The sequence below is a fragment of the Stegostoma tigrinum genome, chromosome 8, assembly GCF_030684315.1.
Source record: "Stegostoma tigrinum isolate sSteTig4 chromosome 8, sSteTig4.hap1, whole genome shotgun sequence".
In the NCBI taxonomy this organism is placed as follows: Eukaryota; Metazoa; Chordata; class Chondrichthyes; order Orectolobiformes; family Stegostomatidae; genus Stegostoma; species Stegostoma tigrinum.
In genome coordinates this window covers 93,278,407-93,566,764 of record NC_081361.1, presented here as the reverse complement: position 1 = coordinate 93,566,764, position 288,358 = coordinate 93,278,407, and the positions used below count along the sequence as shown (strand labels likewise).

The following is a 288,358-nucleotide window of genomic DNA, read 5'->3' as shown; positions in this document are numbered from 1 at the left end:
TACAAACTGTACCTGATACAAACCTGTACCTGATACAAACTGAACCTGATACAAACTGTACCTGAAACAAGCCTGTACCTGAAACAAGCCTGTACCTGATACAATCTGTAACTGATACAAACTGTACCTGATACAAACCTGTACCTGATACAAACTGTACCTGATATTAAACTGTACCTGATACAAACTGTACATGATACAAACCTGTACCTGATACAAACTGTACCTGATACAAACCTGTACCTGATACAAACTGTACCGGATACAAACTGTACCTGAAACAAACCTGTACCTGATAAAAACTGTACCTGATAGAAACCTGTACCTGATACAAACCTGTACCTGATACAAACTGTACCTGATACAACCTGTACTTGATACAAACCTGTACCTGATACAAACTGTGCCTGATACAAACCTGTACCTAATACGAACTGTACCTGACACAATCTGAACCTGAAACAAATTGTGCCTGATACAAACTGTACCTGGTACAAACCTGTACCTGATACAAACTGTACCTGAAACAAACCTGTACCTCATACAAACTGTACCTGATACAAAGTATAACTGATAGAAAATTGTACTTGTTACAAACCTGTACCTGATACAAATTGTGCCTGATACAACCTGTAAATGATAAAACCTGTACCTGATACAAACTGTACCTGATACAAACCTGTACCTGATACAAACCTGTACCTGATACAAACTGTACCTGATAAAACCTGTACCTGATAAAACCTGTACCTGATACAAAACTGTACCTGATACCAACCTGTATCTGTTACAAACTGTACCTGATACAAACCTGTACCTGATACAAAACTGTACCTGATACAAACTGTACCTGATACAAACCTGTGCCTGAAACAAACTGTACCTGATACAAACTGTACCTGATACAAACCTGTACCTGATACAAACTGTACCTGATACAAACTGTACCTGAAACAACCTGTACCTGATACAACCTGTACCTGATACAAAACTGTACCTGATACAAACCTGTACCTGTTACAAACTGTACCTGATACAAACCTGTACCTGATACAAAACTGTACCTGATACAAACCTGTACCTGATACAAACTGTACTTGATACAAACCTGTACCTGATACAAACTGTACCTGATACAAACTGTACCTGACACAACCTGTACCTGATACAAACTGTACAAGATACAAACTGTACCTGATACAAACCTGTACCTGAAACAAACTGTACCTGATACAAACCTGTACCTGATACAAACCTGTACCTGATACAAACTGTACCTGATACAATCTGTACCTGATACAAAACTGTACATGATACAAACCTGTACTGGTTACAAACTGTACCTGATACAAACTGTACCTGAAACAAACCTCTACCTGATACAAACTGTACTGATAGAATCCTGTACCTGATACAAACTGTACCTGAAACAAACCTGTACCTGATACAAACTGTACCAGATAGAAACCTGTACCTGATACAAACCTGTACCTGATACAAACTGTACCTGATACAACCTGTACTTGATACAAACCTGTACCTGATACAAACTGTGCCTGATACAAGCTGTACCTGATACAAACCTGTACCTAATACGAACTGTACCTGACACAATCTGAACCTGAAACAAATTGAGCCTGATACAAACTGTACCTGGTACAAACCTGTACCTAAAACAAACTGTACCTGAAACAAACCTGTACCTCATACAACTGTACGTGATACAACCTGTACCTGATACAAAACTGTACCTGATACCAACCTGTACCTGATAAAAAACTGTACCTGATACAACCTGTACCTGATACAAAACTGTACCTGATACCAACCTGTACCTGTTACAAACTGTACCTGATACAAACCTGTACCTGATACAAAACTGTACCTGATACAAACTGTACCTGATACAAACTTTACCTGATACAAACCTGTACCTGAAACAAACTGTACCTGATACAAACTGTACCTGATACAAGCCTGTACCTGATACAAACTGTACCTGATACAACCTGTACCTGATACAAAATTGTACCTGACACAAACCTGTACCTGTTACATACTGTACCTGATACAAACCTGTACCTGATACAAACTGTACCTGATACAAACTGTACCTGATACAAACCTGTACCTGATACAAACTGAACCTGATACAAACTGTACCTGAAACAAGCCTGTACCTGAAACAAGCCTGTACCTGATACAAACTGTAACTGATACAAACTGTACCTGATACAAACCTGTACCTGATACAAACTGTACCGGATACAAACTGTACCTGAAACAAACCTGTCCCTGATACAAACCGTACCTGATAGAAACCTGTACCTGATACAAACCTGTACCTGATACAAACCTGTACCTGATACAAACTGTACCTGTTACAACCTGTACTTGATACAAACCTGTACCTGATACAAACTGTGCCTGATACAACCTGTACCTGAAACAAACCTGTACCAGATACAAACCTCTACCTGATACAAACTGTACCTGATACAAACCTGTACCTAATACGATCTGTACCTGACACAATCTGAACCTGAAACAAATTGTGCCTGATACAAACTGTACCTGGTACAAACCTATACCTGATACAAACTGTACCTGAAACAAACCTGTACCTCATACAAACTGTACCTGATACAAAGTATAAGTTTTAGAAAATTGTACTTGTTACAAACCTGTACCTGATACAAATTGTGCCTGATACAACCTGTAACTGATAAAACCTGTACCTGATACAAACTGTACCTGATACAAACCTGTACCTGATACAAACCTGTACCTGATACAAACTGTACCTGATACAAACCTGTACCTGATACAAACTGTACCTGATATTAAACTGTACCTGATACAAACTGTACATGATACAAACCTGCACCTGATACAAACTTTACCTGACACAACCTGTACCTGATACAATCTGTACCTGATACAATCTGTACCTGATACAAACCTGTACCTGATACAAACTGTACCTGATACAACCTGTACCTGATACAAACCTGTCCCTGTTACAAACCTGTACCTGATACAAAGTGTACCTGATACAAACCTGTACCTGATACAAACTGTACCTGATACAAACTGTACAAGATACAAACCTGTACCTGATGCAAACTGTACCTGATACAAACTGAACCTGATACAAACCTGAACCTGATACAAACCGGTACCTGATACAAAGTGTACCTGATACAAACCTGTACCTGATACAAACATGTACCTGAGACAAACTGTACCTGATACAAGCTGTACTGATACAAACCAGTATCTGAAACAAACTGTACCTGATACAAACCTGTACCTGATAGAAACTGTATCTGATACAAACCTGTACCTGATACAAACCTGTATCTGATACAAACTGTACCTGATACAAACCTGTGCCTGATACAAACTATACCTGATACAAACCTGTACCTGATACAAACTGTTCCTGATAGAAACTGTACCTGATTCAAACCTGTACCTGATACAAACTGTACCTGATACATACTGTACAAGATACAAACCTGTACCTGATGCAAACTGTACCTGAATCAAACTGAACCTGATACAAACCTGAACCTGATACAAACCGGTACCGGATACAAAGTGTACCTGATACAAACCTGTACCTGATACAAACATGTACCTGAGACAAACTGTACCTGCTACAAACTGTACTGATACAAACCAGTATCTGATACAAACTGTACCTGAAACAAACCTGTACCTGCTAGAAACTGTATCTGATACAAACCTGTACCTGATACAAACCTGTATCTGATACAAACTGTACCTGATACAAGCTGTGCCTGATACAAACTATACCTGATTCAAACCTGTACCTGATACAAACTGTTCCTGATACAAACTGTACCTGATACAAACCTGTACCTGATACAAACTGTACCTGATACAAACTGTACCTGATACAAACCTGTACCTGATACAAACTGTACCTGATACAAACTGTACCTGAAACAAGCCTGTACCTGAAACAAGCCTGTACCTGATACAAACTGTACCTGATACAAACTGTACCTGATACAAACCTGTACCTGATACAAACTGTACCTGATACAAACTGTACCTGATACAAACCTGTACCTGATACAAACTGTGCCTGATACAACCTGTACCTGAAACAAACCTGTACCAGATACAAACCTCTACCTGATACAAACTGTACCTGATACAAACCTGTACCTAATACGAACTGTACCTGACACAATCTGAACCTGAAACAAATTGTGCCTGATACAAACTGTACCTGGTACAAACCTGTACCTGTTACAAACTGTACCTGAAACAAACCTGTACCTCATACAAACTGTAGCTGATACAAAGTATAACTGATAGAAAATTGTACTTGTTACAAACCTGTACCTGATACAAATTGTGCCTGATACAACCTGTAACTGATAAAACCTGTACCTGATACAAACTGTACCTGATACAAACCTGTACCTGATACAAACCTGTGCCTGAAACAAACTGTACCTGATACAAACTGTACCTGATACAAACCTGTACCTGATACAAACTGTACCTGATAAAACCTGTACCTGATAAAACCTGTACCTGATTCAAAACTGTACCTGATACCAACCTGTACCTGATACAAACTGTACCTGATACAACCTGTACCCGATACAAACCTGTACCTGATACAAACTGTACCTGATACAAACTGTACCTGATACAAAACTGTACCTGATACCAACCTGTACCTGTTACAAACTGTACCTGATACAAACCTGTACCTGATACAAAACTGTACCTGATACAAACTGTACCTGATACACACTGTACCTGATACAAACATTTACCTGAAACAAACTGTACCTGATACAAGCTGCACCTGATACAAACCTGTACCTGATACAAACTGTACCTGATACAACCTGTACCTGATACAAAACTGTACCTGAAACAAACCTGTACCTGTTACAAACTGTACCTGATACAAACCCGTACCTGATACAAACTGTACCTGATACAAACTGTACCTGATACAAACCTGTACCTGATACAAACTGAACCTGATACAAACTGTACCTGAAACAAGCCTGTACCTGAAACAAGCCTGTACCTGATACAAACTGTAACTGATACAAACTGTACCTGATACAAACCTGTACCTGATACAAACTGTACCTGATACAAACTGTACCTGATACAAACCTGTACCTGATACAAACTGTACCTGATACAAACCTGTACCTGATACAAACTGTACCGGATACAAACTGTACCTGAAACAAACCTGTACCTGATACAAACTGTACCTGATAGAAACCTGTACCTGATACAAACCTGTACCTGATACAAACTGTACCTGATACAACCTGTACTTGATACAAACCTGTACCTGATACAAACTGTGCCTGATACAACCTGTACCTGAAACAAACCTGTACCAGATACAAACCTCTATCTGATACAAACTGTACCTGATACAAACCTGTACCTAATACGAACTGTACCTGACACAATCTGAACCTGAAACAAATTGTGCCTGATACAAAACTGTACCTGGTACAAACCTGTACCTGATACAAACTGTACCTGAAACAAACCTGTACCTCATACAAACTGTACCTGATACAAAGTATAAGTTTTAGAAAATTGTACTTGTTACAAACCTGTACCTGATACAAATTGTGCCTGATACAACCTGTAACTGATAAAACCTGTACCTGATACAAACTGCACCTGATACAAACCTGTACCTGATACAAACCTGTACCTGATACAAACTGTACCTGATACAAACCTGTACCTGATACAAACTGTACCTGATATTAAACTGTACCTGATACAAACTGTACATGATACAAACCTGTACCTGATACAAACTGTACCTGATACAAACCTGTACCTGATACAAACTGTACTGGATACAAACTGTACCTGAAACAAACCTGTACCTGATACAAACTGTACCTGAAAGAAAACTGTACCTGATACAAACCTGTACCTGATACAAACTGTACCTGATACAACCTGTACTTGATACAAACCTGTACCTGATACAAACTGTGCCTGATACAACCTGTACCGAAAAACAAACCTGTACCAGATACAAACCTCCACCTGATACAAACTGTACCTGATACAAACCTGTACCTAATACGAACTGTACCTGACACAATCTGAACCTGAAACAAATTGTGCCAGATACAAAATGTACCTGGTACAAACCTGTACCTGTTACTAACTGTACCTGAAACAAACCTGTACCTCATACAAACTGAACCTGATACAAAGTATAACTGAGAGAAAATTGTACTTGTTACAAACCTGTACCTGATACAAATTGTGCCTGATACAACCTGTAAATGATAAAACCTGTACCTGATACAAACTGTACCTGATACAAACCTGTACCTGATACAAACCTGTGCCTGAAACAAACTGTACCTGATACAAACTGTACCTGATACAAACCTGTACCTGATACAAACTGTACCTGATAAAACCTGTACCTGATAAAACCTGTACCTGATACAAAACTGTACCTGATACCAACCTGTATCTGTTAAAAACTGTACCTGATACAAACCTGTTCCTGAAACAAACTGTACCTGATACAAACTGTACCTGATACAAACCTGTACCTGATACAAACTGTACCTGATACAAACTGTACCTGATACAACCTGTACCTGATACAACCTGTACCTGATACAAAACTGTACCTGATACAAACCTGTACCTGTTACAAACTGTACCTGATACAAACCTGTACCTGATACAAAACTGTACCTGATACAAACCTGTACCTGATACAAACTGTACTTGATACAAACCTGTACCTGATACAAACTGTACATGATACAAACTGTACCTGACACAACCTGTACCTGATACAAACTGTACAAGATACAAACTGTACCTGATACAAACCTGTACCTGAAACAAACTGTACCTGATACAAACCTGTACCTGATACAAACCTGTACCTGATACAAACTGTACCTGATACAACCTGTACCAGATACAAACCTCTACCTGATACAAACTGAACCTGATACAAACCTGTACCGAATACGAACTGTACCTGACACAATCTGAACCTGAAACAAATTGTGCCTGATACAAACTGTACCTGGTACAAACCTGTACCTGATACAACCTCTACCTGATACAAAACTGTACCTGATACAAACCTGTACTGGTTACAAACTGTACCTGATACAAACTGTACCTGATACAAACCTGTACCTGATACAAACTGAACTGATAGAAAACTGTACCTGATACAAACTGTACCTGAAACAAACCTGGACCTGATACAAACTGTACCTGATACAAACCTGTACCTGGTACAAACCTGTACCTGATACAAACTGTACCTGATACAACCTGTACTTGATACAAACCTGTACCTGATACAAACTGTGCCTGATACAAGCTGTACCTGATACAAACCTGTACCTGATACAAACTGTACCTGATAGAAACCTGTACCTGATACAAACCTGTACCTGATACAAACTGTACCTGATACAACCTGTACTTGATACAAACCTGTACCTGATACAAACTGTGCCTGATACAACCTGTACCTGAAACAAACCTGTACCAGATACAAACCTCTATCTGATACAAACTGTACCTGATACAAACCTGTACCTAATACGAACTGTACCTGACACAATCTGAACCTGAAACAAATTGTGCCTGATACAAAACTGTACCTGGTACAAACCTGTACCTGATACAAACTGTACCTGAAACAAACCTGTACCTCATACAAACTGTACCTGATACAAAGTATAAGTTTTAGAAAATTGTACTTGTTACAAACCTGTACCTGATACAAATTGTGCCTGATACAACCTGTAACTGATAAAACCTGTACCTGATACAAACTGCACCTGATACAAACCTGTACCTGATACAAACCTGTACCTGATACAAACTGTACCTGATACAAACCTGTACCTGATACAAACTGTACCTGATATTAAACTGTACCTGATACAAACTGTACATGATACAAACCTGTACCTGATACAAACTGTACCTGATACAAACCTGTACCTGATACAAACTGTACTGGATACAAACTGTACCTGAAACAAACCTGTACCTGATACAAACTGTACCTGAAAGAAAACTGTACCTGATACAAACCTGTACCTGATACAAACTGTACCTGATACAACCTGTACTTGATACAAACCTGTACCTGATACAAACTGTGCCTGATACAACCTGTACCGAAAAACAAACCTGTACCAGATACAAACCTCCACCTGATACAAACTGTACCTGATACAAACCTGTACCTAATACGAACTGTACCTGACACAATCTGAACCTGAAACAAATTGTGCCAGATACAAAATGTACCTGGTACAAACCTGTACCTGTTACTAACTGTACCTGAAACAAACCTGTACCTCATACAAACTGAACCTGATACAAAGTATAACTGAGAGAAAATTGTACTTGTTACAAACCTGTACCTGATACAAATTGTGCCTGATACAACCTGTAAATGATAAAACCTGTACCTGATACAAACTGTACCTGATACAAACCTGTACCTGATACAAACCTGTGCCTGAAACAAACTGTACCTGATACAAACTGTACCTGATACAAACCTGTACCTGATACAAACTGTACCTGATAAAACCTGTACCTGATAAAACCTGTACCTGATACAAAACTGTACCTGATACCAACCTGTATCTGTTAAAAACTGTACCTGATACAAACCTGTTCCTGAAACAAACTGTACCTGATACAAACTGTACCTGATACAAACCTGTACCTGATACAAACTGTACCTGATACAAACTGTACCTGATACAACCTGTACCTGATACAACCTGTACCTGATACAAAACTGTACCTGATACAAACCTGTACCTGTTACAAACTGTACCTGATACAAACCTGTACCTGATACAAAACTGTACCTGATACAAACCTGTACCTGATACAAACTGTACTTGATACAAACCTGTACCTGATACAAACTGTACATGATACAAACTGTACCTGACACAACCTGTACCTGATACAAACTGTACAAGATACAAACTGTACCTGATACAAACCTGTACCTGAAACAAACTGTACCTGATACAAACCTGTACCTGATACAAACCTGTACCTGATACAAACTGTACCTGATACAACCTGTACCAGATACAAACCTCTACCTGATACAAACTGAACCTGATACAAACCTGTACCGAATACGAACTGTACCTGACACAATCTGAACCTGAAACAAATTGTGCCTGATACAAACTGTACCTGGTACAAACCTGTACCTGATACAACCTCTACCTGATACAAAACTGTACCTGATACAAACCTGTACTGGTTACAAACTGTACCTGATACAAACTGTACCTGATACAAACCTGTACCTGATACAAACTGAACTGATAGAAAACTGTACCTGATACAAACTGTACCTGAAACAAACCTGGACCTGATACAAACTGTACCTGATACAAACCTGTACCTGGTACAAACCTGTACCTGATACAAACTGTACCTGATACAACCTGTACTTGATACAAACCTGTACCTGATACAAACTGTGCCTGATACAAGCTGTACCTGATACAAACCTGTACCTAATACGAACTGTACCTGACACAATCTGAACCTGAAACAAATTGAGCCTGATACAAACTGTACCTGATACAAACCTGTACCTGATACAAACTGTACCTGAAACAAACCTGTACCTCATACAACTGTACGTGATACAAAGTATAACTGATAGAAAATTGTACCTGTTACAAACCTGTACCTGATACAAATTGTGCCTGATAATACCTATAACTGATAAAACCTGTACCTGATACAAACTGTACCTGATACAAACCTGTACCTGATACAAACCTGTACCTGAAACAAACTGTACCTGATACAAACTGTACCTGATACAAACCTGTACCTGATACAAACTGTACCTGATACAACCTGTACCTGATACAAAACTGTACCTGATACCAACCTGTACCTGTTACAAACTGTACCTGATACAAACCTGTACCTGATACAAAACTGTACCTGATACAAACTGTACCTGATACAAACTGTACCTGATACAAACCTGTACATGAAACAAACTGTACCTGATACAAACTGTACCTGATACAAACCTGTACCTGATACAAACTGTACCTGATACAACCTGTACCTGATACAAAACTGTTACTGACACAAACCTGTACCTGTTACAAACTGTACCTGATACAAACCTGTACCTGATACAAACTGTACCTGATACAAACTGTACCTGATACAAACCTGTACCTGATACGAACTGAACCTGATACAAGCTGTACCTGAAACAAGCCTGTACCTGAAACAAGCCTGTACCTGATACAAACTGTAACTGATACAAACTGTACCTGATACAAACCTGTACCTGATACAAACTGTACCTGATACAAACTGTACCTGATACAAACCTGTACCTGATACAAAGTATAACTGATACAAAATTGTACCTGATACAAACCTGTACCTGATACAAATTGTGCCTGATACAACCTGTAACTGGTAAAACCTGTACCTGATACAACCTGTACCTGATACAAACCTGTACCTGATACAAACCTGTATCTGATACAAACTGTACCTGATACAAACTGTACCTGATACAAACCTGTACCTGATACAAACTGTACCTGATACAACCTGTACCTGATACAAAACTGTACCTGATACAAACCTGTACCTGTTACAAACTGTACCTGATACAAACTGTACCTGAAACAAACCTGTACCTGATACAAACTGTACCTGATAGAAACCTGTACCTGATACAAACCTGTACCTGATACAAACTGTACCTGATAGAAACCTGTACCTGACACAAACTGTACCTGAAACAAACCTGTACCTGATACAAACTGTACCTGATAGAAACCTTTACCTGATACAAACCTGTACCTGATACAACCTGTACCTGATACAACCTGTACTTGATACAAACCTGTACCTGACACAAACTGTGCCTGATACAAGCTGTACCTGAAACAAACCTGTACCAGATACAAACCTCTACCTGATACAAACCTGTACCTGATACAAACCTGTACCTGATACAAACTGTACCTGATACAACTTGTACCTGATACAAACCTGTACCTGATACAAACTGTACCTGATCTTAAACTGTACCTGATACAAACTGTACATGATACAAACCTGTACCTGATACAAACTGTACCTGATACAAACCTGTACCTGATACAAACTGTACCTGATACAACCTGTACCTGATACAAACCTGTACCTGATACAAACTGTACCTGATACAAAACTGTACCTGATACAAACCTGTACCTGTTACAAACCTGTACCTGATACAAACTGTGCCTGATACAAACCTGTACCTGATACAAACTGTACCTGATACAAACTGTACCTGATACAAACCTCTACCGGATACAAACTGTACCTGATACAAACCTGTACCTGATACAAACCTGTACCTGATACAAACTGTACCTGATATTAAACTGTACCTGATACAAACTTAACATGATACAAACCTGTACCTGATACAAACTGTACCTGATACAAACTGTACCTGAAACAAACCTGTACCTGATACAAACTGTACCTGATAGAAACCTGTACCTGATACAAACCTGTACCTGACACAAACTGTACCTGATACAACCTGTACTTGATACAAACTTGTACCTGATGCAAACTGTGCCTGATACAAGCTGTACCTGAAACAAACCTGTACCTGATACAAACCTCTACCTAATACAAACTGTACCTGATACAAACCTGTTCCTAATACGAACTGTACCTGACACAATCTGAACCTGAAACAAATTGTGCCTGATACAAACTGTACCTGGTACAAACCTGTACCTGATACAAACTGTACCTGATACAAAACTGTACCTGATACAAACCTGTACCTGTTACAAACTGTACCTGATACAAACTGTACCTGAAACAAACCTGTACCTGATACAAACTGTACCTGATAGAAACCTGTACCTGATACAAACCTGTACCTGATACAAACTGTACCTGATAGAAACCTGTACCTGACACAAACTGTACCTGAAACAAACCTGTACCTGATACAAACTGTACCTGATAGAAACCTTTACCTGATACAAACCTGTGCCTGATACAAGCTGTACCTGAAACAAACCTGTACCAGATACAAACCTCTACCTGATACAAACCTGTACCTGATACAAACCTGTACCTGATACAAACTGTACCTGATACAACTTGTACCTGAAACAAACCTGTACCAGATACAAACCTCTACCTGATACAAACCTGTACCTGATACAAACCTGTACCTGATACAAACTGTACCTGATACAACTTGTACCTGATACAAACCTGTACCTGATACAAACTGTACCTGATCTTAAACTGTACCTGATACAAACTGTACCTGATACAACCTGTACCTGATACAAACCTGTACCTGATACAAACTGTACCTGATACAAAACTGTACCTGATACAAACCTGTACCTGTTACAAACCTGTACCTGATACAAACTGTGCCTGATACAAACCTGTATCTGATACAAACCTGTACCTGATACAAACTGTACCTGATACAAACTGTACCTGATACAAACCTCTACCGGATACAAACTGTACCTGATACAAACCTGTACCTGATACAAACCTGTACCTGATACAAACTGTACCTGATATTAAACTGTACCTGATACAAACTGTACATGATACAAACCTGTACCTGATACAAACTGTACCTGATACAAACTGTACCTGAAACAAACCTGTACCTGATACAAACTGTACCTGATAGAAACCTGTACCTGATACAAACCTGTACCTGACACAAACTGTACCTGATACAACCTGTACTTGATACAAACTTGTACCTGATGCAAACTGTGCCTGATACAAGCTGTACCTGAAACAAACCTGTACCTGATACAAACCTCTACCTGATACAAACTGTACCTGATACAAACCTGTTCCTAATACGAACTGTACCTGACACAATCTGAACCTGAAACAAATTGTGCCTGATACAAACTGTACCTGGTACAAACCTGTACCTGATACAAACTGTACCTGAAACAAACCTGTACCTCATACAAACTGTACCTGATACAAACTGTACCTGATACAAACCTGTACCTGATACAAACTGTACCTGATACAAACCGGTACCTGATCCAAACCTGTACCTGATACAAACTGTACCTGATACAAACCTGTCCATGATACAAACTGTACCTGATACAAACTGCACCTGATACAAACCTGTACCTGTTACAAACGGTACCTGATACAACCTGTACCTGATACAAACCTGTACCTGATACAAACCGGTACCTGATACAAAACTGTACCTGATTCAACCAGTACCTGATACAAACCTGTACCTGATACAAACTGTGCCTGATACAAACTGTACCTGATACAAACCTGTATCTGATACAAACTTTACCTGATACAAACCGGTACCTGATACAAACTGCACCTGATACAAACTTTACCTGACACAACCTGTACCTGATACAAACCGTACCTGATACAAGCTGTACTTCATACAAACCTGTACCTGATACAAACTGTACCTGATACAAAACTGTACCTGATACAAACTGTACCTGATACAAACTGTACCTGACACAAACTGTACTTGATACAAACTGTACCTGACACAACCTGTACCTGATACAAACTGTACCTGATACAAACTGAACCTGATACAAACCTGTACCTGATACAAACCTGTACCTGATACAAACAGTACCTGATACAAGCTGTACTTAAGACAAACCTGTACCTGATATAAACTGTTCCTGATACAAACCTGTACCTGTTACAAACTGACCCTGACACAAACTGTACTTGATACAAACTGTACCTGAAACAAACCAGTACCAGATACAAACCTCTACCTGATACAAACTGTACCTCATACAAACCTGTACCTAATACGAACTGTACCTGACACAATTTGAACCTGAAACAAATTGTGCCTGATACAAACTGTACCTGGTACAAACCTGTACCTGATACAAACTGTACCTGAAACAAACCTGTACCTCATACAAACTGTACCTGATACAAAGTATAACTGATAGAAAATTGTACCTGTTACAAACCTGTACCTGATACAAATTGTGCCTGATACAACCTGTAACTGATAAATTCTGTACCTGATACAAACTGTACCTGATACAAACCTGTACCTGAAACAAACCTGTACCTGAAACAAACTGTACCTGAAACAAACTGTACCTGACACAAACCTGTACCTGAAACAAACTGTACCTGATACAACCTGTACCTGATACAAAACTGTACCTGATACAAACCTGTACCTGTTACAAACTGTACCTGATACAAACCTGTACCTGATACAAAACTGTACCTGATACAAACTGTACCTGATACAATCTGTACCTGATACAAACCTGTACCTGAAACAATCTGTACCTGATACAAACTGTACCTGATACAAACCTGTACCTGATACAAACTGTACCTGATACAACCTGTACCTGATACAAAACTGTACCTGATACAAACCTGTACCTGTTACAAACTGTACCTGATAAAAAAAACCTGTACCTGATACAAAACTGTACCTGATATAAAACTGTACCTGATACAAACTGTACTTGATACAAACCTGTACATGATACAAACTGTACCTGATACAAATTGTACCTGATACAAACCTGTACCTGATACAAACTGTACCTGATACAACCTGTACCTGATACAAACCTGTACCTGGTACAAACTGTACCTGGTACAAACTGTACCTGATACAAACCTGTACATGATACAAACTGTACCTGATACAAACCTGTACCTGATACAAACTGTACCTGATACAAACTGTACCTGAAACAAACCTGTACCTGATACAAACTGTACCTGATAGAAACCTGTACCTGATACAAACCTGTACCTGATACAAACCTGTACCTGATACAAACTGTACCTGATACAACCTGTGATTGATACAAACCTGTACCTGATACAAACCTGTACCTGATACAAACTGTACCTGATACAAACCTGTACATGACACAAACTGTACCTGACACAAACTGTACCTGAAACAAACCTGTACCTGATACAAACTGTACCTGATACAAACTGTACCTGATACAAACCTGTACCTGATACAAACTGTACCTGATAGAAACCTGTACCTGATACAAACCTGTACCTGATACAAACCTGTACCTGATACAAACTGTACCTGATACAACCTGTGATTGATACAAACCTGTACCTGATACAAACCTGTACCTGATACAAACTGTACCTGATACAAACCTGTACATGACACAAACTGTACCTGACACAAACTGTACCTGAAACAAAACTGTACCTGATACAAACATGTACCTGATACAAACCGGTACCTGATACAAACTGTACCTGATACAAACCTGTACCTGATACAAACATGTACCTGATACAAACTGTACCTGATACAAACTGTACCTGATACAAACCTGTATCTGATACAAACTGTACCTGATACAACCTGTGCCTGATACAAACTGTACCTGATACAAACCTGTACCTGATACAAACTGTACCTGATACAAACTGTACCTGATTCAAACCTGTACCTGATACAAACTGTACCTGATACAAACTGTATCTGATACAAACCTGTACCTGATACAAACTGAACCTGATACCAACTGTACCTGAAACAAGCCTGTACCTGAAACAAGCCTGTACCTGAAACAAGCCATTACCTGATACAAACTGTACCTGATACAAACTGTACCTGATACAATCCTGTACCTGATACAAACTGTACCTGATACAAACCTGTACCTGATACAAACCTGTACCTGTTACAAACCTGTACCTGATACAAAACTGTACCTGATACAAAACTGTACAAGATACAAACCTGTACCTGATACAAACTGTACTTGATACAAACCTGTACCTGATACAAACCTGTACCTGATACAAACTGTACCTGATACAAGCTGTACAAGATACAAACTGTACCTGATACAACCTGTTCCTGGTACAAACTGTACCTGATACAAACTGTACCTGATACAAACCTGTACCTGATACAAACTGTACTTGATACAAACCTGTACCTGATACAAACCTGTACCTGATACAAACTGTACCTGATACAAACTGTACCTGACACAACCTGTACCTGATACAAACTGTACAAGATACAAACTGAACCTGATACAAACCTGTACCTGGTACAAACTGTACCTGATACAAACTGTACCTGATACAAACCTGTACCTGATACAAACTGTAGCTGATACAAACCTGTATCTGATACAAACCTGTACCTGAAACAAACTGTACCTGATACAAACTGTACCTGATACAATCCTCTACCTGATACAAACTGTACCTGATACAAACCTGTACCTGATACAAACCTGTACCTGATACAAACTGTACCTGATATTAAACTGTACCTGATACAAACTGTACATGATACAAACCTGTACCTGATACAAACTGTACCTGATACTAACTGTGCCTGAAACAAACCTGTACCTGATACAAACTGTACCTGATAGAAACCTGTACCTGATACAAACCTGTACCTGATACAAACTGTACCTGATACAACCTGTACTTGATACAAACCTGTACCTGATACAAACTGTGCCTGATACAAGCTGTACCTGAAACAAACCTGTACCAGATACAAACCTCTACCTGATACAAACTGTACCTGATACAAACCTGTACCTAATACGAACTGTACCTGACACAATCTGAACCTGAAACAAATTGAGCCTGATACAAACTGTACCTGGTACAAACCTTTACCTGATACAAACTGTACCTGAAACAAACCTGTACCTCATACAACTGTACGTGATACAAAGTATAACTGATAGAAAATTGTACCTGTTACAAACCTGTACCTGATACAAATTGTGCCTGATACAACCTGTAACTGATAAAACCTGTACCTGATACAAACTGTACCTGATACAAACCTGTACCTGATACAAACCTGTACCTGAAACAAACTGTACCTGATACAAACTGTACCTGATACAAACCTGTACCTGATACAAACTGTACCTGATACAACCTGTACCTGATACAAAACTGTACCTGATACCAACCTGTACCTGTTACAAACTGTACCTGATACAAACCTGTACCTGATACAAAACTGTACCTGATACAAACTGTACCTGATACAAACTGTACCTGATACAAACCTGTACCTGAAACAAACTGTACCTGATACAAACTGTACCTGATACAAACCTGTACCTGATACAAACTGTACCTGATACAACCTGTACCTGATACAAAACTGTACCTGACACAAACCTGTACCTGTTACAAACTGTACCTGATACAAACCTCTCCCTGATACAAACTGTACCTGATACAAACTGTACCTGATACAAACCTGTACCTGATACAAACTGAACCTGATACAAACTGTACCTGAAACAAGCCTGTACCTGAAGCAAGCCTGTACCTGATACAAACTGTAACTGATACAAACTGTACCTGATACAAACCTGTACCTGATACAAACTGTACCTGATACAAACTGTACCTGATACAAACCTGTACCTGATACAAAGTATAACTGATACAAAATTGTACCTGATACAAACCTGTACCTGATACAAATTGTGCCTGATACAACCTGTAACTGGTAAAACCTGTACCTGATACAACCTGTACCTGATACAAACCTGTACCTGATACAAACCTGTATCTGATACAAACTGTACCTGATACAAACTGTACCTGATACAAACTGTACCTGATACAAACCTGTACCTGATACAAACTGTACCTGATACAACCTGTACCTGATACAAAACTGTACCTGACACAAACCTGTACCTGTTACAAACTGTACCTGATACAAACCTGTACCTGATACAAACTGTACCTGATACAAACTGTACCTGATACAAACCTGTACCTGATACAAACTGAACCTGATACAAACTGTACCTGAAACAAGCCTGTACCTGAAGCAAACCTGTACCTGATACAAACTGTAACTGATACAAACTGTACCTGATACAAACCTGTACCTGATACAAACTGTACCTGATACAAACTGTACCTGATACAAACCTGTACCTGATACAAAGTATAACTGATACAAAATTGTACCTGATACAAACCTGTACCTGAGACAAATTGTGCCTGATACACCCTGTAACTGGTAAAACCTGTACCTGATACAACCTGTACCTGATACAAACCTGTACCTGATACAAACCTGTACCTGATACAAACCTGTATCTGATACAAACTGTACCTGATACAAACTGTACCTGATAAAAACTGTACCTGATACAAACCTGTACCTGATACAAACTGTACCTGATACAACCTGTACCTGATACAAAACTGTACCTGATACAAACCTGTACCTGTTACAAACTGTACCTGATACAAACTGTACCTGAAACAAACCTGTACCTGATACAAACTGTACCTGATAGAAACCTGTACCTGATACAAAACTGTACCTGATACAAACTGTACCTGATAGAAACCTGTACCTGACACAAACTGTACCTGAAACAAACCTGTACCTGATACAAACTGTACCTGATAGAAACCTTTACCTGATACAAACCTGTACCTGATACAACCTGTACCTGATACAACCTGTACTTGATACAAACCTGTACCTGATACAAACTGTGCCTGATACAAGCTGTACCTGAAACAAACCTGTACCAGATACAAACCTCTACCTGATACAAACCTGTACCTAATACAAACTGTACCTGATACAACCTGTACCTGATACAAACCTGGACCTGATACAAACTGTACCTGATACAAAACTGTACCTGATACAAACCTGTACCTGTTACAAACCTGTACCTGATACAAACTGTGCCTGATACAAACCTGTATCTGATACAAACCTGTACCTGATACAAACTGTACCTGATACAAACTGTACCTGATACAAACCTCTACCGGATACAAACTGTACCTGATACAAACCTGTACCTGATACAAACCTGTACCTGATACAAACTGTAACTGATATTAAAATGTACCTGATACAAACTGTACATGATACAAACCTGTACCTGATACAAACTGTACCTGATACAAACTGTACCTGAAACAAACCTGTACCTGATAAAAACTGTACCTGATAGAAACCTGTACCTGATACAAACCTGTACCTGACACAAACTGTACCTGATACAACCTGTACTTGATACAAACCTGTACCTGATGCAAACTGTGCCTGATACAAGCTGTACCTGAAACAAACCTGTACCAGATACAAACCTCTACCTGATACAAACTGTACCTGATACAAACCTGTTCCTAATACGAACTGTACCTGACACAATCTGAACCTGAAACAAATTGTGCCTGATACAAACTGTACCTGGTACAAACCTGTACCTGATACAAACTGTGCCTGATACAAACCTGTATCTGATACAAACCTGTACCTGATACAAACTGTACCTGATACAAACTGTACCTGATACAAACCTCTACCGGATACAAACTGTACCTGATACAAACCTGTACCTGATACAAACCTGTACCTGATACAAACTGTAACTGATATTAAACTGTACCTGATACAAACTGTACATGATACAAACCTGTACCTGATACAAACTGTACCTGATACAAACTGTACCTGAAACAAACCTGTACCTGATAAAAACTGTACCTGATACAAACTGTACCTGAAACAAACCTGTACCTGATAAAAACTGTACCTGATAGAAACCTGTACCTGATACAAACCTGTTCCTGACACAAACTGTACCTGATACAACCTGTACTTGATACAAACCTGTACCTGCTGCAAACTGTGCCTGATACAAGCTGTACCTGAAACAAACCTGTACCAGATACAAACCTCTACCTGATACAAACTGTACCTGATACAAACCTGTTCCTAATAGTAACTGTACCTGATACAATCTGAACCTGAAACAAATTGTGCCTGATACAAACTGTACCTGGTACAAACCTGTACCTGATACAAACTGTACCTGAAACAAACCTGTACCTCATACAAACTGTACCTGATACAAACTGTACCTGATACAAACCTGTACCTGATACAAACTGTACCTGATACAAACCGGTACCTGATCCAAGCCTGTACCTGATACAAACTGTACCTGATAGAAACCTGTACCTGATACAAACCTGTACCTGATACAAACTGTACCTGATACAACCTGTACTTGATACAAACCTGTACCTGATACAAACTGTGCCTGATACAAGCTGTACCTGAAACAAACCTGTACCAGATACAAACCTCTACCTGATACAAACTGTACCTCATACAAACCTGTACCTAATACGAACTGTACCTGACACAATTTGAACCTGAAACAAATTGTGCCTGATACAAACTGTACCTGGTACAAACCTGTACCTGATACAAACTGTACCTGAAAAAAAGCTGTACCTCATACAAACTGTACGTGATACAAAGTATAACTGATAGAAAATTGTACCTGTTACAAACCTGTACCTGATACAAATTGTGCCTGATACAACCTGTAACTGATAAATTCTGTACCTGATACAAACTGTACCTGATACAAACCTGTACCTGATACAAACCTGTACCTGAAACAAACCTGTACCTGAAACAAACTGTACCTGAAACAAACTGTACCTGACACAAACCTGTACCTGATACAAACTGTACCTGATACAACCTGTACCTGATACAAAACTGTACCTGATACAAACCTGTACCTGTTACAAACTGTACCTGATACAAACCTGTACCTGATACAAAACTGTACCTGATACAAACTGTACCTGATACAATCTGTACCTGATACAAACCTGTACCTGAAACAATCTGTACCTGATACAAACTGTACCTGATACAAACCTGTACCTGATACAAACTGTACCTGATACAACCTGTACCTGATACAAAACTGTACCTGATACAAACCTGTACCTGTTACAAACTGTACCTGATAAAAAACCTGTACCTGATACAAAACTGTACCTGATATAAAACTTTACCTGATACAAACTGTACTTGATACAAACCTGTACCTGATACAAACTGTACCTGATACAAATTGTACCTGATACAAACCTGTACCTGATACAAACTGTACCTGATACAACCTGTACCTGATACAAACCTGTACCTGGTACAAACTGTACCTGGTACAAACTGTACCTGATACAAACCTGTACATGATACAAACTGTACCTGATACAAACCTGTACCTGATACAAACTGTACCTGATACAAACTGTACCTGAAACAAACCTGTACCTGATACAAACTGTACCTGATAGAAACCTGTACCTGATACAAACCTGTACCTGATACAAACCTGTACCTGATACAAACTGTACCTGATACAACCTGTGATTGATACAAACCTGTACCTGATACAAACCTGTACCTGATACAAACTGTACCTGATACAAACCTGTACATGACACAAACTGTACCTGACACAAACTGTACCTGAAACAAACCTGTACCTGATACAAACTGTACCTGATACAAACTGTACCTGATACAAACCTGTACCTGATACAAACATGTACCTGATACAAACCGGTACCTGATACAAACTGTACCTGATACAAACCTGTACCTGATACAAACATGTACCTGATACAAACTGTACCTGATACAAACTGTACCTGATACAAACCTGTATCTGATACAAACTGTACCTGATACAACCTGTGCCTGATACAAACTGTACCTGACACAAACCTGTACCTGATACAAACTGTACCTGATTCAAACCTGTACCTGATACAAACTGTACCTGATACAAACTGTATCTGATACAAACCTGTACCTGATACAAACTGAACCTGATACCAACTGTACCTGAAACAAGCCTGTACCTTTAACAAGCCTGTACCTGAAACAAGCCATTACCTGATACAAACTGTACCTGATACAAACTGTACCTGATACAATCCTGTACCTGATACAAACTGTACCTGAAACAAACCTGTACCTGATACAAACCTGTACCTGTTACAAACCTGTACCTGATACAAAACTGTACCTGATACAAAACTGTACCTGATACAAACCTGTACCTGATACAAACTGTACTTGATACAAACCTGTACCTGATACAAACCTGTACCTGATACAAACTGTACCTGATACAAGCTGTACAAGATACAAACTGTACCTGGTACAACCTGTACCTGGTACAAACTGTACCTGATACAAACTGTACCTGATACAAACCTGTACCTGATACAAACTGTACTTGATACAAACCTGTACCTGATACAAACCTGTACCTGATACAAACTGTACCTGATACAAACTGTACCTGACACAACCTGTACCTGATACAAACTGTACAAGATACAAACTGAACCTGATACAAACCTGTACCTGGTACAAACTGTACCTGATACAAACTGTACCTGATACAAACCTGTACCTGATACAAACTGTACCTGATACAAACCTGTATCTGATACAAACCTGTACCTGAAACAAACTGTACCTGATACAAACTGTACCTGATACAAACCTGTACCTGATACAAACTGTACCTGATACAAACCTGTACCTGATACAAACTGTACCTGATATTAAACTGTACCTGATACAAACTGTACATGATACAAACCTGTACCTGATACAAACTGTACCTGATACAAACTGTACCTGAAACAAACCTGTACCTGATACAAACTGTACCTGATAGAAACCTGTACCTGATAAAAACCTGTACCTGATACAAACCGGTACCTGATCCAAACCTGTACCTGATACAAACTGTACCTGATAGAAACCTGTACCTGATACAAACGTGTACCTGATACAAACTGTACCTGATACAACCTGTACTTGATACAAACCTGTACCTGATACAAACTGTGCCTGATACAAGCTGTACCTGAAACAAACCTGTACCAGATACAAACCTCTACCTGATACAAACTGTACCTCATACAAACCTGTACCTAATACGAACTGTACCTGACACAATTTGAACCTGAAACAAATTGTGCCTGATACAAACTGTACCTGGTACAAACCTGTACCTGATACAAACTGTACCTGAAAAAAAGCTGTACCTCATACAAACTGTACCTGATACAAAGTATAACTGATAGAAAATTGTACCTGTTACAAACCTGTACCTGATACAAATTGTGCCTGATACAACCTGTAACTGTTAAATTCTGTACCTGATACAAACTGTACCTGATACAAACCTGTACCTGATACAAACCTGTACCTGAAACAAACCTGTACCTGAAACAAACTGTACCTGAAACAATCTGTACCTGACACAAACCTGTACCTGATACAAACTGTACCTGATACAACCTGTACCTGATACAAAACTGTACCTGATACAAACCTGTACCTGTTACAAACTGTACCTGATACAAACCTGTACCTGATACAAAACTGTACCTGATACAAACTGTACCTGATACAATCTGTACCTGATACAAACCTGTACCTGAAACAATCTGTACCTGATACAAACTGTACCTGATACAAACCTGTACCTGATACAAACTGTACCTGATACAACCTGTACCTGATACAAAACTGTACCTGATACAAACCTGTACCTGTTACAAACTGTACCTGATAAAAAACCTGTACCTGATACAAAACTGTACCTGATATAAAACTTTACCTGATACAAACTGTACTTGATACAAACCTGTACCTGATACAAACTGTACCTGATACAAATTGTACCTGATACAAACCTGTACCTGATACAAACTGTACCTGATACAACCTGTACCTGATACAAACCTGTACCTGGTACAAACTGTACCTGGTACAAACTGTACCTGATACAAACCTGTACATGATACAAACTGTACCTGATACAAACCTGTACCTGATACAAACTGTATCTGATACAAACTGTACCTGAAACAAACCTGTACCTGATACAAACTGTACCTGATAGAAACCTGTACCTGATACAAACCTGAACCTGATACAAACCTGTACCTGATACAAACTGTACCTGATACAACCTGTGATTGATACAAACCTGTACCTGATACAAACCTGTACCTGATACAAACTGTACCTGATACAAACCTGTAAATGACACAAACTGTACCTGACACAAACTGTACCTGAAACAAACCTGTACCTGATACAAACTGTACCTGATACAAACTGTACCTGATACAAACCTGTACCTGATACAAACATGTACCTGATACAAACCGGTACCTGATACAAACTGTACCTGATACAAACCTGTATCTGATACAAACATGTACCTGATACAAACTGTACCTGATACAAACTGTACCTGATACAAACCTGTATCTGATACAAACTGTACCTGATACAACCTGTGCCTGATACAAACTGTACCTGATACAAACCTGTACCTGATACAAACTGTACCTGATACAAACTGTACCTGATTCAAACCTGTACCTGATACAAACTGTACCTGATACAAACTGTATCTGATACAAACCTGTACCTGATACAAACTGAACCTGATACCAACTGTACCTGAAACAAGCCTGTACCTGAAACAAGCCATTACCTGATACAAACTGTACCTGATACAAACTGTACCTGATACAATCCTGTACCTGATACAATCCTGTACCTGATACAAACTGTACCTGATACAAACCTGTACCTGATACAAACCTGTACCTGTTACAAACCTGTACCTGATACAAAACTGTACCTGATACAAAACTGTACCTGATACAAACCTGTACCTGATACAAACTGTACTTGATACAAACCTGTACCTGATACAAACCTGTACCTGATACAAACTGTACCTGATACAAGCTGTACAAGATACAAACTGTACCTGGTACAACCTGTACCTGGTACAAACTGTACCTGATACAAACTGTACCTGATACAAACTGTACCTGATACAAACCTGTACCTGATACAAACCTGTACCTGATACAAACTGTACCTGATATTAAACTGTACCTGATACAAACTGTACCTGATACAAACCTGTACCTGATACAAACTGTACCTGATACAAACTGTGCCTGAAACAAACCTGTACCTGATACAAACTGTACCTGATAGAAACCTGTACCAGATACAAACCTGTACCTGATTCAAACTGTACCTGATACAACCTGTACTTGATACAAACCTGTACCTGATACAAACTGTGCCTGATACAAGCTGTACCTGAAACAAACCTGTACCAGATACAAACCTCTACCTGATACAAACTGTACCTGATACAAACCTGTACCTAATACGAACTGTACCTGACACAATCTGAACCTGAAACAAATTGAGCCTGATACAAACTGTACCTGGTACAAACCTGTACCTGATACAAACTGTACCTGAAACAAACCTGTACCTCATACAACTGTACGTGATACAAAGTATAACTGATAGAAAATTGTACCTGTTACAAACCTGTACCTGATACAAATTGTGCCTGATACAACCTGTAACTGATAAAACCTGTACCTGATACAAACTGTACCTGATACAAACCTGTACCTGATACAAACCTGTACCTGAAACAAACTGTACCTGATACAAACTGTACCTGATACAAACCTGTACCTGATACAAACTGTACCTGATACAACCTGTACCTGATACAAAACTGTACCTGATACCAACCTGTACCTGTTACAAACTGTACCTGATACAAACCTGTACCTGATACAAAACTGTACCTGATACAAACTGTACCTGATACAAACTGTACCTGATACAAACCTGTACCTGAAACAAACTGTACCTGATACAAACTGTACCTGATACAAACCTGTACCTGATACAACCTGTACCTGATACAAAACTGTACCTGACACAAACCTGTACCTGTTACAAACTGTACCTGATACAAACCTGTACCTGATACAAACTGTACCTGATACAAACTGTACCTGATACAAACCTGTACCTGATACAAACTGAACCTGATACAAACTGTACCTGAAACAAGCCTGTACCTGAAGCAAGCCTGTACCTGATACAAACTGTAACTGATACAAACTGTACCTGATACAAACCTGTACATGATACAAACTGTACCTGATACAAACTGTACCTGATACAAACCTGTACCTGATACAAAGTATAACTGATACAAAATTGTACCTGATACAAACCTGTACCTGATACAAATTGTGCCTGATACAACCTGTAACTGGTAAAACCTGTACCTGATACAACCTGTACCTGATACAAACCTGTACCTGATACAAACCTGTATCTGATACAAACTGTACCTGATACAAACTGTACCTGATACAAACTGTACCTGATACAAACCTGTACCTGATACAAACTGTACCTGATAGAAACCTTTACCTGATACAAACCTGTACCTGATACAAACTGTACCTGATACAAACTGTACCTGATACAAACCTGTATCTGATACAAACTGTACCTGATACAACCTGTGCCTGATACAAACTGTACCTGATACAAACCTGTACCTGATACAAACTGTACCTGATACAAACTGTACCTGATTCAAACCTGTACCTGATACAAACTGTACCTGATACAAACTGTATCTGATACAAACCTGTACCTGATACAAACTGAACCTGATACCAACTGTACCTGAAACAAGCCTGTACCTGAAACAAGCCATTACCTGATACAAACTGTACCTGATACAAACTGTACCTGATACAATCCTGTACCTGATACAATCCTGTACCTGATACAAACTGTACCTGATACAAACCTGTACCTGATACAAACCTGTACCTGTTACAAACCTGTACCTGATACAAAACTGTACCTGATACAAAACTGTACCTGATACAAACCTGTACCTGATACAAACTGTACTTGATACAAACCTGTACCTGATACAAACCTGTACCTGATACAAACTGTACCTGAAACAAACTGTACCTGAAACAATCTGTACCTGACACAAACCTGTACCTGATACAAACTGTACCTGATACAACCTGTACCTGATACAAAACTGTACCTGATACAAACCTGTACCTGTTACAAACTGTACCTGATACAAACCTGTACCTGATACAAAACTGTACCTGATACAAACTGTACCTGATACAATCTGTACCTGATACAAACCTGTACCTGAAACAATCTGTACCTGATACAAACTGTACCTGATACAAACCTGTACCTGATACAAACTGTACCTGATACAACCTGTACCTGATACAAAACTGTACCTGATACAAACCTGTACCTGTTACAAACTGTACCTGATAAAAAACCTGTACCTGATACAAAACTGTACCTGATATAAAACTTTACCTGATACAAACTGTACTAGATACAAACCTGTACCTGATACAAACTGTACCTGATACAAATTGTACCTGATACAAACCTGTACCTGATACAAACTGTACCTGATACAACCTGTACCTGATACAAACCTGTACCTGGTACAAACTGTACCTGGTACAAACTGTACCTGATACAAACCTGTACATGATACAAACTGTACCTGATACAAACCTGTACCTGATACAAACTGTATCTGATACAAACTGTACCTGAAACAAACCTGTACCTGATACAAACTGTACCTGATAGAAACCTGTACCTGATACAAACCTGAACCTGATACAAACCTGTACCTGATACAAACTGTACCTGATACAACCTGTGATTGATACAAACCTGTACCTGATACAAACCTGTACCTGATACAAACTGTACCTGATACAAACCTGTAAATGACACAAACTGTACCTGACACAAACTGTACCTGAAACAAACCTGTACCTGATACAAACTGTACCTGATACAAACTGTACCTGATACAAACCTGTACCTGATACAAACATGTACCTGATACAAACCGGTACCTGATACAAACTGTACCTGATACAAACCTGTATCTGATACAAACATGTACCTGATACAAACTGTACCTGATACAAACTGTACCTGATACAAACCTGTATCTGATACAAACTGTACCTGATACAACCTGTGCCTGATACAAACTGTACCTGATACAAACCTGTACCTGATACAAACTGTACCTGATACAAACTGTACCTGATTCAAACCTGTACCTGATACAAACTGTACCTGATACAAACTGTATCTGATACAAACCTGTACCTGATACAAACTGAACCTGATACCAACTGTACCTGAAACAAGCCTGTACCTGAAACAAGCCATTACCTGATACAAACTGTACCTGATACAAACTGTACCTGATACAATCCTGTACCTGATACAATCCTGTACCTGATACAAACTGTACCTGATACAAACCTGTACCTGATACAAACCTGTACCTGTTACAAACCTGTACCTGATACAAAACTGTACCTGATACAAAACTGTACCTGATACAAACCTGTACCTGATACAAACTGTACTTGATACAAACCTGTACCTGATACAAACCTGTACCTGATACAAACTGTACCTGATACAAGCTGTACAAGATACAAACTGTACCTGGTACAACCTGTACCTGGTACAAACTGTACCTGATACAAACTGTACCTGATACAAACTGTACCTGATACAAACCTGTACCTGATACAAACCTGTACCTGATACAAACTGTACCTGATATTAAACTGTACCTGATACAAACTGTACCTGATACAAACCTGTACCTGATACAAACTGTACCTGATACAAACTGTGCCTGAAACAAACCTGTACCTGATACAAACTGTACCTGATAGAAACCTGTACCAGATACAAACCTGTACCTGATACAAACTGTACCTGATACAACCTGTACTTGATACAAACCTGTACCTGATACAAACTGTGCCTGATACAAGCTGTACCTGAAACAAACCTGTACCAGATACAAACCTCTACCTGATACAAACTGTACCTGATACAAACCTGTACCTAATACGAACTGTACCTGACACAATCTGAACCTGAAACAAATTGAGCCTGATACAAACTGTACCTGGTACAAACCTGTACCTGATACAAACTGTACCTGAAACAAACCTGTACCTCATACAACTGTACGTGATACAAAGTATAACTGATAGAAAATTGTACCTGTTACAATTCTGTACCTGATACAAATTGTGCCTGATACAACCTGTAACTGATAAAACCTGTACCTGATACAAACTGTACCTGATACAAACCTGTACCTGATACAAACCTGTACCTGAAACAAACTGTACCTGATACAAACTGTACCTGATACAAAACTGTACCTGATACAAACCTGTACCTGTTACAAACTGTACCTGATAAAAAACCTGTACCTGATACAAAACTGTACCTGATATAAAACTTTACCTGATACAAACTGTACTTGATACAAACCTGTACCTGATACAAACTGTACCTGATACAAATTGTACCTGATACAAACCTGTACCTGATACAAACTGTACCTGATACAACCTGTACCTGATACAAACCTGTACCTGGTACAAACTGTACCTGGTACAAACTGTACCTGATACAAACCTGTACATGATACAAACTGTACCTGATACAAACCTGTACCTGATACAAACTGTATCTGATACAAACTGTACCTGAAACAAACCTGTACCTGATACAAACTGTACCTGATAGAAACCTGTACCTGATACAAACCTGAACCTGATACAAACCTGTACCTGATACAAACTGTACCTGATACAACCTGTGATTGATACAAACCTGTACCTGATACAAACCTGTACCTGATACAAACTGTACCTGATACAAACCTGTAAATGACACAAACTGTACCTGACACAAACTGTACCTGAAACAAACCTGTACCTGATACAAACTGTACCTGATACAAACTGTACCTGATACAAACCTGTACCTGATACAAACATGTACCTGATACAAACCGGTACCTGATACAAACTGTACCTGATACAAACCTGTATCTGATACAAACATGTACCTGATACAAACTGTACCTGATACAAACTGTACCTGATACAAACCTGTATCTGATACAAACTGTACCTGATACAACCTGTGCCTGATACAAACTGTACCTGATACAAACCTGTACCTGATACAAACTGTACCTGATACAAACTGTACCTGATTCAAACCTGTACCTGATACAAACTGTACCTGATACAAACTGTATCTGATACAAACCTGTACCTGATACAAACTGAACCTGATACCAACTGTACCTGAAACAAGCCTGTACCTGAAACAAGCCATTACCTGATACAAACTGTACCTGATACAAACTGTACCTGATACAATCCTGTACCTGATACAATCCTGTACCTGATACAAACTGTACCTGATACAAACCTGTACCTGATACAAACCTGTACCTGTTACAAACCTGTACCTGATACAAAACTGTACCTGATACAAAACTGTACCTGATACAAACCTGTACCTGATACAAACTGTACTTGATACAAACCTGTACCTGATACAAACCTGTACCTGATACAAACTGTACCTGATACAAGCTGTACAAGATACAAACTGTACCTGGTACAACCTGTACCTGGTACAAACTGTACCTGATACAAACTGTACCTGATACAAACTGTACCTGATACAAACCTGTACCTGATACAAACCTGTACCTGATACAAACTGTACCTGATATTAAACTGTACCTGATACAAACTGTACCTGATACAAACCTGTACCTGATACAAACTGTACCTGATACAAACTGTGCCTGAAACAAACCTGTACCTGATACAAACTGTACCTGATAGAAACCTGTACCAGATACAAACCTGTACCTGATACAAACTGTACCTGATACAACCTGTACTTGATACAAACCTGTACCTGATACAAACTGTGCCTGATACAAGCTGTACCTGAAACAAACCTGTACCAGATACAAACCTCTACCTGATACAAACTGTACCTGATACAAACCTGTACCTAATACGAACTGTACCTGACACAATCTGAACCTGAAACAAATTGAGCCTGATACAAACTGTACCTGGTACAAACCTGTACCTGATACAAACTGTACCTGAAACAAACCTGTACCTCATACAACTGTACGTGATACAAAGTATAACTGATAGAAAATTGTACCTGTTACAAACCTGTACCTGATACAAATTGTGCCTGATACAACCTGTAACTGATAAAACCTGTACCTGATACAAACTGTACCTGATACAAACCTGTACCTGATACAAACCTGTACCTGAAACAAACTGTACCTGATACAAACTGTACCTGATACAAACCTGTACCTGATACAAACTGTACCTGATACAACCTGTACCTGATACAAAACTGTACCTGATACAACCTGTGCCTGATACAAACTGTACCTGATACAATCCTGTACCTGATACAAACTGTACCTGATACAAACTGTACCTGATTCAAACCTGTACCTGATACAAACTGTACCTGATACAAACTGTATCTGATACAAACCTGTACCTGATACAAACTGAACCTGATACCAACTGTACCTGAAACAAGCCTGTACCTGAAACAAGCCATTACCTGATACAAACTGTACCTGATACAAACTGTACCTGATACAATCCTGTACCTGATACAATCCTGTACCTGATACAAACTGTACCTGATACAAACCTGTACCTGATACAAACCTGTACCTGTTACAAACCTGTACCTGATACAAAACTGTACCTGATACAAAACTGTACCTGATACAAACCTGTACCTGATACAAACTGTACTTGATACAAACCTGTACCTGATACAAACCTGTACCTGATACAAACTGTACCTGATACAAGCTGTACAAGATACAAACTGTACCTGGTACAACCTGTACCTGGTACAAACTGTACCTGATACAAACTGTACCTGATACAAACTGTACCTGATACAAACCTGTACCTGATACAAACTGTACCTGATATTAAACTGTACCTGATACAAACTGTACCTGATACAAACCTGTACCTGATACAAACTGTACCTGATACAAACTGTGCCTGAAACAAACCTGTACCTGATACAAACTGTACCTGATAGAAACCTGTACCAGATACAAACCTGTACCTGATACAAACTGTACCTGATACAACCTGTACTTGATACAAACCTGTACCTGATACAAACTGTGCCTGATACAAGCTGTACCTGAAACAAACCTGTACCAGATACAAACCTCTACCTGATACAAACTGTACCTGATACAAACCTGTACCTAATACGAACTGTACCTGACACAATCTGAACCTGAAACAAATTGAGCCTGATACAAACTGTACCTGGTACAAACCTGTACCTGATACAAACTGTACCTGAAACAAACCTGTACCTCATACAACTGTACGTAATACAAAGTATAACTGATAGAAAATTGTACCTGTTACAAACCTGTACCTGATACAAATTGTGCCTGATACAACCTGAAACTGATAAAACCTGTACCTGATACAAACTGTACCTGATACAAACCTGTACCTGATACAAACCTGTACCTGAAACAAACTGTACCTGATACAAACTGTACCTGATACAAACCTGTACCTGATACAAACTGTACCTGATACAACCTGTACCTGATACAAAACTGTACCTGATACCAACCTGTACCTGTTACAAACTGTACCTGATACAAACCTGTACCTGATACAAAACTGTACCTGATACAAACTGTACCTGATACAAACTGTACCTGATACAAACCTGTACCTGAAACAAACTGTACCTGATACAAACTGTACCTGATACAAACCTGTACCTGATACAACCTGTACCTGATACAAAACTGTACCTGACACAAACCTGTACCTGTTACAAACTGTACCTGATACAAACCTGTACCTGATACAAACTGTACCTGATACAAACTGTACCTGATACAAACCTGTACCTGATACAAACCTGTACCTGTTACAAACCTGTACCTGATACAAAACTGTACCTGATACAAAACTGTACCTGATACAAACCTGTACCTGATACAAACTGTACTTGATACAAACCTGTACCTGATACAAACCTGTACCTGATACAAACTGTACCTGAAACAAACTGTACCTGAAACAATCTGTACCTGACACAAACCTGTACCTGATACAAACTGTACCTGATACAACCTGTACCTGATACAAAACTGTACCTGATACAAACCTGTACCTGTTACAAACTGTACCTGATACAAACCTGTACCTGATACAAACTGTACCTGAAACAAACTGTACCTGAAACAATCTGTACCTGATACAAACTGTAACTGATACAAACTGTACCTGATACAAACCTGTACATGATACAAACTGTACCTGATACAAACTGTACCTGATACAAACCTGTACCTGATACAAAGTATAACTGATACAAAATTGTACCTGATACAAACCTGTACCTGATACAAATTGTGCCTGATACAACCTGTAACTGGTAAAACCTGTACCTGATACAACCTGTACCTGATACAAACCTGTACCTGATACAAACCTGTATCTGATACAAACTGTACCTGATACAAACTGTACCTGATACAAACTGTACCTGATACAAACCTGTACCTGATACAAACTGTACCTGATAGAAACCTTTACCTGATACAAACCTGTACCTGATACAAACTGTACCTGATACAAACTGTACCTGATACAAACCTGTATCTGATACAAACTGTACCTGATACAACCTGTGCCTGATACAAACTGTACCTGATACAAACCTGTACCTGATACAAACTGTACCTGATACAAACTGTACCTGATTCAAACCTGTACCTGATACAAACTGTACCTGATACAAACTGTATCTGATACAAACCTGTACCTGATACAAACTGAACCTGATACCAACTGTACCTGAAACAAGCCTGTACCTGAAACAAGCCATTACCTGATACAAACTGTACCTGATACAAACTGTACCTGATACAATCCTGTACCTGATACAATCCTGTACCTGATACAAACTGTACCTGATACAAACCTGTACCTGATACAAACCTGTACCTGTTACAAACCTGTACCTGATACAAAACTGTACCTGATACAAAACTGTACCTGATACAAACCTGTACCTGATACAAACTGTACTTGATACAAACCTGTACCTGATACAAACCTGTACCTGATACAAACTGTACCTGAAACAAACTGTACCTGAAACAATCTGTACCTGACACAAACCTGTACCTGATACAAACTGTACCTGATACAACCTGTACCTGATACAAAACTGTACCTGATACAAACCTGTACCTGTTACAAACTGTACCTGATACAAACCTGTACCTGATACAAAACTGTACCTGATACAAACTGTACCTGATACAATCTGTACCTGATACAAACCTGTACCTGAAACAATCTGTACCTGATACAAACTGTACCTGATACAAACCTGTACCTGATACAAACTGTACCTGATACAACCTGTACCTGATACAAAACTGTACCTGATACAAACCTGTACCTGTTACAAACTGTACCTGATAAAAAACCTGTACCTGATACAAAACTGTACCTGATATAAAACTTTACCTGATACAAACTGTACTTGATACAAACCTGTACCTGATACAAACTGTACCTGATACAAATTGTACCTGATACAAACCTGTACCTGATACAAACTGTACCTGATACAACCTGTACCTGATACAAACCTGTACCTGGTACAAACTGTACCTGGTACAAACTGTACCTGATACAAACCTGTACATGATACAAACTGTACCTGATACAAACCTGTACCTGATACAAACTGTATCTGATACAAACTGTACCTGAAACAAACCTGTACCTGATACAAACTGTACCTGATAGAAACCTGTACCTGATACAAACCTGAACCTGATACAAACCTGTACCTGATACAAACTGTACCTGATACAACCTGTGATTGATACAAACCTGTACCTGATACAAACCTGTACCTGATACAAACTGTACCTGATACAAACCTGTAAATGACACAAACTGTACCTGACACAAACTGTACCTGAAACAAACCTGTACCTGATACAAACTGTACCTGATACAAACTGTACCTGATACAAACCTGTACCTGATACAAACATGTACCTGATACAAACCGGTACCTGATACAAACTGTACCTGATACAAACCTGTATCTGATACAAACATGTACCTGATACAAACTGTACCTGATACAAACTGTACCTGATACAAACCTGTATCTGATACAAACTGTACCTGATACAACCTGTGCCTGATACAAACTGTACCTGATACAAACCTGTACCTGATACAAACTGTACCTGATACAAACTGTACCTGATTCAAACCTGTACCTGATACAAACTGTACCTGATACAAACTGTATCTGATACAAACCTGTACCTGATACAAACTGAACCTGATACCAACTGTACCTGAAACAAGCCTGTACCTGAAACAAGCCATTACCTGATACAAACTGTACCTGATACAAACTGTACCTGATACAATCCTGTACCTGATACAATCCTGTACCTGATACAAACTGTACCTGATACAAACCTGTACCTGATACAAACCTGTACCTGTTACAAACCTGTACCTGATACAAAACTGTACCTGATACAAAACTGTACCTGATACAAACCTGTACCTGATACAAACTGTACTTGATACAAACCTGTACCTGATACAAACCTGTACCTGATACAAACTGTACCTGATACAAGCTGTACAAGATACAAACTGTACCTGGTACAACCTGTACCTGGTACAAACTGTACCTGATACAAACTGTACCTGATACAAACTGTACCTGATACAAACCTGTACCTGATACAAACCTGTACCTGATACAAACTGTACCTGATATTAAACTGTACCTGATACAAACTGTACCTGATACAAACCTGTACCTTTTACAAACTGTACCTGATACAAACTGTGCCTGAAACAAACCTGTACCTGATACAAACTGTACCTGATAGAAACCTGTACCAGATACAAACCTGTACCTGATACAAACTGTACCTGATACAACCTGTACTTGATACAAACCTGTACCTGATACAAACTGTGCCTGATACAAGCTGTACCTGAAACAAACCTGTACCAGATACAAACCTCTACCTGATACAAACTGTACCTGATACAAACCTGTACCTAATACGAACTGTACCTGACACAATCTGAACCTGAAACAAATTGAGCCTGATACAAACTGTACCTGGTACAAACCTGTACCTGATACAAACTGTACCTGAAACAAACCTGTACCTCATACAACTGTACGTGATACAAAGTATAACTGATAGAAAATTGTACCTGTTACAAACCTGTACCTGATACAAATTGTGCCTGATACAACCTGTAACTGATAAAACCTGTACCTGATACAAACTGTACCTGATACAAACCTGTACCTGATACAAACCTGTACCTGAAACAAACTGTACCTGATACAAACTGTACCTGATACAAACCTGTACCTGATACAAACTGTACCTGATACACCCTGTACCTGATACAAAACTGTACCTGATACCAACCTGTACCTGTTACAAACTGTACCTGATACAAACCTGTACCTGATACAAAACTGTACCTGATACAAACTGTACCTGATACAAACTGTACCTGATACAAACCTGTACCTGAAACAAACTGTACCTGATACAAACTGTACCTGATACAAACCTGTACCTGATACAACCTGTACCTGATACAAAACTGTACCTGACACAAACCTGTACCTGTTACAAACTGTACCTGATACAAACCTGTACCTGATACAAACTGTACCTGATACAAACTGTACCTGATACAAACCTGTACCTGATACAAACTGAACCTGATACAAACTGTACCTGAAACAAGCCTGTACCTGAAGCAAGCCTGTACCTGATACAAACTGTAACTGATACAAACTGTACCTGATACAAACCTGTACATGATACAAACTGTACCTGATACAAACTGTACCTGATACAAACCTGTACCTGATACAAAGTATGACTGATACAAAATTGTACCTGATACAAACCTGTGCCTGATACAAATTGTGCCTGATACAACCTGTAACTGGTAAAACCTTTACCTGATACAACCTGTACCTGATACAAACCTGTACCTGATACAAACCTGTATCTGATACAAACTGTACCTGATACAAACTGTACCTGATACAAACTGTACCTGATACAAACCTGTACCTGATACAAACTGTACCTGATAGAAACCTTTACCTGATACAAACCTGTACCTGATACAAACTGTACCTGATACAAACTGTACCTGATACAAACCTGTATCTGATACAAACTGTACCTGATACAACCTGTGCCTGATACAAACTGTACCTGATACAAACCTGTACCTGATACAAACTGTACCTGATACAAACTGTACCTGATTCAAACCTGTACCTGATACAAACTGTACCTGATACAAACTGTATCTGATACAAACCTGTACCTGATACAAACTGAACCTGATACCAACTGTACCTGAAACAAGCCTGTACCTGAAACAAGCCATTACCTGATACAAACTGTACCTGATACAAACTGTACCTGATACAATCCTGTACCTGATACAATCCTGTACCTGATTCAAACTGTACCTGATACAAACCTGTACCTGATACAAACCTGTACCTGTTACAAACCTGTACCTGATACAAAACTGTACCTGATACAAAACTGTACCTGATACAAACCTGTACCTGATACAAACTGTACTTGATACAAACCTGTACCTGATACAAACCTGTACCTGATACAAACTGTACCTGATACAAGCTGTACAAGATACAAACTGTACCTGGTACAACCTGTACCTGGTACAAACTGTACCTGATACAAACTGTACCTGATACAAACTGTACCTGATACAAACCTGTACCTGATACAAACCTGTACCTGATACAAACTGTACCTGATATTAAACTGTACCTGATACAAACTGTACCTGATACAAACCTGTACCTGATACAAACTGTACCTGATACAAACTGTGCCTGAAACAAACCTGTACCTGATACAAACTGTACCTGATAGAAACCTGTACCTGATACAAACCTGTACCTGATACAAACTGTACCTGATACAACCTGTACTTGATACAAACCTGTACCTGATACAAACTGTGCCTGATACAAGCTGTACCTGAAACAAACCTGTACCAGATACAAACCTCTACCTGATACAAACTGTACCTGATACAAACCTGTACCTAATACGAACTGTACCTGACACAATCTGAACCTGAAACAAATTGAGCCTGATACAAACTGTACCTGGTACAAACCTGTACCTGATACAAACTGTACCTGAAACAAACCTGTACCTCATACAACTGTACGTGATACAAAGTATAACTGATAGAAAATTGTACCTGTTACAAACCTGTACCTGATACAAATTGTGCCTGATACAACCTGTAACTGATAAAACCTGTACCTGATACAAACTGTACCTGATACAAACCTGTACCTGATACAAACCTGTACCTGAAACAAACTGTACCTGATACAAACTGTACCTGATACAAACCTGTACCTGATACAAACTGTACCTGATACAACCTGTACCTGATACAAAACTGTACCTGATACCAACCTGTACCTGTTACAAACTGTACCTGATACAAACCTGTACCTGATACAAAACTGTACCTGATACAAACTGTACCTGATACAAACTGTACCTGATACAAACCTGTACCTGAAACAAACTGTACCTGATACAAACTGTACCTGATACAAACCTGTACCTGATACAAACTGTACCTGATACAACCTGTACCTGATACAAAACTGTACCTGACACAAACCTGTACCTGTTACAAACTGTACCTGATACAAACCTGTACCTGATACAAACTGTACCTGATACAAACCTGTACCTGATACAAACCTGTATCTGATACAAACTGTACCTGATACAAACTGTACCTGATACAAACTGTACCTGATACAAACCTGTACCTGATACAAACTGTACCTGATAGAAACCTTTACCTGATACAAACCTGTACCTGATACAAACTGTACCTGATACAAACTGTACCTGATACAAACCTGTATCTGATACAAACTGTACCTGATACAACCTGTGCCTGATACAAACTGTACCTGATACAAACCTGTACCTGATACAAACTGTACCTGATACAAACTGTACCTGATTCAAACCTGTACCTGATACAAACTGTACCTGATACAAACTGTATCTGATACAAACCTGTACCTGATACAAACTGAACCTGATACCAACTGTACCTGAAACAAGCCTGTACCTGAAACAAGCCATTACCTGATACAAACTGTACCTGATACAAACTGTACCTGATACAATCCTGTACCTGATACAATCCTGTACCTGATACAAACTGTACCTGATACAAACCTGTACCTGATACAAACCTGTACCTGTTACAAACCTGTACCTGATACAAAACTGTACCTGATACAAAACTGTACCTGATACAAACCTGTACCTGATACAAACTGTACTTGATACAAACCTGTACCTGATACAAACCTGTACCTGATACAAACTGTACCTGATACAAGCTGTACAAGATACAAACTGTACCTGGTACAACCTGTACCTGGTACAAACTGTACCTGATACAAACTGTACCTGATACAAACTGTACCTGATACAAACCTGTACCTGATACAAACCTGTACCTGATACAAACTGTACCTGATATTAAACTGTACCTGATACAAACTGTACCTGATACAAACCTGTACCTGATACAAACTGTACCTGATACAAACTGTGCCTGAAACAAACCTGTACCTGATACAAACTGTACCTGATAGAAACCTGTACCTGATACAAACCTGTACCTGATACAAACTGTACCTGATACAACCTGTACTTGATACAAACCTGTACCTGATACAAACTGTGCCTGATACAAGCTGTACCTGAAACAAACCTGTACCAGATACAAACCTCTACCTGATACAAACTGTACCTGATACAAACCTGTACCTAATACGAACTGTACCTGACACAATCTGAACCTGAAACAAATTGAGCCTGATACAAACTGTACCTGGTACAAACCTGTACCTGATACAAACTGTACCTGAAACAAACCTGTACCTCATACAACTGTACGTGATACAAAGTATAACTGATAGAAAATTGTACCTGTTACAAACCTGTACCTGATACAAATTGTGCCTGATACAACCTGTAACTGATAAAACCTGTACCTGATACAAACTGTACCTGATACAAACCTGTACCTGATACAAACCTGTACCTGAAACAAACTGTACCTGATACAAACTGTACCTGATACAAACCTGTACCTGATACAAACTGTACCTGATACAACCTGTACCTGATACAAAACTGTACCTGATACCAACCTGTACCTGTTACAAACTGTACCTGATACAAACCTGTACCTGATACAAAACTGTACCTGATACAAACTGTACCTGATACAAACTGTACCTGATACAAACCTGTACCTGAAACAAACTGTACCTGATACAAACTGTACCTGATACAAACCTGTACCTGATACAAACTGTACCTGATACAACCTGTACCTGATACAAAACTGTACCTGACACAAACCTGTACCTGTTACAAACTGTACCTGATACAAACCTGTACCTGATACAAACTGTACCTGATACAAACTGTACCTGATACAAACCTGTACCTGATACAAACTGAACCTGATACAAACTGTACCTGAAACAAGCCTGTGCCTGAAGCAAGCCTGTACCTGATACAAACTGTAACTGATACAAACTGTACCTGATACAAACCTGTACATGATACAAACTGTACCTGATACAAACTGTACCTGATACAAACCTGTACCTGATACAAAGTATAACTGATACAAAATTGTACCTGATACAAACCTGTACCTGATACAAATTGTGCCTGATACAACCTGTAACTGGTAAAACCTGTACCTGATACAACCTGTACCTGATACAAACCTGTACCTGATACAAACCTGTATCTGATACAAACTGTACCTGATACAAACTGTACCTGATACAAACTGTACCTGATACAAACCTGTACCTGATACAAACTGTACCTGATACAACCTGTACCTGATACAAAACTGTACCTGATACAAACCTGTACCTGTTACAAACTGTACCTGATACAAACTGTACCTGAAACAAACCTGTACCTGATACAAACTGTACCTGATAGAAACCTGTACCTGATACAAACCTGTACCTGATACAAACTGTACCTGATAGAAACCTGTACCTGACACAAACTGTACCTGAAACAAACCTGTATCTGATACAAACTGTACCTGATAGAAACCTTTACCTGATACAAACCTGTACCTGATACAACCTGTACCTGATACAACCTGTACTTGATACAAACCTGTACCTGATACAAACTGTGCCTGATACAAGCTGTACCTGAAACAAACCTGTACCAGATACAAACCTCTACCTGATACAAACCTGTACCTGATACAAACCTGTACCTGATACAAACTGTACCTGATACAACCTGTACCTGATACAAACCTGGACCTGATACAAACTGTACCTGATACAAAACTGTACCTGATACAAACCTGTACCTGTTACAAACCTGTACCTGATACAAACTGTGCCTGATACAAACCTGTATCTGATACAAACCTGTACCTGATACAAACTGTACCTGATACAAACTGTACCTGATACAAACCTCTACCGGATACAAACTGTACCTGATACAAACCTGTACCTGATACAAACCTGTACCTGATACAAACTGTAACTGATATTAAAATGTACCTGATACAAACTGTACATGATACAAACCTGTACCTGATACAAACTGTACCTGATACAAACTGTACCTGAAACAAACCTGTACCTGATAAAAACTGTACCTGATAGAAACATGTACCTGATACAAACCTGTACCTGACACAAACTGTACCTGATACAACCTGTACTTGATACAAACCTGTACCTGATGCAAACTGTGCCTGATACAAGCTGTACCTGAAACAAACCTGTACCAGATACAAACCTCTACCTGATACAAACTGTACCTGATACAAACCTGTTCCTAATACGAACTGTACCTGACACAATCTGAACCTGAAACAAATTGTGCCTGATACAAACTGTACCTGGTACAAACCTGTACCTGATACAAACTGTGCCTGATACAAACCTGTATCTGATACAAACCTGTACCTGATACAAACTGTACCTGATACAAACTGTACCTGATACAAACCTCTACCGGATACAAACTGTACCTGATACAAACCTGTACCTGATACAAACCTGTACCTGATACAAACTGTAACTGATATTAAACTGTACCTGATACAAACTGTACATGATACAAACCTGTACCTGATACAAACTGTACCTGATACAAACTGTACCTGAAACAAACCTGTACCTGATAAAAACTGTACCTGATAGAAACCTGTACCTGATACAAACCTGTACCTGACACAAACTGTACCTGATACAACCTGTACTTGATACAAACCTGTACCTGCTGCAAACTGTGCCTGATACAAGCTGTACCTGAAACAAACCTGTACCAGATACAAACCTCTACCTGATACAAACTGTACCTGATACAAACCTGTTCCTAATACGAACTGTACCTGATACAATCTGAACCTGAAACAAATTGTGCCTGATACAAACTGTACCTGGTACAAACCTGTACCTGATACAAACTGTACCTGAAACAAACCTGTACCTCATACAAACTGTACCTGATACAAACTGTACCTGATACAAACCTGTACCTGATACAAACTGTACCTGATACAAACCGGTACCTGATCCAAACCTGTACCTGATACAAACTGTACCTGATAGAAACCTGTACCTGATACAAACGTGTACCTGATACAAACTGTACCTGATACAACCTGTACTTGATACAAACCTGTACCTGATACAAACTGTGCCTGATACAAGCTGTACCTGAAACAAACCTGTACCAGATACAAACCTCTACCTGATACAAACTGTACCTCATACAAACCTGTACCTAATACGAACTGTACCTGACACAATTTGAACCTGAAACAAATTGTGCCTGATACAAACTGTACCTGGTACAAACCTGTACCTGATACAAACTGTACCTGAAAAAAAGCTGTACCTCATACAAACTGCACCTGATACAAAGTATAACTGATAGAAAATTGTACCTGTTACAAACCTGTACCTGATACAAATTGTGCCTGATACAACCTGTAACTGATAAATTCTGTACCTGATACAAACTGTACCTGATACAAACCTGTACCTGATACAAACCTGTACCTGAAACAAACCTGTACCTGAAACAAACTGTACCTGAAACAAACTGTACCTGACACAAACCTGTACCTGATACAAACTGTACCTGATACAACCTGTACCTGATACAAAACTGTACCTGATACAAACCTGTACCTGTTACAAACTGTACCTGATACAAACCTGTACCTGATACAAAACTGTACCTGATACAAACTGTACCTGATACAATCTGTACCTGATACAAACCTGTACCTGAAACAATCTGTACCTGATACAATCTGTACCTGATACAAACCTGTACCTGATACAAACTGTACCTGATACAACCTGTACCTGATACAAAACTGTACCTGATACAAACCTGTACCTGTTACAAACTGTACCTGATAAAAAACCTGTACCTGATACAAAACTGTACCTGATATAAAACTTTACCTGATACAAACTGTACTTGATACCAACCTGTACCTGATACAAACTGTACCTGATACAAATTGTACCTGATACAAACCTGTACCGGATACAAACTGTACCTGATACAACCTGTACCTGATACAAACCTGTACCTGGTACAAACTGTACCTGGTACAAACTGTACCTGATACAAACCTGTACATGATACAAACTGTACCTGATACAAACCTGTACCTGATACAAACTGTACCTGATACAAACTGTACCTGAAACAAACCTGTACCTGATACAAACTGTACCTGATAGAAACCTGTACCTGATACAAACCTGTACCTGATACAAACCTGTACCTGATACAACCTGTGCCTGATACAACCTGTGATTGATACAAACCTGTACCTGATACAAACCTGTACCTGATACAAACTGTACCTGATACAAACCTGTACATGACACAAACTGTACCTGACACAAACTGTACCTGAAACAAACCTGTACCTGATACAAACTGTACCTGAAACAAACTGTACCTGATACAAACCTGTACCTGATACAAACATGTACCTGATACAAACCGGTACCTGATACAAACTGTACCTGATACAAACCTGTACCTGATACAAACATGTACCTGATACAAACTGTACCTGATACAAACTGTACCTGATACAAACCTGTATCTGATACAAACTGTACCTGATACAACCTGTGCCTGATACAAACTGTACCTGATACAAACCTGTACCTGATACAAACTGTACCTGATACAAACTGTACCTGATTCAAACCTGTACCTGATACAAACTGTACCTGATACAAACTGTATCTGATACAAACCTGTACCTGATACAAACTGAACCTGATACCAACTGTACCTGAAACAAGCCTGTACCTGAAACAAGCCTGTACCTGAAACAAGCCATTACCTGATACAAACTGTACCTGATACAAACTGTACCTGATACAATCCTGTACCTGATACAAACTGTACCTGATACAAACCTGTACCTGATACAAACCTGTACCTGTTACAAACCTGTACCTGATACAAAACTGTACCTGATACAAAACTGTACCTGATACAAACCTGTACCTGATACAAACTGTACTTGATACAAACCTGTACCTGATACAAAACTGTACCTGATACAAACTGTACCTGATACAAACTGTACCTGATACAAACCTGTACCTGAAACAAACTGTACCTGATACAAACTGTACCTGATACAAACCTGTACCTGATACAAACTGTACCTGATACAACCTGTACCTGATACAAAACTGTACCTGACACAAACCTGTACCTGTTACAAACTGTACCTGATACAAACCTGTACCTGATACAAACTGTACCTGATACAAACTGTACCTGATACAAACCTGTACCTGATACAAACTGAACCTGATACAAACTGTACCTGAAACAAGCCTGTACCTGAAGCAAGCCTGTACCTGATACAAACTGTAACTGATACAAACTGTACCTGATACAAACCTGTACCTGATACAAACTGTACCTGATACAAACTGTACCTGATACAAACCTGTACCTGATACAAAGTATAACTGATACAAAATTGTACCTGATACAAACCTGTACCTGATACAAATTGTGCCTGATACAACCTGTAACTGGTAAAACCTGTACCTGATACAACCTGTACCTGATACAAACCTGTGCCTGATACAAACCTGTATCTGATACAAACTGTACCTGATACAAACTGTACCTGATACAAACTGTACCTGATACAAACCTGTACCTGATACAAACTGTACCTGATACAACCTGTACCTGATACAAAACTGTACCTGATACAAACCTGTACCTGTTACAAACTGTACCTGATACAAACTGTACCTGAAACAAACCTGTACCTGATACAAACTGTACCTGATAGAAACCTGTACCTGATACAAACCTGTACCTGATACAAACTGTACCTGATAGAAACCTGTACCTGACACAAACTGTACCTGAAACAAACCTGTACCTGATACAAACTGTACCTGATAGAAACCTTTACCTGATACAAACCTGTACCTGATACAACCTGTACCTGATACAACCTGTACTTGATACAAACCTGTACCTGATACAAACTGTGCCTGATACAAGCTGTACCTGAAACAAACCTGTACCAGATACAAACCTCTACCTGATACAAACCTGTACCTGATACAAACCTGTACCTGATACAAACTGTACCTGATACAACCTGTACCTGATACAAACCTGGACCTGATACAAACTGTACCTGATACAAAACTGTACCTGATACAAACCTGTACCTGTTACAAACCTGTACCTGATACAAACTGTGCCTGATACAAACCTGTATCTGATACAAACCTGTACCTGATACAAACTGTACCTGATACAAACTGTACCTGATACAAACCTCTACCGGATACAAACTGTACCTGATACAAACCTGTACCTGATACAAACCTGTACCTGATACAAACTGTAACTGATATTAAAATGTACCTGATACAAACTGTACATGATACAAACCTGTACCTGATACAAACTGTACCTGATACAAACTGTACCTGAAACAAACCTGTACCTGATAAAAACTGTACCTGATAGAAACATGTACCTGATACAAACCTGTACCTGACACAAACTGTACCTGATACAACCTGTACTTGATACAAACCTGTACCTGATGCAAACTGTGCCTGATACAAGCTGTACCTGAAACAAACCTGTACCAGATACAAACCTCTACCTGATACAAACTGTACCTGATACAAACCTGTTCCTAATACGAACTGTACCTGACACAATCTGAACCTGAAACAAATTGTGCCTGATACAAACTGTACTGGTACAAACCTGTACCTGATACAAACTGTGCCTGATACAAACCTGTATCTGATACAAACCTGTACCTGATACAAACTGTACCTGATACAAACTGTACCTGATACAAACCTCTACCGGATACAAACTGTACCTGATACAAACCTGTACCTGATACAAACCTGTACCTGATACAAACTGTAACTGATATTAAACTGTACCTGATACAAACTGTACATGATACAAACCTGTACCTGATACAAACTGTACCTGATACAAACTGTACCTGAAACAAACCTGTACCTGATAAAAACTGTACCTGATAGAAACCTGTACCTGATACAAACCTGTACCTGACACAAACTGTACCTGATACAACCTGTACTTGATACAAACCTGTACCTGCTGCAAACTGTGCCTGATACAAGCTGTACCTGAAACAAACCTGTACCAGATACAAACCTCTACCTGATACAAACTGTACCTGATACAAACCTGTTCCTAATACGAACTGTACCTGATACAATCTGAACCTGAAACAAATTGTGCCTGATACAAACTGTACCTGGTACAAACCTGTACCTGATACAAACTGTACCTGAAACAAACCTGTACCTCATACAAACTGTACCTGATACAAACTGTACCTGATACAAACCTGTACCTGATACAAACTGTACCTGATACAAACCGGTACCTGATCCAAACCTGTACCTGATACAAACTGTACCTGATAGAAACCTGTACCTGATACAAACGTGTACCTGATACAAACTGTACCTGATACAACCTGTACTTGATACAAACCTGTACCTGATACAAACTGTGCCTGATACAAGCTGTACCTGAAACAAACCTGTACCAGATACAAACCTCTACCTGATACAAACTGTACCTCATACAAACCTGTACCTAATACGAACTGTACCTGACACAATTTGAACCTGAAACAAATTGTGCCTGATACAAACTGTACCTGGTACAAACCTGTACCTGATACAAACTGTACCTGAAAAAAAGCTGTACCTCATACAAACTGTACCTGATACAAAGTATAACTGATAGAAAATTGTACCTGTTACAAACCTGTACCTGATACAAATTGTGCCTGATACAACCTGTAACTGATAAATTCTGTACCTGATACAAACTGTAGCTGATACAAACCTGTACCTGATACAAACCTGTACCTGAAACAAACCTGTACCTGAAACAAACTGTACCTGAAACAAACTGTACCTGACACAAACCTGTGCCTGATACAAACTGTACCTGATACAACCTGTACCTGATACAAAACTGTACCTGATACAAACCTGTACCTGTTACAAACTGTACCTGATACAAACCTGTACCTGATACAAAACTGTACCTGATACAAACTGTACCTGATACAATCTGTACCTGATACAAACCTGTACCTGAAACAATCTGTACCTGATACAAACTGTACCTGATACAAACCTGTACCTGATACAAACTGTACCTGATACAACCTGTACCTGATACAAAACTGTACCTGATACAAACCTGTACCTGTTACAAACTGTACCTGATAAAAAACCTGTACCTGATACAAAACTGTACCTGATATAAAACTTTACCTGATACAAACTGTACTTGATACAAACATGTACCTGATACAAAATGTACCTGATACAAATTGTACCTGATACAAACCTGTACCTGATACAAACTGTACCTGATACAACCTGTACCTGATACAAACCTGTACCTGGTACAAACTGTACCTGGTACAAACTGTACCTGATACAAACCTGTACATGATACAAACTGTACCTGATACAAACCTGTACCTGATACAAACTGTACCTGATACAAACTGTACCTGAAACAAACCTGTACCTGATACAAACTGTACCTGATAGAAACCTGTACCTGATACAAACCTGTACCTGATACAAACCTGTACCTGATACAACCTGTGCCTGATACAACCTGTGATTGATACAAACCTGTACCTGATACAAACCTGTACCTGATACAAACTGTACCTGATACAAACCTGTACATGACACAAACTGTACCTGACACAAACTGTACCTGAAACAAACCTGTACCTGATACAAACTGTACCTGATACAAACTGTACCTGATACAAACCTGTACCTGATACAAACATGTACCTGATACAAACCGGTACCTGATACAAACTGTACCTGATACAAACCTGTACCTGATACAAACATGTACCTGATACAAACTGTACCTGATACAAACTGTACCTGATACAAACCTGTATCTGATACAAACTGTACCTGATACAACCTGTGCCTGATACAAACTGTACCTGATACAAACCTGTACCTGATACAAACTGTACCTGATACAAACTGTACCTGATTCAAACCTGTACCTGATACAAACTGTACCTGATACAAACTGTATCTGATACAAACCTGTACCTGATACAAACTGAACCTGATACCAACTGTACCTGAAACAAGCCTGTACCTGAAACAAGCCTGTACCTGAAACAAGCCATTACCTGATACAAACTGTACCTGATACAAACTGTACCTGATACAATCCTGTACCTGATACAAACTGTACCTGATACAAACCTGTACCTGATACAAACCTGTACCTGTTACAAACCTGTACCTGATACAAAACTGTACCTGATACAAAACTGTACCTGATACAAACCTGTACCTGATACAAACTGTACTTGATACAAACCTGTACCTGATACAAACCTGTACCTGATACAAACTGTACCTGATACAAGCTGTACAAGATACAAACTGTACCTGGTACAACCTGTACCTGGTACAAACTGTACCTGATACAAACTGTACCTGATACAAACCTGTACCTGATACAAACTGTACTTGATACAAACCTGTACCTGATACAAACCTATACCTGATACAAACTGTACCTGATACAAACTGTACCTGACACAACCTGTACCTGATACAAACTGTACAAGATACAAACTGATCCTGATACAAACCTGTACCTGGTACAAACTGTACCTGATACAAACTGTACCTGATACAAACCTGTACCTGATACAAACTGTAGCTGATACAAACCTGTATCTGATACAAACCTGTACCTGAAACAAACTGTACCTGATACAAACTGTACCTGATACAAACCTCTACCTGATACAAACTGTACCTGATACAAACCTGTACCTGATACAAACCTGTACCTGATACAAACTGTACCTGATATTAAACTGTACCTGATACAAACTGTACATGATACAAACCTGTACCTGATACAAACTGTACCTGATACAAACTGTACCTGAAACAAACCTGTACCTGATACAAACTGTACCTGATAGAAACCTGTACCTGATACAAACCTGTACCTGATACAAACTGTACCTGATACAACCTGTACTTGATACAAACCTGTACCTGATACAAACTGTGCCTGATACAAGCTGTACCTGAAACAAACCTGTACCAGATACAAACCTCTACCTGATACAAACTGTACCTGATACAAACCTGTACCTAATACGAACTGTACCTGACACAATCTGAACCTGAAACAAATTGAGCCTGATACAAACTGTACCTGGTACACACCTGTACCTGATACAAACTGTACCTGAAACAAACCTGTACCTCATACAACTGTACGTGATACAAAGTATAACTGATAGAAAATTGTACCTGTTACAAACCTGTACCTGATACAATTTGTGCCTGATACAACCTGTAACTGATAAAACCTGTCCCTGATACAAACTGTACCTGATACAAACCTGTACCTGATACAAACCTGTACCTGATACAAACCTGTACCTGAAACAAACTGTACCTGATACAAACTGTACCTGATACAAACCTGTACCTGATACAACCTGTACCTGATACAAAACTGTACCTGATACCAACCTGTACCTGTTACAAACTGTACCTGATACAAACCTGTACCTGATACAAAACTGTACCTGATACAAACTGTACCTGATACAAACTGTACCTGATACAAACCTGTACCTGAAACAAACTGTACCTGATACAAACTGTACCTGATACAAACCTGTACCTGATACAAACTGTACCTGATACAACCTGTACCTGATACAAAACTGTACCTGACACAAACCTGTACCTGTTACAAACTGTACCTGATACAAACCTGTCCCTGATACAAACTGTACCTGATACAAACTGTACCTGATACAAACCTGTACCTGATACAAACTGAACCTGATACAAACTGTACCTGAAACAAGCCTGTACCTGAAACAAGCCTGTACCTGATACAAACTGTACCTGATACAAACTGTACCTGATACAAACCTGTACCTGATACAAACTGTACCTGATACAAACTGTACCTGATACAAACCTGTACCTGATACAAATTATAACTGATACAAAATTGTACCTGATACAAACCTGTACCTGATACAAATTGTGCCTGATACAACCTGTAACTGGTAAAACCTGTACCTGATACAACCTGTACCTGATACAAACCTGTACCTGATACAAACCTGTATCTGATACAAACTGTACCTGATACAAACTGTACCTGATACAAACCTGTACCTGATACAAACTGTACCTGATACAACCTGTACCTGATACAAAACTGTACCTGATACAAACCTGTACCTGTTACAAACTGTACCTGATACAAACTGTACCTGAAACAATCCTGTACCTGATACAAACTGTACCTGATAGAAACCTGTACCTGATACAAACCTGTACCTGATACAAACTGTAACTGATAGAAACCTGTACCTGACACAAACTGTACCTGAAACAAACCTGTACCTGATACAAACTGTACCTGATAGAAACCTTTACCTGATACAAACCTGTACCTGATACAACCTGTACCTGATACAACCTGTACTTGATACAAACCTGTACCTGATACAAACTGTGCCTGATACAAGCTGTACCTGAAACAAACCTGTACCAGATACAAACCTCTACCTGATACAAACCTGTACCTGATACAAACCTGTACCTGATACAAACTGTACCTGATACAAACCTGGACCTGATACAAACTGTACCTGATACAAAACTGTACCTGATACAAACCTGTACCTGTTACAAACCTGTACCTGATACAAACTGTGCCTGATACAAACCTGTATCTGATACAAACCTGAACCTGATACAAACTGTACCTGATACAAACCTCTACCGGATACAAACTGTACCTGATACAAACCTGTACCTGATACAAACCTGTACCTGATACAAACTGTAACTGATATTAAACTGTACCTGATACAAACTGTACATGATACAAACCTGTACCTGATACAAACTGTACCTGATACAAACTGTACCTGAAACAAACCTGTACCTGATAAAAACTGTACCTGATAGAAACCTGTACCTGATACAAACCTGTACCTGACACAAACTGTACCTGATACAACCTGTACTTGATACAAACCTGTACCTGATGCAAACTGTGCCTGATACAAGCTGTACCTGAAACAAACCTGTACCTGATACAAACCTCTACCTGATACAAACTGTACCTGATACAAACCTGTTCCTAATACGAACTCTACCTGACACAATCTGAACCTGAAACAAATTGTGCCTGATACAAACTGTACCTGGTACAAACCTGTACCAGATACAAACTGTACCTGAAACAAACCTGTACCTCATACAAACTGTACCTGATACAAACTGTACCTGATACAAACCTGTACCTGATACAAACTGTACCTGATACAAACCGCTACCTGATCCAAACCTGTACCTGATACAAACTGTACCTGATACAAACCTGTCCCTGATACAAACTGTACCTGATACAAACTGCACCTGATACAAACCTGTACCTGTTACAAACGGTACCTGATACAACCTGTACCTGATACAAACCTGTACCTGATACAAACCGGTACCTGATACAAAACTGTACCTGATTCAACCAGTACCTGATACAAACCTGTACCTGATACAAACTGTGCCTGATACAAACTGTACCTGATACAAACCTGTATCTGATACAAACTGTACCTGATACAAACCGGTACCTGATACAAACTGCACCTGATACAAACTTTACCTGACACAACCTGTACTAGATACAAACCGTACCTGATACAAGCTGTACTTCATACAAACCTGTACCTGATACAAACTGTACCTGATACAAAACTGTACCTGATACAAACTGTACCTGATACAAACTGTACCTGACACAAACTGTACTTGATACAAACTGTACCTGACACAACCTGTACCTGATACAAACTGTACCTGATACAAACTGAACCTGATACAAACCTGTACCTGATACAAACCTGTACCTGATACAAACAGTACCTGATACAAGCTGTACTTAATACAAACCTGTACCTGATATAAACTGTACCTGATACAAACCTGTACCTGTTACAAACTGACCCTGACACAAACTGTACTTGATACAAACTGTACCTGAAACAAACCTATACCAGATACAAACCTCTACCTGAAACAAACCTGTACCTGATACAAACCTGTACCTGATACCAACTGTACCTGATATTAAACTGTACCTGATACAAACTGTACATGATACAAACCTGTACCTGATACAAACTGTACCTGATACAAAACTGTACCTGATTCAAACTGTACTGTATACAAACTGTACCTGAAACAAACCTGTACCTGATACAAACTGTACCTGATAGAAACCTGTACCTGATACAAACCTGTACCTGATACAAACTGTACCTGATACAACCTGTACTTGATACAAACCTGTACCTGATACAATCTGTGCCTGATACAAGCTGTACCTGAAACAAACCTGTACCAGATACAAACCTCTACCTGATACAAACTGTACCTCATACAAACCTGTACCTAATACGAACTGTACCTGACACAATTTGAACCTGAAACAAATTGTGCCTGATACAAACTGTACCTGGTACAAACCTGTACCAGATACAAACTGTACCTGAAACAAACCTGTTCCTCATACAAACTGTACCTGATACAAAGTATAACTGATAGAAAATTGTACCTGTTACAAACCTGTACCTGATACAAATTGTGCCTGATACAACCTGCAACTGATAAATTCTGTACCTGATACAAACTGTACCTGATACAAACCTGTACCTGAAACAAACCTGTACCTGAAACAAACTGTACCTGAAACAAACTGTACCTGACACAAACCTGTACCTGATACAAACTGTACCTGATACAACCTGTACCTGATACAAAACTGTACCTGATACAAACCTGTACCTGTTACAAACTGTACCTGATACAAACCTGTACCTGTTACAAAACTGTACCTGAAACAATCTGTACCTGATACAAACTGTACCTGATACAAACCTGTACCTGATACAAACTGTACCTGATACAACCTGTACCTGATACAAAACTGTACCTGATACAAACCTGTACCTGTTACAAACTGTACATGATAAAAACCTGTACCTGATACAAAACTGTACCTGATATTAAACTGTACCTGATACAAACTGTACTTGATACAAACCTGTACCTGATACAAACTGTACCTGATACAAATTGTACCTGATACAAACCTGTACCTGATACAAACTGTACCTGATACAACCTGTACCTGATACAAACCTGTACCTGGTACAAACTGTACCTGGTACAAACTGTACCTGATACAAACCTGTACATGATACAAACTGTACCTGATACAAACCTGCACCTGATACAAACTGTACCTGATACAAACTGTACCTGAAACAAACCTGTACCTGATACAAACCTGTACCTGAAACAAACCTGTACCTGAAACAAACCTGTACCTGATACAAACCTGTACCTGATACAAACTGTACCTGATACAACCTGTGATTGATACAAACCTGTACCTGATACAAACCTGTACCTGATACAAACTGTACCTGATACAAACCTGTACATGACACAAACTGTACCTGAGACAAACCTGTACCTGATACAAACATGTACCTGATACAAACCGGTACCTGATACAAACTGTACCTGATACAAACCTGTACCTGATACAAACATGTACCTGATACAAACTGTACCTGATACAAACTGTACCTGATACAAACCTGTATCTGATACAAACTGTACCTGATACAACCTGTGCCTGATACAAACTGTACCTGATACAAACTGTACCTGATACAAACTGTACCTGATACAAACTGTACCTGATTCAAACCTGTACCTGATACAAACTGTACCTGATACAAACTGTATCTGATACAAACCTGTACCTGATACAAACTGAACCTGATACCAACTGTACCTGAAACAAGCCTGTACCTGAAACAAGCCTGTACCTGAAACAAGCCATTACCTGATACAAACTGTACCTGATACAAACTGTACCTGATACAATCCTGTACCTGATACAAACTGTACCTGATACAAACCTGTACCTGATACAAACCTGTACCTGTTACAAACCTGTACCTGATACAAAACTGTACCTGATACAAAACTGTTCCTGATACAAACCTGTACCTGATACAAACTGTACTTGATACAAACTGTACCTGATACAACCTGTACTTGTTACAAACCTGTACCTGATACAAACCTGTACCTGATACAAACTGTGCCTGATACAAACCTGTGCCTGATACAAACTGTACCTGAAACAAACTGTACCTGATACAAACCGGTACCTGATACAAACAGTACCTGATACAAACCTGGACCTGATACAAACCGGTATCTGATACAAAACTGTACATGATACAAACTGTACCTGGTACAAACCTGTACCTGATACAAACTGTACCTGAAACAAACCTGTACCTCATACAAACTGTACCTGATACAAAGTATAACTGATAGAAAATTGTACCTGTTACAAACCTGTACCTGATACAAATTGTGCCTGATACAACCTGTAACTGATAAATTCTGTACCTGATACAAACTGTACCTGATACAAACCTGTACCTGATACAAACCTGTACCTGAAACAAACCTGTACCTGAAACAAACTGTCCCTGAAACAAACTGTACCTGACACAAACCTGTACCTGATACAAACTGTACCTGATACTACCTGTACCTGATACAAAACTGTACCTGATACAAACCTGTACCTGTTACAAACTGTACCTGATACAAACCTGTACCTGATACAAAACTGTACCTGATACAAACTGTACCTGATACAATCTGTACCTGATACAAACCTGTACCTGAAACAATCTGTACCTGATACAAACTGTACCTGATACAAACCTGTACCTGATACAAACTGTACCTGATACAACCTGTACCTGATACAAAACTGTACCTGATACAAACCTGTACCTGTTACAAACTGTACCTGATAAAAAACCTGTACCTGATACAAAACTGTACCTGATATAAAACTGTACCTGATACAAACTGTACTTGATACAAACCTGTACCTGATACAAACTGTACCTGATACAAATTGTACCTGATACAAACCTGTACCTGATACAAACTGTACCTGATACAACCTGTACCTGATACAAACCTGTACCTGGTACAAACTGTACCTGGTACAAACTGTACCTGATACAAACCTGTACATGATACAAACTGTACCTGATACAAACCTGTACCTGATACAAACTGTACCTGATACAAACTGTACCTGAAACAAACCTGTACCTGATACAAACTGTACCTGATAGAAACCTGAACCTGATACAAACCTGTACCTGATACAAACCTGTACCTGATACAAACTGTACCTGATACAACCTGTGATTGATACAAACCTGTACCTGATACAAAACTGTACCTGATACAAACTGTACCTGATACAAACCTGTACATGACACAAACTGTACCTGACACAAACTGTACCTGAAACAAACCTGTACCTGATACAAACTGTACCTGATACAAACTGTACCTGATACAAACCTGTACCTGATACAAACATGTACCTGATACAAACCGGTACCTGATACAAACTGTACCTGATACAAACCTGTACCTGATACAAACTGTACCTGATACAAACTGTACCTGATTCAAACCTGTACCTGATACAAACCTGTACCTGTTACAAACCTGTACCTGATACAAAACTGTATCTGATACAAACCTGTACCTGATACAAACTGAACCTGATACCAACTGTACCTGAAACAAGCCTGTACCTGAAACAAGCCTGTACCTGAAACAAGCCATTACCTGATACAAACTGTACCTGATACAAACTGTACCTGATACAATCCTGTACCTGATACAAACTGTACCTGATACAAACCTGTACCTGATACAAACCTGTACCTGTTACAAACCTGTACCTGATACAAAACTGTACCTGATACAAAACTGTACCTGATACAAACCTGTACCTGATACAAACTGTACTTGATACAAACCTGTACCTGATACAAACCTGTACCTGATACAAACTGTACCTGATACAAGCTGTACAAGATACAAACTGTACCTGGTACAACCTGTACCTGGTACAAACTGTACCTGATACAAACTGTACCTGATACAAACCTGTACCTGATACAAACTGTACTTGATACAAACCTGTACCTGATACAAACCTGTACCTGATACAAACTGTACCTGATACAAACTGTACCTGACACAACCTGTACCTGATACAAACTGTACAAGATACAAACTGAACCTGATACAAACCTGTACCTGGTACAAACTGTACCTGATACAAACTGTACCTGATACAAACCTGTACCTGATACAAACTGTAGCTGATACAAACCTGTATCTGATACAAACCTGTACCTGAAACAAACTGTACCTGATACAAACTGTACCTGATACAAACCTCTACCTGATACAAACTGTACCTGATACAAACCTGTACCTGATACAAACCTGTACCTGATACAAACTGTACCTGATATTAAACTGAACCTGATACAAACTGTACATGATACAAACCTGTACCTGATACAAACTGTACCTGATACAAACTGTACCTGATACAAACTGTACCTGATAGAAACCTGTACCTGATACAAACCTGTACCTGATACAAACTGTACCTGATACAACCTGTACTTGATACAAACCTGTACCTGATACAAACTGTGCCTGATACAAGCTGTACCTGAAACAAACCTGTACCAGATACAAACCTCTACCTGATACAAACTGTACCTGATACAAACCTGTACCTAATACGAACTGTACCTGACACAATCTGAACCTGAAACAAATTGAGCCTGATACAAACTGTACCTGGTACAACCCTGTACCTGATACAAACTGTACCTGAAACAAACCTGTACCTCATACAACTGTACGTGATACAAAGTATAACTGATAGAAAATTGTACCTGTTACAAACCTGTACCTGATACAAATTGTGCCTGATACAATCTGTAACTGATAAAACCTGTACCTGATACAAACTGTACCTGATACAAACCTGTACCTGATACAAACCTGTACCTGATACAAAACTGTACCTGAAACAAACTGTACCTGATACAAACTGTACCTGATACAAACCTGTACCTGATACAAACTGTACCTGATACAACCTGTACCTGATACAAAACTGTACCTGATACCAACCTGTACCTGTTACAAACTGTACCTGATACAAACCTGTACCTGATACAAAACTGTACCTGATACAAACTGTACCTGATACAAACTGTACCTGATACAAACTGTACCTGAAACAAACTGTACCTGATACAAACTGTACCTGATACAAACCTGTACCTGATACAAACTGTACCTGATACAACCTGTACCTGATACAAAACTGTACCTGACACAAACCTGTACCTGTTACAAACTGTACCTGATACAAACCTGTACCTGATACAAACTGTACCTGATACAAACTGTACCTGATACAAACCTGTACCTGATACAAACTGAACCTGATACAAACTGTACCTGAAACAAGCCTGTACCTGAAACAAGCCTGTACCTGATACAAACTGTAACTGATACAAACTGTACCTGATACAAACCTGTACCTGATACAAACTGTACCTGATACAAACTGTACCTGATACAAACCTGTACCTGATACAAAGTATAACTGATACAAAATTGTACCTGATACAAACCTGTACCTGATACAAATTGTGCCTGATACAACCTGTAACTGGTAAAACCTGTACCAGATACAACCTGTGCCTGATACAAACCTGTACCTGATACAAACCTGTATCTGATACAAACTGTACCTGATACAAACTGTACCTGATACAAACCTGTACCTGATACAAACTGTACCTGATACAACCTGTACCTGATACAAAACTGTACCTGATACAAACCTGTACCTGTTACAAACTGTACCTGATACAAACTGTACCTGAAACAAACCTGTACCTGATACAAACTGTACCTGATAGAAACCTGTACCTGATACAAACCTGTACCTGATACAAACTGTACCTAATAGAAACCTTTACCTGATACAAACCTGTACCTGATACAACCTGTACCTGATACAACCTGTACTTGATACAAACCTGTACCTGATACAAACTGTGCCTGATACAAGCTGTACCTGAAACAAACCTGTACCAGATACAAACCTCTACCTGATACAAACCTGTACCTGATACAAACCTGTACCTGATACAAACTGTACCTGATACAACCTGTACCTGATACAAACCTGGACCTGATACAAACTGTACCTGATACAAACCTGTACCTGTTACAAACCTGTACCTGATACAAACTGTGCCTGATACAAACCTGTATCTGATACAAACCTGTACCTGATACAAACTGTACCTGATACAAACTGTACCTGATACAAACCTCTACCGGATACAAACTGTACCTGATACAAACCTGTACCTGATACAAACTGTAACTGATATTAAACTGTACCTGATACAAACTGTACATGATACAAACCTGTACCTGATACAAACTGTACCTGATACAAACTGTACCTGAAACAAACCTGTACCTGATAAAAACTGTACCTGATAGAAACCTGTACCTGATACAAACCTGTACCTGACACAAACTGTACCTGATACAACCTGTACTTGATACAAACCTGTACCTGATGCAAACTGTGCCTGATACAAGCTGTACCTGAAACAAACCTGTACCAGATACAAACCTCTACCTGATACAAACTGTACCTGATACAAACCTGTTCCTAATACGAACTGTACCTGACACAATCTGAACCTGAAACAAATTGTGCCTGATACAAACTGTACCTGGTACAAACCTGTACCAGATACAAACTGTACCTGAAACAAACCTGTACCTCATACAAACTGTACCTGATACAAACTGTACCTGATACAAACCTGTACCTGATACAAACTGTACCTGATACAAACCGGTACCTGATACAAACCTGTCCCTGATACAAACTGTACCTGATACAAACTGCACCTGATACAAACCTGTCCCTGTTACAAACGGTACCTGATACAACCTGTACCTGATACAAACCTGTACCTGATACAAACCGGTACCTGATACAAAACTGTACCTGATTCAAAAAGTACCTGATACAAACCTGTACCTGATACAAACTGTGCCTGATACAAACTGTACCTGATACAAACCTGTATCTGATACAAACTGTACCTGATACAAACCGGTACCTGATACAAACTGCACCTGATACAAACTTTACCTGACACAAAATGTACCAGATACAAACCGTACCTGATACAAGCTGTACTTCATACAAACCTGTACCTGATACAAACTGTACCTGATACAAACCTGTACCTGATACAAACTGTACCTGATACAAACTGTACCTGACACAAACTGTACTTGATACAAACTGTACCTGACACAACCTGTACCTGATACAAACTGTACCTGATACAAACTGAACCTGATACATACCTGTACCTGATACAAACCTGTACCTGATACAAACAGTACCTGATACAAGCTGTACTTAATACAAACCTGTACCTGATATAAACTGTACCTGATACAAACCTGTACCTGTTACAAACTGACCCTGACACAAACTGTACTTGATACAAACTGTACCTGAAACAAACCTATACCAGATACAAACCTCTACCTGATACAAACCTGTACCTGATACAAACCTGTACCTGATACCAACTGTACCTGATATTAAACTGTACCTGATACAAACTGTACATGATACAAACCTGTACCTGATACAAACTGTACCTGATACAAAACTGTACCTGATTCAAACTGTACTGGATACAAACTGTACCTGAAACAAACCTGTACCTGATACAAACTGTACCTGATAGAAACCTGTACCTGATACAAACCTGTACCTGATACAAACTGTACCTGATACAACCTGTACTTGATACAAACCTGTACCTGATACAATCTGTGCCTGATACAAGCTGTACCTGAAACAAACCTGTACCAGATACAAACCTCTACCTGATACAAACTGTACCTCATACAAACCTGTACCTAATACGAACTGTACCTGACACAATTTGAACCTGAAACAAATTGTGCCTGATACAAACTGTACCTGGTACAAACCTGTACCAGATACAAACTGTACCTGAAACAAACCTGTTCCTCATACAAACTGTACCTGATACAAAGTATAACTGATAGAAAATTGTACCTGTTACAAACCTGTACCTGATACAAATTGTGCCTGATACAACCTGTAACTGATAAATTCTGTACCTGATACAAACTGTACCTGATACAAACCTGTACCTGAAACAAACCTGTACCTGAAACAAACCTGTACCTGAAACAAACTGTACCTGAAACAAACTGTACCTGACACAAACCTGTACCTGATACAAACTGTACCTGATACAACCTGTACCTGATACAAAACTGTACCTGATACAAACCTGTACCTGTTACAAACTGTACCTGATACAAACCTGTACCTGATACAAAACTGTACCTGATACAAACTGTACCTGATACAAACCTGTACCTGAAACAATCTGTACCTGATACAAACTGTACCTGATACAAACCTGTACCTGATACAAACTGTACCTGATACAACCTGTACCTGATACAAAACTGTACCTGATACAAACCTGTACCTGTTACAAACTGTACCTGATAAAAACCTGTACCTGATACAAAACTGTACCTGATATAAAACTGTACCTGATACAAACTGTACTTGATACAAACCTGTACCTGATACAAACTGTACCTGATACAAATTGTACCTGATACAAACCTGTACCTGATACAAACTGTACCTGATACAACCTGTACCTGATACAAACCTGTACCTGGTACAAACTGTACCTGGTACAAACTGTACCTGATACAAACCTGTACAAGATACAAACTGTACCTGATACAAACCTGTACCTGATACAAACTGTACCTGATACAAACTGTACCTGAAACAAACCTGTACCTGATACAACCTGTGCCTGATAGAAACCTGAACCTGATACAAACCTGTACCTGATACAAACCTGTACCTGATACAAACTGTACCTGATACAACCTGTGATTGATACAAACCTGTACCTGATACAAACCTGTACCTGATACAAACTGTACCTGATACAAACCTGTACATGACACAAACTGTACCTGATACAAACCTGTACCTGATACAAACATGTACCTGATACAAACCGGTACCTGATACAAACTGTACCTGATACAAACCTGTACCTGATACAAACATGTACCTGATACAAACTGTACCTGATACAAACTGTACCTGATACAAACCTGTATCTGATACAAACTGTACCTGATACAACCTGTGCCTGATACAAACTGTACCTGATACAAACCTGTACCTGATACAAACTGTACCTGATACAAACTGTACCTGATTCAAACCTGTACCTGATACAAACTGTACCTGATACAAACTGTATCTGATACAAACCTGTACCTGATACAAACTGAACCTGATACCAACTGTACCTGAAACAAGCCTGTACCTGAAACAAGCCTGTACCTGAAACAAGCCATTACCTGATACAAACTGTACCTGATACAAACTGTACCTGATACAATCCTGTACCTGATACAAACTGTACCTGATACAAACCTGTACCTGATACAAACCTGTACCTGTTACAAACCTGTACCTGATACAAAACTGTACCTGATACAAAACTGTTCCTGATACAAACCTGTACCTGATACAAACTGTACTTGATACAAACCTGTACCTGATACAAACCTGTACCTGATACAAACTGTACCTGATACAAACTGTACAAGATACAAACTGTACCTGATACAAACCTGTACCTGGTACAAACTGTACCTGATGCAAACTGTACCTGATACAAACCTGTACCTGATACAAACTGTACCTTATACAAACTGTACCTGATACGAAACTGTACCTGATACAAACCTGTACCTGATACAAAACTGTACCTGATACAAACCTGTACCTGATACAAACTGTACTTGATACAAACCTGTACCTGATACAAACCTGTACCTGATACAAACTGTACCTGATACAAACTGTACCTGACACAACCTGTACCTGATACAAACTGTACAAGATACAAACTGTACCTGATACAAACCTGTACCTGATACAAACTGTACCTGATACAAACCTGTATCTGATACAAACCTCTACCTGAAACAAACTGTACCTGATACAAACTGTACCTGATACAAACCTCTACCTGATACAAACTGTACCTGATACAAACCTGTACCTGATACAAACCTGAACCTGATACAAACTGTACCTGATATTAAACTGTACCTGATACAAACTGTACATGATACAAACCTGTACCTGATACAAACTGTACCTGATACAAACTGTACCTGAAACAAACCTGTACCTGATACAAACTGTACCTGATAGAAACCTGTACCTGATACAAACCTGTACCTGATACAAACTGTACCTGATACAACCTGTACTTGATACAAACCTGTACCTGATACAAACTGTGCCTGATACAAGCTGTACCTGAAACAAACCTGTACCAGATACAAACCTCTACCTGATACAAACTGTACCTGAAACAAACCTGTACCTCATACAACTGTACGTGATACAAAGTTTAACTGATAGAAAATTGTACCTGTTACAAACCTGTACCTGATACAAATTGTGCCTGATACAACCTGTAACTGATAAAACCTGTACCTGATACAAACTGTACCTGACACAAACCTGTACCTGATACAAACCTGTACCTGAAACAAACTGTACCTGATACAAACTGTACCTGATACAAACCTGTACCTGATACAAATTGTGCCTGATACAACCTGTACCTGATACAAAACTGTACCTGATACCAACCTGTACCTGATACCAAACTGTCCCTGATACAAACCTGTACCTGTTACAAACTGTACCTGATACAAACTGTACCTGAAACAAACCTGTACCTGATACAAGCTGTACCTGAAACAAACCTGTACCAGATACAAACCTCTACCTGATACAAACCTGTACCTGATACAAACCTGTACCTGATACAAACTGTACCTGATACAACCTGTACCTGATACAAACCTGGACCTGATACAAACTGTACCTGATACAAACCTGTACCTGTTACAAACCTGTACCTGATACAAACTGTGCCTGATACAAACCTGTATCTGATACAAACCTGTACCTGATACAAACTGTACCTGATACAAACTGTACCTGATACAAACCTCTACCGGATACAAACTGTACCTGATACAAACCTGTACCTGATACAAACCTGTACCTGATACAAACTGTAACTGATATTAAACTGTACCTGATACAAACTGTACATGATACAAACCTGTACCTGATACAAACTGTACCTGATACAAACTGTACCTGAAACAAACCTGTACCTGATAAAAACTGTACCTGATAGAAACCTGTACCTGATACAAACCTGTACCTGACACAAACTGTACCTGATACAACCTGTACTTGATACAAACCTGTACCTGATGCAAACTGTGCCTGATACAAGCTGTACCTGAAACAAACCTGTACCAGATACAAACCTCTACCTGATACAAACTGTACCTGATACAAACCTGTTCCTAATACGAACTGTACCTGACACAATCTGAACCTGAAACAAATTGTGCCTGATACAAACTGTACCTGGTACAAACCTGTACCAGATACAAACTGTACCTGAAACAAACCTGTACCTCATACAAACCTGTCCCTGATACAAACTGTACCTGATACAAACTGCACCTGATACAAACCTGTACCTGTTACAAACGGTACCTGATACAACCTGTACCTGATACAAACCTGTACCTGATACAAACCGGTACCTGATACAAAACTGTACCTGATTCAACCAGTACCTGATACAAACCTGTACCTGATACAAACTGTGCCTGATACAAACTGTACCTGATACAAACCTGTATCTGATACAAACTGTACCTGATACAAACCGGTACCTGATACAAACTGCACCTGATACAAACTTTACCTGACACAAAATGTACCAGATACAAACCGTACCTGATACAAGCTGTACTTCATACAAACCTGTACCTGATACAAACTGTACCTGATACAAACCTGTACCTGATACAAACTGTACCTGATACAAACTGTGCCTGACACAAACTGTACTTGATACAAACTGTACCTGACACAACCTGTACCTGATACAAACTGTACCTGATACAAACTGAACCTGATACATACCTGTACCTGATACAAACCTGTACCTGATACAAACAGTACCTGATACAAGCTGTACTTAATACAAACCTGTACCTGATATAAACTGTACCTGATACAAACCTGTACCTGTTACAAACTGACCCTGACACAAACTGTACTTGATACAAACTGTACCTGAAACAAACCTATACCAGATACAAACCTCTACCTGATACAAACCTGTACCTGATACAAACCTGTACCTGATACCAACTGTACCTGATATTAAACTGTACCTGATACAAACTGTACATGATACAAACCTGTACCTGATACAAACTGTACCTGATACAAAACTGTACCTGATTCAAACTGTACTGGATACAAACTGTACCTGAAACAAACCTGTACCTGATACAAACTGTACCTGATAGAAACCTGTACCTGATACAAACCTGTACCTGATACAAACTGTACCTGATACAACCTGTACTTGATACAAACCTGTACCTGATACAATCTGTGCCTGATACAAGCTGTACCTGAAACAAACCTGTACCAGATACAAACCTCTACCTGATACAAACTGTACCTCATACAAACCTGTACCTAATACGAACTGTACCTGACACAATTTGAACCTGAAACAAATTGTGCCTGATACAAACTGTACCTGGTACAAACCTGTACCAGATACAAACTGTACCTGAAACAAACCTGTTCCTCATACAAACTGTACCTGATACAAAGTATAACTGATAGAAAATTGTACCTGTTACAAACCTGTACCTGATACAAATTGTGCCTGATACAACCTGTAACTGATAAATTCTGTACCTGATACAAACTGTACCTGATACAAACCTGTACCTGAAACAAACCTGTACCTGAAACAAACCTGTACCTGAAACAAACTGTACCTGAAACAAACTGTACCTGACACAAACCTGTACCTGATACAAACTGTACCTGATACAACCTGTACCTGATACAAAACTGTACCTGATACAAACCTGTACCTGTTACAAACTGTACCTGATACAAACCTGTACCTGATACAAAACTGTACCTGATACAAACTGTACCTGATACAAACCTGTACCTGAAACAATCTGTACCTGATACAAACTGTACCTGATACAAACCTGTACCTGATACAAACTGTACCTGATACAACCTGTACCTGATACAAAACTGTACCTGATACAAACCTGTACCTATTACAAACTGTACCTGATAAAAACCTGTACCTGATACAAAACTGTACCTGATATAAAACTGTACCTGATACAAACTGTACTTGATACAAACCTGTACCTGATACAAACTGTACCTGATACAAATTGTACCTGATACAAACCTGTACCTGATACAAACTGTACCTGATACAACCTGTACCTGATACAAACCTGTACCTGGTACAAACTGTACCTGGTACAAACTGTACCTGATACAAACCTGTACAAGATACAAACTGTACCTGATACAAACCTGTACCTGATACAAACTGTACCTGATACAAACTGTACCTGAAACAAACCTGTACCTGATACAACCTGTACCTGATAGAAACCTGAACCTGATACAAACCTGTACCTGATACAAACCTGTACCTGATACAAACTGTACCTGATACAACCTGTGATTGATACAAACCTGTACCTGATACAAACCTGTACCTGATACAAACTGTACCTGATACAAACCTGTACATGACACAAACTGTACCTGATACAAACCTGTACCTGATACAAACATGTACCTGATACAAACCGGTACCTGATACAAACTGTACCTGATACAAACCTGTACCTGATACAAACATGTACCTGATACAAACTGTACCTGATACAAACTGTACCTGATACAAACCTGTATCTGATACAAACTGTACCTGATACAACCTGTGCCTGATACAAACTGTACCTGATACAAACCTGTACCTGATACAAACTGTACCTGATACAAACTGTACCTGATTCAAACCTGTACCTGATACAAACTGTACCTGATACAAACTGTATCTGATACAAACCTGTACCTGATACAAACTGAACCTGATACCAACTGTACCTGAAACAAGCCTGTACCTGAAACAAGCCTGTACCTGAAACAAGCCATTACCTGATACAAACTGTACCTGATACAAACTGTACCTGATACAATCCTGTACCTGATACAAACTGTACCTGATACAAACCTGTACCTGATACAAACCTGTACCTGTTACAAACCTGTACCTGATACAAAACTGTACCTGATACAAAACTGTTCCTGATACAAACCTGTACCTGATACAAACTGTACTTGATACAAACCTGTACCTGATACAAACCTGTACCTGATACAAACTGTACCTAATACAAACTGTACAAGATACAAACTGTACCTGATACAAACCTGTACCTGGTACAAACTGTACCTGATACAAACTGTACCTGATACAAACCTGTACCTGATACAAACTGTACCTTATACAAACTGTACCTGATACGAAACTGTACCTGATACAAACCTGTACCTGATACAAAACTGTACCTGATACAAACCTGTACCTGATACAAACTGTACTTGATACAAACCTGTACCTGATACAAACCTGTACCTGATACAAACTGTACCTGATACAAACTGTACCTGACACAACCTGTACCTGATACAAACTGTACAAGATACAAACTGAACCTGATACAAACCTGTACCTGGTACAAACTGTACCTGATACAAACTGTACCTGATACAAACCTGTACCTGATACAAACTGTACCTGATACAAACCTGTATCTGATACAAACCTCTACCTGAAACAAACTGTACCTGATACAAACTGTACCTGATACAAACCTCTACCTGATACAAACTGTACCTGATACAAACCTGTACCTGATACAAACCTGAACCTGATACAAACTGTCCCTGATATTAAACTGTACCTGATACAAACTGTACATGATACAAACCTGTACCTGAAACAAACTGTACCTGATACAAACTGTACCTGAAACAAACCTGTACCTGATACAAACTGTACCTGATAGAAACCTGTACCTGATACAAACCTGTACCTGATACAAACTGTACCTGATACAACCTGTACTTGATACAAACCTGTACCTGATACAAACTGTGCCTGATACAAGCTGTACCTGAAACAAACCTGTACCAGATACAAACCTCTACCTGATACAAACTGTACCTGAAACAAACCTGTACCTCATACAACTGTACGTGATACAAAGTTTAACTGATAGAAAATTGTACCTGTTACAAACCTGTACCTGATACAAATTGTGCCTGATACAACCTGTAACTGATACAAAACTGTACCTGATACAAACTGTACCTGACACAAACCTGTACCTGATACAAACCTGTACCTGAAACAAACTGTACCTGATACAAACTGTACCTGATACAAACCTGTACCTGATACAAATTGTGCCTGATACAACCTGTACCTGATACAAAACTGTACCTGATACCAACCTGTACCTGTTACAAACTGTACCTGATACAAACCTGTACCTGATACAAAACTGTACCTGATACAAACTGTACCTGATACAAACTGTACCTGATACAAACCTGTACCTGAAACAAACTGTACCTGATACAAACTGTACCTGATACAAACCTGTACCTGATACAAACTGTACCTGATACAAAACTGTACCTGACACAAACCTGTACCTGTTACAAACTGTACCTGATACAAACCTGTACCTGATACAAACTGTACCTGATACAAACTGTACCTGATACAAACCTGTACCTGATACAAACTGAACCTGATACAAACTGTGCCTGAAACAAGCCTGTACCTGAAACAAGCCTGTACCTGATACAAACTGTAACTGATACAAACTGTACCTGATACAAACCTGTACCTGATACAAACTGTACCTGATACAAACTGTACCTGATACAAACCTGTACCTGATACAAAGTATAACTGATACAAAATTGTACCTGATACAAACCTGTACCTGATACAAATTGTGCCTGATACAACCTGTAACTGGTAAAACCTGTACCTGATACAACCTGTACCTGATACAAACCTGTACCTGATACAAACCTGTACCTGAAACAAACTGTACCTGATACAAACTGTACCTGATACAAACCTGTACCTGATACAAACTGTACCTGATACAAACTGTACCTGATACAACCTGTACTTGATACAAACCTGTACCTGATACAAACTGTGCCTGATACAAGCTGTACCTGAAACAAACCTGTACCAGATACAAACCTCTACCTGATACAAACTGTACCTGATACAAACCTGTACCTAATACGAACTGTACCTGACACAATCTGAACCTGAAACAAATTGAGCCTGATACAAACTGTACCTGGTACAAACCTGTACCTGATACAAACTGTACCTGAAACAAACCTGTACCTCATACAACTGTACGTGATACAAAGTTTAACTGATAGAAAATTGTACCTGTTACAAACCTGTACCTGATACAAATTGTGCCTGATACAACCTGTAACTGATAAAACCTGTACCTGATACAAACTGTACCTGACACAAACCTGTACCTGATACAAACCTGTACCTGAAAAAAACTGTACCTGATACAAACTGTACCTGATACAAACCTGTACCTGATACAAATTGTGCCTGATACAACCTGTACCTGATACAAAACTGTACCTGATACCAACCTGTACCTGTTACAAACTGTACCTGATACAAACCTGTACCTGATACAAAACTGTACCTGATACAAACTGTACCTGATACAAACTGTACCTGATACAAACCTGTACCTGAAACAAACTGTACCTGATACAAACTGTACCTGATACAAACCTGTACCTGATACAAACTGTACCTGATACAAAACTGTACCTGACACAAACCTGTACCTGTTACAAACTGTACCTGATACAAACCTGTACCTGATACAAACTGTACCTGATACAAACTGTACCTGATACAAACCTGTACCTGATACAAACTGAACCTGATACAAACTGTACCTGAAACAAGCCTGTACCTGAAACAAGCCTGTACCTGATACAAACTGTAACTGATACAAACTGTACCTGATACAAACCTGTACCTGATACAAACTGTACCTGATACAAACTGTACCTGATACAAACCTGTACCTGATACAAAGTATAACTGATACAAAATTGTACCTGATACAAACCTGTACCTGATACAAATTGTGCCTGATACAACCTGTAACTGGTAAAACCTGTACCTGATACAACCTGTACCTGATACAAACCTGTACCTGATACAAACCTGTACCTGAAACAAACTGTACCTGATACAAACTGTACCTGATACAAACCTGTACCTGATACAAACTGTACCTGATACAAACTGTACCTGTTACAAACTGTACCTGATACAAACCTATACCTGGTACAAACTGTACCTGATACAAACTGTACCTGATACAAACCTGTACCTGATACAAACTGTACCTGATACAAACTGTACCTGATACAAACCTCTACCGGATACAAACTGTACCTGATACAAACCTGTACCTGATACAAACCTGTACCTGATACAAACTGTAACTGATATTAAACTGTACCTGATACAAACTGTACATGATACAAACCTGTACCTGATACAAACTGTACCTGATACAAACTGTACCTGAAACAAACCTGTACCTGATACAAACTGTACCTGATAGAAACCTGTACCTGATACAAACCTGTACCTGACACAAACTGCACCTGATACAACCTGTACTTGATACAAACCTGTACCTGATACAAACTGTGCCTGATACAAGCTGTACCTGAAACAAACCTGTACCAGATACAAACCTCTACCTGATACAAACGGTACCTGATACAAACCTGTTCCTAATACGAACTGTACCTGACACAATCTGAACCTGAAACAAATTGTGCCTGATACAAACTGTACCTGGTACAAACCTGTACCTGATACAAACTGTACCTGAAACAAACCTGTACCTCATACAAACTGTACCTGATACAAACTGTACCTGATACAAACCTGTACCTGATACAAACTGTACCTGATACAAACCGGTACCTGATCCAAACCTGTACCTGATACAAACTGTACCTGATACAAACCTGTCCCTGATACAAACTGTACCTGATACCAACTGCACCTGATACAAAACTGTACCTGATACAAACGGTACCTGATACAACCTGTACCTGATACAAACCTGTACCTGATACAAACCGGTACCTGATACAAAACTGTACCTGATTCAACCAGTACCTGATACAAACCTGTACCTGATACAAACTGTGCCTGATACAAACTGTACCTGATACAAACCTGTATCTGATACAAACTGTACCTGATACAAACCGGTACCTGATACAAACTGTACCTGAAAAAAACCTGTACCTGATACAAACTGTACTTGATACAAACCTGTACCTGATACAAACCTGTACCTGATACAAACTGTACCTGATACAAACCTGTGCCTGATAAGAACTGTACCTGACAAAAACTGTACCTGAAACAAACTGTGCCTGATACAAACTGTAGCTGATACAAACCGGTACCTGATACAAATCTGTACCTGATGCAAACTGTACCTGATACAAACTGTGCCTGATACAAACCTGTACCTGATACAAACTGTACCTGATCCAAACCTGTCCCTGATACAAACCGGTACCTGATACAAAACTGTACCTGATACAAACCTGTACCTGATACAAAAAGTACCTGATACAAACCTGTACCTGATACAAACCTGTACCTGATACAAACTGTACCTGATACAAACCTGTGCCTGATAAGAACTATACCTGACACAAACTGTACATGAAACAAACTGTGCCTGATACAAACTGTACCTGAAAAAAAACGGTAACTGATACAAATCTGTACCTGATACAAACTGTACCGGGTACAAACTGTACCTGATACAAACCAGTACCTGATACAAACCAGTACCTGATACAAAACTGTACCTGATACAAACCTGTACCTGATACGAACTGTACCAGATACAAACCTGTACCTGATACAAACCTGTAGCTGTTACAAACTGTACCTGACACAAACTGTACCTGATACAAACTTTACCTGACACAACCTGTACCTGATACAAACTGTACCTGATACAAACTGTACCTGATACAAACCTGTACCTGGTACAAACTGTGCATGATACAAACTGTACCTGATACAAAACTGTACCTGATACAAACTGTGCATGATACAAACTGTACCTGATACAAAACTGTACCTGATACAAACTGTACCTGACACAAACTGTACTTGATACAAACTGTACCTGACACAACCTGTACCTGATACAAACTGCACCTGATACAAACTGAACCTGATACAAACCTGTACCTGATACAAACCTGTACCTGATACAAACAGTACCTGATACAAGCTGTACTTAATACAAACCTGTACCTGATACAAACTGTACCTGACACAAACTGTACTTGATACAAATTGTACCTGACACAACCTGTACCTGATACAAACCGTACCTGACACAAACTGTACTTGATACAAACTGTACCTGACACAACCTGTACCTGGTACAAACTGTACCTGATACAAACTGAACCTGATACAAACCTGTACCTGATACAAACCGGTACCTGATATAAACTGTACCTGATACGAACTGTACCTGATACAAACTGTACCTGATACAAACCTGTACCAGATACAAACTGTACCTGATACAACCTGTGCCTGATACAAACTGTACCTGATACAAACTGTACATGATACAAGCTGTACTTAATACAAACCTGTACCTGATACAAACTGTACCTGATACAAACCGGTACCTGATACAAACTGTACCTGACACAAACTGTACTTGATACAAACTGTACCTGACACAACCTGTACCTGATACAAACTGTACCTGATACAAACTGAACCTGATACAAACCTGTACCCGATACAAACAGTACCTGATACAAACTGTACCTGAATCAAACTGTGCCTGATACAAACCTGTACCTGATACAATCTGTACCTGATACAAACTGTACCTGAATCAAACCTGTACCTGATACAAACTGTACCTGATACAAACTGAACCTGATACAAAACTGTACCTGATACAAACTGTACCTGATACAACCTGTGCCTGATACAACCTGTGCCTGATACAACCTGTGCCTGATACAAACTGTACCTGATACAAACCTGTACCTGATACAAACTGTACCTGATACAAACTGTACCTGATTCAAACCTGTACCTGATACAAACTGTACCTGATACAAACCTGTACCTGATACAAACTGTACCTGATACAAACTGTACCAGATACAAACTGTATCTGATACAAACTGTACCTGATACAAACTGTACCTGATACAAACCTGTACCTGATACAAACTGTACCTGATACAAACTGTACCTGATACAAACTGTACCTGATACAAACCTGTACCTGATACAAAGGGTACCTGATACAAAATTCTACCTGATACAAACCTGTACCTGATACAAATTGGACCTGATACAACCTGTAACTGATAAAACCTGTACCTGATACAAACTGTACCTGATACAAACCTGTACCTGATACAAACCGTACCTGATACAAACCGTACTTAATACAAACCTGTAACTGATACAAACTGCACCTGATACAAACCTGTACCTGATTCAAACTGAACCTGACACTAACTGTACTTGATACAAACTGTACCTGATACAACCTGTACCTGAAACAAACTGTACCTGATACAAACTGTACCTGATACAAACCTGTACCTGATACAAAGGGTACCTGATACAAAATTCTACCTGATACAAACCTGTACCTGATACAAATTGTACCTGATACAACCTGTAACTGATAAAACCTGTACCTGATACAAACTGTACCTGATACAAACCTGTACCTGATACAAACCGTACCTGATACAAACTGTACTTAATACAAACCTGTAACTGATACAAACTGCACCTGATACAAACCTGTACCTGATTCAAACTGAACCTGACACTAACTGTACTTGATACAAACTGTACCTGACACAACCTATACCTGATAAAAATTGTACCTGATACAAACTGAACCTGATACAAACCTGTGCCTGATACAAACTGTACCTGATACAAATTGTACCTGATAGAAACCTGTACCTGATACAAACTGTAACTGATACAAACTGTACCTGATACAAACTGTACCTGATACAAACCGGTACCTGGTACAAACCTGTACCTGATACAAACGGTACCTGATACAAGCCTGTACCTGATACAAACCTGTACCTGATACAAACCGTACCTGATACAAACTGTACCTGATACAAACCTGTACCAGATACAAACTGTACCTGATACAAACCTGTACCTGATACAAACCTGTACCTGTTACAAACTGTACCTGATACAAACTGTATCTGATACAAACTGTACCTGAAACAAACCTGTACCTGATACAAACTGTACCTGATACAAACCTGTACCTGATACAAACTGTACCTGATACAAACCTGTACCTGATACAAACATGTACCTGATACAAACCTGTACCTGATACAAAGTGTAACTGATACAAACCTGTACCTGATACAAATTGTACCTGATACAACCTGTACCTGATACAACCTGTACCTGATACAAACTGTACCTGAAACAAACTGTACCTGAAACAAACCTGTACCTGTTACAAACTGTACTTGATACAAACCTGTACCTAATACAAACCTGTACCTGATACAAACTGTACCTGATACAAACTGTACCTGATACGAAATGTACCTGACACAAACTGTACCTGAAACAAACTGTGCCTGATACAAACTGTACCTGATACAAACCGGTACCTGATACAAACCTGTACCTGATACAAACTGTACCTGATACAAAATGTACCTGATACAAACTGTACCTGATACAAACCTGTACCTGATATAAACAGTACTTGAAACAAGCCTGTACCTGATACAAGCCTGTACCTGATACAAACCGTTACCTGATACAAAACTGTACCTGATACACACCTGTACCTGATACAAACTGTACCTGATACAACCTGTACCTGATACAAACCTGTACCTGATACAAACTGTACCTGACACAACCTGTACCTAATACAAACTGTGCCTGATGCAAACTGTACCTGATACAAACCTGTACCTGATACAAAGTGTACCTGATACAAACTGTACCTGATACAAACTGTACCTGATACAAACCTGTACCTGATACAAACTGTACCTGATACAAACCTGTATCTGATACAAACTGTACCTGATACAAACCTGTACCTGATACAAACCTGTACCTGATACAAACATGTACCTGAGACAAACTGTACCTGATACAACCAGTATCTGATACAAACTGTACCTGGTACAACCTGTACCTGATACAAACTGTACCTGGTACAAACCTGTACCTGTTACAAACCTGTACCTGATACAAACTGTACCTGAAACAAACCTGTACCTGATACAAACTGTACCTGATAGAAACCTGTACCTGATACAAACTGTACCTGATACAAACTGTACCTGATACAAACCTGTACCTGATACAAACCTGTACCTGATACAACCTGTACCTGATACAAACCTGTACCTGATACAAACTGTACGTGATATAAACTTGTACCTGATACAAACTGTACCTGAAACAAACCTGTACCTGATACACACTGTACTTGATACAAACCTGTACCTGATACAAACTGTACCTGATACAAACTGTACCTGATACAAACTGTACCTGACGCAAACTGTACCTGAAACAAACTGTGCCTGATACAAACTGTACCTGATACAAGCCGGTACCTGATACAAACCTGTGCCTGATACAAACTGTACCTGAAACAAACTGTACCTGATACAAACCGGTACCTGATACAAACAGTACCTGATACAAACCTGGACCTGATACAAACCGGCATCTGATACAAAACTGTACCTGATACAAACCTGTACCTGATACAAACTGTACCTGATACAACCTGTACCTGATACAAACCTGTACCTGATACAAACTGTACCTGACACAACCTGTACCTGATACAAACTGTGCCTGATACAAACTGTACCTGATACAAACCTGTACCTGATACAAACTGTACCTGATACAAACCTGTATCTGATACAAACTGTACCTGATACAAACCTGTACCTGATACAAACATGTACCTGAGACAAACTGTACCTGATACAAACTGTACTGATACAAACCAGTATCTGATACAAACTGTACCTGATACAACCTGTACCTGATACAACCTGTACCTGGTACAAACCTGTACCTGTTACAAACTGTACCTGATATAAACTGTACCTGATACAAACTGTACCTGAAACAAACCTGTACCTAATACAAACTGTACCTGATAGAAACCTGTACCTGATACAAACTGTACCTGATACAAACCTGTACCTGATACAAAGTGTAACTGATACAAACCTGTACCTGATACAAATTGTACCTGATACAACCTGTACCTGATACAAACCTGTACCTGATACAAACCTGTACCTGATACAAACTGTACGTGATATAAACTTGTACCTGATACAAACTGTACCTGAAACAAACCTGTACCTGAAACAAACTGTACTTGATACAAACCTGTACCTGATACAAACTGTACCTGATACAAACTGTACCTGATACGAACTGTACCTGACGCAAACTGTACCTGAAACAAACTGTGCCTGATACAAACTGTACCTGATACAAGCCGGTACCTGATACAAACCTGTGCCTGATACAAACTGTACCTGAAACAAACTGTACCTGATACAAACCTGTACCTGATACAAACCGGTATCTGATACAAAACTGTACCTGATACAAACCTGTACCTGATACAAACCTGTACCTGATACAAACTGTACCTGATACAACCTGTACCTGATACAAACCTGTACCTGATACAAACTGTACCTGACACAACCTGTACCTGATACAAACTGTACCTGATACAAACTGTACCTGATACAAACCTGTACCTGATACAAACTGTACCTGATACTAACCTGTACCTGATACAAACATGTACCTGAGACAAACTGTACCTGATACAAACTGTACTGATTTAAACCAGTATCTGAATCAAACTGTACCTGATACAACCTGTACCTGATACAAACTGTACCTGATACAAACCGGTACCTGTTACAAACTGTACCTGATACAAACAGACCCGGAAGACTGCAGCTAAGGTAAAGCAGTTTATTTTTAAAATTACTTACCGGTAGCGGGCAGCGGTGTTTTTTTTTCCTCTTTCAGAGAAGGAGCGGGAGCATCAGAGGAAGTGACGAGGACCAGAGGGGCAGCCGGGAAGGAAAGCAGTGAGTATAAATACTCACCCTTCGACGCCAACGGCCTTTTTGAGTGCGAGCAGCAGCGGAGGCAAGACGGACCCGGAAGACTGCAGCTAAGGTAAAGCAGTTTATTTTTAAAATTACTTACCGGTAGCGGGCAGCGGTGTTTTTTTTTCTTCTTTCAGAGAAGGAGCGGGAGCATCAGAGGAAGTGACGAGGACCAGAGGGGCAGCCGGGAAGGAAAGCAGTGACCATATATATCAGCAAGGCGGCTAAACCGAGACTCTACAACTGTAGTGTCTCCCACCCGCCCTCCTCCTCTAACCTAGTTAATAAGGTAAGGTTCATTCTAAACTTTCTCTATTGAACATAAGTTTGTTATTAATTTGTTATTATTACTTGAAGTAAGCTTTCTGCTTTAGTACTGAGTGGGTGTTCAGATAAGTGGGGTATGGATGCTAGGGCAGTTGCTTGCTCCTCCTGCAAAATGTGGCAGTTGGGAGATGTGGCACACGTCTCCGCTGGCTACATCTGTGGGAAGTGCACCCAGCTACAGCTCCTTGAAAACCGTGTTAGGGAAATGGAGCTGGAGCTGGATGAACTACTGATCATTCGGGAGGCAGAGGGGGTAATTGAGAGGAGTTATCGGGAGTTGGTCACTCCTAAGGCTCAGGACGAGGATAGATGGGTTACAGTTAGCGGGAGGAAAGGGGACAGACAGACAGTGCAGAGATCCCCTGTGGGCATTCCCCTCAGCAATAAGTATACCGTTTTGGATACTGCTGGGGGGGGGTGACCTACCAGACGAAAGCCATAGTAGTCAGTTCTCTGGCACTGAGCCTGACACTGTGGCAAAGAAGGGAAGGGGGCAGAATAGTAAAGTACTCGTGGTAGGGGACTCGATAGTTAGGGGAATCGACAGGAGATTTTGTGGGCAAGATCGGGATTCCCGGAAGGTATGTTGCCTCCCTGGTGCCAGGGTCCGGGACGTCTCCGATCGGGTGTATCAAGTTCTGAAAGGGGAGGGCGAACAGCCAGAAATCGTGTTACATATTGGCACAAATGATATAGCCAGAAATAGGTTTGAGGATATAAAAAGTGATTTCAGGGAGTTAGGATGGAAGCTGCAGAGCAGGACGAACAGAGTAGTGTTCTCTGGTTTACTACCGGTGCCACGAGATAGCGAGGTGAGGAACAGGGAGCGGGCGCAGCTGAACACGTGGCTACGCAGCTGGTGTAGGAGGGAGGGCTTCAGATATGTTGATAATTGGGATGCCTTCTGGGGAAGGTGGGACCTGTACAAGAAGGACGGGTTGCATCTGAACTGGAAGGGGACCAATGTCCTGGGTGGAAGGTTTGCTCGAGTAGTTTGAGAGGGTTTAAACTAGTATGGCAGGGGGGTGGGAACCTGAGCTGTATACCAGAGGTGAGCGTTGATGCAGGTGAGGCAGTAGCAAGAGGTAGACCAGCTAGTGGGAAGGATTTTCCTGGGAAGGAACCAAGGGATCGTTTAAAGTGTGTTTGCTTTAATGCAAGGAGTATCAGGAATAAAAGTGATGAACTTAGAGCATGGATCAGTACCTGGTGCTATGATGTTGTGGCCATAACAGAGACATGGGTTTCTCAGGGGCAGGAATGGTTGCTGGATGTTCCAGGGTTTAGAACATTTAAAAAGAATAGGGAGGGGGGAAAAAGAGGAGGGGGTGTAGCACTACTAATCAGAGAGGGTATCACAGCTACAGAAGCTTCCTTTGTCGAGGAAGATCTGCCTACTGAGTCAGTATGGGTGGAAATTAGGAACAGCAAGGGAGTAGTCACCTCGTTAGGGGTTTACTACAGGCCCCCCAATAGCAGCAGGGAGATTGAAGAAAGCACAGGTCGACAGATTTTGGAAAAGTGTGCACGCAGTAGGGTTGTTGTAATGGGTGACTTTAACTTTCCTAATATTGATTGGAACCTCCTTCGAGCAGAAGATTTGAATGGAGCTGTTTTTGTAAGGTGTGTTCAGGAGGGTTTCCTAACGCAGTACGTTGACAGGCCGACGAGGGGAGAGGCCATTCTAGACTTGGTGCTCGGAAACGAGCCGGGGCAGGTATCAGATCTTGTGGTGGGAGAGCATTTTGGTGATAGTGACCATAACTGCCTCACATTCTACATAGCTATGGAGAAGGAGAGGATTAGGCAAAATGGGAGGATATTTAATTGGGGAAGAGGAAACTATGATGCGATTAGACATGAGTTAGGAAGCATGGACTGGGAGCAGTTGTTCCATGGTAAGGGAACTATAGACATGTGGAGATGGTTTAAGGAACAGTTGTTGGGAGTGATGAATAAATATGTCCCTCTGAGACAGGCAAGAAGGGGTAAGATAAAGGAACCTCGGATGACTAGAGCGGTGGAGCTTCTAGTGAAAAGGAAGAAGGTAGCTTACATAAGGTGGAGGAAGCTAGGGTCAAGTTCAGCTAGAGAGGATTACATGCAGGCAAGGAAGGAGCTCAAAAATGGTCTGAGGAGAGCCAGGAGGGGGCACGAGAAAGGCTTGGCAGAAGGAATCCGGGAAAACACAAAGGCATTTTACACTTATGTGAGGAATAAGAGAATGGTCAAAGAAAGAGTAGGGCCGATCAGGGATAGCATAGGGAACTTGTGTGTGGAGCCTGAGGAGGTAGGGGAAGCCCTAAATGAGTTTTTTGCTTCTGTCTTTACGAAAGAAACGAACTTTGTAGTGAATGAAACCTTTGAAGAGCAGGTGTGCATGCTGGAATGGATAGAGATAGAGGAAGCTGATGTGCTGAAAATTTTGTCAGACATTAAGATTGACAAGTCGCCAGGCCCGGATCAGATTTGTCCTCGGCTGCTTTGGGAAGCGAGAAATGCAATTGCTTCGCCACTTGCGAAGATCTTTGCATCCTCGCTCTCCACTGGAGTCGTACCTGAGGACTGGAGAGAGGCAAATGTAATTCCTCTCTTCAAGAAAGGAAATAGGGAAATCCCCGGCAATTATAGACCGGTAAGTCTCACGTCTGTCGTCTGCAAGGTGTTAGAAAGGATTCTGAGGGATAAGATTTATGACCATCTGGAAGAGCATGGCTTGATCAAATACAGTCAACACGGCTTTGTGAGGGGTAGGTCATGCCTTACAAACCTTATCGAGTTTTTTGAGGATGTGACTAGAAAGGTTGATGAGGGTCGAGCTGTGGATGTGGTGTATATGGACTTCAGTAAGGCATTTGATAAGGTTCCCCATGGAAGGCTCATTCAGAAGGTCAGGAGGAATGGGATACAGGGGAACTTAGCTGCTTGGATACAGAATTGGCTGGCCAACAGAAGACAGCGAGTGGTAGTAGAAGGAAAATATTCTGCCTGGAAGTCAGTGGTGAGTGGGGTTCCACAGGGCTCTGTCCTTGGGCCTCTACTGTTTGTAATTTTTATTAATGACTTGGACGAGGGAATTGAAGGATGGGTCAGCAAGTTTGCAGACGACACAAAGGTCGGAGGTGTTGTTGACAGTGTAGAGGGCTGTTGTAGGCTGCAGCGGGACATTGACAGGATGCAGAGATGGGCTGAGAGGTGGCAGATGGAGTTCAACCTGGATAAATGCGAGGTGATGCATTTTGGAAGGTCGAATTTGAAAGCTGAGTACAGGATTAAGGATAGGATTCTTGGCAGTGTGGAGGAACAGAGGGATCTTGGTGTGCAGATACATAGATCCCTTAAAATGGCCACCCAAGTGGACAGGGTTGTTAAGAAAGCATATGGTGTTTTGGCTTTCATTAACAGGGGGATTGAGTTTAAGAGTGGTGAGATCTTGTTGCAGCTCTATAAAACTTTGGTTAGACCGCACTTGGAATACTGCGTCCAGTTCTGGGCGCCCTATTATAGGAAAGATGTGGATGCTTTGGAGAGGGTTCAGAGGAGGTTTACCAGGATGCTGCCTGGACTGGAGGGCTTATCTTATGAAGAGAGGTTGACTGAGCTCGGTCTCTTTTCATTGGAGAAAAGGAGGAGGAGAGGGGACCTAATTGAGGTATACAAGATAATTTGAGGCACAGATAGAGTCGATAGCCAGAGACGATTTCCCAGGGCAGAAATGGCTAGCATGAGGGGTCATAGTTTTAAGCTGGTTGGTGGAAAGTATAGAGGGGATGTCAGAGGCAGGTTCTTTACGCAGAGAGTTGTGAGAGCATGGAATGCGTTGCCAGCAGCAGTTGTGGAAGCAAGGTCATTGGGGTCATTTAAGAGACTGCTGGACATGCATATGGTCACAGAAATTTGAGGGTGCATACATGAGGATCAATGGTCGGCACAACATTGTGGGCTGAAGGGCCTGTTCTGTGCTGTACTGTTCTATGTTCTATGTCTATGTTCTAAACTGTACCTGAAACAAACTGTACCTGATTCAAACCGGTACCTGATACAAACTGTACCTGATACAAACTGTACCTGATACGAACCTGTACCAGATACAAACTGTACCAGATACAAACTGTACCTGATACAAACTGTACCTGATACAAACTGTACCTGATACAAACTGTACCTGAAACAAACCTGTCCCTGATACAAACTGTGCCTGATACAAACTGTGCCTGATACAAACTGTGCCTGTTACAAACCTGTACCTGATACAAACCTGTACCTGATACAACCTGTACCTGATACAACCCTGTACCTGATAGAAACCTGTACCTGATAGAAACCTGTACCTGATAGAAACCTGTACCTGATAGAAACCTGTCCCTGATAGAAACCTGTCCCTGATAGAAACTGAAACCCATAGGCCTCATTTTTCACATTGGCACTTCCACTTTCCTAGCATATCAATCAAATATTCGTACATCGCCCTCCCTTTCCTGACCATCGAGTGGCAAATCTTTGCAATTGGGGCGCACAATTTCCCAGCAAGTGAATCTCCCGAAGAGGGTGGAGCTGTTTAGTCTGGTGACATGTGTGCAGGAGGAGAAGAATGCACAGAAGGAGCTGAGGCATTCTGAGTTGAAAGCCTTCTTTCCACAGCAAGCAGAACCAAAATTATACCTCATTCACCTCACCTCAGAAATAAAGCTGTTGAGGCAGGCGATCAATTGAGAATTTCAAAACGTTAGCCAACATGAATGAAGTGTTTTTTAGGACAAAAGCAGGTTGATGGAGTGATTATTTGGTGTGGAATGATCTAATTGATGACTAGAACTGGTTGAGGTGAGGGACAGGGAGATGACTGGTTACTCCAGATCCTGTATTCCGAGGTGTTGCTGCCCAGAGGTGAATACCTTGTGTCGGGGTTGGGATGAGGATTTGTGGTTAAGATGGGATACTGATTACAGCTTGAACGTCAAGAATCAGTAGGTTTTTTCTTCTTCTCCCTTTGTCTCTCTACACTGCTTAGCTTTTAATACTTTGTTCCAGTTCTCATAGAATCACACAAGAAGCAGACCATTCAGCCCATCAAGTCCATATCAACCCCCTGAAGTGTATCCCACTCAGATCTACCTGTCTACCCTCTCCCCGTATCCCTGCATTTCCCTTGTCTAATCCACTTAGTTTGCGCAGCTTTGGACTGCAGGAGGAAAGTGAAGCACCCAGAGTGGGCTCACAGAGACCGGAAGTAAACATGCAAAGTCCACACAGACAGGCACAAGGGTAGAATCAAACCCAAGACCCTGGTGCTGTGAGGCAGTAGTGCGATCCATTAAGCCACTCCATCATCCTTTCAAGGGGATTATGGCTATGCCTAACATAAATGCCATTAAATGAACATGCATTTTTCCTTTGCAGGAAGCAATGGAAGTCAAATTCGGTTATATAAAGTTATCGCAGCAGAATTTACATCTGTGAAAGCTTTGAGTCCCAGAGCTGATCAATCCTTCAATTGTTAATGTTTTCTTATGACAATTAAGAATGATTGCTGAATTACAAATATCAGAAACTTTGCAGAATTGTTTTGCAAAAATTAATGCAACCTGCAGCAGCAGAAATTTTAATATATACATATGGCAAGAAAACCAAGGTTTAATTACCCTCGGGACTTGGGTCTTTAAAGAAGTTTCAACAGAAATAAGTTCAGGTGTTTCAACCTTTGGCATTCTTCCCCTTAATGCAGTGTATGGTGTATGTTAAATCTCTGAGGAAGCTGTAATACATCAGCGATATAACTGTGCAAACAGTAAGAAAATGGAAGACTTTGCATTTATGTTTTGACAGTGGTGATATACTAAAGTGCTTCAGATAAAAATCAGTTCATTACAAATAGAGCAACTACAATTGTGTCACCGGATGAGTCTCCTGCAGTGCGCACAACATGATGTCCAGAGTGATATAACCTGTTTTTGAGGACATTTCACGGAGATAGTGGTGCAGTGATCATGACATTGGATCAGTAATCCTGCTGTGCAAGCTACTGATATGATGCAAATCCTCCCAAGGCAGCTAGCGCAATTTAAAATTAATCCAGGTCTGGCAGCATCTGTGGAGAGAAATCAGAATTAACATTTTGGGTTGAATGGCCCTTCCTCAGAACATGATTGGTGGTCAAACCGTCAGCTCCATGTAGCACGTAAGTTCTGATGACCTCTACCCATCACTTCACCACCCTTCTTTCAACCAGTCCATAAGGCTAAAAGTAAGACCACAAGTCATAGGAACAGAATTAGACCATTCAGTCCATCGAGTCACTCAGCCATTCAATAAGATCTGATAATCTTCAGCTTGACTTTACTCCTGTTGCCTAAAATTCTAGATTCCCTTACTAATTAAAAATCTGACTATCCTAACCTTGAGAATACTCAATGATGCCCTGAGCGGTAAAGAGTTTTGCAGATTTGTGGCCTTTTAAAGAAGAAATCCCACTAAAGGTCTATTTATGACATGTTAAGACAATAGAGGGATCTAAAAAAAGCCAATGTTAAGAATGTGAAGGCTGAAACATTGTAGAGCCAGGAGACATTATGAGTCAACAAACAGAGGGGACACACATGAACAGAACTTTGACAAGAGGTCTCCATTTTTTAATTCAACTGTTGAGGGAAGAAGTTAGCAGCTTTATGAGCAGGAACACCCATCACTACCAAATAGAAAGTGTGCCAGGGCAATGGATAACCAGGGCAGCTTCCTGGATCAGCGATGCCCAGCCCCACCTGAAGCTGGTAGCCTAGCAGTAGCTAATATTGCTGACGACAGAGCAGTGCTGAGGGCCAGGAGAAGCAGGAAGGTAAGTGGGGTAACCAGGTGAGAGTGCAGGGAGTGCAGGGTGGGGGTGGTGTGAGCAAATTTGGAGGTCAAGCCAAGGGGTTCATTTTCGGTGGTGACCTACTTGCTCCCCATCCTTGCCCCCAGTCATCTCCAGATTGAGACAGGCTGAGAACCCAGGTCCCTGCAAATGGATATTGTCCTTGTATCACCAGCTGGGTAGCGGTAGCACCGACCAGGAGCACAGTGAATTAAATTCGAGATGCAGTAAAGCCCTTGAGTGTCCATTAATTGAGCATTTAAGGGCCTTAATTGTCAACAGGTGAGGAACATTAGTGACGAGCCTTCTGTTGTGCCTTCTAAGTCCTTTTGTGGCACACCAGTAGTGTCCCAACCTTTGATATTGGAGGTCTGAATCAAGAGCTACCTGTTCTAAAGATGTGTAATAATGACTTGTCACAGAGTAATAGGAACATATCCTGTTGTGCTTTTCCACTGATGTTTCTTTGTCCAAAGTGAAATGGTGGTAATCTGGTAAATAGTTTTTTTTCCTGTATTCATTCATTGTATGAGGGTGTCACTGGTTCAAATTCCAACCACCACCCCCCCCCCCCCCCCGCCCCTTTTGGCAGATGGTGGGATTTGAATTCAGTAAAATATCTGGAATTAAGAATCTAATGATGACTGTGAATCCATTGTCAAGTGCCAGGGGAAAAACCCCATCTGGTTCATTAATGCCCTTTAGGGAAGGAAACTGACATCTTTACTTGGTCTGGCCTACATGTGACTCCAGGCCCACAAGAATGTGGTTGACTCTTAACAGCCAGGTGGGCAATTAGGGATGGGCAATAAATGTTGCCTAGCCAGCAATGCCCTTGTCTTATTAATAAATAAAGGAACAAAAAAATGGTTTTTACTAACTAACTCTGGTTAGCCATTACTTAACAATTCTTCAGATAGACAGAAGAAGAACTATGTTATTTTATCATGTGTAGCTGATGCCATCAGTGTCCCATGTTTTTTTAAAATCTTTTCATTCATGTGATGATGGTGTCACTGGCGAGGCAGTGTTTATTAACTATCCCTAATTACTCAGGGAAGGTAAGAGTCAACTACATTACTGTGGGCCTGGAATCACATGTAGGTCAGGTCAGGCCAGGCCAGGTAAGGATGGCAGTTTCCTTCCCTAAAAGACCAGATGGGTTTAGTGAGCTTTTTCAAATCTAGACTCCAAACGCACAGTTTGCTCTTTCTATGTGGATGCTGCCCGACACATTGTGATCTCCTGCACTTTTGTCTTCTGTTTGACACCTTCCTTGCCTCTTTTTTTTGGGAGAGGAATATCCCAGGCTTGTCTTGAAATTGGACACAAATTGAAGAATTTTGGATAAGGTGACGTTTACCAAAGATGTATAAGCAAAACCTTGAGGAAAGTTGAATCTGGAGTGTGCAACTATTGGGCTTGCTTGGAAACTTTTCACATTACAATTAATGCACTTTTGATTGAGCTGCCAAAGCTAATGGGGAAAAAAATCACACAAGTAGAGCAAATGGTAATTGCTTGTTAAATTAACCATTAGCTAATATGCCTTGGGTATCCCTGAAGAACATGGAACTTTTAACATCATAATGACAGTATTGTTTACTATACTGCCTATAATCTGTTTAAAACAAATTACAATTGATTCATAACCTCTGATCTTTTTGTTTTGCCAGGAAACGGGACTTGCATTTTGACAAATATCTTTCTGTTGATATCATGTTTCATGAACTCAAATCTAGTGGAAATTGCTTAATGATCAAGTCTCAGCACTGTTCATTACTTTGTATTGTGTGTAAGTTGAGATGAATCAAAAAATATATAATGGCCATTTGTTCATTTACCACTCTGTGCTCAAGTATAAACCATCAAGCCTTTGTGAAACATGAATAGTTTGAGGAAGTCTTCTGGTAAAATGGAATCTTTCACTGAGTAATTTATAAATTTTGGTACTTGCACATTATAACTGCACAATGAAGGAAAGAGCACTTCAAATTTACAAAGGCAGCCTAAGGCAGTGCTATCCTAAATATGTCTCTCATACATTTCAATGCTTCTCAAGTGTAGCCACCACGATTAGATTGGTAAGCAAGTCAGCCATTTTATGAGCAATAAGAAACTGCAAGGAGCTCTGGGACTGTCAGCTGATCAGTACCTGAGGATGTTAGCCAGGGAAGCCATGTTGTTTGGAGCAGCAGGAAAATGATGGCCTTGTTGGTAAGGAAAATGGTGGTGGAGGGGATTTTGCATAAGTGAGACAGTCTGAGTGCAGTATATCTGGGAATATGGTTCAAAATGGGAATTCAAAGCAGAGGGATTAAAGTGAGATTTACTGCAGGAAGTTACATCTCCAGTTGAGAGCAGTTAAAAGGCACAGAACAAGAACCCTACCTGCAATAAAACCATAACATGAAGCTATTGAGTATTTCTAGGTTGCTTTTTTTTTTCAAAATGAAGTCTTAAATTTTCTGTTTATTTTTATGTCTCAGTCTTTTGTTTTTTAAGTGTAAGATTGACGCTGGTGTTGGGGAGCAAAATCAACTATAATGAAGTGTGAAGAAAGGAGGATTCTTCAAGTGTAATGATGAGGAATACAGGAGTAATAAATAAATAGAATAGAATATGATGATAATGACAGCAAGGTGGGTGATAAGTTGCTGCTGCAGCATGTGTGAAGTGTGGGACATCAAGGTGATCCAATTACATTGCATCTCCTGTAAGTGTCATAAGAGGTCATAACAGATTTGAAATGTTCGCTCTCTCGCTTTCTCGCTCTCTCCACAGACCTGCCCAAACCTGTTGGGTTCCTTCACCATTTGCTGATTCAGAGATAGTAGGAACTGCCGATGCTGGAGCATCTAAGATAATAAGGTGTAGCACTGGATGAGCACAACAGGCCAGGCAGCATCAGAGGAGCAGGAAAGCTAACGTTTCAGTATGAATAAGTGTCCAGGCCCGAAACATCAGCTTTCCTGCTCGTCCACTGCTTGGCCTGCTGTGTTCATCCAGCTCCACACCTTCACCTTTTGCTGAATTTATTTCTGATTTCCAGGATCGACAATATTTCACATTTTTATTTGTAAAATTCTGAAACAATCCACTCAATCACCAAAATTCAATAGGCTTGTTGCATGGATTGCATATTTGTTGCATTTTGGTCGTGTAAAAGATCAGCACTAACATTCCACTAATCTTTAAAAGAGCTGGAACTGGGGAGAAGTTCATGCCTAATGATTAAATTGGAGGAAGGAAAGGTCAACACCTCACTCTAGCTTGAAAAGGAAATCCCTTGGCTTCTCTGCAAAAATCCCTTTGCCAGAGTTTGTTGGATTCAGAATCCATGATTCCAATGGCTGTCTGTGCAGTCTAGCACTGATCAAAGATTTCAAGATACAAAACCATTCAACATGACACATATCTTTTGCTGTATTTCCAGATGAGACATAAATGTAAAAATGAGAAAGCTGTCAGCCCTTTCAACTTGTTGAATAGGAATACAACGTTACTGAGTGTGACTGAATGGAGTTGACAATTAAAGGCAATGATTTATGAACAATTAGTACCAAATATCACCAATTCATTTTGAAAACATAAAGCAGCACCAATTATAATTGCTGAATAGGCATTTGATTAGTACTGAATATCAGGTTATTCCATTGTCCTTTTTCTCATTACCACAGGCTCAACCGCAAAATTCTAAAGAAAAGCAAATTAATGCTGTAAATGAACTTGAGCAAACCACAAATGATAATTGTACCTTTAATTATTATTTTAATATTGCTTTTAAATTGTATATGAAAGAGATATGTTTGAGAGACAGACCTTTGTTTCATTTGAATTATGTGGGAACGTGAATTTATTGTCCATGACACAACTTTGGCCAATGAGAGGCAACTTGCCAATCAATTAGCCCTCTTTGACGATCATGACAATTTATATTGGAGAAAACAGAAATTTAGCATTCCAGCACTTGCCCTGAAGGCTACAAAATAAAAAAAACTTCAGTAATGTGTCCCACTTTGCAGCAATGATCAAAAACAGTAAAATGCTAATGTTTCCTTGGGCCCAGAGGACCCAAGGTCTGCGCTTTCATGGTGGTTAGATTAACCTGAGGATCAGTAAGGTTTAGGTGAGGAGTGAGGCTAAGGAAATCAGGATCTGCACTGTGACTTCAGCTGGAACAGGAAGTTAACCTGTGCTTTGCATCCTCAACAGCACTGTACAGCAATGGCCCTGAAACATAGCATACGGGCATTAAATGTAAGTGCCATTGCTCAGTAGTAAGTTCACTTTCCTTTAAGTGAGAATATTGTGTTTCAAGTCTCACACCAGAGACTTCAGCATGAACCCAGGCTGAACTCCCACTGTCAGCACCAAGGAAAAATGACACTGGTGGAGATGTTACATCTAGAATGAGACATTAAGTTGAGGCACCATTGGACATCTCAGCTGAGCATCAAATAGGGCCCATGTGTTGTCTTCAATGATCTAATTAATCAATGTTTGATTATGTTGATCCGTTCACTGATCCTTGTACACTCTAAGATAAAATCAATCGAGTTTGAGAGCTTATGGATACTGATGTCAAACAGAGAATGTTCAATGAAGATTGAGGACGTGAGCAAATACCATGCCAGCTGAAATCTGTAAGTCCTGAAATAGTTGAAAGTAATGCAAATGAACTGATGTAGATTTAGAAATAAAGTAATCTCTGCATTGTTCCGTGATAAATCATTTATCCCACAAACTGGTGAACGCGGAATCCATAAAACCCCCGGACAAGGGAGGCGCAGTGGTAGTATGGCGCACTGACGTCTACATCGCTGAGGTCTGACACCACCGGATCATGACCCCACCCCCGAGCACCAAACCATCATCTCCCAAACCATCCACAACCTCATCACCTCAGAAGACCTCCCACCTACAGCCTCCAACCTCATTGTTCCCCAACACGCACTGCCTGCTTCTATCTCCCTCCCAAAATCCACGAACCTGACTGCCCTGGGCAACCCAATGTCCCCACCTGCTCCTGCCCCACCAAACTCAACTCCACATATCTGGACTCCGTTTTCTCCCCCTTCATCCAGGAACTCCCTACCTACATTCGTGACACCACCCACGCCCTGCACCTCCTCCAGAACTTCCAATTCCCTGGTCCCCGACACCTCATTTTTACTATGGACGTCCAGTACCTATACACCTGTATTCCGCATGCAGATGGCCTCAACGCCCTCCGCTTCTTCCTGTCCCACAGTCCTGACCAGTCCCCCTCCACAAGCACCCTCATCCGCCAAGCCGAACTCATCCTCACCCTCAAAAGCTTCTCTTTCAATTCCTCCCACTTCCTACAGACAAAGGGGGTGGCCATGGGTACCCGCATGGGCCCAAGCTATACCTGCCTCTTTGTAGGCTACATGGAACAATCCCTCTTCCGTGCTTATGCTGGCCCTAAACCCCACCTCTTCCTCCGTTATCAGCGCTACCTCATGCTTTCACAAGGAGCTCGAATAGTTCGTCCACTTCACTTCACCAACACCTTCCACCCCAACCTCCAGTTCACCTGAACTATCTCTAATACCTCCCTCACCTTCCTGGACCCCTCTGTTCCCTCTGAGGCAACCACCTCGAAACCAATATCTATTTCAAGCCCACTGACTCCCACAGCTACCTAGAATACACCTTGTCCTACCCACCTTCCTGCAAAAATGCCATCACCTATTCCCAATTCCTTCATCACCACTGCATCTGCTCCCAGGATGAGGCATTCCACTCCTGCACATCGCAGGTGTCTTCGTTCTTCAAGGATCGCAACTTTGCCCCCGCAGTGGTCGAGAACGCCCTCGACTGTGTCTTCCGCATTTCCCGCAACTCATCCCTCACACCCCGTCCCCGCAATAACCGCCAAAAGACAATCCCCCTCATTCTCACATACCACCCTACCAGCCTCTGGATACAAAGCATCATCCTCCGAAACTTCCGCCATCTACAATCTGACCCCACCACCAAAGACATTTTTCCATCCCCAACCTTGTCTACTCTCTGGAGGGACCACTCTCTCCGTGACTCCCTCATCTGCTCCACACTCCCCTCCAACCCCACCACACCCGGCACCTTCCCCTGCAACCGCAGGAAGTACTACACCTGCCCCCACTTCCTCCCTCACTCCCATCCCAGGCCCCAAGATGACTTTCCACATCAAGCAGATGTTCACCTGCACATCTGCCAATGTGGTATACTGCATCCACTGTACCCGGTGTGGCTTCCTCTACATTGGGAAACCAAGCGGAGGCTTGGGGACCACTTTGCAGAACACCTACACTCAGTCCGCAATAAATAACTGCACCTCCCAGTCGTGAACCATTTCAACTTCCACCGCCACCCCCACCCCTCCCATTCATTCGACGACATGTCCTTCCTGGGCTTCCTGCAGTGCCACGATGATGCCACCCAAAGGTTGCAGGAACAGCATCTCATATTCCGCTTGGGAACCCTGCAGCCCAATGGGATCAATATGGATTTCACAAGCTTCAGAATCTCCCCCTCCCCCACTGCATCACGAAACCAGCCCAGCTCGTCCCCTCCTCCCTAACCTGTTCTTCCTCTCACTATCCGCTCCTCCCGCCCTCAAGTTGCACCCCCATTTCCTTCCTGCTAACCTCATCCCACACCCCCCAGACTGATCTATCCCCTCCCTAACTCCCCACATACACTCACCTCTACTGGCTCTATCCCCGCCTCTTTAACTTGTCTGTCTTCTCTCCACCTATCTTCTCCTCTATCCATCTCTAATCCGCCTCTCCCTCTCTCCCTATTTATTTCAGAACCGTCTCCCTCTCCCCCTTTTCTGATGAAGGTCTAGGCCTGAAAAGCAGCTTTTCTGCTCCTAAGATGCTGCTTGGCCTGCTGTGTTCATCCAGCTTCACACTTTGTTATCTCGGATTCCACAGCATCTGCAGTTCCCATTATTTCTCTCTCGCGCTCTCTCTCTCTTTCCCCAATTAGCCAGTACCTTACCGATTATCTCCAGGCGGCTGCTGGTCATTTAGCTGAAATCGCTCAAATTCTTGTGAATGCTGCTTTGAGCTCAATGTTCAAAATTAATTTCTGACCTTTTAAAAAACACAGGTTAGAACTTTACAGAACTGAAAAATTAAAATTCATTTTCCTCCATATTAGAACCAAAGTTCTTAAGCAATAATAATGTATTATGAACCTTCATAACACATGCCCCTAGACTTAGACTCCCGAAGTGATGATTTTATCTCCTTTAATATTGAAGGTATGGAGGTGCAAGTGTTGGGCTGGGTTGGACAAGGTCAAAAATCACATGACAGCAAAGTATAGCTCCAATGCTCTGAAAGTTAGCGTTTTCAAATAAATCTGTTGGACTATAACCTGGTGCTGTTTGATTTTTCAGCGTTGTCCTTTTTAATATCATGAAATCTTTGTCCAAATTACTGCTTAACACTCTAAATTCCATGGTCCAGTCCTTTAATTTTTCAATCATAATCATAAATTTAGGCTACTTCTCTACAAGGCCAATGTATTTTTTCTAAACCATTTCAACCTTTGTAAGTTTAAAATTTCTAAATCAGAAACTGATGAGTCATATGCTGTAAGAGGTTCTCAGAATTCACATATAAATATTGGGCCTTTAGTTTTGTGACTTCGACAAGTCCTGGTTGTCCTCTTTCACTTTTCTGAGTTAAATGAGTTGAGGAGATTTGACGTTATATAGCGTTTATATGGGCTCCCTGTAAAAGCTGAAAATATTTGTGCCAGCTTTTGGTGTCTGACCATTGTCTGGGTGGCATGGTGGTTCAGCAATTTGCACTTCTTCTCGATACTAGGGACCTGTGACAAAGTTGCTGGGAAAGCTCATCAGGTTTGGCAGCCGCTGTGAAGAAAAAAAACAGTTAACGTTTTGCATTTGATAACCCTTCCTCACAACAGTTCTGAGTTCTGGCACCAAGCAACAATGGCCAAACAGGAACGTTCCTTCTCAGTGGGCGAATAATTCATTGATCAAGGACATTTGGCCTCCAGTCTTCAAGTAAATGTACTCGAAGGTGGACTTCTGGATACACAACAATGCAGAGTCTCTGACCAGAGGCTGATAACCAACTTTGGCACTTATGAGGACTGCCTCAACTGAGATCTTGGGTTCACATCGCACCCCAGATGACCCCACCACACTGTTCTCTCTCCTACTCCTCTCCACTCTCTCCACTCCACCCTCACACGTGAACCTATGGGATGAATTTGATTTTGCAGATATGTGCTATTGTGCTCAAAAAACATGCAATTTATAGGCAGTCAGTCAATGCAGTGTTTTGTAAATTCCTATTTTAGAAATAAAACCAGTCTGACTCCAAACCAAAACACAAACAGATTCTAAACAAGGCCTCGCACCTAACATGCATTGTCTGACCTAAAATGTCACCTTTTCTTTGCACTGATAAAACCTTTAGTTCTCACAGGACAGTGACCTGAAAGAAATTCACAGATTTATATATGCATATTAATCTATTAAAACCTTCTTAATTATTAAAGATTTAACAGCATCTTAGGTTTGTTTAGTACATCCTCATCAGTGGTGTGAGCCTTTGATCTTTACTTATAAATTCTGTGTCTGATGCTACCTCTCACACTAACACCAGAAGAAGGATTGAGGTTCCGAAAGCATATGTTTCCAAATAAACCTGTTGGACTATAAGCTGGTGTTGTATGATTTCTGAGCTTGTCCAACCCAGTCAAATACCAGCACCTCCACATCATGTCAATCACCTCATTATAGGTAATGATCAAACTATTATCTCCTTCATAGAGTCAGACAGCATGGAAACAGATCCTTTGGTTCACCTCAACCATACCAACCAGATATCCTGAATTAATTTAGTCCCACTGACCAGTATTTGGCCTATATCCCTTTATACCTTTCCTGTTCATGTACCCATCTAAACGCCTTTTAAATGTTGTAATTGTACCAGCCTCCACCACTTCCTCTGGCAGCTCATTCCATACACGCATGAAAATGTTGCCCCTTACGTCCCATTTAAATCTTGCCCCTCTCATCTTAAATCTAGTTTTGGACTCCCCTATCCCTAGGAAAAGACCTTGAATATTCACCCTATCCATGCCACTCGTGATTTTATAAATCTGTAAAGTGTCACCCCTCAGCCTCCAATGCTCCAGGGAAAATAGCCCAGGTCTATTCAGCCTCTCCCTAAGCTCAAACCCTCTGACCCTAAAACAGCCTCGTAAATCTTTGCCCAAGCTATTTTTAGGAACACAGTTGCAATTCTACTCCTCTTTTTTTGATGGTTCAGTCCCTACACGAGAGGTTTTGTGAATGTCTGAGCCAAAGTGGGGTGTAACTTGAGAATTTACAATGTGAATTCAGTCAGGGAAATAGCAACTTCCTACATGTTAGAAGCTTAATATCTTGATTGACTGGCCGTAAAATGTGGAAAATTAGCTATATAATCTCAAAACTGATCATGAGTCTAACTTCAGCCAAAAATGGGGAGGACACGTCTGGGAATTATAGAACAGTAAGCTTTAACTCTGTGGTAGTAAGTTATTTGAGAAGATTCTGAGGAATTACATATACGTGTATTTGGAAAGGCAGGGTTTGATTGGAGTAGAGAGCGCGGCTTTGTATGTGAGAGATCATGCCTCACAAATTTGTTCGAGTTCTTCGATGAAGTGACCAGGAAGGTTGATGAGGGCAGGGCAATAGACATAGTCTATACGGATTTCAGTAAGGCATTTGATAAAGTTCCACATGAAAGGCTGCTCAGGAAGGTGAGAGTGCACGGAATCCAGGGAGACCTGGCAAACTAGATACACAGACAACAAAGTGTGAAGCTGGATGAACACAGCAGGCCAAGCAGCATCTCAGGAGCTCAAAAGCTGACATTTCGGGCCTAGACCCTTCATCAGAGAGATACACAGTTGTCTTGATGGTAGGAAGCTGAGAGTAACAGTGGAAGGATGTTTGTCAGACTGGAAGCATGCGACTAGTCATGTGCCTCAGGGGTCAGCAATGGACCTATTGCTGTTTGTTATCTATATCAATGATTTGGATGGGAATGTACAAGGCATGATTAGTAAGTTTGCAGATGACACCAAACTAGGTAGTATCATGGTCAGCGAGGAAGGTTATCATAAATTGCAGCAGGATCTTGACCAGCTGGGGAAAGGAGCCAAAAAAATGGCAAATGGAGTTTAATATAGATAAATGTGAGGCGTTTCATTCTGGAAAATCAAATCAAGATAGGAGTTTCATAGTGAATGGTAGGGCCTTAAGGAGTGCAGTGGAACAAGGGACCTTGGAGTTCAGGCGCACAGTTCTCTGAAAGTGGAGTCACAGGTAGACAGGGCAGTGGAGAAATCTTTTGACACACTGGCCTTCATTAACCAGGGAATTGAGTATAGAAGCTGGGAAGTTAAGTTGCATTTGTACAGGACTGGAGAGATCGTACATGGAGTATTGTGTTCAGTTTTGGTCACCTTGCTAAGGGAAGGATGTTTTTAAACTGGAAAGAATGCAAAAAAAATTTACAACGACGTTACCAGAACTCAAGGGACTGAGTTATAGGGAAAGGTTGGGCAGGCTAGAATCTTTTTCTTTCCAGCACAGGGGACTGAGGGGGGATCTTATAGAAGTGTATAAGATCATGAGAGACATAGATGGGGTGAAGGCACTCAGTCTTTTTCCCAGGGTTGGGGATCGAGGACTAGAGAGCATCAGTTTAATGTAAGACAGGAAAGAATACGTGGAACCTGAGGGGCTACATTTTTATACAAAGGGCGGTACGCATATAGAATGAGCTGCCAGCAGAAGTGGTTGAGGTGGATACATTAACAATAATTAAAAGGCATTTGGATGTATACATGGGTAGGAAATGTTTAGAAGGATATGGGTCAAGTGCAGGGAAATGGGTTTAGCATGGTTGGATATTTTGGTCAGCATGGACTAGTTTGGGCCAAAGGGCCTGTCTCCATGCTGTAGGACTCTATGATTCAATGCCAAAGTACACCAGAGAGCTGCAGTAACATCCTGGCAGCAGGAGTTCAATTCCCAACATCACAGTCAGTGAAGTTTGAATTCAATAAAAATGTGAGGCTGAATGTTGTAATATTTTGTTTGTGTTAGTTTCTTGGAGGGATTTTCTCCACAAAGGTCAATGCAATTTCTCGTGCTGTCATTCCAAACTTAACTCATTAACTTCCTATCATCCACATGTAGTGTCCCTCTAGTCCAATGATTCTACCACACCCCAGAGGCAGAAAGGCTTGACATGTACTGAGATCTCTGCTATTTGTAATTGATATAAATTGCTTGGATGAAAATGTAGGTGGTCTGATTAGCAGGTTTGCAAAAGACATGAAAATTGGTGTAGTTATAGATAATGAGGAAGGTTATCAAAGCTTACAGCAGGACATAGATCAGTCAGAAAGTTGGGCACAGGAATGACAGATGGAGTTTAATCTGGACTAGTGTGAGATGATGCATTTTGAGAGGTCAGATGCAAGGGGAAAGTACACAGCAAATGTCAGGACCCTTTGGAGCATTGATGTGCAAAGAAATCTTGGGGTGCAAGTCCATAGCTCCCTGAAAGTTGCAACATAAGTAGACAAGGAGGTAAAGAAGATCTATGGTATGCTTGTCTTCATCAGATGGGACATTGAGTGTGAATATTGATCAGCTACATTGCAGCTGCACAAAACTTTAGTTTACGCCACATTTGGCGAATTGTGTGCAGCTCTGGTCATGAAACTACAGGAAGGATGACTTTGGAATGGGTGCAAAAGGGGTTCAGAAGGATACTGCCTGGATTGGAGCATATTAGCTACAAGGTGTGGTTAGATAAACTTGGGTAGTTTTCACTAGAGAGCTGGAGGCTTAGGGGTGACCTGTTATAAGGATATAAAATTATGAAAGGCATGTATAGGGTGGAAAGTCAGAGTCTTTTATGTCAATTACTTGGAGACATAGATTTAAGGTGAGAGGGGGAAAGTTTAAAGCAGATATACAAGGTAAAGTTTTACACAGTGGGGTAGTTGCATGGAACATGCTGCTGGGGGAGGTGGCAGAAGCAGATATGAGAGTTCTGACCATATGCAGGCAGATGGCTTGAGTTTCAAATGGCATAAAGGATAATACAGACACAATGGGCCAAAGAGCCTGTTTCTGTGCTGTACTGTTCTATGTTCCATATCCTGTACTATACCGCCATTCTGGCACTGCTGCTATTTTCTCAGTGGCACGTAGACAGATTGTTGCAATTGTTGGAGGTTGGTCATCAAAGAAAGAAACAACCACAAGGAATGTTTCAGAGATAGTAGGAACTGCAGAAGCTGGAGAATCTGAGATGACAAGTGTAGAGCTGGATGAACACAACAGGCCGAGCAGCATCAGAGGAGCAGGAAAGCTGACGTTTTGGGCCTAGGCTCATTTTCTGAAGAAGGGTCTAGGTCCAAAACATCACCTCTCCTGCTCCTCTGATGCTGCTTGGCCTGCTGTCTTCATCCAGCTCCACACCTTGTTATCTCAATAAGGAATGTTTCCCTGACTCTGGAGGCAATGGGTAAATGTTTGTGAATTGACATTTAATACTTTGAGCAAACAATTCACTTTGCAGGTGAAGTTTGCTCAGAAGGCTATGAATGCCAAGCTGAAAGTGCACCATGACCTGGTCAGACTGAATACAGCTTGAGGGTAGGCACCTCTCACAGATGATGCACCACACAGGGGGGCTTACAAATTTTGTTTCCCAGCATAGGGAGATCAGAGAAGCTGAACATTGGAAAAAAAAAATGCATCTGAACTAGATTTTTCTCAGTACGCACTGAATCTCATTACAGCACGAAGTGAGAAGTCAAAAAAGAAAACAGTATAACTTGGAAATGAATTTTGAATTAAAATTAGCTCTATTGTTATGTATACTCAAGAAGGGCAGTGAAAAGTATATAATGTTGCCACACAGAGCACCATCTTAGGTACAAAGTACCTTGGTATGAATAAAAAGTACTAAAAAAGATTAGGTACCAAAATAGAAAAATAAAGAGAAAAGCAGAATGTTCTACATTATAACAAGGTGTAGAGCTGGATGAACACTGTGGGGCAGGCAGCATGAGAGGAGTAGGAAGGCTGATGTTTTGGGTCAGGACACTTCTTCAGAAACGGGGGAGGGGAAGGGGGTTCTGAAAGAAATACGGAGAGGGGGGAGAAGCGGTAGCAGGTGGATAGAGGAGCAGATAGGAGGGAGAGAAGTCGGACAGGTCAAGGAGGTGGGGATGAACTAGTAAAGGTGAGTGTAGGTAGGCAGTGGTGGGGATTGGCCAGTGAGGTTGGAGGAGCGGATATTCCGCCTTGGAAGCCTACAACTCAATGCTCTCAATGTGGACTTTACTCGCTTCAAAATCTCCGCACCCCCGACCTCATCCCAAGACCAGCACCCACTTCTCATCCCCACCTCTCGACCTGTCTGTCTTCTCTCCCACCTATCTGCTTCTCCCTCCTTGCTGACCAATCCCCACCCCGACTCCCTACCTACACTCATCTTTACTAGTTCATCCCCGCCTCCTTGCCCTGTTCATCTTCTCTCCCACCTATCCATTACACTAACTACCTGCAATCACAGTAGGCCCTCTTGATTTATTTCAGAGCTCCGTTTTTCTCCCCCATTTCTGAAGAAGGTCCTAGGCCTGAAGCGTCAGCTCTCCTGTTCCTCTGATGCTGCTTGGCCTGCTGTGTTCCTCCAGCTCTACACCATCATCGGCAGTTCTTACTATCTCTGTTCTACATTATAGTTCTTCATCATATAAATTCAGAAGATGAAGAGATAAAGTTAAAAGATAAACATTACAGAACTTTTACAGCCTGCAGTCCCTCCAAGCAGGCGGTCTCGGTCTCCTCATGCCTGCTGAGATTGAGATCTGTGACAGGCTGGCCGCACCTGGCCCAGACCACCAGCCAGCCTCTTCACATTCCCAGCCAGCTGCTCTGGCCCAATGATAAACCTGGGCCCTGAGTTTACACAGCACTGCTGCACGCTTCACTGGCCGAGGTAAGTTAACAAAGAAACACTAAAAAATTAAAAAAGGAAAGAAAACAAAGCGAAGCAGACAGGAAGGATGAGTCACTGGCTGAGCCTGGACACTGCCTATAACACTGCTGCCATCCTGGAAAGACTTGATGTTTTCTCCATTTGCGTTTACTGGAGCTCCATTTTGAAGCGCGCAAGGCAAGATGGTGTCATTTGCAAGTTTTACTTCTTTTTTTCAAATATAGGGAGAGGCTGAATAGGCTGGGGCTATTTTCCCTGGAGGATCAGATGTTGAGGGGTGACCTTATAGCAGTCTATGAAATCATGAGGGGTATCGACAGGGTGAAGAGTCAAGGTCATTTTCCCAGGGTAGGGAAGTCCGAAAGGAAAGGGTATAGATTTAAGGTGAAAGGGGAAAAAATTTAAAAGGGACGTAAGGGACAACATTTTTACACAGAGGGTGGAACATGTGTGGAATGGACTGCCAGAGGAAGGCATCTGGATGGGTATATGAATAGGAAGAGTTTAGAGGGATACGGGCCAAATGCTGGTAAATGGCACTGAATTTAGGACCGAAGGGCCTGTTTCTGTGCGGTTCCTCTCTTTGGCTGGAACCAAAACGTTAACTCTGATTTCACCCCACAGCTGCTGCCAAACCTGCTGAGACTTTCTGGCAACTTCTGTTTTTATATCTTCTATTTGGTTTCAGCCAATACAAGTATCATTTTTCTCATATTTGGCAAGCACAAAGCAATGTTTGTTAGAAGAGGAAACAAGCCGACAATGAATGTGTCCATTAGCAACCTTGGAAAAAGGGAAAGGACTGAGTGGGAATGACTGAAAGTATATGAAAAATTATTTCCAACAGGTGGGACCAATATTGAAATGCAACTCAAGAGGCTTTCCTTTACTCTGCATCATTCAATTTGCCTTGTAACTGGGACTTACTTCAATTTTAATTGCAAGTATGTACACTCCAGGTGGTGTTTATGAGATGGTAACACACAAGAAAAATTGCAGAGTTGCAAAACACAAAGTTCCGGAGCATTTCAATGTTGTACACAAAATCAGTTATCAATCAGCAAATATTTCCAGGTCATGCAACTTCTTATATTTAACAGCAGACCTAAAGTTACAATGAAATTGAACAGTTTATACTGCTAAATGAGAATTCTTTATCTCAGAAGCAGACTCATAAGCCCTGATTTTAGATTGTGAGTCTATGACCATAGTATTGGAAGCTTTGAGAGCTGACACTAATAAGCCAGTCTCCCAGGGTTAGGATTAAGTTAGCACCAACACAATTTGATTTGGCCCACTGTGGGTCCAACACATATCGAAATCCCCTACTGTTTATAAAGCTAAACACGATCCAAGCTACCAACTGAAGGGCACACAAGTAAGAGCTTCCTGTTTCTCATACCGAATGCACACTCGCTCTCTCTCTTGGATCAAACTTCCCCTCATTCATTTTCAAGTTATAAGATGAGGGGTCAGCAAAGAACAGGAAAGTAGCTCTGAATGTATGCCATAAGAAATAGCACACAGAACATAGAGCATAGAACGGAACAGCAGAGGAACAGGCCCTTTAGCCCACGATGTTATGCCAAACACTTGAGTTTCTTAGTTAAATCCAGACTTTTAGCAATGCAGATTACAGTCCACTTTCAGCTGCTTAATCAGCGACTCCATGTTTTCAGATGTTGGCTTTCATGTGTATTACAAGCCAGATAAGGCTCTCATAGTGAAAAGAAAAAGTGCTGGAGATCACAGCGGGTCAGGCAGCATCCATGGAGAGAGGGCAAGCTAATGTTTCAAATCTAGATAACTCTTCATCAGAGCTGAAGTGAAGTGTGGAGGATCAGCATTTATGCTATAGTGGGGTGGGGTGTGGTTTGGAGTGTTGGGGGAGACGGGATGTTGATAGTTCAGGTTAAGTGATTGGAATGTGAGAATGGCAAATATCCGGTCTGGATCCTTCTTCAGAAATGGCGGAGGGATAGAGGGCTCTGAAATAAATAGAGAGCGGGGGAGACGATGATGGAAGGTGGATTGTGGAGCAGATAGGTGGAGAGAAGGCGGATAGCTCAAGGAGGTGAGGATGAAGCCAGTGCAAGTGCGTGTAGGTAGGAATTGGGGGTGGGGTTGGTCAGTGAGGTGGGAAGAGCGGATAGGTGGGAGACAAGACAGACAGGTCAAGGAGGCGGGGACTGGGGGGGGGGGCGGTCGCGGGATGCTGGTCTTGGGATGAGGCCGGGATGAGGAGATTTTGAAGCGAATAAAGTCCGCATTGAGACCACTGGGCTGTAGGCTTCCAAGGTGGAATATGAGGTGCTGCTCTTCCAGTTTTCAGATGGCATCGTTGTGGCACTGGACATATCGTGCAACGAGTGGGGGGGGGTTGAAGTGGTTCGCGACTAGGAGATGTTGTCGTTTGTCACAGACCGAGCGTAGGTGCTCTACAAATCAATCTCTGAGGGTCCGCTTGGTCTCACCAATGTGGAGGAGGTCACATCAGGGGCAGCAGACACAACAGACCAGATTAGCAGATGTGCAGGTGAACATCTGTTTAATGTGGAAGGTTTTCTTGGGGCGTGGGATGGGATTGAGGGTGGAGGTGTAGGGGCAGATGTAGCACATCCTGCGGTTGCAGGGAAACGTGCCCGGGGGTGTTGGAGCTAATGGGGAATGTGGAGCGGACGAGGGAGTCATAGAGAGAGCAGTCCCTCTGGAAGGCAGATCAGGTGGGGAGGGAAATATATCCTTTGTAGTGGGGTCAGTTTGCATGTGGCAGAAGTGGTGGAAAATGATGCATTGACTCTAAAGTTTGTTGGGGTGATAGGTGAGTCTTTGAGTAAACTTGCTCAGAATATAAAAACAGGCAGCAAAATTTCTATTAATATGTAAATCGTAAAAGAATTGCAAAGGTAAACATTGGTTCTTTGAGAGGATGAGAATGCCAATTTAATATTTTAGTTCACAAGTCAGCGCGACATTGAGGGCCTGTTCTGCACTATATTGTTCTATGTTCTACTTTCTAATAAGGGGGAATGAGGAAATAGCCGAGACATTAAACAGTTATTTTGTGTCGGTCTTCACAGTGGAAGACACAAATAACATGCCGAAAACAAATAGCAAGAAGGTTACAGCAGGTGAGGACCTAGAAACTATCATCACCACTAAGGAGGCAGTGCTGGGCAAGCTAATGGGCTAAGGGTAGATAAGTCTCCTGGCCCTGATGAAATGCATCCCAGGGTACTAAAAGAGGTGATGGGGGAAATAGCAAATGTACTAGTAATTATTTACCAAAATTCACTGGACTCTGGGGTGGTTCCAGATTGGAAAACAGCCAATGTGACGCCACTGTTGAAAAGATGAAGTAGGCAAAAAGCTATAGGCCAGGAAGCTTAACTTTAGTAGTGGGGAAAATGCTTGAATCTATCATTAAGGAAGAAATAGCAAAACATCTGGATATACATTGTCCCATTGGGAACACCTAGCATGGGTTCATGAAGGGTAGGTCATGTTTTACGAATTTGGTGGAATTCTTTGAGGACATTACTCGCATGGTGGACAATGGGGAACCTGTGGATGTAGTATATCTGGATTTACAGAAGGCATTTGACAAGGTGCCACACCAAAGGCTGCTACATAAGATTGAGTTATGTGGTATCACAGGTAATGTATTGGCATGGATAGAGGATTGGTTGACCAGTAGAAAGCAAAGAATAGGGGTAAATGTGTCTTTTTCTGGTTGGTGGTCAGTGGCTAGTGGTCTTTCTCAGGGATCAGTGTTGGGGCCCCAATTGTTTACAATTTACATAGATGATCTGGAGTTGGGGGCTAAGGGTGGTGTGTCAAAATTTATAGATGACACTAAGGTGAGTGGTAGAGCAAAGTGTGCAGAAGACACTAAAAGTCTGCAGAGGGATATAGATAGTCTAAGTGTGTGGGCTAAGGTCTGGTAGAGGGGGTGCAATGTGGATACATGTGAGGTCATCCATTTTGGTAGGAATAACAGCAAAATGGACTGTGTTTTAAATGGTAAAAAATTGCACCATGCTGCTGTGCAGAGGGACTTGGGTGTCCTTGTGTATGAATCGCTAAAAGTAGGATTGCAGGTGCAGCAGGTAATTTAAAAGGCAAATGGAATTTTGTCTGCCATTGCTCGAGGGGTGGAGTTTAAAAATAGGGAGGCTATGCTGCAGCTGTATAGGGTCCTGGTGAGGCCACACCTGGAGTACCGTGTGCAGCTTTGGTTCCCTTACTTGAGAAGAGATACAGTAGCACTCGAGGGGGTGCAGAGGAGATTCACTTGGTTGATTCCAGAGTTGAGAGGGTTGGATTATGAGGAGAGACTGAGTATATTGGGTTTATGCTCATTGGAATTCAGAAGAATGAGGGGAGATTTTATAGAAACATATAAGATTATGAAGGGAATAGATAAGGTGGAGGCAGTGAGGTTGTTTCCGCGAGCAGATGAAACTAGGACTGGAGGGCATAGCCTCAAACTAAAGGGAAGCAGATGTAGGACTGAGGTCAGGAGGAACTTCTTCACCCAAAGAATTGTGAATCTGTGGAATTCCTTGCCCAGTGAAACGGTTGAAGCTACCTCGCTGAATGTTTTTAAGGCCAGGCTAGATAAATTTTTGAACAGTAAAGGAATTAAGGGTTATGGTGAGCAGGCAGGTAAGTGGAGCTGAGTCTCAAAGATCAGCCATGATCCTATTAAATGGCGAGGCAGGTTTGAGGGACCAGATGGCCTACTCCTGCTCCTCGTTCTTATGTAGCCTGCGCATCTTTGGACTGTGGGAGAAAAGCAGATCACCCGGAGGAAACCTGCACAGACGTGGGGAAATTGAGTAAACTCCACACAGAGAGTTGCCTGAGGGTGGAATCAAACCCAGGTTCTTGGTGCTGTGAGACTGCAGTGCTGACCACTGAGCCACCATGCCACCCCAATTCACTTGGCATGATATCAAGAAAGAGTTGGAGGCATTGGATACTGCAAAGTCTATAAGCCCTGACAATATTCCAGGAATAGTTCTGGAGACTTACGCTATGGAACTTGCCACACTCCAAGCCAGGCTCTTCCAGTACAACGTGGGCATCAACCCAACAAGGTGGAAAGTTACAATAACGGAAGCTGCTGGGAAAGCTCAACAGGTATTGCATCATCTGTGACGAGAAATCAGTTAGCATTTCGGGTCTGGTGACCCTTCATCAGATGCTCTGACCTGAAACGTTAACTCTGATTTCTCTTCACAAAAGCTGCCAGACCTGCTGAGATTTTAGAACAACTTCTGTTTGTGTTTCTCATTTACAGGTTCCACAGTTCTTTTGGGTTTTAACCTGGAAAATTGCCCAAGTATATCATGTGCTTATCATTTTTCCTTTCAGACTAGGGTATTTATCAGTCTTTAACTCCATTAGTTCCTGAAGCATTCTTTCCCTTGAGATAGTTGCTGCATTTATTTCCTTACCATCCTTTCTCACTTGCTAACTTAATATTGTTGCAATGTGACCTATATCCTCCACTGTGAAGACTGATGCAAAATATTTCTTCAATTAATCTGCCATTTCTCGGTTCCCAGATATGATTTCCTCAGCCTCATTATTTAAGTGTCCTCTCTCTTCCTTTTGGAAGAAACACGTGCTGCCTGTTTTCATAGAGTTTATACCTAAAGTGTACTTTCTTCTTATAGAATCCCTACAATGTGGAAGCAGGCCATTTGACCCATCAAGTCCATGCCAACCGTCCAAAGAGCATCCCAACTGGACTCATTCCCCTACACTATCCTTGCAATTTTTGTGGGTAATCCACCTAGCCCGCACGTCTTAGAGCCATGGGAGGAACACCACACAGGCTCAGGGAAAATGAGCAACCTCCACACAGACAAGTCGCCCGAGTGTGGAATCAAGCCGAAGTTTCCTGGATGACATTCTGGAACTGAGATGAGGAGGAATTTCTTCAGCCAGAGGATGGTGAATCTATGGAACCCGTTGTTGCAGGAGGTTGTAGAGGCCAAGTCATTGAGTTTCTTTAAGACAGAGACAGCTAGGTTCTTGCTTAATATGGGGATCAAGGATTACAGGGAGAAGGTAGGAAAATGGAGTTGAGAAGCCTATCAGCCATGATTGAATGATGGACCAGACCTGATAAGCTGAATGGCCTAATTCTGCTTCTGTATCCTATAGTCTGATGATCTATTGGAAGTGGAATACTGGTCTCAACACTTTTAGGAAGCAGATGGAGAAACAGGTCAGAAAAAATGGAAGGTTGTAAACTTCATTAAGGAAAGTAAAGAAGCACTGACCGAAGCTGAGCTGCTTAGCAGCTCGTCTTATTGCTTTGGCTCAGCTTGGCTGCAGTGGTCTTGTTGCTGAGTGAGAAGGTTATGAGTTCATGGCTCTCTCCAAGGTTTGAATACAAAATCAATGATAGCCCTTTCGTATTGCACTGAAGGACTTTTGGATGTGATAAAGAATATCTGAGATAAAGAATTTAACTGACACTGTCCTGACTGGGGATGTAAAAAATCCTGCTGCATTATTGAAAGTGGGAGAGTTGTCTAAGGCAGCCTAAGCAACACCATGCCCTTAACCAGCACCAGAAAATGAGTTAAACTGGTCACGTATCGCATTGTTGTTTGTGAATGCATGGACTCTGGTGTGACTTCCTGCATAGCCACACTTTAGGAGTAATTTATAAAGCTCTGCGGCAGAGGTAGGAGGATCGAAAAGGCACCAAATAATTTCATTCCTAAACAAGAGGGAAATGGATTTAGAGCAGAGATGTAAATATGATCAATACATAGTAATTTAGAGAAATGATCAATTTCCCTGAGATTCGCACTATCTTTGAAATGCTCCCAATTTCTATTCTTTTAATCTCATTGCAACCAACACATCACTTGTTCAGGAAGGGCAGGAAAGGAAATGCAGCCAGTCATCAGGTTAAACCTACAGGGATAGATGTTAACTTTACATCACACTTTCTCATTTTATTTAAATAAAATCATAATCTACAATGAAGTCAATTCTATGCCAATGTGTTTGAAGGAAAACTCATTTATATTTATCTGAAATAAAGACCTCCAACTGTAGCTGGCTAGAAAGTAGGTGTGCTGTCTGGTTTAAATTATGTTTCATTAAAACAAAGCATCCATCAACAGCGCACCAAATAAAATACATCATCTGTTCTGTATTATATAATCGGCAGACAATTCAAATGCAGAATGCTTAAACTTGCTTTTGGCAAAACGGGTTAATTAACTTATTAAACTTTAGAAAGCATGGGGGAATTTCAAAATGAATTACCCAGGTACATTTTCCACCTTCACAAGTGACTATTCAAGTGAAAATAAATAAAATTACACTTAGTCCCATTTCCAGCTTCTTTTAAGTTGGGTCACTTCAAAGTTTTCTAAAAATGCCACAAAGGGGTGAATCTTACCAGAAATCAATTCATTGTTATTTTTGACGGATTTTTCTCTACAAGGCTTGGTGAGTTTACTTTACCTCATGTGGTTCTAGGAACCATCTTTCTACGATGTCCCACTCATCATATTCTCCATCTTATCAAAGGCCACAGTCATGGCTTCCCAGGATTCCTGTGCAGGCGCCATCTTTAAAACCCAGCTGTGCACTTGCTCAAGCACCTACAGTCTGCAGCTACCCTTCATGGTTCCCATAGGTTGACCCAGACATGTCAAAGAGAGGAAAATGGGAACTCCACTTTAAAAAGGTTCTAGCAAGGGTGAGGGGACACATGGTCACCCTGCAATATTGGCGAATGGTGTCCAAGATAGAGGGCGGAAGAAGCAAGCTGCAAGCTGGAATCGCTGGGTAACCTCATCCCAACTTTCAAGTCAGCAATAGTTTCCATCCACGGTGAGTGGGAGAGTAGGAAACTGCTTATCTGTGGCTGGATTATGTAATAATGAGGATTTTAATGCGTATTGCTGGAAAAGCTCAGCAGGCCTGGCAGCATCTGTGATGAAGAAATCAGAGTTAACGTTTCGGGTCTGGTGACCCTTCCTCAGAACTCACTGATGTTTTCTTCGCAGATGCTGCCCAGACCTGCTGAGCTTTTCCAGCAACTTCTATTTTTGTTCCTGACTTACAGCACCCACAGTTCTTTCAGTTGTTAATGGGTAGGCCTTTTACAGCTCACTGGTGAGAATCTCATCTCTCTGTTCAGTATTGGATTCAAAATGGGGCTTATTGCTCCTAAAGGCAGGAATCCCCTCACTGCCAACCCCGTGCAGTTCTCCCACTTTCGCACCATTGCCCACACAGGTTACTGACTGTTTCACTCTCCATGGATGCCACTGAGTAATTTTCAGCACTTTTCACTTTCATATCACTTAAAGAAAAAGGCATCTGGGCAGGTTCTTCTGTGGTTTTACTATGCGCAAGTATCCCGCTACCTTTCAACAGCAATTCACAATTGAAAATATCACACAAACTTAAATCACAATTGGGACTTCCTGAAGTTTTGGGCAGGGCTGGTGCTAACAAAAGCAAATCAAATAAAAATGTATGATTTTTAATTTACTCCCAATAGATTAATTCTGCCCATCATCCTGATGGTGTGGAGAACAGCAAGTACACTTTTCATGGTCGCGCACAAACAGAAATAGTTACTCTTATCCAACCTTCATTTACTCACCACTTATTTGGCAGAAAACATTGAGGTAGTGAATCCACCCATCTCGTGTTCCCACATGGAGAATAGGCCAGAGTTTGTGCATTGGAACTCACAGGCAGTCAAACCTAACGTAATTACAAAAGGTAGTGTTATTTCATGCCTTATCTTGAAAAGCATATGTTTTGAGAGTGTTTTCAAAGCTTTTATCACAGAACACAAACTGGAAAAACACTGAAACACATTTCCAACCACACTATAGAAACATTGCTGAATGTTGATGATATCAAACTATTTCCAGCTGCAGATTATAGTCTGTGGGCTCTCCTGTGCAGTAGGGGGTTAACAAGTGTGGTTTTCCCCTCTTTGTGATAATGTGTAATTTACTCAAAGCACAAGGAGCTGTTGGTTTCAACAAAGCATTCAAATGTTATTGAATGGGAAACTTTCTGAACTAAAATACATTTTTCCACTGTATGAAAAACATGACCTTTCAGAATGCAAATGCTGTTTTGATATGCAATGCTGTTTATATACATGATGTGCTGTTGTCCCAGTTAGTTAATCGCACAGCACAGATAGCTTGGCTACCCATATGGCATCTTAAGAAAATTCTGAATTCATCCAAAATTCTCCTGCCTGACACTGGTTCCTGGTCCACTAACACCTTCATTCTTATCATTCTCACCCTTATCTTCAAATTTATCTATGACCACATCCTCCCCTGTCTCTGTGGTTTCTTCCAGTCTTTCAATGCTTCGGTATCTCTGCAGTCCTCCCTTTCTGGCAGCTCAAATTTTAATCACTTTGCTTTCAGTTTCCAAAATCATGGATTCCCAACTAATCATAGGTGCATCCTAGTGACTGAGTTAGGGGAACAGAGAGATAGTGGTGAAGGGTATGTGAGGTACCTCTGAGCAATAACTGATTGCTTATAGCTTATTACAACTTATCAAAAAGATAGGGAGGAGGGCAGAGGGGAAGGGGGTTGCCCTGTCGGTTAAGAATGAAATTAAATCTGTGGCACTGAATGACATAGGGTCAGATGATGTGGAGTCCGTTTAGGTGGAGTTGAGGAATCACAAAGGCAAAAAAAACTATAATGGGAGTTATGTACAGACCTCCTAACAGTGATCAGGACCAGGGGCGCAAGATGCACCGGGAAATAGATGGGGCATGTCAGAAAGGCAAGGTCATGGTGATCATGGCGGACTTCAATATGCAGGTGGACTGGGTGAATAATGTTGCTGGTGGATCCAAAGAAAGAAAATTCATGGAATGTTTGCAGGATGGCTTTTTGGAACAGCTTGTGATGGAGCCCACAAGGGAGCAGGCTATTCTGGACTTAGTGCTATGTAATGAGCCAGACTTCATAAAAGACCTTAAAGTAAGGGAACACTTAGGAGGCAGCGATCATAATATGGTAGAGTTCAGTCTGCAGTTTGAAAGAGAGAAATTGGATGTAATGGTGTTACAGTTAAATAAAGGTAATTACAGGGGCATGAGAGAGGAATTGATGAAAATCGACTGGAAGCAGAGCCTAGCGGGGAAGACAGTAGACCTACAATGGCAGGAGTTTCTGGGTGTAATTGAGGACACAGTACAGAGGTTCATCCCAAAGAAAAGAAAGATTATCCGGGGTGGGATTAGACAGCCATGGCTGACAAAGGACGTCAGGAAATGTATCAAAGAAAAAGAGACAGCCTATAAAGTGGCCAAGAGCACTGGGAAATCAGAAGATTGGGAAGGCTACAAAAACAAACAGAGAATAACAAAGAGAAAAATAAGGAAGGAGAGGGTCAAATATGAAGGTCGGCTAGCTAGTAATATTAGAAATGATAGTAAAAGCTTCTTTCAATTCATAAGAAAAAAATGAAAGATACAAGTAGCCATTGGGCCGCTCCAAATTGATGCTGGAAGGTTAGTGATCAGAGATAAGGAAATAGCTGAAGAAATTAATAAGTACTTTGTGTCAGTCTTCACAGTGGAAGACATGAGTAGTGTCCCAACAATTAAGGAGAGTCAGGGGGCAGAGTTGAGTGTGGTAGGCATTACAAAAGAGAAAGTGTGAGAAAAGCTAAAAGGTCTAAAAATTGATAAATCTCCTGGCCCCGATGGGCTACATCCTAGAGTTCTGAGGGAGGTGGCTGAGGAAATAGCGGAGGCTTTGGTCGTGATCTTTCAAAAGTCACTGGAGTCAGGGAAAGTCCCAGATGATTGGAAAATTGCTGTTGTAACCCCCTTGTTTAAGAAAGGATCAAGACAAAAGATGGAAAATCATAGGCCGATTAGCCGAACCTTGGTTGTTGGTAAAATTCTAGAACCCATTGTTAAGGATGAGATTTCTAAATTCTTGGAAGTGCAGGGTCAGATTAGAACAAGTCAACATGGATTTAGTAAGGGGAGGTTGTGCCTGACAAACCTGTTAGAATTCTTTGAAGTGGTAACACGTATGTTAGACCAGGGAAACCCAGTAAATGTCATCTATCTAGACTTCCAAAAGGCCTTTGATAAAGTGCCTCATGGGAGGCTGCTGAGTAAAGTGAGGGCCCATGGTGTTCAAGGTGAGCTACTGGCTTGGATAGAGGGCTGGCTGTCTGACAGAAGGCAGAGAGTTGGGGCAAAAGGCCCTTTTTCAGAAAGGCAACCAGTGACAAGTGGTGTCCCGCAGATTTCAGCGTTGGGGCAGCAGCTGTTCACTTTATATATTATAGACAATAGACAATAGGTGCTGGAGTTGGCCATTCGGCCCTTCGAGCCAGCACCACCATTCATTATGATCATGGCTGATCATCCACAATCAGTATCCTGTTCCTGCCTTATCCCCATAAACCTTGATTCCACTATCTTTAAGAGGTCTATCCATCTCTTTCTTGAAAGTATCCAGAGAGTTGGCCTCCACTGCCTTCTGGGGCAGAGCATTCCATATATCCACCACTCTCTGGGTGAAGAAGTTTTTCCTCAACTCTGTTCTAAATGGCCTACCTCTTATTTTTATACTGTGTCCTCTGGTTCTGGACTCACCCATCAGCGGAAACATGCTTCCTGCCTCTGGATTGTCCAATCCCTTAATAATCTTATATGTCTCAATCAGATTCCCTCTCACCCTTCTAAACTCAAGAGCATACAAGCCCAGTTGCTCCAATCTTTCAACATATGATAGTCCCACCATTCCGGGAATTGACTTCGTGAACCTACGCTGCACTCCCTCAACAGCCAGAATGTCCTTCCTCAAATTTGGAGACCAAAACTGCACACAATATTCCAGGTGCGGTCTCACCAGGGCCCTGTACAGCTGTAGAAGGACCTCTTTGCTCCTATACTCAATTCCTCCTGTTATGAAGGTCAGCATGCTATTAGCTTTCTTCACTGCCTGCTGTACCTGCATGCTTGCTTTCATTGACTGATGTACAAGAACACCCAGATCTCGTTGAACTTCCCCTTTACCTAACTGACGCCATTTAGATAGTAATCTTCCTTCCTGTTCTTGCCACCAAAGTGGATAACCACACATTTATCCACATTAAACTGCATCTGCCATGTATCCGTCCACTCACCTCGCCTATCCAAATCACCCTGTATTCTCATAACATCCTCCTCACATTTCACACTGCCACCCAGCTTTGTGTCATCAGCAAATTTACTAATATTACTTTTAATGCCTTCATTTATATCATTACTGTATATCGTAAACAGCTGCGGTCCCAGCACCGAACCTTGTGGAACGCCACTGGCCACTGCCTGGCATTCCGAAAGGGACCCGTTTATCACTAGCCTTTGCTTCTTGTCAGCCAGCCAATTTTCAGTCCAACTCAGTATTTTGCCCCCAATACCATGTGCCCTAATTTTGTTCACCAATCTCCTATGTGGGGCTTTATCAAAGGCTTTCTGAAAGTCCAGGTACACTACATCCACTGGCTCTCCCTTATCCATCTTCATAGATACATCCTCAAAAAATTCCAGAAGATTAGTCAAGCACGATTTCCCCTTCGTAAATCCATGCTGGCTCTGATACACACCATAACCTGTCTGCTCAAATTGATTAGAAATGTCTACATCCTGACCCACCGAAAATTCATGGTCAGTGCTGCAGTAAGCTACTTTAATATGTGTATTTCCCAGAGAGTAGTGGAAGTTGAATTGTTGAATTCATCCAATGCTGAATTAGATAGATTTCTGATAGCCAAGGGAGTAGACAATTAAGGGGAATGAAGGCAGGAAAGAACAAAGAAAATTACAGCACTGCAACAGGCCCTTTAGCTCTCCAAGCCTGCACCAACATGCTGCCTGTCACAACTAAAACCCCTTACCCTTCCGGGGACCGTATCCCTCTATTCCCATCCTATTCATGTATTTATCAAGATGCCCTTTAAAAGTCAGTATAGTATCTGTTTCCACTACCTCGACCGGCAGCAAGTTCCAGGCACCCACCACCCTCTGTGTAAAAAACTTGCCTCATACATCACCTTTAAACCTTACCCCTCTCACCTGGCCCCTGGTAACCGACCCCTCCACCCTCGGATCCGTCTGCCTATGAGTACTCTTAAGGGTTCTGCCATTTACTGTATATTTTCCATCTGGATTAGACCTTTCAAAATGAATTATCTCACATTTTTCTGGATTAACCTCCATCTACCATCTTTCTGCTCAAGTCACCAACCAATCTATACCTTGCTGTATCCTTTCTCAGTCCTCATCGCTATCTGCAATTCCACCAACCTTTGTGTATTTGGCAAACTTACGAATCAGACTAGTAACATTCTCCTCCAAATCACTTATATAGATTACAAATAGCAAAGGTCTCAACACTGATCCCTGAGGATCACCACTAGACACTGCCCACCATTCAAAAACACACCTTTCTACTCCTACCCTCTGTCTTCTATGGCTGAGCCAGATTTTTATCCATCTTGCAAGCTCACCTCTGACCCCGTGCAACTTTACCATCTGTATCAGCCTGCCATGAGGGATCTTGTCAAAGGTTTTACTGAAGCCCATGTAGGTAACATCCACTGCCCTACCCTCATCACCACTTCCTCAAATAACTCAACCAAGTTAGTGAGACATGACCAACGCCCCAAACCCCACCCCTGCACAAAACCATGTTACCTCTCACTAATACACCCACTGATTTCCAGGTGGGAGTAAATCCTGTCTCGAACAATTCTCTCTAATAATTTCCTTACCTCTGACATAAGGCTCACAGGCCTGTAATTAGCTGGATTATCCTTGCCACCCTTCTTAAACAAAGGAACAACATTGGCTATTCTCCAATCCTCTGGGACCTCCCCTGTAGCCAGTGAGGATAAAAATATTTCCCTTAAGGCCCCAACAATTTCCTCCCTTGCCTCTCTCAGCATTCTGGAGTGTATCCCATCAGGCCCTGGGGACTTGTCTACCTGAGTGTTTTTCAAGACCCCCAATACCTCTTCCCTTTTGATCTCAACATGACCCTAATCCAAGAAAAGTGGAGTTGATGGATCAGGCTTGAAGAGCTACATGATCCACTCCTGCTCCTATGTCCTATGTTGTGTTTTTGTCATTTGCACATCACCTACAATGCTTGAGCATGAAGTGGATTGAAATATAAACCTGTATGCTGCTACTGAGCAATCCGTTGGTAGAGTGGGTAGGGAAATGCAGTAAGTCAGGTCAAGGCATCTCTGATCTTATCCTTAGGCTCTGGAATTGCCTTGTTATTTCTCCTCCATTAAGATGCCCCTGAAAAGCATACCTCTCTGAGCAAGAATTTGATTACCTACCACGATATCTCAGTACATGCCTTAGCATTAAAATTCCTCAGGTAATACAGAAGTGCCTGGTAATGTGTATTTGCAGGGAGATGTTGGCCTAGCGGCAATGTTATTGGACTGATAATGACACTGAATGGGGAGTAGAGGAAATTCACCAAGATGTTCCCTGGAATACAGCTCTTCAGCGATGAAGAGAGGCTGGATAAGCTTGGATTGTTTGTTTTGGAGCATAGCAGGTTGAGGGGGAACCAGACATCAGTTATGAGGAACAAGGACAGCATGGGTAGAAAACAACTTTTCCCAGAGATAACACGAGGACATAACTCTGATATGTAAGGCAGAAAAGTTAGAGGGGATTTGAGGAAACATTTATTCATTCAGAGGGTGGTAGAAATCTGGAATTCATTGCCTGAGAGGTTGTTGAAGAGGGAAACCTCACGACCTTAAATATGAGATAGTGGTCAAAGAGGTAGGGTTGCAGTTGGAGAATGGGCACTTGAAAATGTTATAATATTGAAGGCTTTGGGACAAGTGCTAGAAAATGGGATCGGTGTAGATTTAACATAGTCTTATCAGCACAGACTCAATGGGCCAAAAGGCCTCATCTGTGCTGTGTGTTTAGGACATAGAACAGTACAGCACAGAACAGGCCCTTCAGCCCACGATGTTGTGCCGACCATTGATCCTCATGTATGCAACCTCAAATTTCTGTGACCATATGCATGTCCAGCAGTCTCTTAAATGTCCCCAATGACCTTGCTTCCACAACTGCTGCTGGCAACGCATTCCATGCTCTCACAACTCTCTGTGTAAAGAACCCGCCTCTGACATCCCCTCTATACTTTCCACCAACCAGCTTAAAACTATGACCCCTCGTGCTAGCCATTTCTGCCCTGGGAAATAGTCTCTGGCTATCAACTCTATCTATGCCTCTCATTATCTTGTATACCTCAATTAGGTCCCCTCTCCTCCTCCTTTTCTCCAATGAAAAAAGTCCGAGCTCAGTCAACCTCTCTCCATAAGATAAGCCCTCCAGTCCAGGCAGCATCCTGGTAAACCTCCTCTGAACCCTCTCCAAAGCATCCACATCTTTCCTATAATAGGGCGACCAGAACTGGACGCAGTATTCCAAGTGCGGTCTAACCAAAGTTTTATAGAGCTGCAACAAGATCTCACCACTCTTAAACTCAATCCCCCTGTTAGTGAAAGCCAAAACACCATATGCTTTCTTAACAACCCTGTCCACTTGGGTGGCCATTTTAAGGGATCTATGTATCTGCACACCAAGATCCCTCTGTTCCTCCACGCTGCCAAGAATCCTATCCTTAATCCTGTACTCAGCTTTCAAATTCGACTTTCCAAAATGCATCACCTCGCATTTATCCAGGTTGAACTCCATCTGCCACCTCTCAGCCCATCTCTGCATCCTGTCAATGTCCCGCTGCAGCCTACAACAGCCCTCTATACAGTCAACGACTCCTCCAACCTTCGTGTCGTCTGCAAACTTGCTGTCCCATCCTTCAATCCCCTCATCCAAGTCATTAATAAAAATTACAAACAGTAGAGGCCCAAGGACAGAGCCCTGTGGAACACCACTCACCACTGACTTCCAGGCAGAATTATTTCCTTCTACTACCACTCACTGTCTTCTGTTGGCCAGCCAATTTTGTATCCAGACAGCTAAGTTCCCCTGTATCCCATTTCTCCTGACCTTCTGAATGAGCCGACCATGGGGAATCTTTTCAAATGCCTTACTGAAGTCCATATACACCACATCCACAGCTCGACCCTCATCAACTTTTCTAGTCACATCCTCAATGAACTCGATAAGGTTTGTGAGGCATGACCTGCCCCTCACAAAGCCGTGTTGACTGCATTTGATCAAGCCATGCTCTTCCAGATAGTCATAAATCCTATCCCTCAGAATCCTTTCTAACACCTTGCAGACGACAGACGTGAGACTTACTGGTCTGTAATTGCCTGGGGTTTCCCTATTTCCTTTCTTGAAGAAAGGAATTACATTTGCCTCTCTCCAGTCCTCAGGTACGACTCCAGTGGAGAGCGAGGATGCAAAGATCCTCGCAAGTGGCGAAGCAATTGCATTTCTCGCTTCCCAAAGCAGCCGAGGACAAATCTGGTCCGGGCCTGGCGACTTGTCAATCTTAATGTTTCTAGGCCCAGGCTCAGAAGGAGGAGGGAACAGTAGGATTCAAATCCTGGCATGTCAGTTAAAAGAATCCAAAACAAAACCTGGTATTGAAAGTCAGTCTCTGTAATGATGACCATAAAATGATATTGCGGAGGTGCCGGTGTTAGACTGGGGTGGACAAAGTCAGAAGTCACACGACACTACATTATAGTCCAACAGGTTTATTGACAATCACAGGCTTTCGAAGCACTGCTCCCTCGTCACACTTCACCTGGCAAAGGAGCAGTGCTCTGAAAGCATATGATTTTAAATAATTCTGTTGGACTATAACATGGTGTAATGTGACTTTAACAACTGAAAGTTTTAAAAATCTAAGGAGTTGTTGGACTGGAGGTCACTCCAAATCACTGAGAACAGGGGTGAAAGGACTTGGAGCGATTTAGAATAATTGGCTTCCACATTCTGGTGGACCTGGCGATTACAAAGGGAGCAATCTGGAGAACTGGCCAGCTCAGCATTGGGATAGATGGATGAGGAGGTAACAGAGGCGTCGACAGTGTGAAATGTGATCACCAGGATTGAAAATCTGATTCCTAATGCCTCTCTTTATCTGACGGCAAAGCCAACCCACTTAACTAGAAAAAAAAGTGCTAAGCTTATCTCACAATTGCATGACCAAGGAACCAGCATAACTTAACGTCAAGGCTCATTTAGTGAATCATTCGTCAGCTCCCTAAATCATTTTCAGCTATTTACATAGAATTCGTTGAGATTATTCACAACAGCTTCAGCGATATTAGTTCATTCCATAAAAGGAAGCCGAAACAATTGGGATGGGGGAGGAAATGGAAGGAGAGCACCTCTCAATCCTGCAATCCCCACAGCCCAGCTTTCCGAATGGCTGTGAGGTTAAATATGGGACACAGGTCAAAGAGATAGTGCTGCAACCGGAGAAAAGCAGAGAATAGCTCTTTGCAGCAATTTTCGCATTTACATCTCGAGCATTGGCCATACTTATTGAAATGGAGGTGGAAGCACGTAGGATTTGTAGAACATGAATCTGAATCATTCAATGAGGGTATTGGAATCCATCTTCCCATTATTGCGTTTCTTCGGAGCAATGATTAAATATAAGGAAGAATGATTAATGATGCTGGACCCAGTTGCGAGCATCACAGACTCGCATCTTCTATTATTTTTGTAAACATGTCAGACTCCGTTTACTAAATACACAAAAGGAAATATCACAAGGATGGTCTCCATATTACAAAGTATGGAGACACAAGAATGTGCAGTGAAAATACACAAGAATTACACAAAAACTGTGAGGTTCTATCTTCTCAGAAATAACCAAACAGACTTGAAAACAGAAGGCTGAAAGACATCTTTATCATTCTAAATAGTGTAATGGGGAAAATATTTGGAGGGACTGTCTTCTGAGGAGGGGTTGAGTAGTTTGGGCCTGTGCTCTTTGGAATTTAGAAGAATGAGAGACAACCTTATTAGATCATACAAGATTCTCAAAGGATTTGGCAAGGTAGATGATGAGGTAAGGTACTTTTCCCCTTGTGGGAGAGTCTAGGACCAAAGGGAAAATCTCAGAATAAGGGGTCACTTGTTTAAGACAGAAAAGAGGCAGAGTTTCTTCTCTGAGAAGGTAGTGAATCTGCGGAATTGTTTACTGTAGAGGGTTGTCGACGTTGAGTCATTAAGTATATTCAAGGCAGATAGACAGATTTTTAATCAGTAAGGGAGTCAATAGATATGGGGAAAAAGCAGGGAAGTGGAGTGAGGATTATCAGATCAGTTACAATTTCAGAGAAGGTCAGAGTAAACTCAATGGGCTGAATGGCCTACTTCTGCTCTTTTGCCTTCTTGCCCTATATGGCGAATTTCAAAACTAAGGAGAATTAATCATCAACAACTCAATTAGGACATCAGTAAAGCTTTGGAAGGAATATTAACCCCTATATATATTTATGTATTTGGGATGGACTGGAGGATTAAATATTGACACCCTGAATCCCAATCCCACTTTTGGTTTTATGAAGAGAAGTAAGTGGTCAAGGCAGGGAAAAGATCTGAAAAATTCCCCAGGATTGGATGCACACCACCAAGCAAACCTCCCCTGTCTTGCTCTGAAATAGTAAGAACTGCAGATGCTGGAGTCAGTGATAATACAGCATGGAGCTGGAGGAACACAGCAGGCCCGGCATCTGATGCTGCCTGGCCTGCTATGTTCTTCCAGCTCCACACTGTGTTATCTCTCCTGTCTTGCTCAGTTTTCCCCTCTCTGAAAACCGTCAGTTTGCCATGCTTATCACTTGCCTTCAACCCCAGCCCCAATCCACAAACCCTTAAAACCTCCTCCAAGACTCCGACCTCCTCCTCGTTGGCTACCAGTCTCTCAAGGCTTCCATGTTCACTTAGGTGGCCCAGTCTCCAGTTTTCTGTCACCCTGGCTGAATTGAAGGCTTCATTTTTAGAAAAAGAAGAGCACCAAAGAGAGAAAGCTATCAGAAATCTTTCTCTGGCCCCCCAATGAAATAAAACTCCAGATACAAGTTAACACCTCACATCTGTAACTCGTACCTCTCAACAGTCATTGCGCAACCACAACACAATAGAAAAGTCCACTTACCACAGACAAGCTGGATCATACTTATCACATCACTCTCCAACAAAAGAATTAAAACCTCTGTATCCAACCTTACCCCGACCAAACAATTAGACATGGCATCTGATAATTCCTTGGAGCAGTGAAGAAGAGCCTAATGATGAAATCATTACATCCAAAGCAAACTCACAAGGGAATCAGAAATGTGCAACCATGGATTTTTGCTCTTGAGAAAATGTAGGCAGTTTTAAAAATCAGCACAATTTCTGCTGATGATTCAAATTAGAGGAAAGAAGACAAAAATGATGAAAAATATAGTTCCCACAGTTTTAGATATTGTGCAACTTGAAAGCCACATCAAAACTGAAACATATTTAAGAAAGAAACCTATCCCGCTGTTGATTTGGCTCTGCATTGATTTTATTTCTTGCCGCGCTGTTTATTATGGATCGAATCAAACTAGATTGTTACAGCATGAAATTATATTTACCACCTCTGCCTGCTCCACTGTGATATGTTCTAAATGAACAACTCCTGACCTAGGTATCTCAGTTACGTGCCAATATCAACCATGTTACTGCTGTCAGTAGCAGAGAGCTCAGAGGCTGAGGAGCTTAAACTAAGCGAAGAATTTAACAGTGACAACACAACAGGGAATTTTACACTAATAATTAGAAGGAAAGTTGTGATTTCAGAAATTGGCCTATGATTGATTGAAGAAAATAATGAGCTTCCTTTTCATGATATGATAAAACCCTAGAATAGTTACAGGGCGGAAGGAGGCTATTTGGCCTGTCCTGAATGGGAAGTCATAGTTTTAAGATACAGGGTAACAGATTAAAGTGGAGATGAGGTAAAATTACTTCTCTCAACGGGCCATGAATCTGTGGAATTCACCCCTCCAAAGTACTGTGGATGGTGGGACATTGGATAAAGTTAATAAGGAGATAAATAGAGTTCTAATTAGTAACGGGGTGGAGGGTTATGGAGAGCAGGCAGGAAAGTGGAGTTGAGGTATGGTTATATCAAATAGCAGTGAAGGCTCGAGGGGTTAAGTAGCCTAGTCCTGCTCCTAGTTTATGCATGACTCAGCTGGCTGTCTGTGACACCAGCTCAGTTTGTTCTACTCCCAAATTATTTAGTGCTAGAAATTCTTTTCTCTTCAGGTAATCATGCAACTTTCAGTTGAAAGCCACAATAGAATCTGCCTCAACCACACTCTCACACACTGCAATTCAGATCCCATTTATTTAGAATCACACAGAACAGTAAAGGTTCCTCACCTCATCTAATCTGTACCTCGAGCTTACCTCGAGCGTCGGAGTCTTCCATTTCTTTGTGCAGCAGGAGCATGAGCGGGAGCTCAGACCAGGGGCCTGTCAGGAAGCCGGTGTGTCAGAGATTTTAAATCTTTAAAAAGCTTACCTTGAGCGTCGGACCCTTCCATCTCTCCACCTTGGAGCAGAGGTTTCTGGGAAGGGAGGGACCTTTTATTTTCATCCCTCAGCTATATAAGTGGATGGCAGTGCAGGTCACAAAACATTCCTCCTGCATGATATATGAGGTGAGGGATGCCATTAATGTCCCATCCAAATACATCTGCAGGAAGTGCACCCAACTCTTGCTCCTCCAAGACCGCGTTAGGGAACTGGAGCGGGAGCTGGATGAACTTCGGATCATTCGGGAGGCAGAGTCAGTGATAGACAAGAGTTACAGGGAAGTAGTTACTCCTAAGCGTGAAGAAAGCTGGGTAACTGTTAGAAGGGGGAAAAACAGTCAGTGCAGGGATCCCCTGTGGTCGTACCCCTGAAAAACAAGTATACCGTTTTGGATACTGTTGGGGGGAATGATTTACCAGGAGCATGCAGTAGGGTGCAGGTCTCTGGCACAGCGTCTGTCCCTCTTGCACAGAAGGGAAGGGGGGATAGGAAGAGAGTGATAGTCATTGGGGACTCAATAGTTAGAGGGACTGATAAAAGGTTTGCCGGGAACGAAAGAGAGTCACGGTTGGTGTGTTGCCTCCCAGGTGCCAGGGTCAGTGATGTCTTGGATCATGTCTTTGGGGTCCTGAAGGGAGAAGGTGACCAGCCCCACGCCGTGGTCCACATAGGCACCAATGACATAGGTAGAAAGAGGGATGGGGATGTCAGGCAGGATTTCAAGGAGCTCAGTTGGAAGCTGAGAGCTAGAACAAACAGAGTGGTTATCTCTGGTTTGTTACCCGTGCCACGAGATAGCGAGACAAAGAACAGGGAGGGACTTCAGCTGAACACATGGCTGCAGGGATAGTGCAGGAGGGAGAGCTTCAAGTACATGGACAATTGGGGCTCATTCTGGGGCAGGTGGGACCTCTACAAACAGGACGGCCTCCACTTGAACCAGAGGAACACTAATATCCTGGGTGGGAAATTCGCTAGCGCTATTCAGGTGGATTTCAGCTAGCTCAGAAGGGGGATAGGAAACTGAGGTGTAGTTCTAGTACACAGGAGGATGAGCGTAGGGAGGACATGGACAGGTCCTCACTGTCACAGGAGTGTGCTGGCAGAGAGCAAGCTGGGTTGAAGTGTGTCTACTTTAACACCAGGCATATCGGGAATAAGGTAGGTGAGCTTGCTACTTGGATAGGTACCTGGGACTTCGATGTTGTGGCTGGGAAGCAGGGTCAAAAATGGATGTTGCAGGTTCCAGGGTTTAGATCTTTCATTAATGTCAGGGAAGGTGTTAAAAGAGGGGGAGGTGTGGCTTTGTTAGTCAAGGACAGTATAACGGTGGCTGAAAGAGAGGACTCATCTAGTGCGGTGGTATGGGCTGAGGTCAGAAACAGGAGAGGAGAGGCAACACTGCTGGTAGCTTTTTATAGGCCCCCGCAAAGTTCCAGGGATGTGGAGGAGAGGATCAGCAAAACTATTCTGGGCAGGAGAGAAAAGACAGGGTGGTCATTATGGGAGACTTTAACTTCCCTAACACTGACTGGAAATGCTATAACTCTAGTACGTCGGATGGATCAGTTTTTGTCAAATGTGTGCAGGAGGGTTTCCTGACTCAGTATGTCGAAGGGCCGACAAGAGGGGAGGAGGCCACACTGGATCTGGTACTTGGTAATGAACCAGGCCAGGTGATTTAGTGGTAGGTGAGCACTTTGGAGAGAGTGACCATAATTGGGTTATGTTTACTTTAGCAATGGAAAGGGACAGGAACATGCCACAGGGCAAGAGATATAGATGGGGGAAGGGCAATTATAATGCAATTAGGCAAGACTTAGGAGGCATAGAATGGGTTAGCAAAATGCAGCGGATGGGGACAATCGAAATGTGGAGCTGGTTTTCGGAATAAATATTGCGTGTCCTTGATAGGTATGTCAGGCAGGGAGGAAGCGATAAGGCAAGGGAATCGTGGTTTACTAAAGAAATTGTATCTCTTGTTAAGTGGAAGAGGGAGGCTTATGTGACGAGATGGTTCAGATGAGGCGATGGAGAGTTACAGATTAGTGAGGAAGGATTTAAAGAGAGAGTTAAGAAGAGCAAGGAGGGGGCATGAGCAGATATTAGCAGGTAGAATAAAGGAGAATCCTAAAGCTTTCTATAGGTATGTGAGGAATACGAGGATGACTAGGGTAGGAATAGGCCCAGTTGAAGACAGAAGTGGGAAGTTGTGTGTGGACCCTGTAGACATCGGAGAGGTGCTAAATGATTATTTCTCATCTGTTTTCACTGAGGAACAGGAGAATATTGTAGAGGAGATGGCTGAGTTATGGGCTACTAGAATTGAAAGGATTAAGGTTAGTAAAGAGGAGGTGTTATCAATTCTAGAAGGTGTGAAGGTAGATAAATCCCCTGGGCCAGATGGGATTTTTCCGAGGATTGTCTGGGAAGCTAGGGAGGAGGTGGCGGAGTCTTTGGCCTTGATCTTTGAGTCCTTATTGTCTACAGGTTTAGTACCAGAGGACTGGAGGATTGCAAATGTTGTGCTCTTGGTGAAGAAGGGCAGTAGGGGTGACACAGGTAATTATAGACCTGTGAGCCTTACGTCTGTTGTAGGAAAAATTTTGGAAAGGATTATAAGAGATAGGATTTATAATCATCTAGCAAGTAACAATTTGATTGGAGATAGTCAGCAAGGATTTGTCAAGGGCAGGTCATGTCTCACAAACCTCATTGAGTTTTTTGAGAAGGTGACCAAGCATGTGGATGAGGGTAGGGCAGTTGATGGTGTACATGGACTTCAGTAAAGCCTTTGATAAGGTTCCACATGGTAGGCTATTGGATAAAATACGGAGGCATGGGATTGAGGGAGATTTAGCAGTTTGGATTAGAAACTGGCTTTCTGTAAGAAGGCAACGAGTGGTGGTTGATGGAAAATATTCAGCCTGGAGTCCGGTCACTAGTGGTGTGCCTCAAGGATCTGTTTTGGGACCACTGCTGTTTGTCATTTTTATAAATGACTTGGATGCAGATATATGTGGATGGGTTAGTAAGTTTGCAGATGACACTAAAGTCGGTGGAGTGGTAGGCACTGTGGAAGAATGTTTCAGGTTGTAGGGAGACTTGGAGAAACTGCAGAATTGGGCCGAAAGGTGGCAAATGGAGTTTAATACGGATAAATGTGAGGTGATTCACTTTAGGAGGAATAATAGGAAGGCAGAATACCAGGTAAATGGAAAGATTCTTGGTAGTGTAGATGTGCAGAAGGATCTTGGTGTCCATGTACATAGATCCCTGAAAGTTGCCACCCAGGTTGATAGTGCTGTTAAGAAGGCTTACGGTGTGTTAGGTTTTATTGGTAGAGGGATTGAGTTCTGGAGCCGTGATGTCATGCTGCAACTGTACAAAACGCTAGTGCGGCCTCACTTGGAATATTGCGTGCAGTTCTGTTTGCCACATTACAGGAAGGATGTGGAAGCATCGGAAAAGATGCAGAGGAAGTTTACCAAGATGTTGCCTGGTCTGGAGTGCAGGCCCTATGAAGAAAGGCTGAGGGACTTGGGTCTGTTCTCATTGGAGAGAAGGAGGCTACGAGGGTGTTTAATAGAAACATACAAGATGATCAGAAGATTAGACAGGGTGGACGGTGAGTCTTTTTCCGAGGGTGATGACTTCAGCTTGTAAAAGGGAGCATAGCTACAAATTGAGGGGTGATAGATTTAAGACAGATGTCAGAGGCAAGTTCTTTACTCAGAGTGGTAAGGGCGTGGTACGCCCTGCCTGCCAATGTAATTAACTCAGCCACATTAGGGGCATTTAAACAGTCCTTGGATAAGCATATAGAAAATGATGGGATAGTGTAGGGGGAGGGGCTTAGATTAGTTCACAGGTCGGCACAACGTCGAGGGCCGAAGGGCCTGTTCTCCGTTGTATTTTCTATGTTCTACGCACCCAAATTATTGCACTAAATCTGTCCTGGCCCCACTTTCCTGTATTGGCCCTTCGCCTGAATGATTGCCTGGGCCAGCCTGTTGCCTTAAACATAATATTCTCATGGTATCATTGTGTCTTTAACCAATGACCTTATATTAGTGTCCACAACAGAAGGCGTTTCTTCATATCACAGAATCCCTACAGCTTGGAAACAGGCCATTCAACCTATCAAGTCCACACCAAAACTCTGAAGAGCATCCCACCCTGACCAGTATCCCTATAACACTGCTAGCCTGCCCATCCTTAGACACGATGGGCAATTTAGCATGGCCAATCCACCTAAGCTGCAGATCTTTGGGCTGTGGGAGAAAACCTGAGCACCCGGAGTAAACCTGCACAGACTCGGGAAGAATGTGCAAACTCCACACAGACAGTGGCCCAAGGCTGGAATTGAACCTGGCTCTCTGGCACTATGAGGCAGCAGTGATAACTACTGAGCCACCATGCCTCCCCATCTACTCTGTCCAGACCCCTCATGACTTTGAATACCAATATCAAAACTCTTCTGCACTTTCTCTTCTCAGGAATAATAGGGTAATAGATCCATAGCACTGCACTGTACTGTATGGAAACAGACCTTTTGGTCCAACTCATCCAAGCCAACCAGATTTCTTAAATTAATCTAGCCCCATTTACCAGCATTTGGCCATATCCCTCTAAACCCTTTCTACTCACATACTATCCAGACGCCTTTTAAATGTTGTGATTGTACCAGCCTCCACCAACTCCCCTGGCAGTGCATTCCCTACACACACCACCATAAAAATGTTGCCTCTTCGGTCCCTTTTATATCTTTTCACTCTCACCTTAAACCTCTTCAGTTTTGGGCTCCCCTATCCTGGTGCAAAGACTTTGTATATTCACCCTACCCAGGCCCCTCACATGATTTTATAAGCACTTATAAGGTCACACCTCAGCCTCCAGAGCTCCAGGGAAAATAATAAAGCTCATAATTGAAGTCACTCATCCATCAATCCATTCTTACAAATCTTCTCTGTATCTTCTACAATGCTTTCCCATCCTTCTCACTGTGTGGTGGCCAGAATCAGACACAGTACTTTAGTTGATGGTGAACCATTGTTTGGTGACAGTTCTCCACAGTGTCATTGCTTTATCTCCACCAGCATGCTCCATCCTACCTCCGATCAAATACAAATGTTTCCAACAGGCTGGAAAAATGAGCGCAATGCATGGCCGGCTGCTAATTACGCATTGAGCAAATCTATTCTTTAGCTCAAAGTTCAATTTACTCTAAATAAAATGTCCTAAATCAGCAAGGGTGTCTCTAAGCTTAAGACTGTGATACAGTAAGAGTGTGAACCGGGGCCTGGAGGTTTACTGGTATGAAGACTATGAGGGCATAAAACTTGAGAGCAATGTTCCCTGTAAGCTGTGCAAGCCAAGCGCTAGAAAATTAAAAATCATAGGTGCCCCATGATCATCACACAGATGTACAACGAAAAAATCCTTGCCAGACCTCCACCAGCATCTTCCCAACGGCCATGTGTGGTTCATGAATCCTAGGATCCTCCATGCACCAGAACAAAGCCCAGGCCCTCTGAACTCATGACTCATCCACACAACCTTCTGCTCCACACAAGCTTCTGGCTCCAGAAAAATGCGAACAACTTCACAACATTGATTCAAGTTGTAGGGAGTGGAGAATCCAGGTCACGCCACCTCTGGTCACAGACTCAGGTCGAAGACGGTCCAAACGGGGTTGGGGGGAGCCCTGGGGAATTTACAGTCTTCTCAGTGGTTACAACCAGGGGTGAGGTCCAGAAAGCAGGCAGCTATTCCAGAAGGAAGTAACACATGCCACAAGAAGCAAGTTACCATAAAACCATAAGACCATAAGACATAGGAGTGGAAGTAAGGCCATTCAGCCCATCAAGTCCACTCTGCCATTTAAATCATGGCTGATGGGCATTTCAACTCCACTTCCCTGCACTCTCCCCGTAGCCCTTGATTCCTTCTGAGATCAAGAATTTGTTGATCTCTGCCTTGAAGGCATCCAACGTCCCAGCCTCCACTGCACTCTGCGGCAATGAATTCCTTGAAGTTACTCCTCTCTTTCATATTTTAAAGCTTTGTTTTCTGGATAAGTTTAATCTATGACCAAGAGGAAAGCAAATGGATCTTCAGGCTCTGAAGATAAGGTAGTGAGATGAGGGTAGAGAGTATAGAGCGCTAAAAAGATCAATCTCAGCATGTTGAAAGGTCTCATTGATAATATTACACGCACAGTAAAAGTGAATGGATCCATGTTTGCTGTGTAAAACATTGGTGATCATGTGTTAAAATACACCACAATTATTGAGAGCTAGTGCAGACAAGATGACAGTTCTGAATTTGTGAAGTGCATCAGAATACTTTTGAATCTGTGGAATTCTTTCCCACAGAGGGCTGTCAAGGCTGGGTTATTCAGTATATTTAAGGCTGAGATCCACAAATTTTTAATCAGGAAAGGAATCAAGGGCTACAGCAAAAAGGCGGGAGAGTGCCGTTGAGAATGATCAGAACAGCCATAATCCCATGGAATGGTGGATTAAACTCAATAGACTTAATGATCTACTTCTGCTTCTATTTCTTAGTGGTGAGCTAGAGTCACCAGGTTACAATTCCAACTTTCATGTTGGGAATTGTTGTCTAGCATCTATCAACGGATGGGAAAATGTCTACTAATGTGAGATGGCACAATAACGAAGATGTGAATGCATGCGAGCAAGGGTCTCACTATCCCAACTCGTGAGAATCCCATCTCATCACTCAACAGTTGGTTGTAAAGTGGAACTGTTTGCACTTGAAAACAGGAAGTTCGTCGCTGCTGATCGCACACCAATTTTCCAACTTTTTCATTACTACCCACAATGTGCAGGGCCTAGGAATATTCTGGCCAACTTACTTTATCTGTCTGTATTGGATTCTGAAGACGATTCATACCAGACTCAAAACATTCATCCCGTTTCTCTTCCTACAGATTCTGCCAGACCTGTCAAGTTTCTACAGTGTTGTTCGTGTTTGTCTTAGCTTGTACGCTTCATCAGATTAACTGTGTTTTTATTTCACTGAGTAACAATCTTCCAGAAGTCAGTAAATTTGAGGGACTCCAATTAATTACCCTTGTGATCCCAGCATGTGTGACCGGGGCAGAGGTTTATGGAAAGTGAACAAAAACATGCCGAAGTGTAATTAAATGCAAATGGTTTGAAAAAAGGGATGAAATGACCCATTTGAAAATTGTAACATAAGGTAGGTTTTTTTGGGAAAATCAGATGGTACATCTTGCTCCACATAGAAAGAGAGACGCAAAGACCCTGTAAAGATTGATATAGTGCGGGAGATGGGCCACTTAATTAGTTGCTGAAGAGTCTGATCTGAACAGGAGCTGTCTGCTCACAGGGTGCTAAGCGTGTAACTTCTTGCAACATGTTTGTAATGAATGTATGTATTGTATTGTTAACTGGGGTTCCTACCAAAACATGTTAGTGTTTATTTCAGGCTCATATTTCTCTTGGTCCTTGTACCTAAACCATACAGTAGCTTGCCAAGGTTAGAAATTTACAACTTGCACATCTAATTATACCTTACTACACATTTTATATACACCTTAATAAATCAATCTCTCTTCAGAGTTGTACAATTATTTACAACAACTGAAAATTGCTTTGACTCTCACTGCCCACTATGTTTGATTCACCATTCAGTTTTGTGATATTTTCTAAAGATACGTTCAACAGCCTTTCATATCAATTCCAATCTTCAATTGTTGTTTCTTCATTTATTTCTTCTTTATTTCCTTCTCACTTTCTCATCACACCTCATTCCTACGCAGGACACACTTCCTTTACTTGCCTTAAAATAGCCTTGAGCCAATTCAATTTTCTTTCGTGTTCTATTCATATCTACTGCTTCCGAATTAATGTCCCCGAAGGCTTCATGCAAGGCTCCTAAATTTCCTCTCCTGAAGGCTTGCACTAATATATTTTTGTTTTTGGCCTTGCTCTCACAACATGTTCACATTGAATTGAACAAGGTTGACTAGGTTCTGGATGCTCAGCAACCTCTTGTACACTAATTAGCTCTGGCAAACCATGATGTAAACTGTGTTCGAGTGCCTATGTGCTATCTCTTGTGTGAAGCAACATTTTTGACTGTCTTTGTGAAACTATTAATATTTTTCCTCTTTCCCACTATCTTTTCTGAATCTTATAATTCTGCTTCTGATGAACTGATTCGCCACAATCTCAATTAACATTTCTGCTCCAGTCATTTACAAACTTTTATTTCATTGTACTTATCCCAGTCCCATTCTGTTGACGTTTGCGTACTTCTTTGACAGTAGCTTCCAAATTTGCGAGTTCCCCTGTCTGGGAGAACAAAGACAGCAGGTACACAGCAGAGATAGTAAGAACTGCCAATGCTGGAGTCAGAGACAACACAGTGTGGAACTGAATGAACACAACATCAGGGGAGCAGGAAAGCTAAAGTTTCAGGTCAGGAGCAGTGTCATTATCTGTGAACTCCCCTCCAAGCAACATTTGGAACATTATGATCTTCCATTTACTGCTGCTCAATCAAAATCCTGGATGTCACTTCCAAACAGTGATGCACATGGATGGTTACCACACAATCTGCAGTGACTCACAGATGTAGATCACCAGTATTTCCTCAAGGACCATTCGGGAGGGGTAATAAATGCTGACCCATCCAGCACTGCCTTCATCTGGAAAAGAAACTGAACCATAGGGGGCTCAGTGGTTAGCACTCCTGTCTTAGAACTAAGGCAGAGGGACCCCGGTTCGATTCCAGCCTTGGGTGACTGTGTGTGTGAAGTTTGCACATTCTCCCTGTGACTGTGTGGATTTCCCCTGAGTGTTCCAGTTTCATGCCATAGTCCAGAGATGCACAGCTTGGGGTAGATTGACCATGCCAAATTGCCCCATAGTGTCCAGGGATGTGCAGGATAGGAAATGCAGAGTTACAGGGATGGCAGGAACTAGATGTGGGTGGGATGCTCTTTGGAGGGTCAGTGTGGACTTGATGGGCCAAATGGCCTGCTGTCACATTGTAGGATTCTATGACTCACTTTATTCCCTCTTTCAATAGTTATTGTGCCAGCACCTTGGCAGGAATGTCACCTTGCCTGGTCCATCCTGCTGATCTTAGCTGGTGAGAGGGAGAACCAGGTCTTTTGCAGTGATAGATAGCCCAGCAATCATGACTGTACGGAAGGCTCACCTCGCACCTCAAATTCATTTCTTCAAAATATTTCTTGGCCCTCACTTCTGAAGAGCAACGTGTTACTTCCCAAGTGGACCATGTAACCCTGTGGTCCCAAGTATTACAAACAGATGGAACAGGGAAAATTGCTGGGATTGAAGGCCAATAAATTCCCAGGGCCCGATAATCTATGTCCCAGCGTGCTTAAGGAAGTAGCTCCAGAAATAGTGGATGCATTGATGGTCATTTTCCAGGAGTCTTTGGACTCTGGAACAGCCCCTGCAGATTGGACGGTGGCTCATGTCACTCCAATATTCAAAAAGGGAGTTAGCGAGAAAACAGGGAAATGTAGACCAGTGAGCCTAACATCGATAGTGGGGATAATTCTCGAATCTATTGTCAAGAATTATATATTAGAGCATTTAGAAAGTAGTGGCAGGATCAGGCAGAGTCAGCATGGATTTATGAAGGGGAAATCATGCTTGATAAATCTTTTGGAATTGTATGAAGACGTAACCACTAGAGTTGACAACGGGGAGCCAATCGATGTAATATATTTAAACTTTCAGAAAGCATTTGACAAAGTCCCATATAAAAGATTAATGTGTAAAATTAAAGCACATGGGATTGTACAAAGTGTATTGAGATGGATAGAAAACTGGTTGGCAGACAGGAAACAAAGACTAGGAGTTGATGGGTCCTTTTCAAATTGGCAGGCAGTAACTAGTGAGGTGCCATGGAGATTGGTGCTTGAGACCCCAGCTATTCACAATATATATTAGTGATTTGGATGAGGGAACAAAATGTAACATCTCCAAGTTTGCAGATGATACCAAGTTGGGTGGGAGGGTGAACATTGACGAGGATGCAGAGGTCCTTCAGCATGATGTCGACAAGTTGGGTGAGTGGGCAAATCAATGGCAGATGCAGTATAATTGGGATAAATGTGAGGTTATTCACTTCGGATGCAAACACAAGAAGGCACATTTCTACCTGAGTGGCTGTAAATTGGGAGAGGGGAGTGTGCTGTGGGACCTAGTGCCCTTGTGCACCTGTCGCTGAGGGTAAGCATGCAGGTGCAGCAGGCAGTAAAGTACGCAAATGGCATGTTGGCCTTCATTGCAAGAGATTTCTAGTACAGTTTAGATAGATGATCTGGATTGGCGCAGGCTTGGAAGGCTGAAGGGCCTTTTTCTGAGGAAGGATCCTCTAACTCTTGAGGGAGTGCGGCAAAGACTTACCAGGCTGATTCCCAGGCATGGTGAGACTGATGTATGAGGAGAGATTGACTGGGTTAGGATGGTTTTCACTTGAGTTCAGACGTATGAGGGGAGATCTCATAGAGGCTTGAAAAATTCCAGCAGGACTGGACAGGTTAGATGCAGGGAGGATGTTCTTGACGGTAGGTGTGCCCAGAACCAGGGGTCACAGTATGAAGATTCAGGGTAGACCATTTAGAACAGAGATGAGGAGACATTTCTTCAACCAAGAAGTGGTGAGCCTGTGGGACTCATTGCCACATGAAGTAGTTGTTGCCAAAACATTGAATGTACTCAAGGGGCAACTAGATATAGCACCCAGGGTGAATGGCATCAAAGGTTATGGGGAGGAAGCAGGATTAGGCTATTGAGTTGGATGATCAGCCATGATCGTAAAGAATGGCGGTGCAGGCTGGAAGGGTCAAATGGTGTCTTCCTGCTCCTATCTTCTATGTTTGTATGTTGCTATAACATCGTGGTTGCATAGCAGACATGGCAATGGACCAGTAATCCAATAGTCCAGGTTGGTATTCTGTGGGCAAGGGTAAAAAATCCCATGATGGTTCATGGTGGAATTTAAGTTCAATTCATCCGTGCAGACTATGAAGTTAGTTTTTGCATTGATGACCACGATAACAATTAACAATTGTCAATGCCCATCTGATTCATTAACGTCCCTTAGGAAAGGAAATCTGCTGTAGGTTTGAGCTTTAGTGAGAGGCTGAATAGGCTGGGGCTATGTTCCTTGAATCGTCAGAGGCTGAGGGATGACTTCAAAGAGGTTTATAAAATCATGAGGAGCAAGGACAGGGTAAATAGACAAGCATTCTTCCAAGGATAAGAGAATCTAAAACTAGAGGGTGTAGGTTTAAAATGAGAGGGTAAAGATTGAAAAGGAACCTCAGGGGCAACCTTTTCACAAGAGAGGGTGGTCTGTGTATGGAGTGAACTGCCAGAGGAAGTGGTGGAGGCTGGTACAATTACAACATTTAAAAGGCAGCTGGATGGGTATTTGAATAGGAAGGGTTTAGAGAAATATGGGACAAACGCTGACAAGTGTGATAACAAGGTGTAGAGCTGGATGAACACAGCAGGCCGAGCAGCATCAGAGGAGCAGGAAGGCTGACGTTTCGGGCCCAGACTCTAAAACATCAGCTTTCCTGCTCCTCTGATACCGCTTGGCCTGCTGTGTTCATCCAGCTCTACACCTTGTTATCTCAGATTCTCCAGCATCTGCAGTTCTTACTATCTCTGCTGGCAAATGGGACTAGATTTATTTCAGAAATCTGTCGGCATGGACAAATTGGACTGAAGGGTCTGCTTCCATGTTGTACACCTGTATGACTCTATGACTCTACTCTCAACTGGTCTAGCCTATATGTGACTCCAGACCTGTAGCAATGTGGTTCACTCTGAAATGGCCCAGTTCATCAATCAGCCTTCGAGCAAATAGGAATGGGCAATATATACCGGCCTTGTCAACAATGCCTACAATCATAAACAGAACGACAGTACAGTTCTCTAACTGTTCTCCAGTTCTCTTGCTTATTCATATCAAAAAGCATCAGATCAAAGACTCACAACACCTGAAGATACAAGCATAAATGTGCATCTAGTCCTATGTTAGACTAGTAAAAGGCTTGAAACAGAGGTATTTTACAATATGTTTCTGTGTTACAGTAAACACTATGTTGCTGGGATGTCCAAATCACATGCACTCTGTGCCAGGATCTAAGTTATCGCAATTAGGGTGTTTCTTACCAAAACAATCGAAATACCTCTGGTAAAATACTGATTACAAGGAGCAGAGGAAATGCAGTATGATTTGTGGCACGTTTTCTCATCATTTAATTTCAACAGCAGCTAAAAATATCCCTGTCATTCGTTTTGTCACATTACAAATTGGAATCAAATGAAACTAAACCAGGGGTTTAATGAATGCTCAGTGTTGAGATGAAGTAGATAACAAGAACTTTGTGGCCAATGTCTCTATTATATAAGTAAAAAGCAACTTACTCTCAGCTGTCATCGGACAAATCCACTGAGAGTAACACTTTTCTAAATACCTCTAATCCATTCTCTTGCAGCAATTTAATAGTTGGAAGAAAACACAAGTCAATCAGGAAAAAAGACAAAATTATGGAAAATTTCTCTCCAAGTCCCTCAGGTAATCAGAATTTAACCACCAACTATACCATTATAAGGAAAATCTTTTTTAAAGAGTGTGTTTATTACACAAAATAAAATAGAAAGGGATACATTCAAACATTGAGCCACAACATTTTGTTCATTCTCATTGTTTGCATTATTACTTTGTTAAAGTATTATGTAATGGAGGGCAGATAAATGAAACATGCAATTCCTTTCAGTCATTGCCTCCAATCGATGTGATTTTCTTTTGCAAAGGAAAACATGCAGTTTTTGCATCAGTTAAATTGAAAGAAAGCAGCAAACTTTTTTGTGTTTAAATAAAGAATATTATTGATTTGCGCATTCACTCTGAATACATTAATCCTATTTTTCTATCCATAGATAACACAGTGTTGAGCTGGATGAACACAGCAGGCCAAGCAGCATCATAGGAGCAGGAAAGCTGATGCGTCGGGTCAAGACCTTTCTTCAGAAATGGGGGAGGGGAAGGGGGTTCTAAATCCTCTTCTCCTCCCCCATTTCTGTGGAAAGGTCTCGACCTGAAACGTCAGCTTTCCTCCTCCTATGATGCTGCTTGGCCTGCTGTGTTAATCCAGCTCAACACTGTGCTGTCTCAGATTCTCCAGTATCGGCAGTTCCTACTATCTCTGCAACTATTTTTCTATTCAACTTGTTCAGAGATATTAGTGCACACTACTAGAGCAGGTGGGATCTACTCTGGAAGTCTAAATGCTACACACATTCACTCACACACACACACTCACACACATACAGACAGACATGCATGCGTGCGCACACACACACACACACACACACACACACACGCACACACGCAACACACACATTCTCCCTCTCCCTCCACACACACATACACATACTGTCTCGTACACACAACACACATGCGTGCACACGTGTGCACAGACACACACACACACACACACACACACACACATATTCTCTATCCCCTCACACACATTCTCTCTCTTCCCCCACACACACACATGCTCTCTTGTACGCACAACACACACACAAACACACATGCGTGCACGCATGTGCGCAGACACACACACACACATGAAAATTTCATTGCTCACATGTTTAACTCGTTGTAGGATTTCAGACATTGCTAGTTCCCCTCCCCCATTTCTGAAGAAAGGTCTTGACCCGACTCATCAGCTTTCCTGCTCCTATGATGCTGCTTGGCCTGCTGTGTTCATCCAGCTCAACACTGTGTTGACCCAGTCAACGCATACATGGCCCTTTTCATATTTAATTTAATTCATAACATTGGAATCCAAGAGGTGTGTCAATATTATTTTAATAATATTTCTACAGAGCCCAAGAAGATGTAAATACTTTGAGGTAGTAGGGAGAATCCCCAAGGAAGTGTCCGTGTTTAATACTTGGGAAACCTAAGACCTGGAAGCAGCTCTTCAGACTTTCCAGCCTTTTCAACTATTTAATTTGATCATGGGCTGGTCAGTCAGTATATTAACTACATTTCACTTGTTTTTTTTTTCAATATTTCAGTGTTGGAATGTGACAACAACACAGGGAAGGACTTTGGAGAGGAAAAGGAGGTCAGAAGGGAAATGGTTACTGATCTCCTTGGTCTGTAATACTGAAGAGTTTCAGACAATATTTACGAGCAGTCCACAGAAATGCTTGTTGTCCCAGCTCTAACATTGATACTTCAGCATCGTCAATCAATCGGACCAATGACAAAGAGGACTCCCTCCCTCCCCATTTTACAACATCAGACCCAGCGCTCACACAATTTGTTTAAGATCTTAAGAGATCCAGTTATGTGCGTGAAATCTCCATAGTCCCACTTTCCCATGAGAGAGAGATGGTGGTTTAACCTGAGGGTCACCACACCTCAGTTGAGGGGAAAGGTTGAGAAGGAAATTCCTTCAAAAGATTGAGACCACACTGTTGGCGTCACTCTGCATTACAAACCAACCGTCCAGCCAACTGAGCTAAGCAACCCCAGAGTAGTAAATGAGCATGAGTGAGAAAGGATGGCTAAATAAGTGGCTGGGGAGTAGATGGCTGAGTAGCATCACAGAATCATATAACCCCAAAGTGAAGAAAAAAGTCCATCTCGCCCATCGAGACTACACTGACTGTCCAAAGAGTATCCCTCCCAGACTCACGTGTGTGTGTGCATGTGTGTGTGTGAGAGAGAGAGAGACATGCTCTGCGTTTGTGTATGTTCATCTGTGAGAGACACTCTATGTGTTTGTGTGTGTGCACATATGTGTGTGCACGCACACATGTGTATGTTTGAGAGAGAGAGGTACGCTGTGTTTGTGTGTGTGCGTGTGTGAGCGTGTGTGTATATGCGCATGTGTACTTGTGTGCGTGCTTGAGCACAAGTATGATGTATGTCAGGACAAGAGAGAGAGACTGTGTGAGTGTTTGCTTATGTGTGTGTGTGTCTGTGAGAGATAGAGAGAGAGAGACTGTGTCTGTCTGTGTGTGTGTTTGTGCGTATGAGAGAGAGACTGTATGAGAGAGACTCTGTATGTGTGAATGGGGAGCAGTGATGGGTCAGCTTTTGTGAGCAACTGGTGAAGAGGAGAGTGGGAGTGAAAATGTTTGGGAAATAGTGGGGTGGTAGTTGGGTCAGAGATAATGGGAACTGCAGATGCTGGAGAATCCAAGATAACAAAGTGTGCGGCTGGATGAACACAGCAGGCCAAGCAGCATCTCAGGAGCACAAAAGCTGACGTTTCAGGCCTAGACCCTTCATCAGAGTTCACCCCTCCCCTCTCTAATGAAGAGTCTAGGCCCAAAACGTCAGCTTTTGTGCTCTTGAGATGCTGCTTGGTCTGCTGTGTTCATCCAGCTTCACACTTTGTTATCACGGTAGTTGGGTCAGCAGCTGGGGATCAAGTGGGGCACAAGTGAGCAACTGGGTCTGGATGGAGGTGGGCAGTCAGATCAGAGTGGGGGGCGGGCAGTCAGGTCAAGAGAGGGACAGACAGTTTGGTCAGAGTCGGTGTTGAACAGTCTGGTGGAGGTGTGGACAGAGAGTTTTGTTGGGGTGGGGTGATAAGTTGTTGAGTCAGGGTGCTGACAGTTCATCAGTGTGGGGTTTGAGCAGTCAGGTTGAGGTGAGGGTCCAGTTGAATTGATGGGTGGGTAAATGGTTTGTTGGGCCAGTTGGTTTGAGGGAGAGAGTAGTTGGCTCAGAGAGTGCTATTTGGGATGGGACATGTGTGAGGGAAGGTATTATGGATTTTGGGTCCCTCTGTGCCACAACACTCCTCAGGACCCTACCATGTACTGTATGAGTCATACTTCGGTTTGACTTTCCAAAGTGCAACACCTCAGACTTTTCTATGTTGGATTACATTTGCCAATCCTCAGCCCACTTCCCCATCAGATCAAGATCCCTCTGTAATTTTTGATAACCTTCTTCGTTATCAATGATGTCCCCCAATTTTGTATCATCTGCAAACTTGTCCTGTAATGCCATTAGCTCAGAACATAGCACAGCAAAACCATGATACCAGCCCTCACACTTGCCCCATCCCAAATAGCATCCTCTGTACCCACTAGCCTCTCCTTCAAACCAATTGCCACAACAAACCAATTACCCACCTCTCAATTCAACTGCCCACCCTTATCTCAATTAATGTATGTTTTGCTGTTTGTTTAGTGCTGGTCAGTCACTGCAACATAGCCACACAAGGCTGCAAGTGTTCTTGGAGAAATCTGTTGCATAAAAGGAAAGAAACAAAGCTCCCCAGGTAAGAGAGAGAGAGATTTTAACATACACAGCAAAGCGAGGTTTTCAACTTTTTTCCCAACATTACCTTTTCACTAATACTCAGTTCCAGCAAAATCCCTCTAAATCTTTCTTATCCGTGAACTTGTCCAAATGCCTTTTAAATGTTGTAAATGTAACTGCACCTATTCTATATTCTTTATTATTCTATATACGCACTACCTTCTATGTGAGAAAGTTACCCCTCAGGACCCTTTTAAAAGCTTGCTCCTCTCACCTTTAAAAAACTGTCCTCTAGTTTTGAACACTGCTACCTTAGGGAAAAGATCTTTGCTGTTCACCTTAACTGTGCACGTCATGATTTCATAAACCTCTATAAGGTCACCCCTCAACCTCCTGCGCTCCAGTGAAAAAAGCCCCAGCCTATCTATCTTCTCCTTATAACTCAAACCCCCCAGTCCCAGTAACATCCTTGTAAATCCCTTCTGAACCCTCTCCAATTGAATAATACCCTTCCTATAACAGCTCGAACAGAATAGTGCAAGTATTCCAAAAGTGGCCTCACTAACACCCTGTACAACCATAACATTATATCCCAACTCCTGTACTCAACGATCTGAGAAATGAAGGCAGGCATTACAAATGCCTTCTTTACCACACTGTCTACATGCGATGCCATTTTCGAGGAACTATGTGCCTGAATCCTGAGGTTTCTATAACCCTAGCTCCACAACACTTCAGATGCTGCAAGCCAGGAATTACCCTTCGCATAAAAAAAACCTCCACGGCAAATTGAGCATGCCTGATAGCATCTAGGTAGAGAAAACCCTTTAAGATTTCCAGCATCTGTAGTTCTTTGTTTTACTACCCTTCATACTCTGGGGCTATACACTGTTATCCTGAAGGAAATGGCCTGGAAAAGCAATTTATTTGCTTGGTTTGCTGACAGGGACCTGGACGTGATGGTGGACAAGGTAATGGATGGGAGACCAGGGCTTTTTCTAGGCTATTGAAATCAGACTCAGCCAGCCTGGGCTGAGCTAGTAAGCCAGGGTCAGTGACAAGTCTCCACAATGCATAGCAGTGCAGGAAGAAGGACAGTGACCCTCCCTGGAGCTGATAGATTAGCACTACTATTTTCTCTAACACTCACAGAGCCAGCACTCACTCTAATTCTGCTGCTGTGTATCAAGGCTGATGGACTACGGCTCTCGCTAAGATATATGCCTCAAGTCCATCCAACAACTCTCACCCTCCTCATCCTCACAAGCTACAGATTATTTCTGCCCTCTGTACTTCTACCTCACCAACTGGGAACACCTTAAAGCCAAGATAGCAAAGTGTAGAGCTGGATGAACACAGCAGACCAAGCAGCATTAGAGGAGCAGGAAGGCTGACATCTAGACCCTCCTGCAATCCAGGGCTGGTTCTACCTGCCCTGCAGGACAGATAGTGGTCATGCCCCTTGGCTGACGATGGTGGTACCCCCGACTGAGTGTGCCTACCCCTATCCCTCTGAAGACTGGCCTCCTTTGTCTTTCACAAGTGGCTGTTTATTTGAAGTGCATGTACTGTGTTACACAATTAAGCTGCAGGTGCATGCTGTAGTTGTAATGTGGATGTAGCAAGGCTCCATACAACAACACATCCATCGTCTGGACAGCTAAACCGTGGCCGGTGGCCTGCCTCACCCGGGCGCTATAAGGCAATGCCAGCCACAAATGTTAGCAGCGTCCAATAAAGTGTAATGTGACTGAGTGCTAAGCAAGTACACTAAGAGTCATAGCATTTGTCCTGTGAAGCTGAAAGTTATGCATGTGTACCCCTACACAAAGAAACAACCTGCAGAAATGTGCAAGACCCTGCTCACAAAACTGAATTCCTAACATGCTGAATTAGGGTGTGAGTTGATCCAAAAACAGTCATGATGAATTGCTGAGAGAGGTGCAGATCCTGGAGAACATGAGATAACAAAATGTTGAGATGGATGAACACAGCAGGCCAAGCAGCATCTCAGGAGCACAAAAGCTGACGTTTCAGGTCTAGACCCTTCATCAGAAAAGGGGGAGAGGGAGAGGGTTCTGAAATAAATAGGGAGAGTGGGGGAGGCGGATCGAAGATGGATAGAGGAGAAGATAGGTGGAGAGGAGACCGACAACTTAAAGGGGCAGGGATGGAGCCAGTAGGGGTGAGTGTAGGTGGGGAGGTAGGGAGGGGGTAGGTCAGTCCGGGGACGATGGACATGTCAAGGGTGCGGGATGAGGCTAGTAGGCAGGGAATGGAGGTGCGGCTTGAGGTGGAAGGAGGGGATAGGTGAGAAGAAGAGCAGGTTAGGGAGGCGGGGACGAGCTGGGCTGATTTTGGGATGCAGTGGGGGGAGGGGGGATTTTGAAGCCCGAAATGTCAGCTTTTGTGCTCCTGAGATGCTACTTGGCCTGCTGTGTTCATCCAGCTCCACACTTTGTTACCTATGATGAATTGTTGAGGCTGGTGGTTTTTGATAATGCCAGATTGCGTGAACAAGGGATGCTGGAGGATGGTGCGGACAGAGCAGGTACATGTTATGATGAGGGGGTCATCATCATTATTGTGACCATCATCGTGGAGAAGCAAGCAACAGGCCGTTATCCTCAGGTAACTGCTCTGAATTGCATGTCAGGAATTTGGGATGTCTCGGGAAGGACGGGAGATTTGGGAGCTATGAAGAAATGATGTGAGATGGGCCAGTAACGGGATGCAAATGCCGGAAATACGTAAATTGCTGCTCAGCAAGATTCTGAGCTCATCATTTAAGGAGCAAATGGAAATGTTTTCTCTTGATGTCAAAAATCTGTTCACGTTTTCAGTTTTGCTGTATTTTCTCAACTTTCTCACCACTGACAACACCACTAATAGGAGAGGAAAATTCCACCCACGGTGCCCCTGACTGCACAGATCACACCAGCAAATTGCATATTGCCACTTCTCAGATGATTGCCTTGCTCGTCTGAGGGTCAAAACTCCTGATAGGACTCAATGTATGACAGTGGTAAATGTCTCAACATTTACCATTACTGACATCTGTAGGTTCACCAATCTTTACAGGCATCCTGAAATTTGTACTCATTTATAAATTATTGGTGTTTGTATTTGGTAAAGAAAAATGTAATTTGTATTTGTAAACTAAACAAGGAATGTGTCACTTTTTGTAGAGAGAGACCCCAGAGATTTTTCACTATTTATAGGGAGACCCCTGGGGCAGGGAAATATTTACAGATAGTGCGCAGGAGAATCTCAACACTTCTAATAGGCATCAACCTTACGTTAGCTATTTGACTGCTACAAGCATCGACATCAATTTCTAACCTTTTATAGATTTTTTTCAATTTGTACCATTTTGCAGATCTTTTCATAAACGCAAATGTTTCTTTACTCCTTTTCAGTTTCTTTTACTTATTTTGTTTTCCTGTTGTTTAGTGTGAAAAAGAAGTACATTTTTTGTCCATTCTGGACGTCGGGAAAAGCAAAATCTGGGCAGGACGTGATCTCAGATCCTTTGCTCAGAAACAGGAAAGAGGTTTGCCAGGAAATTTCCTGCCTTAGAGTGAGAGAACCGTGGCTGCACATCCCAACGTTGCTCACCGAGCAGAGAACAGACAAGAGGCTCAATGAAATTCATCTTACTGTGTGGTAGGTTCACAAGAAAAAGGCCATATTTCTTTACAATAAGGTCTGTCAGCTACCTTTATATGCTCATTTGTTTTTAAGCAGGCAAATTGTGAGAGAAGGGAACGGCAAGAGGAGAATTCTGCTCTTTTGTTTGACACAGGGACCCATGCTGAATAGAGTTTCCATATATTTTAATTGTACCACATTAACAACCAGGCTTTCAGCTCTCCCAATTCTAAACTCCATAATTCATCTCTAAACTTCTCAGCCTCTCTACTTCTACCTATCCTTAAAGGCATTCCTCCGTGTAACCAAGCTTTTGCTCCTAATACCCCAACTAACGTCAAATTTAGTTTGTTAAAACTTCTGGGAGCCGCCTAAGTTAAAGGTGCTAAAATTTAATCTTTATGTCGCTGCCAGTGTGTCTTGAAACTCTGTCAAGGTCCATTAAGAGTTAGCATTCTGTCCTTTCAATGCAACTAACTGGGGTGAAATAAAAGCCAGTGAAACTGTGTGAAGGGTGATAATTTCTCTGAGCAGGAGATTTTGCTGTGAATTCGATATGTCACTTAATACTATGAGGCAAGGAGAAGCTGGTTTAATATTCAGCTGATGTGCTAAGCTCAAGAGATAGCACGGGGAAGGGACATTTCCACTGGGTGTAATGTTTGTGGCATTGTAAACAGTAGGAGGATTTTCCACATTTTCAGTTGTAAATTGCTCGGATTGTTCTCTTCAGAGCGGAGAAGGTCAAAGGTAGATCTAATAGAGGCTTAATAGATTTAAAACGATGAGGGGTGTTAATAAAGTAAATAATGAGAAATTGTTTTCCACTGACAGACATGCCAGCAACCAGAGAACACAGATTTATTGTAATTGATATAAAAAACCATACGAGACTTGAGGACAATTTTTATGGTCAGAAAAGCACAGACAGAAAACAAAAACGGCAGCAGATTCAAACATCAGTTTTGAAATGGAATTGGATACATGAGTGAGATAGCTAAAATAGTTACTGTGCTCTAGGAACAGGCAGAAACTGATTGGTTAGGTCTTTCAAAGAGACAGCATGGGTACAATGGGCCAAATGGCCATCTTCTGTACTGTTGGATTCCACGATACTCAGCAAGGTCACAAAGCAAATTGAAAGCCACGGTTTGACGGTTTTGTTGGAAAACAGGATTGCAGGAAATCCTCCCATCATGTCAACAGAACATAGTGATTAAAGCAAATCTTCCCTCCCTGGTGACTCCAACTTTCATGAGAACAACAATATAGATTGCTACAGCCAAACATCCAATGTTACCGGCAATAAAACCACAAAATTTATCGTATCCAGAGTGACATTGCTTTACAGGCATATCGGCAGTCATAGACAGTCAAGATGTTTCAAGAGTAATTCATCTGGTGAAGCACTTTGCATATTTTGGGTGTTATTTAAAAAACATGTGTTTTGTTAATATGTGGGTCATCGCTTTATTTACTGCATTAGAGCAATCAGTACTGAACTACAGGAGGGCTGCACTGTCAGAGGTGTAACCATTCAGATGGGCGAGCGAATGTTCATTCCTCAGACAGAGCACATTGTTTGAACACCACATCATTGCTGCTTGCAAAATCTTTTGCTGTTCTATTGTACATTTACAAAAACTAAAAATATTCACTGGATGTGGAACTCTTTGGGATAAAATGATGTGCTCTGATATGTTCCTTCTACATTTGGGAATTAAATCTTTGTTTCTTTCCATTCTCATATGGATGAAAGCAAAGCCTGAGTTTGTTGCCTGTCTCTAATTGCCCATGAACTCAGTGACTCGCTAACCAATTTCAGTGACTGGTTAAAAGTGAGCCAAATTACTGTGGATCTGGAGTCACCTACAGGCTGGACCACTTAAGGGTGTCAGGTTTCCTTCTGACAAGGACATTTTTATTTAGATTTGATTTTTTTTAAAAATTGATTGATTATGGTCACATATACTGAGGTACAGTGAAAAGTTTTGTTTTGTGAGCAGAATAGGCAGATCATACCATACAAAGTGCATTAGGTTAACAGAAACGAGTAAGGAATACAATGTTATGGATGCAGAGAAGGTGCACAAAGAGGGAGATCAGCATTAAATTTTAAATTTGAGAGGTCAATTCAGAAATCTAATAACAGCTGGGAAGGAATTGTTCTTGAATCTGTTGGTCTGTGCTTCTAGGATATCATATCTTCCATACTGTGGAAGAGTTTAGAAGATATTATAACGAGGATGGGAAGGGTCTTTGATGATGTTGGCTGCCTTCCCCAAGTAGCAAGAAATATAAATGGAGCCAAAGGATAGAGCTTGGCTTGTGTGAAGAACTGGGTTACTTCACAATTCTCTGCAGTTTCTTATAGTCCTGGGCAGAGCAGTTGCCATACCAAGCAGTGATGCATCTGGATAGAATGTTTTCTATGATGTATATATAAAACTTGGTAAGCATCTTTATGGACATGCTGAATTTCTGTAACCTCCTGAGGAAGCAGAGGCATTGTTGTGCGTTTTTGACTGTGCTATGAAGGTGCTAGTGTTGGACTGGGGTGGACAAAGTCAGAAATCACATGACACCAGGTTTTAGTCCAACAGGCTTATTTAAAATCACAAGCTTTTGGAGCGCTGCTACTTCGTCAGGCGAAGAACCTAATTAGCTAATTAGAGGTTAGTTCAGTAAGAGTTTAGAAGGGTGAGAGGGGATCTGATTGAAACATGTAAAACTCTAGCAGGTGTGGAGAGGCTAGATGCAGGGAGGATGTTTCCACTGAACAGAGAGTCCAGAACCAGAAGTCACAGACTTTGTATTTTAATTTATTCATTTTTGTGGGATGTGGGCATCACTGGCTGGCCAGCATTTATTGCCCATCCCTAGCTGCCCTTGAGAAGAGGGGGTGGGCTGTCTTCTTGAACCTCTGCAAAGCCATTAGAGAGGTAATTCCAGGATCTTGACCCAGTGATGGCAAAGGAAAGTCAAAATATTTCCAGTTCAGGATGGTGAGTGGCTTCGAGGAGATTTTGAAGACACTGGTGTTCTCATATATCTGCTACCCTTGTCCTTCTAGATGGAAGTGTTTGTGGTCTTAGGTTGTTGGGTAGGCCATTTAGAGCTAAGCTGAGGAACCATTTCTTCACTCAGAGGGTGCTCAGTCTGTGGAATTCACTACAACAGAAGGATGTGAGTATATTCAAAAAGGAGTTGGATTTTTTTTGATATGACAACTATCAAAGGGTTTGGATGAAAAGTGAGAATATGGCATTGAGATAGAAAGTCAGCCATGGTCACATTGCAGGACTCTGGAGAACCAAAGGGCCTAATGACCTCTTCCTTCTCCGAGCTTCTACATTTCAATGATAATAGGTTGTAAAGTGCTTTGTGATGTGCCAAAGGGAATGAATGGCAAGTAAACAATGCACTTTCTTTCTAACTTACATATTCTGTTACATGCACATAATAACAAGGGAGATTATTTGGAATAAAAAGGAGAATTAGCTATTGAAATTGATATTTTTAAGCTTAGGAAATAAATTCATGAAAATGATCCATCGAGAAAAGGTAGCATCCCAGAGGGTTTAAAACTCAATGGAGATGAGCTAAAATGAGGAATCTCACAAAAGTTGAAGACAGGCACAATATTTCTTTGGAAAGACTGTCAGAGTTTCAGAATCAGTTAACAGGGAAGGGTATTGAAGCAAATAATGTGACCATTTTCCACAAACAATTGAAAACATTTCTGAAAAGAAGGGATTAAGAGATGCCAGGATCAAGAGGGTTGATCTATTGGGAAGGTGTTGGCTTGTTTGGACGTTCTTCTTGTTTTGATAAAATATTTCTGTTCCTGTACACTGGGTGTTCTCCGTGATCACAAAGTACATCTGTCTTCCTCATTGTTGGACATTAATTTCTCTCAGTGGCTTTAATCCACTCTCCTAAATCCGCACCACAGCATCTGGGCTTGGCAAGGGTTCCTGGACTCACTCCAACTTACAGCTCAGAAGAGCTACCCTTTGATGAATGAGGGGAAAAAAATGTTGAATGGAAACAAGATTGAGCAGTGGAGGCTGGTCTAGTTCTGGAGAACTGAAGTGGAAAAGAGGACTGGTATTGACTAACGGGGAGGTGATAGCCTAGGAGTATTATCACCGGACTATTAATCCAGAGACCCAGATAATGCTCTGGGGACCCAGGTTCAAATTCTGTCAAGGCAGACGGTGGAATTTGAATTCAACAGAACTCTGGAATTAAGCCTCCAAAATCCATTGCCAATTGTCAGGGAAACCCCATCTGTTTCACTCATGCCCTTTACAGGAGAAAACTGCCTTCCTTATATGCTCAGGCCTACATGAGGACTCCAGACCCACAGCAATGTGGTTGACATCGAACTGCTTTCTGAGCAATTAGGGATGGGCAATAAATCCTGCATAGTTGGTAATGCCCTCATCCCATGAATAAAAGAAGTCCCAAGTTGGACCGTTCAGTCACTGCTAAAAGAATTCTTGGAATACAACAACTGGCTTCAGTGTTCCTGGGTTAGGAGAAAAAAATAGAATAACACATCGAACGGAGGATGCTGGTGAGTTTCACCAGTAATTTCTATTTCTGCTTTAGAAAAGAATTAACTTGTGTTTATTTTATGCTATCCAAGGCAACTGGGAATCTCAAAGCATTTTGCAACCGATTAATTACTTTTTAAGTGTTGTTAATCAGCAAAGAGAAAGATGCCCCCAATCAGCAACATGAAAATGATCAGATTATGTAGTGTTTAAAGTTTAGAATCAGGATTATGAAAGAACTCCCTCCTCTTCTTCAAGATAATGCCACACAACCTTTCACATCCACCCATGACAGCAGGTGAAGGTTTAGTCTAGTCCTTCAGACAGGCCAACATCCCATCAAATATTCCATTGCAATTTCAACTCAGGGTTTGTTTGCTGGAGCAAGACTTGAACCCAGAAACTTGTAACTCAGAAAAGAGAGAGCCAACCAACAGAAGGCAGATGGAGCAATGGCAATGAACGCTGAAGAATCTCAGCAGATCTGACAACATCTGTTTGAAAAGAGAACCAGAGTCAATGTTTTGAGATCGGTTTCACTCTTCTTGAAAATTAATAAACAGGGTTGAGAATCCCTCCTTGGAGAGGAGAACCTGAGGGACAGTCTGACAGAGGTCATCAAAATCATGAGGTGTCTGGACAGAGGAGATAGAGAGAAACTGTTCCTGTTCCTCCTTCTTATGAAGGCAGATAAATCTATTCCTCAACTGTCCCACCTTCTGTGCGAGAAACTTAATGTATATCCTAACCTACCCATTGGGAAAACTGAAGGGATTGGTTTATCTGCTTATTTTATGCCTCATTCATTTTACAATTCTTTGACTTCTTTCAAATTCTGTGGGTTCTAATCTTGAATAAATTGAGAATTGTTCCCCCAATGGAGAAATAAGATATTGCCTGATAACACCTCATTGTGTTCCATTAATTAGTGATACATGCTTCTCAGGGGGAGTCCTAAACTAGAGCGCATAGTGTTTAGGGTGAGACAAGAAAGATGTAAAGAGGACCTGAGGGAGAACTTTATGATGCAGAGGGCAATGCATATGTGGAAGAAGCCAGCAGAGGATATGGTGGAGGTTTGTACAATTACAACACTTAAAAGGCATCTGGACAGGTAAATGAACTGGAAGGGTTTAGAGGGATTTGGGCCAAATGCTGGCAAATGGGACTAGGTCAGATTGGGGTATCTGGTCAGTATGCACAAGTTGGGCCAAAGGGTCTGTTTCCATGTTGTATGACTTTATGATTCCATATGAATTGCTTTTGGACTGCAATGTATGTTGTTACGTAGTCAAGCAGAGAAATTTGGTATCAGCAATATATCCAACCCACTGAGAGGAGGCATGGTGACCTAGAAGTATTACCACTAGTCTCTTAATTCTGAGAGACAGGTAATACTGGGGACTGGGGTTGGAATGCTGCTGCGGCAGACGGTGGAATTTGGATCTGATTTGGAAAAGAAATCTGGAATTAAGAGCCTACTGATGATTGTGAAACTGATGTTGATTGTTGGAAAAACACATTTGCTTCACTGATGTTCTTTAGGGAAGGAATCTGCCATCTTTGCCTGGTCTGGCCTACATGTACAGCAATGTCATTGACTTTAGCTTCCCTCTGGGCAATTAAGAACAAGCAATAATTGCTAGCACCCATCTCCAATGAAGGAGTTGTTCTGGAATTTGGCCACACAGTTGTCAGTGCACAAGAAGGAGAGTAGGGGCTTGGGTAACATCAGAGTACAATTGTTGAGGATTATGGTGGAAGAGGTTTTGTTGCCTATTCTCAATGATTGCGGTCTACGTGTCAGGAAGCCGAAGATCCAGTTAAAGAGTGGACAGCCAAGTTCAAGATCTCAGAGTTTAGAGATGAGTTTATTTGGGATTATGGCGTTGAAGGCAGAACTGTAGTCAATGTTCCAGGGATAAGTGTGGGGTCAGGGAGATGGCATCTGCCGTGGACCTATTATGACGTTAGGCAAATTGCAAAAGATCATGGCAATCCAGTAGGCTGGATTTGATGTGAGCCATGACTAACCTCCTGAAGCACTTCAAACTTATGGAGTTCAGACCCACTGAGCAGTGGTCATTGAAGTATGCTGTATGGTTTTTCTTTGGCACCAGGAGCTTAGTGATTTATGTGAAGCAGGTGGAGACTTCAAATTGTAGTAAGGAGAGGTTAAAGATGTCAGCAAATATTCCCACCAGCTGGCCCATACAGGCACTCCATCCGGGCCAATCGCTTTCAATGGTTTCCCTGTCAACCCCCTGTGGGGCAGCATGGCGACTCAGTGGTTAGCACAGTTGCGTCACAGCACTAGGGACTCGCGTTTGATTCCAACCTCGGGCGACCATCTGTGTGGAGTTTGCACATTCTCCCCGTGTCTGCGTGGGTTTCCCTCGGGAGCTCCGGTTTCCTCCCACAGTCCAAAGATGCCCAGGCTGGGTGGATTGGCCATGCTTAAATTTCACATTGTGTTCTGGGATGTGTAGATTAGGAGGTCTGGGTGGGATACTCCAAGTGTCGGTGTGGACTTATTGGGATTCTATGAAAGATGATGTAATGTCTGCATAGTGACCATGGGTACAGGTGAATCCAAGGCTGTTGGGACAGGTGACAATGTTTTATTGACCGTTTGTTCAAAGTGAGTGCATTGAGCTAATTGGCTAGGGATGTACTGCTGCCCATGATTCTTTTTGACTTTGCCTTGTAGCCCCTTATTTCATCTAAGCCTTGCCACAAACAACAGGTGTTCATGTAGTTGGTCTGAGTCTCCAGTTTGGTGTTGTCTCTTGGCCTTTCAAAGGTCATATATGGATTTCCTGTGTACGTCAGGATCACCGGACTTGTACGCCTCAGACCTCCACTTTAGGAAGGTCTCGATCTCTCGCATGGTTTCCAGTTGGGGAACATTCGGATTAACTTTTTCAGCACACAGTCTTCTATACACTTAGCAATGAAATCTATAAAAGTAGTGGCACAATCATTCAGGGTGACTGCAAAGTTTTTGAATACGGACCAGTCCACTGACTCTAAGCTGAACTCCTGCAGAAGTCCATCTTTCACCTCAGACTCACACTGCACTACATTCTGTATTCAGTCCTCGTGCTTGAGTTTCTGTTTTCTAAGCCAGGTGGAGGAACACAGTGTTGTGAACTGATTTTCCAAAATGTGGATGGTGGGACAGAGCGGTAGGGCTCTTTGATGGTTGTATAGCAATGGTCAAGCATGTTGAGACAGGATACATATTCATGGTATTTTGGGAGTTCCCTCTTGAGGTTGGCCCGGTTGAAGTTAACGGTTACAATGAGCAGAGTATTCTGTCTAAAGACTGTTCGTAGCGTTGTATACTTTGTCAAGTGTACTCTTCGATTCCGCACTGGGTGGGATGTAAACTGTTAGCAGGACAGCGGAGATGAACTCACACAGCATGTAGTAGGGATTTTGTTTTGCTGTTAGATTCTAGGTCTGGACAGCAGTACCTCACCAGGATCACCACATCTGAGCACCAGGAGGTGTCGACTATGAAGCAGAGGGGTACTGCTCCTTGCTTTGCCCAAGGATGCCAAGTGATCCTTTTGGAGACAGGTGTTGCAAGAGTGAGCCATGTCTCTGTAAAACAGAGCACACTGCAGTCACTCAATTCCCTTTGGAAAGTCAGTCTAGCTTTAAGGTCATCCATTTTGTTCTGAGTAGCTTGGGCATTTGCCAGGAGTATACAGGCGAGGGAAACTAGTCTCACCTGAGCTCCAGCGCATCTCCCACGTTTCCTGGGTAGGTTGTTGCTCATAGTCAATCCCAGGCATCGGTGAGGGAAGTCTGCTCCTGATGAGGCCCTGAACACCAGTCACAACCTTGAGCATTCCAGATGGGTCTAGTGGTCGGGCCTCATGGGCGTCAGGTCTCCGTGGGGTCAGGTCTTGTTCCTGCATTTGTCAAGCTTTGGCTCTTGGTTTTGCACAAGGAGATCAGATGTGTGAAAAGCCCACAGGCCCCTAACTTCCCTCGGCATGTGGCTCCAGAGTTGGCAGCCAAGCCTCAAAGGTCAGAGACTCGATAAACCTGAAAGTAGATTTAAGACCTACTCCTTGGCTTTTCAGTGTTTCTCACCAATGACAAGTGCCTGCCTCTCCCTCTAGGAGACACAGTGACTGGCAGCACGTAACTGAACATTGAAAACCCTGTGTGCTTTCAAAGCAATGCAAGCCACATGGATATTTGGGACAGACAATGAATGCTGGCCCAGCCAGAGACACCCACATCTCATGAGTGAATTTATTGTTAAAATTCCGAAATTGGCGAAAACACCAAGAGCATGAAGAACATAGGGTTAAGAGCAGGAGTAGGCCATTCAAATCCTGGATCTCATTCCACCCTCCAATCAGATGTGGTTGATCTCATCTTGGCTTCAACTCCACTTCCCTGCCCACTCTCCATAGCCCTTCAACCCGTTATTAATTAATAATCTGTCTCTCTCCACAAACTCACTCAATGTTCCAGCATGCACCACACTCTGGGAGAGCATATTCCACAGATTTATGGCCCTTGGGGAGAGGGCAAATTCCTTCTCACCTCCATGTTTTATCTGCCACCCCTTATCAATATTGCCCCACATGAGAAAATACCTTCACTGTATCTATTTTGCCAATCCCCTTTATCATATGCTTCAATGAGATGCATTCCATTTGGCTGCATGAAAGCGTGGCACAGTGGCTCAGTGGTTAGCACTGCAGCCTCACAGCGCCAGGGACCCGGGTTCAATTCCAGCCTCAGGTTACTGTGTGTTCAGTGTTTGCATATTCTCCCTGTGTCTGCGTGGGTCTCCTCTGGTTTCCTATCAAATATGTATTGGTTACGTGGTTTGGCCATGAGGAAAATTAGGGATTACAGGGAGAGTGTAGCGGTCTGGTTCTGGGTGGGAAGGTCTTGGCATGGTCAGTGTGGATTCAGTAGGCCAAATAGCCTGCTTCCACACAGTAGGGATTCAATGAAATATATTTATGCCCTTGTGTGCAAAATGACCTAGCAGAAGGATGCAATTCCTGGGTATCACTGGGCTTTGGAGGAGGTGTTGAAGGGTTTAAAATGGTCTCTGAACTAGCCTGAGAGCAAGTACGATAATGTGGTAGGTTTGCTGACTCACCAATACCCTCTTACATGGACAAAGTGTTGAGGAGGATCTATCTAGGTCAAGGAGGCGGGATGAGGTTAGTATGTAGGAAATGGAGGTGCGGCTTGAGGTGGGAGGAAGGAATGGGTGAGAGGAAGAACAGGTTAGGGAGGCACAGACAGGCTGGGCTGGTTTTGGGATGCAGTGGGGGATGGGGATGAGCTGGGCTGGTTGTGTGATGCAGTCGGGGGAGGAGACAAACTGGGCTGGTTTTGGGATGCAGTGGGGGAAGGGAAAATTTTGAAGCTGGTGAAGTCCACATTGATAACATTGGGCTGCAGGGTTCCCAAGCGGAATATGAGTTGCTGTTCCTGCAACCTTCGGGTGGCATCCTTGTGGCACTGCAGGAGGCCCATGACGGACATGTCGTCGAAAGAACGGGAGAGAGAGTTAAAATGGTTCGCGACTGGGAGGTGCAGTTGTTTATTGAGAACCGAGCAGAGGTGTTCTGCAAAGCAGTCCCCAAGCCTCCACTTGGTTTCCCCAATATAGAGGAAGCCACACCGGGTACAATGGATACAGTATACCACATTGGCAGATGTGCAGGTGAACCTCTGCTCAATGTGGAAAGTCATCTTGGGGCCTGGGATGGGGGTGAGGGAGGAGGTGTGGGGGCAAGTGTAGCACTTCCTGCGGTTGCAGGGGAAGGTACCGGGAGCGGTGGGGTTGGAGGGGAGCGTGGAGCGATCAAGGGAGTCACGGAGAGAGTGGTCTCTCCGGAAGGCAGACAAGGGTGGGGATGGAAAAATGTTTTGGGTGGTAGGTTTGAATTGTAGATGGCGGAAGTGTCGGAGGATGATGCGTTGTATCCAGACGTTGGTGAAGTGGTGTGTGAGAACGAGGGGGATCCTCTTGGGGCGGTTGTGGTGGGGGCGGGGTGTGAGGGATGTTTTGCGGGAAATGCGGGAGATGCGGTCAAGGGCGTTCTCGACCTCTGCGTGGGGAAAGTTGCTGTCCTTGAAGAACTTGGACATCTGGGATGTGCGGGAGTGGAATGCCTCATCCTGGGAGCAGATGCGGTGGAGGCAGAGGAATTGGGAATAGGGGATGGAACTTTTGCAGGAGGGTGGGTCCCCACGGCAGGCTCATTCATAAAGTCAGGAGGTATAGGATACAGGGTTATTTGGCTGTCTGGATTCAGAATTGGTTGGCTGACAGAAGGCAGAGAGTGGTTGTAGATGGTAAGTATTCTGCCTGGAGGTCAGTGCTGAGTGGTGTCCCACAGGGGTCTGTTCTTGGGCCTCTGCTCTTTGTAGTTTTTATAAATGACTTGGATGAGGAGGTTGAGGGGTGGGTTAGTATGTTTGCTGATGACACAAAGGCTGGAGGTGCCGTTGACAGTATCGAGGGCTATTGCAGGCATCAGCGAGACATTGACAGTATGCAGAGCTGGGCTGAGAAATGGCAGATGGAGTTCAACCTGGATAAATGCAAAGTGATGCATTTTGGGAGGTCGAACTTAAATGCTGAATATCGGATTAAAGGCAGGATTCTCGGCAGTGTGGAGGAACAGCAGGATCTTGGTGTTCAAGTGCATAGCTCCCTCAAAGTTGCCACCCAGGTGGCTAAGATTGTTAAGAAAGCATATGGTGTTTTGGCTTTCATTAATAGGGGGATCGAGTTTAAGAGCCGTGAGGTTATGCTGCAGCTCTACAAAACCCTGGTGAGACAACACTTGAATATTGCATCCAGTTCTGGTCACCCTATTATAGGAAAGATGTGGAGGTTTTGGAGAGGGTGCAAAGGAGGTTTACCAGGATGCTGCCTGGACTGGAGGGCTTGTCTTACGAGGAGGGGTTGACTGAGCTCGGACTTTTCTCTCTGGAGAGAAGGAGGAAGAGAGGTGACCTGATCGAGACGTACAAGGTAATGAGAGGCATGGATAGAGTCGATATCCAGAGACTTTTCCCCAGGGCAGGATTGACAGCCACAAGAGGTCATAGTTTTAAGGTGTTAGGAGGAAGCTATAGAGGAGACGTCAGAGGGAGGTTCTTCACCAAGAGAGTTGTGAGGACATGGAATACTTTGCCAGTGGTAGTCATGGAAACAGTCATTAGTGAAATTTAAGCGACTGCTGGACATGCACATGGACAGCAGTGAATTGAAGGGAATATAGGTTAGGTTATTTTATGAACACAGCAGGCCAAACAGCATCTCAGGAGCACAAAAGCTGACGTTTCGGGCCTAGACCCTTCATCAGAGAGGGGGATGGGGGGAGGGAACTGGAATAAATAGGGAGAGAGGGGGAGGCGGACCGAAGATGGAGAGTAAAGAAGATAGGTGGAGAGGGTGTAGGTGGGGAGGTAGGGAGGGGATAGGTCAGTCCAGGGAAGACGGACAGGTCAAGGAGGTGGGATGAGGTTAGTAGGTAGCTGGGGGTGCGGCTTGGGGTGGGAGGAAGGGATGGGTGAGAGGAAGAACCGGTTAGGGAGGCAGAGACAGGTTGGACTGGTTTTGGGATGCAGTGGGTGGGGGGGAAGAGCTTGGCTGGTTGTGTGGTGCAGTGGGGGGAGGGGATGAACTGGGCTGGTTTAGGGATGCAGTGGGGGAAGGGGAGATTTTGAAACTGGTGAAGTCCAAGCGGAGGCTTGGGGACCGCTTTGCAGAACACCTCCGCTCAGTTCGCAACAAACAACTGCACCTCCCAGTCGCAAACCATTTCCACTCCCCCTCCCATTCTCTTGATGACATGTCCATCATGGGCCTCCTGCACTGCCACAATGATGCCACCCGAAGGTTGCAGGAACAGCAACTCATATTCCGCCTGGGAACCCTGCAGCCATATGGTATCAATGTGGACTTCACCAGTTTCAAAATCTCCCCTTCCCCCACTGCATCCCTAAACCAGCCCAGTTCATCCCCTCCCCCCACTGCACCACACAACCAGCCAAGCTCTTCCCCCCCACCCACTGCATCCCAAAACCAGTCCAACCTGTCTCTGCCTCCCTAACCGGTTCTTCCTCTCACCCATCCCTTCCTCCCACCCCAAGCCGCATCCCCAGCTACCTACTAACCTCATCCCACCTCCTTGACCTGTCCGTCTTCCCTGGACTGACCTATCCCCTCCCTACCTCCCCACCTACACCCTCTCCACCTATCTTCTTTACTCTCCATCTTCGGTCCGCCTCCCCCTCTCTCCCTATTTATTCCAGTTCCCTCCCCCATCCCCCTCTCTGATGAAGGGTCTAGGCCCGAAACGTCAGCTTTTGTGCTCCTGAGATGCTGTTTGGCCTGCTGTGTTCATCCAGCCTCACATTTTATTATCTTGGAATCTCCAGCATCTGCAGTTCCCATTATCTCTAGGTTATTTTATTTTTGGATTAGGATTATTCCACGGCACAACATCGTGGGCCGAAGGGCCTGTACTGTGCTGTACTTTTCTATGTTCTGTGTTCTATAAAAGCTGACGTTTCAGGCCTCGACCTTTCTTTAGGCCCGAAACGTCAGCTTTTGTGCTGCTGAGATGTTGCTTGGCCTGCTGTGTTCTGTGGCCTGCAGCTTCACACTTTATTATCTTGGATTCTCCAGCATCTGCAGTTCCCATTATCTCTGATACAACAGCTATTAGGTACCTGCTCAGAATTACCTCTCAGGAATTTGTGTCCCTCTTCTGCCAGAGGGTCGTGAATCCATGAAACTCTCTACTGCAGAGGGCTGTCAAGGCTGGATCATGAAGTATGAGATAGACTTTTAATCAGTAAGGGAATCAAGGGTTCTGCAGAAGAAGCAGGAAAGTGGAGTTAAGCATTATCAAATCAGGCATGATCTCACTGAATGGCATAGCCAACTCAATAGGTTGAATGGCCTACTCCTACTCATATATCTGATGGTCTTCTGGTCCATTTTCTCAATGAAGGAGAGGAGAGTGGTAAGTTACATGTAATAAGGTGACTTGAGGCTTTAGTAAGTTGCAAATGAAATAACTCTACAGAGTCCCATGTCCTGCCACAAAGACACCCTTTATTTACACATGGACAGTCCTTGATACTAATCCAGCTCCTGCAGAGCCAGTTCTCAGAGTGAACAGAAGCTCTGACACGCCTATTTATATCTGTCAGCCAGGGGTCCCTGATTGGACCAGGTTAACAGCCCCAATCAGGGAAATCATATTCTATGACACCCATTTTGTTGACCTCATTACAATCATTTCGGCAAATACATAGAAATAAGCTACTGGAAATAACAAAATAACAGGGGAGGTAATGATCTAGTGGTATTATCGCAGGACTCTCAATCCTGATAATGTTCTGACAACCTAGGTTCAAATCCCCCCATGGGATATGAATTCTATAAATATCTGAATTTAAGAACCTACTGATGACCATGAATCAATTGTCAGGAAAAACCCATCCAGCTCACCAATGCCCTTTAGGGAAGGAAACTGCCATCCTTACCTGGTCTGGCCTACATGTGACTCCAGACTCGTAGCACTGAGATTGACTGTTAACTGCCTGCTGAGCAGTTAGGGATGGGGCAATAAATGCCGTCATCCTGTGAATGAATAAGGGAAAACAAAATGCTGGAGATCACAGCAGGGCAGGCAGCATCCATGGAGAGAGAGCAAGCTAATGTTTCAAGTCTTCATCAAAGCTAACATAAAACGTGAAGGGGGCAGTATTTATGCTACAGTTGCGGGGTGGTTTGGAGTTGTGGGGGAGGAAAGGATGTTGATAGTTCAGATTAAGCGATCAGAATGTGAGAATGGCAGAACAATAGTGTGTCTAACTGCCAGGATGGAAAGGAGCAGATAGTCCGCATGGCTTGGGGGTGGGGGTTGGTGGTGAGGGGAGAGAGGACATGGTGACAGAGAATGTAACCAGCAAAGCTTAAAGAAAGGAAAGGAATGGGAGTGGGTTTACAATCTGAAGGTGTTGAACTCAGTATTAAGACCAGAAGGTTGTAAAGTTCCTAGACTGGAGATGAGATGTTGTTCCTCCAGTTTGCACTGGGATTCACATGGAGCACTACAGCATGCCAGGGACACACAGGTGAGTGTGTGAGCAGGACACTGCGTTAAAATAATTTGCTACGAGAAGGTTAGGGTCATGCTTGCGCACAGACAGGAAATATTCTATAAAACGGTCACCCAGTCTGCATTTTGTAAAGGAGAGTACCTGCTCGGATTTACTTGTCAGGAATTTGAGCACCTCTGCTGTCAGAGGGTAGAGTAGGCCGCATTGGTGCAGCGAATACAATACACAAGGCTGGAAGACGTACAGGTGAAAAGCAGCTTCACTTCCTCAAAATTTTCTTCAAAATAAGGCAGTCACTACTCAGCAGTGAGTTTATACAGTCACCCTTTAAGGCTTGAGTGGGAACCATCAGAAAAATATTTCTCAACAGTGAGAATTGGAGAATTCATTCTTTTCTGATTTTCCTGCTATCGCACAATTACTCATACTGCAGCAGAGATAGTAACATTCCACCCATTGAGTAGACTGAATGGCCTCCTAACGAGCTACGTTATTCTGACTGGCGCACAGAATTACAGTGGATCTTTGATGGAGAGGCAAAAACAGTTTACATTTGTGTCCCACGCTTCAAGACACGATGAAGAAATTCAGTCATCACTTGAATTGGACCCTTTGATGTTGGGTTTAGTGTCCTTCATCTATCATGTTGTTTTTGTCCACAGTGTGGCTGTCCAGTCTGCTGGATCTGTGCTCTCTGTCACCAAGCTCCCACCATGACAGTGACAAGAACTGCAACAGCAATGTGTGCAACAAGAATGCCACCTGCAAAATGATGGGTGGGAAACTCGGATGCTACTGTAATGCAGGCTTCACAGGAGATGGAGTGCGTCACTGTGAAGGTAGGAAACTGGGCGTTAAAGAAATGCAATTTTACACAGGTGCAATGCCTATGAAGAATAGGGCTGGTGAGTTGCTTTTAGAACTCTGTCCAGTGCCATCTGGGTACTCTTGTGATTATTCTAGACTGTATTAGACTCCATTGTTTCCAATTCATAACAATACGAAGATTGTCAGCCGAGACAGTGTTTAATGAAATAAGGTTACTCATTGAATTCTCACTGGAGCTATAAAAGTTGAGGGGCTGGAGGAATATTGAAATGTCTGATTCAGTTTTCCATCTCTTCATTGCTTCACTCCTCACCTTCCTTATTCCTTCCATCCTCCAAAACCTCTGAATTCCTGCAATTCCAACCTATCATTTCCCAACAGCTTCTTTATTGGCACACAGCAAAATCAAAAGCATTTGAACGGTCACATTTAAATTCTAAAACAAAATATATTACTCTGCAACAAGTCTCAAAGTTTCTAAGCAAATAGATTATTTATGTATGACTTCAGCTATGAAGTATGACGACAATATGGGAATTGGGAAGTCACATTTCGGGTGTAGGGGTCATTAGTGAGGCTTGTTCTGGTCACTCTGTATAAAAAGGATATTATCAAGCTGCGGAGGGCTCAGAAAAAATTTACCAGTATGTTTGCCAGGAATGAGATGTAAAAATAGACTGGAAAGACTTGGACTTTTTTCACTGGAGTGTAGGAGGTTGAAGGTGACCTTATTAAGGTTTATAAAATCATGAAAGGCATAGATAAGGTGAATAACAAGGATCTTTTCCCAAGGGTGAGGGAGTTCAAAACTCGGGGGCATATTTTTATGGTGAGAGGAAAATGTTTTAAAAAGGACATGAGGGGCAAGTTTTTTTACACAAAGTTCATCTGTGGAATGAACTTCCAAATGAAGTAGTAGATACATCTATTGTTACAATGTTTAAAAGACACTGAAATAATATATGAATAAGAAAGGTTTGGGGGGATATGGGCCAAGCATAGACAGGTGGGGCTAGTTTAGTTTGGGATTATGGTCTGCATGGACTGGTTGGACTGAAGGGTCTGTTGTATGACTCTATCACAGCCTAAAAGCCAATGAGAAAGATACAATATCATACTTAGATCTTTAGCTTATACCAACTTATAACAGATCAGACACAAGAAGTCTTCACCTCATTGGATGAATGCTTCACCTTTTTAGTAATAATTCTGACAAGATGCGGGAGGCCCTCTTTATTCACTTGACTCCCTTGTAGGTCAGATTGACAGCAACAGCACAAATTCCAACTTTCATTCTGACTGAAGTAGGCTTGGGGCCTGTCCCCTTGCTCTATACATTGCAAAACATCTTAGCATGTTGCTGAACTTCTGCAAAAGGATCCTGCCTCCAGGCAGAGCACTAGGGGCTACAATCTCAACAATGCTCAGTAAGCATGTTTGACCATGATAGGAAAGAATATATATTACATCCATTGAATGTCCTCATGTCAGGACTATGTTCTAGTTGAACGTCAGATTGTTAAAAAAAGGAAAGAACCTGTATTCATATAGAGTCTTTCATCACCCAGGGTGTCCCAAAACATTCTCAGGAAGAAAGTAAGGGCATAAAAATAAAGACTTGCAATTCAGAGCAATAGAAAGAAGCCAAGATCTCATTGAATTTTGTCATCCAAAGATGGCATTTCCAATAGTGCAGCAGCCTCTAGTCATAACACTGTCAGCCTTGAACTTTGCATTCAGGTTGCTTACTGTGACAATTGAACTCACAGCCTTCTTGATGGTATAATTAACCTTATAATTACAGGTGGCATATAGTGTAATGGTTAGGTCACTGAAAACCAGAAGGACCCCTATAGCAACCAACAAGGAGATACAATTTCTGTACAAACTCAATTAGTTCCTACGTGCTTCAGAGACAAAGTAGGTGTCGCAAATTCACAATGCAAGTAGCAAGGCACAACAATTATGTTGCAGTCGATATTGTCACTGGAATGTAAACATGGGGACTGAATAGTCGATGCCAAAATTTTGCAAGGTATTTCACTGCAGAAGGAGGAGGGCAGGGCATGAGCAGGTCTCTTACCTACTTGTGTGTCCAAGGCATAACGTCTGAGGATTTTGCAAATCTATTCATCCATCAATGGCCTTTAGCACAGCTAGCTGAGAACTGATATCTGTCTTGAATCCTGAAGCTTGAGGCCTTTCTGGTCCCACCTTTAACCCAGGTTAAGGTAACCAGTCCCAAAGGAGATTTATTGCCTTCAAATCGGCAATAACCGAAAAATAGCATGGGTCATGCAGCAGGAAGAGAGAATAGGATTCCCAGGCTGGAATTGTCCAGCCTTGTAAAGAAGGAGTTGGTTAATGTAAGAAAGTGAGTTATCCCTCAAAAGGTAAGTGTGTTAGGAAACTAAAACTCCAACACTACAGATACAGAAATACCAAACAAAACAGGCCGAATAAAGAGTCAAGCAGTAAACTAGTGTTCTTTTATGCAGTAATCTTATTGAATCATTCAGCACAGAAGAGGCCCTTTCAGCCCATTGAGCCTGTACCTCCCAAGGTACAGTTAATCTATACTAATTCCACTTGCCAGCAGTGGGCCTATAGCCTTGAATCGTCAATTTATCGAGAACCTTGGCCACACAGTAACAATCTTCCTTGGGTGCAAGGTGAATTGGGAGATATTGTACCACTGACCAGTTGTGCTTGCCCTTCAGTATGCAGTTCCAATGTATTGAATAACAAGCAGGCATGCAGCCCACTGACTTTGCAATATTACACAAGACTGATGTCAAGTACTTGATCCATGGATATCAGACCCCTGGAACAAGTCCAGAAAGGAGTGATTGAGGGGTGATTCCTGAATAATTGAACCCCTACACTGTGGAAGCAGGTCAGTCTGCCCATCAACTCTACATTAATCCTCAAAAAGCATTCCACCCAGACTCATCTCCCTACATGTTGTATTTCCCATAGCTAATGGTGGCACGGTGGCTCAGTGGTTAGGCAGCACGGTGGCTCAATGGTTAGCACTGCAGCCTCAGAGCACCAGGGACCCGGGTTCGATTCCCGCCTCGGGCAACTGTCCGTGTGGAGTTTGCACATTCTCCCCGTGTCTGCGTGGGTTTCCTCCGGGTGCTCCAGTTTCCTCCCACAGCCCAAAGATGCGCAGGCTGGGTGGATCGGCCATGCTAAATTACCCATAGTGTGCAGGGATGTGTGGGTTATAGGGGGATGGGTCTGGGTGGGATGCTTCAAGGGGCAATGTGGACTTGTTGGGCCGAAGGGCCTGTTTCCACACTGTAGGAATCTAATCCTAGCCTGCACATCCATGAACACTATAGGGCAATTTAGTGAGGCCAATCCCCCAAACCTGCAATCTTTGAACTGTGGGAAGAAACCAGAGCACCTGGAGAAAGACACGGGGATAATGCATAATCTCCATACAGACAGTCGTCCAAAGTTGGGCTCGAGCCCAGGTCCCTGACACTGCGAGGCAGTAGTTCTAACCACTGAGCCACCATGCCACCCCATATTGGGAGAATTCAGTGCTCAGGAAAGTAGGCCAATATTCCAGCAAAAAAGGTCTGCTTATAGTTTATTTCAAAGCAATGTAGTTTACATTGAAGCAAATGGAGCAGGTTTTGTGTCAATTGCTTCTGTTTGTCCATTTGTCCTTGGGATATGGGCATCATTGGTAAGATTAGTGTTTGTTCCCAATCCTAGTTCCCTTGAGAAGATTGTGGAAAGTCACTTCTTAGGCCACTGTAGTCTGTGGACTGCAGGGACACGTGCAGCACAATTAGAAAGGAAGTTCCAGGGATTTCAACACAATTTTGACAAAGTTTCAAGTCAGGATGGCAAATACCTTGGAGAGGGCATTCAGGTGGTAGTGTCCCCATGCATCTGCTGCCCTTTTACATCCGAGATGGTAGAGTTCATGGGCTTGGAAGGTACTGTTAAAGAAGATTACTTTTCCATCTTGTAGATGGTACACACTGTGCCACTGTGCACTGATAGTGAACGGAGTGAACGTTGAAGATGGTGGATGTGGTGCCAGTCAAGCGAGCTGCTTCGTCCTGGATGATCTCAAGCTTCATGAGTGTGACTGAAGCTGCATCCAGGGAAGCGAGGCATACTCCATCACACTCCTTCCTTGTGCTGTGTTGACAGGTACTGAAGACTTAGGAGACAATTATTTACCTCAGAACTGCCCTTGTAGCCAAAGTATTTTGTCACATGAGAATCTTGATAGGGGAAATCCAGTAATGGTAATGTCATTGAGTCAAGGGGTGTGGGGAGAAAGTGGGAATATGACATTGATATGGAGAATAGAACATAGAACATAGAACAGTACAGCACAGAACAGGCCCTTCAGCCCACAATGTTGTGCCGACCATTGATCCTCATGGATGCACCCTCAAATTTCTGTGACCATATGCATGTCCAGCAGTCTCTTAAATGACCCCAATGACCTTGCTTCCACAACTGCTGCTGGCAACGCATTCCATGCTCTCACAACTCTCTGCGTAAAGAACCTGCCTCTGACATCCCCTCGATACTTTCCACCAACCAGCTTAAAACTATGACCCCTCGTGCTAGCCATTTCTGCCCTGGGAAATAGTCTCTGGCTATCAACTCTATCTATGCCTCTCATTATCTTGTATACCTCAATTAGGTCCCCTCTCCTCCTCCTTTTCTCCAATGAAAAGAGACCGAGCTCAGTCAACCTCTCTTCATAAGATAAGCCCTCCAGTCCAGGCAGCATCCTGGTAAACCTCCTCTGAACCCTCTCCAAAGCATCCACATCTTTCCTATAATAGGGCGACCAGAACTGGACGCAGTATTCCAAGTGCGGTCTAACCAAAGTTTTATAGAGCTGCAACAAGATCTCACGACTCTTAAACTCAATCCCCCTGTTAATGAAAGCCAAAACACCATATGCTTTCTTAACAACCCTGTCCACTTGGGTGGCCATTTTAAGGGATCTATGTATCTGCACACCAAGATCCCTCTGTTCCTCCACGCTGCCAAGAATCCTATCCTTAATCCTGTACTCAGCTTTCAAATTCGACCTTCCAAAATGCATCACCTCGCATTTATCCAGGTTGAACTCCATCTGCCACCGCTCAGCCCATCTCTGCATCCTGTCAATGTCCCGCTGCAGCCTACAACAGCCCTCTACACTGTCAACAACACCTCCGACCTTTGTGTCGTCTGCAAACTTGCTGACCCATCCTTCAATTCCCTCGTCCAAGTCATTAATAAAAATTACAAACAGTAGAGGCCCAAGGACAGAGCCCTGTGGAACCCCACTCACCACTGACTTCCAGGCAGAATATTTTCCTTCTACTACCACTCGCTGTCTTCTGTTGGCCAGCCAATTCTGTATCCAAGCAGCTAAGTTCCCCTGTATCCCATTCCTCCTGACCTTCTGAATGAGCCTTCCATGGGGAACCTTATCAAATGCCTTACTGAAGTCCATATACACCACATCCACAGCTTGACCCTCATCAACCTTACTAGTCACATCCTCAAAAAACTCGATAAGGTTTGTAAGGCATGACCTACCCCTCACAAAGCCGTGTTGACTGTATTTGATCAAGCCATGCTCTTCCAGATGGTCATAAATCTTATCCCTCAGAATCCTTTCTAACACCTTGCAGACGACAGACGTGAGACTTACCGGTCTATAATTGCCGGGGATTTCCCTATTTCCTTTCTTGAAGAGAGGAATTACATTTGCCTCTCTCCAGTCCTCAGGTACGACTCCAGTGGAGAGCGAGGATGCAAAGATCTTCGCAAGTGGCGAAGCAATTGCATTTCTCGCTTCCCAAAGCAGCCGAGCAGCATGGTTGCATTGAATGGCGAAGCTAGCTCAAAGATCTGAATGGTCTCTCTCTCCTACTAGCCCCCATGAATGTCAAGAAGCAGCTCTCTTGCATTTGTGAGGCATGAATGTCAATTGATCCTGGGCTTTCAATGGCAGGCCACTCAAACCCACTGTGGAAGTTCAGATGCATGTCTTCCTCTCCATGAAAGTGCCAGGTTTCTCTGATCAGCACTGATGAAGTATTCTGAGCCAAAAAAACCCCAAAGAACTGCGGATGCTAGAAAAAGCCAGCAGGTCTGACAGCATTCTGCCTGTTGTAACACTTGTCACAGCACAGGTGTGCTTTTCTGAAGAAGGCTCTAGGCCCAAAACATCATCTTTCCTGCTTCTCTGATGCTGTTTGGCCTGCTGTGTTCATCCAGCTCTACACTTTGTTATAACAGCACAAGTGGGTGTTTGGCACAGAGCTCTGCGTGTCCACAGCCGGATCTAAAAGGATCACGGACCAAGGCTCCTGTTTACAACTTGTTGATTGTCTGGTGTTTATTCCACCCTCTGGCAAGTAATTCCCCTCCAGGTTCGTACTCCAGGCGATGTTTGTGCTTTGACGAGTTAATTACATTGCTGCACGTTCAGAAACCTTGTGCTTTTCTTGCCTTGAACCTCTCACCCCATCTCCCACTGCTAATCAAAAACCACAATCACTTAGGAGGAAGGAAGCTGTCAATTTGTTTTGGAATTCAGAATCTGAATAATCTCTTTGTATTGTGTCTCATTTGTGTGACTGATGGTCTTGGCGCTCCTGTTTACAAAGTCACCATGAAACCGTTTTGTGAAAACAAAAGTGAGTCGCTGTTAGCCGATGCCATTGTCTAAGAGGAGTCTTGCTACTTGGCGAAATAAGATTGCCATCAAGCAAGGCAGCATTCAGCAGACATTGACTTCGAAAGCAACTCTGCCCAGCCCTTCTGTTCACCCCACATACCCCATACAACCCGCTCAGCTTTGTTACAACCCTGTGCCTGTAGCCTGCCGCTATTTAGGAATGTTAGAGCACTTTTGTTGTCTCTGAACAGGTTCCCCAATTGGTCAGCGCTTTGCGTAGTTAGCTTCTGTGTGCGTAGCCACTTTTGTTTTTAACATGACGGGACATTGTATGGAGTTCTGGCAGGGGCCCAGGGCAAACAATAGAGCCTCAACTGAATAAAATCTCATGCGGCTCATCAGTCACTCCCTGGTAACCTCGTATCACCCAGCTTCATAAAGAAAACGAGGAGAAGCTGCAGAAAGCAATGAAAGAAAGACCTGCATTCTGGCTGTTTTCATGCCTCCAGGATGTACAAAGCCCCATGTAGTCAATGAATGGCATTTGAAGTCTCATCGCTATGTAATGTAGGAAATACTTACCCACTTTAAGCACAGTAAAACAGTAAGGTCACCTTTGTCCCAGGGGACCATAGGGGCTACTCTCTCATTTGAGAGAGACAACAGATGGTAAGTTTAACCTGAGGGTCACCACACTTCAGGTGATGTTGAGAAGTTGTTAGCTCAACAACTGAGTTGGAATGGTAAGTAATACCAACAGGGTGTGTGCTTGGCTCCCACACTGTCCGACATCACCAGCACAGTGAGGTCCCAAAAACAGCCAGAAGTAAGGTCACCATAGTCCCAATGTCTTATCAGAGGGGGCAATTGATGGTGTGCTTGACCCTAATGGCCCCAACACTTCAGGCAAGGTTGAGAAGGCAGGAGCTTCACAAATGCCTCAGTCAGTAGAAGAAGAAAGCCTGCACTGTTGGCATTATTCTGCATTACAAACTCTCTATCCAGCCAACTAATCCAATTAAATATTGCATGAGGGGTTAGGTGTTGGCCAGGACAATGGAGATATCTTTGAGATTTTTCTTCAGTGTGGTGTCTGCAATCCACCTCTAAGGGCAAACAGAGTTTCAGTACAACATCTCACCTGAAGCACATCAGCCTCTGAAGTGGGGCTTGAACTGACAACTTTCAATTCAGAGGTCAGCATACCACGAGATCCAAAGCCGCCAGTGTCCCCACGGCCCACCCTTCCCATGAGGTAGGTCTCTCATATATTGTCTCCCTCAGTCAGCCTCTTGTAACACTAACTCTTGCAGCAACAACCAAAACAATCACAGAGGGGGTGGTCATGAAACCTGCTGCAGATTTCAGGAAATCCTGAGGAAGTTCTTCCTAAATCCCATTGCTAATCAAGCCTGTTCCAGACAATCATGGTTGTCAATGGCAATGCCAGAAAATGTACTGGACCAACTCACATGCCCTTTTTGCCTGCCTCAACAATTGACATTTCCCAATATCATCAAGAGGCTCGGATTGTGTAGGATGTGAAGTGGCCACTTAAATCATGAGGGTATTTCCAAAGGTCACTGATTCCTAATCTACTTCTTCTTCCATACTTCCTCTGTCACAAATACAGTATTCATAACATTGTCAGTTTTCTGACGGCCCTTGCTCCTCTGTGACCTATTCCAGATATTCCATACCTTCTGTACAAAGGAATCATTCCACTCTGTTGGCAATCTTTACTTATCCCGTCCTCCCAATGAACATCAAAACAGGAGAAGGCCATGTGGCCCCTCAAATGCAATTCTACTGTTAACTTAAATCATGGCAGACCTACATCTTAATGCTGCTTCACTTGTGTACACTGATACATAGAAAGAGAGGAAAGAGAAGCAATATGACCCTTCGGCCCTTCAAGCCAGCTCCACCAATCAATATGATCAAGGTTGATCATCCAACTCAGTCTCCTGTTCCTGCCTTTCTCTTCATATCCTTTGATGCCCTTAAGCCTAAGAGCTACAAGTAATTACTTCTTGAAAACATTCAATGTTTAGGCTTCAACTGCTTGCTGTGGCAATGAATTCCACAGGCTCAGGACATTTCTACTCTTCTCAGTGCAAAATGGCATGTCATTTAGTGTGAGGCAATGGCCTAGTGCTATTATTGCTGGGCTGTTAATCCAGAGGCCCAGATAATGTTGTTGGGATCCTGGTTTGAATCTTGTTATGGCAGATGGTGGAATTTGAATTCAACAAAAACCTGGAAATAAGAGTTGAATGATGATCAATGAAGCCATTGTCAACTATTAGGAAAAATCCACCTGGTTCACTCTTGTCCTATAGGAAAGGAAACTGCCCTCCTTACCTGGTCTGGCCGACAGGTGACTATGGGTTGATTCTTGACAGCCCATGGGGCAATGAGGTATATGTGATAAATGTTGGCCTAGCCAGCAACACCCTCATCCTGCGAATGATTGTTCAACATTGACCCCTGGTTCTGTATTTACCCTGTTTAGTTATGAAAGATTTTGATGGGTTTCTATAAGATCACCCCTCAATTTTCTAAACTCTGGTGCATGTTATCCTGTTCTGTTCATGTGGTATATTGTATCCATTGCACCCAGTGTGGCTTCCTCCTCATTGGGGAAACCAAGCGGAGGCTTGGGGGCCACTTCGCAGAACACCTCCGTTCGGTTCACAACAAACAACTGCACCTCCCAGTCGCGAACCATTTCAACTCCCCCTCCCATTCCTTAGACGACATGTCCATCATGGGCCTCCTGCAGTGCCACAATGATGCCACCCGAAGGTTGCCGGAACAGCAACTCATATTCCGCTTGGGAACCCTGCAGCCATATGGTATCAATGTGGACTTCACAAGCTTCAAAATCTCCCCTTCCCCCACTGCATCCCAAAACCAGCCCAGCCTGTCTCTGCCTCCCTAACCTGTTCTTCCTCTCACCCATCCCTTCCTCCCACCCCAAGCTGCACATCCATCTCCTACCTACTAACCTCATCCCACCTCCTTGACCTGTCCATCTTCCCTGGACTGACCTATCCCTTCCCTACCTCCCCACCTCTACTCTCCTCTCCACCTATCTTCTTTTCTCTCCATCTTCGGTCTGCCTCCCCCTCTCTCCCTATTTATTCCAGTTCCCTCTCCCCATCCCCCTCTCTGATGAAGGGTCTAGGCCCGAAACGTCAGCTTTTGTGCTCCTGAGATGCTGTTTGGCCTGCTGTGTTCATCCAGCTCCATACTTTGTTATCTTGGATTCTCCAGCATCTGCAGTTCCCATTATCACTGATACTTAGTTTCAGCGACTGGTGTACAAGAACACCACAGTCTTTTTTCACTCCGACATTACAAAGTCAACCAATTGTAATTTCCAATTGATTTCCTGTCTCCCAGTTTCTGGGGGCACAGGTATCAGATTTTCTTTGTAGAAATACTTCTAGGCATCACCCCTTAAAGGGCCAACTTTAAAGATTCAGCTATATTTTCTTTACCTACAATCTCTAAAAGCTTCTATATCCATTCTATCAACCCTTTAACCACTTTAAATGTGACTCAGTGGCCCAATAGTTAGCACTGCTGCCTTATGGGGTAAGGAGAAGAGGCAGTTAGCACAGATTAAGTGATGTCCTTCTGTGTTACATGATTCTACAAAAGATTAATTTGCCACCTCTTGCCATAGATAGTGGGTCACTAAAACTATCTGCCCCAGGATTATTTTCATTTTAATGTTTTTATTCCATGGGTGTTTCTCCAAACTTCTTTTTTAAATAACATGCCTGAATCATCTGCAATAGCAGTTACCCTCTTGGAACATATCCTATATATCCCTGGAGTGTTACTTCTTTAAGATCTTTCTTGCCTTTTACAGCATTGTTGCACAATCTGCTGACGATTTAAATGTGTTTTCTGCTAAAATGCTCAGATCTATCTTTTGTGTCACTTTCAGTTGCTTGTTCCCATTAATGTTGCTCTCCCACCTGTTCTGTTCTCTTTCCTCAGCTATGCATTAAGCAGCTTCCTCTCATAACTAAGCTCTAAGTCTGTCAATCCTTCGGCTGCTGATTCTCTATTTATGCCCACTCCCGCTGTGGTAGTATTTAGTAAAGCCATTCTTCTTTGTTGTCATCAACTCCCCAGATCATTAACTGCCATGGTCAACCACAGTGATCCCCATTCCCCGCTCCTGGACAAACTCCATGACACAAGAGTCACTTCTTTTAATGGAGACATTGCTCATTCAACAATTACCCTTCATCTTCCATGATTCAGCCAGTTAGCTGCTGACTTCCACAGCTCTCAATCCAATCTGCATTCTTTCTACTGCCTTCCACCTCAGTTGATGGTACATTCACCTTGACATCAAGGCCTTTGAGAGTTCAAGTCTCATTCTAAAGCCTGCCTTTTCTAACCTGACATTCCAACGCAGCACTGAGGAAGTATTACACTATTGAAGGTTCCACCTTTCAGGTAAGATGTCAGACTGAAGTCCTGTCTATCCTCTTCAATGGACTTAACAGATCCTACAAACCAATTTCACACGGTAGAGCAGTTATCCATTTTTTCCTGGTTAACAGTTATCCCTCACCAACATCACCAAAATGAGAAGACCTGAATATTGTTTCATTGCCATTCATGTGAAGTTTTACTGTGTACAAATGGTGGTAATATCACTGGACTAATAATCCAGAAATCGAGCTAATGATCTGGGGTTGAATCCCACCATGGCAGATGGAGACATGTGAATTCAATAAAAATAATCTGCGCTAGTCTAGTGGCAACCACCAATGATTGTAATAAAAACCCATCTGGTTCACTAATGCCCTTCAGGGAAGGAAATCTCTCATCCTTACCTGGTCTGGCCTACATCCCACTTCAGGGTTCTTAACCGCCCTCTGGGAAATTAGGAATGGATGGTAGACAGTGACACCCACATCTCGTCAACACTTTGTTTTTAAAATCACACCTCAACAGTCCAGGTTCAGGTGAGTGATGGCTACTCAGGTGGCAGTTGAGGCCCTGCAGAATAGCCAAACACACCTGGTTAAAGAAGGAACTCACTTCTGACTTTATTCACCCTGCATTTACAAGTGAACGGCTGTTCAGTAACCAACAACTCTAATCAATGGGTGTGAAGGGTAGTTATTGAATGAGATGCATCTACGTTGAGCCATGATCATAGAACATAGGACAGTACAGCACAGTACAGGCCCTTCGGTCCACCATATTGTGCCAACCTATTATCCCACTGAGATCAATCTATCCTGCATACCCAACATTTTACTATCCTAGATAACAAAACCTCCGGATACAACGCATTATCCTCCGACACTTCCGCCATTTACAATCCGACCCCACCACCCAAGACATTTTTCCATCCCCTCCCCTGTCAGCTTTCCGGAGAGACCACTCTCTCCGTGACTCCCTTGTTCGCTCCACACTGCCCTCCAACCCCACCACACCCGGCACCTTCCCCTGCAACCGCAGGAAGTGCTACACTTGCCCCCACACCTCCTCCCTCACCCCCATCCCAGGCCCCAAGATGACATTCCACATTAAGCAGAGGTTCACCTGCACATCTGCCAATGTGGTATACTGCATCCACTGTACCCGGTGCGGCTTCCTCTACATTGGGGAAACCAAGCGGAGGCTTGGGGACCGCTTTGCAGAACACCTCCGCTCAGTTCGCAACAAACAACTGCACCTCCCAGTCGCAAACCATTTCCACTCCCCCTCCCATTCTCTAGATGACATGTCCATCATGGGCCTCCTGCAGTGCCACAATGATGCCACCCGAAGGTTGCAGGAACAGCAACTCATATTCCGCCTGGGAACCCTGCAGCCATATGGTATCAATGTGGACTTCACCAGTTTCAAAATCTCCCCTTCCCCTCTGCATCCCTAAACCAGCCCAGTTCGTCCCCTCCCCCCACTGCACCACACAACCAGCCCAGCTCTTCCCCCCAACCCACTGCATCCCAAAACCAGTCCAACCTGTCTCTGCCTCCCTAACCGGTTCTTCCTCTCACCCATCCCTTCCTCCCACCCCAAGCCGCACCCCCCGCTACCTACTAACCTCATCCCACCTCCTTGACCTGTCCGTCTTCCCTGGACTGACCTATCCCCTCCCTACCTCCCCACTTACACTCTCTCCACCTATCTTCTTTACTCTCCATCTTCGGTCCACCTCCCCCTCTCTCCCTATTTATTCCAGACCCCTCACCTCATCCCCCTCTCTGATGAAGGGTCTAGGCCCGAAACGTCAGCTTTTGTGCTCCTGAGATGCTGCTTGGCCTGCTGTGTTCATCCAGCCTCACATTTTATTATCTTGGAATTCTCCAGCATCTGCAGTTCCCATTATCTCTGATACCATTTTACTATCCTAGCGAGTTTTGAGAAGATTTGTAGCTGAGGTTGAGGTTCTGGATGTGAGTTTGCTCGCTGAGCTGGAAGGTTAGTTTTCAGACGTTTCATCACCATTCTAGGTAACATCATCAGTGAGCCTCCGACAAAGCGCTGGTGTTATGTCCCGCTTTCTATTTATCTGTTTAGGTTTCCTTGGATTGGTGATGTCATTTCCTGTTCTTTCCCTCTCAGAGGATGGTAGATTGGCTCCAAATCAATCCAAATCGATCATTTGGAAAACCATGTACACAACACCCCTGGCTTTGCCCTCATCCGTTCTCTGTTATCTCTCCAGAAAACTCCAGTCATTCAGACATGATTTTCTCTGATCAAATCTGCGCTGCGTCTTCAAATTGACCCATATTTTTCCAAGTGGATATAGTCCAAGATGGTTCAGGTGGATGTGGCCACGACAGGTGCCCTGTTGGCAGAAGGTGCATGTGAAATATTAGCATGCTGACAGCGGGTACGATCCTGCCTCATACAATACCAACAAGCCTCGGTGCTAATGTATGAAGAACGCATAACCAGCTATTACTTCCGGCAAGCAATAGGAGGAAATGGGTTTCAAGCTATCAATGAAAACTGAGTTTCATGGTTCATTATTTAGGTTAGAATTGACTCACAAGCCTGTTGAGAAACCGTTCAAGTGCTTATTTCATGCTCTGCAAAATTACAATTCCCATTATTTTAAAAGCAAGCACTTTCATCCAACACTTCAAACTTCATGCAATCAGCATTTTAAAACTTCTAATAAAATACCCCCTTTTGGAAAGGGCCCATTATATGAGTTCTTCATCGGTTAAGTGTCACCATTACACTCTTATACAGCCTAAACAGACTAAGACCCCCATTACCCGAATGGTGAGAGGAATGCAATGCACAAGCAGAAAGCCTCCCCTGAGAACACTATTGAGGGCAGCATTTTTTTGTTATTCCTTTCATCCTTTTTCTTTATTCCAGATTTTTTTGGAACTTTTAGACTTCACAAAATACTTTCCAACAGCTCATGCAAAATGATTGCAGCACTCCTGTCATATAATAAGTGGCAAGTCTCCCAAATAAATCACTTTATCAATAGCAATAACATGCAATATAAATTATGGATGAGCTCAGTAAATATTCTATATCCTTTTGTTTAAAGTGAATGGCAGAGAATATTCCTTGGGAATTAATTGGATCAATTTGGAATAAACTTTAAAGAATCTAATTATCTTCTGATGCTACCGTTGTGTGTCCAAAAGGTGAAGTTAATGGTGTTATCTATTCAGAGTGAGATAATGCGATACACAAATAATATATGAAAATGTCTTGTTAAACTAATTTGAATTTTCATCTTTCTGGGGCTTCATTTATCACACGAGATGAAACACGGAGAAACCCTATTTGAAAATGGTAATAAGCTGATTCCTTTTGTGTATAGAACATTTCCCCACAGTACCTGTGTTTGCTGTTGAAGAATCAACTCTGAAATGCATGTAACAATTCCCTGCCTCAAATAAAACTACACAGAGCACAGCACTCACTGCAATCAAAGTGACAAGAGGAACAACACTCATTCAGGCTTTTCAGCCAAAATCTTCAATTACGCAGCGCGGCGTGCTGAATGTGGATGATTCACTGTAATATAGGTGCTGGTTGTAAGGTAACCAGGTCAGGGTACATCCAAGAGGGAAGAGCTCGGCACTAGGAGAGGGATGAATCTGGAGGCTATCACAGTGCATCTGTTTCAGGGATCTAATGGTTGAATCTATTTGTGGAGCACAAGTGGAGACCAAAACATTTTGGAAAAACTTCTTTATCCAACCATCATGTCTAACACTATTCATGACCTCATCACCTCACGGGACCTCCCACCCACAGCCTCCAACCTCATTGTTCCCCAACCCCGCACGGCCCGTTTCTATCTCCTTCCCAAAATCCACAAACCTGCCTGCCCCGGTTGACCCATTGTCTCAGCCTGTTCCTGCCCCACCGAACTCAATTCCACCTATCTGGACTCCATTTTCTCCCCTTCGGCCCAGGAACTCTCCACGTACGTCCGTGACACCACCCACACCCTCCACCTCCTCCAGAACTTCCAATTCCCTGGCCCCCAACACCTCATTTTCACCATGGACGTCCAGGCCCTATACACCTGTATTCCGCATGCAGATGGCCTCAAGGGCCTCCACTTCTTCCTGTCCCGCAGGCCCGACCAGTCCCCCTCCACAGACACCCTCATCCGCTTAGCCGAACTCGACCTCACCCTCAACAACTTCTCTTTCGATTCCTCCCACTTCCTACAGACAACGGGGTGGCCATGGTCACCCGCATGGGCCCCAGCTATGCCTGCCTCTTTGTAGGTTACGTGGAACAGTCCCTCTTCCGCACCTACACAGGCCCCAAACCCCACCTATTCGTCCATTACATTGATAACTGTATTGGCACCACCTCTCGCTCCCCAGAGGAGCTCGAACAGTTCATCCACTTCACCAACACCTCCCACCCCAACCTTCAGTTCACCTGGGCCATCTCCAACACATCCCTCACCTTCCTGGACCTCTCAGTCTCCATCTCAGGCAACCAGCTTGTAACTGATGTCCACTTCAAGCCCACCGAATCCACTGCTACCTAAAATACACCTCCTCCCACCCACCCTCCTGCAAAAATTCCATCCCTTATTCCCAATTCCTCCGCCTCTGCCGCATCTGCTCCCACGATGAAGCATTCCACTCCTGCACATCCCAGATGCCCAAGTTCTTCAAGGACCGAAACTTTCCCCCCACAGTGGTCGAGAACACCCTTGACCTCGTCTCCCGCGTTTCCTGCAACACATCCCTCACACCCCGCCCCCGCCACAACCGCCCAAAGAGGACCCCCTCGTTCTCACACACCACCCCACCAACCTCTGGATACAACGTATCATCGTCTGACACTTCTGCCATCTACAATCCGACCCCACAACCCAAGACATTTTTCCATCCCCACCCTTGTCTGCCTTCCGGAGATACACTCTCTCCATGACTACCTTGTTCGCTCCACACTGCCCTCCACACCCGGCACCTTCCCCTGCAACCGCAGGAAATGCTACACTTGCCCCCACACCTCCTCCCTCACCCCTATCCCGGGCCCCAAGGTGACTTTCCATATTAAGCAGAGGTTCACCTGCACATCTGCCAATGTGGTATACTGCATCCATTGTACCCGGTGTGGATTCACTACATTGGGGAAACCAAGAGGAGGCTTGGGGACCGCTTTGCAGAACATCTCCGCTTGGTTCGCAACAAACAACTGCACCTCCCAGTCACGAACCATTTCAACTCCCCCTCCCATTCTTCAGATGACATGTCTGTCATGGGCCTCCTATAGTGTCACAATGATGCCACCCGAAGGTTGCAGGAACAGCAACTCATATTCCGCTTGGGAACCCTGCAGCCCAATGTTATCAACGTGGACTTCACCAGCTTCAAAACCTCCCCTTCCCCCACCGCATCCCAAAACCAGCCCAGTTCGTCCCCTCCCCCCACTGCATCCCAAAACCAGCCCAGCCTGTCTCTGCCTCCCTAACCTGTTCTTCCTCTCACGCTTCCCTTCCTCCTACCCCAAGCCGCACCTCCATCTCCTACCTACTAACCTCATCCCACCTCCTTGACCTGTCTGTCTTCCCTGGACTGACCTATCCCCTCCCTACCTCCCCAACTACACTCTCTCCACCTATCTTCTTTTCTCTCCATCTTCGGTCCGCCTCCCCCTCTCTCCCTATTTATTCCAGAACCCTCACCCCATCCCCCTCTCTGATGAAGGATCTAGGCCCAAAACATCAGCTTTTGTGCTCCTGAGATGCTGCTTGGCCTGCTGTGTTCATCCAGTTTCACACTTTATTGTCTTGGATTCTCCAGCATCTGCAGTTCCCATTATCACTTCTTTATACAGTACTTACTTCTCAATGCAAGCACACACTCCCAGTCAACGATAACAAAGTGTAAAGCTAGATGAACACAGCAAGCCAAGCATCATTGTAGGAGCACAAAAACTGACGTTTTGAGCCTAGACCCTTCATCAGATGAAGGGTCTAGGCCCGAAAAGTCACCTTTGTGCTCCTGAGATGCTGCTTGGCCTGCTGTGTTCATCCAGCTCCACACTTTGTTATCTTGGATTCTCCAGCATCTGCAATTCCCATTATCTCTGAACACACTCCCAGTCTTCCTGCCTGTCGCTCCTATAAACATATTTTAAGTTTTTTTTTTATTAATTAACCTGTTAAGCCATATTATGACACACCTCTTGAGCAAGTGGGACTTGACCCCGAGCCTTCCAGCCCAGAGGTAGAGACACTACCACTGTATAACAAAGCTTCTAGAGGGCATCATCTCAACTTTAGGTACATTGAAGTCGTCATTGGATAAGCATATGGACGTACATGGAATAGTGTAGGATAGATGGGCTTCAGATCGGTATGACAGGTCGGCACAAGATCGAGGGCCGAAGGGCCTGTACTGTGCTGTGATGTTATATATTCTATGTTCTATGTTCTAAAATAACGGGAAGCAGATATAGGACTGAGGCCAGGAGGAAATTTTTCACACAAAGGGTTCAGAATCTGTGGAATTCCCTGCTCAGTGAAGTGGTTGAAGTTACCTCGCTGAATGTTTTTAAGGCCAGGCTAGATAAATTTTTGAACAGTAAAGGAATTAAGGGTTATGGTGAGTGGGCAGGTATGTGGAGCTGAGTCTCAAAGATCAGCCATGATCTTATTAAATGGCGAGGCAGGCCCAAGGGGCCGGATGGCCTACTCCTGCTCCTCGTTCTTAAGTTTTTATGTTCTAAAGAGATTGCAGCCTTAATTCAACCCTTTAGACCACTTGGCACATTTACCAGTGACAAAGGGTCTCTAGACTTGAAATATTAACTCTGTTTCTCTCTCCACAGAAGCTGCCAGACCTGTTGAGTTTCTCTAGCAATTTCTGTGTTTGTTTCAGATCTCCGACATTCACACTTCTTTGTTTCAAATGATATTTTGGTGCTGGCTTACAAAAACCAAACTGAATTGCATTGAATTTAAAAAATTAATCAGCGCATTCGGGCACTGTGATTGATAAGAAATTTAGAGGATGAAATTAAATGCTTTAAGTTTTTATAATAATCCATTCAGGCAGGGTATAGCACTGGGCTGCAAGAGGTAGGACTTGAACTCAGACCTTCTGGCCAGAGGTAGGAATACTACCCCTGCAACACAAAAACACCAAAGTGACTTAAAATTTAATTCAGCACCTTAGGCGTCTCAGCCAGGTTACCAAAGATAGATTCTAATCCTCTTTCGCAAAAAAGAAAAAAATGAATGGGGCTGAATTAAGTAAAACACAATCAGTCCACGAGGGCACTGGAACAGAAAATAAAACAAAGGGATTAAACTAAAACAAACTTTATAAGACAATTATCTAATTAGCTCCTAACATTTCTGAAAAAGGGTCGCAACCTGAAGCGTCAGCTTTCCTGCTCCTCTGATGCTGTCTGACCTGCTGTGTTCCTCCAACTCCACATATTGTCATCTCAAACTCCAGCTTTGGCAGGTCTTCCTATTCCTAATACTTATTTGCCCTGTTATCTTTAACCATAAGGTATTTAGCATCCATTAACACAATTAGGCATTAATCAGTGTGACACAGAATAACTGTGAGATCATGGAGCTCCAGCTGTTTATGAGCTTCATCACTACATCCTTGTACAGGTTCATTCGAAAAATCAGTTAAAAAGAAAAAGTTTCATCATCAGAGAGCACTAACGACAGAGGAACAGGAGGAAGCCATTTAGTGCATCAAATATATTCTGCTGCTTAATTAGAAATTGGTTGGTTTGTATTTTGACTCCATTTACCTGATTCAGATCTGTAATGTTTAAAGCCAAGGTTAGCAAAAGACCTCGGTTTAGAAGTTTTCATCTGAAGACACCCACCGTCCATCTTCGCTCCAGCCTTTGTAGCATTTTTATGTGCTCAGATTTGACGTTATGTCCAACTTGATAACTTCAGTAAAGAGCCTTTTCTTTCATGAGCAGACATAGAACTATCACAAGTGGCCCATTTTGCTAAGGTCTGTCAAGATAAAGTTGTGATTGTGATTGTGTAAAGGCCATGAACGGCAGAGGAATGTTATGCTTGGATCAAAAGGGGTTTTTTTGGCACGGTTGTTGGCAAATCGTCATAATTATATCTGAGAATATTTACCTGCTTTCAGGAACATTAAGTAATTTTTTAGGAAGTCTTCAGCTCCAAAACAGGATGTTGCACGATCAAACAAAAGAAAGGCTTGCACTTGTGTAGAGCCTGTGGTGACCCTGGACATCCCAAAGCATTCTACAGGCAGTAAGAGCTCTTTGACATAAAACTGCTGCTATCACAGAAAAAACTCAACAGCTGCTTAACAAGTTCCCACGAGCCAGAATATAACAGTGGCCGGCTTATCTTTGGGGCGGCTCGGTGGCTCAGTGTTTAGCACTGCAGCCTCACAGCGCCGGGGACCCAAGTTCGATTCCAGCCTTGGGTGAGTGTCTGTGTGGAGTTTGCACATTCTCCCCGTGTCTGCGTGAGTTTCCTCTGGGTGCTCCAGTTTCCTCCCACAGTCCAAAGATGTGCAGACTAGGTGGATTGGCCATGCTAAATTGCCTGTAGGGTTCAGGGGTGTGTGGGTTATAGGGGGATGGGGATGGGTCTGGGTGGGATGCTTCAAGGGGCAGTGTGGACTTGTTGGGCCGATGGGCCTGCTTCCACACTGTAGGGAATCTAATCTAATCTAATCTAAATCTAAAAATCTTCTGGGAGCAGTGCGCTGAGATCTTTCGTGTCCAGTGCAGAGGGAGACATTCTTCAGTCTCCATGTGAAAGTTGTGGATTCGGGTCCCACTCTGGGGCGCACCATTTGTAAATCTGAAACAAAAGCAGAAACTGAGCAGGTCTGGCAGCATCTGTGGAGAAGAAGTGGAGTTGACAGTGGCTCAGTGGTAAGCCCTGCTGCCTCACAGTGCCATGGACTTGGGTTCAATCCCACCCTTGGGCAACTACCCATATGGAGTTTGCACATTCTCCCTGTGTTTGCATGGGTTTTCTCCCTACCCAAAGGTGGGCAGGTTAGATGGATTGGCCATGCTAAGCATTACCCTGTAGTATGTGGGTCAGCCATGATTAAGGACCCTTTGTGGGGTGAGTCTAAGTGGGATGCTCTTTGGAGGATCTGTGCTGACTCAATGGGCTGAATGTCCTCTTTTTGCCCTATAATTGACATTTTGGGTCCAGTGATTCTCTTTCAGAACCCAACGAAGTGTCGCTGGAATCGAAATGCTAACTCTGTTTCTCACCTCACAGATGCTGCCAGACCTGCTGAGTTTCTCTAATAATTTCTGTTTTTGATTCAGATTTCCAGTTCTTTTTTATATTTGTGAATCTGTGCTTGTCAATCAGAGTGAACCAAACTAAGTACGATACTATCAAAGTTGCTTTTTTTAAATGAGACTTTAAATCCAAGCCCTGTCTGCCTTCTCAGATGAACACAAGAATTCCACCACCACTATTTTGCTGTAAGGCAGAAACGGTAACTCTGTTGCCCTGAATAGCAGTTATTCCTCAAAAAACATCATGCAAAGCAGATTATCAGATCACAAAGTGTGGAGCTGGATGAACACAGCAGGCCAAGCAGCATCTTAGGAGCACAAAAGCTGATGTTTCGGGCCTAGACCCTTGATGGTGGGCCTCCAGCATTTGCAGTTCCCATCATCTCAGATTATCAGATCATTAAGGTACAGGGCTTTGGTGTGTGTGAATTGCCTCAGGGTAGGCAATGGCCTACCAATATTATCGCTAGACAATTATTAGACTTTTCATCCAGAGAACAAGGTAATTTTCTGGGGTAACAAAGTGTGGGGCTGGATGAACACAGCAACACAAGCAGCATCTTAAGAGCACAATTTTCTGGGGACCTGGATACAAATCCTGCCATGTCAGACCTTGAAATTTGAAATCAATGATAACCTGAAAATAGAACTCTAATGATGATCATGAAGCCATTGTCAATTGTCAGGAAAAACCAACCTACTTTGCAAATGTCCTTTAAGGAAGGAAATCTGCTGTCCTTATCTGCTCTGGTCTACATATAACTCCAGACCCACAGCCATGTGGTTGACTCTTAAATCCCCTCTGGGCCATTACAGATGAGCAATAAATGCTGGCCTAGTTAGTGATATCTACTTTCCAAGAATGAATTAAAAATGCCTTCGACACTATACAACATATAAACTATATCATTAAAAGGTTTGTTAGTTAGCTTCAGTTGCCTATTGACATAGGCAAAGCTCTTTGAGATAGAATTAAGAATCCCTACAGTGTGGAAACAGGCCCTTCTGCCCAACTAGTCCACATCGACCCTCGGAGCATCCCACCCAGACCCAGTCACCTACAACCCACCTAAGCTACACATCCCTGAATACTAACGGCAATTGACATAAAAAATAAAAAAAATTGACAGTTCCTGACATCATGAAAGAAGCTACAAAAATGTACATTTACTATTCTTCCAGTTTGTTATGGATCAATGGTCGGCACAACATCGTGGGCTGAAGGGCCTGTTCTGTGCTGTACTGTTCTATGTTCTATGTTCTAAGTCTGGACAGGTTATGACTCCAACAGTATCCACTGGAGATGTTATCTAGATTTTATCCCTAATTTTGATGAAGTCTGGGTTTTTGATAAAGTCCTTCACAGGAGACCTGTTAGAAAAATATAAAGCAAATGAGATTGAAGTTAATGTCCTGCCATGGATGAATAACCATCTAACAGACAGAAAGCAGAGAGTAGGAATAGATAACTCACTCTTGCTCTGGCAAGGTCAGAAGTCACACAACGACAAATTACACTCCAATTTCTTTGACATCACAAGCTTTCGGAGCACCATTCCTTCATCAAGTGAAGTATGACAATAACTCATGGAGGCCCCAGGTGTTCACATTATATATCAAAGATTTGAACACGGGGGCAAAAAATAATGTTTCCAAATTTACAGACAAAACCAAGTGGGATTGTATAATCTGAGGAAGGTGTAAGGCGGCTTCAGGAGGATTTGGATGGACTTTGTGGATGGGCAGAAACACGGCAGGCGGAATGAAGTATGGAAAGGTGTAAGATTTTTCACTTTTGTAGGAAGAACAGGCATACAGTGTATTTATTAAATAGTAGAGATGTTCAAAAGAACTTAGGTACGCGTGCAAAGAGCTATTAGGAAGGCTAATGGAATGATAGCCAATTGTGATTTGGGGAGAAGGGTAATGAAGTCGTGGTTGAGTTGTGCAGGAGATTGGTTAGACCATAGCTGGAACACTATGTGGAGTTTTCACAGAAACCTTACAGTGCGGAAGCAGGCCATTTGGCCCTCCAAACAGCATCCCACCCAGAACCATTTCCTTTTCTTATCTTTGTAATCCACCTAGCTGGCATATGCCTGAACACAATGGGAAATTTAGCATGTCTAATCCACCAAAGCTGTGAATCTTTGGGCTGTAGGAGGAAACCAGAGCACCTGGAGGAAAGCCACACCGACGTGGCTAGAATGCGCAAACTCCATACAGACAGTTACCGAAGGGTGCAACCAAAATTGGGTCCCCGGTGCTGTGAGGTGGCAATGCTAACCACTGAGCCACCGTGTTACTTTATCATGCTTTCCTTATCTCAGGAAAGATAGTATTTCCATGGAAGTGTGCAATGAAGATTCTCCAGACTTCTTTCTGGGGTTGTGGAACTTCCTATGAAGAGACACTGGGACACATGGGCTGTATTCTTTAGAGTTTTGAAGAATGAGAGATGATCTCATTACCACTTACAAGATACTGGAGGGGATGAACAGGATAAATATAGTTAAGATGTCTCCCTAGTTGGAGTGTTTAGAACCATAGATTTATAGAAGTTAGAAGTAGACTATTTGGCCCATCAAACCTGCTCCGCTATTCACTATGATCATGGTTAATTCTCTAGTTTAATAACATATTCTTACTTTCTCCCCATACACTTTGATGCTTTTAAAATCTAAAAATATATGTTTCTTGAATATGTGACAATGGGAACTGCAGATGCTAGAGAATCCAAGACAACGAAATGTGAGGCTGGATGAACACAGTAGGCCCAGCAGCATCTCAGGAGCACAAAAGCTGATGTTTCGGGCCTAGACCCTTCATCAGAGGCTCTGATGATGGGTCTAGGCCCGAAACGTCAGCTTTTGTGCTCCTGAGATGCTGCTGGGCCTGCTGTGTTCATCCAGCCTCACGTTTCGTTGTCTTGTTTCTTGAATATGTTCTGTGACTTGATCTCTATAGCCTTCTGTGATAGAGAATTCATGGGTTCACTGTTCTTTGAGTAGAAACATTTTCCTCATCTCGTTACTTAATGCTTTACCCCATATCCTGAGAATGCGTCCCCTGGTTCTAGACTCCCTAGCCAGGGTAAAAACATCCTCTCTGCATCTTGTCTGCCCAGCCATGTTATAATTTTATACATTTCAATGAGATCCCCTCTCATCCATTGCATTCTAGTAAATACGGGCCTAGTCATAAACAATCTGTCCTCATAGGACAGTCCTGCCACCTCCAATATCATAAACAGAATTTTGAACCAATGAATTCTCTACCCCAAAAGGCAATGGAGGTCAGGTTAGTGAATATATTGGAAGGGAGTTCCAGAATTGTAATACATAATTTAAAAACAAGGAGAATGTTCCTTAAGTCTGGGATGAGGAGAAGTTTGTTTTATTCAAAGGGTTGTGAAACTTTGGAATTCTTGATCACCGAGGGCCGTGGAGATTCAGTCGTTGAGTAAGGTAGAGGCTGATAGATTTCTGATACAGGGTCAAGATCTGCTACTTGGAATTACACAGCATTTATATACAGAAACAGAACATTCAGCTCAACCAGTCTTGCCAGTGCTTATATCCTGCATGAGCCTTACTTGTTTTACTTCACCTCAAGGATTCATTGAATACCATGGTATTCCTGCTCTCATTATGCCACTAAGGAATATTTACAAAGTCTGCAGAGTTGAGGAAAATATTCACCTTATTGATTAAGTGTGGCTTCAATTTGTCATGCATCTCTAAAACTAAGTAAAATCATGTGGCACTTCATTAATTCCTGGAATGATGTACACTGTGTCTCATTTGCAACCACATGTTCAGACTAAAACATGAATGCTGCATTTTCAAAACCCTTCCATAAGACCCTCAGTCTACCAATTATAGTATATCTACATAACAGTGTAACAGCTTCACTCTGATGACACGCACACCTAGGCATTCACTTTACCCTGTATTGTAATTTGGTTATCCTACCATTATCCTGTTTTCTCCTCAAGTCATGCAGCACGAAAACAGGCCCATTGACCTAATTCGTCCATGCCAACCAGGTTATCAAGTAATCGAATCATTCACACAGAAACTGATTCCCTTTGGTACAGCACATCCATGCCAACCCAATTTACCCAACTGGACTAATCCAATTTTCCTGCATTTGGCCCATATCCCTCTAAACCTTTCCTATTCATGTACCTGTCCAGATATCTTTTAAATTTTACAACTGTACTTTATTTACCACTGTCACTTCAGTTCATTCCAAGTACAAATCACCCTCTGTGTGAAAACATTGCCTCTCACATCCCTTTTAAATCTTTGTCCTCTCAGCTTAAAACTATGCCCTCTAGTTTTGAAATCCCCAGTCCACAGATTATACCTTTGTTATTCATCCTTTCTATGACCCTCATAATTTTATAAAACTGTTTAAGGTCAACCCTCAGCCTCCTACGCTCCAGGGAAAGAACGGGTACCCAATGAACACAGTCCGCCGATTTCTCAGCAACGAACCCAAACAAACAGACAAAACGTGCCCAGAAACCATAATCACTCTCCCCTACATCAAAGACATTTCCGAAATGACTGCCAGACTACTCGGACCTCTTGGCATCAGGGTAGCCCACAAACCCATCAACACACTAAAACAGCAACTAATGAACTTAAAAGACCATATACAGACAACAAGCAAAACGAACGTCATGTACAAAATACCTTGCAAGAACTGTGACAAACACTACATTGGACAAACTGGCAGAAAGCTAGCCACCAGGATACATGAACATCAACTAGCCACAAAACGACATGACCCACTGTCACTCGTATCCTTACATACAGATGAGCAAGAACACCACTTTGATTGGGACAACACGTCCATCTTAGGACAAGCCAAACAGAGACATGCACGAGAATTCCTAGAAGCATGGCATTCCAACCAGAACTCCATCAACAAACACATCGATTTGCAGCCCATCTACCACCCTCTGAGAAAAAAAAGGAAATGACATCACCAATGCAGGAAATGACATCACCAACCCAAGGAAACCTAAACAGATAAATAGAAAGCTGGACATATACCAGTGCTTCATCGGAGGCTCACTGATGATGTTACCAAGAATGGTGATGAAACGTCTGAAAACTAACCTTCCAGCTCAGCGAGCAAACTCACATCCAGAAAAATGTCCCAGCCTATCCAACCTCTCCTCATAACTCCAGTGTCAGTAATATCCTCTAAATATACCTTAAACAAATCAAAGCCTTCTGTCTTTCCCCCATGAACAAATGCCTGAAGCAAGTAGTACTATCTGAAAGGCTGCCCTGGAATATACAATTTGGGCAAGTGAAATTCTCAACAGTATCTTCGGCGAACATGGCTTCTGCTGGTGAAGCAGATGAGGACTTGGAGCATGCTGCAAAGTCTGTTAAGCTTAAATCCTGACTATAACCATCAGACTTTAACAGGAATGTCTGCCATTGTCTTCTCATGGCCAATTAGGAATGCATGATAACTTTCAGCTTGGCTGGTAATGCTCATCTCCTGAGAATGGATGCAAGTTAATCACAACATCAATGGATGATGTGTGAAAACCAAGAAGACCAATTCTCTATGAGTGATAATGGGAACTGCAGATGCTGGAGAATCCAAGATAACAAAGTGTGGAGCTGGATGAACACAGCAGGCCAAGCAGCATCTCGGGAGCACAAAAGCTGACGTTTCAGGCCGAGACACTTCATCAGAGAGCTCTCTGACGAAGGGTCTAGGCCCGAAACGTCAGCTTTTGTGCTCCTGAGATGCTGCTTGGCCTGCTGTGGTCATCCAGCTCCACACTTTGTTATCTTAGACCAATTCTCTATGTTTGCATGGATAAGAGTCCAATTTAATTTGATTTACAATTGTAATCTGTACTGAGATACAGTGTAAAGTATTGTTTTGCGTGCTAACAAAACAAATCACACCTTAAGTCAGTACATCAGGGTTATAGAACAGAATGCAGAATATAGCATTACAGCTACAGAGTAGGTGCAAAGAAAGATCAAATTTAATATATAGAGGTCCATTCACTAGACTAATAACAGCGGGGAAGAAGCTGTTCTTGAATCTATTGGTACATGTTTTCAAACTTTTGTATCTTCTAGCCCAATAGAAGAGGCTGGAAGAGAGTATAACTAAAGTGGGTTTGGTTATGTTGATTGCTTTCCCAAGGCAGCAGAAAGTGTAGATGGAGTCAACAGATGGAAGGCTGGTTTGTGTAGGAGAATTGTATAAAATGATCAGTCACTGTAGAAAGTGCCAGTAGCATGAAACTCTAAAATTGTGATTGTATGTTGTTGTAAATTTTCCTCTGCTATTAGATTTTTTCACAGATGTACCTGGCCTCCCATCATCACCTTCTATATCACTAATGTAGCAGGTCAGGTTCCTGGTGTCATAGTTTCTAGGAAGCGGTATCAAAATGTTACCTTTCCTGCCCCTCTAATGCTGCCTGGCTCACTGTGTTCATCCAGCTCCACACTGTGTTATCTCTGACTCCAGCATCGGCAGCTCTTACTGTTGTTTATTGTTGTTTTTGCTGCTGGATATCCTTTAGTGAGAGTAATGTCACCATGCTAAGCTGCCTCTTTTCATGAATAGACATAAATAAGGATAAGGATGAAGGATTTCTTGTATCACAGAGATTCCAGTGAGTAGATATGCAGCCTGGATGCTAGGTTCTATATTTGGTCTGCTCTAACTCATTTGAGTGGGGAGGTCATTGGGACTATAACAAAACAAAGAGCTGTGGATGCTGGAGGTCTGAAACAAACACAGAGAATACAGGAGAAACTCAGCAGGTCTGGCAGTATCTGAGGACAGAAAGCAGAATTAACATTTTGAGACCAGTGACCCTTCAACACCTGTGCTGCAGAAGTTCATTGAGACGATTTCATTCTCACAGACTTACTTGGAATTTTAAGGAATGTTCCCACTTCTTACTGTCAGCTACCAATGTCTAATTGAAATGTGCATTGTTGACTGAGGAAGGGTGGAGGTTTGACTATAATGTCTCCATGATTGAGTAGCCTGTTCACACTCCCTGACAAGGCTTACACATGAATTATAGCCAGCTCTATAAAATGCCAGAGGGCAAACACTGTCGATGGAGCAATACCCCAATGTTCAGTTCACAGTTGCAAAGGAACCTGAGAGAGAGAAAAGTAATTTGGTTCTTGCAGTGAAAAGTGTCATGCCATGCCAATGTTGCACACTGATCTTCCTTTCACTGCTGCATTTCATGTGTACTTTGATGGTGAACACCCTGCTGTTTTTTTGATAGATGAATTATTCCCCTTGTCAGTTCATGCAGAAATCCACCTGATTAATTCTCCTGAATGAACCAGTTACTGTTTCTCATAAACTGTGTCCCTGCATTAGGTGAATGCAGATGCATTGGGTCAGCACAGGTGGGAAGGTTTAAAATTCATTCATAAATCAGGCATTGGTGTTGTATGTTGCATCACCAGCCACTGGCAGCTTGTGTTTAGGGTAGAGTGCCGCCAACCAATCTACATTTGTTTTTTTAAAAAATTGTATTTATATTAACCTAGTATCAGAGATAATGGGAACTGCAGATGCTGGAGAATTCCAAGATAATAAAATGTGAGGCTGGATGAACACAGCAGGCCAAGCAGCATCTCAGGAGCGTGCTCCTGAGATGCTGCTTGGCCTGCTGTGTTCATCCAGCCTCACATTTTATTATTTATATTAACCTGTTAGGCCAGAGCTTCATATCATTGAAACATAAGAACAGCAGTGGTCTATTCAGCCCCTCGAGTCTATTCAATGATCACATTCAATGATCAGTGGCCGAACTCCAAATTTCTGCTTTTTGGTCCATATCTCATAATCCTTTTGCTTAACCAAAAGATATCCATCTCAGGTTTAAAAGTAACAACTCATCCTGATTCCACTGTCATTTTAGGAAGAGAGCTTCAAGCATCTCCCACTCTTTGTATATAGAAGTGCTCCCTCACATCTCTTGACATTATAGAGGTTTAAAAAGGCACAGATGAGGTGAATAACCAATAGCACTTAGCATTTATGAGCCTAACCCTGGCTATTGGACAGGAATTGCCACCTCTGATTATGAGCTACTTCTGTGGCAAGGCATTCTCAAATGGTGCTGAACATTATGTAATCATCAGAGAAGAACCTGGGAGTAAAGGTTTCAGTGTCTCGGAGAGGCAATGGCCTCGTGGTATTATCAATTAGACTTTTAATCTAGAAACTTCGAAAATGTTCTGGGGATCCTAGTTCAAATGTCACCATGGCAGATGGTGGAATTTCAATTCAACTTTTTTTTAAAATGTGGAATTAAGAATCCACTGATGACAATGAGTCCACTGCTGATTGTTGGAAAAACCCTTGTGGCTTACGAGTGTCCTTCAGGGGATGAAATCTGCCATCTTTACCTTGTCTGGCATACATGTGATTCCAAACCCACTGCAATGTGGCTGACTTTCAACTGCCCTCTGAAATTTCCCAGCAAGCCACTCAGTTCAAGGGCAATAATGTTGATCAGCCAGCGATGCTCATGATCCACAAACGATTTTAAAAAAAAGTCTCCCAAATATTACTGAAGATCAAGTTTCAGCTCCTTTACTAAACGTCAGTGGAAACTTTACAGTGAGAAGCAATTAAGTTCCAACACTTCTTCCCTGTTTGGGAGGGTGGAACATTGCTAGCTACAGGAATTCGACTTGCATTTTGTGATCTTGCATATTTCAGCAGATCTCATCCATTGTATCAAGCATTGTGCTGTCTGACTTGGCTCATCCTCTTCTCCACATTGTATATTTTTCTCTACTGAGTGCATTTATCATTAACAATCTGTTGGGAGAACCATATAACAAATCCCGAGGGTTAATGTTCTGAATGTGAGCTGCCACATCTAGCATTGCCACTACAGATTGCAAGATTACAGCAGGAATTAAGGAGGGCAAGTAGAATTTTGGCATTTATTGCTAAAGGATGTGTAAAAGTAGGGATGCACTTCTGCAACTGTCCAAGGCATTAGTGAAACCACACCTGGAGCCCTGAATACTATCTAGCTACCTTGGAGGCAATTCAGAGAAGGTGCATGAGCTTAATTCTAGAGGCTTGTGTTTGTGTTATCAAGAAAGATTGCACACTTTGGGCTCATACTGACGAGAGTGTAGAAGAATGAGACAGGATCTAATTAAGGCACATAAAATGCTAAACTGGATTGACAAAGTAGAAATGGAGCAGATGTTTCCCTCTAAGGGCCTATCTAGAATGAGCGGTCGTAGTTTTAGATTTGGGGATGGCAAATTTAAAACTGCAATGAATTACTCCTCTCAAAGGGTCATGAATCCAGAATTCACTACCCCGGAGTGCAGGGGATTTTGAGGTACTGTGTAAATTTACAGAGCAGATAAACAGATTTTTTAATTAGTAACGGGTTGAAGGGTTAAGGAGAGTGGGCAGGAAAATGGAGTTGAGGCTGAGATGAGATCAGCCATGACTATATAAAACGGCACAGCAGTATTAGGGGGCTGAATGGCCTTCTCCTCGTCCCTACGTTCTCCTATGCATTAGCTATAATTTTTAGCACATGTAGAAATGTGTTAAAGGCATGAGATTGTCTCCACTTCAGCTTTTTTCTAAGCGATCAGCCCATATAGGCAATTCCATGCTAAGGTGTAAAAGACACCATAGTCCTGCCAGACCATAAGTCTACCCCCTCTTTAAGAAGAGACCTAAGGGTAACCACACCACAGGCAAAGGGAGCGGACAAGAAGGAGACTTCTTCATGGTAAGCCAGCCAGTATAGGAATTGAGCCCATACTCATGGCATCACTCTGCTTCAGAGTCCAGCCATCCAGCCAACTGAGCTAACTAACAGCAGAATGTCACAATAAAAACCAAAATAACTGCGGATGCCGTAAATCAGGAAATAAAAACAGAAGTTGTTGCAGGTCTGGCAGCAGCTGCGAAGAAAAATATCAGAGTTAACGTTTCAAGTCCGGTGACCCATCTTCGGAACTGTGGTGCGGAATGTCTCAAGTTGTTGCATGGGCTGCAGGGGGACAGGCTGGCACAGAGGGAATGTTAATCAACCAGTAATCCATAAGGCCATGAGAAATGGAAACAGGTGTAGGCCATTCAGCCCCTTGAGCCTCCTTCACCATTCAAATATGGTCATGGCTGATTCAACACTCCTCACAAAAACTGCCCTGCTTTTTCTTCATTTCCTGACCAATCAAGAATCTAACAGTCTCAGCCTTAAATATGCAGAAGGACTTCTGTCCCATAGTTCTCTGTGAGTTCCTAAAACTCACAACCTTCTGACAGAAGAAATTCCTCCTCATCTCAGTCTTAAATTGGCACCCGTTTATTCTGTCCCCTGGGCCTGGGCTCTCCCATGAGGGAAAACATCCTCTCAGCATTTAGCCCTGCCAAGCCCCTTAAGAATGCTACATGTTCCAACAAGATCTCTTGTTCTTCCAGTGAGTACAGCCCAGCTTTCACTCTTAAGGCATTCCAAACATAACCAGAGACCATCCTAGTGAATGTCCTCTGAATTGCCTCCAGTGAAATCTGGCTGTGGAGCAACCAGATTTAATTTTTTTTTCAAAGATAGTAGGAACTGCTGATGCTGGAGAATCTGAAATAACACGGTGTGAAGCTGGATGAACACTGCAGCCCAAGCAGCATCAGCGGAGCAGGAAAGCTTGACGTTTCGGGTCGGGACCCTTCTTCAGAAATTTAATTTAATTTCATTTCATTTTTTTTCAAACAAGGATTGAGCAATGTCCCCACCCTCAGTCCTTAAAATTCATCACCATGGAGGAAAATGGGAACTGAAGGTTGAGAATATTTTACATTCGTGATGTGGCTGAAATAGGAGCCAAAGTAGTTCAGTGACAACAAGAACTGAGAGTGACATACTCTAGATCACTGAAAAGTTAAACTGTGCAATCCACAGTTTCCTTCAATATTATGTTCACCTTGTGTTATCAGTAATATCATTACTGCATTTACAGTACTTTGGAAATATTATTCTCCAGAACTTTTTGTTTAAAATAAATTCTCTGTAAAATTGCAGCCAGGATATAATCTACTTTGGAGTTATTTAATTTTGTGCCTGAGGATTAATATCAGGGAAAATTGAACCAACGGCTACATATTTTGGATTAACTCAGTAAATATTGACATATTGTTAAAGGAAAAAAGAAGTACAAGACATTAAAGGAAGATTGTGGAGGGAAACTAATTTGATAACTCTTTTGAAAGAGCTTACACAGACACAATGGGCCAAATGTTCACCCTCAGTGTAATATCATCCTATAATCCCACGATCATGGATTCTCTTTTACAGAAGGCAATTTTTAATGAATATTCATTTCCTGTTGCAATCAAGGCTTTTTCCAAATAGAACCCCAATTATGTGGAAGTAGGCCATCTGGCCCATCAAGTCCACACCAATCTCCAACGATGATCCCCAGACCCACTCCATTAGCCAAACCCTGTAACCTGCACTTCCCAAGGCTAACTCACCTAGCCTGCACATCCCTGGGGACAATGGGCAATTTAGCATCTCCAGTCCACCTAATATTACACATCTTTCAACTGTGGGAGCAAACCGGGGAGTACATGCAGAGACATGGGGAGAATATGCAAACCCTTACACAGAGAGTCACCCGAGGGCGGAAGTGAACCCAGGCCCCTGGTACTGTGAGGCACCAATGCTAACCACTGAGCCATCATGTCAACCATCTCACCAGCATTTACCATTGAGTGTACATCAACTAAGTTCCTTCATATTCCTGAAGAATCCTGTAACAATTTGGAGAAGTGAGTCCTTTCTACTCACAATAAGCTCACGTCAAATCCTGGGGAAGGCAGTGATGTCATCATAATATCAGTGGCTGAGTAACCTGGAGTCCCAAATGTTCTGGGGATGTAGGCTTGAAACCCAGTAGGATAGATGGACGAATGTGAATATATTAATAAATTGAGAATCAAAGCTGTTTGTCTTCTGGTGCCGATCAACGCAGTCATAGAGGTGTACAGCACATAAACAAACCCTGAGTCCAACTCATCCATGCTGACCACATATCCTTCATTAATAGAGATAACAAATTGTGGAACTGAATGAACACGGCAGGCCAAGCAGCATCTTGGGAGCACCAAAGCTGATGTTTCAGGCCTAGACCCTTCATCAGGAAAGGGGGATGGGGAGAGGATTCTGAAATAAATCGGGAGGTGGGTAAAGTGGATCGAAGATTGATAGAGGAGAAAATAGGTGGAAAGGAGACAGACAAGTTAAAGAGGTGTGGATGGAGCCAGTAGAGGTGAGTGTAGGTGGGGAGGTAGGGAGGGGATAGGTCAGTCCGGGGAGGATGGACAGGTCAAGGGGTCGGGATGAGGTTGGTAGGTAGGAAATGGAGGTGTGGCTTGAGGTGGGAGGAAGGGATAGTTGAGAGGAAGAACAAGTTAGGGAGGCGGGGATGAGCTGGACATATCATCTAAGGAATGGGATGGGGAGTTGAAATGGTTCGTGGCTGGGAGATGCAGTTGTTTATTGCAAACCAAGCGTAGGTGTTCTGCAAAGCGGTCCCCCAGTCTCCGCTTGTTTTCCCTGATGTAGAGGAAGCCATAACAGGTACAGCGGATGCAGTATACCACATTGGCGGATGTGCAGGTGAACATTTGCTTGATGTGGAAAGTCCTCTCGGGGCCTGGGATGGGGATGAGGGAGGAGGTGTGGGGGGCAGGTGTAGCCTTAGACGACATGTCCATCATGGGCCTCCTGCAGTGCCACAATGATGCCACCTGAAGGATGCAGAACAGCAACTCATATTCTGCTTGGGAACCCTGCAGCCCAATGGGATCAATGTGGATTTCACAAGCTTCAAAATCTCCCCTTCCCCCACCACATCCCAAAACCAGCCCAGCTCGCCCCCGTCTCCCTAACCTGTTCTTCCTCTCACCTATCCCCTCCTCCCACCTCAAGCCGCACCCCCATTTCCTACCTGTGGTTCCCAGGTTCAATTCCAGCATCAGGTAACTGTGCATGTGGAGCCTGCTCGGAGTGCGTGAGTTTCCTCTGGGTGCTCCAATTTCTTCCCACGAGCCAAGGATATCCAGGCTAGCTGCGTTGTCTGTGCTAAATTGCACATGATGGGCAGACTGGGTGAATTAGTTGTCGGAAATGCAGGGATAGGGTAGGGGGCTGGGCCTGGGTCTTGGTAGGATACTCTTCAGAGGGTCAGTGTGGAGTTGACAGGCTGCGCAGTCTATTCCCACACTGAAGAGATTCCATGAAATCTAGGACTGAGTTCTCCACAATGCTGGAAAGGCAATGGGGGTCAATCAAAAATTTCAAACGTGAGATTAGTGGATTTTTTTGTTTGGTAAGGCTATTTAGGGATAAGGAACCCGGGTGGGAGAGTAGGGGGGTCAAACTGGAGTCAAGTTGGCTGATCAGCTTTGATCTAATTGAGTAGCTGAACAAGCTGATGGGTTGCGGTGATCTCCTCCTTTTCCCTTTGAAAGAGGGAAAACGAGTGGCACATAAACTGATTCACCATCACATACCTTGTGCACAATGTCACCTCCATAACATTTCTGCTCTTTACACCACAACAGCCATTCAACCATTTGGCAGTGGAGTTAGCACTATGCTCCCGCGTAGACTGAACAATGATGTATGGCTGCCAGAAACCATTTCAGCTCAGATTTTCCAAAAGGTGTTAAGAGAGATTTATCTGCAAGATTTGGCCTGGACTGAAACTCGGTTCTCCAGGGTGAGGGAGCAGTGCCTCATAAATGGGACTTTAACTCACTTGACCAAACACTCATTAGTTTGTAAGCATTTGGAATTGAATTTGAGGTTCACCTATCTCCAGGTCGTACATATAAACAATTTTATTTGACATCTCCATTGCTCTTTGCTTGTCACGTTATGACATTAAAGCTGAGCGAGTTGACATTGGTGCATCTCGCTGTGTTACCATCAGAGTTATCACCCTTCATTCCTCTTAATAACACGTCCTTCACATGGCTAAAACGACAAAATGATATATTGCTGTGGATTTTTTCTTGAGGGCGCGGGACGGAATACTGGGTGGAGTGGCAGGATTTTCATTATAGGTTAAGTTGACTTCAGTGTCCCAGCAGGGGAAATTGAGGATATCCCATTGAATGCAGTTCAATTTCTGCTTCGTCGTACAAGGGAGGATGTCAGTGAAACTAAACAAATAGTCTTTTTTTTATTATTTGTTCACAGGATGCTGGCAAGGCCACATTATTGCCCAGCCCACAATCCCTAATCACCTAGCAATGTAAAAAGGATTGGCTCACTTCTAAAAAGCTTTTTTTTTGACGGGACAATAGTGTTAATCAGCGATGTTTAGCTTTCTCACAGTGAAAAGAGACCTCAGAAAAAGAAAACAGACAGGAGACTTCAATCTCCAGCTTGAAGAACTGCAACCTCAGGAAATGCCACCTCTTCCCCAATAGCTACTGCCTGTGGGCCCATAGAATGTTGCAATCCCACAATTCCCCTGATACTACCCAGCAGTCTCCTGGGAACTCCATGCTGGCAATGAGATGGTTTCAGAAGCACTCCCAGGGTTCCTGTCAAACAACAACTTAATGACAAATGCAGCAGTTTTCTAAGAGCTATTGGCAACCCGAAGAGGAAAAATATAAAATTATCTTAGCAGGGAGCAATTTTATTCACTTTCAGCAATGGAAGGTGTGGGCTTTCTGAAAAATAGTCATTCCAGCCTTGAGTCATTAATGCTGCTTTCTCACCACAGATGCTGCCAGACCTGAGTGTTTTCCTAGCAATTTCTGTTTTTGTTTCAGATCATAGGATTCCTACAGAACCGAAAAAAGCCATTTGGTCCACTGATTCTGTACTGATCCTCTGAGGAGAATCTCACCCAGACCTACTCCCCGTGCTATCCATATAATCCTGTATTTTTCTGGGCTAAACCATCTGTCCCATTCACCCCTCATCACTGTGGGCAATTTAGAATGGCCTGACAACCTAACGTGCACATGGTTGCTCCGGAAACCAGAGCAAACCCACGCAGATACAGGAAGCATGTGCAAACTCCACAGGGACAGACACCGGAGGCTGAAATCAAACCTGGATCCCAGGCGCTGTGAGGCAGCGGTGCCACCAACTGAGCCTCCATACAGCCCTAGGTCTCTGACTTCTACATTTCTTTGTTTTATTTTATGCCCTTGACATTTGGTAACATTACCAAGGCGTACTTCTCCACTCTCAACATCTTAGGGGTGGACGTTGACCTGAAACTGAACTGGACCAGCCGTACACATACTGCGGCTCCAAGGGCAGGTCAAAAGTTGGAAGTTTCTGCGGTGTGTAATTCACTTCCTGGCTCACCAAATCCTATTGACCATTTACAAGTTATAACTCAGGACTTTGCTGCAATAATTTCCACTTGCCTGAATCAGTGGAGATCCTCTCAAGATGTAGAGCTCCATCTAGACAAAGCAGCACATGGGATTAACACCCCATCAGCCAATTTAAACGCTCACTCCCCCCCCCCGCCCAGCACTGATGCAAATTGGCAGCAATATGTATCACCTACAAGGCGCACAGCAGTGACTCACCAAAAATCTCTTCCATCGCACCTGCCAAACGCCTGACTTCTACCCCTGAGAGGGACAAGGGCAGCAGATGTGTGGAAACACCACTATTGTACAAGGTAATGGTACTGAAAAGGTTAATGTTGGAGACTGCATTAAGTTCCCCCGATCTGAGGATATCACGCAGTGGAGCAGCTCAGTAAAACACTCCAATGGAGGCAGAGACATTATCTCTGGATCCTGCCTGTCTTTCTAACTTCAGTCATTGAGTCAGAGAGATACATAGCATGAAAACCGACCATTCGGTCCAACTCGTCCATGTCGATCAGATATCCTGTGTAAATCTAGATCCATTTGCTGGCATTTAGCCCATATACCTCTAAACCCTTCCTATTCACGTACCTATCCAAATGTATTTAAAATGTTGTAATTGTTCCAGCCTCCATCACTTCCTCTGGCAGTTCACACATGCCCCATCACTGCATGAAAATGTTGCCACTTAAGTCCCGTTTAAATCTTACCCCTCTCACCTTAAACCTATGTCCTCTAGTTTTGGACTCCCCTATCCTCAGGAAAAGACCTTATCTCTTCACTATATCCATGCCCTTCATGATTTTGTTGACCTCTACAAGGTCACCCCTCAGCCTCCAACAGGGAAAATGACCCCTGTCAATTCAGCGACTCCCTGCAGTGCAAACTCCCCAACCCTGGCAACATCCTTGTATATCTTTTCTGAACCCTTTCAAGTTTCACAACAGTCTTTCCTATAATGGGAAGACCAGAAATGAAACTAGATCCAACTTGGGATAACAAGGTGTGGAGCTGGATGAACTCATCAGGCCAAGCAGCATCTTGTGTTCATCCAGCTCCACACCTTATTAGCTCGGATTCTCCAGCATCTGCAGTTCCTATTATCTCTAGATCCAACTTGGGCCTGTTTCTATCGTATAATAAACTACATCTTGTTCCGTCTCGTTTCAAAGACACAATGATGTATCTTCTACCACAACTAACCAAATTCATCATTAGGCCTAGGTAATATCATATCATAACAGGGTTGATTAGAAATATCTCCACGCAGGCTATGTTGTACCGTATAGAATTCAGTCATGATAGATTGATAACATTAAAAGTGAAAGGCTCTTGTGGTGCAGTGATAATGTCACCTATCTCTAGGTCCACAGGCCTGGGCTCAAATCCCACCTGCTCCATAATATATCTGAACAGGTTAATTTAAACACTGCTCAAGAAACTTGTCAGGCTCAGCCTACAGATATTTTCCCAATCAACTTGCTCGGAGACATTATGTCACACCTCTGGAGCAGGTAAGAAGTGAACCCAGAGCTCCTAGCTCAGCAGTGAGAACACTACAACTGCACCACAAGGGCTGCAGCCAAGCAATGTCATGCCCGATTTAGAATATGGGGCTATATCATAACATGTCCCACCAGTTAGTAACTGGAGCTCCCTCTCCTACACTACATGGAATGCAGTAGTTCCAGGAGACAACGCAATGAGGGATGAGCAATAAAACTTGGACTGGCCAGTGATACCCATGCTCTGAAAGAATAAAACTACATCCCCTAGTCTCATTTGTGTCATGTTTAGGTTCAGGAACATGAAGTTAATCTTAGATAACAAAGTGTGGAGCTGGATGAACACAGCAAGCCAAGCAGCATCTTCGGACCACAAAAGCTGACGTTCCGGGCCTAGACCCTTTGGGATTCTCCAGCATCTGCAGTTCCCATTATTGATGGAGCTAATCCGATTTTGTTTCAGATCCCCAAGGGAAAACACTGCCCAAAAAGTTTCAGGGATGAACAGAGACTGGACAGACTGGGGTTGTTCTCCTTGGAGCAGAGGAGTCTGAGCAGGAATATGATTGAGATGTATAAAATTATGAGGGATATAGATAGGGTAGACAGGAAGAAACTTTTGTTCTTAATGGAGGAATGAATGACGAGGGGGGGGCATTGATTTAAGGCAAGGGGCAAAAGGTTTGGAGGAGATGTGAGGAACGATTTTTCCACCCAGAGGGTAGTGGGAATCCGGGACTTCAATAGTGGGAAAGGCAGAACCCTTATAACTTTGAAGGAGTATTTAGATGTGCACTTGTGATGCCAAGGTAAACAATACTATGAAGCAAGAGCTGGTAAATGGGATTAGAATAGTGAGGTCACTGGCACAGACATGATGGGCCAAAGGGCCTTTTTCCGTACTGTAGACCTCTTTGACTTCACCAAGTAGGCAAAATGTATGAAAGAAATAAGTAAGTTATTCCAACGAAGTTTGGCAGCACTGATCTTGTCACTTATGAAGTGTCCGACTCTGACGGGCCCTAGCATTGCTCTGCAGTTTCAATAGAAATGAATTCAATTAACTACATCAAAGAGCAATCTTGCTCTGAGATATCACATCTTTCAACCTCAGGCTAGGTCGACACAAGATACAAGAAGTTAAGTACCAGTGGTATTTTAATGCTGTTGCCAAGAACAATTCCCCTACCCTCCTTTGGGCTGTTGCTGTAAGAACTTTGAAGTCCATCTTATAAGACAAAGACAGCCGTAGCTTTAACATTTCCACTGAAAGTGAGTCTGATATTACAGCCCAGGGTTGTGAGGCTGATAATGCACTTCTACCACTGTGGTCCTAAAAATACATTCCCAAACACATTGTCGAGCCATAAGACTGGGAATGTGAGGCCCATCTCAGAGGCTTGAGCACAAAAATTGTGGTTCACATTCCCGTCTAAAAAGTATATATTGGGCTATACAACCAAAGGTGCAATCTGTCCTTGCAGATGATCACAGCAGATCACATGGCTTTATTTTGAAGAAGAAAAGTGAGTTAATCCCATGATCCGAGCCAATACATACCCTCCAAGCTCCAAAAACAAACAGTCTGGTTATTACCATATTGCATTATTTTGTGGAATCCTTCCACCAGGTATTGAATCACAGAATCCCTATTTTACAGATCAAGGCCATTTGGCCTGCATAACCCTCCAAAGACCTTACCTCACAGACCCACTCTCTCCCCATTCCTCATTTACATTGGCCAATCAACCTAGCCTACACATCCCTGGACTCTATGGACTGGGGCAATTTAGCATGGCCAATCCACCTAACCTGCACATCTTTGGATTGTGGGAAGATACAGAGCACCGAGCAGAAACAGAGAAATGTACAAACCCCACAGTCATGCAAGGCTGGAATCAAAGCCAGGTCCCTAGTGCCATGATGCAGCTGTACTAACTGCAGAGACACCGTGCCATTGGTTGCCTGGTTTTCTATGATAACACAGAGACACTTCTTAAGTTTCCTGCTTGAAGGAAGGTCTGACCCATCATACTGTAATCTCCAGCCTGGGTGGGCCAAGGACTCAGACATCAATTCCAGCCTAACAACAGTTTGATCCATGCTGCTCACCCAGCCAACTGAGCCAATTCCAGGAATTGACACTGCTGTGGTTACATGCACATGATGTAGCCTGGACCGATGGAAAATGACGGTAGAATGCTCAATACTCTTCCTATCACACAGTTGACCGGAAAGCTCACCTGCTCTCCCTGAATTCCACTGGCATGTACTGGAAGACTTTTTTCAGATTGATACTCAACCTGTTTGGGCATGTTACCTTCCTTGGCCTGAAGCAAAACTTCAAAGAACAGAGACTCTGCTTCCCGAAACATTGCATTAGTTGATGCACAGTAATAATGTGAGTTTTTCCTCTTCTTGATGATGGCTTTAATGACAAGTAATGTTTCCATTGCAGATGACGATGAGTGCCAAAATGCAACTTTGACGTGTGGACAGAATGCGACCTGCACAAACACTTATGGGAGTTATTACTGCACGTGCGTGGAAGGCTATGAGTCCTCAGAACATAAGAAAGAGTTTACTCCAAATGATGGCACCACATGCCAAGGTACGAACAGCAACTTGAGCAAATGTCAGACCGCATTTGATTGCAAGAGCCGTACTCAAAGGAGAAGGTGCACTATGGGGAGCTGGTGGTCTAGTGGTGTTATCACTGGACTGTTAATCCAGAGACCTAGATAACATTCTGGGGACCTGGGTTCAAATCCTGCCACAGCAGATGTTGGGATTTGAGTTCAATAAAATATCTGAAATTAAGAATCTAGTGATGACAACATGTTGATTGTCAGACTGGCTTTATTTCTAAAGTAGGAATTTATAAAATTCCGGGGTGAATTTATATTTGCAGATACATTTTATTTTGTTCAAAAAGCACACAATTTCCAGACAGTCAGTCACTCTGGTGCTCTATAAATTCCCCTACTTTAGAAATAAAGCCAGTCTGACTCCAAACTAAAATACAAACAGATTCTAAACAAGGTCTCACACCTAACATACATCGTCTGAGCTAAAATGTCATCTCTTCTTTACACTAATAAAACCTATGGTTCTCACAGGACAGTGGCTTGAAAGGAATTCGGGGATTTACATATATATATTAATCAATTAAAACCTTCGAACTGATTAAAGATTTAACAGCATCTTAGGTTTGTTTAGTATATCCTCATCAATGGTGTGTCTGATAGCACCTCCCACACTAAAACCTGAAGAAGGGCTGGGGCTGTGGAAACTTCTAACCCTGGCATAGATGTAGAAACTTGTGGAAAAAAAAGCCCACGTTGAAAATTTGCAGTAAATAATTGATTTTCGCTGCTCGGAACGTGGTAGAAAGTGAGTTAAATATGTGATTTTAAAGAAAGGAATGCTGTTTGCTGTACACGGTATGAATTTTATAGACATTGATGAATGTAGTGGAGATTCTGCTAGGGGCTGTGGTGCCCATACTCCCTGCCAGAACAGAATTGGAAGATTTTATTGCTCCTGTTTTAGTGGATTTCAAATATCTTCAGGGATTTCGACTTTCGAAACGAAGCCCAATTCTACCCACATCATCCATGAAGGTCTGTTATTACAGTGAATGAAAAAAAATCTTACGACGAAAATAATTAATCTAGAATCTGGAGGAACTAGTTATCAATCTTTTTGGAGCTAATTTGGCACACTTGTTTGAAGAGTCAACAGGGGGATGTGGGGATGGGGTGAAGGGGCAGAAAGGGAAAAAAGTGGAAGTGGGGGGTAACCTGTGAAAGATGAGGTGAGGGGGAGGGTGAAGGGGAAAGGGGAGTGCAAGATGAGGAGAAATAGGAAGAAGAGAAGGTGAGATTTATGCATGGGTCACTTCATACTCAAAATGGGCAAAGCAGATTAGGACGCTCATTTTCCTATTCTAATCAAAAGAGCCTTTTGACTAAGCGATATGAAGTTTATTATGTAACACCAACTCTAGAGACTGTACGGAGTATGTCTGCCTTGCACATGATCCTTCTTTACACTGACTGACTCCCCATGGCATCATCATAAAGCGTGGTTGCTCACTGCATTCATCGTTGTATTTCAGACACAGCAGGAAGGAGGAAGAAGGAAGAGGATTGCGAGAAGAGGGGGAGGGGAGGGGCGCGGAGGAGAAGGCAGGGGCGGAGGGGACAAAAAAGATAACAGAAGGAAGGAAGGTGGAGGAAGAGAGCATTTAAGTACCAATCCCAAGAGTTAAGCACATGATCCAAATTGATGTTTCAGTGCTGGCAGTGTGCTACTTTATCAGAGATCTTATTATTATAGTTATATAATAACTTTTTTATACTTATTTATTATAAGTTATTATACTGATTTGAAAGAACCTGCATAATTTCTCAAAGGACAGAGAGATTGGTCTCCACTCCGGCCCAATACCTCTCCACTACACAGTGTAGGGTCATAGAATCCCTACAGTGTGGAACCAGGCCATTTAGCCCATTGAATCCGCAATGACCTTCCAAAGACCATCCTATCCCTGCATTTCCCATGACTAACCCACCTAGTCTATACATCCCTGGACTCTATGGGCAATTTACATGGCCAATCCATCTAACCTACACATCTCTGGCCTGTGATAGATAGAGCAAACACGTGGAAAATGTACAGACTCCACACAGACTGTCACCCCTGGGTAGAATTGAACCTAGGTCCTTGGTGCTGTGAGACAGTATTGCTAACCACTGTGCTACTGTGCCACCCAAAAAATGCTCATTGATAAACAGAGAAAGCTGGAGAAACTCCACAGGTCTGGCAGTAACAGAGGGAACATTTTGAGTCCAATATGACTTCTTCAGAGCCAGTAAGTACTTCCTAAGAGAAACAAAAAGCAAAGAACAGCAGGTAGTCAGAACTGCAGATGCGAAGAATCTGAGATAACAAGGTGTAGAGCTGGATGAACACAGCAGGCCAAGCAGCATCAGAGGGGCAGGAAGGCTGACGTTTCGGCCGAGGCCACAAAACATCAGTTTTCCTGCTCCTCCGATGCTGCTCGGCCTGATGTGTTCATCCGGCTGTACACCTTGTTATCAAAGAAGAGCAGGTGCTTGAAAAGCACTAGTTCAGTACTGGCTGACAATTGATTTCTCCAACTTTCTTTCTTTCTGTTATAGGATCTTGCTGCATTGAGTCACTGTATCACCAAGATATTTTTTAAATATTATGGATTCATGAATTGTGGGCATCACTGGCTATGCTAGAATTTATTGCCCATCCTCTAATTGCATGAGAGAAGGTGGCGGTGAGCTGCCTTCTTGAATTGCACCAATGCATTGTGGTGTGGAGACAGCCACAGTGCTGTTAAGGAGGGATTTTGACCCGGTAGCAATGAAGGAACAACATGTTTTCAAGTCGGTATGATATGTGGCTTGGACGGGAACTCGAATGTGGAGGTTTTGATGACACCCTCTGTGATTTAACAAGGTATTACGTGGACAGCAAGGTGGCTCAGTGGTTGGCACTGCAGCCTCACAGCGCCAGGGACCCGGGTTCGGTTCCAGCCTCGGGTAACTGTCTGTGTGGAGTTTGCACATTCTCCCCGCGTCTGCGTGGGTTTCCTCCGGGTGCTCCGGTTTCCTCCCACAGCCTAAAGATGTGCAGGCTAGGTGGACTGGCCATGCTAAATTGCCCGTAGTGTTCAGGGGTGTGTGGGTTATAGGGGGATTGGTCTGGGTGGGATGCTCCAAGGGGCGGTGTGGACTTGTTGGGACAAAGGGCCTGTTTCCACACTGTAAGGAATCTAATCTAAACTCCAGGACCAGGAATTCATTCAAGTCAATATTCAGGACTAAAGTGTCCACCATTTGCCTTAAACAGCAGATCAAAAGCTGGCCTGAGATTAGGTATCAGGCGTTATTTGTACCATTCAGGGGCACCACTGACACATAGTCAGGCCAGTCGCCTGTGTAAATAATCACCTTAGTTGAAGCTATTGCCTCACTGGAGGTAAATCTCAAAGTGGGGCCATGGAGCATCAATGGAAAGGGAGGTCAGGCAGTTGGGTAAAGCACTCCTCTACCATCAGCTCCTCAGGAACATATTTTAAAATACTTTTAAAAAGAAGGTTCATCATGTTTTTGGCTGTTTAGGCAAATAAGTTCAACACCACTGAAATCAATGAGCGGGTCTTTGTCACATTGCTGCATTGCAATGCATTAATGGCTTCTTCATTTGCTGCAGAGTCCTTCGACATGTCTACTTGTCTTGAAGGGTGCTATGCAAATGCAATTCTGACATGAAGAGGAATTTCTCAAGCCAGTGGCTGGTGAATCTGTGGAACGTATTGCTGTAGAAAGCTGCAGAGCTCAAGTTATTTACTGTATTTATGACAGAGATAGATAGCTTCTTTATTAGCAAGGGGATCAAGAGTTATGGGGAGAAGACAGGACAATGAGGCTAAGAAACATATTACCTATGATTAAATGGTACAGCAGATTCAATGGGCTGAATGGTGTAATTCTGCTCCTCTGTCTTAAGGTCTTTCTTTGAAGTGTTGCACCATATATGGGCAGGGCTTTGAAAAGTGGTGTTCAGTACCGCTTGAAGCTATGGGGTCACAAGTTCCAAGACATCAGTGAATGCCAAGGATCTTTGCCCCACACCCTTACCCCCTCACCATCAGGATGCCCTGCTAGTGGAAAATAGAACAAGAACTGGAAAGTGAGATCTGGCAGAATTAATGTGATGTGCAGAAGGATTACCATAAATCTTCTCTGGATGAATTCCCCTTGTTCTTCATCCATAGTCCTGGGATCTTTCTTGCCAACCTCAGAATAAAACCAGAAGAAAAAGAGGAACAGGAGTAGGCCCTTCAGCCCCTCAAGACTGCTGTGCCATTCAATGGGATCATGGCTGATCTGAGACTCCTCATGTCTGCTTTCCTGCCCTTTCCCCATAACTTTGATTACCTGACTAATAGAACATAGAAGTTCTATAACGTGGAAGTAAGCCATTTGGTTCATCAAGCCCACATCACTTCTCTGACGGGAATCCTATCCATACCAACCACCCCTATTCTATCTTATCCCTGTGTACCTTGGGTAATTTAAGCACATCCAATCCACCATTGAGCACACAGAGAAAACCCTTGCAGACAGAAGGGGAACATGCAATCTCCACACAGAGGCTGGGCTGGGATTGAGCCTGCACTCTTGTCACTGTGGGGTAGTAATGTTAACCACTGAGCCACCATGCCACTTCTCAATAATCCACCATAGGTGAGGCCTCAGTTTAGCATCAGAGTGGTATCCGTCAATCATACAACATTCTCTCAGTGCTGCATTAGATCAACAGCCTGGACTATGTACTCAAATCTAACTCAGAATGCTGGTCTCGGCGGCCCTAGCAGATACCCAGGAATGAGCTAAAAACATTTTTCTCCTGCAGTGATTTCCATTCTGTTAATCCAAAGTAAACCGTGTTTCCCAACAAATGAATGAATTTCTGATTGACTGCTGGGCTACTGGGCGCATTGCCCTAACAGATGCATCAACCACAAGATTCACAATTTGAAAGTTTGAATTTAGTAATCAAATTGTATTCAAGGATGTTAAGTGATGGCTGATTTATTACTTATATGATAATTATATGTCAAGTGATCAGCATTAGGCAAACTGAATGACAATGACATTGATGGGGACAGTTAAGTCGATAATACAATCTATGTGTTGGACTCGTGTTTGAAGTTAATGATTTTATTTCTTCACTGCAATTTCAGAGATTCCAGAGACGCCCTGCCATTTAAATAATGAATGTCTTTCTGGAAGGATTAATGATACCTTGCATCAGGTAATGCCATGTCTTGAATACAATTAGAAAGCCATGCATTAAAAACTAGGTCCTTTGTGCTTTATAATAAGAAAGTATGTGTCGGGCTGCCCAAAGTGCAAGCTGCTGTCATTTTGCAACAAACTCATATTTTAGCAAAAATTGAGATCGAGACAAACATGCATCGAATTTGATGAGGCATTCTGAGGGGAATTTTTTTTGATGGCTTGGCTCTTAAAAGGATAGTTTTGCTGAGGCATGGTTTTGTAAAAATTATTTAATTTGCCTTTTATTTGAAAATGCAAGGTTGGAATTTATTGCACGTCCCCTCTCACCCTGAAGTAGATGATGCTGAGCTGCCCCTGCAATGTTGCAGTCTGTCACAAGAAAGTATACTCTCGATGTTGGCAGGGTTTTGGCCCAAGTGACAAGCAGAGATACTTCTACCGAAGGACATCATGAAGTGGAGATGGTGGTGCTTTATTTTATCAATTTACAGCTCATGGGTATTACTGATAGGGCCAGCATTAATGGTCAACCCTTCATTGACCCTGAGAAGGTGGTGGCGAATGAACATTTTGAACCACCGCAGCATTATGCAGCGGCTTTGCACAGCCAAGATACTGCACGGCTCTGCTATTCCAAGGGCGGATGTTAGGAGCCAGGCACTTTCTTGTGGTTCTGCAGCCACATATAGACCATCTCACCGTGGGGCAGCTTAGTGGTTAGCACTGCTGCCTCACAGCACCAGGGACCTGAATTTCAATCCCAACCTTGGGTGATTGTCTGTGTGGGCATCCTCCCTGTGTGTTTCCTCCAGGTGCTCTGATTTCCTCTCACAGTCCAAAGATAAGCAGGTTAGGTCTAAGTTACCCATAGTGTGCAGATTGAATGTGTAAGCCATGGTAAGTATTGAGTTACAAGAATAGAGTGAGGGGCTGGGTCGAGGTCTGAGTGGGATGTTCAGTGATGGTGCAGTCTTGATGGGCTGAATGGTCTCTTTCTGACTGTGGGGATTCCATGATCAGGTAAGAGTGACGGGTTCTCCTCCTGAAAGGAAGTTTGTGAAAGGATAGTGTTGGGGGATGGGCTTATATTAGCTCACAGGTCGGCGCAACATCGAGGGCTGAAGGGCCTGTTCTCCGCTGTATTGTTCTATGTTCTATGTTCTAAGCAGACAGTGGTCATCTTGGACTTCCCGTAATTGGAGACTTATCAGGTGAACTCAGTAAAAGTTATGTCTCTGGAGCTGAATTTTTGTCCCCCTGGAATAGGCCTCCTCCCCTCATACCAGAAACTACAACCAGTCATCTCAAAGTGGGGTTTGAAGCCATGAGATGAGATATTGTGATTCACGATTGCAGTGGCTTTCATAGAGCTTTGACCCTACTCTATCAGATCTTTTTACTCTAACCCCTGCTTCCAGGCCTTCTTGCCCCCATCTTAACGTTCACAACTGCCTTAATCCCACCCACTCAGTTTTTATGAGGGCTCATGACAATGGATCTCAGTCAGGAAGCACTGAGCTACATCCTGAGGGGCCCACTCCTCATCAAATATAGTTGACCAGAAGTTTCTCTCGCTCTTACCATCAACCATTGTTGTGTTAGAAAGATTTTAAGGTTGAAAATTGTCCTCTTCAGCTCACATTTTAAACACTCCTTCCTTGGTCAATATGTTTTGGAGTGAGATTCAAACCTAGAGCTTCCGGTTCAGAGGCAGGGGCGGTACCATTGAATCACAGAATTATTATGGTGCAGAAAGATGCTATTCAGCCCATCATGCCTGCATCGGCTCTACCATCTAGTGCCAGTCTCCTGCCTTTTCCCAATATCCTTGCAGACCATGGCTATCCAAAAAACCATCCAATAGCCTCTTGAATTTCTTAATGCATCGCAAGACTTCCCCTTTAGTCATCATTACTAAACTTGTCAAGGTTTGAACAATTCCGGATTTGTTTAATTAATGGAATTGGGATTCCCACATGCTCTGATGAGGGGTGATTCAAATCTGTGGATTACTAGCCCAGCGACACAGCACTATTCTATAATTCTCATCATATTCCCATGTACCAGTTGCCTTTTTCCTCCTGTGTGTTGGAGCCCACTGACTTGTGAGAATGTGAAGTGGGAAAGACAATTCCTATTAACATCGTCATAATCCATTGGTCCCTGCTGTAAGCAATAGGTGTTGTGCACCTGCTCCAGCTGTAATCCCCCGTGCAGTTGAATAGCCTGCTCAGTAATTATTTTACTCTTGTAGAATACCCACTGGTGACACAAACCAATCTGGCACAGTTTATTACTCTCCCTGAGAGTGGGAGTGAACAACAGAGAGAAAGAGGTATGTTTTCAGCTTTGAAGAACTTGCAGCATAGTTCTGGACACCCATCATTTGCAGTTCATACAGAAAACATACCAAACTTGTGAAAAATATCTTGGCAAGATGCACTGGTAATAATATTTTACTTCACTCTGGTTGAAATCACTGCACATTAGGTATTTGTTCATTCACTTGATGTGAGCATCCAGACCAGTATTTGGCCCCCATTCCCGATTGACCTTGAGAAGATGGGTGGTGGTGAATCATCTCCTTGAATGGTTTGAACTCCAAATGGGATGCCAATAGAGCTGTAAGGAGAGGAAGTTCCAGGATTTTGACCCAGCAGCAGTGCAGGAACAAAAATATTGTTCTAAGTCAGGTTGGTGAGTGGCTTGGAGGGGAAGTTGTAAATGGGTGGTGTTCCTTTGCATCTACTGCCCTTGCCCTTCCAGGTGGCAGAGGTCATGGGGTTTGGAAGATGCCATACTTTTTTTAAGAAAGACACTGTCCAACCGTGATTCCAATATCTTTGGAGTGTGCATTACTTCCAAATGCAATCAACTAGGTTTGGTCTTTGTTGATAGATTAGCAACATCAAAGAACCACGTGTGGTTTTGGAGGAGATTGCACGAAACACCACTGGAGGCCTTTCGGCCACTGATATCCTTTTGTATGTTGAAGTCCTCTCACGATCAATCCCAAAGCTGACCTCAATCAACGAGACGGTACCTGACAGAAGGAAGATCACCAACATCACGATGAAAGTAGGTTGTTTCGAATGTATGGTACTTCTTGTTCCATCACGTGGTCAGTGTTTGAAATCTTTTACACCCTGTTTTGAAAGTCAAACTAAATCCTGTCCTTCCCGTGCACACCAACTCCAGGCACTGGTTAAGACAGTGAACAATCTCCTACAACCAGACGAAATGGTGGTGTGGAACAAAATTGGAGACGAAGAGAGGAGAAAGAGTGTCACAAAGCTGCTGCACACCGTGGAAACATCAGCCCTTGGCATCTCACACCACTTGAAAAGGACAACAGAGCTTGTGTTTAAGGAGAGTGATGTTGGTAAGTTGGGCAGCCAAGTGGAATTGAGGTAAAGATGAGATCAGCCATGACTGTGCTAAATGATGCAACAAGTTTGAAGGGCCAAAAGGTCTGCTGCTGCTCTTAGTTCTTACATCCCTATGAGAGTAAAGCAATGCTGGGGTAATAATATTTGCATTGAGAGTCTCCCCATGGGATTGTTAAGAGTGTAGGTAAATTTGTGGTGCTGTTTTTTAAACATTTACTCCTCATGTAGTCATCAAAGACTGCTTCAACCCTGCCACTGCATCTATTTTTTGAGTCAATATTTTTCATGTTGTCAGTTCCCAGTGTCTCATGCAAATTCCAGTCAGCTTTGATCTACAGCCATGTTTTGTAGGAAGGAAGAAAGGCTTACACTTTTTACATCACAGGGTGCCCAAAATGTGAACGAATGGCTCTGTTTGAGAGATATTATAGAAAAAGCAGCAGCCAATATGCAAACAGAAGTACAGCAGGGAAATTTCCACTGCTTAAAAAAAAAACCCAAAGAACTGGCAGATGCTGTAAAATCAGGAACAAAAACCAAAGTTGCTGGGAAAGCTCAACAGGTCTGGCAACGTCTGTGAAGAAAAACATCAGAGTTAATGTTTCAGGTCCAGTGAACCTTCCTCAGAACTTCCTCAGTTCTGAAGAAGGGTCACTGGACCCAAAGCATTATCTCTGTTTTTCCCTTCACAGATGATGCCAGGCCTGCTGAGCTTTTCCAGCAACATCTGTTTTTGTCCCTCATCTTAACTGGTCATCTGAAAGACTGTGCTGCTAAAGTGCCTCACTGCTGCACTGAAACATGGTATTGGAAAATTTTGCTAAGCCACATGTTTAAGGAACTATTCCCTCGGATATAGAATTAGGAGGAGGCCATTCAGCCCATTGTGCAGAGCCAGGAGCCATTTCTTCAGCTGCCAGTGCCCCAAGCTCTGGAAATCCATCCCTACTTTGCTCTATTCTCTCCCTTTCTCATTTAACTCGCTCTTTCAAACACACCTTTTTGACCACACATTTGGTCATCCACCCTAATACCTCCTTATGTGGCTCAGTGTCAATTGTTGTGTGATAATAAATTCTGCAAAGTGCCTTGGGACATTTTGCAATTTAAAACAGGTTAAGTAAGAGTACTTGGGCAGGAGATTACTAGGAGATCATGCGAGGTTTACATTGAGACAAATGGAAATCCTGTTCTGTAAGTAGAAGCTTACTTGCAATAAAAAGGCAAATTTTATGCTAATAATTTGAATCAATTACAAAGAAAAATGGTTCGTGTCATTTCCAAGCAGTGCAGGCTTCCGGCAAGCAAACTGAATGAGAGGTTAGTTTAAAGAGAAAGTACAGTTGGCGGAAATCTGAAACCAACACAAACAGTGAAGAAAATGCAAAACACGACAGTTTTCTCAGGCAATGAGTGAGATTTCTGCCCACGCCATTTTTAACGAATAAAACTAATGGTGAGGAAGGAATAGACTATGATTTGTGCTAAGGCTTGCAAAAAAAGTGGAACTCGCCATTACCGTCTCCATGAAGAAGAAGCACCTTGTGTCATTGTAGTGGAATAAACTTTCCACAGAATATTTCAAGCTGGCGTTTTATAGCACAAGGAATCTTTTAATAATGAGACTTGTGGTTTCACAATGCCATGTAATATTGTGCTCAGGAAAGTAAACAATTGATCAGTCTCCTTGCTCCAGGCAAGGAATTGTATCAAGAGGTTTTCAAACTTAAAATTTTATAAATTTTAATGTTTCTTTATTCTTCCTGTCCTATTTCACTCCCTATTTTTCCCCTCACTCTTTATTTTGTTTTGTATAATAAATTTGGCATTAACTCTCCTTCCTTCCTCTGTGGCCTGTCCTCCCTTTCTCTCCCCCACCACTAAAACTAATTGCTAACAGCGTAGACTATTCGTCCAAAATCCCAGCTGTCCCATTCCCATCACTGAGATCATTATGAGCTTTCAATTCTCTCAAATGATTTTGAGCTAGGCTGTGATGAAATGAATCTAATGAGTGAAGTGTACCCATAAACCCCAGGCTAATGCTTATATCATCATATTCCTCATGTGCGCTCTGTTCAAAGCTTATTGTAGCCCCTTTGGAGAGTCATTGTCTCTCAATGCACCAGCTTTTTCTTTCCATTTGCCAATTGCCTTCTTCAATTTTGAAAAGGTGTAGCAATGATATTCTCTTCCTTCATTGTATTTTCTTTGAAGCCTTATCCCCATCACATCCCTTGCTTATCCACTTCCTAATAATGTGTGCCTCGTCAGCGTCTCGGTCAGTTCACAACTTCATTCAACAAATTCAGCATGGGGGTTGACTGGTTAGCACTGCTGCCTCACAGCATCAGGAACCTGAGTTCAATTCCGCTCAGGTGACTGTCTGCATGGAGATTGTACATTCTCCCCGAATCTGCATGGGTTTCCTCCGGGTGGTCCAGTTTGTTCCCACAGTCCATAGATGTGCAGATTAGGATTGGCCATGCTAAATTACCCATAGTGTACAGGGATCTGAAGGCTGGATGGATTTTCCATGGGAAATGTAGGATTTCAGGGATGGAGCAGGTCTGGGTGGAATGTTCTTGGGAGAGTTGGTGTGGACTGGATGGGTTGAATGGCCTGCTTCCACACCGTGGGGATTCTGTGATCTGATTTGTTTGTATTCTCAGCATTTTGCCATTTCTCAAAGTTTCTGTCCAATTGATCCTTTCCATTCTCCAAACTCACGTTTTGAAGATACTTAGCGAGTTGGTCTCTCTCTCGTTCCATCAGGGCCAAGTCTCACATCCATACATAACACTGCCCCAAACCGAGCTCTTTCTAGCTTGGACCTGAATAGTTAGAGGCAGGTGGCCGTTTGACATAACTTCCACAAAGATAACTGGGTATCATAGGTGTGCAAAATCCACAGACAAACTGGAATGGAGCACATTCGAAAAGTCGATCCTGGATGTGATAAGTTATGGATGATGATTCCAAAAATCAAGCAGGAGTGGAAAACAGCAGGTAGATGCGGGCAATGCTACTGTGTTCACTGTCTCGACAATGCGTTGAAGTGTTAGCAACCAAGGCAAGCTGACAGTCACGTGACTAGGAAATGCAAACCTTCCATAACGATCAACAGTAAGAGCAGCTTGAAAATATCTCTGTTGGAACTCAGCGTTGTGTTCCCAATTCTGTCTGTGAATTATTTATGGGCCTTGTTGCATTTTACTGATAGGTGTACAGCTTACGCTTATATTTAGAAGCGTCTGAACAGATAGGGCCAGCAATTCATGGGTTATTAATGACGCATTTTTTATGCTCCCACAGCCCTTAAACTATATACTTTTGATTTAAGTCGTGATAAGCAGCCTCATCCGCATGCAAATCTGAATGGGAATCACATAAGTATCTCACAACAGAAGACTGAAATGGCCAGCTCTAACGGTAGGTAACAAGTGACTAATGTACGCTTCATAATCAGGCCATGAGGAGTATTTCCAAACAACGGTACAGGTTCTTAGTTTGTTGAAAGTGGAGTCACAGGTAGACAGGATAGTGAAGGAGGTGCTTGGTTCACTGGCCTTTATTGGTCAGTGCATTGAGTATAGGAGTTGGGAGGTCATGTTGCAGCTGACCAGGACATTGGTTAGGCCCCTTTTGGAATACTGCATTGAATTTTGCTCTCCATGCTATCCAAAGGATGTTGTGAAAGGGTTCAGAAAAGATTTATGAGGATGCTTGAGAGTTTGAGCTATAGGGACAGGCTGAACCGGCTGGGGGTATTTTACCTGGCACGTCAAAGACTGAGGGTGTGACCGTATAAAAGTTTCTAATGAGGGACACAGATAGGGTGAATAGCATAGGTCTAGATCCCAATGTAGGGGAGTTCAAAACTAGAGGACATTGGTTTAGGGTTAGAGGGGAAACATATAAAAGTGACCAAAGGGGCAATGTTTTCATATAGAGGATGGTGCGTGTATGGAATGAACTGCCAGAGGAAGGGTGGAGGCTGGTATAATTACAAGTATTCTTGCTGTAACGTGTATTTCATTAATTCAAATTAGTGGTAATGCGATTGATGAATAGTGGACACTATTTGCATAACACAAACTTTCTGCTGTACACGTATAGCAATTTTCTCAAGCAACTTCCCTCTAACACAATTTTATATGGCGGTTTTCTATTGCGCAAGGGCACACAAGATCGCAACTATTACATTATAGGAGAAATACCTATACAACATTTGAAAGACGTCTGGGTGGGTATATAAATAGGAAGAGTTTAGAAGCATATAGGCCAAATCCTGGTAAATGTGATTAGATTAATTTAGGAAATCTGGTCAGCATGGACGAATTGGAACAAAGGATCTGTTATGCTGTCCATCTGTATGGGTCCAAGACTCAGGAGGATCAGTTAATAGTTAATAGTCCTGCTTGTCAGTTTTTGATTTCTCTTTGTATCCCACTAGGGACTCTCACCATCATTTTCCTGCAGTACAGCAGCATTGGCTCGCTCCTCAGACTGTCCAACAGCTCGCATGATGGGGACCACAATGGGACTGCGATGCAGCTGGACTACGTTGTGAACTCACCGATCATTGCTGCAGCGATCAAATCAAACCCTCCATCTCTGTACCTCATGGATTACGTAGCATTCACCCTGAAGCATCTCGAGGTCAGTGCCTGCATGTGGAGTGGCAGCAAAGGGCACCTTTGTAACAATTTGAAAACTGGAGAGCCTTTCTGTGCAAAGAGAGAACTAGAAGTTCATTTGTTTTCAAGAAGCTAGGGGGAGCTCAGCACAGCCATTTGTTAAGCTGAGGGTGTCCCTGGAGATTTGAATGGCCGACGTCGTTGCGCAGCTTGGAGGGTGTTTGATATCCTGTCCCCTGAAGAGTGAGTAGGACACACCTTCTCTTTCCACTCCCCTTTTCCCTCCCTCTAAACCCTACCACCAAAAATCCACATCCTTCAAAAAGTTTGGCAGGGCCTTTAGTGGCTAAAGGCAAGACTTTCGCCCCCTGATTGGGAAGGTGGTGGCCTGGTGATATTATCGCTGTATTGTTAATCCAGAGAATCCCGATAACATCCCAGGGACCTGGGTTCGAATCCCACTAAGGCAGATGGTGGAATTTGAATTCAAAAATATACCTGGAATTAAGAATCTAATGATGACTGTGAATCCATTGTCAATTGTTGGGAAAATCCACCTGGTTCACTAATGTCCTTAAGGGAAGGTAACTGTCATCCTCACCTGGTCTGGCCTACGTGTGACTCCAGACCCACAGCAATGTGATTGACTCTTAACTGCTGTCTGAGCAATTAAAGATGGGCAATAAATGCCTAGCCAGTGGCACCCTCATCCCATTAATGAATAAAGGAAAGAAAAAGGTAATTAGCTATTTAATTTTGAGAAGTGGTGGAGGGGTGTATGCCCTTGATGAGGGTGGGGGTGGGTTCACCGGGTACACTCCCTGCCTTATTTGATACCAGTTCGCACAGTTGATGCTTCTGAGTTACTTATTTTGTGTGAGTATACTAGCGATGGAGGTGGAATTAGGCACTTAAATCATAGAATCCCGACAGTGTGGAAGCAGGCCATTAGGCCTATTGAGTTCTCGTATGCCCTCCAAAGAGCATCCCACCAAAAACCATCTACTCTCTCTCCGTATTTCCCATGCAAAATCCACCCAGCTTGCACATCTTTGGACTGTGGGAGGAAACCAAAGCACCTGGAGGAAACCCATGAAGACACAGGGCGAAAAACACTGCTGCCTCACAGCACCAGGAGCCCGGGTTCAACTCCACCCTCGGGCGACTGTCTGTGTGGAGTTTGCACATTCCTCCTGTGTCTGCGTGGGTTTCCTCCAGGTGCTCCAGTTTCCTCCCACAGTTCAAAGATGTGCAGACTAGGTGGATTGATCATGCTAAATTGCCCATAGTGTTTAGAAATGTGTGGGTTATAGGGGGATGGGTCTGGGTGGGATGTTCTGAGCATCGATATGAACCTTTAGAGCCCAATGGCCTGTGGGATTCTATGATTCTAACTTGCAAATGCCACAGGGGTAGTGACTCAAGCCTTGAATCAAACCCAGGTCCCCAACACTGTGAGGCAGCAGAGCTAACCACTGAGCCACTGTGCCACCCCCACAGCATTAATCAGGAATTTAGAGGTTGATTAATCCCAACGGTGAACAGACTGTCAAACACTCTAATCCCGGTAAAATGAAAGATGTAAAACAGGTTTGGAGAGGGGTGGTTAGGTAGTGTGTAGGACACACGCGCCACTTTACAAACTGCCCACCTTCAAAGCCTTTTTTGGCTGGCTCCAAAAAAATCCAGCCCTATGAGTGAGATCTGGTTCACAGTTTCCTCTACAACTAAGAAAATAATGACGCTTTGAAAATAAAACCAGGGAACATTTTATTATGCACAGTGGATGTAATGGATTTCGTTCATAATCACACTTGAAAGGAGACTGCAGGTTTGGATCATAGTCCAAGCTAATCCTAACTGAGGTGGAAGGGGAAATTTAGTAGCTGTAGGCTATGTAAAGGGAAGAACAAACCAGTCTTGTCTGTTATCAATGATCAAAGCCCATTCCCCTTCGATTTAATATCCCCATTAATCTTAGCATTCTGTTATTGGAATAACTAAAATTTGGCAGAATATTGAATAAATACAAAGTGGATAAATAATTCAACTGATAAATATTTAATACTCAAAACAAGAAAAGTTGGTTGATAGATGTTGTACCTCAGTATGTTTTAACGGGAAATATCTAATTACTGGAAGTAATTTATTTGTTAAATGACCTTCATATAATGTTGCATTTAAACAGATTGCAATTTTCACATCGATGATTAACAGCTTCGCCCTTTTTACATCTCATTCTCTTGCTTTTCACTTGGCGTGGATAATATGTCCAGGAATGTATTACTTGGTGGCACGCATCCTTTGAATTGAACATAAAGTGTGTCCTCTTTCATTCTACTTGCATTTCAGCCTCTAGACAAGCGGAAAGCTCTGTGTGTATTTTGGAATTACTCAGCTCTCAGCATGGAGGGCGAGTGGACCACGGAAGGTTGCAAGACCCTGCACTTCAATGCCACACACACCACGTGCAGATGTAACCACCTGACCAACTTTGCAGTTCTGATGTCTTCCTTCCGGATCAGTGTAAGTGCCAAAGCTGTACAGAGGGAGTCAGCAGCAAGAAAATTGGTTCAAGTATCACCAACAACAGTCAGAAAGATGCAAAATGGAGATAAAAAAGAAAGATTTTGCATTAATCTTTCACAACCTTGGGATGGTCTGAAGTGATTGAAGAAGAATGAAGCATTCTTCTGTAGCATTGTCACCATTGTAATGTCTGATTCACAATTTATGCATAGTAAATAGGGGAGGCGATAGCCTAGTGGTATTATTGCTGGACTGTTAATCTAGAGACCTAGGTAATGTTCTGGGGACCAAGGTTCGAATCCTGCCATGACAGATGGTAGCATCTGAATTCAATAAATATGTGAAATTAAGAGTCTCATGATGACCATGAATCCTTTGTCGATTGTTGGGGAAAAACCCAACTGGTTCTCTAATGTCCTTTAGGGAAGGAAACTGCCGTCCTTATGTGGCTCCAGACCCACAGCAATGTGGTTGATGCTTAACTGCCCTCTGGACAATGAGGGATGGGCAATAAATGCTGCCTGGCCAGTGACGCCCTCATCCCTTGAAGAAAGGAATGCCCTCAGTCAGAACCATGCTCACTTTCCCAACATCTGAACAATGTGTGTACTGCCAAGAAAGTGCAGAAAACATAGCGAGAATGGGAAAATGTGATTCTTGACAGTGAGGGAAAAGAAGTCCAGTTCTCCCCTTAAGGTTTCAAATGGTTAGGTCAGCATCTCACTTCTCAATAGTGAAGACCCAATTACTGTACATTTACATTTCATTATTTGCTAATCTCACCTCATGCTGTGCAGATCACCATTTTTCCACGTACTGGTGAGAAGCTAGAGGGTGCCAATTTCCAACATGAAAGTGGGAGTGGTGCCCTCTCATGGCTGTAGCTTAGAGCTTTTTTCCCTAGGTTTCCATGCTGGCATTCCCTATACTGTGGTATTCATGGGCACAACTGTCTACACCCTCTGTCTCTGGAGGGCAGCAGTGGTAAATCTGAGTGTCAGCTTGACACCTGTCAAATTATCTCATACAAGACAACAAAATGTGAGGCTGGATGAACACAGCAGGCCAAGCAGCATCTCAGGAGCACAAAAGCTGACGTTTCGGGCCTAGACCCTTCATCAGAGAGGGGGATGGGGTGAGGGTTCTGGAATAAATAGGGAGAGAGGGGGAGGCGGACCGAAGATGGAGAGAAAAGAAGATAGGTGGAGAGAGTATAGGTGGGGAGGTAGGGAGGGGATAGGTCAGTCCAGGGAAGACGGACAGGTCAAGGAGGTGGGATGAGGTTAGTAGGTAGATGGGGGTGCGGCTTGGGGTGGGAGGAAGGGATGGGTGAGAGGACGAACAGGTTAGGGAGGCGGAGACAGGTTGGACTGGTTTTGGGATGCAGTGGGTGGAGTGGAGGAGCTGGGCTGGTTGTGTGGTGCAGTTGGGGGGAGGGGACGAACTGGGCTGATTTAGGGATGCAGTTGGGGAAGGGGAGATTTTGAAACTGGTGAAGTCCACATTGATACCATTAGGCTGCAGGGTTCCCAGGCGGAATATGAGTTGCTGTTCCTGCAACCTTCGGGTGGCATCATTGTGGCACTGCAGGAGGCCCATGATGGACATGTCATCTAAAGGATGGGAGGGGGAGTGGAAATGGTTTGCGACTGGGAGGTGCAGTAGTTTGTTGCGAACTGAGCGGAGGTGTTCTGCAAAGCGGTCTCCAAGCCTCCGCTTGGTTTCCCCAATGTAGAGGAAGCCACACCGGGTACAGTGAATGCAGTATACCACATTGGCAGATGTGCAGGTGAACCTCTGCTTAATGTGGAATGTCATCTTGGGGCCTGGGATGGGGGTGAGGGAGGAGGTGTGGGGGCAAGTGTAGCACTTCCTGCGGTTGCAGGGGAAGGTGCCGGGTGTGGTGGGGTTGGAGGGCAGTGTGGAGCGAACAAGGGAGTCACGGAGAGCGTGGTCTCTCCGGAAAGCAGACAGGGGTGAGGATGGAAAAATGTCTTGGGTGGTGGGGTCGGATTGTAGATAACGGAAGTGTCGGAGGATGATGCATTGTATCCGGAAGTTGGTGGGATGGTGTGTGAGAACGAGGGGGATCCTCTTTGGGCGGTTGTGGCGGGGGCGGGGTGTGAGAGACGTGTTGCGGGCAATACGGGAGACGCGGTCGAGGGCGTTCTCGATCACTGTGCGGGGAATGTTGCGGTCCTTGAAGATTTGGACATCTGGGGTGTGCGGGAGTGGAATGTCTTATCGTGGGAGCAGATGCGGCGGAGGCGGAGGAATTGGGAATAGGTTGGGAATATATTCCGCCTGGGAACCCTGCAGCCTAATGGTATCAATGTGGACTTCACCAGTTTCAAAATCTCCCCTTCCCCAACTGCATCCCTAAACCAGCCCAGTTCGTCCCCTCCCTCCACTGCACCACACAACCAGCCCAGCTCCTCCACTCCACCCGCTGCATCCCAAAACCAGTCCAACCTGTCTGCGCCTCCCTAACCTGTTCTTCCTCTCACCCATCCCTTCCTCCCACCCCAAGCCGCACCCCCATCTACCTACTAACCTCATCCCACCTCCTTGACCTGTCCGTCTTCCCTGGACTGACCTATCCCCTCCCTACCTCCCCACCTATACTCTCTCCACCTATCTTCTTTTCTCTCCATCTTCGGTCCGCCTCCCCCTCTCTCCCTATTTATTCCAGAACCCTCACCCCATCCCCCTCTCTGATGAAGGGTCTAGGCCCGAAACGTCAGCTTTTGTGCTCCTGAGATGCTGCTTGGCCTGCTGTGTTCATCCAGCCTCACATTTTGTTGTCTTGGATTCTCCAGCATCTGCAGTTCCCATTATCTCAAATTATCTCATGATATTTTCTAAAAGCACTTCCATCTAGAAGGACAGGGGCAGTAGATACAAGGGAACACTGCCACCTACAATCTCCCTTCCAAATCCCTCACCATCCTGACTTGGAAAATATCCCTGTTCCTTCACTGGCGCTGGGTCAAAATGCTGGAATTCCCTCCCTAAGGGCATTGTGGGGTGACCTACACAAAGCAGTTGGCAACAGTTTGAGATGGCAGCTGACCACCACTTTCTCCAGGGCAACTCGAAATGGGCAATGAATGCTGGCCCAACCAGCAATGGCCACACCTTATGAGTGAATAGAAACAATACAGTTCAGCACTTCATCACTGCATTTTGGAGCTCATTGATACTTTACACAGCAACACAGGGCTTCACTTACAGGAACGTATATCCATCTCATCCATCCAAACAGGATGTGTTTCCAGGCTTTACGTTTGCTTTCTTAGCGGCCACTCACTTCACATTTCCATGAATGCCCATGGCTTCTCTGCTGTCTGTTTTTCAAGCATTGTCACTTCAGTTAGAGACTAGTCAGACTGTAGCTCAATCTCGCCTTCCCATTTAGCACAGACAGAAAGCCAGTCAGCTTGTCCTGACTGCTGGCACTAAATGCTCAAGGGGTAGACATGTCAGTGTAACAGCACTGTGCTGCATCAACCTCATACTCAGTGGCATGTGCCAGCAGCTTATGCAAGAAGTGCACAGCATGTGCTTCAAGCCAACAGGTCACATGTGAAAGCACATGCCCTGATGCAGCCTTTGGAATATATCTGGGAACAGTCAAAGGTGACAGTTATTAATGTTGCTTTTAACTGCTTTTACGTCCAACATAGTACCCTATTGCTACTTTCTCCCCATGCCCTTTGATCGCTTTACGTCTCAGATCAACACTGAACTCCTTCGTAGAATCCCTACAGTGTGGAAGCAGGCCATTTGGCACAACTGTCCAGAGAGCGTCCCACCCAGACTCACACCCCCTACCCTATCCCTGTATGTCCCATGGCCAAACCACCAGACCTGCACACTCTTTGGACTGTGGGAGGAAACCCATGCAGACACGGGGACAATGTGCAAACTCCACACAGACAGATAGCCGCCTGAGGCTGGAATCAACCCTGGTCCCTGGCACTGTGAGGCAGCAGCGCAAACCACTGTGCCCACACCCCACCCCCACCCCCCAGACCCCCGTCCTTCTTGAAACCTTTCAATATTTCGCACTTAGCCACTTTCTTTGGCAGAGAATTTCAAAGGACTCCCCCATTCTCTGGGTGAAGAAATGTCTCCTTCTCTCAGTCCTAAATGACCCAGCCTGTCTTCTCAGACTGTGTGAGAATTTAGGATTGAAGAAGCAGAGAATGACTCGAGGGAGATGTGTTCTGATATTTAAGGTTCCAATAATATCAGCTTCAGGCCTATGACTCTGCTTATTGATTCACAGGCTGCAATAACAAGAAGGGTATGGTTCTGCTACTAGCTCTCAATAGGGGGAAGCACATTTACTTCCTTCATCTCAAGCATCTTCCACTGCAGCCAGTGAGATGAATACAATGAGAAACTGGTCAGAAAAACTTGCATTTGTATAGTGCCGTTCACAATCATTGACAGGGCCAGGATTGCTTATCGCCAGGATTTCTAACCTGCATTCATAGATAATGGGAACTGCAAATGCTGGAGAATCCAAGATAACAAAGTGTGGAGCGGATGAACACAGCAGGCCAAGCAGCATCTCAGGAGCACAAAAGCTGACGTTTCAGGCCTAGACCCTTCATCAGAGAGGGTATGATTTCTGATGAAGGGTCTAGGCCTGAAACGTCAGCTTTTGTGCTCCTGAGATGCTGCTTGGCCTGCTGTGTTCATCCAGCTCCACACTTTGTTTTCCAACCTGCGTTGTTGGTCACTGCACATACAGATTAATGTCATGGTAGGCAGCTACCAGTTTGGATCTTTGAGTGCCTGATTAATGCAATTGTACCTTGACAGTCCTCACACTACCCACTCCAAAAACAACTTAGTCCGCGCAGTCTATCTGTGCCAGCAGCCATTCTACATCTTTCATTGTGCCACTGAGATCTGGTGGAAGGCAGAGGGCTTCCTAGCATCTTTCCAACACTCACACTCAAGAGATTCTGCCTGAGGTTATAGGCTCAACCGAATGACCACCAACCCCCAATTTTCACATCCCATATGGTTTTGAACTCCCTGTCAACACTAACAGCTTTGGCTTTCCATACCCTACCCTTTTATTTAACTATCGATGCACCTTATCTTCTCTCTGTGCCCCAGCCTACTATATAGCCATCAATATTGAGCTGTAAGTATGTCTGAGCATGAACACAATGATGATTTTCACCCAGACAGTGGGACTGCACTTTGCTGTCGATGTATTTACACTTTTAATTGTCACCTGCCTGCGATCTACTGTCTATTTAGCTGTGGGACTGAGAATCAAACACCAGAAGCTACCCGTACAGCCTTGATATATTTGTGGGCAGAACAACGGGAGAGTCCACATAGGTCACAGAGTTTCTAGAATCATACAGTAGAGAAGAGGCCCTTTGGCCCTTCAAGTCTGTACTGCCAGAATTATACTGCCACCAAACCAGCCCACTTTCCCGCACTGGGTCCTCTGTGGATCCTTGAAGGAGTCAACTTCATAAAAACTACGTGAGCCCTGGGTTTGGATGGTCACTCACTCCCCCAGGATGGTACGTCCCTGGCCCAATAGCTGACACGGTTCTGTGACGGTGTCCAGAGACATCCTCATTCCATGCTGGATCTGAACTTGGCTCGTCCAGAGGAACACTGATGACAATAGACACTGGGCCTCGTGCCCTTCCTCCAAATCCAGGGATGGACCGTGAGCCAGGAGTTTCTCCATGTGGAGGCTGCTCGGCAGATGTTGGAGTTTGATGTTGGTCCTGGGTTTGCCAATACCTCTGGGGGTCCTCAATTCCACTAAAAGACAGGGATAACAATGTTAACATCAACAGAATCTGGATCCAATCAGTAGAGCAGCAGTGAACCCATATGGGAGTCTCTTCAGAAACCCAACAGCTCCTCGGTGATGTAACTCATCATCAGTCACAGGACACACTAATAAGATTTCACCAAAAGCCAAGTGGGACAGGTGAAGCCATTGGATATCTCAACATAGACCACTGACATGTCATTCCTTGTTCAGATGAATACAGCACAAGCCAAGTCTCCCTGAGATATTATAACTGCAGGAAGGATACTTCTCGTTTCCCCAGCCACTTAAACCCAACACAGCCAGTGGCTCAGTGGTTAGCAATGCTGCCGAGGGACTTGGGTTTAATTCCACCCTTGGGCAACTGTCCGAGTGGAGTTTGCACATTTTCCGCATCTGCATGGGTTTCCTCCTACATTACAAAGATGTGCAGGCTAGGTAGATTGGCCATGCTAAATTGCCCACAGTGTGCTGGAATGTGCAGGCTAGATGGACTAACCATGGGAAATGCAGGGTTACAGGAGTGAGGTAGGAGCGGCGGGTATGTGGGGGTGATGTTTGCAGGATCAGTGAAGCTTAGTGGGCTGAATGGCATCTTTCTGTACCGTAAGGATGCTATTCTGGCCTTTATCACATTATTCAGGTTACATTGCTTTATCTAATTACAGCAATGTCTACACAGCAAAAAATCCTTAATTGTCTCTAGAACATTTTGAGACATCATGTGGGCATGAAGAATACAATATAGACAGAAGATTTTAAAATAAAACAAATCTTTGCAAATTATCTGTTACATTTCCCTGCATTGTAATAGCCACTGTCCTTCAAGAACGCCTCACCAGCTGGAATTTGTACATAGATGTTGTGAGGTTCTGAGGTCATGAAAGGCACTAAGCAAATGCTTGAGATGAAGGAAGTAAACTTGTTTCCCCCTGTTGAGAGCTAGTAGCAGAACCATACCCTTCTTGATATTGCAGCCTGTGAATCAATGGCAGGGTCATAGGCCTGACGCTGATATTATTGGAACCTTAAATATCAGAATACATCTCCCTCGAGTCATTCTCTGTTTCTTCAATCCCAAATTCTCACACAGTCAGGGTCATTTAGGAATGAGAGAAGGAGAAATTTCTTCACCAAGAGGGTGGGTTTCCTATGAAATTCTTTGCTAAAGAAAGTGGCTGATATGAAACATTGAAAGGTTTCAAGAAGGACGGGGGGGCACTGTTTTTTTTTTACCTTTATTCATTCATGGGATGAGGGCATTGCTGGCTAGGCATAATTTATTGCCTATCCCTAATTGCCCAGAGGGCAGTTAATAGTCAACCACATTGCTGTGGGTCTGGAGTCACATGTAGGCCAGACCAGGTAAGGATGGCATTTTCCTTGCCTTAAGGACAATAGTGAATCAGATGGGCTTTTCCCCAACAATCAGCAATGGATTCATGGTCATTAGGCTCTTAATTCCAGATATTTATTGAATTCAAATTCCACCATCGGCTATGGAGGGGTTCGAGCCCAGGTCCCCAGGGTTTCTGGATTAACAGTCCAGTGATAATAGCATTAGATCACCCCCCTCCCCAGCAGTTAGCACACAGTGCCAGGGACTCAGGTTCGATTTCACCCTCAAGCAACTGTCTGTATGGAGTTTGCATGTTCTTCCTACGAGCATGTGGGTTTCCTCCAGGTGCTCCAGTTTCTTCCCATAGTCCTAGGATGTGCATGTCAGGTGGATTGGCCATGGGAAAAATAGAGATAGGGTTGGGCGATGAGTCTGGGTCGGATGCTCTCCAGAGAGCTGGTGTGGACTTGTTGGGCCAAATGGCCTGTTTCCACACAGCAGTAATTCTATGAGGGAGTTGGATGTTGTTCTTAGGCCTAAAGTGATCAAAAGGCATAGGAAGAAAACAGAAACCGGGCACTGTGTTGGAAGATCCTGCGATCTCTACGGTGTGGAAGCGGGCCATTGGTCCATCAAGTACATGCCAATACTCAAAGAGCGTCCTGTCCAGATCACCCCCAAATGCCTGTATTTTCCATGGCTAGACAGTTTGCCTATACATCCCTGAACTCTATGAGCAATTTAGCACAGCCAATCCACCTAACCTGCACATTGTTGTACTGTGGGAGGAAACCAGAGCACCCGCACAACACAGGGAGAATGTGCAAACTCTGCACAGATAGCCGCCCGAGGGTGGAATCAAACTCAGGTCCCTGGTGCTGTGAGGCAGCAGTGTTAACCACTGAGCCACCATGATTATATTGAACAAGAGTGCAGGCTTTAAAGCCTGTATGTCCTACTCCTGCTTCTATTTCTGGAGTTTCTACATTTATTGTTGAGAATCAGCATCCAGACAGTTTGTGTGACACTGCTATGTGAGGGAATATGAAATAATGATTTAACACTTTTGAACATCGGATGGTTAACTTCAATGTTGCAAACGATACAACAAGTCCCACGATTGTATAAGCTGGGAAACAACTTCAACCAATTGAATTGTTATCAGTGGAATCAATATTGGATTTCTGATCCCATTCTGTTTTCAGTCAAGTTAGAATCATAGAAACCCTAGTGAGGAAACAGGCCATTTAGCCCCACAAGTCCACACGTCCCCTCTGAAGACCATCTCACCCAGACCCATTCCTCTACACTTCCCATGTCTAACTCACCGAACTGAAACATCTCTGGACACTAGAGGCAATTTAGCATGGCCAATCCACCTAGCCCGCTCATCTCTTTTGAAAGTTTTGAAGATATGGAATTTAATAGGAGCCAGGTCACCCCCAGCTCTTCTAACATTCGTTCCCTGCATGTGTCAGTTCATAATTCACTGGTGGTAGGTGATATTCATTAGAATATATCCCATGTAGCGAGCTGATATCTTTTGGATTACATTTCCTGAAGTGACAGTAGGTGCGGAATTAACAGTAACTTCCAAAAAAAGAATTAGATACGTATTTGAAAGGAAAATTCAAGAGTACAGGAATAGAGATGGGCAGTGGGTTGAATTGGTTAGTACTTTCAAATAGCCAGCACAGATACAATGGGCCAAATGGCCTCAATCTGAAATGCGTCTTTTTTTAATTATTCACTCCTTTGACATGGAGGTCGCTGGCAGGCCAGAGTTTATCGCCCATCCCTAGTTGCTCTTGAGAAGTTGGTGGTGAGCTGCCTTCTTGAACCGCTGCAGACCACCTGGTGTGGGTTGATCCACAATGTCATTAAGGAAGGAATGCCAGGGTTTTGACTCAGTGACAGTGAAGGAGCAGCGATATAGTTCCACCAATCTGACTCATGCATATGAACCAAACAGCGAAATGTAGATCAAGATCAGATCGTATTGTTCACGTTGCACTGCCTTCAGTTCTGTAATTTAGACATAGCACAGAGGTGTCAGGCATAGAAACAGGTCATTCATTCCATCATGCCTGCACCAGCTTATCAAACAAGCATCATTGCCAATCTCCTGATGTTTTCCCCATACCCTGCACCTTACTCCTATCCAAATATTCGTAAAATAACCTCTTGAATGAAAAAATGTTATACCAAGAGCAAGATCAAACTTCAGAAAACCTTCATTACATGACAGCTTTATTGTCGACACTGTCCGTTCATCACAGCATCAAACAGAAGCTCTGATCTGCGTTATAATAACAGTAAAATTTCCTTTGCATCCAGTTTTCCACTCATCAGCTACCTGGATATCATTCCAAGGGGAAAACCAATTGCCTGTTATGCCGGAAGGAGAGAAGGAGAAATGTTTTCTGATTTATTTGTGTCTCATGTGCATTTTACACAGAAAATGTTTTAAAATATTAAAAGCATTGACTCTTACTCCCTTGCAGGATGTCCTACATGATAATATCCTGACACGGATTACCCAACTGGGGATTATTGTGTCCTTGATCTGTCTGTCAATGTGCATCTTTACCTTCTGCTTCTTTGGTGAGATTCAAAGTACGAGGACAACCATTCACAAGAATCTCTGTTTCAGCCTGTTTATTGCAGAGCTGCTGTTTCTTACTGGGATTAACATGAACAGTAATAAGGTAAGAATGCAAATAAACACGCTCAAATGGATCCTATCCACACACTCACATTTCAAAAAGATGTTTTCAAATGATCACTCAAATCCATTTCATTTTCATCTCCCTATCATCATGCATTGTCTTATTTGTTCACAGTGATGCAGGATTGTCTGCTTTTTTTCTAAATACAAAGTTTATTTACAAAGCTTTAAAAATTTAGAATTTACAAACATTCAACAAATACATCTAGCTTTCCAGAGAGCCCCATGAGCTCAGTGGAATATTAATCTGAGTGTAAGCAGTCAGGCATTTAACCTGCAGCCCCACCCACAGGATCAAGCATTGTTATATAGATCAGTGAACAAACGAGCACAGTCTAATACAGGTCAATTAGCATCAACCATTTCAATAGCTAATGTTAAGATGTTGCTCTCTCTCCGTATATCTTCCTCATCTTGGATGGTTTCTATTGCCCTTAACGTGTATAAATTAATCAACAAGCATGATTTACTAGTTGTAGTTAATAGATGAAAAAAAAGAGGTGGTTGACTGATTCAAGGGCCCTGACCCAAAACGCCAGCTTTCTGATGCTACCTGGCCCGCTGTGTTCCTCCAGCTTCACACTGTGTTACCTCTCTCATTCGAGGTAGTCCTACAAGAGGAAACATCCACTCTACATCTGCTTCATCAATCCCCTTTAGCATTTTATTTGCCTCAATTAGATCGCCTCTCTAAATCCTCTAAATTGAAGTGAGTGTAGGACTAAACTACTCAAACTCTCAACATGAGATAAGCCTCGCATCTCTGCCATTAAAACTAGTGAACGTCCTCCAATGGAATTACATCCTTCCTCAAATGAGGGGACCAAAACTGTACACAGTACTCCAGATGTGGTCTCACCAAGATCTTAAACAATTGCAACAACACTTCCTTACATTGTATTCCTTCCACAACAATGTCAAAATTTAATTCCTCCACCTTATTACCAGTCGTACTTTCAGAATGGCGTTTTGCAACTCATGGACAGGAACATCCAGATCCCTCTGTGCTTAACAATTTGATGTTTTTCTCTGTTTAGATAATGATTTTCTTTCTTTTTTCTTCTGACCAAATGCTTTCCCATCTATTTTAAAATCATTTGCAAATTTAGCTATTTTTTATCTCTGAAGCCAAGCCATTAATTTGGCTGTAAATAGTTGGGGTCCATGGACTGAACCCTGAACCTCTATCTCATTGGTTCCAGCTTACAAACCAGAAACGGGCCCAGTTTTCTCAACTCCCTGTTTTTGTTGGCTAGCCAATCCTCTATCCAAGTTAACATGTTGCAATACTAATACATGCTCTTTCTGTTTGCAAAGAACATGGCCTTGTTTATTAATATAAGTAATTTCCACTCCACTCGATGTGCCTCCAGTGGACTACACTGTGATATTGACTGACCATCCTAAATTAGTTGACAGCATAATTCTTTACATACTCAGGATTAGCTAACAAGTACATTCCAATTGTAGAATCACATCCAGTATTGGACACTTCTTGTCTACCACAAACATACCTTCACTAGTCAGTATACATGTTGGGATTCCTACTGTTCTACACATTCCTTATCAGCAAACCTGTAAATAGAGCCTGATAATAAAATGTGAGGCTGGATGAACACAGCAGGCCAAGCAGCATCTCAGGAGCAAAAAAGCTGACGTTTCAGGCCTAGACCCTTCATCAGAGAGGGGGATGGGGAGAGGGAACTGGAATAAATAGGGAGAGAGGGGGAGGCGGACCGAAGATGGAGAGAAAAGAAGATAGGTGGAGAGAGTATAGGTGAGGAGGTAGGGAGGGGATAGGTCAGCCCAGGGAAGACGGACAGGTCAAGGAGGTGGGATGAGGTTAGTAGGTAGATGGGGGTGCGGCTTGGGGTGGGAGGAAGGGATGGGTGAGAGAAAGAACCGGTTAGGGAGGCAGAGACAGGTTGGACTGGTTTTGGGATGCAGTGGGTGGGGGGGAAGAACTGGGCTGGTTGTGTGGTGCAGTGGGGGGAGGGGACGAACTGGGCTGGTTTAGGGATGCAGTAGGGGAAGGGGAGATTTTGAAACTGGTGAAGTCCACATTGATACCATTAGGCTGCAGGGTTCCCAGGCGGAATATGAGTTGCTGTTCCTGCAACCTTCGGGTGGCATCATTGTGGCAGTGCAGGAGGCCCATGATGGACATGTCATCTGAGGAATGGGAGGGGGAGTGGAAATGGTTTGCGACTGGGAGGTGCAATTGTTTGTTGCGAACTGAGCGGAGGTGTTCTGCAAAGTGGTCTCCAAGCCTCCGCTTGGTTTCCCCAGTGTAGAGGAAGCCACACTGAGTACAGCGGACGCAGTATACCACATTGGCAGATGTGCAGGTGAACCTCTGCTTAATGTGGAATGTCATCTTGGGGCCTGGGATAGGGGTGAGGGAGGAGGTGTGGGGACAGGCGTAGCACTTCCTGCGGTTGCAGGGGAAGGTGCCGGGTGTGGTGGGGTTGGAGGGCAGTGTGGAGCGAACAAGGGAGTCATGGAGAGAGTGGTCTCTCCGGAAAGCAGACAGGGGTGAGGATGGAAAAATGTCTTGGGTGGTGGGGTCGGATTGTAAATGGCGGAAGAGCCTGATACATTTTTTTTTCATTATGTGTGATAGTGAAATAGAAGGCATCAAAACCATTCTGTGTGATGATGGCTTCCCATTTCCAATCATTACTAGCCTGTATTTTATGCAGCTTGGCGGTTAATTGTCAATAATCATTAACTAATGCCCTCTCCAGGGCAATGCCTCTACTGATCACGATTCATTTGGAATCAGCACTCTCCTGTCCTGCAGGTTGAATGTTGGCTTTCCCCCTTCTTTGTGTGTTTTGTGATTTGACCTGATGAATCCAAGATGAAAAGCTTTGATAAAATGTGTATTTTGTCAGCAACATTTGAGCGGTGTATCACTAGATATTAAAACTAACGAGGGGCCGGGTAAAAGTGTAGGCAAATGGACTTGAGGTCAAACATCAGCCATAGCCTCATTGATCAGACATTGAAGGGAAATTCATGGGATCTGAGTATCACTGGCAAGGCCAACATTTGTTACAATATTTGTTGAACTAAATGGCTTGTTTGAATAGCTCAGAGAATAGTTCAGTGTCAATCGCATTGCTGTGGGCCTGCAGCCACATCGAAATCTGATAAAGATAGTAGATGTTCTTTCCTAAAAGGCAAAAAAAAACTGGATGGGTTCTCATGGAAAATGGCTGTGGCCAAAGCAGTGAAGGTTTTGTAGAAGGAGTTTGATATAGTTTGTCGGGTTGAAAAAATGGGGATCAAGTAAGAACAGGATCCTGAATTGGATGATCAGCCATGATTACATTTGGTAATGAGGCAGACTCAAACTGCTGAATGCCCTACTCCTGCTCCTATCTTTTAAGTAGTAATGATCAATTGTAGGCATGGTTACAATGCTGTTTTTTCAAAAAAGATATAGATAGTTTTATTTATTTTGTTTAAATGTCAGTCTTTAAATCCACATTTCCAGAACTTTAATTAATTGACATTACTACAACATTGTCTACTCTCTCTAGCTAATCTCTTGCTTCCATTTTCCTTACTTCCCGCAAAAAAAAAATCCATTGTCACAGTGTCAGTAAGTCTGACTTTTCCAATTTGGCATCAAGATGAATCGACTATCACTGAGGTGGGGGATAAAGGCCTAGTGGTGTAATTACTGGACTGTTAATCCAGAGGCCTAAGCAATGTTCTGAGGAGACAGTATTAAATCCCACCACAGCAGATGGTGGAATTTCAATTCAATATCTGGAATTAAGAATCTAATGATGACCACAAATTGCCCATTGTAGGGGAAGGAAACTACCATCCTCAGCTGGTCTGGTCTACATATGACTCCAGACCCACAGCAATCCGGTTGACTCCTAACTATCCTTTGGCCAGCTAAGAATGGGCAATAAATGCTGCATGGCCTATGGCGACCTCATCCCTTGAAAGAATGGAAACAACTCTCCATTGAAGAGTGCTGTGCCTGATCTGAGAATGCTTGGAGTTGACTGCAAGCCATCCAAAATGGAGCAAAAATTGTCAACTCCCAATATTAACATTCCCCAGTTTGCTGAGTGTACTATGGGAAGGAAAGTAAAATTTACAACTGATAGCGGTCAAGTCATATTTGCAATATAATATACATAATTCATCATTAGAGTGTCATTCAGCAAAGCAGTGGGAGCTTGAGATTGTATTTTTGCATGACACAAGTGAGTTACAAGGTTATTTGTTTTCGTAGGTTTTAAGCAGACTGAGCAGTCTCAGAGCTTGTATCTATGACCTTTCCCTCAAGTGTTTTGTGCCTTTTTACCCCCACCCTCTAGCTTGTCTGCTCCATCGTAGCTGGACTGCTGCATTACTTTTTCCTGGCAGCCTTTGCTTGGATGTGCATTGAGGGTATTCACCTTTATCTAATTGTGGTTGGAGTGATTTACAACAAAGGGTTTCTGCACAGAAATTTCTACATCTTCGGATACGGTAGCCCTTTCGTCGTCGTGGGAATCTCGGCAATTCTTGGCTACAAGTATTATGGCACCGATAAAGTGTGAGTACCTGACCAGAAGTGCCTCAGGAACAATAACTTGAATTTAGAGAGCATCTCTCACATAGTTAAAACTGCAGTGATAGGAACAAGGTTCAGCAAGGGGAACCTCATAGAATAACCTGGTCCAAACAGAGACCCCTGGCTGACAGATATAAATGTGAGTGTCAATGGTCCTGCTCGCTCTAAGGAGCAACTCTGAGCTAACTGGGTCAGCGTCATGCACTGTGCACATGTAAATAATAGGTGACTTAGTAACGAAATACCGGCTTTTGTGTAAAACCATCCCAAGGCACTTCCTAGGAGGAATGATAAAACATCAATTTGACATCTGATGGTATGATCGAGTAACATAGGCTCCATCCCATCAAGACCTAACTGTCATGGAAGGAAGTGCCAAACACTCGTGATCGAGAGTTGAAAAGGAAACATTACGGAAAGGTGCAAGTATTAATACAAATGTTACAATAGAGTTTATTTCAGAGAACAGTCTTAGAGAGTTATTGAAACTACTCCAACCCAACAATACAAAAAAATGATCAATCTCTACCTCTCTTCTCCTCCTGTAAGTCACTCCTTAAAACACCCCTCTTTAATCAAGTCACATTTGTATTGTCCCTGGTTGCTTATTCTCAAGTTCATGTTTAATTATGGTCTCAGAAGTGGCTTTTATTTTTCTTTATTCATTCATGGGATGAGGGTGTTGCTGGCTAACCCAGCATTTATTGCCCATCCCTAATTGCTCAGAGGGCAGTTATGAGTCAGCCACATTGTTGTGGGCCTGGAGTCATGTGTAGGCTAGACCAGGTAAGGACAGCAGTTTCCTTCCTTAAAAGAGCACTAGTGAACCTTACAACATGTGCCACATTAAAGGTGCCATGTAAATGCAAGTTGTCATTATGGTTGTTGATATTAGTCCAGGTGAACAGAAGATTAACCAAAGGCAACAAATAGAGAGACTGCTGGAGAAAATTAGCAGGCCCTTCAGCATCTATGGAGAGAAAAACAGAAGAATTTCAAAGAATCCCTGCAGTATGGAGACAAGCCTTTCAGGCCAACATGTCCACACTGCCCCTCAGAGCAACCCAACCAGGCCCATCCCCCTATAACCCATCTAATCTACACATCCCTGAGCAGCATGGCAATTTAGCACGGCCAATCCACCTAGCATACACATCTCTGGGCTGTGGGAGGAAACTTGAACACCTGAAAGAAACCTACACAGACACAAGGAGAAAGTGCAAATTCCACAGAGATAGCCACCTGAGGGTGGAATTGAACCCTGGTCCCTGGTGCTGTGAGGGAGCAGGGCTAACCACTGAGCCACTGTGCCACCACATTTTAACAGTTCAAATCTGATATGAATCTTCCTCAGAGCACTTCAGGGCTCTTCTGAAGAAGAATCATACCAGACTCAAAATGTTAACTCTGTTTCTGTCTCCACAGATGCTACCAGGTCTGCTGAGTTTCTACAGCACTATTTCACTGATTGTTTCAGATTTCCAGCATTGGCAGTGTTTTGCTTCTAATAAATTTAGTCAAAGGGAAAGGTTTTGAGGAGGGTCTTACATGAGGAGAGACTTATGAAGGGACTTCAAAACTTTAAGGTGGAAACAAGTGGACACATGAGAGCTGGGGTGTGGCAGGAAGTAATTGATGCATTTGGTGAGCTTTGGAGTTGGCAGAGAGAGAGATGATTGGGTCACAAAGCAATTTGAAAACAAGTTCATCATGCTGTTGAACCTTGAGCCAACATTACAAGTTATGACGATCAAAAGTTTTGTAATTATCATAGAACCCCTACAGTGTGGAAACAGGCCCTTTGGCCCAACAAGTCTAGGCCAATGCTGAGAGCATGCCCCCCAGACCCATGCCCCAAAAACATATCTAATCTACACATCCCTGAACACTGCAGGCAATTTAGCATGGCCAATCCATCTAGCCTACATATCTTTGGACTGTGGGATGAAACTGGAGCGCCCAGAGGAAACGCACGCAGACACTGGGAGAATGCGCCAACTCCACACAGATAGGCACCAGAGGGTGGAATTGAACCCAGGACCCTAGAGCTGTGAAGTAGCAGCACTAGCCACTATGTCACCTGTAATTATAGGACAGCTTCATGAACACCAGACACCCAAAAGCAGTTTATAATGTCTTGTACTGTGCACAGTGAGGAGGCGATGACATAGTGCTATTATTGCTGGACTGTTAATCCAGAGACCCCAATAATGTTCTGGGGACCTGGTTTTGAATCCCAGCACGGCAGATGGTGGAATGTAAATTCAATAAAATATCTGGAATTAAGAATCTAATGATGACCACATATCAATTGTCAATTTTCGATTGTCGGAAAAACCCATCTGGTTCACTAATGCTCTTTAGGGAAGGAGACTGCCATCCTTAACTAGTCTGGTGTACATGTGACTCCAGGCCCACTGCAATATGGTTGACTCTGAACTGCCTCTGGGCAATTAGGGGTGGGCAATAAATGTTGCCTAGTCAGCGATGTCCTGATCCTGTCAATGAATAATGAAAAACAATGACAGCCAATGACATGTTGAGACAATGTTACAGCAGAGCTCGTGCCACAGCCAATTTTCACACAGCAACATTTCACAAGATAATCAGATAATCTGATTTGCAATGTTATTAGATGGATCAGTGTTAACCAAGAAAACTCTTTGTTTCATCTTCAATGTAGTGCCAAGAGGCCTTGAGCATCCTTTTCAGGGGTAGGGAGGCAAGACAAGATGTTAACACCTCACCTAAACAAAGTGTGAACCACCAACAGTGCAGCAGGATGTACTCCTCAATCAGTAATGTACTGGAACACCATCTTGGGTACAGCATTCAAGCATAGCATTGGGGCTTCTGAAGTCAGTATAGTGGTGATGCCACTGGATTAGTAATCCAGCCTCCAGGTTAATGTTCTGGGAACATGGGTTCAAATCCGACTACAGCAGACCGTCATTTGATATCAACAACAAGAGCAGAAATTTCTGGAAGGGGGGAGATCTCAGCAGGTCTAGCAGTATTTGCAAAGAGGAATCAGCATTAACATTTCAGGTTCAGCAACCCATCCTCAAGACTGATTTGTCATCAATTGTGTGTGATATAGAAAAAGGGTATAGAAAAAGTGAAGGTAAAGGCAGAAACATTCAGGTTCTTGTAGTGTAGGAGGGGCTTCTAGGGTAAGAAACAAGGGCTGGGCTGGCCGGCAATGTTTATGTCGCTTGAATAATTAGAAGAAAAAGAAAATCTATATTAGCCTGTATGTGTTTTTTTGCCTGTCTTAATCATGAATCAGTGTGTGTGAATTTAGGGCTTTTGATTGGATATATTTTAAGTTGCTTAGTGAGGTTGTTGACTCGCTCACTGAGCTGGCTTGCTCTCATTCTGACGTTTCATCACCATGCTCAGTGACATCATCAGTGAGGCCTCCGATGAAGTGACATTGTTGTAGCCCTCTCCAAATTTATACCAGACAGTATAAATTACAAGTGGAGTAGAACAACATTGCTTCATCAAAGGCCTCAGTGATGATGTTACCTCGCATCGAAACTCAACGCCTGAACGAGAACAAGCCAACTCGGCGAGCGAGTCAACAAACCTACCCACAACCCGAGCTACAAATCTTTGCTGAAACTTTAAGTTGTTTAGTAGCAGATTAGAAATCTTTTCCTTTCTCTTCCATTTGTTAAAGGTAATTATAGTTTAATAAATGGCATTCTATATGCTAATGTTGAAACCTGGAGTGAAATGCTTTTGTCCTGAATAACAATCAGTCAAATTTATCATCATGGTCGCCTCATTGGGATTTGTAACATTTTATATCCAGTTTGACTGTTCTTTATCAATAGTTTTCATCACCACACTACCAGAAGGATGTGGATGCTTTGGAGAGGGTACAGAAAAAGTTTACTAGGATGTTGCCTGGTATGGGGGATTTTAGCTATGAAGAAAGGCTGCTGGACTGAGTTTGTTTTCACTGGAATGCAAGAGGTTGAGGACTGGCTAAATAGAAGTTTGGCCTGTGCACTGTCTATGTATCACAGCTCTACTGTGCCCCACACGTTATATTCTCCCATTCAACACAGACAGAAGAATTGACCAGTACTGGGACCTTACAGGATCCTGGTACCTGAATCCCAGGATTTTGACACAATGACAGTGAAGGTTCGGTGATATGTTTCCAAGTCAGGATGGTGAGTGGCTTGGAGGGGAAGCTTGTGTGTCGTGATGTTCCTGTGCATCTGCTATGACTGGAAGAATGATATAGGCAAGCAAGCAGAAATACAAAGGTGGCAAGTCAAGATTTCATGTGGGGGCTAACCCTCTCATATACTCTTTTTGAGTTTTTGCTCCGACAACATTGTTGCCTATAAGGTGATGGTTATTCTTAGATTTGAATGTTGATCAGATGAACCTACATCTTGTTAGAATTTGTTTTTAAGCTTACTAGGAATTGTTGGCCTTCTTCCCACAGGGAGAGAGAAAGAATGAAAGGGAAGGTTGTTTTCAGTTTGCAGTCCCTGGATTTTTCTCTTTCTGACACTTAATAACTTTTAATGAGCTGAAATCAACCAATCTGTGGGCTGTTGATAGATAGAATTTCCTTAACTCAAAAGCCTCCCAGTCTTGAGTTCTCACTGCTTCAGAAAACAACATTGTCCAGCACCATTCATAAAATTTACAGCATTTAATTTTCAAGTGGCAAAACTCTTTAGCTAAATCTGAGCCCAACATCCATTTCAGTTCATAGTCGTAAAAAAAGGAAAATATGTGGTATATCAATTGTTATGTGATTAGGGCAGTGCAGAAAGGAGACATGGAGTGGCTGAATGATCTCCACCATCAGTAAGAGAGGAGGGTTGAAAACTTGTTGGGTTTTGTAGAGAAGAATTGTAGTTACATTTTTACAATTATTCTTGCGTTCTTTCTCCCATAGCTGCTGGCTCAGCACAGAAAACAACTTTATATGGAGTTTCATTGGCCCAGCGTGTTTAATCATTTTGGTAAGTTTGAACTTTTGAAATCAAGTGGTGAATTTTCGTCAACTGTTTTCACTGGCTTTTCCTCCAAGCTTTATCGCACAGCCACTACATGCCTGAAAGGATTGTAATCTCTCATCTTCTTCAATAAATGAAAAAACTTTTGGTTATATCTCATTTACATGGGGATGGAACCCTTAATTCCAGTGTTACAAGTGAGGGTATTAATTCTGTCACAACGGAATCACCAAAATTTGTCATTTCACAACATTCTTTTGGTTTTGGAGAGAGACCATGGGAACTGTAGCTTTCGTGCTCCTAAGATGCTGCTTGGCCTGTTGTGTTCATCCAGCTCCACACTTTGTTATTCTTTTGGTTTTGTGCTTTTATCTGCTCAACAACTGGTTGTTGATTCGAAGGATGGCAGGACTGACATATAGAGGGAGATTGGATCAATTAGGGCTTTATTCACTTGAGTATAGAAGAATGAGTTGGGGGAAGTCAAATTTCATAGAAACCTATCGTGTTCCAACAGGGCTAGTCAGGGTAAGCACAGAAAGGATGTTCCTGACCACCGGGGAAGTCCAGAGCCAGGAGTCATAATCGAAGGATTCGGGATATGCCATTTAGGACTGAGATGAAGAGAAAGTTCTTCACCCAAAGAGTGATAAACCTGTGGAATTCATTGCCACAGAAATTGCCTAAGGCCAAAACATTGAATAAGAAGTTAGATCATAGAATCCCTTCAGTGTGGAGGCCTAACAAGTCCACACCAACCGTTTGAAAATCCCACCCAGACCCATCCCCCGAAGCTACACACCCCTGAATACTATAAGCAATTTAGCATTGCCAATCCACCTAACATGCACATCTTTGGACTGTGGAAGGAAACCAGAGCAAACCCACAGAGGCACGAGGAGAATGTGCAAGCTCCTCACAGACAGCTGCCTGAGGGTGGAATTGAACCCAGGTCCCTGATGCTGGGAGGCAGCAGTGTTAAAAGTATGAGCTTTGCAGCCATGAATTGCAGTGAACAGTGAAACAACTCGCTGGAGGAAGAAGCTCCACAGATATCCCCATCCTCAATGATAGAAGAGCCCAATACATCGATGTAAAAGATAAGGCTGAGGACTTCACAGCAATCTTCATCCAAAGGTGCCAAGTGGATGATCCATTTCAGCTTCCTCTCATGGTTCCCAGCATCACGGATACCAGTCTTCAGCCAATTTGATTCACTCTACATAATATTAAGAAACTTGGATGTCCAGGATATTGCAAAGACAATGAACCCTGAAAACATGCTGGCAATAGTACCAAGGACTTGTGCTCCAGAACATGGTGCTCCCTGAGCCAAGCTGTTCCAGTACAGTTCCAACACTGGTATCTACCCGACAATGTGGAAAATTGCCCAGGTAATCACTGTACATAAAAAGCAGCACAAATCCAACCCGGCCAATTACCGCCCTATCAATCAACACTCAATCATCAGTGAAGTCGTCATCAACAGAACTATCAAGCAGCACCTGGTCTGCAATAACTTGCTCAGTGACGCCCAGTTTGGGTTCCGCCAGGGCCACTCAGCTCCTGACCTCATTACAACCAGAGACTTATAAAATTCTAACAGGACTGGACAGGGTAGATGCAGAGAAGATATTCCCGATGGTCAGTGTGCCCAGAACCAACGGTCACAGTGTGAGGATTCAGGGTAGACCATTTAGGACAGAGATAAGGAGACATTTCTTCACCCAAAGAGTGGTGAGCCTGTGGAATTCATTACCACGGGAAGTAATTGATGCCAAAACATTGAAAGTTTTCAAGAAATGACTAGATATAAAACTTGGGGTAAATGGGTTCACAGTTAATGGGGAGAAAACAGGATTAGGCTATTGAGTTGCATGATCAGACATGATTGTGAAGAATGGTGGAGCAGGCTCAAAGTGCTGAGTGGCCTCCTTCTGCGCCTATCATCTATGTTTCTATGTTTGGTTCAAACGTAGGCAAAAGGACTGAATTTCAGAGGGTAGGCGAGAGTGACAGCCTTTGACATCAAGACTGCATTCAACCAAATGTGGCACCAACAAGCCCTATCAAAGCTGGAATTATTGTGAATTAGATGGAAAACTCTCCTCTGACTGGTGTCATGCCTGGCATATAGGAGGATGGTTGTGTTGTTGGACATATCAGTCACCTCAGCTCCACGACTTCTCTGCACAAGTTCCTAAGAGTAGTGCCCTTAGCCCAAACATCTTCAGCTGCTTCGTCAATAACCTGCCCTGTACCTTAAGGTCAAAAGTGGGGATGTTTACGGATGATGGCACAATGTTCAGTATGATTCAGGGCTCTTCAGATATTGAAGCAGTCCATGTTCAAATGTTACGAGATTTAGAAGATATTCAGGCTTGGGCTGACAAGAGGCAAGTAACATTCAGTCCATGTAAATGCCACACAATGACCATCTCCAGTAAGAGACAATCTAACCATTGCCCTTTGACACTCAATGATGTTACCATCACTGAATCCCCCAATATCGACATCCTGGGAATTAACATTGACCTGAAACTCAACTGAACTCACCAGGTAAGTACAGTGGCTACTAGAACAGGTCAGAATCTAGGAATACTGCGGCAAATAACTCACCTCCTGACTCCTCAAACTCTGTCCACCATCTGCGAGGCAAAAGTCAGGAGTGTGATGGTATACTGCCCACTTACTTGAATGGGCGCAGGTTGGACAACACTCAAAAAGCTTGACACCATCCAGGACAAAGCAGCTTACTTCATTGGCACCACATCCACAAGCATCCACACACTGCACCACTGAAGCTCAGAAGCAGAAGTGTATACTATGTATAAGATGCCCGACAGAAATTCACTGAAGATCTTTAGATCACACCTTCCAAACCCACAGCCACTTCCATCTCAAAGGACGAGGCCAACAGATACGTGGCAGCATCACCACTTGCAAGTTCTGCTCCAAGCTACTCACCACCCCAATTTGAAAATATATCACCATTCCGTCAGTGCCGCTCGGATAAAATCCTGAAATTCCCTCCCTCAGGATATTGTGAATCAACCCACAACAGGTGGACTGCAGCAGTTCAAGAAGGCAGCTCACTACCACCTTCTCAAGGGGTATCTAGGGATAGGCCATAAATGTTGTGTAGCTAGTGACACCCACATTCCACAAAATGAATTTAAGAAAAACATCCATCTGCAACAGATGGGACTTGAATCCCAGTCTCTTGGCTGGTGAGTAGAGATATTATCCCTTTACCACAGGAACTGTAAGGGTTGAGCTACATAAAATGCAAAAAGTGGGCATGCCTGCATTCGTTATGAATGGTACTTTATCTCTGGACATCTGACTTTTAACATAAGTGTGGAGCTGAATGAACACAGCAGGCCAAGCAGCATCTTAGGGGCACAAAAGCTGACGTTTCAGGCCTAAAGGGTCTAGGCCTGAAATGTCAGCTTTTGTCCTCGTAAGATGCTGCTTGGCCTGTTGTGTTCATCCAGATCCACACTTTGTTACCTCGGATTCTCCAGCATCTGCAATTCCCATTATCTCTGACTTTTGACATGACTCCTTCGACATGAAATTAGAAAATAAAATTGACGTTGTGTTCACACAGTTCCTTCCACAGGACACCCCAATACACTTAACAGCGAGTGAAGTACATCATTACTGATGTAATGAAGGTAAAATCAAAATGCTATTTTGCCCACAAATAACGATAAGATATTGATCAGATAACTTGCCCTTAATTATATCAATCAAAAAATAAATATTGGCTCGGATACCAGGAATAACTCCCCTGCTCTTCAGCAAAATAATATTATGATGTTAGTTTCATTGATGGAATTACAGAATTGTTAGAGTGCAGAAGGAAGCATCATTGTGTCTGCACAGGCTCTCCAAATGAGTAACTTTCTTTGTGCAGTTCTCCCCTTAAGCTTCCACATTCTTACTTCTTCGATAACTATCTAATTCCCTTCTGAATGCTTCAAGTGAACATGCCTCCACCGCACTCTTAGAAAATGCACTCCAGATCTTGAACATTTGTTGTGTGAGAGAGATTTCCCTGTGTTGCTGAGCCTTCTGCCAAATTAACTCAAGTCTCAAGTTTGACCTTTCTACCACCTGGACCTGAATTTTTTTTCCCTACCTGTCTGATCAGAGCCCTCATGATTTTTGATAAGCTCTATCAAATCTCATCTCAATCTTCTTATCACTAAGGAAAATGGGCCTAAATCTATCTTCAGAATTGAAGTTTCTCAAGCCTGGAACCATTCTGATGAAGGGTCTAGGCCCATAACGTCAGCTTTTGTGCTCCTGAGGTGCTGCTTGGCCTGCTGTGTTCATCCAGCTTCACACTTTATTATCTTACCACTTTGATAGATTAGCCTCAACTTAAACCTATCCCCCTCTAGTTTTGGACTCCCTTACCCTGGGGAAAAGACCTTGACTATTCATCCTATCCATGTCCTTCATGATTTTATAAACTTCTATAAGGTCACCCCTCAGCTTCTGACGCTCTTGACCCTGATTAAACTGCCTCAGAGCAAGCTCTCAGAGTGAACAGAATGTCTGACATTCCTGCTTGTATCTATCAGCCAGGGATCCCTGATTGGGCCAGATTAACAGCCCCAATCAGGGAACTCGTACTCTATGAGATTGATTTGGCTGACTTTAATAACTGCTTCAAGCTAATTCCCTTTAGTTTGTTCAATGATATGGATGATGATTAATTGTCGTTTGTACCCTCCAATGAATAACACAGCAAACTACAGTGAAAAGTTTCAACTGTTGCCACAATCTTGCACCATTTTGAATCGGTTAAGTACAGAAAGAATAAAGGGGTAAAGCTAAGAGAGAGTCTATCTTCATTCTGCTGCCTCCACCATGAGTCCTGAGCCCCGTTGGAGCTCACCATCGATGCCTGCGCTGCCCACTGCTCCACCACAGGCACAGGGCCCACCAGTGTCAGAGTCATCAGGCGCTTCAATGCTGGGCCCACCTCACTGACAGACCATCGGTTGCTGGTCTCCTGTTGGCCCCATACTTCCCCAGCACCCAACAGCCCCGTCCTATGCCTACCATGACCAGAGGTCCCTGGTAGTGGCTGATTAAATATTTCAGTAAACTGAGGAGACGATGCAAGTGAATAAAGCGATAAATTAGGAAAGTGCCACTTGTGAGTTTATCACTTAAGTAATTGCCTGGAGTCCAGAGCTTAAAGTGTTGCTAAAAGATGTGGAGGTTAGGTGGATTGGCCATGCCAGTGGTAATGGGGTTGTGTCGGCTAGATGGGCTAGCCATGGGAAATGTGGGCTACAGGGGTAATGTGGAGAGGCAGATTGCTCTCTGGAGTGTCAGGGCAGGCACTGTTGGCCAAACAGCCTCTATGTGCACTGTAGAAATTCTAGGTTCCCGCAATTCTAGATGTCAAAGCTTTTGATTTTCCACTCAATGGCACTGGGCCCCTGAAGCAGACCTGATAAAAACAGGACATCAATGTATATAACATAAGAAAATGGCACTGATTTTTTGCGACATTATTGATGGTTGACTGCCAATCTCAATTTTCAAACCAGCAAGACAGAGTCCAATTGCTCTGTCCATGAGGATGCAGCAGAGATTATTCCTTAACCCATGAAGAACATGCAATATATGTTTAAAGAAAAGGCACGGCGTTTTGCAATGTTCGTCTTCATAATGACACCATAACTTCTGTTGACTGTTCAGCAAACAGTGTCTCCATCTACCATCTCACCTGACAAACAGCATTTCCAAGAAGGCAACATGGTCTCACTAAGGAAGGGACAGCCTCGCTGATCTCATCAGGCCATCAGAATGGAGTTTGAACTCACTGCTCTCATTCCAAACCAAGGCAGAGTGCCATTAATACTCGCCTGCTGACTTCAGGATCACAACTAACCATGGCGTCCAGCACTCATTGGATTTAGACAGGTGAAGATGCCCATCCCACAATGCAGGATCAAATTTTAACCTTGTTTCAGTTTGGGCTCTCATGAGGAACATTGATCACATCATATCATAACATTGAAAGTAGAAGCAGGCGTAGGCCATTCAGCGTGTCAAGCCTGCTTCACCATTCAATATGACCATGGCTGACAATCCAACTAAGTGTCCTCTTCCCGCTCCAACTTGGCTGGCTGCATCAGAAGATGAGCCCGGACCCCATCGGTCAACTCAAAGCCAGGACTCTATCAGTCAACTCAGAACCAGGGTCCCATTGGTCAACTGAGACCCAGGACCCTATTGGTCAACTCAAAGCCAGGACCCTATTGGTCAACTCAGAGGTAGGGCCCATTTGGTCGATGTCTATTGTTGGAGGAGGCACGGGACCTGCACTAGACTGTCTCCAGCTCGGAGTTGGTGAACATGGAAGCAACGGTGCTGCTGCCAACAACAAAAAGAAGCCTATTACCAGGAGCTCAGGATGATGTCGGGCAGCAGTTATTGAAGGAGCAGAGAGGGTGAAGTCTACAGGCAGGGAAAGATGAACGTCTGAATCTGCTTCAGCTTTAGTCATAAGAATTTGCTACTAATTTATTCAATATTTTACCATTTATACAGTTAATTCAATAATTTATTCCGGAATCCAAAATGGCACCAGAATGTGGCGGCATTGTTCACTTTTCACTGCACCTCGGTACAAGTGATACTAGAATACAAGATATATACTAGAATTCACATTAAGTTTATTCACCTCAAGTACAGGAGAACAGTGAAAACTTTACAATGTTGCCATACATAGCGCCATTTCAGGTACAAACTACCTAGGTGCAAATCTTAGATACAAAACAGAGAAATAAAGAAAAAAATAAGTCACATTTCCTTACAATGTTTCACAGTATTCTTAGAAAGTAAGAAGTAAAGTTGAAAGGATAAACAACTAAATAGTTAAATAAACCTTCTCTCCATACTCTTTCATCCTTTTAGCCTTAGAACTGTAATCACTTCTTGAAAACATTCAATGCTTTGGCCTCAAAACCTTTCTGAGGAGGACTCTCTGGGTAAAGAAATTTCTCATCTCAGTCCTAAGCAGGAACCATTCCCCCCACCCCCAAACCCCTCCATCCCGGTCTCCTCACATACCACCCATAGTCCTGGAATGAGTCTTTTTTCTGTGTGTGTAAGCTGAGTTTCTTCATGGTCGGTTTCCTTTTGTGGTCCCACACCCCTGCCCCGTGGATTGGCCTTTACTTCAGAGAAGGAAGGAATCCTGCAGTGCAAGATAACAAAGTGTGGAGCTGGATAAACACAGCAGGCTGAGCAGCATCTCAGGAGCACAAAACCTGACCTTTCCGGCCTAGATCATGCAAGCTTCATTTTTCTAGCCCCCATTCTTGTTGACTGATAATTCGAGAAAGGTCTTCCCCTGTGGGAGGCTATCTTAAAATAATTTCTCTTCAATGGTGAGCTGCATCATTCTGGGCAAAATGGCCATTTCAATACCTGCCTCTGTAATATGAGAAAAAAAAACAATTCCAGCTGAGCAAGTTGATGTCGAGGGATGGAGCAATATATTGCATTCCACGGAGAATATTCAGGCCTGACACTGATAATAAAATTATTTATTAAACAAGTCATCTTCCTTTATCAGTCAATAGAAGTCCATTCAATTTAAAGGAGTAAAGTCATAGAGTTGTCTGGACCTTTCTTCAGAAGAACGGTCCCAACCCAAAACATCAACGTTCGTACTCCTCTAATGTTGCCTGATCTGCTGCGTTCATCCAGTTCCACACTGTAACTCTGACTCCAGCATCTGCAGTTCTTGCTATCTCCGAGTCATAGAGTCCTAGAGATGTACAGCCCAGAAACGGACCCTTCGGTCCAACTCGTCCATGCTGGTCAGATATCAAACATAAATCTGGTCCCATTTGCCAGCATTTGGCCCATTTCCTTCTAAACTCTTCCTCTAAACCCTCGCAAATGCGAGGTGACGCATTTTGGAAGATCCAATTCAAGAGCGAACTATACAGTAAATGGAAAAGTCCTCAGGAAAATTGGTAGACAGAGAGATCTGTGTGTTCAGGTCCATTGTACCCTGAAGGTGACAATGCAGGTCAATAGAGTGGCCATGAAGGCATATGGCATGCTTTCATTCATCGGTCGGGGTATTGAGTACAAGAGTTGGCAGGTCATGTTACAGTTGTACAGGCCTTTGTTTCGATCACATTTGGAACACTGCATATAGTTCTGGTCACCACATTACCAAAAGGATGTGGATTCTTTGGAGAGGGTGCAGAGTAGGTTCACCAGGATGTTGCCTGGTATGGAGGGCACTAGCTATGAAGAGAGGCTGAGTAGATTAGGATTGTCAACATTAGAAAGATGGAGGTTGATGGGGGTCCCTGACTGAGGCCTACAAAATCATGAGGGGTATAGACAGGGTGGATAGCAAGAAGCTTTGTCCCGGAGTGAGGGGCTCAATTACTCGGGGTCACGTTTTCAAGGTGAGAGGCGACAAGTTTGAGGGAGATACGCGTGGAAAGTTCTTTATGCAGAGGGTGGTGGGTGCCTGAAGCACGTTGCCAGCGGAGGTGGTAGAGGTGGGGACAAGAGCATCATTTAAGATATATTTGGACAGGTACATGAATGGGCAGGAGCTGAGGGATACAGATCCTTGGAAAATAGGTGACAGGTTTAGATAGAGGCTCTGTATTGGCGCAGGCTTAGATGGCCGAAGGGCCTGTTCCTATGCTGTAATTTTCTTTGTTCTGCTTTGTTTCTTTATTCATATAACCATCCAGACACCTTTTACATGTTGTAATTGTACCAGCTCCGCCACTTCCTCTGGCAGCTCACCCTATACATGCACCACCCAGGAAAGAATGCTGAAGAGATCGGGGAGGTGATGGCCTCATGGCATTCTTGCTGGGATGTTAATCTAGAGGCCCAGTTAATGTTCTGTGGTCCTGTGTTCAAACCCTATTGCAGCAGATGGTGGAATTGGAATTCCGAAAAAAAGACCTTGAGTTAAGAACCTAACAATGACTGTGAATTGTTTGTCAGGAAAAGCCCTTCTAATTCATTAATGTCCTTTTGGGAAGGGAATTGTCATCCTTACCTGATCTGACCTATATGTGACACTAGACCCGAAGCAATGTACTTGACTTTTAACTGTCTTCTGGGCAATTAGAGATGGGCAATAAATGCTGGCTGAGTCAGAGATGCTGTCATCCCATCAATGAATAGAGGAAAGATTTATATGAACAATTCCAAGGATGAGAAACTTCCAAGATAAGGATAGATTGAAAAAGCTGAGACTTAATGTAAAATTGAATAGGAACAGAGCATACTGGTAAATGAGTGATAATGGGAACTGCGGATGCTGGAGAATCTGAGATAACAAAGTATAAAGCTGGATGAACACAGCAGGCCAAGCAGCATCTTATGAGCACAGGAAGTACCGGTAAATGGGTGTTTTTCTGTCTGGAGGAAGGTTTATAGTGGAGCTCCCAGTGTTGAGATAAAGATTCTTGCTTTCCTGATATTAAAATTTATCTAGGTTTAAGTGTGGAGGGGGCAGTTTCAAAGTTTATAGAGACACAAAATGTGGGAAAATTATAAACTGGGGGAAAGGCAGTGTAGAAAGTGCATTAATGCATTGTTGGTGGGAGTGGATAGAAAACAGATGAAATTCAATTTCGAGAGGTGAAATTTGATGCAAAGCACATGGAGAGGCAGTACAAAATAAAAAATATTATTTCAAAGAGTTTGTAGGAGTAAAATAGCCTGGTATATCTGTTAGTAAGTCCTTAAAGGTAGCAGGACAGGTAGAGGAAGCTGATAACAATGCATACAGTATTCTATGCAGCATTAATAGGGGCAGAGAGTACAAGAGCAGGAAGGTCATGTCGAACTTGCATAGAGCACAAGTTTGACCTCAGCTGGAGTACTGCATCCAGTTCTGGGTGCCACACTACAGGAAGGATATTAACACATTGGAGAGAGTGCAAGAAAGATTTATAAGTATAATTCTACAATGAGGCGCTTCAATCATGAGGAAAGATTGGAGAAGCTGGAACTTGGAGGGGAAAGCTAAGAGGGGATTTTGAAGGAAGTTTAAAATTCAGGAAAGGTCTGGATAGAACAGATTAGGAAAAATTATTCCCACTCCTAAATGGATTGGGAACCAGACAGCACACTTTTAAAGAGTTTTTGCGAACAAAGCAAATGTGAGGTGAGAAAGACTCAACAAGGTGAGCCTGGAATGCACTGTTTGAAAATGAAGCAGCGGCTGTTTCAAAGGAAACATTAAAGAGGGCATTGGATAATTATTAAATTGTAAACAGTATGCAGGATTGTTGAGAAAAGGCAGGAGATTGGCATTAAGTTATTTTGGAAAGCCAGTGTAGAAGTAATGGACTGAATGTCCTCTTTCTGCATTGTAACATTTCTGGGGTGATGGATTACTCATGCAGGGACATTACCGACACACCATCGTCGTTTCCCCCGACTAAATACCAATCCTAGCACTCTGCTAAAATGTGAATAGGCAAGATTTGTAAATACCATTCTTCAACGAGTTTCCCATCTGCTGGCAGATTAATTTTGCTGTGGGTGTAATATTCATGAGATGGAAGTGCAGCGCTGTCTGCAACATCAAATGAGAAAAGCGAGAGGCATAGGTTTTCTTGCATTAATATGGATAGATACAGCTGAAATATGTCAAAATCCCACTCTAATTGTGGCTCTATTTTACAGTGCCAAAAGTGCCAAGTTTTTTTTTTGCTGGGTGTATCATGGGAAGGTGTCACTTATCTTTGTCAAAGAGAACTAATTATCACAGAGAGGTGATGCTAAAAATAATCCATGGGTTTTTATTCAGCACAGTTAGATCAGCTGCAAATCATCAAGACTTTCCACCACTACCCTCATTTTCTTATTCAGTCAGAGGACGTGGATGTCTCTGGCTCGGGCAACATTTATTGCTCATTCCTTGGTTGCCCTTGAGAAGGTGATGGTGCTGAGCTGCCTAGCCAAAACGCTATGACCACAAGATATCAGTGCACCCACAGTGCTTTTTGGGATGGGTTACCAGGATTCTGACCCAACCACAATAAAGGATGCAGCTCCTGTGTCAAGATGACATGTGACTTGGAGGGGAAACCGATCCAACTGCAGCCTAGAATCGCAGGTGCATCATCAGATTGCCCTTGTTTAATTATTCCCCACTGAATCACTTGGTGTGACCTGCCCACAGATTTCAGTCAGTGCACAAAGTTTCTTCATCAGATGATTAACCCTTCCCTGGCCCCACTGCCCTTCCATGTCTCTGTAAAATTCTCTATTTTTACTGTTATTTTAATTCTCTCATTGGACGTGGGAGTCACTGGCTGGCCAACATTTATTGCCTGTCCCTAGCTGCCCTTGAATTGAGTGGTTTGCCAGGCCCTTTCAGAGGGCAGTTCAGAGTCAACTACATTGCTGTGGGTCTGGAGTCATATGTAGTCCAGGCCAGGTAAGGATGGCAGTTTCCTTCTCCAAAGGACATTAACAAGCCTGATGAGTTTTTCCTAACAATCGACAATGGCTTCATGGCCATCGATAGATTCCAAATTCCAGATTCTTTTTATTGAATTAAATTCCACCATCTGCTGTGGTGGGATTTGAAACTGGGTCCCCAGACAATTTGCTTACAGTACTCCGAGATCTCACATGCACATACAATTCGTACCTCATTCCAGCCTTAGCTTTGGAATTTCTTCCCTTAACTTCTTCATCTCTCTGTCTTTCTACCTCTCCCTCTCTCTGCTTCATTAAGACACTCCTTAAAACCCTCCTCTTTAGCCAATCCCTAGACCACCCTCCCAATTACGTGAAATAAAAACCGATAGTGCTGCAGGAACTTCGCAGGTCTGGCAGTATCTGTAAGGACAATAGACAATAGACAATAGGTGCTGGAGTAGGCCATTTGGCCCTTCGAGCCAGCACCACCACTCATTATGACCATGGCTGATCATCCACAATCAGTATCCTGTTCCTGCCTTATCCCCATAAACCTTGATTCCACTATCTTTAAGAGCTCTGTCTATCTCTTTCTTGAAAGCATCCAGAGAGTTGGCCTCCACTACCTTCTGGGGCAGAGCATTCCATATATCCACCACTCTCTGGGTGAAGAAGTTTTTCCTCAACTCTGTTCTAAATGGCCTACCCCTTATTTTTAAACTGTGTCCTCTGGTCCTGAATTCACCCATCAGCGGAAACATGCTTCCTGCCTCCACGGTGTCCAATCCCTTAATAATCTTATACGTCTCAATCAGATCCTCTCTCATCCTTCTAAACTCAAGTGTATACAAGCCCAGTCGCTCCAATCTTTCAACATATGATAGTCCCGCCATTCCGGGAATTGACCTCGTGAACCTAAGCTGCACTCCCTCAATAGCAAGAATGTCCTTCCTCAAATTTGGAGACCAAAACTGCGCACAATACTCCAGGTGCGGTCTCACCAGGGCCCTGTACAGCTGCAGAAGGACCTCTTTGCTCTTATACTCAATTCCTCTTGTGATGAAGGCCAGCATGCTATTAGCTTTCTTCACTGCCTGCTGTACCTGCAGGAGAGAAACAAAGTTAATGCTTTGAGTCTGATGTGAATATTCTTCCAAACAAAAAGGCTCAAAATGCTAACTCTGTTACTCTGTAGAGATGCTGCCAGACTTACTGGGCTTCGGCAGCACTTGCAGTTTTTATTTCAGATCTCCAGCATCTAAAATATTTTGCTTTTACTGTCCTAATTATGAGGTAAGGTGTGAATTTTCATCAAATGTTCCTCTCTTTATTTCAGGACAATAGATAGGTGCAGCAGAGAGTCATGGGTGGTTTGCGTTGAACCTAGGGTAAGGATGGTGCTGAGAAGAAATAAAGGCTGCCTCTTAGGCTCTGGTCATCTTGATGTTGACTGTATGTCCCTTCTTAATGCAGATTTTCCAAGTTCGCTTCATTCTCATCCTAAAATCTATTGTCGTCGGCAGATTGGAGCTGGTGGGAATTGTTTCCATACTGCGCTCCCAGCTTGGCACAGAGTCACATGCTGATCTTGCAGCCCAACATTTGCACTGGGGAGGCAATGGGCAGCTCTAGGCGAGCCCTGCAGAGTGGTCAAAGCCAAGTGGGAGCAAGCAGGAATATAGGACTGTTTGGTGGAATGGTAATGGTGGCTTGCAATCCACTAGTCTGGCTTTATTGTTTTGGATCATGGGTTGAAATCCTATGATGGCAGATGGTAAAGTTAAAATTCAGTCAGATCTTGAACTGACTATTGTTTGTAGTAATGGTAACTATGACGATTTCACAATTATTGTAAAAAGCCATCTCGTTCATTACTGTCCTTTGGGGAAGGAGATAGAGTCATAGAGTCATACAACATGGAAACCGACCTTTGGTACAACTCATCTGCATCGACCAGATATCCAAAACTGATCTAGCCCCATTTGCCAGCATTTGGCCCATATCCCTCTAAACCCTTCCTATTCATGCAACCATCCAAGTGTTGTAACAATGTTATAATTGACCACACCTCTGTCACTTCCTCTAGTGGCTCATTCCATACATGCACCACTTTCTGTGTGAAAAAGTTACCCCTTAGGTTCCTGTTAAATCTTTACTGTTTCACCTTAAACTGTGCCCTCTAGTTTTGGACTCCCCTACCCTGAGAAGAAAAGACCTTGGATATTCACTGTATCTATGCCCCTCATGATTTTATTAATCTCTATAATGTCACCCTCAGCCTCCGACGCTGCAGGGAAAATAGCCCCAGCCTATTCAGCCTCTCCCTCTAGCTGCAATCTTCCAACCTCGGTTACAGACTTGTAAATCTTTCCTGCACCCTCTCAAGTTTAACAACATCTTTCCCATGGCAGGGAGATCAGAATTGTACACAGTATTCTAGAAGTGGTCTCACCAACGTCCTGTATAGCCGTAACATGACATCCAGCTCCTATACCTAATGCACTGATGGAAGTCATTTTCTACTATTCTCTGAAGCATTATGATGCAAAAATCATTGTCCATGGACATTTATCAACCTCGTTTCCAAGAAATCTCTTCTTTCACAAAACCTTGTCTCGCGATGTCTCCTTTCTTGTTCAATTGGACACATATTACTGTAGAAAATTCTCCTGAACACAAAATCAAAGAGTGATTGTTCTTGTTAGTCCTTAATCTGATCGATACACAGGTCATGGTACATAATGGGGACTAAAATACAAATTAATGCTCTGAAGTCATGAGTTCAAACCCACCCTCAAAGCTGGTAGAATTTAAAATCAATTAATAAATCCGAAACGTGAAACTAGTTTCAGTAATTTTGACCAATGATTAATTGTCACATAAAAACTTATTTGGTTCACTAATGCCCTGTGGGGAAGGAAATCAGCCATTCTTGCCCACTCTAGCCTATATGCCACTCCAGACTTGTGGTGATGTTCATGACTCAGGCTGCCCTCTGAATCGGCCAGCAAGCCTCTCAGTTTCAGGGCGGCTAGAGTTAGGCAATCATAAAAAAAAGCATTGAGTTCAGGAGAGGGACACCCCAAAGGTTTTGGGAGCAGCACAAAGGTGTTCTGCACTACTTTGTGATCACATCCAATTCAGACTGATAATGTCAAACGCAATAATCCATATCTAACAGGAAGAGTTTCCAAGGAAGATTGGATAATTCAGAGCTGAGTCATGGACTTGTCTATCAGCAATGTGAGCTATATCGTCAGTATAGTTATACATAGTGCTGATTGGTTAGTTCCGATGGCTAGTGCATAATATAAAATTATTCCAATGGTAAGGATTCAATCCCCATTGTGGCAGTGGGAGGTCTTGGAGGCCTGTCTCCTTTCCTTACTCCACTTTAGTTGCCTCATAATTTATATATAACCAGTTGTTTCCCATCAATGAATACAGATTACAATGATTCTTAATTGACCACAATCAACCCCAGATAGTTTCCATCACAAGTTCCAACTTGTAATATCTCTGCCTGGCCTCATTTCATTTGGTGCTGAATCATTCAGCCTTTGATTACTTTGCAGACTTGACTATCTCAATGTTTGTCTGGTCTTTTTGTTCTCCTATAAATGTGGGTTCATCCAAAACCCTGCTACCCAAATCCTAATTGGCTCTTACTATTAAGCCCTAATCTTGATGTTCGCTGACATACATTGGCTTCTGGCCCAGCAATGCCTCAGTATTAAAGCTCTCTTTTTTTTTATAACTCCTTGCATAGCCTCTCCCACTCCTTATTTCTGGCCCTCCAACAACTCTACGCTTCTCCAGTTCTTATCACTGGCGTGTGACAGTCAGCTGACCATTATGGTGACAATTGTGGATAATCACGCTAATGAATGAAAGTAATCAGAAGTTGGATTCTTCTACTACAGTGGGAAATTATGCAAAATGTCCTTTTCTTATGAGAGCATTTTAAGTTCATTCATGAATGTGGGCATCACTAGTTAAGCCAGCAATTACTGCTTACTCCTGATTGCCCAGAGGGCGGTTAATAGTCAACCACATTGCTGTTGGCCTGGAGTCACATGTAGGCCAAACCAGGTAACGACAGCAGATTTCCTTCCCTGAAGGACAATAATGAACTATTAGGGCTTTTCTTGGCAATCGACAATGGATTCATGGCCATCATTAGACCCTTACTTCTAGAGTTTTATTTAATTCCACTATCTATCATGGCGGGATTTGAACCCAGGTCCCCAGAGCATGGGGCTGACTCTCTGGATTAATAATCTAATGATAATACCATTAGACCATTGAACCATCACCTACCCAAAGAAATGTTGGGGTGATCCGTGTTTTTTTTAAAGGAGTTAAGGATACATCAGTTTCTTAGAGAATAGTTCCCTATGTCACGCATTTTATACTGTTTTACATTACTGCTGTTTTGCTTGGAAAGGTTTTTTGAAATGCTTAGAAGGAAATGGCTACTTTTCACTCTGGCTGTGTACATGATGCCTATTTTTATAAAGACAAAGGTACTTTGCATTCTGTTGGAGTAATTTTCACTTCTAACCTTGTCTTTTTTGGCAATTATCTGGGACAAAATAAATGTTTAATACTTCTATCCTGTATATCTTGAAACAGTGAACAAAAGAACGGTGTACGAATACGTTAAACATTTATAAAGTGTAATTTTACCACCCTAGGCAATTTCAAACTTCTTTGTGTTGTAGCTTCAATAAATGTCAGGAACTCCCCCATCCCACTTCCCCTCATCTAAGATGTAAACAGTCATCAATCAATGTCATCTGATGTAATTTGTTCAGATAACTAATGAACATCTGATATTGTTCCTCGTATCACTAGAATAGATTCTGAATCCAAGGTGGATCTCAGTGTGTTCTGAGGCAAGTTACTCAGAATAATAGCATTTTTGAAAATATAATTTTGGGACTTTACGTTTGATTAGGTTCTCATAACCTCAACAGCCCAGGAGGGCAATTAATTCAACGGTCCTCTGCTATCGCTTCACATGGAGTTTCTTTTGTCTTTGTCAACACTTTACTTATCTTCCTGTTATGTTCTTTGTTTTTGAATGTTTGCCCAATTCTCCATTAAATGATGTTTCGTTCAATTTGTTTGCCGTTATAGCCACAAGGACTTTCTGAACGTCGTTGTTTCTTTGTTGTGAATTTGCTGATTATTGTGAGCCATATTTACCCACTTAAAATATCCTGCGATCACAATCTCTCACTCAACAGCCAAACAAAGGATGGGTTTCAAATGAAACTGGAGCTTCAAATATTAGATGCCTCAATCAAGCGCTTTTGCATGTGTTTCCTGATGAGAAAGAAAGCGAAGGCAAAATGTGTCTTCACCTTTTGTAATCAGATCTTACCATGCTCAACTAATCTCACAGCCCACTTCAAGAAAATGAAAAATCCTTAAAAGCTCCATGTTGTACCAACTTGACTGGGCTCACTTAAAATTATTTGGTTAGCCTTCTACTTCTCATTTCTGTGGGATTTTGCCGTCCCAGACATGGCTGCCATGTTCTCTGCTTAGCACCAATTCTATTAATCAAATATAATCAAATTATCAAGCATTTTGTGGTCAGAGATAGTGGGAACTGCAGACGCTGGAGAATCCGAGAGAACAAAGTGTGGAGCTGGATGAACACAGCACGCAAAGCGGCATCCGTTTCAGGCTTAGACCCTTCAACAGAAAAGGATGGAGGGTCTAGGCCCGAAACGTCAGCTTTTGTGCTCCTAAGATGCTGCTTGGCCTGCTGTGTTCATCCAGCTCCACACTTTGTTATCTTGGATTCTGGGCGGGTGCATAACAGCTTGGTACAGCAACTGCTCTGCCCAGGACTGCAAGAAGCTACAGAGAGTTGTGTGCACAGCCCAGACAATCATGAAAGCCAACCTCCCACCATGGACTCCATCTACACCTCTCGCTACTGTGGAAAGGCTGCCAACATCATCAAAGACACCTCCCACCTATAATGCTCTCATCCAACCTCTTCCATCAGGCAGAGATACAGAAGTGTTAACACAAGGACCAACAGGCTCATAAGCAGCATTTTCCCTGCTGTTATTAGACTGCTCAATGGGCCTCTCTAATTTCAAACTAATGCTGTCCCCGCCTTTGTGCACCTCCTGTGCAGTCACAGTCTTGTATGCCTCACTCTGTAAGCACCCTCGGATCTAAGTATAGGAGAGATAATGGGAACTGCAGATGCTGGAGAATCCAAGATAACAAAGTGTGGAGCTGGATGAACACAGCAGGCCCAGCAGCATCTCAGGAGCACAAAAGCTGATGCTTAGGGCCTAGACCCTTCATCAGAGAGCATTGCAAGAGAGTTGCAGTGGGAGAGAGATTCCCTGAGGTTGGTCCGGAGGGTAACTTCTTCAGGTTAGGCATCCCTGGAAGAGGCTTCGCAGTGAGGTTAAAATTGTATCAGAGATAATGGAAACTGCAAATGTACGATCTAAGTATCCTTGATTGTTATAATCTGACTGTAAGGATTGCAAAACAAGAGTTTTCACTGTACTTAGGCACATGTGGCAACAATGAATTAAATCAAATCAAATCAAATTGCTGCCTCCCAAAATAAATTTGATGAATTTTTTTCTCAACACCTGTGGTGTGATGAAGACGAATACCTGTCTTCATTATCCCTGTGCATTGCCTTGGGCTGTGTCCCATCAAATGCACCTTTTCTTCAGATAGTTCATATTATTCTGAGCACACCTGGTTTCTTCAGTGTTTTAAACATATTCGAATTAACTCCATTTAGCCTGAACAGGGTCCCTGGCAAACAATTACAGAGCTTAATTATTCTGGTTCCAAACGAATATTTCATGCAATGTACCTGAATTGTTGCAAAGGACATGTGTTTCGCTTTTAATTAAGCCACCTGGCACCAATGAATTGCAGATTTGAAGAGATTGGTGGATAACTTTTGATGCATAGTTCACTTTGTGACTTGCCACTGAAAATATATTAATTGCCTTGTGCTGCACACTGGGCAGGTGCTGAGTGTTATTCCCATTCTTGCATTCACATCCACCGACAGCTCCATTCATTCTGCCAGATATAATCCCTACAATGTCGACGTAGATCATTCGGCCCATCGAGTCCACACCGACCCTATGAAAAGCAGCCCTACCCAGACACAGGCCCACCACGACCCTACCATTTTCCTGTAGCCCTGCATTTGCTATGGTTAACCTGCCTGGCCTGCTGTCCCAAAAATGGCTGCCACGCTTTTCTGTCCAGTATCAATTCTATCAAATCAAATCACCAAGTAACAGTTTGGTACAGCAACTGCTCTGCCCAGGACTGTAAGAAACTACAGAGAGTTGTGTGCACTGGACACCATGGGTAATTTAGCACGGCCAATCCAACTAACCTGCGCATCTTTGGACTTTGGGAGGAAACTGCAGCACCCGGAGGAAACCCACACAGACACAGGGAGAACGTGTAAAACTGTAGACAGGCAGTTGCCCAAGGCTGCAATCAAACCCAGGTCCTTGGCACTAAGAGGCACCAGTGCTAACCACTGAGCCAGCATCTGCCCTAGGCTTTGCTAGAAACAGTGATGCTGCTTCATTTGGGTTTTCTCTCTGCCCTGCAACATCTAAATGCCTGGCGTGTAAATGTTCCCCTTTGAGTAGGCAAAATACCCAATAGTGTGGCACAAGCAGTGATGAGGCGCCTGTTTGCTTGATAGCACAAGTTCATATGTAGTAGTATCTCAGAACATTACCACCTGCTGCCCTTGCATGCTTACCTTCAGCAACTGATGCACATGGACACCCAGGCCCCCCTGCACACCGTCCTCTCCCAAATTATAGCCATTTTCACACAGTAATCTGCCTTCTGTCTGATTTGCCTTATAATGCCCATTCTTGATTTTCAGGTTAATCTGCTGGCATTTGGAGTCATTATATACAAAGTATTCCGACACACTTCCATGTTGAAACCTGAAGTGAGCTGCTATGAAAATATTAGGTAAGTTTGAAACCAAGAACGTATCTAGTATTTTATGATGAAATTTGTTAACAAAACAAGCTTCTGAATTTGGCTAAGATAACAAGTGTGAAGCTGGATGAACACAGCAGGCCAAGCAGCATCTCAGGAGCACAACAGCTGACATTTGGGGCCCAGACCCTTCATCAGAGAGGCCCGAAACGTCAGCTTTTGTGCTCCTGAGATGCTGTTTGGCCTGCTGTGTTCATCCAGCTTCACACTTTGTTATCTTGGATTCTCCAGCATCTGCAGTTCCCATTATCTCTGACTTTGGATTTTTTTTAAAAAAAAACTTCTGTGTCACTTTGCCACCATTTCTTTTATTTCTGTAATGAAATATAATATTTTCAAAATGATTCATAGAGTCATAGAGCACAGAAACAGACCCTTCAATCCAACCAGCCCATGCCATCCATAACCCCAATCTAAACTAGCCTGACCTGCCTGTGCTTGGTCCATATCCCTGCAAACCTTTTCTGTTTATCTACTTATCTAGCTGTCTTTTAAACATTGTAACTGTACCCGTTTCATAAGCTTTCTCAGGAAGTTGATTCTACACATGAACTACTCAACCAATATTTCAAATATACTCACTTCATTGAATCATAGGATCATTACAGTGTGGAAACAGGCCCTTTGGCCCAACAAGTCCACCCACCCAGGCCCATCCCTCTATAACCCACCTAATTTGCATATCCATGAACACGAGGAGCAATTTTGCATGGTCAATCCACCTACCCTGCATATCTTTGAACTGTGGGAGGAAACCCACGCAGACACAGGGAGAACATGCAAACTCCACAGCGACAGTCACCCAAGGTGGAACTGAATCCGGGCCTCTGGTGCTCTGAGGCAGCAGCGCTAACCACTGAGCCACCTTTCCACTACAAATGATTATGTTGATTATTATGAGAATTATAATGGGAGGGCAATGGTCTAGTGGTATTATTGCTGGACTGTTATTCTAGAGACCCAGATAACATTCTGGGAACCTGGGTTCAAATCCAACCATGGCAGATGGTGGAATTTGAATTCAGTAAAATATCTGGAATTAAGAATCTAATGATGACCTTGAATCCATTGCCGATTGTCCGGAAAAACCCATCTGTTTCACTAATGCCCTTCAGGGAAGAAAACAGCAATGTAGTTGTCTCTGAATTGCCCTGTGGGCATTTGGGGATGGACAACAAATGCTGCCTGGTCAGCGATGTAATCATCCCATTAATGAATAAAAGAAAACAAAATATGTAGGTAAATATTTGTGTAATCAATAAAGTAGCCAACTTACAAATATACTGTGATTCTGTCTAATAATGGATAGGGTTATCTTGTGGATTGCCGAATCATAGAATCACAAAATATGGAAGAGGCCCTTCAGCCCATCAAATCTGTACTGCCAAAGCTACGTTAAATCTACACTAGTCCCACTTTCTAGCACTAGGCCCAGAGCCTCCAGTGTTATGAGAATTCAAGTGCTTGTCCACGTATTATTTTTAAAAGTTGTGAAGCATTTTGCCATAACAAACCCTACCAGGCCATGTATTCTGTATCCCCACCACCCTCTGAGTGAAAAAAACTCAAATCCCCTCTAAACATAAAAACCAAAATAACTGGTGGATGCTGTGGACCACAAACAAAAACAGAAGTTGCTGGAAAATCTCTGGCAGCATCTGTGAAGAAAAAAAATCAGAGTTAATGTTTCAGGTCTGGTGACCCTTCCTCAGTTCTGCTTTCTATCCGCCTTGTCAATGTCCCTCACAATTTTACACATCTTAACACCCTTCAACCTTCTCTGCTCCTAAAATAAAATAGCCTGAACTTATCCAGCCTCTCTTCTTGGCTAAAACGGGCCATCCAGGCATCATCTTGGTGAATGTGAAACAAAAAGCAGAAATTGCTAGAAGAACTCAGGAGGTTTGGCAGCAACTATGAAGAGAAAGCAGAGTTAATGTTCCAAGTCCAGTGACTGGAGTCCAACATTACTGAACCCAAAGCTTCTCCAGGAATTGCTGTTTTTGTCTCAGATTTCTAGCATCCACAATTCTTTGTTTTATATCCTGATGAATCTCCTCTGCACCCCCTCCAGTGCAATCCTCCTGTAATGCAGGGATCTAAACTTCATGTCATCCTTCAGCTGCGGCCTCACCAAAGTCCATACAAATCCAACAAAACCTCCTTGCAATTTTAGTGCATGCCACTATTGATAAACTCAAGTGCTCTACATGCCTTCTTAACCATCCTATTAACCTATCATGCCACGCTCAGGGATAATGGGAACTGCAGATGCTGGAGAATCCGAGATAACAAAGTGTGGAGCTGGATAAACACAGCAGGTCAAGTAGCATCTTAGGAGCACAAAAGCTGACGTTTCGGGCCTAGACCCTTCATCAGAAAAGGGGGATGGGGAGAGGGCTCTGAAACCTCCCCCCTCTCTCCCTATTTATTTCAGAACCCTCTCTCCATCCCCGTTTACTAATGAAGGGTCTAGGCCCGAAACATCAGCTTTTGTGCTCCTAAGATGCTGCTTGGCCTGCTGTGTTCATCCAGCTCCACACTTTGCTGTGCCACCCTCAGGGTTCCGTTTACAAGCACCCAAAGATCTCTCTCTTCCTTTGAGCTTCATTCCATTCACTGAGTGCTCCTAATCGATTGAAGATTCAATGAAATTGTCCAATTCTGGAGTTTTATGAACAGAATGGTTTTAGGGCGGTTCATAACACATTAGGTAACTCAGTTCGATAACACAATAGGTTAGGCCAATTTGCAATTGGATAACTCAATTACACCATCTGATAGCGTAATTCATGGCCTAATTGTTAGATTGGCTAAAAACATATTGACACGGTGGTACACTCAGTAACGGGCAAGGCGACTCAGTGTCAGCAAAAACAGGGCCATTCAGGACTACCTTCAGTGTGCAATAGGCTGGGTGCCTCAGTGATCTAGTGAATATAGCATCTCAGTCGCACAATATCAGGCGTGGGGCCATGGTTACAGTGAACAGGATTGCTGTATGGCATGGTTGTCAAGATGATGCAAAACGCATTGAAAAATGCAACTTGCTGAAGAAATGGATTCATTCTCAAGTATATGCTCACACCTTTGCCTGGCACACTTGCCCACCCACCACCCCCTCCCCATTCTAGCACCCATCATCAGTCAGCATGAATACCACTTTTACCTAGCTGCCACTTTTACAACTGGGCTTAAAATGTTACCGCTGTTTCCTCCCCATCCCAGGGAAAAGACACTTGCCATTCACCTTATCTACATCCCTCTCGATTTTATAAACCTGTATAAGCACACCCCCTTACCCAAGTATTCAAATATACTCACCTGATCATTTCGGGAATTACAATATAAAGTTAGATATTAGTGTAATCAATAGAGTAACCAATTTGCACAACATAGTGTGATTCTGCATTACCATGGATTGGGTTATATTATGGGATCATAGAATCACAGAAGCATACAATAGAGACGAGCCCCTTCAGCCCATCAAGTCTGTACTGCCAATTTTATTGTATAGCTGCACTCATCCCACTTTCCAGCACTGGGCCCATAGCCTTGAATGTTATGACACTTCAAGTGCTTAGCCAGGTATCGTTTAGAGGTTGTGAGGTTTTCTGCCTCAACTATCCTCCCAAGCCTGCTGAGTTTCTTCAGCAGTTTCTGTTTTTGCTTGTTGCAGATCGCCAGCATGTACAGCTCAAGGGATCCTGGCAGCTTCTGCTCAATTCTTTTTGGGGATGATCTTACAAACATATGGACAAGGAGTGGATGCCAGGGCCTGCTCCACTGTTTAATAAGAGCATAGCTGATCTGTTTGTGTTCTCAGATCCACAAATGCACCCAATAATCTTGCACCCCCGTTGTTTAACAAAAATCTATCTCGGCCCACCTTGAAAGTATTTAGAGAGACTGCTTCCACTGCCTTTTCAGGAAGTGAGTTCCAAAGACTTGCAACACTCTGACAGAAAGTATGTTGCCTCATCTTTGTTTTAAAAGGGTAACTGCTTATTTTTAAACAGTGATCTCTCCCATCAGAGGAAACATCCTCTCTACATCTACTCTGGCAAGACCTTTCAAATCTTACCAGCTCTAATCAATCTTATATTGATGTCCTCTGGATTTGGTCTCATGGAGAGTGTTGCCAAACAAAGAGACCGAGGGGTGCAGGTACATACCTCCTTGAAAGTGGAGTGACAGGTAGACTTGTCTTTATTGGCAAGAGTTAGTGAGAGAGAAGAACTGAGGAACATGGTCCTGGGGCATTTGCTAGGATTCAAGGCTGATAAATCTCCAGGGCCTGATAATCTACATCCTAGAGCACTTAAGGAAGTGGCTATAGAAATATTGGATACATCAGTGGTCATCTTCCAGGGTTCCATAGACTCTAGAACAGTCCCTTCAGTTTGGAGGGTGGCTAATGTCATTCCAATATTCAAAAAGGGAGGTAGAGAGAAAATAGAGAATTATAGATCAGTGAGCCTCACATCAGTAGTGGGAAAAATTCCCAAATCCATTGTTAAGGATTTTATTACAGAGCATTCAGAAAGCAGTGGTAGGACCAAACAGAGTCAGCATGGATTTATGATGAGGAAATCATGCTTGACAAATCTGTTGGAATTGTATGAAGATGTAACCACTAGAGTTGACAAGGGAGAACCAATCAATATAGTATATTTCGACTTTCAGAAAGCGTTTGACAAAGTCCCATATAAAAGATTAATGTGCAAAATTAAAGCGCATGGGATTGTACAAAGTGTATTGAGATGGATAGAAAACTGGTTGGCAGACAGGAAACAAAGACTAGGAGTTGATGGGTCCTTTTCAGATTGGCAGGCAGTAACTAGTGAGGTGCCATGGAGATTGGTGCTTGAGACCCCAGCTATTCATAATATATATTAGTGATTTGGATGAGGGAACAAAATGTAACATCTCCAAGTTTGCAGATGATACCAAGTTGGGCAGGAGGGTGAACTGTGACGAGGATGCAGAAATCCTTTAACATGATCTGGACAGGCTGGGTGAGGGGGCAAATCAGTGGCAGATGCAGTATAATTTGCATAAATGTGAGATTATTCACTTTAGTAACAAAAACAAGAAGGCAGATTACAACCTGAATGGCTGTAAATTGGGAGAGGGGAGTGTGAGCGGGACCTGGGTGTCTTTGTGCACCAGTTGCTAAAGGTAAGCATGCCGGTGCAGCAGGCGTAAAGAAGGCAAATGGTGTTGGCCTCCGTTGCGAGAGGTTTTGAGTACAGGGGCAGGGATGTGTTGTTGCAATTATACAGGGCCTTGGTGAGACCACACCTAGAACATTGAGTGCAACTTTGTTCTCCTTTCCTGAGGAAGGATGCCCTTGCTCTCGAGGGAGGGCAGCGAAGGTTTGCAAGGTTGATTCCGGGGATGACAGGTCTGACGTATGAAGAGAGATTGACTATGGTGGGACTGTTTTCATTAGAATTCAGACAAATGAGGGGGTGTCTCATCGAGATCTACAAAATTCTAACTGGACTAGCCAGGGTAGATGCAGGGAGGATGTTCCTGATGGTGGGTGTGTCCAGAGTCAGAGGTCACATTACGACAATTTAGGATAGACCATTTAGGATGCCGATAAGGAGACATTTTTTCATCTAAAGTGTGGTGAGTCTGTGGAATTCATAGTTGATGCCAAAACATTGAATGCATTCAAAAAGCAACTAGATATAGCACCTGGAGTGAATGGGATCAAAGGTTATGGGGAGAAAGCAGGATTAGCCTATTGAGTTGGACAATCAGCAATGATCATGAAGAACATCAGTGCAGGTTGAAGGCCCAAATGGCCTCATTCTGCCCCTATCTCCTATGTTTCTTTGTAAAACATTGAGTGGCAGAGTTGAGATGTCATGTTGTGGCTGTGTCGGACATTGGTGTGGCCATTTTTAGAACGCTGTGTACAATTCTGTTCATCTTTCTGTTGGAAGGGTGTTATTAAACTTGACAGGGTGCAACAAAATTTACAAGCATGTTGCCAGGACTGGAGGTTTTGAATTATAGGGAGAGGCTGAATAGACTGATGATTTTTTTTACCTGGAGCATTGGAGGCTGTGAGGTGACCTCATAAAATTTTGAGGGGCATGGATAGGGTAAATAGCCGCAGTTTTCTTCCTAGAATGGGGGGAGTCCAAAACTAGAAGGTGCAGGTAAGTGAGAGGGGAAAGATTTAAAAAGAACCTGAGGAGTAACATGTTCATGTAGCGGGTGGTGCAATTATGGAACTAAATGCCAGAGCAAGTGATGGGGGTGAGTACAATTATAGCATTTAAAGGGCATCTGGATGGGTATATGAATAGGAAGTGTTTAGAGGGATATGGGTCAAATGCCAGCAAATGGGAATAGATTAATTTAGGATATCTGGTCAGCGTGGACAAGTTAGAAGGAAGGACCTGGTTCTATTATTAGGGACTAGGTCAGATTGGGGATGTCTGTTTCCATGTATGTGACTCCATGATTCCATGACAAGAAACATTTTCTCTGCCTGTATCAAAACCTTCCATCATTTGAAAGGCTTCTTTCCAGTCATTACTCATTTTCATTAGAGTATAAGATGTGAGCATCACTGCCTCTCGGCAATGTCTGGGGCAGTTTCAAGGGCACTTCAGACTTAACAACATTGCTGTGGTCCTGGAGTCACATGTAGACAGATTAAGTGCAAATAGTATATTTCTGAGATGGGATTTTTACAACAATACAACAGCTATCATTACTGGTACGAGCTTTTTATTACAGATACTTTTCTAAAATCTCCCAGCTGCATTGAGAGAATTTAAATTCACGATTTAGATACAACTGTGTTTCGAGAATCACTTTGCAGTGGCTCCCTATAATAAGGCCCAGTCAATTTGTCCTTACCAGTTTGAAATGACCTTGCTTTTCTCATTCCAATCTATGATGTGATGATTTGTGCATTTATTTTTTGCGGTATAACTTTTTAAATTCTCTCTGAAAAGATGATGACAGTTTCTCAGGTATCCAAGAATAGAATAGAGGTTATGGCTGAAAATGCAATGCCAACAACAATTGCAGAAGAAACCCAACAGAATTGCTCCTTCACACTAAGCAAGATACATCTAGCAATCAGCTGGCCACCAAGAGTAACAACTGAGGACAAAGCTCCACAATCCAGCGAACAGCGAGAGATTGTTAATCCCCTGTGATGAATAGCCCCTGTCCTAAATGTGACAACAGTATAATTCAACTAAAGCCATCACCAGACTGCTGGAGCAGTTAATGAACCCAGGAGCCACATTTGGAGGCTTCTCTTTACTTTCATTTGAAATTTCTGTGGATTTTTTTTCCTCCTCTCGCAGACTTGGACTGAGGTTCAATTTCATGAGTACAGTTTGAGGCAGCTGAGTTGCTTTGTACAAGTTTCAGTGGTTAGCACTGCTGCCTCAAAGCGCCAGGGACCCAGGTTCAATTCCACCCTCGGGCGTCTGTCTTTGTGGAGTTTGTGTGATTTCCTCCGGGTGCTTCGGTTTCCTCGCACAGTCCAAAAATGTGCAGGTTAGGGTGGATTGGCCATGCTAAATTACCTGTAGTGTTCAGCGATGTGTAGGTTAGGTGGTTATAGGGGATGGGTCTAGGTGGGATACTCTGTGGGTCAATGTGGACTTGTTGGGCCGAAGGGCCTGTTCCCACCCTGTAGGGATTTATGGATCTATGGAGCACAAAGATGTGTCAGTTAGGGTGGACTGGACATGCTGAATGGCCCACTTGTCTGGGAATATGTGAGCAAGATGGGTTAGGCATGATAAGTGTTGGGTTACAGGGATAGGGTAGGGGGTGGGCTAGATGGGATGTTCTTTGAAGGGTTGGTGTGGACGCGATGGGCTGAATGTCCTGCTTTCACACTGTCGGAATTGTATGATTCTATTTAGCCACAAACCCCCTCAGTGGTCACAATGGATAGGGAGGATAGGATCCCGAACAGCACAGCACATAGCATGACTCAATTTGTCATTGATTGAATGGATCGGGAACACAATCGGTTAGATCACATAAGTCAACGACTTTAGCTTTTCTCACAGAATTGGTAAGGTACAGAAAGAGGCCATTCATCCCATCTTTCCTGCACTGGCTCTTCAAACAAACATCATTGCCAATCTCTCACACACAATTTCTGTGCAAGTAGTCATCTACTGTCCCTCTTAAATGGGCCAATTGAACCTGCCTCCACCACACTTCCAGGCAGAGCATTCAAAACCCAGCTACTCGCTAGGAGACAAAGAGTTTTGTCACATAATCCCTTGGTTTCTTTGTGCATCATTTTCAGTTTAAACCCTCTCCTTTTCTCTTTAAAGAGCATTAACAGTTTCTCCCTTTCCACTGTATCCAACCTGCTCATGGTGTTTCCCATCAGCATTGTGGAGCAGTGATCAAGAGCCAGTGAAGCGCTTGCATTTAGATAGCGCCTTTCACACCCTTGGGATCATTCAAAATACTGTAGAAACATAATCACAGGATAGAATCAAAGATCCCACAAATTGTAATGTGCTTTTTTAGTGTTGGGTGGTAATACATCCATACCAGGGGATCAAAAGGGCATAGCATGAATACTTGGATAAAAATAGTTCATGAAGCTAGGGGGGGAAGCAGGAGATTGGCACTTGGCAATGATGCTCGTTTAATGAATTGGTTCAGGCACAATGGAAGAATGGCCTCCTTCTGCGTCATAGCAATTTGGTGATTCTGAGATCAGTGAGGACTTCCATGCGCTCCAATTGAATAGTGCCACAGGATCATATACACCCACCTGAAAAGGCAGACAGCAAGGAAGGTGTCTCCTTAAAGTGAAGACAGGACAGCACGGTGGCACAGTGGTTAGCACTGCAGCCTCACAGCACCAGGGACCCAGGTTCAATTCCAGCCTCAAGTGACTGTCTGTGTGGAGTTTGAACATTCTCCCTGTGTCTGTGTCTGGGTTTCCTCCCGCAGTCTAAAGATGTACCGTTTAGATGGATTTACCATGGAAAATTGCACGTAGCATTCCAGGGGTGTGTAGGTTAGGTGGATTAGCCATGAGAAATGCAGGGTTACAAGAGGGGGTGTGTCTGAGTGAGATCCTGTTCAGAGGGTTAGTGTGAACTCAATGGGCTGATTGGCCTGTTTCCACGCTGCAGGGATTCTATAATGCTACTGTGCAGTGAACCCATGATGGTGATTGAATGGCCAGTTTTAACTGGTGATGAATGAGATCTCACAAACAATCTCATTGTATTGGCAGATCATGTGCCCGTGGTGCCATGGCATTGCTCTTCCTCCTTGGAGCCACCTGGACCTTCGGTGTTTTGCACATTATCAAGGGATCCATGGTGACGGCATATCTGTTCACTATCTCTAATGTATTCCAAGGGATGTTCATCTTTGTATTTCTCTGCATCCTATCAAAAAAAGTAAGTGATATTTCTCAACAAAACGGTAACCCTCCCAGAAATGTGAAAGGGGACGAATCTTTTTCACGGATGTGAGAGTTGGGGGGGCATCGATATTATAACACTAATAGCAAGTCAAGGTGAAAGGAAGATGAAGCAACACATTTTGCACCTGTTATAAACTCACGATATACCAAAGTATTTTACAACCAATGAAAAACACTTGCAGAATAGGCAACATGGGAAATATTGGAGTTAATTTTCCCACAGCAAACCCAACATACAGCAATTAAATAAATGACGAGGCATCGTTTCGTTTTTCACTCATGGGACATGGGCATCACTAGATGGCCAGCATTTTATTGGCCACGGACAGCAAGAATTGCAGGTGCTGGAGTCTGAGATAACACAGTGTGGAGCTGGAGGAACGCAGCTTCAGAGGAGCAGGAAAGTTGACGTTTTGGGCTGGGACGCTTCTTCAGAAAAAGGCTCCCTTTCCAATCAACTCTGGCCAACTGCTCCCTCATGTCTTTGCAGTTCCCTTTACTCAATTGTAATACCATTACATCTGATTCCAGCTTCTCCCTCTGAAACTGCAGGGTCAATTCTATTATGTTATGGTCACTGCCCCCTAAGAGTTCCTTCACCTTAAGCTTCCTCATCAAGTCTGCCTTATTACACATCACCTACCCAAACTCAAGTGCTGTGTATCTCCAATATAGCCTCCCTGTTCTTATCATCTCTGCCATGACTGATAAATGCAGGTGCTCTGTATGGCTTCTTAATCACTCTATTAACCTGTCTTGCCACCTTCAGGGATCTGTGGACAAGCTCCTCAAGATCCCCCTGCCCTTTTGAACTTCCTTGTATTCCACACGCCTTCCTATCTGCCTAGCTCAGTGTTTCAAAACATTTGTGCACATGGGTCCACGTAATCTTTTTATGAAAATAATACGTTGATTGCATCTTTTCATAACAATTTGCCTTCCCAGCTATAATCACGCTATTATTTACTGAACATAAATGCATTAGAATAGTCTTGAGAGTTATTAGAGCTTGCTTGGGCTTGGTCATGCCCCAAAGTATTACCTTCTGAATTACCTATCTCTATGTGAATCCATACCTAAAACAAAAAAAAACAAGTTACGTTCCTGCCCTTCATACCGTGCTGGTAAATTGCATCTTCCATATCTCGTGCAAAGCATTTACCAGCATTACTAAGTAAGTAAAGAATGAAAGAGTGAAGGAAAACACTGTTGCTAATACAACAGACAGAAGTGATTCAGAATGATTACATTCAGAACTAAGATGATTGCAAGGCATTTGTCTTCACGAACATCGGCTAGATATTGCCTTCACCACTGATCTGACTGTGTGCTTTCTCTCATAGCTTTCTGCAATCAACCCCAGCACATCCATTGACTGTGTGAAGAGTCTGTTTTATTTCTCCTTAAAGGTTAATTGCTGAAGGTTAACCTTGCAGTAATAGCTTGTGGCAAGATCATTTTGGCAGAAAAGGTCATCATCTAACTAAATAGTAAACAGATTTGAAATCACTTTTCTGGTAGCATTCTTATCCTCATTATTGTTCCTATTTAGCGAGGATTTCCTGATGGGTCCTGGCACACAATATACATTCTGCTGTTCAAGGTTTATTGATTCGGAAAGGTATGTGTCAACATTAGCTGAGCTTGACAACATTTCTCTTAATGCTGCAATGAGGATATAACCAGTTATAGTGAGCAAAGGGTTCCATCATCTCCACAAGGCAAGGTCAAAGTGTATGAGCATATGACATGCTAACTCTCTGATCAATATTTTCAGACATTTTCCCTTTAATCAATACTATCTATTTTCCTCTTGGTTTTTGGTCTCATTTTCCTCATGTCAACAGAGTCACTTCAGTCATCACTTTGATTTTCAGCTGTTGAATCTTAAATATCAAAATACTTCATTATCTCGTGTGTAAATGTCTATCAGAGGTTCCTGGTAATTATAGTACATAAAGAATCCATCCTGGCAACTGTTCCTCTCCCTGAAGCACAGAAAGAGCACATTCAGGCAACTGCTTCTCTCCCTATAAAAAATGCCATTCAGGCCTATTGGCCCAGGCTAGCATTCATGATCACTTTGCATCTCCTCCCACTTTACCTTCATCTTACCCTATCAGCATTACTCTTCATGAGAATCCCTGCAGTGTGGAAGCAAGCCTTTCGGCCCACCAAGTCCACACCAACCCTTTAAAGGAGCATCCCACCTGGACCCACTCTATCCTTGTAACCTTGCATTTCCCCTGGCTAATCCATCTAACCTGCACAGCCCTGGAGACTATGGGCAATTTAGCATGGCCAGCCGACTTAACGTGCTCAATTTTAGATTGTAGGAAGAAACCAGACCATCCAGAGGAAATCCAGGCAGACCCGGGGAGGGCATGTAAACTCCACCCAGACAGTCACCCAAGAGTGGGATCAAACCTGGGTTCCTGGCACTATGAGGCAGCAGCGCTAACCACTGAGACACTGTGCTACCCATTAACTATCCAGTACTTCTTTAAATACAATGCTGTGAAGCCACTTCTCTAGATAATGTTATTCCTCCTTAATTTTTCATTGGGCTTGTCAGTGACTGTATTGTATTTATTGGCTGCCATTAACTTCATTGTCCCTACAAATAGAAACATCATTGTTATCTGAATCTACCCAAGCTTCTTTAAATTCTTAAAGACCTTCCTCAGTCTTCCACTTCCAAGAGAATCGAGCCCTTGCCTGTTCAGTCTTGTTGATGGCAGTAATCTCTCAGTTGTAGTGTCACCTATGTAAATCATCATTGCAACCTCTCCAGTGCCCTTATACTCTTCCTATCACATGCAGACTAAATTGTATGCCGTATTCCAAATATGGCATAACCAAGGGTCTGAAGAAATTTGTTCAGTTCTAACAGTTGGGGAAAGGACCCAGAGCTTGGCTTATGTTATTTATGGCCTTGTCAATTTACACATTTGATTATTTCTGTATGCTTTGCTCTTCAATCCCAGTTAGAATGAGTTAAAAGGATAAAGTTATTAACCTCATTCTTTCAATGAAAGGGGTAGTTTGAAGCTAGGACCAAAGCAAATATTAATTCACATTCTCTAGCTTCATCGCACCTTGAGAGATTGAAGATTAAGACTTCAGTTTTGCGACAGGGTTCATTGATGCCACATTTGGTCAAATGCTGCTTTGATGTGAAGGGCAATCATTTTCACCTCTCCTCTTGAGTTCAACCCAATGAAGTCAGAAACTTCCAGGTGCTGGTGGAGTCCAAGCTGAGCATCAGTGAGCAGGACTTATCGCTATGCGAGTGTCACTTGATAGCATGGCCAATGACACCCTCCGTCACTGAGTTGAGGATCAAGAGTGTCTGATGGGCCAGTTTGGATTTGTCCTGCTTTTAGTGGGAAATTTTCTGCATTGTCTGGTGGATGCCAACATTGTAGCTGTACCGGAACAGCTTATCTCAACATGAGACACAGTAGAACACGCGTTTTTAGTCTTTCATCAGGAAGTCTCCAAGGCCTATCATGTGTGCAGTATCCAAACTGTAAAGTATCAGTCAATGGGGGGATGGTGATGGACTTATTCCAATGCTACATGTTGGCATGAAAATAACGTCACTACGGTAGTACCAGACCACTGGGCTGCTGCCTTAAGAGAGAGAGATGATTGGTGGTAGTTTAACCTGAGGATCACCACACCGCTGACAAGGGGAGAGTTTGAGAAGGAGAACCCTTCATAGTAACCTCAGCCAGTGATGAGAAGTGAACCCACACTGTTGGCATCACTCTGCATCACAAGCTCACTATCCAAACTAATCTGACGTGTGTTGTTATAATCTACCTCCTGAAAGGGCTGTGGCACTTGAATAGATATGGTGGTTCAGTGGTTAGCTTGTGCTGCCGCACAGCGCTAAAGGTGCAGGTTTGATTCCAGCCTCAGGTGACTGTCAGCATGGAGTTTGCACATTTTCCCTATGCCTGCGTGGGTTGCCTCCAGTTTCCTCCCATAGACCAAAGGTGTGCGGGTTAGGTGGTTTGGCCATGCTTAATTGGCCTGTAGTGTCTAGGGATGTGCACATTAGGTGGGTTAGCCATGGGAAATGCAGGGATAGGATAGTGGCATGGATTTGTGTGGGATGTACATCAGAGAGGTGGTGTGGACTCAGTGGGCTGAATGGCATGCTTCCAGACTTTAGAACGTAGAACATAGAGCAATACAGCGCAGAACAGGCCCTTCGGCCCTCGATGTTGCGTCGACCTGTGAACTAATCTAAGCCCCTCCCCTATACTATCCCATCATCATCCATTTGCTTATCCAAGGGCTGTTTAAGTGCCCCTAATGTGGCTGAGTTAATTACATTGGCAGGCAGGGCGTTCCACGCCTTTACCACTCTGAGTAAAGAACCTGCCTCTGACATCTGTCTTAAATCTATCACCCCTCAATTTGTAGCTATGCCCCCTCGTACAAGCTGAAGTCATCATCCTCGGGAAAACACCCTATCAAATCCTCTGATCATTATGTATGTCTCTATTAGATCACCTCTTAGCCTCCTTCTCTCCAATGAGAACAGGCCCAAATCCCTCAGCTTTTCTTTATAGGCCCTGCGCTCCAGGCCAGGCCACACCCTGGTAAATCTCCTCTGCGCCTTTTCCGATGCTTCCACATCCTTCCTGTAATGGGGCGACCAGAACAGCATGCAATATTCCAAAAGAGGCCGCACTAGCGTTTTGTTGCAGCATGACATCACAGTTCCAGAACTCAATCCGTCTCCCAATAAAACCTAACACACCGTAAGCCTTTTTAACAGCACTATCAACCTGGGTGGCAACTTTCAGCGATCGATGCACATGGACACCAAGATCCCTCTGAACATCCACACTACCAAGAATCTTTCCATTGACACTGTATTCTGCCTTCCTATTATTCTTCCCAAAGTGAATCACCTCACATTTATCCGCATTGACCTCCATTTGCCACCTTTCAGCCCAATTCTGCAGTTTATCCAAGTCTCCCTGCAACCTGCAACATTCTTCCACACTGTCCACCACTCCACCGACTTTAGTATCATCTGCAAACTTACTAACCCATCCACCTATGCATGTGTCCAAGTCATTTATAAAAATGACAAACAGCAGTGGTCCCAAAACAGATCCCTGTGGCACACCACTAGTAACCGGACTCCAGGCTGAATATTTTCCATCAACCACCACTCGTTGCCTTCTTATAGAAAGCCAGTTTCTAATCCAAACTGCTAAATCTCCCTCAATCTCATGCCTCTGTATTTGATCCAACAGCCTACCATGTGGAACCTTATCAAAGGCTTTACTGAAGTCCATGTACACCACATCAACTGCCCTACCCTCATCCACATGCTTGGTCACTTTCTCAAAAAACTCAATGAGGTTTGTGAGACACAACCTGCCCTTGACGAATCCATGCTCACTATCTCCAATCAAATTGTTGCTTGCTAGATGATTATAAATCCTTTCTCTTATAATCCTTTCCAAAACTTTCCCTACAACAGACGTAAGGCTCACAGGTCTGTAATTACCTGGGTCATCCCTAATGCCCTTCTTGAACAAGGGCACAACATTTGCAGTCCTCCAGTCCTCTGGTACTAAACCTGTAGACAATGAGGACTCAAAGATCAGGGCCAAAGGCTCCGCCATCTCCCCACTAGCTTCCCAGACAATCCTCGGAAAAATCCCATCTGGCCCAGGGAATCTATCTACCTTCACACCTTCTAGAATTGATAACACCTCCTCCTTGCTAACATCAATCCTTTCAATTCCGGTAGCCCGTAACTCAGTCATCTCCTCGACAATATTCTCCTGTTCCTCAGTGAAAATAGATGAAAAATAATCATTTAGCACCTCTCCGATCTCCACAGGTCCACGCACAACTTCCCACTTCTGTCTTCGACTGGGCCTATTCCTACCCTAGTCATCCTCGTATTCCTCACATACCTATAGAAAGCGTTGGGGTTCACCTTTATTCGACCTGCTCATGCCTGCTCATGCCCCCTCCTTGCTCTTCTTAACTCTCTCTCTAAATCCTTCCTCACTAATCTGTAACTCTCCGTCGCCTCATCTGAACCATCTCATCACATAAGCCTCCCTCTTCTGCTTAACAAGAGATACAATTTCTTTAGTAAACCACGGTTCCCTTACCTTATCGCTTCCTCCCTGCCTGACAGGGAAATACCTATCAAGGACACACAATATCTGTTCCTTAAACCAGCTCCACATTTCGATTGTCCCCATCCCCTGCTTTTTGCTTTAGGGCTTCTATGAACAGGCAAACCATTACAGGGTTCCATGTATGCAGCACCTTTCATGATCTCTACATATCCTAAAGCATTTTACAGCCAATGAAATACTTGATAAAGTCAATGTTGTAGGAAACATGGCATTGAGTAATTCTTTCAATGAGGCAACATGGACATAATGAACCAGTTGTGTTAAATTCGGTGATTCCATTTATTTCATACTTTGTGTCTTGAAAGCACAAATTAAATAAGGAGCAAAACTTATTTCTCTTTTTGAATGTATTTCACAGATCCAGAAAGAGTACTACAGACTATTTAAAAATGTGCCCTGTTGCTTTGGGTGCCTGAGATGAGGTGGATTGAAGATGAAAGACAAAGATGAAATGGAAGAAGACAAAGAGAAGAAAGGATGCATTTCAGAAGAGCCACAAGCAGTGTTGATTGTTAAGAGATTATAATTTATTTAAAGCTTTAAACTGGGTGTTAGAGGGGATGGAGGGGGCACTGTGTGCAGTATTCCTTAGAATCTTTTACAACTCAACATGCCTCCTAATGTACTTGTTTTATCCTGTAGCTTTGAAATCTGTTTACATAGCTTAGATTGTTTGTGGAAACAGCAAAAGAAAGCTGAGAGTCTTCCTGTGATCTTCCTCACTTACCAGAGATTTTTAAACAATTACACCATCAAAACAACCAGTCAACAGCGTAGAGGAATGTCATCTTAAATGCACAGAGCTATCATCCACCAGGACAAACAATTATAACCTCTCAGTCTACATTTTAATATTTGCAGTAAAATAATTCCTCTTGTAACTAAAAAGCAGTCAATTTCCTGTTGCTCGCTGTGGCCACTGAGGAAGGGAAATCTCTGAAGTTCCCTCCCCCCATCCTCCTCTCTGATGAAGGGTCTAGGCCCGAAACGTCAGCTTTTGTGCTCCTGAGATGCTGCTTGGCCTGCTGTGTTCATCCAGCCTCACATTTTATTATCTCTGAAGTTCACAGTTTTTTTTGAGAATGTGACCTGATAATTATGGAATAAACTCAGACCTTCTCCCAGCTTTCATTAAATGAGGGTTTTCTTCCCCTTCTCTCTGCAACCTCACCCAGTTCTTCTTAACTAAAAAATGGAGAGGAAATGAATCATCTCTCGGTGAATAATAGAATTAATACAAAGGAAGGGTGAATGCGGAGAAGGATGCATAAAAACTGGTTTCATCATAGCCCAGAGGAATGCCACTCAGCCCATCATTAGACGTGCAGCCCCTTTCTATCAGGCTGACACGTACAGGCTAACACATTCTTCATTGCACCAAGTAGTTTGGTATCCTAAAACAACCTGCACTGGATCCCTGCCGGGTATTGTCTATAGGGCACTACATAGCCTTATTGATGAGATTAGTCTCTCCAGCACAGTGGGCACTTCTTCATTTGAATGTTGCAGCGATTCAAGGAGGTAGCTGCTCCCTAACTCAAATACCCTGGACTTAATATAGAGTTCAACTCCTTCAGATTGTGAACTCACTCCCACTTCTTCCCTTTCTTTAAGCTTTACTTGTTACATTCTCTATCACCATGCCCTCTCTGCCCACATCACTGTTACTGTCTGTTCTTTCCAGCCTGGCAGTTAGACACACCAATGTTCTGTCATTCTCACATTTCGATCTGCAATATCAACATCCTTTCTCCCTCAGCCCTCCACCCCTCAATCCCTCACATCATGTCAGCTCTGATGAAGAGTCATCTAGACTTGAAAAGGTTAGTTTCCTCCCTTTCCATTATGCTGCCTGACCCACTGTGATCTCCAGCATTTGTTGTTTTCAGGACAGTAAATGATAGACCTACTGAAATGCCCATATCCCGCAAACTACCATTATATTGACTAATCTGTCACATTATCAGCTAATCTCAGTTTTGTTTTCTATGGGATAGTGGTATCATTGGAAAGGTGCATCATTGGTTGCCCATTCCTAACGGACCTGAACTGGGCAATTTTAGGATCAACTACATTTCTGTGAATTTAGAGTCACATGCAGAATAGACCAGGTAAGGATGGCACATTCCAGTAATTCAGTAATTCACAGTGATTTAATGGAAGCAATCATTCAATTTTGTTCATTAAATTTAAATTCCACAGTTGCCTGGTGGGATTTGAACTCTTGTCATCAGAGCATTGGCCTAAGCGTTTAGATTAACAGCCCAATGAAATTGCCACTTCATCACTATTTCCCAATCTGGTTATGAACTACAGCTGACAGTGATGGAGCAATGAACCATTACCCTTCATGCCTTCCCCCCCAAGTTAGTAAACTCTACAGAAACCTTGTAAAGAAATGTCCACTGAAAAACAAAAAAATGTTTCAGATTTACTATGGTCTCTGGCCTTTCATGAGAAATAGGGATAAACACAGCTAAAGTATGAAAGAGATTTGAGATGTTTGATTGACGCAAAGTGTTGACCATGATAAATTTTGCAATTTCATGACAATCATTCCATTGGCAAATGTGAAGGGCCACTCAATACTAGCAACCTTCCAGCTATGAGATAGGAATCTGTCTAAGCAACAGCCCTTTAGAACTGAGATAAGGAAGATATTGAATCTGTAGAAACTGTTGTCACAGAAATCTGTGGAGGCCAATTCATTGAGTGTCTTTAAGACAGAGATCGATAGGTTCTTGATTACGAAGATCAAGGGTTACAGGGAGGAGGCAGAAGAATGAGGCTGAGAAACATGACAACCATGGTCAAATGGTGGAGCAAACTTGATGGGCCAAATGGCCTAATTCTTCTCCTATATCTTATGGCTTTATTGTTTGGTCAACACTGTTTGAGGGATGAAGTCTTGAGTGCAACCTATTTCTCTTAAGGTGTCATAAAACAAATCAATTTCTACCTGCAGAAGCAAATGAAGCTTCAGTCTCTACCAAAGGATATTAGGAAAATCTTTCCTGCTGTCAGGTGTAGGGCCAGACTACTGTATTAACTTTGCACCCTCCATCCAGCAATTCAAAAGCACTTGTGTTTCTAACTGAGCCAAGTTGGAATGCAGCAATAAGTTGATAATGTTACAATATGGGCCCATTTGTGTTACCGATTGTGGAGACAACTAGTTCATTGTGCATGACAATCAGAATACTATAGCTGGATGCTTCAATCTGTTTCTTTAATATAATTCCCAGTGAATTTTAATTAAAGATGTAATCCATTTCAAGACATGTTTTGATATTCATAATCAAATAAAAATTTCATAACTTTAATTTGAAAACTTTCTTTGGTGAGTATAACACCAGCTTGTGTCAGTTAAATGTCAAACAATTTTATTCTTTCAATTTGTGACTAAACAATGCTTGTATCTTGTGATTCAACAGCACCGACCTTCTTACCTAGAACCTAACTCCATGCTCATGGCATTTAGAGTTTCAGATCAGGTGGGGGAAAAGGCTACAGTTTAATCAGAGGTTTGAGGACTAGGTTTTGTCACGAAGAAGTTCAAAACATTGTTGAAGCGTTTTATAACTTAAATACACTTATCTGGAAATAAGAATTGTTGGCAAAAAGTAAGACCAAGCTCATTTGCATTTAGAATAGAATCCTTACAGTGTGGAAACAGGCCCTTCGGCCCAGCAAGTCCACACTGACCCACAGAGCAACCTACCCAGACCCAACCCACCTAACCTTCACATCCCTGAACACTTTGGGCAATTTAACATGGCCAATCCACCTCACCTGCACATCTTTAGACTGTGGGAGGAAATCGGAGCACCTGGTGGAAACCCACACAGACACGGGGAGAATGTGCAAACTCCACACAGGCAGTTACCTGAGGCTGGAATCAAACCTGGGTCCCTGCTGATGTGAGGCAGCAGTGCTACCCACTGAGCCACTGTGCCTTCCTAATTTACACTTTCTAATTAAAGATATTAAGTTGGTTTGTTGGGTGATTCATGTAAATATAGAACAGCAATAAAACTGGTTTGCATGGTTTGTTCATTTCACTGCAGTTGCTGAATTGCAGAGATGATGGCGAATCCAAATTGTTCGTTGATGTCAGCCCAGGTTTGGCGAGCTCAGAGACAATAATCACTTTAAGACTGCCATGCAGCTGGCTTGTCTTTCAAATCTTCATTCGTAGCAGATCAGAATCTTGGAACTTCCTGGTTGACAGTGCTGTCGGTGGACCTTCATCAATAGGACAAGTGGATTAAGACGGTGGCTCACCACAGCTACCTCAGAGAGAAGGGAGAATGAAACTTTGGGAATAAACACCAAGGAAAAAGACTTCCGGTTGCGGTATCCATGGGCCAACAAGAGCCACTCAGTTTGATTTTGCCAAGGACATGTCTCTCTATGACTTTATGACTGCCATTTGTCGAAACATACAAGACATGAATATGAAAGGTTTACAGGGATGTGAGACAAATTCCAGCAAGTGGGACTAGGTCAGTTTAGGATATCCAGACAGAATGGACAAGTTGGACTGAAGTCAACAAGGTGTAGAGCTGGATGAACACAGCAGGCCAAGCAGCATCAGAGGAGCAGGAAAGCTGATGTTTTGGGTCTGGACCCTTTTTCAGAAATGACTGAAGGGTTTGTTTCCATGCTGTACAATTCTATGATTCTGTAGCCTCATGTCTCGGTGTCAAGTATTGCCAGTTTAGGAAATCATGTCTGTGTCAATTGAAGGCTCCTTGTAGAATCAAATAAATTCACTACAGAAGGCACTGGCATCCACATTTAGCAGTGTGGTGCAGTTATAGTGTCCCACCTCCAAACCAGGAGGTCCAGATTCAAATCCTGTCTGCATCAGAGGTGTATCATCAATTGTCTGAGCAGAATGAATAAAACATATCCAAGTTCAGTAGGCAGTAAGGAAGACAAATAGACTGTTGGCCTTTATTTCAAAGGGAAAGGAGTATAAAAGTAGGGAGACTTTGTTAAAACAATACAGGGCACCAGCCAGACTACAGCTGGAATATTGTTAAGTTTTGGGCCTCTTATCTAAAGAAAGGTAGACTGGCATTACAGGTAAACTAGGGAAGGTTTAATAGGCTATTTTGGGTTTGAAGGACCTGTCTTAGGAGAGGTTGAATAAGTTGGGACTGTACTCATTGGAATATCATAAAATAAAAAGTAACCATATTAAAGCATGCAAGATGTGTAGAGAGAAAAGCAATGAAGACTCGAAGGAAACTTGGTGGGTAGATGCAGAAGGTTGTTTCCCCTTCACCAACTGTATCGGACCAGAGGATATAATCTCAGAATAAAAGGACACATATTAAAGACAGAGATGAGGAGGCATTCTTCTCTCAGGGGAAAGTGAGTCTTTGGAATTCTTTATCACAAGGGGCTATTGAGACCGGGTCATTAAGGATATTCAAGCCTGAGATAGACATTTTTAGTCAGTAAGGGAATCAATTGTTGTGGGGAAAAGGCAGCAATATCGAATTCAGGTTGACCATATCAGCCATGATCTGATTGCATGGCAAAGCAGACTTGATGGGCTGAACGGCCTATTTCTGGTCCTCTGTCTTATGAAAGACAACATGCCTGAGCCAGCTAAGAAGTGGTAATCCCATATTATCCAACTTTCAGATTCTTGGTTATGCACAATGTATTTCAAGTCTGCATGAGGGTTTCTGGCTTAAGCATCCTTTCTAAAGCGCTACCAGACTCTGTTTGAAACAATTTCCCCTCAGGTTTCCCTCAACTGCTTGCCTCTTAGTCAAAATCTATGCCCCTGTTGATAGACCCCTCGACCAAGGGGCTGTCCACTCAACATTGACTTTTGATCTCGAGATTGGTATCCTTGCAAGATCACTATCAGTCTTCAGTGTGCACCTCCAACCCCATAAACACAGCAATGAAATGGTGCCAGCACATGTCTATTTTCGTACCAGCTTAAAATTATGCAACAAGACATGGACAAGAACAGCAAAGGTGTCATGTAGACGGAATGCCTTCCAGCAGTACTGCCTACATATGATCCTGGACATTTCTCGGAATGACAATAATGAAGAAGTGTTACGGAGGACTGGTTGGAAGCACTATGACAGTGATGCACGGTACATACATTACAGTATGGGCACCACCATATGGGAAAGGAAGATGCATTATCTAAGGAACACCTGATAAATTATGTTTAAGCAGCACATCTTAAAGTGAGAAATCACTTTCGCTAGAGCAAACCAAATTGCAATTGTTTAGCGGCCAGTAGTGGGATCTTGTTGCTCACTGCTCCACACAGGACTAACAGAATCAAGTCTTAACAAATCAACTTCCTCCATTCCAAAGTAAATACTCCTGGATCTATCTAATCTTTACTCATGACCAGGATAAGGTAGTGAGGGACCCAAGGCTCCCCCCTTATCATGCCCATTCTGAAAATAAATTGGAATGTCCTTGTGATGGAAGGAGCCCAATAGAACAAAGCAGTGCCCTTCATAAATTAAACATAAGTTGCTCTCACAGCAGTTTAGGTATTTGCCATTCACATTAGGTAACAGCCTTTCCTCAATAGTTAATACGTGTGGTTTCAGAATCAGAAGACAATGGGTTTCAAAGACATGAAAACAATTCCAGGTTGCCACTCACTTCCAAACTGGGTGCAGCTCAGGTGGGGGTACTGTTTGTTTTTTTAGGTAAAGTTGAACCTCACGGGTCGATGATGAAGATCACTTTACGCTATTTTAAAGAATAACAGGAGTTTCCCTCTTGGACCCCTGACCAATTTTGCAACAAAACCCATGATCATGTCATTACTTCAATGATATTTCTGGAAGATTGTTGAGTCAAATTGGTTTCTGCTTTTCCAAAATTACAACGATGACTTTGCTTCAAAGAGTACTTCATCGGTTACAAAACACTGGGGACAACTTCAGCTCAATAGAAATAAATGTTTATTCTTCTTTCTCGGTCGAGATTTCAGCCAGCAATAATTGAATTAGTTACTGCAGCACAGGTTTGGAACATGGTATAATGTTTTATTCTGAACATTGGATATTAGGAGGTGAGTATCTCGTGCTGTATAAATTTACCTTTCAAAATTGATGCTGTCAGACCAGGGGCAAATTCTCCAGAATGTACTTCCATTGAAAGACTTAAATCAGAAAAAGGTTGAAAACTTTTACATCTACTCACAAGCCACAGGCATGAGTGTTTGGGGATGGCTTTCATTATGCATGTAAGAAACATAGGCAGATATACATTTATTGAAGGAAAGATTCTCCATATAAAAACACATACAATGTTTGTAAAAACATATATTGTTACAAATATAAATAACTGTTATCGCACTCATTTGTATACATAGAAAAAGACCACAGAACATAGAACAGTACAGCACAGTGCAAGCCCTTCGGCCCACGCTGTTGTGCCAACCTATTGTCCTACTCTAAGATCAATCTACCCTGCATACCTTACATTGTACTATCCTCCATGTGCCTATCCAAGAGTCGCTTAAATGTTCCTAATGTATCTCCTCCACTACCACCACTAGCAGAGCATTCCACGCACCCACCACTCTCTGTGTAAAGAACCTACCTCTGTCGTCTCCCCTAAACCTTCTTCTAATCACCTCAAATGTATGCCCTTTCATAATAGTCATTTCCACCCTGGGAAAAAGTCTCTGAATATCCACTCTATCTATGCCTCTCATCAGCTTGTACACCTCTAACAAGCCACCTCTCATTCTTCTTTGCTCCAATGAGAAAAGCCCTAGCTCCCTCAACCTTTCCTCATAAGACCTGCCTTCCAGTCCAGGCAGCATCCTGGTAAATTTCCTCCGCACCTTCTCTAATGCTTCTACATCTTCTTTTAATGAAGAGACCACAACTGAACACAATATTCCAAGTGTGGTGTAACCAGGGTTTTATAGGGCTGGAGCATAGGCTCGCAGCTCTTAAACTCAGTTCCCCTGCCAATGAAAGCCAACACACCATACGCCTTCTTTACAACCCTATCAACTTTGGTAGCAACTTTGAGGGATCTATGGATGTGGACCCCAAGGTCCCTCTCTTCCTCCACATTGTCATGAATCCTGCCATTAACCCTGTATTCTCCATTCAAATTTGACTTCCAAAATGAATCCCTTCACACTTTCCTGGGTTGAATTCTATCTGCCACTTCTTTGCCCAGCTCTGCATCCTGTCAATGTCCCATTACAACCACAACAGCTTCCACTAGCCACATCTCCACCAACCTTTGTGTCATTGGCAAACTTTCCATCTACTATCTCCCCCTATCTTCTATTGGGCAACCAATCCTGTATCCAGAAAGCCAAATTTCCCTGAATCCCATGCCTTCTTATTTTATGAATGAGCCTACCATGGGGAACTTTTTGAATGTCTTCCTAAAATACATACACATTGCTGTAGCTTCATCAATGCTTTTGGTCCACATCCTCAAAGAATTCAATAAGACTTATGAGGCATGGCCTGCTGCTCACAAAGCCATGTTATTTCCAATAGGGGTAACACGGTGGCTTGGTGGTTAGCACCAGGGACCTGGGTTTGATTCCAGCCTCGGATAACTGTCTGTGCAGAGTTTGCACATTCTCCCCGTGTCTGCATGGGTTTCCTCCGGGTGCTCCAGTTTCTTCCCAAAGTCCAAAGATGTGCAGGCTAGGTGGATTGGCCATGCTAAATTGCCTGTAGTGTTCAGGGGTGTGTGGGTTATAGGGGGATGGGTCTGGGTGGGATGCTCCGAGGGGCGGTGTTGACTTGTTGGGCCGAAGGGCCTGTTTCCACACTGTAGGGAATCTAATCTAATCTAATCAAACTGTGCTTTTCTAAAGAATCATAAATACAATGTCTCAGAATCCCCTCCAATAATTAGCCAACTACAGAAGAAAGACTGACTGGTCTGTAATTCCCTAAATTATCCCTATTCCCTTTCTTGAACAAGGGAATAATACTTGCCACTCTCCAATCTTCTGGTACTCCTCCAGTGGGCAGTGAGGATGCAAAGGTCATTGCCAAAAGGCAGCAATCTCTTCCCTCATGTCCCAACACTGCCTTGGGTATATCCCATCTGGCCCAGAGCTCTTATCCATCCTCATGTTTTTCAAAATTTCTGGCACATCCTCCTTCCTAACATCAACCTGTTCTAGCATAGCAGCCTGTTTCAACTTGTCCTCACAAACATCATGGTCCCTCTCACTGGTGAATACTGAAGCAGAGTATTCATTAAGGACCTGCCCACCTCCTCTGACTCCTCACACAATTTCCCTCCACTATCCCTGATCGGCCCTACCCTCATTTGGCCATCCTCTCGTTCCTCATGCAACTATAGAACCCTTGGGGTTTTCCTTAATTCTATCCGCCAAGGTTTTTACATACCCCCTTCTAGCTCTCCTAAGGCCATTCTTCAATTCCTTCCTGGCTACCTTATATCCCATACAGCCTTGCCTGATCCTCGCTTCTTCCTCTTGACTAGATGTTCCACATGTCTTGTCATTCAAGATTCCTTCACCTTACCATCCCTTCCTTGCCTCAGTGGGACAGACCTATCCAGTACTCGTAGCACTGCTCCCTAAACAACATCCACATTTCTGTCATGCATTTCCCTGAGAACATCTGATCCCACTTTATGTTCCGCAGTTCTTGCCTAATAGCATTGTATTTCCCCCTCCCCTAGTAAAATATTTTCCCACACCCTCCAAGCACTGATCCATGATCTAAGTTCATCACACTTATTCCTGACACTTCTTGCATCATTGTGGCGCTGCAGGAGGCCCAGGGTGGACATGTCATCTAAAGAATGGGAGGGGGAGTTGAAATGGTTCGCGACAGGGAGGTGCAGTTGTTTATTGCGAACCGAGCCTAGGTGTTCTGCAAAGCAGTTCCCTAGCCTCTACTTGGTTTCTCCGATGTGGAGGAAGCCACAATGGGAACAGCGGATACAGTATACTACATTGGCAGACGTGTAGGTGAACATCTGCTTTTTGCGGAAAGTCTTCTTGGGGCCTGGAATGGGGGTGAGGGAGGAGGTGTGGGGGCAGGTGTAGCACTTCCTGCGGTTGCAGAGGATGGTGCCGGATGTGGTGGGGTTGGAGGAGAGTGTGGAGCGGACAAGGGAGTCACGGAGAGAGTGGTGTCTCCGGAAGGCAGACATGGGTGGGGAGGGAAAAATGTCTTGGGTGGTGGGGTCGGATTGCTGATGGCGGAAGTGTCGGAGGATGATGCGTTGGATCCGGAGGTTGGTGGGGTGGTACATGAGGGCGAGGGGAGTGACCCTCACCTCCCACATCCTGCAAGAGGAGCATGCAACTGCCCTAAGCTTCCATTCCCTCTACTCTAGATTGCCAAAAGTATGAAGAAGAAAAAAGCTTACCTTTCCGACCCTCCACACAGTTGTTTTTACTGGTTAGCGGCAGAGGATGGGTGGGACACACTATACATTAGTGTTTCGGGTTTAGCCAATGCCCGAATATAATAGCTCACTTCCCAGCTGCCCCCTGGCTCATGCTCTAACCACTCCCGACACTGAATTACAGGAGTATACATGCAGAAACTAATGATGAAAGCAACAGTAAAGTATAAACGTTGATAAAATTCTACAAAGCATCTCAGACAGACAATTCTACTTGGTGTAACACTTTAAGGTAACTGAGGAGGCCATTTTGTGCATAGAAAGATCCTGGAAGCAGAAAATGGTCAGTTCTTCTGTATTGGTTGGTGTTGGTTGAGGGAGGACAATTGGGCCAGGACAGCAAACAAGCTCCCTGCACATCCTTCAGTTGTACCATCGGACTTTCAATGTCCAACTGCTCTTGTTTGAATATCACACTCGAAGAACGGCACTCACTCAGTATGCAAACCTGAAAGATGTGCTCAGCAGTTGTGACTGTGTAGAGAATCAAAGTCCTGGAAGGGGTACATTGGTTATAATCACTTCCAGTTTTCAGTCAATGAAAAATGTACAAGGAGGCAAAATGTCCCATAGTCTTCAACAGGGCAATAAATTGTAACCACAGCACCTACAGCTATGTAGCACATTTAAGGTAGTAACATGAGTCTAGTCCAAGGAAAGGTAACACTGCACCATGTAATGTGCACAGAAAACATTCTAACTGGACACATCAGAGCATGGTCTTGCTGTTCTCAAGACAGTAAGAAACTACAGAGAGCTGTGAACACAGCCCTGTCCATCACACAAACCAACCTTCCATCCATTGACTCCGTCTACACTTCCCGCTGCCTTAGGAAAGCAGCCAACATAAAGACCCCTCCCAACCCAGTTATACTCACTTCTACCTTTTCCCATCAGGCAGAAGATAAACATTTGTGTGCACATACAAATAGATTCAAGAACAGCTTCTTCCCTGCTATTATCAGTCTTCTGAATGGACCTCTCAAATTTTAAATTTAGTAATGACCTCACTCTTTATGCACCTTCTCTGCAGACATAACTTTGTATTCCACGCTCTGTTCTGTTACCCTGATGCACATTTGTATGGCATAATCTGCCTAGACTTCACAAAAAACAAAACCTTTCACTGTACCTGGGTACAGCTGACAGCAATAAATCGAATCTGATCATACCAAATTTGCACACCATCTTAAAGCGACTATCATAAAGTGCTTTCCAGCCATAAAAGGATTTTGGAAGTTTATTCACTGCAGTAGTACAAGACATATGGCAGCCGATTGCTGCATAGCAAGCTCTCAGATGCAGCAATTGGTGGCACGGTGGCCAGTGGTTAGCACCGCTGCCTCACAGGGCCAGGGGCCTGGGTTCAATTCCACCTTCGGGTGACTGTCTGTGTGGAGTTTACACATTCTCCCCGTGTCTGTGGGGTCTCCACGTTTCCTATGGGTGCTCCGGTTTCCTCCCTCAGTCAGAGGATGTGCAGGCTAGGTGGATTGGCCGTGCTAAATTGCTTGCAGCGTTCAGGGATGGGAAGGTCAGGTGCTTTTTCAGGGGGTGGAATGCTCTGAGGGTCAGTGTGGACTTGGTGGGCTGCAGGGCCTGTTTCCACACTGAAAGGGATTCTATGCTCTAAGTAATTAATGGATGCTTTGTTTCAGCGAAGTTGTTTGAGAGCTAATTATGAGCAGGAACTGTGAGGGGAAATCCCCTGCTCTTCAAATTGTACCACAGCTTTTCTTATGTCTGCCTGACAGGGCAAACAAGATGACATTTTTTTCAGAGATAGCAGGAACTGCAGATACTGGAGAGCCTGAGATAACAAGGTGTAGAGCTGGATGAGCACAGCAGGCCAAGCAGCATCAGAGGAGCAGGAAAGCTGACATGGCCTGCCGTGTTCATCCAGCTCTACACCTTGTTATCTCTGGCAATTTCTTGACACACTCAAAAGTAGGCAGTTCAGCAAGTGCAACACTCCCTCAGAACTGCACTGGAACATCAGCTGAAATGTGCCCAGGCTAATGGAGGGGGATTTAAATACACAACCTTATGACTTTTAGGTGAGAGTGTTGCTCACTGATCGAGCAATTGCCTAAGTAATGATAGTGACTACAACTCCAAAGCAGTCGATTGACTCTGAAGTATCTTGGGATATTCCATTGTACGAATGCCATCCACAAGTTTGCTGATGACACCATCAAACAACGGTGAGTCAGAATACAGGGAGGAGATGGAGTGCTAAGTGTCAATGTCTCTTTCCATGTCAGCAAAACAAAAGATCTGAACATTGACTTCAGGAAGAAACGGGGAGGACACGTCCACACCTACATCAATGGAGCTGAAGTTGAAAGGGTCAAGAGCGTCAAGTTTCTTGGAGTGATGATAACTAATGACCTGTACTGGACTTCCCAGGTCGATGCAACATGTCAAGAAGTCTCAACAACACTTCAAAGAACAAGGAACAAAGAAAATTACAGCACAGGAACAGGCCCTTTGGCCCTCCAAGCCTGCGCCGATCAAGATCCTCTGTCTCAACCTGTCATCTATTTTCTAAGGGTCTGTGTCCATTTGCTCCCTGCCCATCCATGTGCCTGTCCAGATACATCTTAAAAGACGCTAACGTGTCTGCGTCTACCACCTCCGCTGGCAACGCATTCCAGGCACCCACCACCATCTGCGTAAAGAACTTTCCACGCATATCTCCTGTAAACGTTCCTCCTCTCACTTTGAACTCATGACCCCTAGTAATTGAATCCCCCACTCTGGGAAAAGCTTCTTGCTATCCACCCTGTCTCTACCCCTTATGATTTTGATAATGTGGCCATCCGGAACTGTACGCAGTACTCTAAATGTGGCTGAACCAAATTCATATACAACTGCAACGTGACCTGCCAACTCTTGTACTCAATATCCTGTCCAATGAAGGAAAGCATGCCGTATGCCTTCTTGACCACTCTATTGACCTGCATTGCTACCTTCAGGGAACAATGGACCTGAACACACTGATCTCTCTGTACATCAATTTTTCCCAGGGATTTTCCATTTACTGTATAGTTCGCTCTTGAATTAGATCTTCCAAAATGCATCACCTCGCATTTGCCCGGATTGAACTCCATCTGCCATTTATCTGCCCAACTCTCCAGTCTATCTTTATTCTGCTGTAATCTCTGACAGTCCCCTTCACTATCTGCTACTCCACTAATCTTCATGTCATCTGCAAACTTGCTGATCAGGCCACCTACACCTTCCTCCGAATCATTTACGTAAATCAACTTTCCCCCCACAGTGGTCGAGAACACCCTTGACCGTGTCTCTCGCATTTCCCGAAACACATCCCTCACACCCCGCCCCTGCCACAACCGCCCAAAGAGGATTCCCCTCATTCTCACACACCACCCCATCAACCTCCGGATGCAACGCATAATCCTCCGACACTTCCGCCATCTACAATCCGACCCCACCACCCAAGACATTTTTCCATCCCCATCCTTGTCTGCCTTCCGGAGATATCACTCTCTCCGTGACTCCCTTGTTCGCTCCACACTGGCCTCCAACCCCACCACACCCAGCACCTTCCCCTGCAACCACAGGAAGTGCTACACTTGTCCCCACACCTCCTCCCTCACCCCAATCCCAGGCCCCAAGATGACATTCCATATTATGCAGATGTTCACCTGCACTCATCTGCCAATGTGGTATACTGTATCCATTGTACCCGGTGTGTCTTCCTCTACATTGGGGAAACCAAGCGGAGGCTTGGGGATCACTTCCACAACACCTCCGCTCGGTTCGCAATAAATAGCTGCACCTCCCAGTCGCAAACCATTTCAACTCCCCCTCCCATCCTTTAGATGACACGTCCATCATGGGCCTCCTGCAGTGCCACAATGATGCCACCCGAAGGTTGCAGGAACAGCAACTCATATTCTGCTTGGAAACCCTGCAGCCCAATGGTATCAATGTGGACTTCACCAGCTTCAAAATCTCCCCTCCCCCCACTGCACCACACAACCAGCCCAGCTCTTCCCCTCCACCCACTGCATCCCAAAACCAGTCCACTAACCGGTTCTTCCTCTCACCCATCCCTTCCTCCCACCTCAAGCCGCACCTCCATTTCCTACCTACTAATCTCATCCCACCTCCTTGACCTGTCCGTCTTCCCTGGACTGACCTATCCCCTCCCTACCTCCCCACCTACACTCTCTCCACCTATCTTCTTTACTCTCCATCTTCGGTCCGCCTCCTCCTCTCTCCCTATTTATTCCAGTTCCCTCTCCCCATCCCCCTCTCTGATGAAGGGTCTAGGCCCGAAACGTCAGCTTTTGTGCTCCTGAGATGCTGCTTGGCCTGCTGTGTTCATCCAGCTTCATACTTTATTAACGTAAATCACAAACAGCTTCTTCTTCCTCAGGCAGCTCAGGAAATTTGGAATGCCCATAAGGTCCCTCACCAACTTCTACAAATATATCTTTGAAAGCATACTGTCTGGGCGCATGACAACTTGTTTACATGGCCCAGGACCATGAGGAACTACAGGAAGTTGTGTGCACAGCCCAGATTATCACAAAAGCCAACAGCCTACTGTGGACTCCATCTACACTTCTCATCACAGAAAGCCTGCCAGTATCATCCAAGACCCCTCTCACCTGTGAAATACTCTCTTCCAGTCTGTTCCATTAGGCAGAAGATGCAGAAGCTTGAACATGTTTAAGAACAGCTACTTCCCCAAGGTCATTACACTGTTGAATGGACTTCTCAAATTTCAAATCTAATGTTGGCCTTGCTTCGTGCACTTCCTGTGCAGCCATAACCTTGTATTGCCTTGCTTTGTCGAAGCATCCTCTGATCTGTATGTCCTTGTTTGCTATGATCTGCCTGTACCGCTTGCAAAACAAAACTTTACACTGTACATAAGTACAAGTGATAACAATAAATCAAATCAAATAATGCCACGACAAAGTTCTGTAGACACAGGCTCTGTCCAGTATCATCTTGTATCAATAGGTTCTTTTTTATACAATAACAAGACCCACCATCTCTGGTCATCTGTCTTTATGATGTTGCTGTGAATGGAGGGTTTGAGTTTTAAGGAGAGGCTGGGACTTTTCTCACTGGAGGAATGAGAGGTGACTTTCTAGAGGTTTATAAAATCACAAGGGATATAGGTCAAAGTGGATGGCAGGTGTCTTTTCCCTAGGGTGGGGGATTTCAAGGCTAGACGGCATATTGTCAAGATGAGAGGAGAAAGATTTTAAAGCGATACGAGGGATGAATGTTTTATGCAGAGAGTGGTTCGAGCGTGTAACGAACTTCCAGAGGAAGTGGTGGATGCAGGTAAAGTTACAATGTTTACGTAAGTACCGGAATGAGAAATATTTGGAAGGATATGGACCAAGCATACGCATGTGGGACTAGATCAGTTTAGGATAGGGGTCGACATGGACTGGTTCCACCAAGGAGTCTGTTTGACTCCATAAGGGGTTCAGGGTGGGATGGAGCTGAGCAAACAGGGAAAGGTTGGACAAAACATTGAGACATTCTTTTAAATATCTGACAATAAGAACAGTCAGGGAGGAGATAACACATCTCTGCACTACATTAACTCTCCTATTATGCTATCATACTGCACTTTAAATAACACCAAGTGTTTTGGTCTCTATTATTACACTTTTCAGCTTTTGAGTAAACTATTTTTTCCTTAATTCGTTTCGATTCGTGCTGCTTCTTTTTTTAATATTTTTTGGAATGTGAATGTTATTGTGAAAGCATTTATTGGCCATCCTTCACTACCCTGCAAAGAGAGTGGACCTTTACTTTAATAGCTACTTGTGCTACTGAGTGCTTCACTCATACCTCAGTAAGCACAAACTGAGTTGAGGACAATAGCATTGTGCTTGTACAGCTGGACCGGCGAACCAAGGGATGATGTTTCACAATCTCTAAGAGTGTGCAGGTTCGCAAAAGCGAATCTCATCGAGTTCGAAACCCTTCAATGATTCCCTGCCAATGGTGTAAGAATGGAGCCAGATGCAGGGGCAGGAGGAAACACCTCTTCACAACAAAACAACAATTTCTGGGGCTGTTTAGGCTGCCAGTTAATCACACTCTGAGTCAGAAAGCCATAATTTCAAATCCCAAACCAAAGACTCGGCACTATCTTCAGAGCTATTGTCCCAATCGAATGCTGCATCTATAGTGGCTTTGCTTACTTCTAAAAACAAAACAACAATGGCCAGAAACTCAGCAGGTCTCGCAGCATCTGTGGAGAGAAGTCAGAGTTCATGCTTCCCCAGCTGATTGACCCTCCTTCAGAACCATTTCTGAGGGTTACTTCTAGATAGATACATTTGGGGGGTTATGTTAAACTTATAATAAATCTTGGTGTACTTACTGTGGGTCTAGTTACCACATATCATAAAAAAGGAGACAGAGACATTGGACAGTGTGCGAGAAAGGATTTGCCAAAATAATACCAGAAAGGCAAGATATGCTGTCAGGAAAGGATGAATAGACAACGATACTCTTTCCGGAAAAATGATTGCTGAGGGTGAATTAAAGAGGCCTTTAAAGTGACCAAAATTTTGAAAGAGTTATTAAGGAGAGGGTGTTTCTATTTGTGGGGAAGAGTATAATTCGAGGCAATGACAGTGACTAAGAAATGCAATTGGGCATTCAGAACAAACCTGCTGCCTCAAACAGTGGTGAGAATGTGAGACTTACATGGAAGGCTTGAGATAACTCATACAGATGCATTTAAGGTGAACCTAGACTAGTATATGAGAGAGAATCAATGAGAGAGTTACGCAAACGTAAATTGGGAGCAATTGAAGTACGCTTAAGTGAGCACAAACATCAGCAAGAAATGGTTGGGCTTAGTGGCCTGTCTTATGCCATAACATCTAAGGAAAGGGTGGCATGATGGCTCAGTCATTAGCACCGCTGCATCACAGCACCAGGGACTGGATTTGATACCGGCCTCAGGCAACTGTCTGTCTGGGGTTCGCACATTCTCTTTGCGTCTGAGTGGGTTTCCTCTGGGTGCTCTGCTTCCTCCCACAGCCCAAAGATGTGCCGGTTAGGTGGATCAGCCATGGGAAATGCAGGGGTACAGGGAGGAGCTTGGTTTGGATGGAACGTTGTTTGGAGGGTTGGTATGGGTTGATGGGCTGAATGGCCCGTTACCACATTGTCGGAGTTCGATGCCTAGTGCCAGCTCTAACATTGCACTTGAAAAGACATATCACTGACGGATGAAGTTTCTGAGAAGCACCACAGCTGAGCAAGGCAATGTTGACACAGGAATAAGCCATTCAGCCCCTCAAGCCTGTTCTGACATTTGTGGCCTAACTTGTTACACCTAGCTTTGGCCACTTTGTAGTTCATTTTGTGAAGTTCATGTTTCTGCTGGATCCACTCTGAGTTGAAAGGCATATTATTTCTGAGCTGTGCCCTCAGAGCAACAGGGTAAACATTCTTTTTGCCTTATCCTCGGAGATCAAGACTGGAGCCTCCATATCCCAATTCCCATTGGACACAGAGCACAATGGCAGACAATTCCTTAATATATGACACTAATTCAACAAATCCTGGTCCTAAACATCAACCATGTGAGTGAAAATGTCTGACTTGCCAAACCATCTCTTCCCCACCTTGCAAAAAAAGACACGCTTTTGAGATTACAGCTGGGGAAGATAGTTTAACAGATCAGTGAGCAACATGGAATCACAGCGCTGTCATTAACTAACAAGAAGAAGAGACATTTTATTCCCTGATGCCATTTCCTTCCCTTCCCCTGCCCTAACCTGCCCAAACACCACTGGGTGAGTTGATGTCCAATTGGAGGAAGTAAAGGATCGAAATTAAACCCTCACAGGGCTTCAAACAAAAGAAGGAGAGCATGGAGAAATGTGAGGTTTACCAGCAAACCAAGCGTTTGCAACTGCTGCTGCGTTGGTCTTTCATTTGGAAAATTCATTGAAGAAAAAACTTTCTTCTAACCTCTTCCATCAGGCAGAAGATGCAGAAGCTTGAACGCGCGCGCCAGCAGGTTCAAAGATAGCTTCTTCCCTGCTGTTATTATCCTGGATCTCACTAATTTCAAACTTAATGTCGGTCTGGAAAACATTGAACTTGTTTTGAGCACTTCCTGTGCAGCCATAACCTTACATGCCTTTCTCTGTCTAAGTACCCCAATGATCTGTATGTCCTTGTTTGTTATGACCTGCCTGTACTGATGGCAAAACAAGACTTTTCAATGTACTTAGGCACATGTGACAGCAACAAATCAAATGACCTCCTTTTTGCAAACAGGTCGCTCCCATCCTGTTGCTGATGACACAAATTTGTATATTCGCATAAGTTGTACAGGTATTTTTGGCAATAACCAGACAGACATGGTTCTTTTTAGACCGGTGATATTCCTAACAGTGCATTCGCTCGTCTTCCTCATGTCAATACAATGTTAGACTGCATGCGCAAGAAAAAACAATCGTTTAGCTCAGGAGACTAGTAAATGCATGAAAAGACACATTTTATGAATAAGGGCTGTGGGTAAAGAATCTCATTTGATGGGAGCATATGTTGAATTGAACTTTTTTCTTTCTTATTCGCTCATGGGGAATTGGCATCGCTGTCTGGGCCAGCGTTTGTTGCCCATCCCTAGTTGCCCTTGAGAAGGTGGTGGTGATGTGCCTTCTTGAACCACTGCTGTCTACATGTTACATGCAAATTTTCCACTCACTGGAGTAACAGTCGACCTGGGTGCAACATTAAACTAAGGAAAGTTGAGGAATAAGGGCCAAATGCTGGCAAAATGGGATTAGATTAATTTAGGGTATCTGGTCAGCATGGACAAGTGGGACTGGAGGGTCTGTTTCTGTGCTCTATGACTCTGTGAGATCCCTGTGGATGCAAAACGTTTCACAAAGACCAGATGGCGTTCTATCCACCACAAAAGTTATCCTTTGCCCCAGCATGGCCAGAGTCGGCTTATCTGGTTGTCATCACTCTGCCATCTGCAAAAATGTGCTGTGTGCAAATTGCCTGCTGTGTTTCCCAAATTAGAGCAACACTAAAGGAAAATGCACCAAGTTTGCCGAGAAGCACTTTGTGAAGCATATGAGGTCTTTGGGGGCAACTGGGAATAACTACAGTCTGGAGGGTAGGATCGCTGGCAGGGAAAGAGGGAATGTGCATCTGTTGAAACCTTTCTGTGGCACTGCAGTCCACAAATTGCTGACAATCATTCCATGTCTGTTTGGTCATGACACAATCAAAGTTAATTTCTGAGCAATGGTAGAGATGCAACTAGTGTCCTGACCTTTCTAGGTTTGTAACACCATCACTTCTTCAAGAATGCAAGGATTATTTCCAATTTCCCCAACTCTGCTTTAGAATCTAAACACTGCTGTTGTGCTAAGATGCAACTCCAGAAGAAACAGGCACTATCAAGACTTCCAGTGATGCTAATATCCTGTAAAAACATTTAAAAACAAACACATACTGTATCTATAGTGCACCTATGATGAAGGGTGTGAATTATTCATGTGCCCGCTGGGATGCCAATCAAAAGTTTATTTAGCCCTTTTTCTGTATATTCATTAATGGAATGAGGACATCACTAGCAAGGCCAGCATTTATTACCCATCCCAAAAGTGCCCAGAGACCAGTTAAGATTTAACCCATTGTACTGGGTCTGGAGTCACAGGTAAGCTTCCCAGAAGACCTCAGCAAACCAGGTGGATTTTTCCAACAATTGGCAGTGGATTCATGGTCATCAATAGATTCTTAATTCCAGATTTGAATTAAATTCAAATTCCATCATCTGCCATGCCAGGATTCAACTCCAGGTCCCCAGGCATTATCTGAGTCTCTGGATTAGTAGTCCAGCGATAGTACCACTAGGCCGTCGCCTCCCCTGAATGTGTTTGCAGCTGCTTCCTCCCAAACAAGTGGAATATCTCATTGCTGTTAATTGCAAGGCCAGTTTGAGCAGTGATTCTATTCCCGTCTCCAAAATGTCAGCATCCCAGTCCTTTCCCATCCCTAAAGGCCATAGTCCAGTAGAGATAATCAGCTCAGCCGTTTTCATTACCAGCTCTGGGTGCACTCAGTATATCCTTAACAAACCTCATATTGAGCTTATCTGAGAACTAACTAAGATGGGGTGTCAGTTCTAGAAACTGACTAGTGCACTGGCTCTCTGCAAAAACCCTTAGTGCATGGAGGCAACCTGACAATGCAGCATTTTATTATAACAATCTGTCAATGTGCCAAAATTATAAAGTCTTTAATAAAGTCTGGGATTATTAAAATGGGACACCTTTTACTGAACGAGACATGTTATTTTCTGTTTAAAAGTATTTGAATAGGCAATTTTAACAGTCACTTGAGATTAGATAGTTATTAGTTCCAACAATAATGATTCATTTATTTGATCTCCACTTCTAACAAATTCAGATAATTACGCGTACAATTCTCATCCATCATGACCACAGGAGAGAGTTTGCAGAGTCTAATACTTTATATTGTAAATAGTTCTAAAAGCTTTTTAATGGATCACTTGGCAAGTATATATTTTTTTCACAACTCATTTCTTCACAGAGAAATTAATGTCAGTGTAATTATATAGAGACCAAAGAGATTACTAAAGAAACAAACATATCGTGTCTAAATCTAAAATGTATCCCATAAACAAGGCCTACAACAGAAGATCTTATGACTTGTCGCATTGCTGTTTGTGGGATCTTGCCATATGTAAATCGGCTGCGACTTTGCCTTCATCAAAGCAGAGGAGAGGCACATCACAAGCTGCAGAGCATTCTGAGAAGGCGTCGGGTCTTAGAAATGTGTATTCCCCTCCACACGGCAGGAGTTCAATTCCTACAACCCACTCCTATTTCTCTCCAGTGGACATTTTTGATGTCGCTGAAGTGGTCAGTCAGAATGATCTGGTGGTGTGCTTTAAAATCCTGGCACAGCAGCTCTGTCGGATCTACTAACTAAATGGAGCTGGAGGAAAAAGTTAGTGTTAATCATTGTGACTATGTATCTGCTGGATTGTCATAAAAAGTCTTTTTGAGTCATTAAAGATCTTTCAAGAATAAAATCTGTTGCCCTCGCTTGGACAGGTCAACATATCTTTTCAGGTGCACAACAATGTGGTCGCCTCTGAACTGTGCCCTGAAATGGCCAAGCAAGTCACTCTGTTGCCTGCAAGACACTATCTTCTGAACAGACAGTAAATGCTAGGCTTGGCGGCACATTATGTGAACAAATCTTTTTGTTCAGAAGATGAGTTTGTTTCTTTTACAATCTCTTCCGCAGAGATCTGATTTAATCAAGGTTTGATTGGAATCCGATCTGCAGACTTTTGCGCAGGTGGCAGCGTAAATTATAGTCAAGATCACACAAAAAAATAACAAGACAGGCCCAAGTAAGATGACTAAAAGCACAATGCTGTAGATGCTGAAACAGGGACAGAGAATGCTGGAGAAACTCAGGCAGCGCCTGTTGACAGGGCAGCAGAGTTAATGTTTTAAGTCCCACATGACTCTTCAGCACTGGCATTCTTCAAACCTTCAATCTTCTCTGCAGCAAATGTGGCAGAATCTTGGATAACAAAGTGCAGAGCTGAATGAACGCAGCAGGTCAAGCAGCATAAAAGCTGACGTTTCAGGCCTAGACGCTTCATCAGAAAAGGGGGATGGGGAGAAGATTCTGAAATAAATAGGGAGAGGGGGGAGGTGGACTGAAGATGGATAGAGGAGTCTTGTGTGTGGCAGCATATATCTGTTTGAGTGTGTGCGCGGCGCGCATAGGGTTGGTGCTTCTTGCACAGAGTTGACTACCATGGGGTCACTCATTTCAAATGGATTAGATTAGATTCCCTACAGTGTGGAAACAGGCTCTTCGGCCCAACAAGTCCTCACTGCCCCTTGAAACATCCTACCCAGACCCATCCCCCTATAACCCACACACCCCTGAACACTACGGGCAATTTAGCATGGCCAATCCACCTAGCCTGCAAATCTTTGGACTGTAGGAGGAAGCCGGAGTGCCCGGAGAAAGCCACACGCAGACTGAGGGAGAATGTGCAAACTCCGCACAGATGTTTGCCTGAGGCTGGAATCGAACTCGGGTCCCTGGCGCTGTGAGGCTGCAGTGCTAACCGCTGAGCCACCGTGCTGCCCTGAGAGAATAGACAAAAAAAAATTCTCTCAGAGGATCATCAGTCTTTGGAATTCTCTTCCTCAAAACATATTGGAAGCGGAGTCCTTGAATATTTTTAAAGCAGTGGTAGATAAGAGATAAACAGATAAGCAAGGAGTTGAAAAGGACAATCATAAATGCGAGCTTGAGGTTACAGTCAGATTAGTGACAATCTGATTGAACGGCAGGGCTGGTCTGAGGGCCTGAATGGCCTGTTTATGATCCATGTGTGCATATCATCATCTTACACAACTGAAGTGTTGCAGAGCAAAATGAGGCCATTCAGCCTCCCATGTCTACAGCAAGTTCCAAATGGCCATCGTGATGTTGTGCCAATCTCCTCACACCCTCACACGTTGCTTCAATTTGATTAATCATCTGTAAAGGTGAAGTCATCACAGTCTTACCAGACCATAGGGCAGCTCTCTCATTAGAGAGAGACGACTGTCGATGGTTTAATTAATAGGTCACCATGCCTCAAGCGAGAGAGAGGTTGAGAAGGAAAGTCCTTCATGATATCCTCAGCTGGTGTGGGAATTGAACCCATGCTGCTGCTCTTGTGCATCATAATAAAAGGACACAACAGACATCCATTCCCAGCAGAGTAGCCAACTTTACTTTCCCAATGGAATACACAAGCTAATATTTAATTTTTTTTCCCTTTAACATCGCTGGGTAGGCAGCATTTATTGTCCATCCCCAATGGCCCAGAGGGCAGTTCAGAGTCAACCACATTGCTGTGGGTCTGGAGTCACATGTAGGTCAGACCACGT

General features: G+C 42.8%; 1 protein-coding gene across 1 annotated transcript; it reads left to right on the top strand.

Annotated features, from left to right (window-relative positions):
- Positions 1–138,931: 138,931 nt before the first annotated feature.
- Positions 138,932–268,267, top strand: adgrl4 (adhesion G protein-coupled receptor L4). Its single transcript, XM_048540025.1, has 15 exons — positions 138,932–139,038; positions 154,388–154,564; positions 194,389–194,541; positions 199,720–199,790; positions 202,676–202,855; positions 202,976–203,159; positions 206,482–206,598; positions 207,623–207,828; positions 210,159–210,332; positions 220,000–220,203; positions 224,570–224,790; positions 229,739–229,805; positions 249,181–249,272; positions 258,562–258,730; positions 265,303–268,267. The coding sequence occupies exons 1-15, from the start codon at positions 139,017–139,019 to the stop codon at positions 265,363–265,365; spliced, it is 2,100 nt and encodes a 699-aa protein (XP_048395982.1). The 5' UTR covers positions 138,932–139,016; the 3' UTR covers positions 265,366–268,267.
- The last annotated feature ends 20,091 nt before the right edge of the window (positions 268,268–288,358 follow it).

Excerpts from the sequence above, each read along its gene's own strand:
- adgrl4 (XM_048540025.1), top strand. The coding sequence starts at position 139,017 with ATGAAATTCATCTTACTGTGTG. Across the intron at positions 210,333-219,999 it reads TGTCTTCCTTCCGGATCAGT|GATGTCCTACATGATAATAT; the intron begins GTAAGTGCCAAA and ends ACTCCCTTGCAG. Across the intron at positions 220,204-224,569 it reads TTAACATGAACAGTAATAAG|CTTGTCTGCTCCATCGTAGC; the intron begins GTAAGAATGCAA and ends CCCACCCTCTAG.